The following is a 257384-nucleotide window of genomic DNA, read 5'->3' on the forward strand; positions in this document are numbered from 1 at the left end:
TGTTGTTTTTACTTACACTTGAGGGTTTACAGTGTCCTTTATGTGCCACAAGATTAGTTTTGTACAGATGGCTTTGAATTTTACAAGGAGTAATTGTATACATGTAGCAGCAACAAAAAAAATTATAAATAAAAGGAATCAGGAATAAAATTATATTGTTCTGTTTTTAAGTTATATAGAAACTTAGGTTAACTTCTGCCCCCCCCCCCTTCAGATTGCAATATTACTATGGTAATCATAAATTAGTATGTAAGTAAGTATTATACATTAACTGATTTAATTTGAATTTAATATAACCGGAAAATGTTCTTCTCTCAGCCTGGAATATATCATGCTCTAGAGGGAGAAGCGTATCTTAAGGATGCTGATGATGCAAGCAGGAAGTCCCCCCGGAGGACAGACCGTCCCATGTCAGAGACCTTTTGGTTTGGCCGATGCGGTTGTTGGAGGACCAGCTCAGGTCTACTGCCAAGGCTGGAGGCTACAAGGATGCAGCCTAGCGACTTTGAGACACAGCTTGTAAGTCAGCATTGGATGCTGTCCAAGGGAATTACTCACAATTCATTGCAATGTGACGTTTTTAAACAAATACACATGAAAGCAGACGATATTCACACATTCATTGATCAAAAAGTCATTGTCTCATTTAGCTATTAGCTATTTAGTAGGACTTGACAGTGTCAGTCGAGTCCTACTCTTGTTCACCTTCCAAAGGACACCTCAAATTTCAGACACAATTGCTTTTACTTTTCTTTTGGCTTTGTCAGTTGTCTGTTCGGTGAATTAGGTTGTAAACCTTTAAGTATAGAACAGAAATTATCTTTTAAACTAAACATTTTAGTTAAACATGTCCAATGAATTTTAAATGGGTTTAAACATTAAATAAAACATCTTATACTTTTATTTTTTTTCAAACTCAAAATAAAATATTTTAGCACAAATCATTTAATTCAAAATCAATGAATTGAATGCGACAATGTGTTTCTTAACCAATCTACACAGCAGTTAAACATAGCTTGAACATATTGAGCAGCATTTTAAACACCATGAAAGTAAACATCTCACCGACCACTGGCGTCTTTGGACTGAGCCGTTGAGTGAACTTGGAGCGTCTTCTCTCTGCTGTGTTTGTTGAATGAGAACCTCCAAATCTCCAGATGTCAGTGACAATGATTGGTCAGGTGACAAGCAGGCGGTTTGCTCATGCTGGTGCATTCTGGGAAGTGGAATTGTTTGAGACTAAGTCCTGAGATTCAGCTCAACAAAGACCTTTAACCCCATATTGTGACGAAAGAGCTTGCAGGTTTTTAAGAGGAGGAGTAACGTGTGACAAAGTCTCTCAGACTCTCACAATCCAACACTTACTTACTGACGTCAGTCAAGTCCCTGAGAGTTCAGGGTTCACAGTGGACATTGGGATTGCCCAGTGACTTATTTTAAAGGCCTAGGTTTTGATCTAATCAAGTGTATAACGAATAATTTTATGCATCTGGCTTATCTTAAATTAATCTTAGTCTTATTTAAGTTTGAAGCATTACGTCATATATATATACATCTTTATCTAATGTTAGTCATACATTTTTACAAGCAATTTGGCAATAAATCCTTTTCAATTTGAGATTCAACATCACATGCATAGAAGTACATCCTTTAAATCAGGATAAGGGTTCTCCACTTTGAGTAAAGTAAAGAATGGGAACAGGGAAACTAGTATTTATTATGTGCACAGGCAGAAAAGGGTACAATAATCTGAATCAAACAGCATTATCAGTCATTATTTGTTTGTTGCCCTTTATTTATAAGCATATCATTTCAAAATATTGTATCTTTGGCAACTAATCAGAAATCCCATCCCACTCTTTTCCAAAGATGTATTAATATTGAGACTCACTTTTTACCATTCCATTAGACTTCAACATGAAATCATACTTCATAAAACACCACCCTCCCGTCAAAGAGCTCCAGAGGATTTATACTGAAGAAAGAAGGCGCTCAAAGTTTAGTATAGTCTAATCAAGTATATAAATAGATTTTCGGAAACTCAATCATTAGCCTACGGAGGTTAACAGAGCAGTGAGTCGTGGGGGCTCAGCCAGCCCTGAAGTAAGAAGGGGAAAAGGAGACCAAGTCGATATTCAGCGTCACACTCCCATGCATTACGTAGGCTTATCAAGGTGATGCTATTCAAAGGACGGGATAATACACATACAAATACCGTAAACAAGTTACAGCATACTTGCAGAAAATATATTCCACTGGGCCTCTAATGTTTTCATTAGGGATAAATCAGTATTTCCTTAAAACGTCTGTTTTCAATGCACTATATCTCATTCACTATTGTTATGTTGTTAAATAGATAAATTGTTAAATAGATTGAATTGTAAGGGGGGGGGGAGAAGGATTAAATTGTGTGGACCTGGGTTAATCTGCCATTTGTTCTGCAATAAATGACGAAGGCGAGGGTCGCACTTTACCGACTATTGTGCCTCAAAAACACCATCAAGGTGTTTGAAAGGATTTCAAACGTGTGACGGCGCGTCTCCAGCACAGCTTGTGGTTTAGTGGCTGAGATTCAGATCATGTTTGGGGCTACGCTGTGTAGGATGATGTCTCCATTCACACGCAACAGGTTCACGTCCTCCAGCCCGTCGTCCCTGTGCTCGTACTCCAGCAGGTGGTTGCCATCTACTGCCACTTTAAACGAGTCCTCCTCCACAAGGATCTTCAGCTGCATGCGGGGAGGGGAATCAGAGGCTTATGCACAACAGTGTTGAGTCCCAACACAGGGATCAGTTCGATAACAAGTTAACCTGACTGACAGGAATGCAAAAACGGTGCTATGTAAAACCACTAATGGTTTTATCTTGGCTTACAGTACGATTACTGGAACATTTTACCTCAAAGCGGCGTCCGTGAACAAATGGGAATGCTGCCTCCCGCTCCTCTGGCCCCCAACAGCCACCCAGGTTGGAGTTTCTGACAACTGCTTGCTCATGAAATCGAGGATTTAAATGAAAGACAACATCTTGACCTCTGATGAAGTCAACTTGGAATCTGAAAGAAAAAGATCAGGGCTGCCAGCTCATCATTTGTCTTCTGTCCACCTAATACAAGAAACAGGTTTCTTGACATGCTCTGGAGGTTTAGAATGGATGCAGTTTGTTTATAAGGCAGCCAGTGATGTTCCTCTAACAGGAAGCATCACTGGCTGCAGAATGAGAGGACAGATGTACCTGTCTGCACCGGGAACCGGCTCCGCCTCTATCGTGATTACAAGTCGTGGCATAATTCCAGCATGAAGTGGGAGATCATACGGCAACATCTGTGAGAGATATGCACATCTTTTGAATTGTGACAGTACGTCTAGCACGCTCAGTCTTAAAATAAAGTTTAAAAAAAAGCATAATGAGAAATCAGGATTTACTGTGTTTATTAGGGGAAAATACACAAAACATTGTCTAGAATTGATTTGTTCACATTTCATCACCAATAATTGATTAAGAATACTAAATATCATAAACTTTGTGAACATATTCAAAACTTTGATCCTGGCCACATTCCAAATGAAACACCCCAATGAGTCATCCCCTTGACTCCTCCCATTTAGACGCTTTTATGCCGCTCACAATGACTAGTCAAGACAAGAACAGAAAAGTAACAACATTGACTTCTGAGAAAACTGACAGAAGACAAAAATTGACTTGAGTTATAAACATGTACAAAAGTGTCATTTCATCAGAGAATATAAATGTGTCTTCATTCATTTAACATGAGTTAAGGGTATGTCATTGTATGTCATTGTAAATCATATTGCACTTAATTCAATGAATACATCGCTCAGGCAGATTGAACACCTATTATAACTCTATACTGCGTCTTTCCACACGCTCAGTCGCTCGCTTGATTCTGGAACCGATGTCCTTGTCCGACTGAAAAGTTGAGTTCATGCTTTCAATTATATCTGGGCTGAAAGACAAGAATACATTTTTGATGACTACTTCTGAATAATTCTCAAGTCTGCTTTATGCTTTGCACCCCAGCAGAGCCCAACATACAGAAAGGAATCCAAATGCAGCGCTCACTCAAAATGTCCCATCATGCAGTAAATCCCAACGAGGTGGCAAACTAGCGGTCTTTTCCACTGTCAGCAGCAACAGGAAGACACCACACCCATCACATTGAATATTCTAGAAGAAACCCTGTGCAAGAGTAGAATTCAATATCCCCGTGAAGTTCGCCGGAGACCATCTAAAAAAGGGGCCTGCAGTAACGTCCAGAACCTAAACCCCAACGACTGCCACAACAATATAGACGCTCCACTGCCCCAGAGAGAGCAAAAACGCATCAGCAAAGAAATGCAGAAAGCAAGCAACGTGTTATTTGGAAACAGGGCTAGTACTCACCAGCATGCCTCCTGGAGCGGCAGGCCCACCGTAGGGACCCATAGGCCCTGCGCCAGGACCAAAGGGGCCAGGGGCGGCAGGAAAGCCTCCTGCAGGTGGTCCCCATGACCCAGTGGGCAATGGGGGAAAGCCGCCAGTAGGGAATGCAGGGAAAGAACCAGGGCCCGCTGGAGGCGGGAACGCACCCGGACCACCAGGTCCGTACATGCCATTTCCTCCTCCTGGCTGACTTCCTGGGTAAGGCACATTTGGATAAGGCCCAGGGGGAGCTCCCGGGCCAGAAGGAAATGGGCCAGGGCCTCCAGGTAGCTGGCCTGGAGCTCCTTCGGGGGGGTACTGCCCAGGGTACTGCCCGGGGTGCTGCTCGGGGAATTGGCCGGGAAACTGGCCGGGGTGCTGCCCAGGTTGCTGGCCGGGGAACTGCCCGGGGTGCTGCCCAGGGAACTGCCCGGGGTGCTGCCCAGGGAACTGCCCAGGTTGCTGCCCGGGGAATTGCCCAGGGAACTGCCCAGGTTGCTGGCCGGGGTGCTGCCCGGGGAACTGCCCAGGGGCTCCTGGGCTGGAAGGAAACTGCCCTGGAGCTCCTGGGGCAGGTGGGTATTGTGCAGATGGGTATTGTCCAGGTATCCCAGGACCAGGGGCAAAGCCACCAGGTGCTGAAGGAGGTCCCGGGTATTGCCCCGGTGCTCCAGGGCCAGAGGGATATGGGAACTGCCCTGGTGCCCCCGGGCCAGATGATCCACCAGCAAAGTTACCCGGGGCGGAGGGCTGGGTGGGAGCTCCTGGGGCTGCACCGGGCCATCCTGGATTTGCAGAAGGTGGATGGTTACTGGCAGGAGCAGTTGGGTTAGGGTTTCCCATTTTCTTTGCCTTGCTCACAGAGTCGTCTCCTAAGGCATCTGACAGCTAGAGTAGAAAAGGAAGGGATAGTGAGTGTCTGAACACAATTGAAGCTCTGCTTTAACCACAAGAACGTTTCGATCCTTTGTACTTACCGAGAAATCTGCCATGATCTAAACAAATAAACAAAAAAAAAAGAGTAAAACACAACTTCATTAGTTTATGAGGTAAAGTTAGTCAGATTATTGCAAGCTGTCAAACACCGAGGGCATGACACAGAGAGGCTCTGAGTAATAGCACAGTCAGTGTTTCCATCCACGACTGGTGAACAACAAAATGCATTCGAGTCTAAAAATCTTGAATAACATTACCCGACAAGTTGTACCGATGCTACGCTGACCTTATAGAGCCTAATATAGTAGTTAGCTGATGTTACATAGTTGGCTACCGAACTAGCGAACAGTAGCTAACTGTTAGCTGACGTTCAGATGGTTAACTTAGCTTGTTTGGTTATTTTAGTTACCCTATGACTGTGTGAAGAGAACAAGCAGTAAAACATTATATTTCATGCTACCTCAGCAGACGATAAACTCCTCTCAAAAGATAAGTGTGCTACAGCGATATTTTATCCGGCAGTTGATGCCAGTTAGCCAGCTAATTTAGCTGCCGAGGCATACAACTACAAGCTAACGTCGAATCCGCTCTGTCTTAACTACAACTCCGGACAAGGAAAGCAGGAAGCGCGCACACGCCCCTCAATGATGACGTAATCGAAAGTGTTCCGGGGCACACGCGCAATAACGTGTAAAACGGTGTGTTCACAGGTCTGTAAAAAGTAGATCAGACCGCAGCTCGAGTCCTCTCTAAGTGAATCACAATCCGGTTCTGAGGTCTTTACACTGGCTTTGCTTGAGCTCGTTTATTTATCATTTTTTTTATGTCTGTTTTCAATTTTTGAATCATTTTCTTAATTGTTTTTAAATTCCCATGTTTTGGTGGTTACATGTGTACACTTTGAATTGCCTTGTTGTTGAAAATGTGCTGTACAGATAAACTTCCCTTGCCCTTTATATCAGTGATATGTACCAATGTGCATGACATTAACATGGATGACTCTGTGACAGTGGACTTTAGCCTTTAGGAAACGTGCATGCCGTTGGAACAGGAGAGGCCTACTGCTGAAATAAATTAAGTAACATGCACTAGCCCCATGTTGTATATTATCAACTAACGTAACGGAATCAAAATAAAACAACATCCTATATTTCAATATGGAGTGAGTTTTTCGTTACTTTGCAGGGAAAAAATATTTTGTATAATGACATGCGAAATTATTTTTCCTATAGCAAACGGTGACTTTAATATGGCTGAATTATTAACAAAGTAATAAAATAATGAGGCTGTGGGACAGTAGTCAGGAGATATTTATGACATTTTTTAGGCCCTTGTTTGATTGGTCCAACCAGTCACAAGATGATGTGAAGTAAGCAAAAAAAAAAACATTGTTGGCGTCTCTTCCATCCAGTGCAGCAGCTGCAGCTTCAGGGGTCCTTTTCTCACGATGGTAAGTTACTGGTGCAACAGAGCTGTGCTTCTTTACTCTTCAGCTTTTTAACTGTATGCGCTTAACAAATGTGGAGTTCCGCACACCATGGAGGTAAAGTGAGGGCGCAGATGGATTGGCAGCAATAGCCCGCTAGCCTAGCACGGGATCCATCCTCTGTCCATTGTGTTAGTGTCAATTTATCCAAAATAGAAACTCTGCTTATCCGGTTATGGATTTCACAATTCAACAGTGTGGTGAAAATCCCATACCGTTAACATTGTTGCTTTATTTATTTGCTGTGAATCACAACGTCCAGTTCATTTATATTGTAATATTATGTCAGTTTAGAAATATATTGCACACAATTATAATGATAATAATAACGTGAAAGCAGCTATGATATTTCAGGTAATGTCTACCTCCAAATGTTATGAGATCATTCGTGCATAAATGTCCATCATTGCATTCTAATCATGCCTACTTTTTTTTTTAGAGAGAAAATAATAATTAAATAACGCTGTTTGTTGGAAGTAATTATCTTCAAAGATTTGGGGATTGCGAAAATAAGGCAACTAGAAAAATTGAATTCGCTTAAAATTTAGTTTTAAAAATACTCAACGCAAAATGATAGTTTAGAATTGTATTTGTTTATTTGTCACAACAAATTTTCTTGTGTAATGACGTTAAAAATGGACCAATTTTTAAAATGAGTCACTGATTGCTTTCCCCTGATGGATAAATAATTTTGAGTACTTTTTTTTAGACGTCCTGTGCTTTTATTTTGAAGACTATGCTGTGTACGTCCGGTACCAGTGCAGCTACGTCTGGTTAGCTTGTGGCCGCAGCAGTGACGTATTTATTCACTGTCTGGGGTTGGGGAGCTGCCTCAATTTTATTTAGCTCAATAGTTTATCGTGACGAACAATGATATTTTTTCGTGGCTCTTCTATGTTCAATGTCGAATAACTGCTTGTTATTGTCGTATATTCCATCGCATCCTTTTGCCCAGCTGTCTGGGTCCCCACCACAAACACTGCAGCCTCCTCTTAATCTGTGTAGATCTCTCTCTGAGCTCAATGCAAGCAGGACTCCCACCAGCCATCTGCTCAGGAAGGTGTAATTATAGAATCCAAAGACTCTTGAGGAGTTTTTGTCTTTGTGCTCGAGTTAGGTAATGCTCTGCGTGTGTGTGTGTGTGTGTGTGTGTGTCCCTTGAAGCTACAGGCTGTGACTCTGCAGCTGTCTGCCATACACATAAACCCTCTGCAAATATTCTCAAAAACATGCAGTTTCAATACAATTTATAATTTAAGATGATTCATTAATTATGAGCAATAACAGCAGGTGAAATACTCATTGGGTCCTTCACTTTTTGTACATAGGGCATTAACTTCTTGCTCCATTTCTAACAAGTCAATTTATTTTTTAACCAAGTTATTCATACAAAAATAAGATTTCTTCTGGGTTTCTTAGTTAAAGATACTGCCAGAAATTATGCTGTGTTCAGTTTATTTTTTTTAACTGGTCATGTGGTTTGACTTGAGGGAATCTGGACTTTTCTAACATGGATCACATCCTGGCCCATACGGGCCGTTATCAATAAAGGACGCATTGCATGTCCGTAAATGAAAGTTATTAATTACAACTACGACAGAGAAATAGCTAAGCCTTTTGGAAGCGTTTCGGTCAGTTATGTAAGCGTGGATTTGTGCGTTAGGAAGTGTGGGAATAACCAGGCAGCTGCAGGAGGGAGTCCATGAGGCTCAACATCACTGGGCCAGTTCATCACATCAATAGCATTAATACTATTAACATACACCGCGATGGATTCTGTTTGTAGATTAACACATTTGAATGATTATGAGGACAAAACCTACTTAATGAATTCCTCTTAAAACCAAACATTTGCTTAGTATGTGTACTGTGCTGCTGGTTTTTATTCTTGAGTTTGACACATTAGTCCTTGCTGGTTTTTTGTTTTTTAGAGTGAATCACTGGTGGTGTGTGACGTGGACGAGGAGCTGGTTATAAAGGTGGAGCAGTTCCGTTTGCGGAAGGAGACCGATAATGCAGCCATCGTTAGTGAGTATTTCAATTGGTTCTCCTCCCTGTTTCTTCATAACATGTTGCGATCCAACAGGAATAAATACTCATCTCAAAGTCAATGCTTATTATTTTTCAATGTCTGGTGATATATTTACGTTTTTTTGCAATACCTAAACTAAAAAAATGGTATCTGCAGAAAAGCCCTTGGCAGGATACAGAGTTACAGTAGAAGTGACAACACATTAGATTGGGGGGAGCGACAGTATTTATCAGGAGCAGCGAGGGAAGAGTTGCGTCTTGATACAGCAGCTGCTGAGAGAGTGTGGAGTTGCATTTCTTTTTGAGTATCAAGCTAAGCTTAAGCTCTTTCCTCTACTCTGTGATCAAAATGTCATTGCTGTTGATATTGGATTAACGGTATGCCTGCACGCACACACACCTTTTGAACAAGTACATTTGCAATAGAACTTATGAGCTGAAATATCATATGATATGTTTGTTTTAGTATGCTTACTCTTAAGTATTTAATTTTCTATAAAAATAAATTTTATAATGTGTTACCTTTGTTCCTAACCATACCGACTAAAGTCATTTAATGTTTGTTTTTTTTGCCCCTCAGTGAAGATCGACGAAAAAAAGCAGCTGGTTATTCTTGAAGAGGAACATGTGGTAAAATTGTTATTTTAATGTGTTGCTTGATTGAACCGACTTTATTCTTGTTTCCGCGCGTAATACAGAGCAAGTAATGTTTCACTTTAAAAATGTTCCTGCATCAATCAATTCTGTGATGATAAATCACATTAGAAGTTCTTACAGTCAAATGTGTCTTTTTTCAGGATATTTCTCTTGATGATCTGAGGGATATTGTGCCCGAGAGACAGCCCAGATATCCTTCTGTCTAAGGGAGTCCTTCCTATTTTAAAAGCATTTAAGACATTTTGCATATAACTTTGTTTTGTTCAAGATGGCTCGAGTATTTGAGATGGATTTCTACTTAACATAGAACACTTAGTTTAAAATATCTTCTAGTCCTTCTCACTAGAGCAGGCCGATGGTAAATCTGTTGAACGTCCTTATCACCAGGAACATTTATTGTCTACAGTTATAAGTACCACCACGATGATGGACGCATTTCCTACCCTCTGTGCTTCATCTTCTCCAGTCCAGTGGGTAAGAGCTCCTCCGGGGCCGCTGCTGCGCGTTGCAGCTCTTCTTTCATCACAGACATTCATGTTGATGTTGCGTATTTGGGTTCACCAGGATGCAGACCAGATCAGCAGATGATGTACGCAGGAAGCAAAAACAAACTGGTGCAGACTGTCGGAATGTCCAAGGTCAGTGAGCTAACAGCTGCTAAACACAGCTGTATGATTAGCTGCTGTTAGCATGCCAAAATGCTAACTAACATTATACCTGCTGATGTGTCAGTATTGACTTTACTTTTTTCATAGGTGTATTGTGGACTTTCAATAAAATACTAAGCTTTTTTCAATGTATTTATTTGTTAGTTATTAGTTTTAGTTGAAGTATTTCTGTGTTTTAGTCTACTGTGTATGTGCAGAGCTGCTAGCTGGTTACATCTAATGCCTCATCAACTGCTTCCATAATTACACTGAACTGCATCATAAGACCTTTCACTTTTTGTCTTTGCTCCTTTTGTATGTTTTTACAGGTATTTGAGATCAGAAACACAGAGGACCTCACGGAGGAATGGCTGAAAGAGAAACTTGGGATCTTTGGCTAAAGGGATGTCATCCGGCGGTCTGGGATGAGAGGAGAACCCAGATTGCACTTCTCTCTTGAGGAGAACACACCACTGTTAATGTTTCCCTCCTCCATGTACCACACTGGTTTCTGTAGTGTTTTGAAAATACCTTCTGTTCTCAGTTTTTGGCCCCTTAGAGTTCATGGCATTCATTACAATTCAGTGTGGAACGAACTAGAAGTCACCCATCTGGCAGCCGAAAACTTGAACCACTATTTGACGCGGGTCTGCTTCAGCCGCCCATTAAGGCAGTCAATGTGCCAGTGATGCGTTTGTACTGAATTAACACTCCAATAGCTCTTAAAGAGGACATACATTGATCGTTCTCAGCTTCACTTCCTCAACATGTTGTTTTGGGAGAATTTAAAAGCATTGTATCTATCATTTCTGCTACCATCAGTAGTTTACAAGGTTAGTGTCTTTTGTAACTCTGAACCACTTTAGTTTCATCTTTTCATGTTGTGGGAGTCTTACTTTTTTTCTTGTAGCGTGTCGGTTAATTTAAGAATATAATTTACTTTATAGCAGTAATATCCTTTTTTTGGTGAAAAATAAGAGACAACCATAGTTAGACCACAACCACAGAGAACAACATAGAGTTCAGCTTCAGTCTGTCTTTCCTTCAGTATAAATTTGTTAATTAGAATTTGGGGGAAAGCTGTAATCACTCCAGTCCACAAAGGACAATAACACTAAAACCAATTCTGAAGACTTATACTTGATGTGGTGTACCTTCTCATGAGCACAATAACAAGCTGGCAGAAGCCCTGGAGTGGTGCTTGACACCCTACAGGCTTGACAGTCTTGAACACACAACACATGAGGAGGGGGTGGGGGCACTTGAACCTACTGGGCTACATTGTTTAAGTGGGTCACTGTGTCTTTAGGGAGATTGTTAGCTGATATTGTGCATCACAGCCATTGCTGTTATTGGTGTTTATGAATGTTGTGCTTCACCCTGACATCTTCCATGAGGAACAGGGTTAGACCAGTCCACCTTTTGAAGGATGATATCGATATTTGCGTATTGAATGTGCTCGCTGCTCGTATCTAATCTCTGTTTATACAATTCGCACAGACTGAGGTTAACAATACCCAATTTCCCTTCATAAGCTTTTGTGGTATCTATCGTGTGTACTTGAATATATGTCCAAAATAAACAGCTCTTAAATATTTTCCACTAATGATCCTCAGTAAAAGACTTTAAGACAATCCAGTGCACTAAAAGGTTAAACCAGTTGCTCTTAAACAGGGCAACTGCTGCAAAAAATAAAATCGGCTAAGAACAAATTGTATATTTGGTTCACTAGGCAGATTTTGTGAGAGAGATCAATCAGCCCTGTAAATTGGTCTGACTAATAAAGAATAGAAGGAACGTTTGCCCCTTAATGTCAGCTGTGATTGTAAAAATAAAGGATGACGGTGTGTGGTGGCTAGTTTAAATGTGGAAAGCTTCTGTAAAAGAAATGTGTTATTTCAGGGTATATCTGAATAGTTTTTCTGATGCTTTCCTATTACATGTATTTTTAATATTTTCGTTGGATTTGACTGAATCTATTTCCACACAAAAATCTTTAAAAAGGGACAACCTTTTTAACACCCGGTCTCAACTGTGCTCTATCTGATGTAATAATAACCATACTTTTCATTATTATCAACCTGTGCCACTGCTGTTTTTTATAGAAATGGGTTTAAATGAAGTGTTATGTATCAAATCAAATACGTACCAATCAAAATCAATGCCCTCATTAAAAGGTCTACTTAAGTTAAGCATTGTAATGGTTATGTCCCATGGAGTCCAGTTTCCCTCCTGGTGAATTGGTTGTATATTTGGCTTCTATAAGTATTTTACTTCAAACTTGCAAATGTGTCGTTCGGCTCTTGATGTCCTCTATAATCAAATGCTTACTATTTTATTGTCTTTCCTTTTTAATGAAAACACATCTGATATGTGAATTCTTACCAGCTGCCTCATGGTTTCAGTGAATCTTGAGATATCTTCCCATACTTTATAAAGTGTCTATTGTCTGATTGTTGAAATAAAATGACAGCGATGTTTACCCCTCTGGTTTCCAACTGACGCTCATGATATGCATGTGTGTGTTTATATGCATTGATCAAATGTTGCCAAAGCAACATTTTTCAGAATAAATTAATGATAATGCATGCACATCAATGTGCAAATTGTGGATATTTTGGAATAAGAGCGAGAAAATCCAATATGCGGTTAGCATTCTGCAGCAGTGGTAGTGGTTTATGAAGTCACGGGTTCAATAATATAACTGTAAATGAGCAGGACTGTAAATGTGGAGATACAAAGAGGACTAAATTAAAGAATATCTAAATAAATTAAATTAAATAGTTGCACTGGATTATGGCCATTGTTTACAATTTTCCAAATTGAATGCAGAGAAAAATAAATATATAACAAATTGATACAAAACCACCGTTCAAGACTAAACAGAAATGTTCACTGCTGCCGTAATATAATATTAGTCCCTAGATGTTGTTTATTTTTCTGTGTAAGCACATTGAAAGAGATGTTTTACGACTTGGTAAATAAATGCTATTCTAACAATAATTATCTGAGCAGCATTGAGAGCAATTGGATAACACAATTTAAGTTATTCAAGACCATTTCCAAAACAAAACTATTCAAACCAAGTATAAGGACTTTCGGTTAAAGTAGAGTAGCTCCGATAACTGGACTGATGGAAACCGAAGGACGCACGTAACTCCAGCAGGTGGCAGTGATGCGACAAAAAGGATCCCGGCAAGCGGAGTCCTCACTGAAGAAGAAGAAGAAGAAGAAGAAGAAGAAGACGAGCTGACAATCTCCAAACGGTTGCGAAGCTGCCTGCATCCTCTGCCCCCCGAGCCAGGAACCGACGAGCGGAACCCGAGAAAAATGGCGTTCACATTCGCGGCCTTTTGTTACATGCTCGCGCTGCTGCTCACGGCCGCGCTTATCTTCTTCGCTATCTGGCATGTGAGTACACATCAGAGTGACTGTCGATGAGACCCCGGGCCTGCCACTCCAACGTCGCCGTTACAAGGGGGGGGAACTAGCGGTGAAGCTAACGCTAGCCCAGCTTTGTGGCTACATAGCGGGGACGTGTTGGGGGGTGGATCGGAGGGGATAACGTCTGTACAGAACGTATCCATGCCAACTGCACAGCATACGTAACGCGCAGCGCATCCGTTCTACAAGGCATAACACACGCAAGTTAGCTAACTAACAAGACATCACAGTCACTAAAACACATAACGTTCTTTCGTATTATCGTCATCCTCCTCCATTGTTCATCATTTTTATTGATCGTAGTCTGACTATCAGTCAAATAATCCATCGGGCTTGTCAAATGAGTGGCATGCAGCTACTAGCTGACCAGCGTGTTAGCAGGTTTAGCTAACGTCCAATCCGGAAACGACAAGCCGCTGCGTTTTACGGCTGTCCCCTGGTTGCCAGGACGTCCCTTTAGGTCCCAACACGCAACATGTCCAAGGACGTTAATTGCCAAAATGTCAGTGCACAATGTAGACTTTTAGGAAACGTATTCGTGACCCCAAAGAGGTATGTTAGTTACTTATGTTTAGCCCATATGAACAACTTGGTAGCTATAATGTCGTTTTGTATCATTCAGAATATTAGTGATCACACTTTACAATCAGACGTTAAATATTCGCTAACTGTGCAAACAGGACTTAACATGAACTTGATTTAATCGCTAAATTATTTCAATGCATTTTAAACATATTTTCCTAGCACTCTTTGAAATCTGGGGACTTGCTGCTTGTTTTTTTATGTCCTGTTTTTTGGACTGTTAGTCAAACAAAACATACATTTTAAACGCCACTCTTGGATGTGGGAATTTATATTAAACAGATCTTTTGTCATACTGAAGAATCATTTTTTTGCATGTTCATAAATTGAACATTACTGTTGAGCTGTTTTTTTGTAGATGTTTACATTGTGATGATCTTGTTCCCCCAGATAATAGCATTTGATGAGCTGAAGACTGATTACAAGAATCCTATAGATCAGTGTAACACTTTAAATCCGGTAAGTGACACCACTGAACCTGACGCACCTTCCTTGCCTCTTTGACTGCATGCAGAAATGCTCTAGTGAAGAGGTCTTTCATTTATTTTAGGATAATTTTGTCCGCCTATCTGTCTTTTTCAAATCATTTCTCTGCACTGTTATGCTAAATAACCTACCTGCCTGTTATTAATTCAGAGATCTTGTCAGCTGTCAAACTCTAACGCTTTTTGTTTTGCTTTTTCCTAATCTGCTTTTTTTGTGTACACTTGGTTAATGGCAAAAAGACAGTTGAAAAGGTCAAAAAGATTAAAAGAATCAAAATTGCAATAAAGGTTTGTACAAATCTTTAAAATGCCCGCTCAGTCCAACTCAGTTTGCAGTCTTGTCATTTTGCACGGAGAAGTGTTTGCAAACGTCTTTTCAGTTAACTAATCTCAAGAGTTGACGCCAAAGTTTCATTTGGGATTAGACCCCATCCTACCTATGCCTCGGGTCCTATAGTATATCGTTTTTTTTTTTTACTTTTGTGAGCCTTCTGACTGTTGTGGATTTTTTAAATATCCTATACTCTTTGTGCAGACTGTCAACTGGAATTTAAATCTGCCTTCTAGTGTCCTTTTAATAGCATGCGGTAAAGGAGCCACGTTGTGTCCAGTAGTCGACAACATAGCTGAGATGAGATTCCCAATGTTACTGATTATTGATGAAGCGTAGTCAACTGAAAAGACTTGCAAATGCTCAAAACATGCATGATCTTTATTGGAGCCTACCCTTTGTTTGCAAATGGTGTCAGTTACTGGTACATTAAATTCCCAGTGAACTCTGTGAGAAAACCTGGCTTAAGTATTATACAACAGAAACATGACACCAGGCACATCAACATAACAGTATTCAGAGTAGGATCAGGTGACTTTTTTGTTGCAAAGCTATTGAATAGTGGGTAATTTAAGCTGTGGACTTTGAAAATCAACCTTTAATCACGCAATTCCCCCTTTTCTATGGCAGCACACGCTGCAGTTTCATATTCAGCAGTTAGCAGAACTGAGTGAGTTAGCTGCGTGTTGGCGCTGACCCACATCGCCTGTGGTTTAGACCAGATGGCTGCAGAATCCACACAATCCAGCTCAGCAATATTTGGGGCCACTGATTGGTTAGTGATTTCAGGGGTAGGGGGAGATTCTCCATGATGCACTTTACTGTACTACCTGGCAGATTTGACCGTGGACAGTCTTCTTGTGTGTGGATTTTCAGCTCAGTTGGCACGTTTTCTTTTGTGCTGTGATCAGTTGTTTTTGTATTTGGCAGCACAGTGCAGGGAGTCAACACATTATAGCCCCTCCTCCTGAACGCCACTCACCTTTCCATCTGTGGGCTGCCCCCCCCCGGCCCAAACCATTCCGCCCACTGCTCTTTTATTTGAATGCATGGCTTCCATGTGGTGCCTCCATCTGCCCCCCTACCCCCCGCACCACCCTGTCCACCTGAGGCAGGCTGCTGCATCAACACTGCTAGTGCTCACAGCATGGTCCTACTCCAGTGTGTGTCTCTGTAAGTTTGCCCTCACTGCAAATATGTTGAGACATGCAGCTTTCGTCCAGAGCAAGTTGTTGATGCCTCACCCCCCTTTTATAATGATGCATGATGCACAACCAGAGTGGGAAATTAACCTTCTCTATTCAATAGACATAATGTCAAGTACATTTCTAAATTTCAACATCAACTGGCATGATTTACAGCAATAATAAGTTGGTGTTAAAGGCTCAATGGGACACATGATTTGACCACATTAGAGCGGCCATCTGTAGGTATCGCATAGACATGACTGGGAGATTTAAGTGGGGTCTTCCGCTCCTCAGTTTAGGTATCTTGGTGTTCAAATCATTTAGTCTTAGTTAATTATTCTCCCTGTTTATTGTTCCACATTGTGTCAGACCAGTGCCCAATAAAGCACTGTCCGTGTGGCGCCGACGGCTCATAGGGGACATTTTACTGCACATGTGATTACGTGTAGCAATTGGACTTTAAACTGGGCCTGATAGTGTGCCACAGTAGGCTTAACATGTGTATTTAGTAAATGCATTGTAATGAGCAGAATCTCACTAACTAGTTCTTCTAATTAGTTGAGGATCTGTTACTTCATGTTTTTTTTTTTCTAACCAGCTTTACTGTTATCTCTTATCTGGCTCCTTAAGTATTTTGTGTGGACAGTTAAAGAATTAGTCAGATAATCACAGTCACTGAATTACTATTCTGATACTCTACATTTGGATCTTTTTCAGCTGGTCCTCCCAGAATATCTCATCCATTTCTTCTTCTGTGTGATGTTCTTCTGTGCGGCCGAGTGGCTCACCCTGTGTCTCAACATACCACTGCTGGCTTATCACGTCTGGAGGTGAGTAGCTTGCGTAACATGATAGTGCTTTGTCCACGGATGGACATCTGTGTTGTACAGAGTGATTTGATTGAATGCACCACGTTGTTGCTGTGATGCAGGTATATGAGCAGACCAGTGATGAGCTGTCCAGGACTCTACGACCCAACAACCATCATGAATGCCGACATCCTGGCGTTCTGTCAAAAAGAAGGCTGGTGCAAACTGGCTTTCTACCTCCTGTCTTTCTTCTACTATCTCTATGGGTACGGATTCTTTATTTTTATTGGTATAAGCAATCGAGTGTTGTATGTATACTTTAAAAAAGGACTTCTATGGGCCTTTGAAGACCTTCTACGGTCTGGTAAAAACCAGACTTGTAAGATGGTTAATTTAATCCTGTGCTGCCACATTCGTTAAGATGAAAGTAAAAAGCTCAGACTGGGGCTGAGCGCTATGGCCAAAATTTCCAATCAAGGCATCTTGATTGATTCTGGCGGAATTGGAGTATTTATTTTCTTTAAGTAAACGTATTCATTCATTGATGCCGAAAAGGACGGCCGGTTCTAAAATCCACTTCACTAGTTATGTGTAGCAGATGGATTTTGTTCCTTTGGCAGAACCGAGGCAGGTGAACAGTTCAGGGGGCAGTTCACCTGTTCACCGCTTGAAACTAGCCTCCTCGCTAGCTTGTTAGCACGTTAAATGTTGTGGCTGCTAGTGTCACCGCCCAGCCCTAGCTAAGACCTAATATATGATCAAAGTATTGTCGTTTTGGAAGCTGCCTCAGTTCTGCCAAAGAAACAAAATCCATCTGCTACTCATTTACACATTTGATTTTATAACTAGTTAAGTGGATTTTAGAACGGTGTAACTCCTGGTCTTCATCTAAACTATGCTGCGCTTACTGTAACTTCATATTTACACGTGTAGCATTTGCAATATTGGCAAGAAAGTAAATAACTTTCCTTCAAATTTAACTGTAGCCACGTCATAATGTAAGTATTTAACTGGTCCTGCTTTCTGGTCCCGTTCACAGGATGATTTATGTTCTGGTGAGCTCTTAAACTGGAGATGAAGGATCAGGACCTGCGTGTACAGTCAACAACCAGACACTATGATCTTAGTCCTGGACCAGCTGGAGGCCACCAATAAGCAACACAAGACGCCATTTCATGCGGATGAACACTAAGCCCCCCCCCCCCATCCCCCTGTGCACATTTTGGAAACATTTAAGAGAATCTCAGCGCTATTGTTTAAATTTGATAGTAAAGGAGGACTGACATGTATTTTTTTTCTAATTGTGTGATTTAGATGCTTGGGATTTTTTCATCTTTTTCCAAACTTGAGTGTTTACAATTTTAAGATTGACATTTTCTGGTCTGCTTGATCTATGAGACTGAGCTGTGTGCTGAACTGCATTAGTTTTTCCTGTGAATTAGATTACAGCTCCATCAATACCTGCAGCGTGGTTCATTATCATAACCAAAACAAATAGGCTTCTGTTTTTGCTCAAAGATTTGAAGGGTCTTTTAGTGGACATTTTGGGGCTGAAGTGCATGGGTTGTTGTCACTTAGTGAAACGTGTAGCACAGGACAGACAATCGCTACCTGGTTGTCACATCGGTTTTAGAACTTTCTGATGTATTCTTTCCATACTTCAGGTTTATCCATCATCACATTTACTTGATGTAATCCCTGTTGAAAATCAATGGCAATATTTAAGTGTGAATCCAGAGTAGCCAGCAACGTATGACCTGTATTTCTGTAGAATTGCCCTCGCAGCTATCAATAAATTAGAAGGTAGACTCAACAGAATAATATCTTCAAGCTTAAAGGAAGCAGCACTTGTTAATCCCTTTGCTGAATATTGGGAGGGAACCGGTCGAATGTAACTCCTTTGTGCATCTTGTCATCTCCAAACCAAAATATTCTGCAGCATTAGGAGCTTAGTGTTTTATGCAATGATTTTACATTTATATTCTCCCAAGATATCAAACACTCAGCTCATTTCCACTCATGTTCTTTATAGACAAAACGATAGTATTTATTGCCATTTTAGAGTACATTTATCAGGGAAAGCTGTATAGTTATTTCCTCAGATAACAGTTTAATGTATTATATCATGCCAGAACTAGGTAAAAAAAAAACTTGATTATTTGAATCAAAATAAAAACTCAGTCAATTGACTAGAATGTTTTAGCTCAACCTTTTTAAAAAGGTTTTTAATCAACCATGTAAACGTATATAATTTAGAAATAATGTGGAGCAGGAAAGGAGACCTTCATTTAGCATCCTCAACCATAACACATTAATTTTAAATGTAATATCAATGCTAATAAACATCCCACAAGAATATCCTCATGTCTTTAATGCAACGAGAAAAAAAGCTATATATTAGAGTATTCTGTTAAAGTGCAATTAGAGAATACAATTACATATCACACACAATCAGCATCGCTGACAAATTACAAGGAATATTTTCTCGGCTCACTGATTTGGAGAGAAGTCACCGTGACACTGAACGCTCTGTGGAAACCGCCATGCTCTCTTGGAAGGTTGTGTACTTTTCACGAAACTCATGGAGGAAGTTGTATTGCTACGGAGAAAGTTAAATTAAAAAAGGTTTATAAAAAATTCAATAGTAAAGCACTTGCTTGCCATCACATTGGGTGTATTAATAAGTGCAATTTCGTTAAAAGGTTCCACTATAAGTGCTTTGTAGATGTATGAAATCTCAAATACCGGACTGGAGTAAAGTGTAAAGTAACAAGGACCACTTTTCCTCTGGTTTGTGCTTCTAGGCTGCTCTACAAACTTCATGCATCTGAAAGGGTCATTATTAGCTCCCAGTGAATTTACACAACTTCAAATATAATAGTTTTTATACTCCATTTCTGCTAATACAACCCCCCAAATGCTACATGCTGGTCCTTTAATAAATACATTTTGAGAACAGTGACAAAGATATTTTTAGAATGGCCATAGAATTAAGGATATATATAGTTCCGACATGTTAACACTTTCCTGTGGAACAACTATGTAACGAGGATACCATTTTATTAAATGACAGCAAAAATCATTTCTATTTTATAGCATTTCAGATTGATCTGTGATATGTTAATAACATAATATTACTGATAGGTTTGTTAGAAAATGGAACTCAAAAGAAAAACTAAGTTCACGTCGGTGGCTGGTAATCTAATGGAGCATTTGAACGACGATTTGGATTTTGATGGTGGACCATGTTTACTATAATAATGAACAAGAACATACTGACTAAATAAAACATTACTCAACAATTGTTCAGCGCCTTTTGAAAAAGTATAAAGTACAGCCAAAGAAGGAAGGGAAGCCACAACAACACTTCTAGAAAATAGCAACACTTCCTTAATGCAGCAGATTCAGAGAGGAGGGGAAGTGATCGCTCACCTTCACAGTTTGTATCGCTCCTCCTCCTCGGTGCTCCCTGAGGATTTCGATGGCTTTGTTGGCCGTCATTGTCAGCGAGAGCTGAAGCAGCAGACAGGCGGCGACTGCACACAGGACACATCCACGTGGTCAGAGCAGGGAAAGAAAGGGAGCGGACTGTTTTAACAGTGTTAACCTTTAACATGAACTGACATATTGAGAAAAAAAAAATTGATTTTGTTTGATGTGAACTTTCAAAGTAAAAGGATAAGGAAAATATTCTTACTCAATCCAGAGCGCCCCAGGCCTCCGTAGCAGCTGAAGAGGAAGGGAGATCTATGTATAAATGATCTCTCAACAGTCATTTAAACACCTTTTGATTACTTTGATGACGGAAGCCATTTTCTGTTTCAATTTTAACAAGAAGAAAGAGGACTTTTGAGACATTTTTTTGGATTCAAAAAGTCCACATGTGACTTACTGGATCACCGTCCTCCTGTTGTTCTGGAGGCTGACCTGCAGCTCCTCCAGGATCTGGCAGCACTGCTCCAGCTCAGGAGCGTCTCCGTCTGGAAAGGGCGCGTGGTGAACCGTGAAGCCCCGCTGGCGGTAGACCTCCAGCAGGGAGGGGACCCGGTACTTGTTAAGCTCTCCCCTGGTGCAGAAAATAAACACCTCCTGCACGCCCTGGTTCTGCAGCTCCTCTGTTGATGGGAAGGAAGCAAAGACAGACAACTGGTTGTTAAAGTTCTGGCCTTTCTCTCTGACAGGACTGGTTTCAACCAGATCGCTTTTGTGGCCCCTGCACATATCACTGTTTCTGGTTGTTGAGTCTTATAAAAGGTTTTTATTTAAAGACTTTCTTTGTCTTATGTGACGTGAAAATTGTTACCTTTGAATTCGAAAAAAACAAGCGATTTGTAGGCGCTTTATTGGCCTTAAGAAGTTTTTACAATTTTCCACATTTCCCTATTTTCTAAAATTATAGAGATCATAGGATTCAACAACTAAAATACAAATAATCAAGTGAATTGACAATCAATACAGTTATCAGTTGCAGCTGGCAGTTACAGTATGTGATTCTAAAATCCCAAATCCACTGGAATTGGGTATTTCAAAAGAAAAGAAAGAGGTCAACTTACCAACATCTCTTTCTAGACTCCTGCGGATGTCTTTGTATTTGCAACCTGAAATACGGTTAAATTAAATAAGAAAACGTTATTTTGCACAAAACCTTACAATAAAGTAAAAACAGCAACATGCACATCTACAAAAGACAAACTAGGACTTTACCTGGAAGTGCGCATATCCCAAGAAACTGCGAACACTCAACTATGGACAGAGGTAACCTAAAATATATAAACGTTCACATTTCACCATTTACCAGCAAACTGAGCCGCACTGATCCGTAAAGCTTTTGGGCCAAAACCACCGGGAAACTGCTAGAAACTCACCAGGAGATGTGGAAGGGCGTCAGCTGCTCGTCTCCAACATCCTCCTCTTCAGATGAAGAGTCAAACTCGCTTGTCCTCATGGCTTCAGCCCAAAAGACTGTTGAGACACTGGGACGGTACGAAATGTCCGTTTATGATTTTCAAGTCTCTGGAAGTTGATTCTGGGTGAAAGACAATGGAAGACAACACGAACTACTGTACTGTTCATTATATCACGATGCAAAAAATGTAAATCATCCTGTCGTAAAGCTGATCATATTCAGTTCGTGTTAAAGTAGTCATTTAGATGCTGATTTAACTTTCGAGGCAGGGAGTTTTTCGTTTTTTTTCTTAAAAAAAGCGTTTTCCCTGCAATGCACACAGTCATATTAGTTTCTACATGAGTCTAAACCATGCTGAGCTTTAAATAATAGACTATACCAGCAAGTAGCTAGGCTATAAACCTGTAACCTAACGTTACATGCTATGGCGGCTTAGCAGCTAGCCTTTAGCCTTTGGCCATTACCTGAGGTATTGCGATTCAGATTAAGGAAACATATCCTCCCAAATACACTTAGTGGCATGTTGCACGGAGACGCTTGCAGATAGCGATTAGCTAACGCTAGCTGTGCAACTTATCTGAGCGAATTAGCGACAAGGAGAACAAAAAGCTCAAATCCTTGTGTAACCATTACTAGAAAACAAGGTGGAGAGGTGTTTAGTATTACACATCTGTTCATATTTGACTACATTTACGATGTGTCTTTGTGTTATTTCTCACCAGTCACGGTCTCCTCTTGTCGACTGTTTTGACAGCTCCGTCAGCTGCTGCTACGATTTTAAAAACTCACTGAGACCAGCGACCAATCAGATTCAAGTACCGTCCATCTACCACGCCCCTCCACAAAACAAATTAGGCAGGCGTGCGCTTGATTTACTCTGCCGAATGACATGCACGGGCGGAGTGGACGAAGTGACCGGTGACAACATTTGTCAAAGTGAGAAACACATTTTTTATTGGGTTTTATTATGGTATTTTGAAAACGTGAATGAGGTCTAAATTCTAAATTCAAAAATGTATACAATACGACACGATATGTGTACATATATATGTATTCACAATCACATCCATAACTATAGATTTAATGTTGATGTTTTATGCATGAGTCATTGATTGATTTGCATGAGACACTTTAATTCTAATGGCTGATGTCAATGCAGTATTTTTTTCCAAAAGGATTTCCCTCATCATTCATGTAATCAGAGGAATTGCAGTGTATCTAATGCCGTCTCTTATCTATTGTTTGTGAGTGTGTTTAATTAATTGTTTCTTTAATCTTGTAAATATTTCACTCCATAAGAAATATAGAAAAACAAAAACTACTTTTTGGGCATCATGTTAATGTCAACTAATTAAATAAATAAAAGAAAAACTACATGTGTTGGTAAAGTTATAGTAAAGCAGAATATCGTTATAATGGGATACTAAAGTTGTATATGATTACCACAAATAGATGCTTCCGTTGGGGGGCATGATGTTTGTGTGGTCATAGAGCTGCTCACTGAGTGTCATGCGGGACATCTGCTGTCCCCACAGAGCAGCGAGACACCACACACGCGTCTCCAAACACAGCGAATGAGTGGAACCAAGTTTCTCCTCAGAAAAGGAAATACTGGAAATTTGAAGTCTGGATTCACAGTCTGGAAACTGGATCTTTTCAGATATCCGACTGCGCAACATCAAAGAGCTGTAACTGAGGTGAGTGTCCTTCCTTCTCGTCCTTTGGCTTCAGCACTCAACGCCTTTCATGTTTTGTGTTTAACTCTTTGATAATCGGGAAAACGCTAAAAACATGATTTTACTTTGGAAATATTTTAAAATGCTTGTAATCAGCAATTTATATCATAGCCTACAACAAAGGTGTGATTTATTCTCATTTAAAAGTGAGATAGACATTTGCTTGAATGGCTTCTGAACTGATTTTCTATCATGTTTTTGCAGTTTGAAACCAGAAGCTCTCACATATTCTTTGTTTTATTTATCCTTTTGCTGATCAGTGCCTGCCCTTCTGTCAGCAGGGATCTTGGCTGCTGCAGCCTTTCCCCCTGCAGGGCTGAGCTCTTTGGCTGGCTTGCCACTTCCTTAGCAGAGGGGCTGTTGGCAGGGGCAACATCTGAGCAGGTACCACAAACAAACAAGAATAGGATACAAAAAAGCATTACATCAAGTTAACAACGTTATTATCTCTTCTTGTAACTAATTGTAAAGGTGAAGAACAAATACTGTGCCTTTGGTCAAGAAGATGTAAAAGATTCACTTTACAGAACAACGACAGGGGGACTTTCCTGCTTTGTCTGTTGAGTGAATGCTGATCTTTGTTGACAGAATAACACCAGGGAACATGGTTTTATCTGCATGGGGGTCAATGACCAACTCAGCTGTGCTCTTCACAGTTCATCAGCTACACAAATACGTAACTGAAGATTATCAACTGGATGTTTGCAAACAGCCTTGTTTGTGTCTCTCCGATCAGGTCATGAAGCCTCAAGAGTCTGAGCTTGTCACTGAAATCTCCAAGGTATTCTGCAACCTTCCCTCATCAACCAGCCGGGCTTCACCGTGTATTAACAGCTCTTATCGTCCCCCAAATGTTTAGCAGCAGGTAGTAAAAGAAAGTAAATCACGTGTTCAACACTTGAATCCAGGATCCAAATAGTCTCGACCTTAACGTGATCGCTGCCACATTAAAGCGATCCCTCTAGACGTGCAAATGGCAAAAATGTTGTGTTCTTCTTAATGCGCCTTATTGAGTTTTGAAATAGTACATGACACCTGCTGTCCCCTCAGCTGCAATGCATGGTCTCGGAGCTGAAGACGGGGTTCACCAGCGCCCTGCAGGAGCTCAGCCAGATCCAACACGGAGACACAGACCTGAGGGAGGAGCTGCAGGAGAACAGGAGGAGCTGCCAGAGGAAAGCTCTCCGCCTGGAGGTGCTGGTCGAGTCTCTGAGGGTGAGGGTGAGGTCTCAGGTCAGCTTCGCTGTTGAGAGGATCTCATGGGAGAAGTTTGGATGCACTTCCTTTGCGTCTTGTCATCCTGCAGGAAGAACTCGGAGACATGCGGTGTCAGATCCTGCAGCTGTACAGGAACCGGGAGACGCCTCGGCAGGAGGGAAAGAGCTGCACATCTGTACACAGAGAAAGGTGAAAAAACAAGCATATGTACATTGCATAGCTTTACAAATAAGAAAAAAAAAACATTGTTCAGAAGACTGGGAACAAGCCTTTATCTCAAAATGTTGAAAACTTTTCCCACTTTTTAATTCATATATGAATTTCTATTGTCAGACTTTCATCTGAATTTACTTGAGACCGAAAGCTTTTGGCTCCTGTTAAGCACGGTTATTTCCACATTAAACAGAAATACTGGAAAAAAACTAAATGCATGTGAGAGGGACAGCTCACATGTTAAGGATTAAAAACTAAATGAACTAACTTGCCTTTCATATGTACGTTGTTCTTACACATCGGTATAACTCTTTGCTGGTTTGTGCAGTAAACTTCATTCAAATCAAAGTGTAAAGTGCAGAATAGAACACGAAAGTCTTCTTCACTCTTCTATGTGGGTGCAGGGAATCCACGCGTACGTGTTCACATTAATGTTGTCACCATTTTAAGAGGCAGACAGCAAACAATCGCTGTTCAGGCGAAATGCCGCATTTCCTTTTTTCCGACGGCGACGCGTGTAAAACCTGCAGAGACACATTTTTCCACCCGTCCACTCTCTCTCGCGCTCCGTAGTGACCCAGCAGAAGCGGCCTGTGAGCGGCGGCCTGCTCTGTCCAGAGGGAAAGTTCTGCTGCACTGCTTCCTGCAGGGCCTCAAAGCCGGGCTGAGCGAAGGCACAGGTGAGCCGCTGCAACAACCAAGTCAAACAAGATGGTTTCAAATGTCGCATTTGAAGCAAAAACCTCCAGCAGATCGAGTGAGTTCCTTCTATTTGCTGATGGAGCCACTTCTTGTGGTAACACATCTGGTAGATAAAAGATTTCTATTTGATTAAAACACTGAATTGGGCTCAGAGTTCAGCAGTCAGGATCTTTTTGTGCATCGGTCGTGGTACTGCAAATATATTTATATTGCTGTCTTTAGAAATGGATAGTAAACAGATTATAGATCTTTATTTAAATGAAAACCACTTTAGAGCAGCTACGTTTAGTTCGTCAGATTGGGGATTCAACTTGAGTCACATTTGTTTGTTGAAGCACATCTTCTTTCTTGCACAGATGCACGACATCAGGTGGCGATGCAACTTCTGCATTCAGAGTGGGAGTACGTGTCAACCTTAAACCAGCTGTATGAGAAATACAAGACACCACAAGCCCACCAGATGACCCTGGAGCCGTAGTAAGTGCTAAATAGAAAGCAACAGCACAGGTGTGTTCCACCTAAAGAAGCAGTCAATTCTTCCTTCTTGTCACATCTTCAAACACACATTCTTTGAAGCAGGCTTTGAATATTTGGACTTTGGCTTAAACTTGTATTTGCAATCAAAACCCTTGTTTCATTTGTGTCGTGATTCAGTCAGACATATCTGAAGTTTGTGGAGCAGCTGTTACAGCGACATCTGCTCTTCAGAAACACCCTGCAGGAGCGATTAACTGCTGAACACTGGAAGTCTGTGGTTGGCGACATCCTGGTGCAGCTTATCGGACAAAACGATGTAAGTTGGTGCACTTTTAAAAGGAAATGATGGGTGTCCATTTCACTGGAAAGAAATCGAGGAAGCTCACGACTGCTTTGACCTTGGTCGTCCAGGCAGCGTTTTCGGATATGTACCTCGGATACACAACTACCCTGTCATCCTTCCTCTCGATGGAGTTCAACAGACTAAACCACTCTGAGAAAACGCAGGTATTTGAAGTCATAAGCGGCATCAATATTCAGTCAAACAAAAGTACCCGAGAGAGCCGACACGCTGGTCTCCTGTCATCATTCAACAGACCGGCCAGATGGACAAAGAGGAAATGAGGCTGCTCTACCTGCTGTTGGCGCCGGTCTCTCGCATCCACGGCTACCTGAGCCACATTCAGGTGAGTCAGCAGCCGCAGGGAGGCCAGAGAGTAGAGCCACGGCTCGACGAGATGCCACACTGCAGCTCATCACTGGACCCAGGAAGCTCTGAAATGGGAACATCTGAAAAAGACCAGAACAATGATTCAGAGTGGAAAATAAACCACTGAGGATGTTCCCTGGAGGATAGTTGAAGATTATGAAAGTTATTACAAAACAAACCAAAACAGTCAGTTAGTGGTGCTACAGGTCAAATACATCTAGTCAACAGGTAGTTATTTGAAATAAAGTTAAACTCACACTTGTTTCTTTATTTTTCCCCTGTTTTCCTTCTGCAGAACTTGCTGCAGTGGACGGTTAAAGAGCATCCTGATTGCAGCCTCCTGCTGGGGACCGAGCGGGCGCTGAGGAGCATTTTGTCCCGATGTCATGTGATCCTGGAGGAAGACGTCCGGTGGGAGGAGGGAGAAGGAGGTGGACAAAGGTCAGGGCAAGAAAAAGAGTAGCAGATTCAGAGATGATCTCTTTAACAGATTCATGTTGATGTTTGTATTGCTGTTGTTTCGGGTGCTTTAATAAGTTCATATTGCATGACAGCAGCTGCTCTGATGCTGTTGCTGGCGGTTCTTCTGCAAAGTGCTGCACAGGGAGCCCGCGGACCACAGAGTCTGCAGCTCATGGGTGAGTGTCGCCCCCTGCTGGCTTCAGTCAGCACCGCGAGCAAGAGAAAGACGCTGAAGGAGTTGGCAGTTTCACCATTTGTATCAAAAGAACATCAGATTCTCAGTTTGCTGCTACGGAAACCTCCCCCCTCCTTCCCACAGAGACGTCAGTAATGGAGTCCCCGGGGGTCACTCCATGCGTCTGGAGTGCTGGTCCTGCAGCCCAGTGAGGAGGAAGGGCTGCGGAAGAGAGCTGACCCTCCTGGACCAGCCGGCCCGAGACTGCGGACACGCCTGCTGCTCCCTCCTCACCCCCGACGCCGCGGCGTGGGGCGACAACAGCGACTCGGGGCAGGGCACCTACAGCCAGCTCACGGGCCAGGCCCCCAACGGGCCGGAGGCCCCCCGGGCCCGCCGCGGCCCCGAGGACCGCGAGACGGACCAAGACGACACCTCGGCCTTCGACTACTCCTCCGTCACCTCCTGCAGCCCCGACGCCACCCTGCGCAGGGAGACGACGGGCAGCGACACCGGCGAGGACGAGGAGGAGGACAGCGAGGTGCCGGTGCTGCTGAGGCCCTCGTACGGCCAGCAGCAGCAGCCCAGGGAGAGGACGGTGTGTCTGCGCTGGCAGATCCCCAGATTAACGCCTCACCCTCCTCTGAGAAACGCCGCGGGGCCGCGCGCGGACGGGCCGGCGCCGTGCCTCGCCAGCGCCCGCGGGAAGAGGCTGGTCAATGTCAGGACGGGGTCACCTCCTTTACATCCCAAAAGTGCCTTCAGGCCCATCTGGGATGACCCCTCCAAACAGGTATCCGTCTTCTTGTTACACCGAGCTGTGCGTGTGTCACAATCCCAGCGTCCTCTGTGCCAGTGTGGTACCATGTGAATATTACCCACAAAGCACAGAGCCAGAGCTACACAGACCTCCCAAATGTCTTATATTGAAACGTCACTTTGGTCCTCGAAGCAGACCTGCACAGCACACGGACAACCATTTTCAGAAACAAAGCACAGAACATCAGGGAATTATTGAAATCAACTAAAAATGCAACTTAAAAAAGCATCTTGGTTACCTTTAGAGTCTTTTCAAAGCTCCTCCAGAGCACTGAGGACATGGGGCCGTCAATGGAGTTGAATATGCTTAATATGAATATATATATATATATGTATGTGAATGTTTCATTTTCTTCAATCAAATGCTCCCATGTTTTCCTGTCAAACCTGCGCAGTCGTGTTAATGAGTCATTTAAAGCTGTCCTTTATTCACACCCACATGACTCCATGTACCAGGCTGATGCAGCTCCAGAGAAAGACAACAGACAAGGCTTCATACCAATTCAAACCCCAGTGAGGCAAAGACTCCCCAATTTCAACCCCAGTAGAGAGAATCGGAGGTGAGGACCATCATTAACTGGGATGGTGACAGAGCTGGAGAGGCTCAGGGATAGTAAACAGAAAACATGGGGAAAAAAACTAAAGCATCAATGCAGATACTGTAAATATTTAAAGAGAATTGAATGAGCTGAATCTACTTTTACTCATTTCTTCTCCCATCTCTTTAGACCGGGCCTGTCCCAGCACAGAGGAAACCATGCAGCAGGACTGTGGGAGGACAGTGAGGACAGCGAGGGTCCCTGCAGCACCGTTTGACCCCCTGCGGAGACCAGAGGGCGATCGACGGGAAAAAAACAAACTGTTGCAAACAAACGTTGAGGTTTCAAACAGGAGCCTGAATTTAGATCAAAAGGGAAATTGTGTGTGTGTGTGTGTGTGTGTGTGTATATGAATGCAGCCATTTCTCCACTGAACTAACATTGAGCTGATGGAATGGTAGTTGCATATGCATACACAGAAAGCAAATACTTCATTTCACTTCATAATGGAGGGCAAACTACTTTCAAAACTTCTAATCTTTTCAACTTGCCAACAAAAGCTTTTGCAAAATGCAGAATTTTCAGTAAAATAGAAAAAAAAAACGAGTAGAGAAATGAGTAGTTCAGTACAAAATAAGACTGGGTGATTTATTAATCTCATGAAGACCATTAATACAAAGCAGTTAAAAGGCCACATACCATCAAATAAACCGACTGCTGGATCAAGCTGTTACAGTGCCACTGGAGGAAAACCATTGTTTTATTCTGTCAGGGCTGGGGTTAAAAACAACGACAATGACAAACAAACACAGTAAACAAAAAGATGAATTTGGCTAAATTAACCCCACCACCAATACTGGCTTGGGAAACTTGGAAAATGGACAAAACACGAGTGAAGACAGTGAAGTTATTTGATTTCAGCTGTCGAATTAAGTCATCCAACACTCCCCTTTTAACTCGAGTCAGAGCAGAAGTTTAATAATCCACCATTTTGCACAAAATACAGCGAGACAAAGAGGTAAAAGGGCACAAGATTATTCTCTAATTTTGCTGAAATCCTGTTTGTGGTTGTGTTATCCTCAGCTGTTTGCGTCTTGTGGATAAAAGACAGGTGGTCGACTTACTTGTAGAAAGGGAGTTTGAACAGTTGCATAGGACCACTGCATTTACTCACATGACCTATCAACTGTGGCTCTTCAACAGTACAGCCTAAAGTGCACAAAGTGTGTTTCCCAGAAAAAGAAAGAGTCCAATTCTTCACTTTTCTCATACTCAATACTTGCAGCTGAATATAAGTATTTGTGTATTCAACTGCAACTTTAATACAATCCCAACCAGTTTACTGAATGTTAGCATTAACAAATCGTTCAAAAGGAGAAAAGGCATTTAGTAGGACGTACAAAGTGAAGCACACGTCTAAGTAAGTGCTTGGCATACTGAACTATAGATTTATTTCATTGCTTTAAAACAGCTAAGGGGCAGGGGAGAAAATGACTTTCCTCAGTTAATACTCCCAGTGTTTCAACTGGAGATTGTCTGTAAGTAAGTTAGTGACAGTGACCGTTTTTTTTTGTGGTTTTTTTTTTTTTATCCGACTGTAGCAGCATTCGATTATTAGGCAATATTTGACTGAACAGATGCGGATAAGGGTACAATACAACGGGGAAAAAACTTGCCACTTTATACAAATTATTTAGTTAGTGTATACATGTTATATATACACAGTATCCACAAACATGTACAATTTCATAGTGTATAGCTTTGTTCTAAACATTACAAAGGCAACTTTATTTTTTAGCATTTTAGACACCATTTGCTTATTTCTGTAAAGTAGAAAATAAAATAAAAAGGCACATCTGAGCATGATGCATGGATTATTTCAGTCTTTCCAAAGTGAAACAAAATGTTTTCAAGCAGAAAAAAAGAGACAGAAAGAAGAAGTTTGGTTAAAAAGTTCCTCTTTTTCATGTTTTTTTTTTTCAGTTTTTCTTTAGGTATTTCGGTCAGCCACTGGGGGGAGCTGAGCCAGCTCCTACTGGAGATTGCGTGCTTCCAGTGCCGATATTCAATACCTATGAGAAAGAGTTGGTCATGGGGGGCGGGAGGCTTTCAGGGAAGAGCACAGTGTCAAGACAGCAGCGCAGCGCGTCTGCAAGGGGATCGGTAGAGGAGGGGGACGAGCGTCCTCCCCGCTGAGGGGCGGTTTCAATAGTCTGATCGAAACCTGCCGACTCGGCCCCAACTCGATGTGCAAATGGAGTGTTCTCGGCTCTCGCCGTCCCATCCGGGCCAAGAGGACCGGAGCCTGGGGGGGGGGGGGGGTCAGAGGTCACCGCCGTTGGATTCGTAAAGGCAACAATTTGTGCCCGCAGAGAGGCCTGTCTTCAGATTTAAAAAAAACAAACAAAGAGTGGAGACAGTTGACCTGCGTCTATAGTCACAGTGTACAGTGGAGATGCAAGGGGGGGGGGGGGGGGGGGGGGGGGGGGGGGCCTCCGCCATGAGCTTCTTTTAATGTCACATTTGTTTAAAAAAAAAAAATCCCTTTTCCCCCTGCATAAAATAAGACTTTGGCAACTGTTTATCAGTTTGTAGGAAAAACGTATCAATGGAAATGTTTGCTGCTCACAGCCACCACGTCCAGGTGGGTCACGGGGGAGAGGGGCCGTAAATCTGTGAGCTGCAGCACGACTCCGGATCACGTCAATGCCCAAAGAAACAAAGCATGACGTTTGACGCTACAAAGTCAAAGCCACCCCCAAACCCCCTCCACACGCACACACACACACGCAGACAGAGAAGAGTGGGACGTGGGGTTAAGTGTAAGTTGTGAGAACCTTTATCAGGCAAAACAGTCCCGCTCCATAGAGACAAAAACAAACAAACACTCCACTCCTTGTTGTTTATTAGCTGGCACACCGGTGAGGGTTTCTCATTGGCACAGAGGGTTCATGATGAAGGCGGAGCTACTGATCCCCTGAGAGGCACAGCGGGGACTGGTGGATGCGGGTGCAGTAACGAGCGTGTGGAGCAGAGTTCTTCTTCCTGATCAGTAGCTTGCAGTCCACTGTGTCGTAGTCCACTGTGTTTGCATTTCAAACACACAAAAACAACGCAGACTCACTGGCTGCCGTCGGTGTTCTCCACCAATGAGAGGCCTTGGAGCGCCGGCGGCTGCAGCAGCATCTCCCTTTTGTATGTCTTTGGAGGGAGTTTGGGGAGTTGGGGGCTGCAGTTGTGGCGTGGGGGGACAGGCGGGGCGATGAAGGAGACAGGAAGCGGGTAGAGGCTGTTCTGGCTGGCGCTGAGCGGGCAGCTCCGCCGGGGGATGCGGGGCGACGGCGTGCTGGGCGGGGTGTTGGGCGAGCTGGGGGAACTGAAGTCCCAGTGGTATCGGCCCACGGGGGAAGGCTGCATGTTGAGGGGGTAGTTGATGAAGATCTCGGGGGGCCGCTGGGGCACCGGGGGAGGCGTGTCGGGCAGAGGGTCGCGGGGCGGCGGAGGAGGAGGGGGAGGGCTGGGCAGGGGGCCGTCCATTGGGGGGCCGTTGTAGACCAGCGGTCGAGGTTGGTTCCTCGGCAGATGGGGGGGCAGCCGGGGCGGGATGGCGGGGGGGCTGTCGGACCTGGAGCTCAGCTGAGGCAGAGAGACGGATGCAGATTAGCGTTGTGTTAAAAGACAAAAGACAACAACCCAGCGTCATTGAACATGTCTCCCTGATGTGCTCAGTGAGGGTCAACATTTTGTGCACTGTGGACGACGTTTATACTGAATACCTTCACTTATTCAAAATGAATGAACAAACAAAGAAAATGAAAGTATTCAGCTTGGCAAGAGGAAAATGGAAAAACAAAGATACAAGTAAACATTGTAGTCTCCAAAGAAAGTTGGACCCACACTGGCAGTCAACACACCAGTAGAATATAAATGTAAAGGCAAAGTATTCCCATCGGGTAATTTCTGAGGAGAGGTGAATTCATTTAAAGCAAGTTATTATTATACATGTACCACTAACAGCATGTTATGGGTGAGCGAGCTGACTGTACCAAGATGGCCGCCATGTGCGGACGTTATACACTCCGCCGTACGACATCTAGCCTTTATCTCACTCTCTCTCTCCCTCTCCCTCCCTCTCTCTCTCCCCCCTCCCCACAGGAATCTGTGAGTCCCCTTTAGGTTCTGGAGACGTTCAAATTGCCCAAAACACACCCTAAAATTAATCTCCAATACGTCACGTTAAAAGAACTGAATTGTTTTTTGCACTCACCACAAATATGTTCAAACCTATCAAACCGAGTTACAGCTGGAGCATGGAATGCTCCCCCCCCCACCCCCCCCTTTGGCAGGGAGAGTAATTACCATGTGGGAGAGTTCATAGTGACTGAGCAGCATCTCTCTCCAAGTAGGTGCTCCAGGTAAACAAAAAAAGAAGCAAAGAAACTCTGCGTTGAGAGGAAGGATTAATGAGGGAGACTTGGAAGGGAGAGCTAACGTATGCGGCCACATACAGAGAGCTTTCCCTGGCGGCGACAGGCTTAATCACCCTCGAGTCAACTGGTTTGGCGGGGGCTTAAAAGGTAACAGACATCCATTTATACGCAAGAGGCTCGCAGCACGTCTTTAAAGTGTCCTAATTATGGGTATGACTAGTGGGGAACGATTCACGGGTCTTACTTTGGCTTCAGACATGGCGTCCTTCCTTCGCGGCGGCAGAGGTGGAGGCCTCTGCTGCTCCTCCCCGAGCTGATGGAGGCTGCCACAAGACGCAGACTGGAACTCTGAGAACAAGAAAGAGACACTTAAACAGCACGTATAAGGGATCTTGATAAGGAACTGCTCACTGTCACGGCACATTGATCACAAGGTGAATATAGGAAAGATTCTCTGGAAAGTTGAGCAGAAAGCAATCAGAAAATAAAGAAATCATTGAAAACAGAAAAGCCAAAACTCACTTGAAGGCGGAAGAAGGACAGGAGCAAATATGGAGTTGCTACCTGTAAAATTTAAACGGCGAAGATGATTGATTTGTCAAGAAAGGTGCCTGCTCTCATGCAGAAACAGCACAGTTGATTCTTTGCAATGATAAAAACAGCATCATGTGGAGCTACACCTCCATCGCACAGCCCACCACAGCTAGAAGTCAACTCACCGCCATACGAGCTGCTGAGGTCGTGATCCATGAAGACCGAGCTGAGGTCGGAGGAGGCCGACTGTGGGGGGGTCGGCGTGTTCGGGGAGGTGGGCACCGAGGCCGACGCCGGCATCTCCGGCTCCGTCTCGGCGATGCTGCGGAAGGTGATCTTATGCGGGGGCTCCCTCTCCAAGGCGACGGGGTGGCACTTCAGGGTGCCGGAGGTAGACGTTCGCACGGGCCGGATCCCGGGGGATTTCAGTGGGTAGATGGTCTTCCTGGGCTGCAGGACGAGAAGCACAACCGGTACAACGGACTGTCTTCCTCTTGCAAACTGCCCACTAAAACATTTGCCAGTCTAAAGGTCTCCTTGCTTCAAAGCAAATTGTTAAGACTGCAGCAGGCAAAAAACAATCTACTCCGGCACTCCTGGTTTTATCACAAAGGAGTATCCTGTAGAGTCTGTGGTCATAACGACTTTGGGGTTCATCCACATCTCTGTTCACAAGATGCAAAAGAACATATCAAAAAAACGAAATCCTAAAGAAATAATCCATATCCGGCAGATTAGTCAGAGTAACAGCACATGTAACATGTACCAGTCCAAAATGTTGGACACATTTTCTCCTTCAATGAGAAAGTGTGTCCCAACGTTTGACTGGTACCGTTTGTTGACCTACGGCCATGACTCATATACCAAGATCCAAACATTGTTTTCTTCTCCTATCTGCGATAAATGTGTATCAGGGACTCACTTCAGGCCACAGAAACAATGCAGCCTGGACACTTACAAATCGAGGAGCCTGCCTGCAATTCCGTGGCTCAATATCCAGAGACATTTTGAACAGGTAGTCGGAAAACTCCTTCTCGCTCCTGTTGCCCATCGGGTTCAGGTTCTCAAAGAACCTCTGTGCAAGAAAATGACAACATCAGAAGAGGATGTTTTAAGTTAAGGATTGGAGAGACATTTTGAGAGAGAAAATGAGAGTAGTGAGCGCTCACCCTGATGTCGTGCTCCACCTTCAGACAGTAGGGCTGGTTCTGATACTGCTGGATCTCTCCTGTGATTTCAGCCACTTTCCTCCTCTTGCTGAAATTGATCAGCTCCTTGCCGTGACGTTTGAGGAAGTCTGGGTTGCCCTCCTCAGTCTTCAGGATGTTGGTTAAATATATACCTGGGCATGAAGACGTGTTATATGAACAAAATACAGGAATGGAGAAACTTGAAACTCTTGCTGGGTTAAATATAAATAAGGGTGATATCATAAAAGACTCACCAAAAAAAGGCACACAGGGTGGGTTTATGGACTTGAGTTTAAGCAAGTATTTCTTAAAGTGGTCCTGGCTCAGTTCCACAGCCTCTTCCAGGATTTTCCTTTTCCTCTCTGGTATTGCCTGCGGCACAGAAGGGAGTAAAAGTCCCATTAATTATGGTCTGAGCCTGGTATTAAGTTAAGAGTTAAAATGCATGCCAAAACAATAAAGAGATGTTTCTTAATAGCTAATTCAATAAGGCTGATTAAGGCCAAACAACAGCATCTCAACATGCCAACAGTGTGCAAGTTGTCAATAAAACCTTCTTTCCCTCCCCAATAAATATAAAGGCACCCCATAGCAATTCTAAATGACTACAAAAAAACAGCCTTTAAGATTGTTAAAGCTTCCTCTTAAAATCAGAAAGTTCAGAGTCTAAAAATGTAACGCTGAGCGTGTGTTTCCCTTTAAAAGGGTTAGTAAATACAGATGATTATCCCTTTTGATTTAGACTAAACATGGACTTTCCCATGTCCAAAAGGTCAAAGATTGTTCGTTTTTTGTTGTACCAGCCCCAAAGTAAGGATCTATAAAAAGGAGTTTATTGGTGGGATTTTCTTCTTTATCTCCAGGGGTTTAAAAGTATTAGTTAAATACATGTTTCTTCTGATGGCTCCAACAGTTTTCCTCACCTCAAAGGTGTGGTCCAGCCTGTAGACTGGGACGGAGTTGATGGCACTGACCACCTCCAGGACCCCGTTAAAGTTGTTGAGCTCCTGGAAAACCTGCAGAATCTCAATGACCCGCGATAACACGGCGACCCTCTCTTCCAGGTTCATCGTCTCTACGATGCACCTGAGAACAACGCACAAAAGGTAGACAAAACAAAAGTTGTTCCAAGACTTTAGAACCAGTTTGGCATGGGATCTTAAATAGGATATTTGGATCCTGAGACTCACTTCTCAAACCACAGTGTGAGGTTGGTGGTGTGGCGGATCATGCGCAGCAGGTTCGGCGAGTTCTTCTCTTTGTCCTCTTTGGTCCAGACGCTGCCGACCAGCTCCGACGGCCGGACGGCTCTGTTGAGGAACACAAACATAATTTTTCTAAGGCAAGGAAACAACTCTGAACCCGAAGGCGTTTATACTTTCCCTTGAACAAATATCTCACCACAACCAGAAAAAATGCAAAAGATCAAATGAAGCTCACCTGTAAAGCTCAGATTCGAGCAGAGTCAGCTGCCGGGCGATCTCTATGGGATGAAGGGTCATGAGGTCAAACGTGTCCACGTGACCCACTCTGCAGATGTGCCACTCGATGGGAGGAGGCGGGCTCTCGAAGGTGATGTTGTGGCTAACGCCATTTGACTGCGTCTGCAGCTTCCTCCTGATGATCTTATTGATTGACTCAACCCACTTTCTCATGGACTTGCCTAAAAAGAAAACAGTGTGTAAAAATCTTGATGCATGTTGAAGCAGGTGTAAAAAAAAAACTAAATCTCTCACAAACAAGGTTGTCTAATTAATGTTGCATGTGTTTTTTTAAATTTCAATTATCAGAGACCTCATGCATACAACTTGTGTCATGTCACAGGACAACAGTGTGTGTAACTTTCTATTGTGAAACAACTTTTTTTTTTTTAAATTGACGCTCTAAATTGAGCAAAGTTTGTTCAAAGACATTTGAACGGCGTGTAGTTGTGACCTCTAAGCTGAATCTTGGTGGAGATGTACTCCTCCAATCGGCTTCTCAGCTCTGGATCGTTCTCAAAGTCGTAGAAATGATGTTCGACCCACTGACGGAAAACGTTGAGTACCCTGCGAGGTAAAAACAGTATTACAGCATTAATTGATTTATATATACATACACACACACCTAAAGGATTATTAGGAACACCATACTAATACCCCTTTGGCCTTCAGAACTGCCTTAATTCTACGTGGCATTGATTCAACAAGGTGCTGAAAGCATTCTTTAGAAATGCTGGCCCATATTGATAGGAGAGCATCTTGCAGTTGATGGAGATTTGTGGGATGCACATCCAGGGCATGAAGTTCACCACATCCCAAAGATGCTCTATTGGGTTGAGATCTGGTGACTGTGGGGGCCACTTGAACCCATTGTCATGTTCAATAAACCAATTTGAAATGATTGGAGCTTTGTGACATGGTGCATTATCCTGCTGGAAGTAGCCATCAGAGGATGGGTACATGGTGGCCATAAAGGGATGAACATGGTCAGAAACAATGCTCAGGTAGGCTGTGGCATTTAAACGATGGCCAATTGGCTTTAAGGGGCCTAAAGTGGGCCAAGAAAACATCCCCCACATCATTACACCACCAGCAGCAGCCTGCACAGTGGTAACAGGGCAGGATGGATCCATGTTCTCATGCTGTTTACGCCAAATTCTGACTCTACCATCTGAATGTCTCAATAGAAATCAAGACTCATCAGACCAGGCAACCTTTTTCCAGTCTTCAACTGTCCAATTTTGGTGAGCTCTTGCAAATTATAGCCTCTTTTCCTATTTGTAGTGGAGATGAGTGGTACCCGGTGGGGTCTTCTGCTGTTGTAGCCCATCCGCCTCAAGGTTTTGCGTGTCGTGGCCTCACAAATGCTTTGCTGCATACCTCGGTTATTTCAGTCAAAGTTGCTCTTCTATCAGCTCGAATCAGTCGGCCCATGACCTCTGACCTCTGACATCAACAAGGCATTTGCGCCCACAGGACTGCCGCATACTGGATGTTTTTCCTGGTGTTTTGCATTGAAGCAACTGCCGTGTGATTGGTTGATTAGATAATTGCATTAATGAGAAATTGAACAGGTGTTCCTAATAATCCTTTGGGTGAGTGTATATATCGTCCTCCACGTGTACAGTATCTCACACAGACACACACACATTCAATTTCAAGTATTTGTAAAAACTGTCTCCATTACAATATTTTCCCTTAAAGTAAAACTGACCAAAAAACGGAAATAAACATGTTCACCCCCCCAAAAACTTTTACCCTTTCTTGGACAGTTGGTGGGGAAAGGTGTGAGGGAGATACATTGTCTGAGATTTGTACCATAGTTGTTGCGGTTTTAAAAAACAAAAAAGTACAAAGCATTACCCTCATAATGATGATGATCAAAATGCCAACCTTGTGGGAGACAGGTGTATGCACGGCAACCATTACACATGCGGAGGAGCTCTAGCAACTAAATTGTTACTTTAGATGAATCAAAGAGTCGATGAGTGAAAGAAAGCTTGGTAGAATAGACACATTCTGCAGACAAAGTTCTTCATTTAACAGTTTTTGGCTGCTGGCCAGTGTTTAGTCCTCACCCCGTCAGTTCACCATTTTACAGAGTGGGCATTTAAAAATAGAACATTTATTTAAAGGGCGAACGCTTTGCTTGAAGAGTTACTTTCATGTACTTTTAGTCTCCTGTATTTGAAGTTGACTGCTGGACCACATCGCAACTATGCTTAAATAGAGAAGGACCATTGTCATCATCAGAGTTATAATGTCTGTTCTGAACTCAGCCTCATTACAGACTTGACGCGATCTTTGGACGTGTCACAATACATGCGATATACGTTACCAGAAGACATTTTGTAAATCACAATGTAAAACGGCTCACTCGTGTTTTAACCGTTTCTGAAAGAGTTTATTCCTCCTGCTCTTAACTGCAGCAGTGGTGCAGTCTGATTCCGAGAAGCTCTGAGTTTTTAATGGTACTTACGGGACTATTCCTGACAGTCACTCCTTATAAGGACACAGAGTCTAATGCAAAAGTAATTCTGTGGCACACGGAGAAGGTTCAGGCCTTAACACGAGAATGTGAAAGAGCCAAACAACAGGAGACAAAGAGAATCAAGATCTTTTGTGCATTTTGAAAGGCCTTGCCGGGAAAATAGAAAGAAAGCAGCTGAAGATGGAAGAACAACTTTTTACATTTAGTCTACAAGTTGTGAAACCCAACAGAACAAACTCCTTGAAATGAAAAAACATTATGTAACAAATTGTGTAATGCCACCTGCAAAAGTAACCTTTTAAAACATTCACCATCGGACAATGCACTTAAAGTTGATCCCTGCACATTTAAGATGAGGCGAGAAATAAACCCAACTTCCTTTTGTCTCATGACCCCCATTCCTTCTAAATAGGGCTGTGATGCCAACTTCTTTGTTATTTTCATCTAACAAGATGCCACTTTATAGGATTTATGAGATTTATCTTCAGAAATATATACAATATAAAAATACAAATATAAAATTGAGACTAAATGTTTTCATTTGTGTAAAAATCACAATCAACAATCTTTATCTTTTTCATTGCTTAGAGCCATCGTATCTTCACCGGGGTCCACCATGTTTCTCCAGAACTCTCCTTAAGTCTTCAGCACACTTGTGAAATGCGGGAAAGTTTGCTGCCAAACGCAAAACCAGCCACCTTCTAAATCGGCGGATCTCGTTTACAGTTTTGGAAAGTGAGGAGGGAGCAGCGGGGTATTCGGTTGGTTGCAATCCGCCCCGCCCTAAATTCTACACACTTGCCCTTCAATTAGCGATGAGATATATATATGAGAATAATTCTATTCAGTGAGACTCTTGCAGTTGTCTGTCTTGGTCTCTGGGGAGCCTCACGGCCGACAATCAGCTGGGATCAGACGGTCGCCGTACCTGAGTTGGACTGGCTGCACGTACTCCTTGCGAAATCTCTGGAGCTCGGCCGCCATTGGCTGGTCACCGTTCCAGAGAGCCTGGCGGTCCTCCTCAGTCGGCTCTGGCTCAGGGATTTCAATCCTAAAAGGAAAATAACCATCAGACGTGTGATATTTCAAGATCAGGGCACCCACACCACCACGTTGTTGACGGATACATTGCCCAGAAAAATACATTTTGCCGTATTCCTATCTGAACAATAACAACAAACAGCGGCCTCGTTAAATCATACCTGTCTATCAGCAGAGCGAGAAGCTCCTGTGGTTTGCAGAATGATCGGTATGTTGTAAGAAACGTGCGCACAAAGTTAGGATCTACAAACAGATGAAACAGATTAGATAACAAACGGACAAATGAAAACAACACAATATATCCTTGCAAATAAGTGTAAGAAACTCTTGAGTAGAAAGGCCTATTGCAGCAGCTTACCAGCATACATATGGTAAGTGAGTCTCTCTATAAGCTTGACCACTGTGCCGGCCTTAATGATGGGGATGCCCGTTTTGCTCTGCACTTTGTCCTCAAACACAATATTCTCCTCAGAGTCCTGCACGGCAAAGCGGTAAACCTCGGGCGAGGGCAGTCTTAAAGGATGCGCCTGCTCCTCGTGCTGCAGCACCGTGTCCAACATGCGATCCAAAGTGGAGCGGTACTGCAGAGTCACCAGCCCCGCCATCCACGCCGCCTTGTCCTCCGCCGTCCGTGCGCAGAAAACGGCACAGTTCTCATCCTTTCCGATGAGTTCAAAGGCGTGCCGCTGATCCCCAGAGTCCTCGCGATCCACGATGCGGATCTTCCTCAGCACGAACTTCTCCTTTAGACGGTACTCCGCCCCGCTGCCCGAACCCGGGAGCCGTGAGCTCTGGTTGGCCTTGCAGCTGATCATCAGGCCGTCGAACAGGAAGTTGTGTCTCTCGTGCTTGGCGCCGGCTCGTACCAGTGGGCCCTCCAGGATGAACTCGCTGCAGCACTGACCGATGTCTTTCCCCTCCCAGCCGTCGATGCTCTTCTGAATCTCGTTCATGCGTTTGATGGCGAGCTGTTTGCTACGGACCTGCCTGCTGTACAGGCGGTACATGGGCTCCCTGTGAGGGAGGAGCGAAGACCGAAGAGATCAATGCATGAAATCAAACATCAAACCACTGGAATATCACAGCTCAGTGGGAGGCCCTGCTGCTTGCAATACAACTGCTGAACTACTAACTACTTTCTGCCATTTGGTCAACGGCACATTCAATAGCAGACAGAATGAATGGTGAGGCGTACCCGGGTTTGCGGCGAGGCTGGTGCTTGGCATATATGCGCTCCACGCTACATTGGAGATTTAGCAGCGCTGTGATCGCCTGTTTCAGACATTCGCGGTCATCTTGGTCTTGACTGCGCTCCTGAAGTTGCTGCAAAAATGCCAGAAAGCAAACACGTCGGACATATTGTTGCATTTTCATGATGCAGGATATAGAGACGGGTCATAGCAGGGACTGCACATGTGTTACTGATATTATCAGCAACGGCCGCATTAGCTGAGCCAAATTGAGAAAATATGGTTGAGAAAATATGTCTGTGTGACAATCTTAATAGAGTTGGTAATTTAGTTGGTTTTGTTCACCACTCAATTAGTTGATTTTTTTTTATTGCAAACTTTGTTTCTCCAGAAATAATCACATAAAACCACCACTTATGTTGTGTTTAGCAGAGATATGTTCATTAGTTTTTTTTAATAAGTTTAAATTGACAACTTAATTAAAAAAAGACCAAAACAATGGATCTGCTAAATAAAGTATTTCAGTGAGATCTAGGCAATATACAGAGACATATGTTAAATATGCCACATTGCTGAAACCTTGAGCAAAAGTTTTGAACCGGACATGGTTATGCCACAAAATGTCAATCCAGAATGTTTACCATTAAACACTAAGCAGCATAATAATTAGCAATAACTAAATAAATAAGAACGTATCAATTACCAGTAAAAAACTGAAACCAGTAAAAATGTCCTGTTTGCGTAGCGAGAGTACCTGTAGCAGCTCAAAGTAGTGCATGCAGTGGTATACTGGGACCATCATCAGCTGTGGAAGGACATACTGGACTGCCTCTTTGAACCCATCTGCAACTGACTGGAGACACAGAAGAACTGTTAATGATGGACACAGAGTTTTTTTATTCATTTTTGTTGGTTAAATGTTTTCGGTTTGATTTGTTGGTGAACTTCTACTTCTGGTCGGATTGTAATAAAAAGACTGGTGAGGGCTGCGGAAAATCCCATTCAATTTTTACACGGCTCCTAATCGTGGATTATGATTCACTTATGGAAATGAAAATATGGAATAATTCAGTTTTATTATTTAGCACAACATCTAAAGAAAATGTTTAAAAAAAAAATACAGGTACTCTTGACAGAGTAGAAAAAATATTTTAATACAATAGTCCGACACACTGCGCATGATAGAAGCAGAGCTGTGTGGACCAGATTATTGAAATGTTTCATAATGTAAGAGAAACTGAAGAAGGCTGCAGGGTGGCGAGCGATGGACGAGGGAGAAGCGGCTTGAGGGTAACCGGAGAGGAGGCCGTCAGAGTATCCATTTAAATCTCCCGTTCCCCTGATAGACGACTCAGAATCAATATGCTTCTACTACTCAGACGCCACAGCAGCGGCCGGGGGAGGGAATGAACAGGGACCGTGTGCACGGAAAAATAAAAAAAAGACATCAGCTGGCTGACGCAGGCTGATGGACAGCCAGGGGAACAATGACCTAAGTTTAGATGTGTTTTGATACGTCAGCAACCTGCAGATATACAGACAGCCAGCATGCTTTAGAGCTGCATCATGATCGGCACCACTAGGTTTTTATATAGATATACACTCAAGTAAACGGAGCATCGGTTACAAAACAAACTGCTTGAAGCATTTATGCTAAGCTAACTGGCTTCTAACCACAGCCAATAATGAATAGTATTATTATCAATGGTGTTTATCTTCTCATCTAAAACTGAACAAAAATGAATATCTGGCCATTTTCAAAAATGTCCCCCTCTAGTTGGGATTGATTGAACAGTGAATGAAAGTTTTGATAGTAAATTGAATTATTATGTGTATTGGGAAAGTAAAGGTGGGTCTTTATGAATTCATAATAGTCCAAAAAGATGTTATCCAGTGAAAAATGAATGTGATGTAAGTCACTTTGTAAGCTTAATCCAAGGCACTTTGTATTAAGTAATATTTTTTTCTTATAGGTTTTAAAAGCTAAACTTGTTATCCTTGACAAAAATGCTATTTGTGTACAAAATGCATAATGAGCCAATGTAGGTTATCTTACTCGAAAATAACCTGCTTTAAGATCCACAACCAAACACACGCATTTCAAAATGTTAAAGACTGTGAGGGGCCTCTGATCCGAGCAGATTAACTGGAAATAAAGTGGATACTGTGTTGGATAACGTGTTGAAACGAGTCTCTGCAGGAGCACGCGTCGGCAGCTCGACTATGAACACAAAGCGCGGTAAGAATACGGCGCAGAGCCACTCGGAGAACAACGTGTCCACGTCTCACACGCACAGCGCTGCGTGAACCCAAGTCGCAGGTCTTTTGCAGTCTTAATCCACAGCTCATTTTCCACATGAAAAGCGCTTTGAGCCACCAGCCCCCTCCTGCTGTTGCTGCTGCTCCTCCTCCTCTTCTTCTTCCTCCTCCACTTCTCCCTCCCCAGGAGAGAAACGGCCCGCAGTGTGGCAGCCTGTTCTATTTTTAAAAAGGCGATGTAATTTACCCACAATACCAGACGCTGTGGAGTTCAGGGGCTGAGTGCTCGACAGACACATCCATCTGACGAAGGACGGGGAGGGGAGGGAGGAAGTGAGGAAGGAAGGATGGAGGGAGGAAGATGAAGCACAAAAGCTCAAGAGGCTGAGCAGAGGAGCTGAGGCTGATACCAACAGGGGGTTTGATCTGAACCACAGGGGACGTGGTGATATATGGAAGCAGTTACACCGGGTGCAGTGGAGGACAACGCGGATGAGACAGTAGTAGTAAAAATAAATAAATAAATAAAAAGAGGAGTCATCAACCAGCGACGAAACGCAGAGTGAGAGATGCTTAGATAAGATGAACCAATCAGTAGGTCCAGCATCTCAAATGTGGCGACTCGATGGCTTTCTCTGGTTCGCACATCGACCTTTGATCGATTATACATTTCTAAAGGTGTCTTACAAAAATTATGTCACTGGTCAGTCCGCTGAAATGGATTGCCTCGTATCATAATGGCAGTGAACGAAGGTTTGATTTATGGATTGTTGTCCAGACGACTTTTTGAGGATGAAGTCTATCACTTGGAAAAATGTGATGGCGTTTAGATATTTTTTGTCATTATTCAAGGTTTCAATTAGATTCAATGCTTTTACACATTTATTTCCTGTTTTTTTTAAATAATTACAGTTGCAAACAAGTTTTTTAATTTTAAAAATGCATTGATTCATATGCGGTGAATCGCCCTTCATCGCACCTCTTCAGAACACAAGTTAATTAATATTTCAAATAAGAAATTAATTCTACCATCGTATGATTCAAAGGAAACAAAACATTTGAAAATGAGTAATGGTGGGTAATTATATCACCACCTAAAATAAAAGTACTGTTACCATACTTAAGATCAGTTGCCAATTAATTCTTTCTAATAATATGATCTGTATCTAGAACAAACATCGGTACTCAAAGACAGCGACGTTCAGCCACGCTGTTGTGGCTTCATAGAAAAACACCAAGTGAAACAATGCAAGGTGTTTTTAAACGAAAACCGCTGCGCTGCCTCTGCAGTGCAAAAATAAAGCTGTATTTTTAACTCTTGCGGCCTTAACCTCCCCCCCCCCCCCCCCCCACCCCACTTTCATACAATGAGTGTATGAAAATAAACAGTGGGTGTTGGCAATCAGGACAGTGCCATTGGTGTTGCTCTAACTGGGGTTAGACTGGTGGTCGGAGGGTAAACACAGCGAGGCCTCAGCCTGAGCGGCTTGTGGCGTGACTGTCATGCGTAAAGTAAGAACAGGAACAGAAGAAATGTATATCCATTTGATAAAATAGCAGATTGGTGTCGAGAAGCTTGAGAGGAGCGGCAAAAAAACCAAAAAAACACCTCGCACAATAAACGGCGGTCCATGTGAACGGTCCGACTCGCTGCTCTTTGGCCTGAGAAAACACCAGAAAATATTTCATCTTCAAAGGCAGCCGAGCTGCACCCCATCGAGCATAATTCAATGCTATTCTTGTGAAGAATGTCCAAATAAAACAATACGGCAGTAGTGAATAAAGTGTACACAGGACGCTGGATATGTCATGACATGCCCTCAGACGATATCGGGAGGAATTCCACCAGGTCGCCGTCAAAGCAAAACAGGAACAAATATTCATGCACCGTTTGCTCGGTGTGAACCTGAGTGACCCACTTATGCCTTTACATTTAAAAAGGAAACTTTTATGGCATTTTCTTTTGAACAAAGTTTGTGTTTGAGAATGACAGGAGTTGGACACAACGGACACACAATGGATTGACTTTTCTGCGTTGTGTTTCCTTTTAAGTGGCCAGACCACAGAACACCTTACCTGGAAGTAGAGGCCGGCGGTTGACCGTGCCATCAGGTTGTTGAAGTGCTCGTGGAAATCCTTACTGAGGATATCCTGAGACAAGGTCTCGTAGGGGTCAAAAGCCTGCTCCTATCAGCGAGAAGACAGCAAGTCACCAGTTAGTGTCCACACCTCCCAGTATCATTACGCTCCGATGAAGAGGCATCACTGCAAGAGCTACGTCAGAGACAAGCTTGTATCATATGCTCAACATTAGCTCCCCGAATATAAACAAATGCTGCTAATTAACAGCAAGGAATTATGCTTTTAATGGAACGTAAACAAACCATGACTGTGAACACGGCAAATATGTTAACTGTGTCGACAGAATGACCTCTGTGAGAGTCCTAAGATGTGCTTTAAAACGTGGTACGATTCATATATAAACAGAAGAATATGTCTTCTCTTTACACTTCAGGTGGCGTGAGGCATTTATTGTGGAGTTTGCAGGAAGGACGTGAGGTTCCTTGTTCTGGGTCCCTTGCAGATGTAAAACAGCAGTTTGCTAACTCATTTTGCACATTTTATTGAGCCATTTCCTATCAGCACCACAGAATAACAAAAAAGATATGTCTATTCGTTCTTCCTCTTTAACAATATAATGAAAAATGCTTCAAAAGACTTAGATTTAGTCTGCTAGAATGACTTACCACAAACATGTGAAGTCTCACCCAATTAATAAATGAATAGAGGCCTACATCAGATACAACCTGATAATGCTTTAGTTTAGGAATGCAACTCTTAAGATGACGTTTTTTACCATTACAAACAAAACCAAAAGGTTTTCAGCTCTGAAAAAGAGTCGTACCTCTGCTAGATCCTCGAAGCAGCTCCCCACCAGTGGATGAGGGCTGCCATCCGCAGTCATCTCCACGGCGTCCTCGATCAGTCCGAGCAGCTTCACCGTGAGCTCGTGGATGTCCAGGATGTTGCTGAAGATCACCTCCACATCCTACACGACAAGCGGAAAGGTAATGAACAGGTTGGGAACAAGGGTCTGAATCTTTAAACCAGCTCGGAAAGTCTGCTGCGGGGAAAGGGATTAATTACTCTACTTACCTCCTTCTGCCCTTCAAAAAGTGAACTCCAGATTTTACACATCAATGACAGTTTACAGGCACATTTGAGTTGCATGGTGGGTAGTGTAAAGAATACGTGAATCTGCTGCACTGTCATGGTCACATTCATGATCAATAAGTTGTGGTTTCTTCCTGCTAATATATCGTAAGTCAGCCATGTTTCTCATAATTACATAAACAAGATAAATAACATAAATAAACATTTCAAAAGAGCTTCCTGATGGCGAATCACCAGATAGACAAGTACCGAGTTTCAGATGTAATCTTTGGTTGAAATTGCTTTGTAATTAGGTTCACAGTTAGTTGGAACTTGTTGTTTGGCTTTGGAGGGCTGGCAGCAGCTCCTCTATCCAGCACGTCTTTCAGATCAGTATCTGAATAAATCCGTCGGAGCAGGGGTCATCTTACAATGGGTCATTGAACTTTCTCTTTTTTTTTGCAATATTCTCCATTAAATCAATCCATTCGATCAATTAAATATGTTTTATTATCAAATATCTACAGAAAGCACAGCATTGTTGTCAGTAGCTTCACAACTTCACTTAAAGCTGTTGCAGCAATTGTAATCTGGCTCCTATTCTGACAAATAAGGCAAAATGATGCGCTTGAGGTGGCACCACATTATGAATAATGAATGAATTTCAGAGCGTGTAAATATCTTGTTCGTACTAAATATACTCTGACATGTGTGTATTACAACCCAAGTTGACTGGTAGTCAGTGAATGAGCTTGTCAGCAAAGGAAAGAAATGTGTGAAAAAGCGGATGGCAAAGTGTAGACTTTTTAATTGAGTGTGCCGGTCTTCCTCACCTGAGGCGTGAAGATTTTGGGGTTGGAGAGGAAGTGCTGGCGGAACACTTTGATGATGAGGTCGAGCTCTCGCAGGTATTGCCGCTCCTCCGCGATTTCGAGCCTCACCAGGTCGTCGTACGTGAACTCCCCGGAGGACGACGGCTCCTCGGTGCACTGAGACATCAAGCCAATGTCCTCCTCCTGGTCGAACATGTCCATCAACACCTGGAGACAAATAACAGGAAACTATGAATCAAGATGCAAAGCCATTTGTCCCACATCATACAAGCCCAAAACCTGCATCCATCAAACTCTTCGTCAGCTTCTCTCCTCACATATCCTCACCTTGTCTGCACACATGGACACCTTGATGTCCTGCTGGCTGATTTCATAGTGCCGAATGTTGCCAACGTAGTTTCCCGCCAGTTTCAGAATGTCTGCTGATATGTATTCAAGCACAGCCACAATGTACAGGGAAACATTGTAGTCCACTTTATAGCCCAAAACCTCCTGTTGGGGAAAAAAAAAAAAGTTAACACGGGTTAGAGAGCAGTTTAAAACTATTCCTAATATCTGAACCTGCAAGAAGGAGCAGACCGGTTCAGGGTCATTAAAGCATCAGGTCAGGTCCCTGGTCTTTATGAAGAAAATTAGAATAATGTGAGATGTGCTTCACTCAGGTGAGTTACTAACAGGCACGTTAAAAGCATTATTTGTTTTACCTTTATTTATAAAAACATTATTATCAATCAAATCTTCAAACATGCCGCCTGACCACATCCAAACAGGGGATTGGGATTTAAGGAGTTTGGTGTCGGGCCATAGATCTCGAGCTGGGATGCAGAACTAATTGGTCATAAGTGCGGGTGGCTCGTGGAGGTTGCTTTGCTGAGGCAATCAGACCAATGCAGGACTGAAACAAGCCATCAACACAAGGTAAAATAACTTTTACTAAAATGATTTCACAGCAAATGCCGTTTCTTCCATCTAACAAGATGGTGAATCCTGCTACTGTTCATATTCAGTCACCTGAAATGTGCCTTTCAACCTAAATAGTGACTCCCTGAATGAGAAAAAAGTAGCAATGAGAATGTGTTCATTTTGGAGTGTGAGCAGTTATCCGGTCTGGAGGAATCTTTACCCTGAGCAGAGGGTGAATCTTCTCCACGGGCAGAAGTAAAGGGTTTCTCCTCTTGCGTTTCTCAATCGCTGACTGGGCGTCGGCAATCGCCCACTTATCTATTGGGTGGGGAAAGGTTTTCTGGACCCGTTCCTGAAAAAGAAAGAATATAACCAACTTAACACTTGATCAATTTGGAAGCTTAAGGTGATTGAAAGCTGCAAGTATTCAATTGGCTACATGGGATGCTACATGGGATGCGGTAGAATGTGTTCCCCAAAACTGCATTACATTTAGCCAATTTGAAACACACATATGAATAAATATTTACTTCTACGTCATGCACAGAGCGAGGTTGGGCCACACACAGCATGTTGAGCAGCTGCAGGATCAGCTCCTCGATGTGCTGCAGGGCATCCTCCTTCGCCATGAGGTTTGGGTGGACCTGCTTCTGTACCTGAATGATAAGACACAAACGCAGGAGGAGAGATGAGACGCTGAGCATCCTTTGACTTCAGAGTGGGTGTGTCATCGAGGATAAGAACCTCTTCTGCACCACTGACGTGTCCTCGACTGAAACTGTGTACTATCGCAACACCTGGGATGATGCACCAAGACGAGGCCAGGGTCACATTGAATGACGTCAAAGCAGCAAGTACAGGCAAAGACGGATGGAAAACAAAATACTGTATTTGTTTCAGCCAATAACTACAAATCATGCATCAGTCTCATTAAAGATGGTCATTTTTTTACTTGAGTAAAGTGATTAAAAGTGGCTGCCTAGAATATAGGAAAGTAGAACATGTGAAAGTTTCCCACTGCAGTATAAAGTATACAAGATTTCCACCTGCTTCTTTGTGTAAAATCTGGCTGCACACAATAGATAAATCAACTCAAGGCAAATATTCAGCCTCAAATTAAGCTAAAAGACATGTCAAAGACTAAATCTATCAAATATTATCTCTATATAAATGGAATGACATTTAAAAAGGTCTCTTATAGTGATTTATTCAGTTGAGGGTGGAACTGGTCGCGCAGAAGGTGTGGCTGTAGGTGCAGAAAGTGGAGCGGGTGTGGCTTCACCAGGTCTACCAGTGGAAGACAAGAACCACCCCCCCCCCCCCCCCTCCAAAGAAAAAGTTGCCGTCATTCAGGCCGTGCCCTCTTGCAGGAATGCTGTCAGTTGGGATACTATTAAAGCACCCAAAGCAGACTTAGAGGGGAGAAAAAGAAAACGTCTGGGAGGGAAGGAGCGGTGGATAGAAGCACCGCCTAATATTTACTCTCCACTCACAAATGGCAGGTCTGTTCACATGGTAGTGATGGAATTGCCCTGGCATACAGTGAAGTGAGGCAGTACGATGGCAAAACGTTTCCCCCATGACTTAGGAATGTAAGGAGAGTTAAAAGGTCGACGCAGGCAGAGCTTTATGCATTCCTGTGCTCTGACACAACAGAGATGCAGAGACAGGCAGGACTTCCCCTCCGTCTCAAGTTTAAGTCCATTGGTTGAATTTTAAAGTGAGATTCTCACTTGGGGGATTATAAAATACCCCCAAGTTCTCCCAGATCTGTTTTGGATTCAATTTGTGATTCATTAACTACATTCAGATTCTCGTAAAAAAAAAAGAGAAAAAAAAGCAGTAGCTGGAAAATGTGAAGCCTCGGCGCTGGTCTCGTGAATGTCATTTCTGTTTTGATGCACACTCACAAGACCTAAGAGTTATAAATAAGCACATTGAATAAACCCTACGTGGGAAGAAAAGAACGGCGCATCAAAGCGGAAGTAGATTGTGAGATACATATTCTCTCGACTGCAAATAGGCACTTGACCAAATTCCACAGGACACCAGGAGCGGTGAGTCACCCTGCCCAAAGTATGGGGGTTTCCCTCCACTCGGTTTGCCAAATAGTTGGCCCGTTTGAGAGAGGCCCACATCCAACAAGTGTCGTCTCTCTGCAACAATGTCAGGATGAGACAGCGATACACTCATCTGAATGTCATTTGAATGATAGGACAATTGAAAGTGATTTCAAATACAACGCATGCAACCGCTCTAAGGGCACCAGGCGAGCTGCTGGAGAGCAGTAGAGCTGAACTCTGTCCCTGCTTGTAGAGCTGGTACATTAGTAAATTAATACGAGAACAACGTGCTTGATCATTTTCTGTTGTCTGAAGTCAATATTTTCCTTGGTTCCAACGAGGCAATGTTTTCTAGAGTGATAGCTACGCGATTCTGATTAAATGGACAAAGAAATTGAAAAGGGTAAATGTGACAAAATATGTAGTAGAAAGTTCCAGTTTCTAAAATGCAAACCCTGTTTCAGACGGTTACAGAAATACATTGAAACAATTTGTGATCTGGACTGTTGGTTGAACATGAAGCTTCCGACTGGAAATGTGTAACTTTTATTTCTCAAGCAAACAAATAATTGTCAAACTAATCAAATACTCATTAGTTGTGGCCTTGTCTGCACGGATCATAAATGAGTTACACTTCCATGGAAGCAACCTAATAATCAATTTGACGGGAGAAGAGACTTTAAGATGCCCTTTGAGCGAGCTGCTGCTGCTACTGAATCTGTGAGTTCTGTGTGATGGCAACAAAACGGAGGACTGAATGCGGGGCATGTGCAGGTATGACTATGGCTCAGAGTATTTACAGTACCACTGAAACCTGATCCTAATGGGCGATGGATGCTGCGTGGTCTGATACAGTTGGCGTCAGAGACTGAAGTAAGCGCTGGCAAAGTGAAAGCAACAGAGTGGAAAAAGTGAAGGGGGAAGTCCTGCATATGAAAAGCACTCAAAGAACCGGAGACAATAAGAGACACGATTTGTCTCATGGAGAAGAGAGGATTCCTCCATCATCACTGTAAACGTGCACCGACCGATATACGCTCAAGAGAAGGGACTCACCAATACAAACACAGATTTCTTTTACTTAGACCAAGGACAAAGATCACAGCTGCTGCAAAATACTCCAACAACAATTCATAAATGGATTGTCAAAGTTATAGCTAAAAAGAAGAATCATCAAGTATTATCAAGTAACTGAATAACAATAGTCAATATCCGATGCAAATACACTGTATTTTTTTCCAGTTGCAACATAGGGAAAACCAGTTAAGAAATAATGATCAATTTAGAGGTTGTCCTTTCTAACATCTAATAATGAACTGAATGTAGAATATTACCATTTTACCAAAGAAAGAAGTTTTAAATCAAACAAGTTATGGCTGGACTTATCAATAATTAAAATGGTTGTTATTTGCTGATCAGACTCTCTCTGCATAGACATGTTTAGATATGTAAAATTATCTCATGGTATAAATTATCCTTGGACGCCCAATTGTAAATTTTGTATTTTTTTGCTCTTTATCAGACAAAAAAATAAAATGTATAGAAATAACTGTGGGCTCTTTGGAAATGATATGTTCTAGATTGAAGAATTGATCAATCAAGATGAAAATGTGGATTTATATTGAATGCTTCCCACTCTGCTTCTGCATGTATGCAGAGCAGTATCTTGATCATATGTAAGCTTTCATGCACATGCTCCTGTTCCATGTTTAAGGTGTTCAGTTTCATGGGTCAGCTCCATTAAGAAGAGAAAGGATAGTGTACAGGAAGTTCCATTGCCTGCCTGCCCACCCTTCCCCTGCTCTCTCCCCGCATCGAGCAAAGCCCCTGGGGGTGTGTGTGTGTGTGGGGGGGGGGAATCATAGCAGCAGACAGAGGTATCGATGTGCGTGTACGAGGAGGCGGCAGCAGCACCCGTCCTACACACGGACTGGAGCAGAGCCAAAACCGGAGGAGAGAAAACCAGGATTCACCATCAGACAAAACAACGTTATAATCCTCAGAGCCGCATAGAAACAGTAGGATTTGCATCGGTAGAGAGAAGATCCCCCACTGGGCAGAAACTGATCCATGAATTAAACTAACCACCACTGTAATTGTAAAATGACACTCAAATATTCCATAAAAATCAGCAGATAAACCAGTGCTGAAACAATTAGCTCATTAATGTGTTTAAATATAATTTCTTTTTAATGTGAGAGTTCAATGTTTGGCGGCAAACTATTACTTCAAAATAATCATGTATTTACTGGTGGTTTGTCTCTATGCAAGTATCAGTGGGTTGTATTTTGGGTTCTATGCATGAAAATGTCTTTAATGCACATTGGCTACAGCGAGATGCCGTGTCCTCGTTACCTTTGGTTGGATTTTATTTGAATGGAACAGTGTCATCATCGTGAATCATCCCTGTCAAATAAAAATCCAACCTGAAAAGATATTCACTTTACCGTAGTATGAATCATTGAAGAAGCTGGAAATAGATGAAAGCGTTCATTGTTTAGCACAATTGACGAATGGAATAATCAACTAATTGTTGCAGCTTTTTGGTTTCGGTTTTTATATTAGTTGAACATTTTAGATTTTTAAACGATCAATAGACAAAACGAGCATTTTAGAAATTAGGAGTCCATTTATTTATATACAGCACAGGTGTCCAACCCAAGGCCAACAGTGCGGCCCGTTCGGCTATCGCTTCTGACACTCGTTGTGTTTTTTGTTTATATCAATTTGTTTTGCCCTCCCAGTATGCAGTGTTGTTGATCCGCTATGGTTATTGGAGGGGGGGGGGGGGGGGGGGGGGCGCGTCGTCATGACTTGGATTAAAAAGTTGCGTGAAAAGTAACTTGTGAGCCGAAGAAGTGTGGGGACCCCTGCGTGAAGGCTGGTGCGTGGTCCTGCGTCTTTATGCACAATTGTGTCAACAGACTCGTTTCAATTGATGGTTCTTAAACTTTCAACAGCGCCCGCTTGAAAAGTGTCCCCCCCATTGTGGTCTGGCCCACTTGGGATTAAAGTGGGCAGTATCTGGCCCAAAACTAAAATTGAGTTTGACACCCCTGATATACAGAATGAAAAGAAACAGGTTTTTTGATAATACGGGTTCAATTGTGGCTCATTGAGTGTCTCTTGAATGTAATTTTCTTAAAACGTATATCACGTATATTTTAACAACCTTATTTAATACAAAAATATATTTTAGTGTTTATACTGATCAAAAGAATATCATTGTATTAGTTACGTACCATATGTTCACCACACTGAAATAATGAGCCGACAGAAAACAATGCAGCGGACTGTGTAGCTCAAAAGTGAAAGTTAAGGGGCAAAATCTAGTCGTTCAAACGGGAAAAAGCACACACAGCATTTCTCCAAATCTCTGAACCATGGACATTTACCTCAGAAGAAGATTTTATTGCCCCAAAAGTGCAACATCATCAGAAGGGTTGGGGTAGTCATGGAAACTGTAGCAAAGAGCTGCTACGTGCACATAAAAATATGAACGAGTAGTTTAGAAACGGTGTAGTCACTCATTGTGTTACATGCAGTGAAGAGATGCAGGTCACCGGTGTCACTCAGCCTGCAGCACACACTCTCTGCTGGTGGCAAAAGAACAGAAAAGTTGGGAGGTAATAATAGAGGCCGGACAGTGTTAATACAGGGTTAACAATTCTAATTCAATTGATCATTCTCCGCGCTGTGTACAAGAGGCTGCATCGGGCTCAGGTTGCAGGTAATGTGGCTTTGTCGAGTGTGTGTGTGTGTGTGTGCGTGTGTTGGAAAGGTGGGGGTGGGGCTTGTTATTATACCCGAGCATGTGTCACTGTTTGTGATTCATGCCATGACATCATCGGCCATTACAACCAGACTGTCTGGGGAACCATAGGCCAGCCTGAGATCAACTCTGAGACAACAGGCACACGCACAACCACACAAAGACAAAGGGACATAAACAGAGGTACTCTTTGGACACACACACACATACACGTGGCAAGACATACAGTGGATGACAAAACAAAAAAACTCACATAAACACAACAGGAAATTAAAATTCTGAATATTTAGACACAGGCGCACACATTTTATCAGCCCTCCTCACATCACACCATGAGGACAATGGCTGGTGGACGTGCGGTCGGCAGCACGTGGCCTGGTTGTGACCCCGGTGTGACCCGACCTGCTGGCCCGCCTGCCTTCATCCACCCATCCTCTCCGTCTGAGGACAAACTGACGTCTGCAGACTTGATTCAATATTCTAGGGAGGGTGGAGAACGTGTGTGTGTGTGTGTGTGTGTAAAATCGGCCTGACTGTGTAGACGGTGCGTGCACAGGAAGTGCAACCTGTTCCTTGTCCAACCAACACACACAAAGCTCATTTGAAGGACGTGACGGCGAGCTGCACAGAACCGACAAGCTGACGTTTACGGCACTTCCACTTTATTCAAAGTCCTCAGAGCGAAGCATCAACGGTCTCCCGCTGCTATGATTTTTTAATTGTTGTGTTTATAATCTTCGATGAGATTTCTTTTCAGCAAAGCCAGAGAAACACGTCACTGTGCCTTCTATGTGGCAGAAAGGAGCATCCGCAACATATCACCAATAAACCAGTCAAACGCAAAGGTCACTACACTGACTATCACCTTTCTGAGGGGAAAACTGTGCAGACAGTATTTGGGCATCACATCAGGCCTGATGTCTTCATGCGGTCATTTCCTGCTACCTCTCGACTGTGCCATGAATGCAGAAGAATGAAATGCAAATGAAAAAGGAATCATTAAATACAACTCTGCTCAAAACACACATTCAGTGAAGGTGAACTAAAAGTCGGCGCTCTGGAAATGTGGAAAGTCATGTATACTGTCATACCGTGTTTCCCCAATTATAACCGCCCCCCCCAAAAAAAGTCTGTAATAAAAATAAAAAAACTTTGACTATGATGACATGGAGTTGCAGCAGCACTACTGGTATTTGATTGTGGCAGCAATAAAATGAAATCTAATTTAAGTTTAGCTGGAGTAGCTCAGAGCAGAGACGTTTCGGTTCACCGGGTCAATCACTACTTTGATTGGAAGTTTTTTTTATCCAGCTTGACTACAGCTCAACAATACGTTCGGTATGAGGTAATAAAAGAAAACAAACTGCTTGATACACACTAAGACCGGTTTCTGATGCTTATGTCATAAATACATGTTAAACTCTTACTCCTGAACCTCATACGGTAGAGAGCCACAGTAGAGGCTTATAATAATTCAAACCGTCTAATTCTGAAGTGACAACAGCTCGGTGGAGCCTGGATGAAAGTGGAGGCAAGACCAACTCACTAAAATAAAACAAGACCTCAGCGGGAAGCTTCGGCCTGTTGTGAAGTCACCCGGTCAGAATTTTAAGCAACTACTCTGGCAGAGAAGATGAAAGAAAGAAAATACACACACGCACACACACACACACGCCTGTAACCACACCAATCTCAGCTTTAAAGGTTGGCCAGTGAAGCTCAGTGAGCTCCGCAGCATTGGCCTGAGCTAACTCAACATGGCAAAGGAATGAAACCGTAGCTGGCAAAGCCCGGCCTCCGGGGGGGGGGGGGGATAGAACAGTGCTTATGGCCTGTCGTAGGATTTCAGAGAAAATTCAGTCTCACTTATGCAGCAATTCTACAAGTCCCCCCCCCCACGTCAGCTGAAGGTTACACTTCTTAAACTCAGCCTGGGCGATCAAAGTTACTTCCCTACTCTGCCTCTCAGGAGCAGCCGCTTATCAACAGGTGTTTCTTTAATCGTTCCTCTAAGCAATAATCCAAAATACGTTTCAGGGACGGAGTCACCCACTGATGGTTCCTTCAAACAAGGACCCCCCCCCCCCCCCCTAACCCCCCACCAGTGGACAGCTGTGAAAAACAGCGAGTCACAGTCTGTCAAAACCATAACAAAACTCGCTTGCGTCATTCTCTGACAGGCTTTCCCTGCGGCAGTTGTGTAACAAGTTGAGACAATGAAAGCGCGGCACCTCGGCCCAACACTTGCTGGCTCAGTTTCACTTGAATCACCACCTCTGCTGAGTTACGGACAACAGACAGAAAAAAGAAAACTAAATGTATCAATAGTTCTATGTTGTAATTGACTACAAAAGGGGAAGGAGGAGAGGATCGTCTGCGCCAAAAACTGATCTGAGCAAAAGTCGAAAGTGAGCGCTTGAAGCGCAGATCAAGACATTAGGGACACTGAGAAATGTATGTCATGCTCTGAAAATAAACTATGCTAGCATTACTTCTACAGCTATAAGATGATCAGTATATCAAACTGCACCTATTTCCAAATAAATCAACATTGCGATAAGCTGCATAGTATTACATAATAAGAGCCATAATGTAGTCTAGACAACTTGCAGGTAAAACATTGCAAAATAAACATTTATCAACAATGAAACACGTACATATTCTAGTGTTTCTTTTTTCCCTCAGGAGAGCGTTCTAGGCATAACATGATGCATCATAAGAGGGGAAAGATGAAGCTGTTGCATTAGGAGGTGCCAGTCTATATAAACATATGAAGGAATCTGAAGGTTTGCGTACAGGCCGATTTCAAAGCGAAAGCAACATGCAGAGCCTCTTTGGGTCTCTAAAGGGTGACGCTGGCTGCATGTAACAACCGAACAAACACATTTCCAATGAAACAAAAAACACTCTTTTTGTGTTCAGTTCGCCCAAACTCTGAGTTTGCAGAGACAGAAAAAAACCTGGTCATGACAGGGAGAAGCCAAGATGATGCAAGAAAAGCGAAAAAGACAGTCAGAAAGGAAGCGATACGGTTTAGTCCTGCTCCTGCTGACCAAGGACATTCAAATCAAAATGTTTCCTGTTCTCAAAGTTGGAATTAGATTCATGAGAATCATGTCCCATTTCTTTGTAATAACCAAAGGAAATTTGAAATGTAAGCAGGATAAAAAAACGGTGTGCTTGCACCAACCATGAGACATCTTCTCTGTGAGAACAAATGAGGAACCAATAAAAGAGTTTGACAAAGGCTTCCAGTTAGAGGCAGCGGTTTCAAGGAAGTTTCAGTTCTTTTGAACTTAGAGGTAACACCAGCATCCTGCAAGTTATTTGTGACGTCTGTTTACCCTCAAAACTATGAAACACCATAAACGAATGAAGACACTATACAAACTGATCAAGATCATTCAAAAGCATCAATAAAACCGTTCAAGAAGGATAATGTCTGCTTGTTGCATTCATATATGGTTGAATTGCTCAACATAATAACAACGATAGGAACATGTTACATTACATTACATGTCATGTATACTTCTTATGGCTGTGGATCAGACGCGGTTATAAACTTATGACCAAAGTTTGGTTCAGGGAGGAAACCAGAACAGCAACGTTACCACCATGACACTAGTGAATGTATGGGGGCACGTCTTTTGAAAGGCATTTGGGGGACTTAGTGAGGAGTAGTAAGCGTAGTAATCGCGTTATTACCTTCCGCAGCGCTTGCACGAAGAGGCCTCTCCATTTGTGACTGTTCTCGTCACTTGAAAAGTCGTATATCTGCTGGGGCTGCATTGCTGTAGCGGCTCCTGGCGTTGCCGTGGTCCGGGCTGAACTGTCAGCATCGGCCCCGGGTAGATAGTCCTTGTGGGTGGGTCAGTCCAGGGCAGGCACGGCGGAAAAAAAGAGTCAAACCGTCTCGCTTGCAAATATGAAGAGTCTCGCTAAACCGCACTGGAGGTGCGCAGCCGAGTCAAACGGAGAATAATGAGCTACAACGCAAAATAAGCACATGTAGCTGCAAAGTTAACTCGCTAGCTCGGTGGCTAGTGAGGCTAGCCTAGCTGCGGCTGTAAACACGGGACAGCGGCTAACTAAAAAGCTAGCGGCTAACAACAAGGTTGCTAAGTGTCATACCTGCTACTTGGCGTTTGCTGAAAAGCTTTTAACACGCACGCCGAGTTCAGTGTTGAGTCGCGACACGTGGGCTCAGCGTGCTGCCAGCTAACTGCAGATACGAGTTATGTTTGGTTATTTGCTGCCTAAACACCTGTAACGTTAGCAGGCTAGCGTTAGCCGACTAGCTAACTATCACCACAGGCTGCTACTGGCCTTGATGCGCTCCGAGTTTTATGTTGGGGCACACGACCCGTTCGGCTCAAAACAAGGCACACTTTCTCCTACGCTGTTTACTTCACGCTTAGGCATCTTTGTCCGGAGTGATCGGACGCTAAATCCAACGCGAGTCCCCTCTCCAAAGAGCAGCGACGACTCCGGGGCATTTCTGTGGAGCAGCGTAGCTGAGGAGCAGTCGGGGTGTTTTTGGTTTGAGAAGTCGAAGATGTTCGTACCAACTCCGCCGCCTGTCTGTCTGTCTGTCTGTCTGTCTGCCTGCCTGCCTGCCTGTCTCCCTGCACGCTGCTCTACGCGTCCGCTGTCATTCACGCACGCGCATAATTTCACATTTTATTGGACATAAGATTTTTTTTAAAACAAGGCCGGACTTCTCGTGACATATATAGATATCGAGAGTCCGATAGTGTTAAGAATATAGTTATGTTTATACAGCGATAACATGATAAACTAAGGGAACTGTCCTGGTGTAACAGATGAAACAAAGTCGTGTTGTAAAACATGTTTATGCAAAGATTACCGTTATCGTATAATTTCTCTATATTTTCAGGAAAAACAATTAGCTGAAGCAATTCCATTAAATGAATACATGTTTTGATCCTACAGTGCGTTTGTTGTAGTGATTCCGCCTCCTTGTGGACAGACGGAATAAGTGCAGGTTGCAGGAATTAATGGATTTGCTCAGTCAGTCCCAAAAAGTTAGAGTTGACGTACACAGGGACACTGAAATCTCAATAAAGTTTTCTTTGCACATTTCACTGATCAACTTGGAATAAAAAGGGTAATGACAAATCCCCTCTTTGGTAATATTTGAACTTCAAAAATGATAATCATCTAACTTTGATTTGTCAATTAAAGGCGAGCAAAAAATTCATAAGTTCATTATCTGGAGACATTTGACCGAAAAAAAAGAGCAACCAAATTAAATGAAATCAGCACTCAAAGAAACTACTTAATAAACATCAGTGTTTCGTTTACTTCCATTTGTGTGGGACAAGACAGACACATCAGCTGTTGATTATATTTCTTTAATTCCCAAAATATTTGTCAGAAAAATCTGTCCAAAGTTAAAAAAAAAAAAAAAAAAATCCTCAAACTACATACTTTGAGTTTCAAAAAGGTTGTATAAAATAAAATAAAATAAAATAAACACCCGGCCTTCTCAGATCAATTCTCTTTCATCGGGTCACATACATTTTGTGGATTTATTTCTCAAAGAAAATGGTGGCACATTCAAAAGAAATCGGGCTTTACAATATTCAAACAAAATTGACAAATTTCTCTCATATGGTTGAAAAAAAGACACAGATTCCATAAGTATAAATGGACATGGCACTTAACCCGCAAATTGCTCCTTGCTGGTAAGAATTGAATCCTGATTGTGTCCTTTCATCAGTCTTAAAAAATTGTATGAATGGGTGAATGATGACATGTGGTGTTAAAGCGCTCTGAGTGGTCGGAAGACTAGAAAATCCATTATTATATATATATATATAACAGTCAAATCTTTAAAAAGGTGTATGCTTAAATTACAACCAGTGTCCAAAATATAATGGTAGATTAACCTTTTTTCCCCATAAGTTTTTTAAACACTGATGTAGTGCAGAAAAAAATATATATTTTATTACATTTTAAAAATAAGTAAAAAAACTGTAAAATGAATTAAAGCCAAAGACATGTTGCTTTCTTCCCCCTAATTTAAGGCTTGACCTGAAATGAAAAGCATCACTGTCATCATGGGCCCCCATGATGACAGTGATGCTGAGGAGGTAAGAGTTTTCAACAGCACATTCACCTGGCAACCTTGAGCTGCAATATTAGGAGTTACTCTTTTGCTTCCTGCGTTGCCATGTCCTGCTCTACAGCACGAAGCGACTCTCCACCTCGTCTGCGACCATTTCAGCGATGGCGAGCGAGGAGGTGGCCGCTGGCGAGGGAGCGTTACGCACGTGGAGCACACGACTTCCCACGTCCCCCACGCCGCCGTCGAACACAAAGTCGTCCACGAGCTTTCCGTCACGGTCCAGAGCCTGAGCTCGAACTCCTGCAGGACCCCTGCAGAGGAAACAGATGAATTCTTCCTCAGATCTGGTAAAAAACACAGCTGATGCACACAGTGTAATGTTGATGCACTTTTCGGGTCTTGCATTATTATACTTACCTGAGCACGTCGCTCAGTGAGAGTTCGGGGATGTACTTCTGCAGGATTTTAACCTGTGCACCAATGAAAATCCCTCTATACATTTCTCCAATCCCGTAGGTTATGTTCTTCATTACCAGCTTCTGAAGGCCCCTGCAGAATGAAAACACAGATTGAACACTCATACATCACTTATTACTACACTTTATGAATTGGAAGATCTCACAAATCAGTGTCTTTACATATATATATTTTTTTGATACGGTTACAAGACAATACACAAAGACTCAGATCCAACTCTCTGTGGTACCTGTATGAGAGTGCATCTGCAAAGTCTTGAACATTGAAGTCGTACACCTTGTAACCCTCCCTCTTGAAGGCGAGGACTGCGTTCGGGCCAAGCCAAACACTTCCATCCATCCTCGGGGTGAAGTGAACTCCGAGGAAGGGGAAACGAGGGTCGGGGACCTAAATAGTTTACAGAAACAAAACTAAGCATTTATGCATTATGTATTGAGTCCAATGACATAGTATTTTTCCTGGAATGGTATGAGAAACATCTGCAGGTCACATGATTCATCTGAATGACATAGAGTATGTCATGTGGCTTATCAGCAGACTTACAGGATAGATATTCCCCTTGACCAGATAGTGCTTCTCCGGCTTCAACACTAAATAATCTCCTCTGAAGGGGACGATCCGAGGCTCCGAACTGCATCCCGATATCTGGGACAGACGGTCTGAATACAGGCCGCCACATGTCAGGACGTAACGGCATCGGACCTCATTGCCCTGCAGAAATGACACAATCCAAACGTTGGACACAACACAAATCAATCCAAAACGTTGGGACGCTTTTATCTGCATGCGAGTTACCTTTTTGTCTCGAACTGCAATTGGATATTTCATTCCTGCAAAGTAAAACACATACTTATCGAGCTGAACGCTAAATAACCAAAGGTCTTGTTTAAATTGTGACTTTGTTGCCACATTGTTGTGCTGAGGCTCGTGATTACCGTCGGAACTCCCAGCCGGGCTCTCGGTAACCGCGGTAATGTCGTTGACCTCAGCATCAGTAACCACCGTGCCGCCTGCCTCCTCAAAGTCTTGCCCGTACCTGAGAGCCACCTTCCTCCAGTCCACGATGCCGGTGTAGGGCGAGTCCAAGGCCATTAAACCCTGCAAGGACAACATGTGCACTGTGACAACAGACCGTCGCAGCCATCTTTGATTTTGTAGGAACAACCGCAGCCTCTCTGAGCCTCTCACCCTGCAGAATGGCTCTCGTTCTCGGATTCCCTTGGCGTCGATAATACTGAGGTCCCGCACGTTGTTTTTCATGCCGCGCTCGTATAGAGCTTGCAGTCTGGGTATCTCCTCATGCTCCAAAGCCACGATGAGCTGCAGAAACACACAGGTAGTAGAATACAAACCTAGACACAATACAAAAAAAGCTCCTGCTAAGCAGCCAGTATTTCACTCGGTCAAAATGCCAAGACGGACCTTTCCACATTTCTTGTAAGGGAGTCCTTTCTTCTCGCAGTACTCGTAGGCTAAAGTGGCTCCTCGAACACACAGGCGGGCCTTCAGTGACCCCGGCGTGTAGTAGATGCCGCTGTGAATGACTCCACTGTTGTGCCCACTCTGGTGCGCAGCTGGTGAGACAGAAAGTCACAAGAAAATGAAGGAACAAGAAGAACGACGACAGGAATATCATCAGGTTTCCTCACTTTGTTTCATCCACCTGTAACATTTAACCTACACAAGGGAGGTGCTTAGGACGGACATGTGCTAAATCAAGAGACATGTTGGATTAAAGCTACAACATGAAACAACTCACATTGTCATATTAGTCCTTTAACCAAGACAATTGCAAATGTATTTCAGCATTGGAACCAGGTCACCTGGCTGATACTCAGGTCCAAGGGCGTTAGCACAGAGCAGCACAATCCCATAGTAGCAAGTTCCTTATCTAAAATTAGAGCTGCTTGGCACTTCACCCTCAAAGTCATTGTTTCGGTTAACGGAGTAGAAACCAAACACGTTGACGTCTTCCTTCACAACCACGACTTTGAAGACTGCACCCACCGAGCTCTTTTTCCTTCTCCAGCAGAACGAAGCTGAGTGACGGGTGTCGCAGAATTAGCTCTCTGACTGTCGCCAGGCCGACGATGCCGCCCCCCACCACGGCCACATCGTAGGTGCTGAAATACAAACGACAACAAAGGTCACTGACATCTCACATTTAAAGTGGTTACTGATAAGGGAAGCCAGCTTTAGAGGCTGCAAAATGTGGAAACCTCAGAACAGAACATTGAGGTCAACAGTTCAATGTCCAAGTAAGCATGATTGTATTAGACTCGGATGGACCTTTGTGACTGATCGCCGTTCAACTCAAACGACTCTCGTGGGGGGAGTTCAGAGTTCAAACAGCAGTTCCAGAATGTAAACGTTTCGCCAAAAGATTTCACTCGGAGAGCTGAAAGAACACAATGTGCAAGACTTGGAGTTTTAAGTGGCCACAAGGGAACATCTTGTTTTTCATTACAGAAACCTGGAAAGCCAGGAAAATGTTTTTTACCTGCACATTTGGGAGACAAGAAGAAAAAAGATATTTGTAAAAGTCTAATAAAACAGGGTTCTGCTATCTGGATGGAGTAATGTAACAGTCTTCCTATTGATACGGAACATCTGTTATTCACGCTCTATTGGAAGCAGACGGGAGAGGGGCTGGGTTGCATAAGACGAGGGGCCCACTCCTCCAGAGTAGCCTGCACAGCCAGTTTAATCGGTTACACATGCAGAGCGGTATGCCTTTCCCAAAAGGAACAGCTCGCACAAAAAACTCTCACCAGAGGCGATAGCACGACGTTTAAAAGGCCTGCGAATGCGACCGGAGCTGCAACGCGCAGGGGTTACGGTGCAGAAAACAAGTGTTATCTGTGTATTGTGCACGTGGAAGGGTGGAGTGAGGCTCAGGTTGCAGGTTTTGCAACGTGACCCTCCCTGCACAACGTCCTTGGCAATGACTGGGATCAACTTGAAGTTGAACTCCCCGCCGTCTCTCTCTCTCTCTCCCTTTTCTTAATGTATCAGCCTGTGAGTGAGCGTAATTAACAGCGGTTAACATGCGGGTCTATTCGTTTTAACCCACGAGCGCGCTCCCCTGTCTGTTTCACAGTCTCACCTGTGCAGCCGTCTGGTTGTAAAGTCCTTTGTGGGCTTCGCGGCCCCGGAAGCCCTGAAGGACAAACCGCTTAGTGTCCGGATCATTGTCGCCGCGTTTCAAAGCGCTTCACTTTCACCGCTTCATCGTACAAATGTCAGAAGGACTTGTTGGAGTTGCGTGCTGTCACTTCCTCCTGCAAACCCCCCGTCCCGCTGCTCCATGGTAAAAAGAAGCACAAAAGTTGACGCCCCCCTGTTACGTTCCGGTCCAGCCAATGAGAGGACGCGTTTTTCTTTACGTCACCAGGTCAAAGGTTACGGCGATCGACGCGTTTCCTGTGTAAACATTCATATGTTGGAGGGCAGGTGATGTTGCTTCAGCTAACTCCGCTGCGTCACATTTTCTTCAGTGGTTTGGTGAACCGACGACGCAGTGGTTGACTCTATGAAGCAGTACCATGGCGTCATGTGTGTCTTTTACTGTGTGTTTCAGATATGAGGCTTCTGTCGAGGGCGGTGCAGTCTGCTGTGTGTCAGAGGGAATGGAGCCGCAGGCACTTCTGGGGCTGGCTCAATGCGGTCTTCAACAAGTGAGACAACATTAGTGATAGAGAAGTTAAATAATTAGTTCGCTGCGGTTGCTGCTAATGGCTGCACAGCAAGGCATGCACGCAAGGGCGTAGCCATGGTTTAAACATTGGGGGGTGGGGGGGTCCAAATGAATACCCCTCCCTATACATTTGTTAAGTGCATCGCCTACAATTCTATATTTATATATGAAAATGTGCACATTTAGAACATAGTTTCGAGGACTACATTGACCATTTGAACATCTAAAAGGAGAACTCTTTTTTTTTTTTAAAACATATTTTCTGCTGTACATGGGGGGGGGGCAGATGGACTTACATGTATAGAAGGTGACAAGGCACTACATGCACCTCATCTAACATCACCACTGTAAACCGTGAAACTTTGCTTCCTTTAGCGGTGATTTAAACGTAATGTATAACAACTAAAACAACAGATATGCAATCAATGCTGTCTTCATGAAGGTGTTGATGTTCAGTTTGTTTTGCTGCATGATCATTTGGATGGTTTCTAAGTGCTCTGCCTTTTATAATTCGTTTTTATACGCTGTGCACCCCATTTTCATATCAATACAATGCAGACTGTTTGCTAATTATAAGTCAATTATTTAATTTATGCTGTAGTTACGTATTACAATTAAATCATTTAGAAAACAAAGTGATCTGAAGATCGATGCGATGCCACTGTTTTTGCTAAAAAAACTATTAATTAAAATGTGGTAGCAAAAGCGAGTAGAAGATCCAGTAATCATTTGACTAACGTTTAATCCTCCTGCTGTTTGTTGCCTTTACAACGAGAAAACGATATACATGTCATTACATACAATATTACATTATCTAGCAATCTAGATATATTTACCATCTGTGTTGCTGTATTGTCAGATAAGGTTTTTGAGACCTAATAAAAAAAAGTAGTTTAAACTTTTTTTCTTTTAATACAAAGTGTCAAAAAAAGCTTCATAAAATCCTCACATTCATGAAGTTGTAACCAGATACCAAATAACTAAATTGCGGGTGATTAGCTCCGGCTCTAACAGTGCATTCCCCTCGTGTGACCCATGTCATGAACCTCTGTCATACTTTGTCCGTCATGTTTTCCACATTCAGGGTGGACTATGAAAGGATCAAAGCTGTTGGTCCGGACCGAGCCGCAGCAGAGTGGCTGCTGAGATGCGGGGCCAAAGTGAGGTTTCAAGGTTTCGATCGCTGGCAACACGACTACAACGGACTGCCAACCGGGGTTCTGGGCAAATACAAGATCCAGGCGATCGATGCCACTGAATCCTGCATCATGTACAGAGGGTTTGACCACCTGGGTCAGTGTCACAGTGTGTGGAGGGTTCTCCTCCTCTCATTTCCCTCAGTTTGGTCATAGATTTAAAAGGAGACATTTTCAAATGTAGCTTCTCTAGTTAATCCTATAGCTACATTGTCAGATTTAGATTAATTTAAAGCAGTTTGGCTTTATTTTGTTGGATTCAGGACCACTTTTTGTGCAACTAGCTTCACCAAAATCCTACCATGATACCATCAACAAACATGAACATTTTACAGCTGACGTAATCTGTATTTATGAGCCGGTTTTAAGTGTTTCATAAAAGTGGCTAACGCTGTCTTTATCGGATTCTTTATATGACACAGCATACTGGGTTTACCTTATTTTATTATAAGCTATATCACAAAATGTACCTACAAAATCCACTTTTTATTAAACAAATGTTCAATGTCTGTAGCTTTGCACTAAGATCGCCTCAAAAAACAAGCATGACCAAAACCGTATCAAGTTTCAACGTCATCGCTGGATTTCCAGGCAAGAACCTGCTCAAATCAAAGATTAAAGCCAGGCTCAAAGTGTACATTTTGAATGAAGTATGTTAACACGAGCTTGCCTGTTCACTTGAAAGCGATTCCCCTCTTTAACAAGAAAGGCAACGCGAAGGTGCATCCCTCCCACACGGATGATCCAAACATTGACGCAAGCGAGCGGGGTGCTTTACACCGAGCCGTCACCGACTACACACACGCTCTGGTGTCAGAGTCCCCCCTGATTTATCTGAGTGAAGCCTCTCTGCCTATGTAAATGTAATCAGCAAAGAGGTAACAGATCTTGTGCTCTTTTTTTTTCATTTCAAGATGGTTTGGAACACGTGGAGGAAATCAAGTTCAACAAGAGCATCTACATTGAGGACATCTGCCTGGAGAGGTTGAGCTCGATAGAGAATCTGCAGGAGAGTTTGAAGACGATGGAGGTGGTGTCGTGTGGCAACGTGACCGACAAGGGCCTCATCGCCCTGCACAGGCTCAAGTGAATGAAACACCCTTTATTTGGCTATCATTTAAATGAAATCTGTTTGTTGATTTGATGCTTCTGTCCCACACAGGAATCTGGAGCATCTGTTCCTCAGTGATCTCCCGGGGATCAAAGACAGACAGACGACGGTTGACAGACTGCAGACGGCGCTCCCGCGTCTGGATGTATCGCTGGATCTGGACTGATGTGGAAACCACTTCCTGGGTGACCCTCAGTCGCAAAATATGGAGGCCTTTTTGAAAGGACCCGGGGGCTGAAGGGCCCGTTATGCAGCGTGTGTTTATGTCATGAATCATTTAGTCGTTGGGAGTTGTGTCACCTTTCTGCTTATTTAATCTTTAAGCTTTAATGAGGAAACAGGTCGAAAAAAAGTTAAAGCACTTTAGAATGTCAGCAGTCTTTTTTCTCAATGGATTAAACTCCTCTGTAGTTTATTTATGTATTAAAAGGTTAATCCGTGTGGGTACAAGGAGAAAAACAATCTGAAAATGCAAAAGGACTTTGGCTCTATTTCAATCATTTGGCATTTGTATAAATTTTCAGAGACCAATGGCTTTGCAGATCTTTAGCACCAATGTGTGTTGTTATGCGAGTGACTGGGTTCAAGGAACATTCACTCATGTCAATAAATAGTTTCCGAAATGCTCAAGAGTCTAAGTGTCCTACATTGCAACTTACCACTAAAAGCAGGTCACTTTTTTTTTTTTTTTTTAAATAGTACATTGTTGTATAAAAAATACATTTGGCAGTACAGCAGAGTTTTACCTTCAGACTACAAGCGGAGCATGGCTCCTTGTCTTTATAAAAGCAGGCAGCATATGTAAACCAACATGTGTGGAGTCCCCATGTTAGGAAATAGTGCATAGACTGACATCAGTATCATGAGACATGACAAAAAGTGGTCAAGTCCAAAACCAAGGTGCTGCAGGAAACTGTCGGTTCGATCCAGCTCAGATGTTCGGTAGATGATAATTATATTTGCGCAGGTTGTTGTAGTACTTCTTATTGTCCAAAACTGGGAAGATACTGCTGCTGGTGAGCTGTGGCAAATACTGCATGAAGGAAAAATAAACACTTTCAGTGGGGGGTTTCCTGAGCATTTTGACAGTACATTGATATTGGGGTCCTTCTCTTAAAGTGTAACAGACATTTGAAGGATTATTTCATTGGTGCCCTCTCTGTGCTGCTGGTCTACTGACCCCGGGAGGGAGGTGTTTGCGAGGTAAGCGTGTCCTGTGGCCCGAGCGGTCTTGCTCTCGAGAGGAGCCGGAGCCCTTTTCTCGCAGGCTGTCGAAGTACGGCTGCTGGAGGAGCTGCTCACAGGTGAGCCGCTCCGACGGGTCCATCCTCAGACAGCCCTAAACAGGAGACAGGTCAAAGCCAGTTGACCGTATGCCATCCGGCTCCTCAATCACCAGCTGCTGTCATGAAGGTGTCGAAGTTGTGGCCGGAATTACACAAGTATCTAAGCACAATGGAGTATGTACTCTGGTGATTAGGGAACACAGAGCACTTTGCACATAGTTTCTGATTTGTCACTTAATTATTACTTTGTTTAAACTCAAATGGGGTTCTTCAAATTCTAATTTTACTGGATTAAATCCAAACTAAGTATTGAGTCTATTAAATCAAGCACAAAAAAAGAAATGGATTATATTACTGCATCGTTACCTTCATCAGACTCCGAGCTTGATGTGAGAGATTTGGATATTTTTTCTCCAAAGGCTCCTACAGAAAGACAAATAAAAGACAAAGATACAGTTTGTTAGGATATGTTCATGTTCACCTTTCTATCGATCCCTCAACTGACTGCTTTTATTATGTAACCTTTGCGTGCTAATAAAAAAAACCCTAACCATGGAACCTTTAGAATACAGCAAATGTTGTTGTCGATGCAGGTCGTTCATCTCACCATGTTTTGTGGCTCTGGGATGGAAACTCCACAGAAGAACTGGTTGTTGCTGAAGACCTGCTGGTGTCGAGGTGTCAGATCTCCTGCAGAGGACAAGAAAGATGAACAGAATGACTCCAATTACTCCTGTGGATGTTTTCAAGGTCAAAACTTTTTCAATTTCACCTTGTACTGGTAAACAGGACTTGACAAGATTTCAATGACCGTGGTAAGATGTTTCATTCTTTTTAGTACTTGGCTGATTATCGTATTTATATTGTATCTTTTAACGTTTGGTATTGCAAATATGCAATTAGAAGTTTAAAGTTTTGTGATTGATTTACTGAACCCATTGATTGATTTATTTTAATGCAAGTGAAAGACAATACACAACAATATTATCATTAAACAAATACTTCTCACTGTATCGCAGCAGACTGATTGATTGATTGATTTACCGAGAGTCTTTCTGATCAGATACAGCTGATCCATGTCCGACTTCCCGGGCCACAGCGGCGTCCCCGACAGCAGCTCAGCGAACACACAACCGATCGCCCACACGTCCACAGGAGGGCCGTACTGAGTGTCCCCCACCAGCAGCTCAGGGGCCCGGTACCAACGGGTCGCCACGTAGTCCGTGTAGTAGTCACATGGGCCTGCTGGAGGCAGGAAACACACACACACACACAACATTAGGTGTGTGTGTGTGATGAACTGCCCACTTTGTCTATGACACAAATACTGTTTACTTCCGTATTGAAGAATCAAAGGTATGTTTAATATAGGGTTTAGTATTTGTTCAGTGATGTACTTTAGTTATAGGTCCAACGTCTGTGGAGTAAATAAATGGGGGCCAATTTCTTTGGTTGAAAGCAAACCCTTGTATCAGGGTACAGATGACGAAGAAGGAAACAAGGAGGGTAGATTCCCTTGCACATTGTTACATTTGAATATTATCTATTATCTAGAAAATGTAAGGGCAGAAAATACTAAACATTTGCACACCTGCAGCAGGCAGAGAGTAATGACTGAAGTTTAAATCCGACACACTCAGCCCCACTGAAAAAGACAAGGTGTCCACCAGGTGGCGCCGTTTAAAAAAGTTTAGCGAGTCTTGAAACTTACTGAGAATCCGTGCGAACCCAAAGTCACAGAGCTTGATGACCCGGTGTTTGGTGATGAGAATGTTTTCCGGCTTGACGTCTCTGTGAATGCACTGCAGGGACACGAGAAGCTGCCATTAGAAACAGAGCTCACATCCTCGTGAGATGCAGAGCATAAAAGGGGGCCGTGCGAGGAGCGGTGAAAGGAGAGCGAGCCGGTGCTGTTAAATGGGGGCCCTTGTAGCATTTGTTGTGTCTAGGTGATACATTAACTGCAGCTCAGCCAAGGGAAAGGAATTCTTGTTATAAAAAGAGTCATAAAGCAGAAGGCTTGGTGGGAGGAGACCGGAGGAGTTGAAAAACAAGCCGAGGGGAAGCTTCTTTACGACTGAAACACACACTCAGAGCGCCATGAAGTACAAGAAGAAGAAGAACTACTTACATTTTGTTTGTGACAGAAGTTGACAGCTTGAAGTGTCTGCCAGGTTATACTTTTTACAAGGTGCTCTGGGACTCTGGGAGACAAGGGGGGAGTCAATGTGAGGGGGGGTCAGCTGCTTGGTGCGGATCAATAGAAAATAATGATTGCAAATTCAGCGTTGACTTTGGAAATGGTAACCAACAAGCACCAACTGATTATTCTCCTCAACTGGCACGACACCATTGATGAAGGCCATGAGATGTGGCTGAAAGCTCCAGGAAATTTAAAGGGCAGAATGAATGAAGGATTATCCCAGAAAACCAAATGTCTCACTATCAGGTGTGTTTCCCCTCTGTGGCCTCGTTCAGAACGTGAATGTAAACCATTGAATAGTTGTTGACACATTTGACACACAGTGGGGTTCATCCTCTGGGGGACATGAACGCCATCCAACATTCGGGGAGACATTTCAGTGTGGACGGGACCTGTGCTGTCATCTTTAGTCTGTTGTCGAGGACAGTGCTCGGTGGCGTCTCCACTCTTCCACACTGAGGCTTTGTTGGTTCAGGGACGTCATCGGCCCGTGTTGCCGGGGAAATGGCTAAATCGAGCTTTGTGACCGGCAATTAATGGCACTCCCTCCCCTTCGCCTCACTTTGTTGTCTCTTCTTTTGAACCCTCCGTGCTCCCGGAGGCTACAGGCCGGGACCAGATTGGGGAAACCAGACAGCGAAAACACTCCGTATGAAATGTGGCCGAGCCTAAAGAGTCCCGCCGGCTCCCCGCCAGCAATGCATTCTGGGTGAGCATCTCTGTAAACATTCCACAGCGAGCAGGTCAGCCTCCCGAGAGACAGGCGGCGTGCCCGTCGGAGCCGGACAAAGCCCGGTGTGCGGTGACGTATCGATGTAATGTAGAGAAAATAGAGCGTACGCGGCGCCTTGTTAAATCAGGATCGGGATAACTCGCTCTCATCATCTCAGGGTTCGTGTGTGTGCAGCAAACGGATGCATTTCATACAAGAAAGAGTCCTCCAATGGCCAAATGTCTTATTCGTGTTGCGTCACTAGAACTGCTTTAACTGAACAGTTGAAATCATTCATTTCAATCGTTCATTTCAACTGCTCTTTTATGACTTCCATGTCAATAATGCAAGACAGAAAGTTATAATCTGCTTATATCATCTGTATAATTAGTGTTACAAGCACATCGATGTACAGAATACAATGTCACAATATTAAAGTGTTATTCTAATAATTATTTCATTATTGTTGGTGCGTGATTTAATGAAATGATTATATGTTAATTTCCTTTAATATCAATATTAGGTTATTTTTGGACGGGAATGTAAGAAAATCAAAAAAAGAGTAAAACAAGGGAACCCTTTTACTCGAAGAGGCACACTCACCCTCGGGGGTGTCGGTCCAGCTCGTTGAGGACCGTGTGGTCGCAGTACTCGAACACGAGGTGGAGCTTGCGTTTACGCCGAAACACCTCGATCAGATTCACCAGGTTGGCGTGTTTCAGTTGCTGCAGAGAAGTAAAACGCACAAGACTTGAAGTAAAATCCACACAAGCACAGTTCAGTGAAACCAATAAAGCTGCTGGTGCGAGATCTGTTTGCCCCCCCCCCCCTCGCCCCCCCGCCTGTGGCTTGCCCTTATCAAAACCCACTAAACTCTAAACAGATGGTAATAAACATGCTGTTGCCCCTGACAACCTGTCTCCATCCTGTCCTATTTATGAGCTCCTGGTGTCCAGCAGGCCACTAACACTCCCTCCCACTGCATGACTAATTGCACCACCAACAAGTGCATCTTTGATAATCATTAGGCAGCATTAAACTAACAGGCTTTAGCCTTTGGCATGAATGAAAACATCTTAAAGAGACTAAGAATTTACTGTCTCTGATCTTTCTGTTGTTTATTTTCAAGTGGATTAATTTTCTAATCACTTCATGATTTAAGGGGAATCCATTCACATACATATTCATCTTGCATCCAGACTCTAAACCAGCTGAAAACACACTTTGACCAACCAGAACAAATGTGCTAACCTCTTGAGTAAGTTGTTTCATTTTATTTACTGTAAATTTGACGAATATCTCAGATCTTAGTCGACTTGTTGGGACCTCAGAGGTTTTGCTTCATTTAATTACAAGACTCTGAACCTCCTTTAAGCACCGCTGTTTTCTCTGTGCAGCTCAATAACAAAAATGCTTCCCCTCTGTGTGCAGAATTAACTGTGTGCTATCCCTCCTGCTGACTCTTGGCACATTAGGAGGACACTAAAAACCGGATCTGCATCTTTAAAAAGGTCAAAACATGGTGTTGCATCATGTAATAAATACAGTAGTTTTTTATTTGGCTGAATTTAATTTCCTGGAAAAATATATACAGATAGCAAATAAAAACTATACACTGAACATTTGGTAGAGATGTTATTTTAGTATAATAAAATATTTGCATGCCGGTTTATATTTGGATTAGTGGGCATTAAGAGTACGATAATAAATGGGTATGAAAGAAAAAAACTATGCTGCGACTTTGATTGTATACAGTTACTATTTTTGTCACTTTTACTTTAATCTCATGTTATTGTCTTAACTTGATGTCACACCACCATTTTAATTTACTATTTTTACCAACATTTGTGTCCTATCTCAGTCTTTCACCAAGTGTCAAGCCTTGAGGTTTTTAATTTTTATAATTGCTACACATATTGGGCATTATATGTTGACTAAACCCTGGCAGGAATGTGCTTCCATAGACTAGTAAAACTACTACTGCTTTATGAATGTGAGGTGAAATTCTTTTATGAGAAAATCAAGATGTTGTTGATGTTAAAATGCCGTTACCTTAAGCATTCTGATCTCCCTCAGTGCAATCTTTTTTATAATGGGATCATCCTCTGACTCCACAAATTTCTTGATGGCGACGACCTGCCCCGTGTCTTTGTTTCGGCACTTGAAGACGACCCCGTAGGAGCCCTCCCCGATCTTTGCAATCTTCTCATACTTCTCCATCCTCAGACTGGACCAGCAGACACCCAAATTTGTGATGCTTGGCCGGGTAGATCCAAGGAATTAGGACGGTCCGTGCAGCCTTTAAAAGAGGCACAAGAGGCTCTCAGCGAGGATGCAGAGAGGAAGAGGAACCATGGGCCGTCGTTAGCGGCACCATTTCACTCCATTGAAGCTGGAATAAATCCAGTATGAGCAGCCAAAGTCATTTAAAGGATGGGTGTTTTGTGGAAAAGACACAAAAATGCCTCTTGTTAACTTACATTAGATTTGTGTCTATTTGGGTTGCTTTTCAGATTGGGATGGTAAAGATTTTGATGAACAAATGCATTACAATAATGAATAACAAACGTAAAATGTTTACATGCATCTACGTATTTACTCAAAACTAATAAATAAATTCTGTGTTTATGATCGAGAAATCAGAATGTTAAGATGAATCCCACTGCCTGCAAGAAATGCTTGAACACATTACACCTGTCTGCCAGCAGCTAGACTGCATCACGAAAGCATTTGCATAGTGTATTAGGTCATTAGCCCGAGGGGGTTAGGGAGCGAAAACAAATAAAGAAACAACCAGGGGAATAAAATCAAAGCGGTGCACTTACTACGACGAAATATTAAAAAAAACATGAATTAACAGCTTAAGCTGCATGTTTGTGGTGAAGTTAATCATCTTGCTGCATGAGCAGTTTCCGCATGAAACAAGCAGATCATAAAAGTGGCATTAAAATTGATATATACACACACACACACACGGAAATATACACACATACGCATGCATATGTATATATACACATGCATACATATAAAATTATATATATATATATATATATATAAAACATATAAAAAGACAACACAAATGGTAAATGTGAAAACTTACTCGGTGAAAAACGGTCAGATGTTGCTCGGTCGGTTCCAAACACGACGAGGTGGACTTCCACAGGACAACCTACCAACTGTCTCTGCAGGCACAAGGACGGTCCGCTTTTAAAGAGTCAAGAAAAAGGGAATCAAGCAAGACATCCGGCCAGACCTTTCAAAATAAAACCAAGTGAGCGACCATCGCTGTCAGTTCATTGACTCGAAGGATTACCTGCCATAAGTTTAAATGTAGTGTCTGGTCCATTGTAGCCTGCTATCAAATGTTTCTCTTGTTCTGCAGTTAAAAAAAACCTTTTTGGACTTAAAAAAGTATCTCGACGTATAAATACGTTAAAAAGGTAAAGTCCTGCTTACATAAATGTCAACAGAATATTGTTAAATTCAGCACAAAATTAGCACAGCTCAGCGGTTTTTAAATACCTGAACTGGGTAACTAAATGTTAAAGCGTTTCAAACTGGGCGGAATCCAACACAGAATAAAGATACAAATAAAGAATGATAGAAATCTTGATATAAATGGTATACCCATTGCATCACAATAAAAAGCAAACCTGGCAGTTTTGTCTTGGATTTTATTTTGAAGGTGAAATCAAGTGACATCCGTTACGAACTACCGGTTCAACTTGACGCACTTTAAGGCTACTGCCAACTTCATTATTTGAGTTTTCTTCCAGTGGGCTACAATTAGGGAAACCACTTTCTCTCAGAGGGGGGATTCACTGATGCTCCCGTCGAAAAAAACTCAAATAATAAAGTTGGCAGTAAAGTACTTTGCACGGCATAATTCTATCATTCTAGGATTTACTTTCATACACTTGAGTCTCTTTTACATTTTTTACGTTACGATTAAGATCAAGTTCAACACATCTGACCTCATTAGACACGAGTAGAATATACACTTGGCATGTTGTCCTGTCGCACTGAGACTAATTAGTGCAGGTGTGTGGAGTCAGAGGACGGAAATAATGGAAACTAATACTCACTTGTATTCCTCCGTTCCTCTCATCAGAACTCGTCATGTTGCATCAAATCTCACAACACAGACAATATACCAGAGCCCATTCGTGTTATCTCGTTAACAGCTTTTTTATTACAAAAAAGACAGCATACATTAAACATTTTGCGAAGGGAATGCAAAGATGTTAGCAAAACCTAGCATTGTCCCTCATTTTGTCATTTTAAATAAAAAAAATGTACAAAAGTGCTTACATGGTGCAAATAATGAGAAGTAAAAGACCTATAAAAGAGGAAGATAAAGACAAAAAATGTACATTGTCTCGAGACTTCTAAAAGTGTAGCAGAGCAGGAGAGATGAGACTATATTACATTGCAGGAAGAAAAAAACCCAAAGGATTCTGAACAGCTGTTCACTAGCTAGTCCTCACACAGCAGGACTGCACTGCCACGATCTGTTAAAACGGCCAGTAAATGAGGTTAATAAATATTTTTTAATTCCCCACAATGTTCATGGGTTTAAACTGAGCTATTCGTTTGACTAGTTGGTAAAATCTCCTCTCAAGCTATTGGCAGAGATGAGTGACATGTAATACACAATAAATCTCCCAGTTTCGCTAATAAAAATTACATGAATTTAATTTTAATGGCACTTTTATTAATAATACCTTAACATAATTTGTAACTCAGTCCACCGTGCAGCTCTTACTGGCTCTCCTGTTGCAGCTCGTAATGGTTTCCTTGTCGTTTGAGATGAGCGGCGCCACAGGGAACGTGTTGCTGGTGTAAGGCTACTCATGAATCCACCTCAAGAGCCTTCTCTCTTTACTGACCTGTCGATCCCGCCATCAGTAACAAAAGCTCCCAATAACGGTTTTAAGCCAGACCTTTCCCTCGAAGCGCGCGTGAGGTGAAGGTCTGGAGTTTCCCTCCCAAAAAGACACTTGCATCTCATCCTCCTTTCTCTCGGGGAGGCTCAGTAACTGTTCTCATGACCTGCCAGAATGTACAGGTTGCTGAGGGCCGTGTGGTTGTCAGTGGGTCGGCTCTGCAAAACCACCACCCTACAAAAAACAAAACAAAAAAAACACATTACACAGAAATACTAAATGATGTGGGTCATGATCTGTAACTTCAGTTAATTGTCATTAGGAGGGCTGAAGTCTTTTTATTATCATTTACCATAATTCCCATGTACATTAAGGAACATTTCAACATATTGGAATATTAACCTATTCTATAGAGAATTATTGATAACACCCAACTATGGTAGCGTACTGATGGCCTGTCAGTCAGATCGGGACGTCAGCGGCTACATCTTCAGACGCCATGTTGTGGTGACAGCTGAGCAGGGAAGCTACCGTCCATACTGTCCGTTCCACCAGATGGAATTACAGAGGCCCGAAGACACTCAAACCAGGCTGGCAGTGCCCGGGCGCCGGTGAATAAAACATGGCAGGGCTGGTGGGGGCTAATAGATTCTATTAGTTAAAGATAATAACCATCGAATTCAGCGGTAAAAATAAAGTCATCCGGAGTTGCTGTTTTGCTCATTTGATTCAAGTTTTGGGAATATTGCTCAGACAAAAACACAGTTGCTGTCATCTACCTGGATATCAGTACATCTTAAGAAGCTTTCACCATCCTCCAACCGTAGACAAAAAGACTGTTGCATTAATCTCTGAATGGATTAATCAGTGATGAAAAAGGTCATTGATGACGGCTAAACTAATTTGAAAGCCAAAATCCCTAACACGGTTTGATTTTTCAAGATTCAGAGAGAGCGAGATGGCCTGCAGGGGATGACGTCGCAACACTTGGGCTAAGAGTCCTCAGAAAGTCAAAACTAATTACAAGAACAGATGCAAAGGGATTTAGGAGAAAGAACAAGGCGAGGAGAGGCAGGTAGAGACCAGCGTGGGGAGAGATGCACCAGAAGCAGCAGGCGATGAACGCTGTGGGTTCACAACACAGCAGGTAGTTTGGTCGATTCCCGGTAACCAAACCTGAGGGAGGAGATCTCTGGCACAGAGCGACTGATATTAGGGAGCTCACGCGGTCAATTAAAGTATACCGGCAGCGGCTTGGATGTAAAGACGGAAAAACTAAACGGGTGTGTGAGGGGGGGAGAGTGAAATCTGTTATTCCGTTTGTGACGAGACGTGACGTAGGAGTCCTTTGAGGCGCTCATCCACTCGATGCGTTTGATGCACTGACGTCGCACAAGATGGAAAGATCTCTGTACCAACCTGTCAGATCCCAGGAGACGGAAGACTCGGCTCGGATCACAGATCTCCTGGGTCACCTGGAAAATGAAAAAACACAGGCTGGCAACTGGCTTTCTGTGTATCTGATGTAGTGGTGGTGCAGAGGAGGCATTAAAATCTCAGACGACACTGAAGCCGATTTCCTCCACAAAAGCGTAGTCCTAAACATCCGACATGGGGGGGTCCGGTCTTAGCGAACACTCCCAATTTAAACAAGATGACCCAAAAAATGTTATAATCTTTAATAATTTTTTCCTTTTTTTCAGTGTACTATGAAAGCAAAAAGAAGCTGAAAGCTAGGAAGATAAATTAGATCTGGAAAATATTGCATCTGGAAAGTTTTGTTCTTTATATTTTAATAGAGTTGAAAAAAATTCCCCCCAAACCTTTTTCACTGTCATTATGGGGTGTAATGTGTAGTACTTGAGGGAAAAAATGAATTTATTCCATTTTGGAATAAGGTTATAACATAACAAATTGTGGAAAAAGTGAAGCACTGTGAATACTTTCCAGATGCACCGTAAATACAATTTAATCAATATGTGAAATAGTAAAATCTCACTTCAGTTCACAACAAGTCAACATTTGGAAAATACAGAGGAAATCTGGAGAAATTACAACTCCAAAACTAGACAAGTGTGACAAATAGTATTAGAATTCTGCTTAATCTATTCAGTGTCTGCACAGCTTTAGAGAAGACACAATTGCAAGGTCGTCTATGTGTATAGTTTATATTATTATATTATATCATAATAATGAGCATTAATTATAAACAGCCTGCAGTTAACAAAACCTCACTGACAACAACCTTTATTAGCATCACCAAATATTATTATCATCAAGTCTCTGTCTGCTTTTTGAAAGACCTGCCAATAAATTTCAGAGGCGGAGAGTTGCCGGCCTGTGTTTTAAGTTTCTGTTGAAAGAGGACCTTGTGCGTTGGGATCACTCATTGTGTCAACAGCAAAATGTCTGCATGTCCCTGAACAGACTAAAGGTAACCGTCTCTAGTGACTTTCTGTTGGCGTGTTCAATCCCGGGGCTCACTTGGAACATGTAGCCCGACACGTTGCTGCGCAGAGAACGCACTCATGCGTGTTGACATGTCGTGAAAAGTTGTCGACAGATGCGAGATAGTCGGCGTGTGACACCTGCTAGGTGTAAGTCCTTGGCCTCAGGAGGGATCCGATCTGTCCGAGCCTAAACGAGAACACGGTCTCGGGTGTTCGGAGAAGCAGCCACCGTAGCGGGCACGGATCAACGGGCCTGCCCCGCCCCGCCCGCCTTCGCTTTCAAAAGGAATCATAACGGGCCAGAGGATGAATTATTTAGTGCTGCTCCCTGTCGTTTATGATTGAGCATGAATTTTGCATGCCAGCTGACATTTAAAAAAAATCCTCTCTGTGGGAGAGCGGACCGGCCGGGCTAGACCTTCTGTAAGGTCGGAGCGCCACGCGGCCGCGCCTGACGCGCTGTCCCCGTATCACTTTTCATAAAAACAGAATGCTTCACCTCCCCGTGATCTCTTGAACTTCTATTCCGCAGTCGGGCGCCACTTGTGATCCGGTCAACATGGAATCCGCCCGTGAAAGGAGGACAAATTCATTACCTCGGCCCGACACAAAGGCCCTTTGTCTGGCTTCACCTGAGGTCTAATCTCCCGGGATCAGCTCCAGCATGTCAGCACGCGGAGTCGGCCAGCACTCGGGGTCTTTGTGGTAAGAGCCAGAGGTGTTCTCATGTGTAGAACTAACACGCTTGTATTCAAGGACATGACAACAATTTCTCCTCTTTAAGCACGACCAACCCATGATTCAGTAAAAAACGACTGCAACGAAAAAATACAAAACACACATTGAGGTGTTTATTTGTGTCTGTGGATATCTCCTAACTTCACCAGGGGTTACAATTAGATAGTGCCTTTATGTGGTCAGATGTTCCTTTACCTCGTTTGACTTGAAGCTCTTTCCTTGCATGCCGTGTTTCCAGAAGGCCAGGACGCTGTCCTGAAGGCACACTGTCACAAACAAAAGATGAGACGCATGTGGCGATGCACAATAAGTCAAGGAGGCCACTGACAATGCCAGGTTCATCAAAAGGAACAGTGCAATTCATTGAGTTTACAAAAAGCTCATTGGAAATGTAACATGTAACTTTGCTGGATATAAAACCAGCCTTTTCTGAAGACCAATGCTTGGAGTTTTTGTATAATTCCCTTAAAATAAGGTAATTAAGTTTTGCTGTAAGGTACTATGTAGGGTAATTAGTCGCTCTATTTCTCTACACAGAGTGTAAGAGAGTATTGTGTGGAAAAGCTTACCAACTGATCCGATGCAGAAATCAAAGCTGAGCTCAGATGCCAGCTTCTTGTTGGACTTCAGTCTCCCCTGGAGATTTACAATCTTCAAGTTTTCTGGGGAGAGGAACAATAAAAGGCTGTAAAAAATGATAGACACTTGCATCCATACCGTAAATAAGTCACCTGTCCAGATTCTGGTCCAAGTTGATTTGAAGAGATTCTACTTACGGTCTAAACACACCAATACTGTGTCTCTCTCCAGCTGGGTGACATGGATTGCATCCACCTGCTGATGAGCTGTGAGATGGAAAGGGACAGTTTGAATAACACATTTGTAGATCATCCCAAAACCACACAAATATATAATATATATTACTGGTAATTCAAATGATATATACATGTTTGATTTAAATTAGTTCATTGATACTCCCTCTTTATTAATATAAATGTTTTGTAATGAAAAAAATGCAGTTTAGAACAAATTTGAATTACTTTCAGCTTCCTTTGGGGTTCTGCGTTTAGGAACAGAACCATGCTTTAGAAAGTAAACAAAATGTCAGCCTTTGACATATGTGTCTGGTTGTTTAAACTGCACCAAAACCCTTCACAAACAATACATTGACAAAGGCGTGAGGCTGCACTGCATTGGGAGGTTACTGTAGACAGCTTGTCTTTGAGTTGATTTTGTGGGGTTTCGTAAATACTAGACTTACTTTTTCCAATCTCTGTGAACCAGGAGGAGCAGGAGTTAAGGTTGATGGTCTCAAAGCGGACCACCTGGCCCGGCTCGCTGCCTTGGCTGATGGCCACACACACCAGAGGATACTCCTGCTCCGGGACCACCAACATCTCAAACACTTTGAGTGGACTGGGAAGGGGGAAGTCAAAGTGCTGCAGCAAAAAGAGAGCACCATGACAGAGAGGGGTTTGCGTCAGAGTTCTGGTGTAATGATGCTTTATTTTGCAAGGTAGAGCTACTATGAAACTATGGGCACATGAATAATTTGTGTTTCATTTCTAACTAGATTTTTTAAATGGAACTGCAGATGGTCATCTAAGTTTAAGATAAGAAAAGCCAGCATACCTTGATAAGCATAAACCTCTGCATGGGCTCATACCACTGCAACAAGACGATCCCCGACTGCAGCGCTCCACACAGGTACTTGTGGCCTGTATATGGATTTCTCACTAAGAAATAGAGACTACGGTCACAAAGTGTAGCTTTTTTGTGCTACGCAGGTTTATACAGATTTGAACAGTTTTGAGTCATGAGAACTGCATAAACATTGCAGGAGAGCTACGAGGGCCTAGAGGCGAGATACCAACAGTGTATTGACACACTATGATATGATGGAAAGGGGAGTAAATAAAACAGAGGGCTGAGAGGCAAAGGCCACTCACCAATGCAGCACTTGTGACAGCCCTTCGTGTCGGGGATCTTAGTTGTTAAGGCAAACCTCCTGAGGAGAAAAAAAACATTTTGGAAGAGAAAATGTTGTTTGGACCTAAACGAGCCAATGGCATCTAGAATCAGGGGGGCAGTAGTTCTTCATGAGGGACAATGTTAAAGAACAAATAGACTGCACAGCATGAGCGTGCAAAATAGCCGAGTGGTGACCTTCTCACAAAAGTGAGTGAATGTGTGGGGAGAAAATGGGACCAGAAACTGTCGGACATGTTCTAACCTGGGTAAGATTTTGTCTGGGAAGCGATGCGTCTGGAACTGTGCGGCCAAGCCGGGCTTCTTCAGCTGCTCAAACAGCCCAATGAGATTGTGAGAATACAGCTGGAAGGTTCTCCCTGCAGCAGAGGAATGTAAATTCAGCTGCATGAGTAGAGGCCGTCAGTAGCGTAGCAGTGATCAAAGCCAGGAGTTCAAATACATTTATTTTAAATATGACTAAAGAGAACTTGATAAATGTTTCTGCCCGTCATTTCAAAGATCACAAATTCTGACATTCTAGAAGCATTAAAAAAACTTTCACTTGTAAAAAGGTTAGATGCAAGCAGGGGTAAAAAAATAAATGTATATATATATTTTTAAGTGTGACGATGATGTGAAGCATGATTACCTTCTGATGAAGCCAGTTAGTAGAATATCAAATCAAGCCAGGCGAGCGAGGAGGATGGACAGTGGCCAAGGGAGGAGGAGAACACAACACAGGTTAGGTAAACCAAGGGGCAAACAGCTGGAGGTAAAACTGAAACGTTCTAATCCCATCCTCAACTGTATAGATGAAAAGACAACATTGACTTGGGCAGATGATTGGAGTTTTCTCTTCCGTTTTAATATATGGAACAACATTCTTGCTAGTTGTTACAATATATCTCGTAAACTACAGAGATCAACATATCTGGGTGCAACAGGCTGCAAAGCCAGATGTGTCAGAAGCATCCATATAAGGGCTGTAGATGTGTAGTGACCGTCTTGCCCTCAGGGGCAGCGAGGTAACGCGGAGAAAAGAGGCAGCAGGTTATGACAGTGGTCAGTAAAGCAGGAGGCTGAGACGAGTCCATCGCCTACCAGATAGAGACATCAGGTTGTTGTTGATAATGTAAAGCCAGGTGCACTTCCTCGGGAACAGCTAAATGAGGAATTGAACAAAAGTAGTACAATCACCAAATAGATGGACACTGCATCTCAATGACAAGAGCAAAGAGGGAGAAGGGACATCTATGGGCAAAGTAAACCATTCTTTAAACTTCTGGGTTTTTAATCACTGTATTTGGATGTATTTTAGCTCCTATTACCTGCTCCATTGTGGCTTCATGCAGCTCATTAAGGTTCAGCGTATAGATGCCATCCTCCGTACCAAAGATTAGGTACTGGTCTAGAAAAACATTTTGTAGAAAATATTAAGGTTTGGCCTAAATAAAACTTGTTTGTGTCACATGCTGGTTAAAAAGAGTTGTACCTTTGGTGTCTGGATGAATCCAGGATGTGGCACAGTTTATTTTCAGTGGACAGCCGTCAAACACTTTAGAGAAACAGGCTCCCATCTGAAATGGGAAAAAAAGCTCATAACAGGCAGCTTCCGGTTCAGTGAAGCTTTGAAATGTCAGCCAGTTTAGTGAGCTGAAGATGAGATCAAGCAACTACAAAGCTCTGCGAAAACTAAATATCTACATAATGTGCATCAGTTGCTCAGACAAGAGTTTAATGACAATGCCTGAGAAACCAGGCCAACAGGGAAAAGTGAAGGCAGCAAGGGACAATGCAGAGGATTCACTCACCAGTACTTTAGGAGTGGGTGGGAGACCGTTGATGGCTGGTTTCTAACGAGGAGCAGAGGAAACAAAAATGAGCTGAAAAAAAATGTGTTCTTTTGTCGACAATGAATCCATGTTTGACATGAGTGGATGCCAAAATCCCCTCTTTAGTCAGTGTTTGGATCTGACAAAAGAGGCAAACCTTCTATTTAAGGTTTCGAAGGGAGGCAAACCAGATAGTTGGAGACACTCCACATATAAAATATAGGCACCCAAAACACCTCATGAAACTAGCGGAATACATGTTGCAAAGTAACATATTGTGAATCTTCTCTGGACTCACAGGGAACTCCTTCTTCTCCTTCCGGTGCTGTTGATTGGGGGGCATCTGTGGACCGCCTCCATTCACACTGTCATCCGAATCGTTATCTGTCATGAGAGCAACTACAATGAATTTACATTTCTTATACAGCGATTATCCTTCAAACTGTCAAACACGCATTGCCATTATGGCTGAACGGTATACCGGTATAAGATCTCCTTACGGTGTGAAATTCTCACATACCGTTGTTAGGCCACAACAACAACAACAATAAAGCACCCGGCGGTGGGAGCTAGTTGTCTTACGTGTGTTGAGATTGAGACATGGTTAGAACTTTATAACAACAATGAATAACCCACAACAAACTCTCTAACAGTCTTAAACACCTTAAACAAAAGCTTGTGACAAACATTTTGTAATACTAATAATTATAATATCATTTATAAAACATTTCCCCACCGAACTGCATGCTGGGTATAGCTCCCAATAAGAAGTAACTCTGTTGCTACATGAAAACACAGAAAAGAGCGATACAGGAGGAACGAGAGACCAGAGATGCATCAACACAACTTGTGCTCAAGACAGAAGCTGTGTTTTGTTTGGAGGGGTTTTGGTTTATCAGACATAAGTTACATTAGATCAGAAAACGATTTATTGCAAAGTCTGTCAAACCTCTGGTGGCAACACTAGCAGCCAAAGCAAGCTAACTCGCTAATAAGCTAACTCGCCGGTAAACAGCTGTTCGGAGAGGCTGTTTGCAGCCACAACATGCTAACACGCTAACGAGCTAACTCGCCGGCCAGTTGCGAGCAAGTTGACCTGCGAGCAGCGAACAGCTGTTCGGGTAGCCACAGTTGTTTTCGGGGTCAATGAATGAATGTGTTTACTTGAAAAAGCAATACTGTGATATACCGGGATACCGTCAGAATGTTTCTTAATACCGTGATATGGATTTTTGGCCCTAATTGACATGAAGATCCCTTACCTTTACATTCAGATTTACTGAGAGCTTGTAAAAGATCAAATAAGTTATTTTCATTGAGACACTTGCTTGATTTAAGACACCAATGGAAGACGTTTGATTGGTTATGACACATGAAGGTTTGAATTAAGGCTGAGACTCACCAGGATCAGAGGCGTGAGATAAAAGGCCGGGGCTACTGACGCTGACTGAGAGGAAATCCGGAGGCGAGTGGTCCACCTTGTTGCCCAGGTGCTCCGGGGTGCTCTGTATGCGGACCACCTGGCTCGGTCCGTTCTCAGAGTTTGGGAACCTCCGAACCGTCGTAGACCCCTCGTCGTTGAGGCCAAGCTCATCTGGCGAGCTGTTTAATCGTGGCTGAGAAGTGAAAAAAAAGGAAAGGAAAGAAAAGAGTTTTGACGTGAATGCTGAGCTCTACAGGTTCTACACGCTTCTAATTGCACAAATATGTAGGGCTCACCTTCAGAGGCAGAGGAGGAGGAACCCCTGGCTTGAGAGTTGACCTATAATGGAGGTCATTACTTTTAGAACAATGTAAACTATAGCAACGAATGTTGTGGTAGGACCTTCTAAGACACCCAGTTCTATAATGAAACACACGCATGTCTGGGATGGTGTACAACTATGAGAATTACAATACATTGTAATACTTCCAAAAGTGATATATTATACCTTACAAGTCACGGGATAAAATGCATTTTTAATATTCATGACTGCTTATGATTTGTATTTGTATTATACAGAGCTGAATGTCTATAATGCATTATCCACATTGAGCGTCATAGAGTTAGCCATGTTTTAGTGTAAATCTTTATGCGATCAAAACACTCACAGCTCCACTTCAACAAAGGCGTCTTCAAGATGTGCAATGTGTCCACTGCAGGAAACAAACACAGTGATCAGTGTAGAAAACAACACTCAGGAACAGTGTCAATGGTGAAAAGATTTTCCTAAAATCCCTCCTTAGAGATGAAGAGATATTATTCTAAGGGAATTGTGGGGTGTATTTGTTCAAACCCTAGGGAGTTTTGATTTTCCAACCAAAATCTCTCACGCCTGCCATCACTTAATAGGTTTACGATGGCATTTTACGTAATGCATAAAACACCGACAAAACCAAGTGATGCAACTTTAACAAACTTCTTTGGATAGTTAAAGTACAGTATTTGACTGTTCTAGATGCGTGGTTGTCTCAAACCCATGTTTGAAGCACAGTTTGGATCTACAGCTATTATCACACCACGCATGTTAAATGGTGAGGAGGGTGGGGGCCATTGAAAAAAAAAGGACAGGGACCAAGCGAAGGGTGGAGTGGATGGTAGGTGAGGGTACTACAGCACACACAGTGTTAGTGTTACCGTTGGAACAATTCGTCCTCAACGCTTTTGAGAAGACTCCTTGGTGGGAAAAGAGAGAGAGAGAGAGAGAGAGAGAGAGAGCCCGACAGCCACAGGAGGACAGTGGAAGGAGAAACACAGTCAAAGCACATTGAACACGTGAGACGGAGCTTACAGGCCAAAGCAACATTTCGGACTACAGACGGGGGAGAGTGAGCTCATGCACAGACACTCATTGGCTGTGTTGAATAATCAAGTCCACGCAAGAGTGAATTAGAACTCAGATTAAAGCATTAGAGCATCATTTATATGCATTTATCAGAAGTCTTGCTTTCTTGAACTATACAATGCTCCCAACAGGGCCACCAATGTATATCCCTGCATTTAGATGCACAGTTGAACCGATGTGATACAAAAAAGCACACTAACAATGCATTAACTTCCTTTCTCTGAATAAATCTAGGGATGCATCGGTCTAAGAAATAAGCTGAGTAAAGAGAGAGGAGGGGGTAAACAGGAGCAGTTCCCGTGACAACAGTTTCCATGGATTACCTGGTTGTTATTCCTCCCTCTGCAAAGGGACTCCAGGGGGAAGGGAAGTCATTATCTTTGCTCACATCCTGTGGAAAGAGGCACATGCACACAAACAGAATTTATAAAAACTGCATTTCTGTGTTTGTAGATATTGTTTTTTTATATGCACTTAAAAATGTTTCCTTTTACAAACGAAGTAGCACTTGAATACTAATAGACTAAACCAAACATGATTATCACCATTTCAGAATGAGCCTCAGTTTCCTTCCGGAGAGGTGGTTCAAACTGGAGCTTATCAACTGTAAATGACAAAAAATGTGTTCAGCTTAGTTCAGCCTTTTGTCTTCTTACACACACACCTTTGGCACAAGAGGGCATCGGTGCCCAACACTTCAAAACGCACAAAGCCCTGGGAGTAGTGCTGATGTGTAAAACCAGCGAGAGCTTTAGAAATCGATTATTGCAGAACCAACTGCAGATCAGCTGCTTCCGTTAGATTGTATCTGCCGAAACACCACTGAAGTCCAATTTATTATGAATCAATGTGATCATTTGCTCTGGAGTCTTAAAACTCATGGGTTGCGAGAGACAAACACATATTACATTTCGCCAGATTTATTCACTTTTGGGACATATTGGTGATGTCATTGAGCAGATTGCTCTTATGGGTTTCAGGTATGAAGACAAAATAAATTGACCAACGTGCCAATAAATACAGTACCAGTCAAAAGTAGGGACACACTTCTCGTAATGTAATCCCACATGATTGGCTTCTCATTAACAAAGAAATCGAGATGCAAGACCACCGATATTTATTTCCTTGAGTGTTGTTTCGCACAAGGTATTCTGTGAGAGTCAAGCTCAACTTCCTTGTTAAAAGATTAGTCATCTACACTGTCATTTCATTGTGGTCGGTCTGACAGGAACCAAGATATCTCAATGTCAGAAACTTGAGAGAGGAAACAGTAAGTAGCTGCCACATGCAGATCAACTCACCTTATTAGTGCCCCTTCAATCTTAAACACAACGTTCTGTTATGTGCCACAGCATTAGCCTAATTCTTAGGGAGTTCTTGGGAGGGCGCTACGGGAATTGAGCAAACACACACCGACTCGCTACACTGTCACTGACCTGCACTTGAGCCTGGCCCTCCTTGGTCTTTCCCATTGTTTGCTTCATGTTGGAGGGAAAGTCAGACGCAATTGTGAGAAATATCAACACAACTAAACAGAAAGTGCATCTGGTAGAATTACAGTAAGGATAATCGCACAACACAGCGAAGCACGGCACGTAGAGCTACAGATATCCACGACAAAGACACTTCTCTCACCACTCAACTGTTACTACATCCACCCAAAATGAATAAATGACAAAACAGTTACACTGCCAACATGTCAGACGAGACACAGCGGTTGACTCCATCTACAAACAACTACTGACAACACAGACATACAACAACTTCCCTGAAGGGTCGCAAATGATTGAGTTTGCAGAATCTACGAAGCTGGAGGCTCTACCAAATCCAGCATCAACGCATATTGACTGAGAACCAAATTCCAAAAAGAAACGGTCATGACCCCTTCAGGACAAGCTATTTCACATTATACTTAGGGATGCGAGATGATGAACTTGATGGTCTCTGCCACACCCACTTTCTCTGCCGCGAATCCCTGGGCTATTATCACACACGCTTCAATGCTGTGGTCTGGCAAAGTGCCAGCCAGTTCTGCAGGATTAGAGGGATGACCGCCTCTGACGGGCCTCGATCAACCTACATAGCCAGGCTGACCAATGACAGGTCAGATGCACGGCAGCAACTCGGCCTCTATCTCAGTGGTGCGTTCACAGCTTTGTGTTTACTTACAGTTGATCTCCGAGCGCGTCCTCTCTGCTCGGGCTTGTTTGTTAGTGGAGCGGATGGTGTGTCTGACTGCAGAGAGAGGCTGAGGCAGAGAGTGGGAGAGACAACAATGTAAAAAGATGAAGGAAAAAAAAGTTTGAGGCAGGAGCAGCACTTGACAAGTGAGTCAGGGAAAAACAACAAATGATATAAAGCCAATCGCTGCACAGCCTGGAAACACATTGGAACATTTTTCTTGTTAAAAAAAATCATCAGAAACTAAAACGTGAAACTAGCATGTGGAGCTTAAGGAGAACTGAGAGCTACTTTTTGTGCTGCGCCAAAGCATCGTCACATTATTATGCATCCCAGAGACTAGCTGTCTGCAACAAGCTCCAATTCTTGCAGTCAATTGCCCTGAGGGCTTTTTTTCATTCATGGTGGCAAAGACAGTGCTACTGTTGTCAGGGGGAGAAAGGCACAATGGCCTTTCAAAAGGCAGTGGTACCACTGCTTTGGCTGCCACGTAGATGGGGTGTTGATTCCAGTTGGAATAATTTTCAGTGGAGAGAATCAAGAAGAGGGGGGAAGGGAGCCTCAGGGGAACACGAAAGCAGACTTTAGCCAAGATCACCTTGTCGCCAAAAAAACATGTGCTAATATTTACTTTCCCCCTCTGATGGAGACTCTTGAGTGTTTGCATGAAAGTATGTTTCAACATGATCTGGTGAAATTGGACATGAAGGGGTTGGTTTTCTTTTTTTCAATGTTGCAGTTTTTTCTTTTATTTCTTCCTTTTTAGCAGACAACCAGACAGTACCAAACAACAAACAATTGGGGCATTTTTTCATATTTCTGAGTACATACTTTTTAAAGTGTTTTAAATCTTTGATCACTTCTTTGTAGACAATAGCCAGTTTTTAGACGGGACAAAATTAGTTATTACCTCAGGGTCATCATCGTCCACCTCGCTGTAATGCTCGTGGTTGTCTGGGTTGTTCATTTTATCGAGGAGATCAACAGCGAGCCTCCTGGTCAAACCTGTCTGGGCTACATACACATGCTGCGGGGAAAAAAACGTTTAAAAAAAAAAGTAATCATTAACTTGTGCATCATTTGAGGAAAATAGTTTATACTTGTGGTCCTTAATCCCACACACAAGGTCCATGCTAACAGGACCATCAGAAGCCCTGCAGAAACGGATATTAAAGTCAAAGATTTGCTGTTGAAGTATTAAACCGTGTACGTTAATCATCAGATTCATGCACCGCTAGGATAAAACACTTTTTTCCCAAAGACATGGAGCAAGTTAATGACAATATTTTAGGAAGCAGCAGACCCATGGGCTTCTTAAAAGATAGTTTGTCTTGGAATATGCAAACAGGCCGGAGCACCAGCCTTCTTCCTTTGGACCGAGGCTTGTTGACGTTATTTCAGAATGTAATAGCTAATAGTTTAAGCCCTGCGGGCCGTGATCGGACTCTGACCCACAAAGCTAGAAATTCAGCCAAACCAAACAGGAGCTCACTGGGACAACCGACATGCTGTTTGGCTTTCAGGATTCATAATAGCAACTTTAAACTGCAAAGGACAAAAGACTGGCTGGACTGTTGGCCAACATGTTACATTTTCACTGTGAAAGGTCCACGCTAAAAAACTGCACTACATTCTTTGTTGACAACATTTCAATCTCCTCCTAATATACAGCATGAGTCCGCGGGCAATAAGAAACATTACCGATAGAAGTTTTTCTGCAGTGGGCCTCTTCTTTGGGTTCTTTGTCAGAGACACTTTGACAAAGTTATGGAAGGCGGTAGACCTGGGGAAAAGGATGAGTTTATTTTAATGTAATTTTTGTCAGTATTATCTTGTAAAGATTTAAGTTAACGTTATCATAAAGCGATCTAGAACAGCACACTAAATATTCTAGGCCACTCACCATTTGTTTTTGTCTTTTAGCTTTGGAGGCTGGAAGCTGCTCTTGGACATCAAAAACAGGGCTCTAAGCAAAAACCAAAAACTTCAATTACGAGAGACAGAGACTTAAAGACAGAAATATACTTAAGTAGGCCATTCAAATAACAGCCTTAATGTATTCTCAATTTAAGTAAAGAAAAATGTTGTGGACTGTCACAGGAGACCTAAAAAGGAGAAAAGTAGCTTAAGAATGGTGCTAAACACAAGACATGCCTCATCGGGTGCAGGTCAAACATTGGCGGCTGCAGCTCGGCCAGCTCTATGGACGTTATGCCTACTGCCCAAATATCACACAGCTGGTTGTAGCCACCGTTCTTCTCCACTGCTGCTACTTCTGGAGCCATCCTACACAAACATAAGGACAAAAGATTGGTTTGAGATGCCTCTCTAAAGTGAAAACACAACGCTGCTACAAATAATGAGAAGCCCTAGTGATTTGTGACAGAAAACTCTTGTTTCCTTTCTTCATTTGACAGCCTGTCCAAAGGTCAGGGACAAAACAAAGGCCATGGAGCTGTTGGCGCTCTTTGGCGCTCTTATGTCTTACTCAAAAACACTTCAACTGCTGTGAGAATTTGTTCTCATGTCCGTTAGGGGAAGCATCTATCGAACCACTTGTACATGTTGTCACCACAAATTAGACTATGATAGATACAATTTGACAAAGACAGTCGACCAGAAAATGTTCTCAGATTGACCAATTTAAATCAATACTTCTTAGAATTAAAAAACATAAAGACCTCCCACAATTCTTATTGAATGAAGGTGACACACTCACCAATAAGGTGTTCCAATGAAGGACTTCCTTTTGGCAATGGTGGCTGTTATTTTGGCTGCAACTCCAAAGTCAGCTGTAACAAGGATTTGCATGTTCTTTCTCCAGATTATGCAACCCACATTATCTGAAAGCTTCCAAGGCATCAAGTCCTTTAGAACTAAGAGGCTAAAGAGCAACTTACCTAACTTTACATCACCGTTGTCTGAGAGAAGTATGTTCGCACCCTGTTCAAAAACAATATTAAGATGAGCTGCAGAGTTGCCAAACTGGTTCATAACACAAAAGCCAATCACGAGTTACAGTCTCAGTTGAAACACCGACTACTTGACAGTCTCACTGACAGTGATTCTGTTGCCGGTGACTGACTGGCTCTCTGGTTGCATCCTGCAGGGAGAGCAGGGGAAACAGGAAGTGCTCGCTGCATAGAGCAGAGTAAAGATAACAGGTCCAACCCTGACCTTCTGTGATAACACGCAAAACTGAGGCTCCATTCAGTGTGCACACACACACACCCGGCGTGATCAATCTCACACCTCTTACACTGCAGCGCTGCTACATCAGGGCGAAGGGAGGCCTTTTGACTGCTCGAGGGCCAACGGCTGCATTTAAATGTGCAGTTAAGTGTTTTCAGGCTGTGCAACCTGCGGGTTTATTTTTGTCAGTCTCACCTTTCTTTTTTTCTTCCTGTTCACTTGTGCTACAATACATTTCTCATAGCCAATATTTTTTTGGCAGTGTTTCGCATACCGTTATATCGAGTGGGCCACCTAAAATGATCCCCTCTGCCTCCCTGAATATGTCTGGAATTTAAAAAAACATTAAAAATGAATTTTCCCCATGCACGACAGAATGTGACACTAATATGTCTGTATGCGCACACGTGGCGCTCGCACCAGCAGACAGACTAATACCTCCCCCCACCCAAGTTGTAAACCTAGAGAAAACACTGTTCCTTCTGTGTTGGCGGAAGACGGCAAGTTGTATGTATGTGGCACAGAAAAATGGGCATGACGGGGATCGTTTAAGAGATTTAATTCATTCATTAATTTAGAGAATACAAGAAAAGATACGATACCTTAATGTCACGGTGCATCTTGCCCTTGTTGTGCAGATATCCCAAACCCTGTGAACAGAAAGAATGTTTTCAGTAACACTGTTCAACTGAAATATAAAACCATTTCCTTTTTAAAGATATACATTAAAGCACAATTACCTGTAAAGTCTCTCTGCTGACGTAGGCTATCTGAAGCTCTGAGAGAGGTCCCGTCACTATTGCAACACAATTTGATTTGGTTTTTGCAGGGTAAAGATTTTACACTGTACACATAGTTATAAAAAATATTTAGGACTGGGTCTCAAATTTTTAAAAAACTCACCGTGATAAATGTCCTGCAGAGATCCTCCACCACAGTATTCCATACATATCCAAAGTTTCTCTCGACTGATGAGAAAATAATTAATTTAGGAAAGGCTGCTCTGCTGTTAGTTATATAACCAGTGTGTCTAGTTAAGTATCCAGATATTTTAATGAGTGGTTAAACACAATTAAGCAGCTCAAAATTCTACAAAACACATTAACAAACATTTAGATCATGGGGAAAAAATAAAAGAATTAGAGCTTCATTGGTCAATTGGAGATCTAAGTAGGGGTGAGTAGAAAAATAAAGTCACGCCTTGGATAAGAGCTAAAAATACCACCAGTGTGACTGTGATCCATCTCTGCCACATGGCCACTGGAGACAAGGACCTGATTCCAGGGCAGGAAACCGGTCTGAGCGGAAACATGAATTCCCCCCAAAAAGAGCCGTGGCTCTGCTAATGCAATTAATCTTGTTTTATAATAATCCATGCACGGTGGGTAACTCATTAACTGTACAAGACATGCCCGCTGTGATAAGACGTGCATGTCTTTGCACTAGGAGCCATATTAAAACACATCAGAGGCTCGTTTTCCAGTTAAACCTGCTGGAAGTCTGAGGTGGCGGTGGGCGGGTCGCCTCTACTTCCTCCCAGAATACAGCTACAAAGCATAGGCACAGTCAGCACAGAAGCGCTGCGTTCCAGCACTGAAGGGCTTAGTCAGCACCAGTCGAAAGGTTTGAGTCACACTTTGACATTCTGGTGTGACTAAGCAGTTAAATATACGTCAGGTGACTTTTAGGCGGCGGCTCATTAAAAGCATTTTGACAGTTGTATGAATTTCTCAAATGTTATACCTTGGACCGGCTGCGGGAGAGGATAAAATAGAGTGTGAAATGACAAAGCAGGAGTATTTTAAGCTGGCTCTTACCAGAGGTAGCTCCCAAAGTAGGCCACAATATTGTGGTGCATGCATTCCTTCACCATGAAGATTTCCTGCTGTATGATGGAAAAGTCATCTCCTGGAAAGCGAGGGCGAAATCACACATGGACAAAACAATTGCGCTTTATTTTCAGTGGATATGACATTTTTGGGTCACGATTCATCTACCAAATTTACAGAATGAAATGTGAGTTTTCGACCCAAAAAAGGCCCTTGAATTTGAAGCTTCTGTGAGATTATACAAAAGGATGTGGACACCATAAATATTAAAACACTTTCCACACCAGTTTGCCAAACTCAAAAATCCCTGAACAAAATCTTCCCATATTCTTCCCACTATATTGTTCAACCTTTAATCTTCAGTTCAGCACATTAATCAACTCAAAAGTATCCAGGCTGCTTTTGAGTTCATCAAAGTACCAACTATTTGGAAGTAAAACAAATATATGTACGGCCAGCTGCTCCAAATTATGCAGAGAGTTTCCCCTGGAAAACATTAACAGGAGGTTAAGATACGGCAGCCTCAGCGCTCCATCAATAGACTGTCAAAAAGCAGCAGGTCAGATTAAGCTCATTTAATGAATACTATCTCCACCCAAAAAAATGACATACATGAAAACGTGAAAACTACCCTTAACCATCCATTTGTTTTCCGAGCACGATCAAGCTGAGGACAATAAAGGTATTTTGACATCTAAATTCTGTTTAACCAGTAAAATCAGCTGTCTCAAGAGGCATTTGAATCATTCAATTTGGAAGAAAACGTCTCTGGAGATGCATCTGGGACCCAAGGCATTTTCTGGAGCACCAAACAACGTTTTTACCATAAAAAAGAGCAGTCTTCTTTGTGTTGTCTGTCTAGGGAGGGGGGGGGGGGGGTGAGACCCTCTCAATGGAGTGTGCGAATTAAAGAGGTTGAAATGCCAAAGTGTGCATAGCTATCCAGCTGCTAAACCATCCCGTTTCTCCAACAATGTTTGAACTTGGCTTGAGATATTGTACACATGTGTTGTCTAAACAACACAAGAGAACAAAAAGAACTGGTGTGTAACTGCACCCCTTGAAACTGTAAAGTTACAAACGTCACAGATTAAATGGGGGTGTCACCTGGTGTCTCGCTACACACTCAAAGAAAACTTGTCGTGAGAAACCAAAAGTAAAATAATGTAAATAACCAAATCCCCACACAGCTGTGTTAGCAGCAAAAAACATCAAAAAATGATAAACATTATTTACGCGAAAGTCACACACATTAAGGGGGGGGGGGCTATGTTAAAAAAGGCAATCAAGGCCTCCCTTTAATCTGCTAAATTAAATGAATAAAGTTGTGTTTCCACCTCGTTGTGTCTTCCTGCATGTTAATGATGAACAGAGAAGTGCTTCATCACAGTTATAATGATGAACATGATGCTAGAGAAATCTCACAATTTTGTGAAGTCAATTAGGTTACAGTGATCCAGTGATATTTTCAAATATTTGTTGACAGAGCAAACCTGAAATAACCCTTGCTCAAATTTTTGTGGCCCTTTGCGCCAATGAACAAACGGGGGACTTGGTCAGACAAAACAAACAGAACACGACAATAATCTCTTCTTGGCGAGTTGAGGCTTAAGATTGTAGCCACTTCCCTTCAGAGTGAGCGCTTCTCTCTCAATGCACACATCCTTGCTTCGTGCTTTGAGCGTGTTGGCAGTCATCTGATGTTAAGTCGTGCCCATTTTCACACATATATCATTTATCAGGCATAACATTTGAAGAATTAAAAATGAAATCACTAAAAGCGGAGAAACCGCAGCGTTTCTAATAGAAGCTACGATGTTGGTGCAAATATCTCAGGGGAAATGAACAACAAAAAAAGACCAAAAGGAAGTGTCATAACCTAGAGGTGCAGTGAGGTGTTGAAAAAAAAAAAAGTTTGAAAAAAGTAAAAATGTAAAAAAGTAAATGTTTGAACTAGGGCTGTCAAATGATTAAAAATTTTAATCAAATTAATCAGAATTTTCAGTGGATTAATCATGATTAATCACACCTGAATCCTAACCATTTTTTCTTTCTGAAATGCATACTAAAGATAAATAACAGGACACAGATACATAATTATCATTATTATCATCATTATTATTTTTTTACATAAATACATGTTATTGATATTTGATTTTTCAGAAATTCATTTCAGAAAATAATCAAAGCAATGTTATTTGATAAGTCACAGACTGATTTCCCTGCATGGCTCTAGAAGGGTCTCGAGCCTCTGCAGTTTATCCCACTCTGCTGTGAGTTTGTGCTCCTGATGGTTCAGGGCTGCGATGACCAGACATGACCAGACATGTCAACCCTCCCGATGTTTCAAAGCCCCTCCCGAAAATCTCCCGGACCGACCTTTCTCCCGATTTCCACCCGAACAACAATATTGCTGCACCACCCGTCACTGGGCGCGCCGTTTCAGACCGAACAATAATAAAGGTTACACCTTGAAGTCGAGCGCGGCGATTAGAACGACTGGCGCTGCAAAGAAATCCGCTACCACCCCCCATTTCAGTGTGAAATATTCCCATACCTGGGAGGATTTAGATCGCATTGGCTTCCCTTCCTCCGCATGTTTCAGAACAGTATTACGGGTCTCTCCGATGGTCCTCTACCTCAGCGCTGCTCTTAGCAAAGCTCTGCTGGGCGGAGCTTTTTTTCTCTGTTCTGCTGCGCGAGAACGGGGAGGGGGGGGGGGGGGGGGGGTGCGGGTCTCTGGCGCAAACGACTTGCTGAACCTGACGTCCTGACATATGCCTGCAGGTGGCAGTAATGTGTTGTATAGGATGAAGTGCATTCCCTAGAGGAAGAGGCACTTTACTGACCTGAATAATTTGTCACACTGCGCATGCGTGAAATGCGTCAAAAAAATTGACGTAATTAACAACAAACAGCTGATTAACGCCGTTAACGCGCTATTTTTGACAGCCCTAGTTTGAACACTTCTCTCCTTTCTCCGACAGTTGTTTACCATTTAAACTCATTTGATTGATCTGCTCTGTTCCCATCAGCCCCTGAGGGCCTCACCACTCCCGTCTCCCTGCAGGTCCCTTACTTAAATGCAGCGTCACTCCTCCTGGTCAAACCTGTTTGGTTTCCATGATCCACCCAAAGCTGTTTACCGAAAGCACAGTTTTATTTATTTTTTTAACAAGTTTAAACTGGAAGTCCTGAGCTGGGATAATTTTTTAAAAAAAGAAGAAAATATGAATACAGCTGATATGAAATTGTTTTTGAAGCTGCTGAAACAGAAACCTTGCAGGTTTATGCAACGGACAGTCTTAACCTATAAAGTCGTGTGTGTTAAGCTTTAACACCGCGCTTAACCAATTTAACGCGACTGAGACCCACGCAGCACGCAAGCCCTGTTTCCCCTCTTGATCCGTGTGTTACTTCTGGACTAGGAATCTTGATCAGTGAGTGCATTTAAATCAATGCTTAGCTGACTTTTCAACCAAAAGCCTTGAACATCTCTCAGTTTTCCCCATAACATTCAAAAGACAAAATAACTAATCGACTCATTCATTGAGAATGAAGTGAGTGGTCATTTGCAGCCCAAAAACCCAGATTTTCTTAAAATGTATTCATATTTAGTCTATTCTTAAAAGTCAAAATGTCATTACAGCAATTAAGGATGCTCTCCTTTCCATCTGCTGACTATTTCTCCCAACTTACAGCAAAGCCCCCGGCCACATACAAAGACACACACACAAAAACTAATCCTCCATCCTCCTAGTTTCCAGCAGAAGATATCTATGTCTTACATAAAAGCACCTCTACAGGCTTATCGGGTTGTTAGTAACAGAAACATCTCAGGACAATAATTTGGAAATAAACGCTTGTATATGATGCAATACCAATAAAGGATTATTTCATCTTAAAACAACACCTGGTGAAACACACAACACGTAAACGTCATACAAAAGAAATACCCATATCCTCTTGTTACAAAGACTAAACACAAAAGGAGCGGTGACATGATGACTGAAAGAGAAAACAGACTTCCCTGACTGGTAATCATCTGAGCTCCGTCTGGTCACTGGTGGTACAAAGCCCTCATCGTAATCCCACTAATCTGGATCGCACAAGCTCCCCACTAGGTCATGTCCACAGACCCCTAAGCTGGAAACAGTCAGGACTCCCTCACACCGAACATCTCTCGTCACATTGTTTCAAGGCTTTGCTCAAAAGAATTGGGAGTTCTAGACATTATGCCAATAATGAGCAGAAATCTCTTAGAATGGTACTCTGACCTACTGCAATCACTTTACCGTCCATGTTGTTAAGAAATAATATATTTTTGTCACATCACAATTTTTATATGGCGCCGAAAACCAAATAACATAACGTTATTTTGGATATGAAACAAAGACTATGAATTCACATAAAAAAATGCTAAAACATCAATGAGCATTTGAGCACTTAAACATTTGCAGTCATCTGTATTAGCAGTGGACTGCAATATTTTCATTTGTGGTCATTCGAATTTTGGTAACGGAGAGAATGTGATCATCAGTCTTACCTGGTTCCAACTTTATGATCTTCACAGCAGCAAGCTCCCCAGTTTGTATGTTTCGAGCCTGAAAGACACAATATTAATATGCACTTAATATTGCTGCTTTAAGAGCTTGATTCTTCATTTAATATATTTTGGAGTTTACGGAATCATGGACAGTTCCTAATTTTATTGATAGTGGAATATATAGAGAGCAGGGCCTACTTGTACAAAACAAGCAACTTGGAGTTAAGCTTTTACAACAAATCAACAACAAAAAGCAATGAAATGAGTCAATCTTGAAAGCTACATAACATGAGACTGTATTCTGTTTGGAAATGAGGCCCACACCAATATTAAACCAATAATGACATTTGTATGACGCTTTGTGCACTGAGAGGAAACATTCTACTGTGCACAACCCCCCACCTCCAGCAGTCAGATTCAGCATCATTACATTCGGGAGTACAATCAAACAATCAAAGAGGTCATGCTGGACAGTATAACCCTTTAAATAAGCCTAATGCAAATGACCAAAGACTAGGTCAACCTTGGAGGTGCATTAATGGCTCTTGACATGCTTTTTTGATTAAAGTACAAAACCTATCCATCCATATATTTAAATGCTGTCTTAAAATTGGTTGCACTGACTTTCAAAACCAGGTCAAGGCGGGATGCTATTTAATCTGTGGCAGTGCAATTGACGGGACAAGCAGCTAAATCAACCGTAAACCATAAAAACCACTCGCAAGGCCACCTTTAGAAACAGACTGTGCTAGTGACGTGCACGCACACGCACTATACTTGTCCTGCAGCTGATACCGCAAGTAAATACACAGAAACAAATTACTAAGAAGTGTTCTATAAAAAAACAAAAACGTTTCGCTTCACAGAGTATTCCTCTGCTTTAAGCCTGTTTAAGTTGCGAAAAAATACTTGTTGGTAAACATGTGAGGTAAACGCTGAGAGGGGAAGTCTGTCACTGACCGCTCACATATGTGATGGAGCAGATGAAATGTCTTAACCCACACATTATTGATAAAGTGAGTATGAGAGACCAGTAGTGTGCAGGATTCATTGGTACCTTCTATGCCATCAAATCTTGAAACAAACACGGACAGAGACAGCGCTAGTACCAATGCACTGACCTACATGGGGCCTTTTGTAGATACTTTTAGCACCAATCCGTTGACTTCTTTTCTTGTAGAAAATTTCAGGAGGACGTTTGCACATAATGTTGAGTGAACCTATGAGAAGTACTGATTTCAGACAAACTTCCAGCACATAAAATTAAACTACCAGCTAAGTGTATAACATTGTATTGAAGATAAATTAATCATTAACACCAGCAATAACAAAGAGCGCAAAATGTGCTTCTCCAATGACTGTAGATGTAATATTCATCAAAGTAAAGGGTATACGTGTTCATTTAACATAAAATCAACTGAGAACACCAGGCTAAAGGAGGACGTTTCCCAATTTAAGGTATTTCTGCCATCAGTGGCGCCCAGGACACACCAGCAAAGCGCGTGTTTAGACAGTGGCCTGATCATATTACAGCGCGCTGGAGCACTCCGCCTGCAAGCTGCGGGAGAATACCACGCGCAGCATTCCACTGGTGGCCTGTCTGGGGGTGGGGGCTGGTCGGAGAGGCTTGGTATGAACGATGTGCTGCCTGAACTACCACAGTCTGGATTAGATGGGTCATCATCTGTGACAGATAAAAAACATACCTCCAAACAGCCACTGTAGTTGCAAAATGTGGATATATTATCTTTTTTAGCAGGACAGGTTCTGCATGGACATAATACCCTTTCTTTTATAATTCTTCTTCTTTGCAGGAGCATGGTTCAATTTATTTCTTCAATAAATTCCCAAAAAGGAATCATTCCGACAGGACCTCATCACAACTGGATCCACTTTATACTGATATATCCAAAATATATTATTTTCTATTGTCTCTATGCAGAATTACTCTAATAGCATTAGCTAACAATTTGCTTTTTTGGAATTTTTTGAGATGCTTTATAACAATGATATATCTTTCCTTTAAAAGGTGTTTTAATCTGGACAGTCCTGCTTTTGGCAGTGCAGTTTGACTCATAAATGAAAAAGATTTCATTCCCACCGGTTTTCACCTGTGTCAACCAACAATGATTCTGCGAAAGCAGTAAAACCGGAATGGTTCCTTCTCTTCAACATCTTATTGATGTTGTATATTACAGCATTGCTACAGATTATGTAAGTGTAATATAATTAAATCTCCTCAATAACAGATGGTAGGTCAATATCCATATGGAGTAAATACTACTCCTTTAAAACTGTTGCTTTGGACTAATGATGGGTAACATGGTCTCCATCGAAAAATAAAAAGTGATTAATGGACAAGCATGTACAGGCATTCACCGTTAGTCTCACCCAGTCAACCAGTCTCACCCAGTCAACCAAGCAAACCGGTTTAAGAATTTTTTTCAGTTAACTGTATTGCAGCGTGGAAAAGGAAAACCATACTGCTTATCATACCTTCTCATGGTAGCATTTTCAAATAGCATGTTTTGTATGACCAACAGTCCAAGAACCTATATGTATTATACATATCCACAGAGAAATGTATTAAATACTCACATTTGATATGCTAGAACCAGCAAATGAGTATTTCTGCAGATTTGCTAATTAATTTACTAATTGATTAATCAACTAATAGTTGTCTTACATCTCACAATCAATACATCATCTGCCTTGTTTCATGTGGCAGTGTTGCTCTCATTATTATTAACCAAAGCAATACAGACTGCAGTGATTCCTGCCATTACGAGTATTTTAGTATCTGGAAATGACAAACAAAACTCTGGCTTCACTCAAACGAATAGGTCGTGTGATGGTAAACCGAGGCTGTGGGAACCAGTAACTTCTCCATACCTTGTACACGTCTCCATATGTGCCACTTCCCACCCTCTGGATGAGCTCAAAGTCGTGCTGAGGGTTCCTCCTCTGGATTTCACCGCTTGGCCGGGGAAAGATATCCATGGTTGCTTGAACCAAACGACCCTTTACATTTAAGTAAGCAGATCCAATCTAGTGGCGTAGGTTGGATGAAGCGACGGTCCTGAATATATTTATAGGCCAATCACTTTTACTCAGAAGGTCCTCCCTCGTGCTCCATGTCCTGATAGAGAAACAGAAGAAGAATAACTTTAACGTTATATTACGTGGCTGTAACGTTCAATATTAACGTTGAGTCAAGGTTAACATTTCCTCCAAGTTTAGGTGAGGCACAAGCAAAAGAAAAGATGCGACATCTGTCACCCAAAAGCAGCAGCTTGAGCTATTTCATTTCTCTTTTACTTGCAAATAGAATTAAAGTTCCTCAGAGCTCGTTCTGACACTGAAATAGCATTGCTGTGGGTTCAGCGTTAGGGTGTACTCCAGCAAATAGCCAGGACCAGGTCTATCATTGCTATTTAATGGGGTGACTTAAGGGGGGGGGGGACATCGCATCAACGCAAGGGAGCTAGCAGCTAATGCTAACTAGCAAACGGTCACCTAGCTTCGCTACTGGTTCTGGCCAACTTCAACAGTGCATAACTTACCTTTTACAACCCGAACGCCGTCGATGAATACATCTTGCATTTTAGATACTTTTACAAATGACGTCGAGTAATGGCTCCAAAAAAAGAAGGAGAGCGTCCCTCTTTGTTATCGAGTAATAAACTTCAGTCGGCGTTCACTCCGTCTCCTTCAACGTTGTAGCCGAGTTGGGTTCGAGAGGGAGAAGTTCAGACGTTGACATGTCATTTCTCTCTGCTGACAGTTTAAGCGGAACCTCACACTAACGTGTGAGTCACTAACGCCAAACTACGTTATAATGTCCAGTGTCACTGCTTCCTAAACAACATTCATCGTAAAAAGCAACAGTCTGTTGCCAATCTCTGTGGATTCGCTGATACTGGATCCCAAATGCTGCCTTCAGGAGCTCCCTCGGAATCTGTATATCAAAAGGATGCTTTCATCTGATGTATCAGTAATAGTAAGTAAAATAAATCTAACTTGGATTTTATTGTGAGTGCATAGTGGGTACTTCTTCTGTAGTGTTATCATAGTAAAACATTTGAATGAGGAGGTTTTAGTTCTAAAGCTGTACTTTTTCATCAACCACTTTTCAGGGTCTTGTATCTCTAAATATTTACGACGGCCGATGAAGGCAGCACTTATTCCATTTTCTGTGTAAGTACCGCCCCCTATCGATAGAAGCTGTAAACGTATTTTCGCACATGAAAGAGGCTCAAATGAAATAGCAAAAGACACTGCGGTATCGCACGCATGCAGTGTCCACTGAACCACGGTCATTTTCACGCATTATTAAGATGCTAGAGTACACTGAGTGGGAATAACAGACAACAGCGCCCCCTGGCCGTGGACCCTAAGTCCTGCATCACGCGGGGAATAAAAGCTCCATCATCCTCCCTGCGATCCGAGCATCGTCTGGGTGGCGCTACAGGGCATCCACCCAACCCCTCGACACTCATGACTACCGACTAGAGTCGCTCATTAACGGACAAACAGAGGGATATCAGCACAGTGTTATGGCGAAGCACCGTAAAGAAAGAGACAGCTGGGGTGAGTGTACGTACACTATTTGATATTTCACGCTGTCCTTGACGCATATGGATATTTTTTGTATGTCGAGGCGAGGGTGTAAGCAATGGAGCCAATTAGATGTTTGTTCCATCGAAAAAGGGCTTGTTATTCTTATAATACTATCACCATGTGGTGTATTTCGTTCCTGATTGTATCCAATGTCATTGGTGGTGAAAGATGTGTCGCTGCATCGATGTCGGCCACTCAAGCATCAGCGACCATTTCTATTTAGCATTAAATAAAAAAAACGTTACTAATCCGCATACAGAAAATGTTCTGCTAGGGCGGTGCAGGCCCCAAAAAGACCTGGAAACCTTCTAATTGTTTTTGTCTTTTTGTCACACTGAGCCTCTTGTGATGCTCTTAGAGGTATCCGACATACAATTATGTAATATTGCATCAGTTAATAGCTTGTCAACATTATAACCATCATCTTTATACTAATCATTGCGGCTATCATCATTATCATCTCCACTAACATGATTGTGTTGATATCCAGCCTCCTAATTGTTACTGATATGCCTTTATGGCAGAGAATAGGGACTTTCTGACTGTTTTAGGGGTTGTAAAAGGAAAGAGGGGGGGAATGTATGTCATTTGAGAGTTTATCTGGTTTGACCCACTTTAAGCAGACCGTACTAAGAGTAGCAGAAGCAAGATCGGGTTAACCAGGCGGGCCGAGTGAGGCCTTTGCAGGAGACACAGAGTCAAACTGACTCAGGTCTTAGCTGATTCTTCTTTAAATTATTCACCGTGCATTCTTGGCGACCTGCATTAATCTTTTAGCACGCGCCAAATGTGGCCTGCTTAATCTTTCACGGGCCTTTGTTTAGTTTCGGAATTGTCATCTTCATCCTCAAAATGAACATCACAGCCCCACAGATTGCATTGGGGGCCTTGTGAGGTGGGTTTTCTTCTCTTTTTTTGTTTTTGTTAATCAGAAATCCTTTTGTGCTTTGGGGACCGTACAAGGTCTAACACAAGTTTGTTGTAGATTCAAGCAGCCTAGATTACATAAGTGGGATATGGAAGCCCAAATCTACCCGATGTGATGGTCGTGCAGCTTGCGCGCTCTACATGAGGCAGCGGAGATTGGAAACACACTGAGTCACTGCCAGGAACAGCTCTCCATGCACACATCCTCAGTGCCATGTTAACACATGGGATGGATGGCATGGCACGATTCATTATTAGGACTTGTTATTGATCCGGTGGTAACAGGAAGGAATAATGGACACAACTTTCCTGTTGCCTCGCCTTAATGGAGCACTAAGCTTGCTTCTCACCGCGGTGAAAAAGTCCTGGCTGATGAGTGGCTCGCTCATAACATACCACCTGGACGAAAACATGTTCATTTAATGTTCATGTTTCCGTTTTACAGCGTGCTTTTTTCGAGCACCACTGCATTATTGGAATCTTTCCCCCCTCTGCCCTGCCCTCCAGGGTCCCTCGGCGACAAAAATGACTACGACTGGAGCTCGGAGGAGGAGGACCCGGATGGACGAGCCCGACCCATACAGGTCCTGCTGGTCAAAGACGACCACACCTTCGAGCTGGACGAGGTGGCCCTGAGCCGCATCCTGCTGGCGGAGGAGGTCCGGGACCGAGAGGTGGTGGCCATCTCTGTGGCCGGAGCTTTCCGCAAGGGCAAGTCCTTCCTCATGGACTTCATGCTGCGTTACATGTACAACCACGTAAGTGTCTGGGTCTGTGCAGGCGACGCAGCTGACTATCTGACTCTGAAGTGGGACACGTTCATTTGTGTTGTCTGCAGTTGGAAGGTCAACTTAAAAGGTAGAAGAGGTGGTACGATGTTTGCATCCTAAAGCTAAAATCCTATTTTCATGGACAATTTTACATGCATTCTTCTCTGGAAGCAATTCACTCTTGCCACTTTGGGAAAGTCTGGCATTTGGCTCCTTATTTTATTTTCAAAAACGCACATGAACTCAGACTTGACATACTATACACTTTGTTATTTAAAGGAAAACAAAAGAAAAATAGATGAAGTGAAACAACTAAAGTCAGCTAAACAAAATCAGAAGGCCCCGTACTTACCGACCATCCCAAACGTCATCGCAAACAACATTTAACCTCTGTTGTCACCTCTGTAAACCCTCTGTCCTCAGGCATCTGAAGGCTGGCTCGGAGACGCAGATGAGCCTCTGACCGGCTTCTCCTGGAGGGGGGGCTCAGAGAGGGAGACCACCGGCATCCAGATCTGGAGTGAGGTCTTCCTGGTGGACAAGCCAGATGGAAGAAAGGTGAAGTCTTGTGAATGTGTGCCCGTCTTTATTTTTACAGTGCAGCAAGGTATCATGATAGATTATTCAATATGGCGCACTTGTACTGTAACACAGACAGGGGAAGCTGCCCTGTGATGCTCCTTGTCAGATTTATTGTAATTCTTTTAAATGTTTACATCAGAGTAGGTTTGGTCTCTTTCTATTTAAATCTTCATTCTAAACCAGACGGACCAGTCGGCCCATCGCTCATTTTTCCTGACTACATACTACTGTATGTACTTCCAGCGCTCCTCTGATCCCTCGCACCCTGTATTGCGACGCACTTTCCTGCGCACAGTGGAGGCACAGGAAGCGTTTAGACCACCTTGCTCAGTGTGTTGGTCTGTTGTGTTTCACAGGTGGCCGTTTTGTTAATGGACACACAAGGAACGTTTGACAGCCAGTCGACGCTGAGGGATTCGGCCACTGTGTTTGCACTCAGCACCATGATAAGCTCCATGCAGGTACTTTCACAGATTTGCTCCTGTAAAGAGTGTGCATTTGTGTGTGAATGGATGAGTTTGTTTATTCAGCCAAACTAGCAGCCGGGTTCTAGTGGGGATTGGTCCACTTTTGTCCAGTATCAGGTATCTTCAGTCTGGGCCGGACAAGGAATCTTCATGACACTATGGGGTTGACATTTGTAATTTTTAATTGAATATCTTAACTATTAAATGGATTACTATGTAATTAGGTACCGATACTGCAGAGTCAATATAAACTTGACCGCTGTACTCAAATTACAGTTGTAATATTTGTTAAACGCCAACGTTTTTACAAATGACCCTTTTGAACTAACTATTGTCATGCTGCAGAGATACCCTGGCCCACACATCCTATTTAGACTTTGTTTGGTACAAATATCAGTGTAAAAATAATAATAAATTCCTCCTATAAAGCAAAAGAAAATCCCAACGATAATTCCAGTACATCATTGTCTTTGTGAGCACGTTAGCATGCTGATGTTAGCATTTAGCTCAAAAGTACAGACTCAAAGTCCTGGTCTGTGACTGTTTTGCTCCTGTGCTTTTTGTTAAATAGATGTACTATGTGAAACAAATGATATGATAAATCAATGATCTTTTTTTCAGGTTTACAACATCTCACAGAATGTACAAGAAGATGACCTTCAGCACTTGCAGGTAAGAACGTCGACAGGGTCGACTACAATGAGAGCTGAAGAGAGAGTCTACATGATGCATATCACTATTTGTTGAGGTGCCTTTTCTCACTGCGGAAACATAAACCTGTGAAATAAAAACCCTCGGACCCAAGTTCTGGATGAATGTGCTCACATAGAATTCCTTAAGCATCCGTTTGTCTTTTGTATAAATGACTACAGTTCACATCCTTACTCGTTTGTCTTGTTGGCCTTTTTCAGCTTTTCACAGAGTACGGCAGACTAGCGATGGAGGAGACTTTCCTCAAACCGTTCCAGGTAACGTAAACTGCTCCTTCATGCCTATGGTGGGTTACATTACATCTAAGCCTGTTATGTAAAATAATGTTATGATTCAGATGAAATAATACAATGAACAGTGCATTATTTTCCTGACATGAGTTACTTTTTTGTGGTTGTCTTAGTCCATGATTTTCCTGGTCCGAGACTGGAGCTTTCCGTACGAGTTCCCCTACGGACAAGAAGGAGGCATGAAGTTCCTTGAGAAGAGACTCAAGGTCAGTCGCAACTGATCCACGTGAGGCTGAATAAACCAAGCTAGCACCCGTCTGAGAGCTGACCCGCGTGGCCGTGTCTTGCGGTACAGATCTCAGAGAACCAGCACGAAGAGCTGCAGAACGTGCGTAAACACATCCACTCCTGCTTCACCAACATCTCCTGCTTCCTGATGCCTCATCCCGGGCTCAAAGTGGCCACCAATCCAAACTTTGATGGAAGGATTTTAGGTAACCTTGCTCGGTCTTACAACATGTGACCATTTCATTCAGTGTTTCAGAATCGTAGCGGTTCTGGTCGAGGGTTTGCTGCTCTGGACTGTTAAATCGTTCACACGCTGCAACAGAGCAAACAATGTTGAAGTTTGGCCCATACTGTTAACTTTCTCTTTTTCCCCCCATCTAGAGATTGATGGCGAGTTCATAAACAACCTGAAGGTTCTGGTCCCGTGGCTCCTCAGTCCTCTTAACATCGACGTGAAGGAGATAAACGGCAGCAAAATCACCTGCAGAGGCCTGGTGGAGTACTTCAAGGTCAGAACTAAGAGACGCACCAACCCAAACTTACTCTTTTGAATATTTACATTGCTAAATACAGCTAAAACTCTACTTTCGAACTGCTAGCTTAGTTTACTTTTATGTATGTCAGTAAGTAGTAAACCATTTGTAGATCCAACATATTTCATTTAAGTCCCCCAGTTATGTGACTGTTAATGCTTTTTGTCATCTATTTCAGGCATACATCAAAATCTACCAAGGCGAGGAGCTTCCACATCCAAAGTCCATGCTGCAGGTACGTTTCCACCATCGTCTTAAAGGGCCAGTGTGTATGTGGGAAATGTAGTAGAAATGCATTGTTATATATTTAGGACAATGTAAAATTGAAGTATAATCAGCTGCAGTATTGAAGGACCCTTCACATGTACACAGGCCCTTTTCATTGAGTCCACCATGTTTCTACAGTAGCATGAACGGACTTAGCCAAGCACCTGCATGACTGGCCACCTGCTAGTTGATGCATATAGTATTAAGGAGTCCTCCTTCTGTGTTTGTGTGTTTCCTTGTGGCAATAATAACAATAAAAAATGGTGTCTTAAAATAAATGACCTCTATATTCTCTCCTGCTTCCTCTCAGGCCACAGCGGAGGCGAATAATCTGGCCGCAGTAGCAGCCGCGAAAGATCTGTACAACAAGAAAATGGAAGAGGTAGGCGTAAACAGGATGTCCAAGTGCACCTCGAAGGCTCTAACCCATCCGCATTGAACATCTCCATTCTGTTCCCCAGGTCTGCGGGGGGGACCGGCCCTTCCTGGCTCCCGGCGAGCTGCAGGCCCGCCACGGCGCCATCAGAGAGGAGGCCTTGCAGGTGTTTCGGGGCGTGAAGAAGATGGGGGGCGAGGAGTTCAGCCGGCGCTACCTGCAGCAGCTGGAGGGAGAAGTCGACGAGGTGTTTGTCCAGTACATCAAGCACAATGACTCCAAGAACATTTTCCACGCAGCGCGGACGCCGGCCACCCTGTTCGTGGTCATCTTCATCATGTACGTGGCGGCGGGCATCACAGGCTTCGTGGGCGTGGACATCATTGCCAGCTTGTGTAACATGATCCTGGGTCTGGCACTGATCACCCTCTGCACCTGGGCCTACATCCGCTACTCCGGGGAGTACCGGGAACTGGGCGCCGTCATCGACCAGGTGGCCGGTGCACTGTGGGACCAGGTAAGCTGAGTCTGGTTCAAGTTCACTTCCAAAATCAGTCCTGGCACACAACATTACATTTGTTAGATACACAAACATGATGGTTAAAAGAAATGAGAAGGAAACAATTGTTTGTTCTGGATATAAATTTGTAGCTAACAATGGTTTTTCCTATTGGTGATTCTTGCTGTTTCCCATTGATGGATTTACTCGTAAAGGAATCAAATACTGCTGATTATTTATAAATTAAATAATAGAACCCTTTAATTAAGTCAAGGATTTTGAAATGACTTGATCACACTTTCCCAAACATGTTACAGTAGGAACAGAAGAGTAAATCTGTCAATTGAGCGGCTCACAACAGTGTCTCTTTATTATTCTGTTACTTTACTCATCAATTAACACTCTAGAAATATAAAGCAAAAGGCCCTAATACCGTTCATCAGTAAATCGGGTGATACAGGATCTTCAAACCACCAGAGGGCAACAATCCCCTTTAAACGAGTGACAGCCGATGAGGCCCGATCAGTTTACAGAAATAATACATCCTATTGGCTCATGCTTTATGTGACATTTGCATGTATGTGCTCACTTAGATTTGTTTTGTATCTTTTTCATGCTTCTGCAGGGAAGCACAAATGAGGTAAGTGGACCAATCAAAGAGTGAATATTTATGAAAACGAGCAGGAGCTTATTTTGGGAGAGCATCGTCTCAGGCTCAAATTTATGGATCATTAGTAACATAAAATATATGAAGGTAAATGTTATATTTTCGGCGCCTTGTACGGATGGCAGACGTAAACACGAATTGCTGCTCCACGTCTGCCTCTCAGTTAGTGAGATTGTGTAACTTTGGTCCTTCAAAACGTAACTTCGGATTCACACAATGACTCAAACGAACGAACATCAGCAGTTCCGTGTTCTCGGACGTAAAAGCGGTGATTTGGTGAGGATTCTTGTGTCTTAGAGCACAGATGGAGGCATTAGCTCCAGCCACCCGTCCACATGTCGGGTAAAATAACTTCCATGCTGCTCCATCACACTCTGGATAAGATACCGCCTCTGCAAAGGTACTGCAAGAGGGAGTGTGGGAGTTAAATCCTCTCGCTTATACAGTTCTCTCCTCCACAGGCGCTCTACAAGCTGTACAATGTAGCTGCCAGTCACAGGCACCTGTACCACCACGCCTTCCCCGGCGCGCCTCGGGCGGAGGACGCGCCAGAGGAGCAGGACAAGAAGAGAGACTGATTTGCTGAGACAAGAGTACGGGAGGGACTTCCTGATGATGGACAGGAGGAGGAGGGACATCCTCACCCGTCAAGCACTGTTTTATTTAGCTATTGGCTGGTGCGGCACACAAATACATCCAGTACCTTTAAACCGACTAAGGGACTGTAAACTTCACGTATAGCGTCACAGCGTCTCCTCAGTGGTGCCTGTCTTCAAGCGATGGATGACATTTGGCTTTGTCCCTCACTCAAATATCACCTGTACAGTTATTGCAGACTCGGCATATCCAAACTCCAGTCAGCTGCTGATTTCAGAAGTCTTTTTGTAGGTCAGCCAAATCTGTTAAATCCCCATTTGTGACGTTTGTTTCCGTTCTTTGAAGTCTAGTGCTGTTAATAAGAAACAATATCTATGATCTGCAACGTTTGAAAGCCAAAATGATGTACTGTATGTTAAATAATGAAGCGTTACAAGCATCATCAGCATGGTAAGTGGTTAATGTCAGTCATCTTTAAGCTTCACATCAGGTATAGTTTGTAAAAAAGAAAAAAAAAAGTTTTGAATAGTTGTGACAAAGTGGTATTGTGCCATAACACGTACAAATGGTTTCTCATCTACTGCAGCCTGGCTACATGCAGACACGCGACAGCAGTTATTAGTCCTTTCTGAGGGAGGACTCGGGCATCGGGGAGTTTGTGCCAGTGGAAAAGCAAAAAGTTTACACAACACAGCTGACCTTTATCTCTCACTTTGTAGTCCGCTTGCAGTGTTGTAATTCTGCGTTGATCCGCCTCTGAGGTGGAGGCCAACGAGCCCGTTTGGTTTTCATTGTGACGTAGTGGTGGCGGGTCAAAAATCATTGTTGTGTGTTTCTCACTGAATCCCAGGAATGTACCTAGTGTGGCCACTGAGGAATCAAACATGTTGCTATTAGGCCGTGCAATAGGACGGTTCTCCAAAAAAAACAAAAAAAACAAAACACTTCCTCATTCCATGTCGGTCATCTTTCATCTTCACACAAGTTGGTCCATCTGTGGAAGAAGGCCGGCACTTCCTGACCTTTTTGTTTCCAGAAACAGCTTGCATTAGTTTAGCAAACAAAAGGCTTTCAAGGTGACGTTTGAGATGTTGGGCTTTGTAGACGGTTAAAACTGTGGGTATTGTTTGAAGCTCACAGAATGAACCAGAGTCGTAGAGCTCACATACAGCTGCAGCATCCAAGTGTCTTTATTTTGTAATTCCTCTTTGATCTCTACTGGTCACAGGAACACTGTCATGCATATTTAGCAAGTTTGTGCTGCGGTTTGACCTCAGGAGTTGGAAATGTAAAAGGCACTGCAGCAGCAGAGGGGCTTCTGGAGTCTTCCACAACGTGTAATCAACATCAGGCCTTCACGCCAAGAGCCATCCAGGTCCAGTTCAAGACTCGGGAGCCTATAGAATCCCAGATTTTCTCCACTGTGGCCATTCAGGAGTCAGAAAAGTAGCATCATTGTGTTGCGTTAATGCTCTAAACATTAAATGGAAGATTTTCTCTGTTGGAAAAAGTCAAATGTATCACATTCATTCCTGAGGCCGCCCCCATGGACATTAGACCAGCTGTGGATATTGTGGGAGCCTGAGTGTACTGAAAGGTCAAAATGAAGGAAGTCGACACTGCAAAGTTTCCACACGCTCACTGTAAATTTGCAGTTAAAGAAACAAAACTAATAAAGTTGGACCAAATTAATACGTTTGAGATGACTTTTCTGTCTAAAGTTTTTTAATTTTTTTTTTTAAATCTGAAGTATTTCCAATAAGTCTCCCCATTGTTTAAGGCTCAAAGTGAAGGTAAACAGGTAACCTCACATCCAAAAGGCTTTTTAAAATTCACTGCAGACTTTATTGCTTATATTCTGTATTTGCAATCCACAAAATCAGATATGTACAAAGGGATGACACCATGTGAAAAGAAGTGATTGAGACCTGCTTGCATAATGAAGGACTTGTTGAAGAGTAGTTCTCTCAAATATTTCCCACTGCTGACTCATCAGAAATCTTTCGAGGACATCCAGAAATGTTTGTTTATGTGATCACCGTTGTAAACAGATCCCCATTGAAACATTTTAATTTATTTATTTTTTTACACTGAAAATGGTACTAAACAAAGCCTCCACCTTAAAGAAATTGAGTATCTTAAATCAGCTTACGCTGATGGTAAGCAATCAAAACAACCTGCATTTCCTCCACAGAAGTGACGCGTCTGTCCATACAAATAAGACAATACAAAGGCAAGAAATATCCCAACAGAACATGGACAAGCTCAATTGCACTTGTTTGGCAAACTTGGTTGTGTGAAGTTCTAGTAGCTTATTTGTTTCATTATACACAGACACACACACACACACACACACGAGTATTCCTGACCTCCACAAATGCCAAGAGCCAAAAGAAGCTCAGAGCACTGCATAAAAATGTTCCAACAAAAAGCCTTTAAATGAAGACAGGTTTCACATCAAAAATCAAATAGTGAGTTTTGGTGGATTGTCTTACATGGATGAAGTCATAAAAAAGGAAAAGAAATGCAGTTTTTACGTTATGATGTAGTTTTAGTTTATAAAGTTATCAAAGCAAAAAAAAAGAAGTACAAATTAGATTTAACTGCCTGTCATTTTGTCCAATAGGAAATAATGACTGAGAAACTGGTATTAAAATTGCTGCATTTTATTAAAAAAAAGAAAAAGGCACAATCTCAGTATGTTTTTGAACAAAAGTTTTGCTCTGTCCTGAGTCTTAAAAGCAGAAATCCATTCAGCGGTTCAGTTCTCTGGGCTGCAAATGGCACCACAATTTCCTCCAGCTGTTGTACATTATATGTTATTCTTCTTCATTGGAGCTTTTTCAGTCACATGGTCACTTTGGTGGGAGGGGAATGGGCCCCTCGAATGTGTGTCCTGACTTCCTGGCTGATATATTTGGATCAAGCGAAGGCACAGATGTGTTTGGTGAAGAAGCATTTAAGAGTCCATTGTGATTTCAAAGGAAAACCCTGACCACTCCCAAACTGTGGCAACCTCAGAGAGGAGTGGCAGCGCGACATCCCCTGCTGCACGCGCACACACACACACTCACATGTTCCCAATGAAGTTCTTGCTGGGCTGCTGGGCGTACCACTGCTGCCGCTGCTTGCGAGCCTCCACCTCTGACAGCAGCGCCTGCCGGTACGCCTCGTAGGATTTGACGATGTGTTCCAGCTCCTTCATGAAAAGCAGCTTCAGCATGCCCTGGTACGTGTCCAGGTCTGCCAGCTGGAACAGCTCCCACTTCAAGATGTGGTCATACCTGACGTAGAGGGAAAGATATTTGTGTGACCATCACAGGTATTTGAGAGGTGTTGGACAACACATATTTCTACTTCTCCTATTACCAACCAAGGCCACTCGTTACTGGATCTTTCTTATAAAAAAACTATCAAAAAGAAATAACTGCTGTGTTACCACTACCTATCGGAGGGAATACAAGTACTCACTTGAGCGGGGCGCGGGCGTACACCTGGAGCCAGTCGGGGATCTCGGCTGTGTGGTATGGGTTTGCTGGGACCAGCACCGGCTGGTTCCTATCCACAGGGCGCGGCTGATAGGTCACAGGGGGCGGCAACGGTGGAGGCTGATCATAGCGAGGCACACTGGGACAAAGAGGTTATGTAGAATTCATACAAGATTAAATACATGTTAAACTATTTTAGTCGTCTTAAAATGTGTGTGCTGGTGATCCAGGTGGAACGTGGAGATGTTCTGGTAAGCATTAAAGGCCGCGAGGGACAAATAAAGAGGCACACGACATGCGTCTCCTGCCAGTCTGAAGACGTACCTCGGAGCACAGGGGTGTCGATACTGAGCCCTCTTATTGATGTGATCCACATAGTAGACCCCGAACTCAGCCGACTCCACCTTTTCCCATCCTGGGGGGAGCCCTTCCCTCTCCAGAGGGTGGCTCCAGTGCGTAGTGTTTGTGTTGTGGTCAATGTAGTACTTCCTGCCACGGATGGTCCAGTCAACGGTCCAGCCGCCCGGAAGGGGCATGTCCTCCCCAGTTAGATTGGAGAGGTTCCCCAGAGACTTGGCCTGTATTCGACCTATGCCTGAGAAAAAGCAAACATTTCGTTTTAGAAACCAAGAGGGAGGGATTCTGACAGTTACAGCAGCTGTGAGCCAACAGCGCGCTGGGAATGAAATATAAATGCGTGGGAAAAGGCATGTACAGCATTTAAAAAAACCCAAATGTCATTCAAATGTGGAAAGTCAACGTTGTTCATGGATAACGGAGGAATGCAATGAATCACGTATGATGCAGTTACAGGGGTGCTCCATCGCTTTGACTCTGTTGTGACGGAGCATCTCATTCAGACTGACATGGTTTGATGAATGCTAGGAAATGGGAGTTTTGTTAGGTGTGGACAGGAAGGCAGAGATCGCTGCGTGGCCAAACATACACAGTAGCGCTTTCACCGGAAGAGAACAAACCACTGAACTCCCAAACACCCTCCGCACGAGCCGACGGCTGAGCGGGTTCATTCGACAGGACCAGTACTTCAAATGAATGCATAACTTTAGCAAGGAATGTTGAGCAAACAGCCGTGTGGATGAGTTAGACTGAGTGAGAGTTATCGCGACTCACAACCATATGAGCCCGGAGGAGCTTCGAAAGGGCTGAAATCACAGAAGAATGTGCGGAGAGAGAGGAATCTGAGCAAAATGGCGGCTACAATCTGATAAATTCTGCATGAGTGTGACAGCAGCAGAGCTGGAGCTCTTTGCCAGCTGCTGAGTGAAGGGATGGAATGTGCGAGCGCTCCGCAGAAATGCACTCCTCCACCTCATCATCATCATCATCGCTGCGCTTTTCCTCAGGAAAAGGGCAGCAATTTCACTAAATACAGTCGAGAGCAGACCACTCTTTTACAACTGGTGATGGGGAGGTTTTAGTTAAGATATTAAGAAACTAAACTCTAAAGTTAGGAGGACCAAAAAAAGTATAAAAAAGAATGAATCGCCAACCACATCTTTTGAAAATAGTGGTTTTCTGATTATATATTGTTACCAACATTTTCTCTTAATCAAACACGTCTCTGTCTTCATTTAATGTTTCTCTGCATCCCAGTTACTGTAATTTGTGCATATCTGATGTTTTTCCTCTTTAGCTTCCCGAAACCGGGGAACACAGGAAAAAAGGTAAAGTAAGGGTAAGGAATACGATGCTGATGATGTATCAAATGCTCATGACTAACTTTGTGGGGTCACCCGTTTTAACTTAAACGGCCCGATTTTCGACATGAAAAACTATTAAACATAACTTCAAACTGCATCTTATACACAAGATTACAATTTTTTTGTAGAAAAAAATGACATTGTTAAAATGTCTGTTAAAAAAAGATGCAGATTGCAGGAAGAGGACTTCCAAACCTCTGTGCTGGATGCTCCTGCATTAACCGGTTGACACATACAGAACACAGTACTGACGTACACAGATGACTCATGGAATTGAGCAGTGTGAAGCGGAGACATTTGACCGGGGGAGGACTGCAAATTGCTACTTTGTTGGCAGAAGGATTCCGCAAACAAAGAGGTGAAAAATGCAGAGCCCCTAAAGCTTGTTTAGCTTCCCTCCAAACACAGCTCTGTGATATGAGATAGGCGTGCCCGAAATCCTACTAAACCATATACACAACGCTGACAAGGCAGCCACATAATAAAAGGTTCTCTATAGCTTGGAGTGGGTTGGAAAATTCATCCGACCCCATAAACATTTAATCTTTTTGAAATTACACACATATCATGTTTACAATGTAGAGAAAAATGTAAAAATATTCCAATGGCCGAGGAAACTTGAATAAAATTGCTCTTTTGAGGTCATCAGTAACAAGCAACGGCGTGCATTCTTATGGTATGGTCCAAAACCAATCCATTATACTATGATACTTCAAAATAACAATCATACAGCTACTTACTTTTTGTTGGGACCTTTTCTTGAAATCTTGCTCGACAGACATATTTGAAACATTGTAGCCATGCTGCTGTGTTTTCACTCATCCTCAAAAAGGACTAGTTTGCAGTAGAAAGCCATGGTATTTTATTCCATCAATAGACTGTCTGCCTGCCATGAACGTGCCACAACAGCATGTGCCTCCTATTTCCTGTTGCTGCCTCTTGTTTTCTTCTCTATGAAGAGGAACTAGCGAAACAAATACTGTCAAAAGCGAGAGGCAAAAATGTTTACCTGAAGGAGGTCTGCTTGGCGCTGGGGGAGTGTGTTGTCGCGGAAGTCTTTGGAAGTTATGTTCATTGTGCTCATAGTATCTATAGTTCTCAGGAAAGCGGTCTGGGACCCTCATGGGCTGCTGCCGGTGCTGCTGCTGCTGTTGTTGTTGTTGTTGTTGGTGCTGCTGGTTGTCATAGTAAGGTTCAGAGGGGTAGTAATACCGGGCAGCGTCTCCATTCTCAGACATGGGGCTCACGTCTGTAAGAAAAGACTGTGAGGAGCCTCCGTATTCGTGAGGCAGGTCTCCCAGACTGCGAGGCAGGTATGGAGGGGCAGACATTCGGTGGCTCTCTCTGCGGGCCACCTCTTGTGGAGGCCTCTGCACGGGGGCACGGAGAAAACTCTTGTTGCGGGACACAACGGGTTCCCGGGCGGGGGGCACCGGGTAGGAGGAGGGCCCCATATCTGGCAGAGGGACCTCTGTACGTCTGGGTATAGTGGGTCCATGGCGGATGAATGATGGCATAAGATCTGCAATTAGGTAAACAAGGCGAGAGCATCAGTCACTGTCATTTAATTCAATAGCACAGGAGTAGTATCAAAAGCCCCTCAAATAACAAAGAATTATTTGAGGAAGTCATCAAATACTATTGTACAGTTTGAGGATACTTGCAATATTCTTTTCTATTCTATTCTATTACTTCTTTGCCCCATTACACCTCAGGACAAAATATGTTCCCATGCTATGATCGGTCTATATCAAATAAACAGTCATGTAGAATATTAGAATATAACTTATTGTCAAATGTAAATTTAATTTCCAAACAATACATAATGTAGAGTAGTTCAAAAGCTCCACCTGGAACAATACTCTACAGTAAAAAAACTCATTGCTACACGGACCAGACTGTCAGCATGACAAGACTAGTGTACATAAATATACATACATTTTGACTATTATTCAAAATACGGGCCCTCACTTTTAGAGATTTTACAGGTAAGTAAATGTTTACACATTGAATGCTAATGAATGCAAAGTAAAACAAATGTGTAAACCACTAACGATAAAAAGGTAAATTACATACCAATTAAATGTCTCTGAAAGAACAATGCAACAAGTCAACTTAAGTTACTTATGACAACTTTAAATCACTTAACGTTACTAAGTACAAACATGAGCAACAAATCGAACTTTAGACTAAGCCACTAAATGTGGCGCTGGAAAACGGTTTCAAATAAAAGCTTGTTAAAAGTCAAATGCTTTTTCCATTAGGTAGGTTTACCATGTTATTATCAATATGACTTGTTACCGTTAAACTTCTGACACTTCAGCTGATATTATCGAAGCTAACGTTAGCTAGCACTTCAACTGCCTGGTTGACCAACCGCTAAGCGATCTGTTTAAAGCATAAAGAAACTGGATTAAGCGGTCGGTTACTCGATGATAAGGCCGCATTAATGTGGCTCCGTTTCCACACGTTGTGCTTGTTGGTCATTAGTATTAAGCTCGCTTGTTACCGGCAAAGAAAAAAGTGTCAACTGATGCTACTTGTTAGCAGGCTAACTTCGAAGCTAGCTTGCGACTTGTTGCGCTTACTTCTCAGGAGCGGCGACGTTTCCTTCTTCACATATTTCCCGTGTACCTCGGCTGGTTTCGACGCTTCTTTTTTACTTTTCTTTCGTGAGAGCATAACTCAAGGCTCGGCGAACATCAACAGCGAATGTCATGGCACAACCCGTCAACTGTGCAACCACCCTGCTCCGTTAGCGAGGCGCGGAGAGTGAACATATCGTTCGTAATGCTTCGGATTAGCTAGCAGCTAGCTAGCCAGCTAACTTGAGCTCCTGGATCTTTCCTCCGGGAGTCCGGTCCGCTTTGGGGCAGCGCGCCCCTCCCACCGCCCGTCCTCACCGGGAATGGGTACCGCGCTGTCCTGCCCACCCGGCGGATTCAACAAGTGACAAATATGATATATTATCTGTACTTTTCTTGCAATTATATTGTGTTGCATATGAAGGGAACATTTTTTAAAAATCTTTAAAGTAAATGAAGTGGTGTAGAATACGGTGGTAATTATTTAAAGACACTTACCATTACCATACATTGACAAAACGGCAGCAGACAAGAAATGAATCCAGTGAGAAATTAATATCAGACTTCAGATCTGTGTATTTCATTTATACTTGTTCCACAAAACATTACCCTGTTTTCAGCTTTAGTGCCAATGCTTCAATATAAAGACTTCATTTGGATATGGCACAGCTTATAGGAAACTTCATAGTTTATAGGCGTTTAGTCAAATGTATATAAAAAGCAAGAGTTGGCACTTGACATTAACTTGAGTGATGACAGGTTTCAGGTTTTCTGAAAGGAAATGCTGAAAAGGTCAACAGATTATTTGACTGTTCTGTACACATGATTTTCCAACCGAGAGGTTTGTTTCTACTTTACATATGAGATGCAAAGGAGTGACCGATATACATAATTCAGTTCATTGACCATATTGACAAAGGAACCCGTTACATAAAGTGCACATCACTCTTGCTTTTTTTCCCTCTCTCAAAAAGATTTTCTCAAAGATTTACTAATATCCACTACTGCTTTAAAATATATTTTAAAATGATAAATTAGTGTCAAATAACATGTTTTATATAGTTGGTTCTTCATAGGTCCAACACAACCAAAACATAAAAAACGAATAAAAAAAATGCTGTTCAAACAGTAAAATGCTGAAAAAAATAAAACACTGCCAGAGGAAATGCAACTGAAGTACATTTCTTGTGCATTTGACTCCATCTATTGCAAACGGGTCCAAGCAATGGTAGTTATATTTAATATATATATATATATAAAAAGAACACGTAAATAAACCGTGCACTGTATGCTTGACGGACAGCTCGTTTCATGAGATCCATCATGTGCATTTGTAGTGATATGGTAGTGATGGAAGCGGCGAGGGGTTTAGGTCACGCACGATCTTGTTGAGGCTGGAGATCTTCTCTTCCAGCAGGTAGTTCTTCTTCTCTGTGATTTTCTGCCGCTGCTCCGTTCTCTGCAGAGCATTCTGCAGCTCGGTGTTCTCCTCATACAGGTCTCTGATCAAAAGGTCTGCTTTGCCATTCTTGTGCAGCTAGAAAAGTCAGGAGAAAGAACACGCTGAAAGGCTTTGATTGTTTCACAATTTATCTCATTTGATGAAGGAAGGGAATCAACATACCGAATGTCAGTTGATAGCTAGAAGATAAAACCCTAAAGGCCAAAGATGTGTCACCAGAAAGTCAGAAACAATGTCGCCACTATGTTAAAAAAACAAAACAGGAAGCATTTTGGTAGATTGATACGTTTTCTCTGGCTATGGAAAAGTTCTCTCCCTCCTGCTCATCTTGTTAGAAAAAGGTTTTGCTCAATGACATTTTGTCTGTATAGACACAAGTTCTAATAACCTGCAGTGTTTACTGGGAATTTGTATTGGAATTCTTAGAAGGGAAACTTTCTAAATCCATGTTTTACTCTGAAAACCATTTTAATAATTGTGATTCTTTGTGAGGTAAGCCATTTTTATTTTTAAGACGCGCTTCCTAATATTGTATTCTTTTAGAGTTTAATTTAACTTTCAAAATATTTTTGAGCACTTCTGTTTGATATTTAAACAGTAATTTGTTTGAGAACGATGACCAACTTTTGTTTTAAATTATTGAATTTGTTTTCCTCGGTTAGAACAAAGAATTGTTTTGTTCACTCAGGGAATTTGATGCAGGACAGAGATGTGCCTTTAATAAACTCAATATAAATACCCTCCTAAAACTAAGCTTTTTTCCTCTATTGTAAGAAATGGAATGAAATACATGTTGTGGACATTTGTGAAATTAATTTTTAAGAAGCGTGGTTTTGAGAGAACACCTGTGGTTATTGATGGAGAGCTTAGTGAACCCACCTGGTCTTTCAGCTGAACAACCTTCTCTTTGAGCAGCATTTTGACGTTGCGCAGCGACAGTTCAATTTCCCTCATACGCGCCTCCATAGTCTTCATCTTCCTTTCCCTTTGGTCCTGGTGAGAAGACAGTAAGGGATGTAAGCACATTTTCTTTAAACGTGATGAGCAAATTTGAATTTGCATATCTGAGACGATGTAAAATAAATTTAAAAAGCAGACCACATTCTAATGAGCCAGACGCTTTATTTTATCTTAATTCAGCATTAAAAGATATTGCGTACATTTTGTTGGGAAACGACAATACACTAAAAAAAAAAAAAATAATAAATACAATTAAGCTGTGTATTCCAGATACCGCTACAAAAATAATTTAATGCATAAATAAAATAACACTGTTTCTATCCAAATAAATAAAACATTTGAGTCCATACATGGTGCAACACAGGAAGACTCACTAAAAGACTTAAAACACATAAAATGATCACTATTGAGGACAATCAATGATTGGTTTATAATAGTAAACACAAGGAAACCCCTAAAAGTTATGTGATGTGTTTGAGCAGTCATTTCTTAGGAAAAAAAACAAAACATGATGTTATTCACTTTGGTTGTGCAGACACAGACACACACACGTAGCTTGAAAAAACATTCAACAATGTTTTGAATAAGAAATACAGACATCAACAAAAGACAGAGAAAGCGCAGATTCTTCATCAGGAAACCTCACACTGGACTCAGAGAGCAACGCCGCCTGGCAAATTACACAACTGATTGTTGAAAAAAGGCCCAGAAAAACGTCAGGCACCAATCTGACCTCATCTTAACAGTCCTCGATGGTCATAAGGCAATATTCAGCCTCTAAGGACATGTACTCCCCGTCTCAAACAACAGTAAAAAAAGTGCACAACAGAACATTCCAAGAAAACCCACCGTGCGCTGAAAAGACTCCTTGTATTAAAACTGCAAAACACTTTTTAATGCACAAAAAATTTGGACCCGTATAAAAAAAGTCAAATACGGTCAACAAACCGCTGTGTTTGCAGTTGTTACATTAGATATGGCATGTCTGACAAACCTTAAAATTCTAATGTCATTTCATTCAACATCCCATTGGGAGAAACTCTCAGGAGCCTTTTGTGTGCCTTCCTGCCCCCTGGCAGCGGGGAAATACAATTACACATTCATGCCTTTACAATGAGGCACCACATTTGTTCTCACATCTCCTATAAGAGGGGGGAGAGAGGTTGGCATCGGGCGCCACGGTCAGAGTTCGGATCCAAACACAGCAGAGGAAGGGGAGCAGGATTAGGAAAAGAGGAGCAGTCTTTGAGGAGAGCGAAGATGTTAAAATGAAGAGCGGGGAAAGACGCCGGTGTTACAATCCACCGATCCGCCGGTAGCTGTCTGCGTGAGCCGCCCGCTGCTCCGGCATCGGCCCCTGGAGAGAGAAGGCAAGTACACTTCACCACGGCTGCACCGTCTGCTCCAACCCGACACGGGCCTGTGTACAACCCATAGTACATCGAGGAGTAATGAACACACTAAATATAACAACTTCAGAGTGTCATTTGAATCAGCTTTTTTTCACACAAAAAACTAAATCCAATAACAGTTTCTTCAAAGTCCCTTTCATATACCAGTGGACTCAGTGTACTGGTTATTTCACATGCTATTTAATCAATCTTAGTTATTCAATACGGATACAAACGTCTCCCATAGTTACTCCAGAGTAAGATGGGAGTAAACTACGATCCTCACAAAACCGCCATGAACATTAACAATCCCACTCCATACAACAGTTGTGTAAACTATACATATACATTGTTCAAATTCTTCTCTTGCTTATTCAAAATAAACCATATACGGCACAAACCTTTTGATTTTATTACATTTTCGGAAATTAACGTTTTCTAATACTTTACCAGAGTAAAATGAACTGAATCAGACATGAAATCTAAATGAAATGTGTTTATACTGTATTGGTATTTGTGTGCGGCAGCATTGAACATCATGTCAGCTGTTCAAGTGTGTCAGATATTACAATATAACTAAGAAACTGAGTTGAAACTTAACCTCATAAATAGTTTACACAACTGTATTAGATGGGATCCTCTTTTCTCATGCTGCAGATAAAAATGACAACAAAATATCAAATGCTATTAAACACACCATCGGTGAGATGACACCACCTACGAATGAACTGTAACCAACAACATCTATCTAGTAGGGGTGATATGAAGTATTGTGCAATATGGCAAAAACAACCACAAGAACCACACCCAATGATCAGCACCACTACAGCTTCTGAAGTCCCCAAATGGAGAATTAAATAAGAGTGAGTGCACACACACACACCCATGAAACCCACACACACACACAGGAAGATGAAGACAAGTGTTGACATGGATCCGTGACAAGCATCAAAATTAAGGACAATGCAAACAAATGACGCTGAGGTGAAATTACATTTTAAAAGCGATACCTTATTAATATCGGTTTCTTAGTTGCTGCTGAACATTTTGCTAAGAATCGACAAATCAATGTGTATTTCCTGCCAAATAAAAAATAAAATGCATCTTAAGGCACCTGAATTTAGTGATTTTTTTGAGTGGGCAGTCTCTACACCAAAGTAAGAGAAAGAAATACTATGGGTAGGATTATATTTAACTCCAATTACATCCTCTAACATGAGATTTAGCTCTCATCTTAGAACTAATAATGATGAATGCATGGTAACGGTAACAATAGATGGCAGTAAAGGGACAAACAAAGACAAAATAATGAAAAGAAAGAAGATAAATGTAAAACCAAACCGTGCAACCAAACCGTGCAATGGAACTAAACGTCATAAACACATAAGATATAAAAGCAGACTCCAGGGAAAAGTAGTTTCATTTGTAAACGGTCTGCTTTCATGGAAGGTTCATGTCTGATGTACCTGCATGTTGTCCGGATCGTCGCCTTGATGCTGCCCCCGAGGCATCCTGTGAGGGGAAGGAGGCATAATTCCCCCCAAATGAGCGTGATACGTCTGAACAAAGAAAAAAAATACAGAGTCAGAACAGGAATACCCTCAAAAACAGTATGGGGTCATTTTATTCAAGGATAATCTAATGCCAACTCTTTCATTTTTCCAATATAAACAAAAAACATGTTGATAATAGTTAACAAAAACCCAGACTGGTAGTGAAATAAAACATTATGGCTCTATGCAAATCTACAATGAACTAATATATTATTTTAGTGTGTTTGGTCCCTCAGTTTGCAGTTATCCATTTCTTCTTCATGACACTCCAAGTAGTTCCACGAGGTGACGCTCCAGAGATCTGCCTCTTTCATTTTGATGTCATGTATTCTTTCACTGTACCATTTTCAGCAACTGCTAATCACTACTTAAACATAAACCAGTCCTCAAAATAAAAATATAATCTCCTATGCACTGCTAAATCAAAACATTAATCAAACACAAAATAAAAAAACTAATAACTTGCACACAATTTGCAACCAGAAACGGAAGATTTAAGGAAGCAAAGTGCAGGTTCTCCTTGTATATACAAATATATCCAATTAAAGGCATCCACATAATAGAAACGTTGGTACCGCTATCAGCTCTGTGGACAGCTGAAATGTTCGGACTTTGAGCGACTCGTTTTCCTGCTGCAGGACCTCCAGCCCTGAGAGTCCTAGTCCTGCTCCACCGTCCTGAAGCACACAACGCACATCGAATATAAGAACATAAGCCACTAAAGAAAACTCAAAAAACCTAATGCAGTTGGATGCTTGCAGTTTACCTGGGAGAGCTCCTTTTGTGCGTGCAGCTCGTGCTTCAGGAAGGCGTTCTCCTGCTCCAATGCCTTCACCAGGGAGGACTGAATGTGTTTGTGCTGCTTCAGGGACACGAGGGACGCATCAAGCTGACGGACCTGCACACGTGAAACAAAGGGCTTAAAGAATACAAACTCTGCTCCCGTGACAGTTTGCCATGGGACTCGGCTCACCTTTTCTCTGGACTGAACCAGGTCTTCTTTGGCGTTGAGGACTTCAGCATGAAGCCTCTCGTTTTCCTGCCTCAGCAGTTGCTGCTCCTGGTCCACCAGCCGGGACATCTCCTCTCTGTACATCTTCTTGCTCTTACTCTGGAGGCCGCTCGAGTGCAAGGCCATCTCCAAAACGTGGTTCTGGGACAAACAAACGGAAAAAAAGTCACGCCCACTGGAAGATATTTACTACATGTGCGTTGTGATGAGTCTTAAAATTCTCAACACTCGCAAAATAATCTTTGCATTTAGTGTTTTAGAATGGAGTTAAGGTACAGATAAAAGTCAAATCAATACAGTTTACGCGTAAACTATATTTATAATAAGTTTACCTCTCTGCCTTGCCATTAGAGAGCCCTTTGAGGGGAACTTCAGCCGTCATTGATCAAAAAACATTGAAAAGTTTGCTCGTTTATGTCTGTGTGTGACTTACCACGAAATAACACACGCTAACTGAATAAGGTGGCGGTTAAGTCTTTTCCTTTATCGTCCTTAATCTTACTTTGTCATTAACATTTTGCAGCTTCTTGTGTAGAACGTCCACTTCGTGTTGAAGGAATTCCCTCTCATGCTGCGAAACACAGAGGTCTGACTTGAGGCGAGCGCTTTGATGGTTCACAGCCTGAAGAGATTGATCCAGTGTCCTGACCTGGAGGAGACAGAGGGACGCATTAGTTCCTGAATAACACAGTTTTCGGGGTTTAACGTCTTCCCGGACAAACCTTACTATGAATCGTAATGACTCTCACCCTCTCTTGAGCTGCGTCTAGCTGGCTGCAGAGGCTCAGAACCTCCTTATCCACACTTATCCGCGCCTCCACCAGGTGGCTGAGCTGACTCTCCATCGAGTCCATTTTGACCGCCTGAGAAACAAAAAGACAACCATCGGTGTAATTAAACTGTCCTTTATGAGTTGTGTCAACGCTACAGTTAGACCACATCCCAGAAACACTGAGTCATTACATGTTAATAGTAGTTCGTCTTCATGCTTTATAACTTCGTGCCAGTGTCACGCTTTAATGGATCTCCCATTAATTAACCCCATCAAAGAGTCGGCGGCCCTGTGCTCACCTTCCCTCTGAGGCCAGAGAGCTGCTGTAACAGCTGGACGCTCCTCTGCTCCAGCTGTGCAGAGTCCTGCAGAGCTTTGGTCAGCTCTGCCTCCAGAGCAAACACACACGCTGCCAGCTAACACATAACAGCCACTGATCAGCTACGGCGACCATCTTCAGAATCACCATCCATCACTGAACTCTGCTTACCTTGTTTTTCTCCTCAGCGGAGAGCGCCTCCCTGCTCTCGTTCTCCTTTATCAGCTCTGCCAGCTGCTGTCGGAGATTCTCAATGTCAGAAATGTTTTGGGCATTTTTCTCCAACAGCATCACTTTCTCGTCCTCAAGCCGGTGGCTTTGCAGATGCAGCTTTGAAATCTGCAAAGAAGATAACATAGGATTAAAAAAAAAGGTTCCGAAGACCTTTTGATCCACGGCAATGTTGATAATTTACTTTCTTACTGGTCCAAACTGTGTAAAATAAGCAGGGTCCCCGAAAGGACAAAGGCGCATGACTTTGGAGATTCTCCTGGTTGATCCTATAGCAACACCATGAGGGTTAAGGGTCTGTCTCAACAACTACTTGATGCATGGCTATGAAATGGGTAAAGACACTGACGACCCCCTGAGAACCACCAAGCCGACTCTGGAAGTTACTGCTGTACCTGTTTCTCAAAATCCTCTGCCGCCTTTTGATCCTCAATCTTCCCATTTTTCAAGTGCTGCAGTGTCCGTCTAACGCCAAACATGAGAAGACAATGTCCATTTATACTTCAGATAAACAATGACAATTAGTAAATTTGTGTTTAAATTAAATGAGTTGTTTCTTACATCAGCTCTTCCTGGACCTCTTTCAAGTCTTCTTCCTTCAAGGCAGCAATCTTCTGTCTGAGGACGTAGTTCTCGTCAGCTAGACGACTGGCCTCAGAACTACAGGCAGACAGAACCACGTTAACAACACATTCTACACTTCAGGAGCACATTCTTGCTATTCCACTACAGGGATCAAAGCAGAACTAGAGGTGAGGATCTGTTCCATCTTCTAGGAACCTCATGACGGGATGGAGGCAAAAGGACCATGTCGAGCTGGGGAATGAAGGAAGCACCACAGGGATGGAGAAGCCACGAAGCCACAAAGGGACGGGATCCTAGTTCTTGACCACGTTACCTATGAGCCTGCGTTGTGGCATTTAACGACTGCGACTTGCCCTGCAGCTCCGTGATGGCTCTGCGAAGTTCGGTGTTCTGATTCTCAAACTCCTCGCAGCTGTCCTCCAGGCTAGTCACAGTCTGCGGGAGAGACTCCTCCGACTGGAGGATCTCACGGTGCCTCTCCAGCTCGCTGAACAACTTTGACAGCTTAGCGTTCTCCGCTCGCATCCGGCTGATCTCGTCCACCAGCGCCATCTGCTGATCTTGGAATTCGTGGATAACGTTCACTCGACTTTCAAGGCTCCAAACTCTCTTTTCAAGTTCACCATTTTGGTCCTTCAGTTTGGCATTCTCACGCAGGCAATCTTCATACCTGATCTGAACGTCTGTCGTCTTTGAGGCCTCGACCTCCAGCTCCTTGACATGCTCCATTAAAAGTAGCATCTTGACTTTGAGGCCGTAGTTTTCTTCCAGTATCTGGTGGCCAGTTTTGATCTTTTCAGCGTTATAAGCCAGAAGGTTCTCTAGTATCTCAGTCTTCTGTTGAAGCAGAGAAATCTTCTCATGTAGAAGGAAGTTCTCATGGCTGGTAGGGTTATACAAAGCTTTTAGTTTAAGGTCCTCACAATTAGCATCTTCATTCAGACAATAACGTGCGCATTGATCCTTTTCTTTACCGGTTAAATGTTCCCATTCTGGGTCTGAAACAAGTTCAATTTCCTGTGTACTGCGATGAGAGTCATCTGTTAAACACCTGACCTCAGCGTCCGCTGGCGACAGTTCAGCCGTCTCCTCCAGCAGCGAGCGATCCACCGCGGTCTCATGACGCGGCTCATCTCCCCGCAGAGGGATTTCGTTGACCCAAGAAGGAACATCTCGAGGTTTGTCCTCCCCCTCACATGAGTCTTTATTCTCACCGTCTCCAATGGCATCGACACCTCCAAACGCCTCGGGGGATGAGGTCAGCTCACAAGGCGTCTGCAGGGAAACTGGGGCTTTGTTCTTGTATTCAGCAGTTGAAATGTTGTGAACATCTGAGCGGAAGCCAGTACAAGTCATTGATTCAGGGTCTTCATGTTCAATCCCGTCTTCTTCAACTTTCCTGGGATTTGAATCTCCAAGAACAGAAAGCGCTTGATGGACTTCCGGCAGGATGTCTCCTCGATAGTCGATGGTATCCGGGACGTTTTCACCATCGTCATCAGCATACTTGATCCCTCCATCAAGGGCTTCACTTGTCTCTAAATCAACGTCTTCATGCAGAAATAATGAAGAACAAACTAGTTCCTGTTTGGAGGACTCTGCAAGAATGGCATCATCATTGTGAGAGATTACAGGAGGTGGCAAACATGCTTCCTGTTCTTTACCAGAGAATGAAATACAATCGTCCTTTAAAGTTTTTTTTTTGTTTGATTCATCAATTGCTTCTTCCTTTACCTTCCCTGCAGAAGACATGACCTGATTGTAAAGCGACTCCAGCTCTTTAATTCTGATTTTAAGCACATCTCTTTCTGCAAGCAGCCCTTCTCTGTCATTCTCTCGGCCGTTTTCTAACTTCTCCTCGAGGATGGACTTGTGTTCCTGTAGCTCCTTCCTCTCAAGCTCAAAGTCCACGGCAGCCTGTTTGAGCAGCATCTCCAGCTCCTCGATCGCCATCCTCAAGTCGTCGCGCTCGGTTAACAGTTCAATCCTCTCAGTAATCTGCCCCTCGGAGATGGAAAGCAACTCTGTGCATTTTGCCTGAAGTTCCGACTGGCTGCTCAGTAGTTCTTCCCGCTCCTGTTTGAAATCCTCCACGGTTTGATTCAGCAGGAGCTCAGTCTCAAGCGCTTTCCTCTCAAACTGAGCGACGTGCTCGTCTTTGGTTTCCAGGCTCCCTTGAAGCCGGTTGTGGAGATCATTCAGCTGCCTACTCAGCGCTATCTCTGTACTCTGAGCCGAACTAATAAAGTCGTCTAGCTCACACTGCAGCCGCCGGGTTTTCATCACAAGTTCTTCAGTTTCCTTTTCGTGGAGACTTTCCATCTCATGTATTTCGTTTGTCCACTCCTGCTGCAGTGTCTTTTTTTCTTGATCCATAGCCTCCTGCGTTATTCTTATTTGTTCCCCTGCGTTCTCCAGCGCTTCCTGTACTTGTGTCTCCCAGTGGAACTTCTCCTCGACATGCTTTTCAGAAAGAGCCCTTAGCTCACTTTGGTAGTGCTGTTCAAGTTTCAAAAGATCAGCCTGAAAACGTTCTGCAACCGACTGTTGATCACCTGAAAAACGACTCTCCACTTTCTTGATTCTCTGGCCGAAGCTGATCTCGATTTCCCTCCTGTGCACGGTCACGTAATTATTGTTACAGCAACTGTGTTCAACTCTTTATAGTACAACTTAAAAACACAAAAAACTTTTTTGCATTTGAGAGCATTTACAACAATGCACACTATATCAATTATATTGATAAAGATGTTACAGAATTACAATTTTAAAGCAGGATATCTCACCTCTCCTGAGCGATGTCATCTCGTAGTTTATCCAGGATGCAGCTGAGAGCGTCTCTCTCTCCTGTGTGCTTAACCGACAGCTCCCTCATGGCCTCACAGTGGCTCTCCTCTAGACGAGCCCTCTCCTCTGCCATTAAGCGTTCGACTCTCTCCTGCTCCTCCTGCTGCTCGATTTCAAGCTTCTCCCTCTCTTCCTTCAGCCTCTCCTGCAGCATCCCTTCGTAATCCTCCTCCAGTTGCAGTCTCTGCCTCTCCCACTCCTCCCTCAGCCTTTTCTCCCGCTGCTCAAACTTCTCTTCCACCTGCAACCTTTCTTGAAGTATTCTATCGAGCACAGCCTCTTCCTGACGCTCCTCAAGCTGGGCCCGTTCACTCTCCCACTGCTCCCTGAGGTTACCCTCCTTCTCCTCTTGTTCTCTGACAAGTCTCATCATCCCTTCTTCCAGCACTACCTGCAGAGACTCATTATTCTGCTCGTCCAGCTGAGCCCTCTCTGTCTGCCACTGCTCAGTCAGCCTCTGAACAATCTCCTCGCGCTCTTCCTCAAACCTCCCCTTGGCCTCCTCTAGTCTGGCGTTCAGCTCGTCCTCATGTCTTTGCAGCAATTGCTCCTTTTCCCTGTCGCAATTATCTAACAATCTCTTAACCAACTCGGCCTGTTCTTCCTGCACTCTCTTTCCCTCCTCTTCCAGTCTTGCTTCAAAAAGCTCATCCTGGTCTTCCAGCAGTTTCTTGATCTCAACGGCGTGTCGATTCCTCAGCTCGTCCATTCCTTTCACAAGATTTTCATCCGCCTCCGTCTGCTTGGCGTTGAGGGCCTTCAGCTGCTCTTCCAGGTCTGCAGAGTAGGTGTGGGACTCAAGCAGTCGTCGTCTGAGACTCCCCACTTCCTCCTCCTGCAGATCGAGCTCTTCCCTCTCCTCGGCCTGCTTCTGCTGCAGAAAGGTCCGATCCAGCTCTGCCTGCTGCAGCTGGTTCTGGAGTTCCTGTCTGTGGCTCTGAACGCTGGCCATCTCCTCCCTCAGAGCCTGGACCTCCTGCTGGTACTGGAGGGTTATGGCAGCTTTCTGGTCCTCGTTGGTCCTCCCCTGCTTTCCTACCAACTCATCAAATGCATTGATCTGTGGTGACATAAGAAGAATTAAATGAATAGGTCAATAACAACTTAAATGTCTCAATTTATATAAAAAATATATTCACTACACTGACCTTGCTTTCCAGCTGGTTTTGCAAATCCCCCATTTCCTGTAGGTGTCGCTCCTTCAGCTGCTCCAACATCATCTCTGCCTCAAGGCTCATGCTGAAGGGCTGAACATCCTCTGAACCAAGACCTACAAATGTCAAGATGGTGAAGCTAGTGACATCAGTCGCAGGGTTTCTTTGTTTCTATGCCAAATGTCCATTTTTAGATTGTTTCCATGGACAGATGTACGTACAGCTCTCCGGGGAATGTACAGTACACGTTTTACCTGGATCAGACTCCATGCCAGGGCTTTTGCTCTCTAGCTCTTCAGAGAGAGGCTTGTGGCATGGCAAATTAACTCGTCCAAGACTGTGGAACTCCTGCAGCTCTGACTGCAGCTCGTCAATACGATCCTGCAGCTCCTACCAAAAATGAGACGCTACGAGTTAACCGCCTACATGTAGGTGAAGACAATATGACCAATACCACTTCTTACATGGGTCTGCATGAACCAGGCGTTTGTGATTTAGATGCAATTACCCTGTACTGAGCTTCGTAGCTGCTGCGCAGTTCTTTAATACGCTCCTCATGGAGTAAGATGTCTGCACTGCCGGGATCCAAGTCTCCCAACTAAAGAAAATAGAGCATTACACTTTAAGTTTGTTTACTCAGAAACCCTTAAATAGCCACAAAGGCACAAAATACAGCAATACACACAAAAACGTAATTCAACAAAAAGAAAATAATTGGTATTAAAATCATCGCGAGCCATAAAATGTTTCTGTACCTTTTCTTTCATAACGTTTTCCAAAAAGGTCTGGAGTTTTGTATTCTGGCTTTGTGCCTCCACTAGCTTTTCAGTACTGTCCAATAATTCCATTTCAAGGCGTCTGTTTTCCTGAAGAGAACACAGCGACGACACAGAACTATTTACTTATGCCAAGTATTAGTGGTTTGTGCCTTAAAAAATGGAAGCTGTACTAGACGAAAAGAAAAGAGTACCTTCACAGAGATGGAGAGGTGGTCTCTGAGAAAGGATTCCTCCTCCCTGATCTTGTCCACCTCTGCTTCCAGCTCCTCGCGCTGCAGGCCGGCCTGCATCTGCATCTGATCCATCTCCTTCATCAGCTCAGACCGTACGGCTGCTAGCTTCTCTTTGTGCTCCTGTTCAAGCTTCCTGAAGACATTTAGGTGCACAGGCAGGATTCGTGGTTTAATACAATCTACTATTTTAATCTTTAAATTAAACACAAGAAATTAGGCAGAGATGGATGTGAAGAAGAATGTACCTTTATACCTCTAAGCTGTGGCAACATTGTTTTATCTAAAACTTTCATGCTGATGAAGTCATGTTGTGCTGAATCAACAAACAGTTGAACATGAAATCAAATTATTCTGAAGATGGAAACATTTATCACAGATAAATCACCTGAGATTGAGGTTGTTTATATGTTCAATCGCAGCGTGACGTTCATCCACTTCAGTGGCGAGCTGAGTTTTTAGTTTCTCTGCTTTTTCCAAGTCTGATCGTATCTTCTCTTTCTCACCAAGTTCTCTGTCTACGCTCTCTCTGAAAAGAGCAAAAACAACAATTGTACAAAGATTCACAAATGACATGAAACAAACAAACGATAATCATGTACTTTGAATTGAGACTGATGTATTAATTGAATATGAACAGTATTCGGCTCTGAATGAGCTGAATTATTGTCACGATTTTTACTCACAGAAGATGTCTGATCTCAGCTTTGAAGCTTGCTAGTGCCGCCTGGTGAATCCCATTCTTAGTCAGGAGGAGCTCATTCTCAAGTGCGATGGTGAGATCACCAAGACTCAGTTTGCCATCTAGGCTGAAATTCAAGGCCTTGAAAAATAATTGTATTATTATACATATATCCTTTTTGTGAATCTGTTAGATGGCCCTTTGATAGTATTATAAAAAACACAGAACAATACAACATTTGTAGACTAAGAGTTCCTTCATGTCATCAGGTGTCTGAATTTATGAATTTACACATTTTAAATGCCAGAAATTCAATAAAATGCTTAAAGTCAGATTGCGGACACTAGTCATGGCCAAATACCTGAAGGATTTCAGTGCTGTTTTCTATTCCCTCATCCATCCAAGCATCCAAAATGTATTCCACTGGAGTGAAACCGGTACCGTCATCAAGGGTGGAGAAGAGACGCATGCCGATGGTGCTGGTCAGAGCAGAAGATGTGGCTATCCTCCGACCTCCCTCATCAAAGGGCTGTTCAAAAAAATATATTTTTAACTTGAGAAAACAAAATCAACCCCAGAATTCCAGTTTATACATATAAAAAAAAAATTAAATAATACAAGATCTAGTTTTAAATGACCCAGAAAGAGAAATATAATATAAATATAAGAAATATAAATTAAAATTGTTGTCACCTAAAATTTATCCTAAGCATTTATATATTTAACAAAGGCTAGAACAGATGACATGAAACAGCTTTAAAAACATTAAAAGAGATGACTTGACAACAAGTGAATTAGCCCACATCCTGTGACCTCATAGAGCTCAACTAACCATTACCTGAGTGGAGTGGTGTCGTTTAAGCTGTCTGTAGGGCGTGGAGGCGGACGGCGTGGGGGGTTTGTTGGGGTTTAAAACTCTGGAGACAAACTCTTGAACGTCCATCTCTCCATCGCCGGTTAGATTCTGCAGCAAATCCAAATGTAGCTGAAAAATAAATGCATTTTCTTTTGTTGCAACACTTGCCAGAGAAACAAGTGAAAATTTGTGATTTAAGTATAGGTGAGAAAAAATGTGTAGACCTCACAGTCCTCTGTTATTCTGTCATTACGTTATTAGACCCATTTTGTTTTGTTATAGAGAAATCTCACCTCCAGCCTCAGGTGTTCACAGAGCGCATGGAGTTTGGAGTAAGCGGCACATCCGTCCCACGGTATCTCCAGCTCGTCACAGGCGCTACGCAGTCTCTCCTCTAAACAGGTGGACAGAGGATGGACGGCCCCCCGGGGTGTGCTCGGCTCATCAGGGTTCCAGAGATGCATCTGGCCTGAAAACAAGGCACAAGAGGCTGTGATCATTTCGTGTTGACATCTTATGTTGAGTTCACTACGCTGCTTTGTCTTTGTCGAACCTTCAGCCTCGTACTCCTCTGTGCTTGTTTCGTGAGCATTCCAGCGCTGTTAAGAGACATAAACACACAGAAAATGGGATTAATATCAAAGTAGGCATCTACTTTTCATACTAGACTGTCCAAGAATGTTTCTAAATTAGAGAGGAGTGGTCTGGCTGCTAACAGGGGGAGCCCCATGAAGGAGTTTTTGTGAAGGAACCAGGGAATCCGGGATGGTCAGTGTGCAAATAGGGAACAGTAGTAATAACAGAGGTGATGCCCACCTTTCTTTTTATGCTTGTTAATAGTGTCCATCATGGCAGTTTACCACATATAAAGAGTTAATATCAGCTTAATGTGCACTGAAAGTGCTACCTTAAGGAGAAAATGTACAAATCAACACACTCCAGTTTGAATTCCAAATGAATTTTCCTCTCTTTAACTCCAATCACATTACCAGTAGAAGTATGGCTTTAAAAACACATTTGCTTGTTTTAGTGCTTGTTGGGGAATCCGCGTGGAGGAGGGCTTTATGTGGGAGGAGCCCAGCGTGACCATCTATTGTCTGAGGAGCAACCAGTGAGGTAACGAAGACCAGATGGGGTTCTGGAAGTGGCATTTGATGCATGGTGTATAGGCATCCATGGGGGAGGGGGGGGTCATTGTTCCTCTGTCACAGTCCTACCCCCTCGCCCTCCTCCCCCGGCACACGGCCTGCAGTCTCTGTGGCAGAGCCTCCGTCACCCATCCCCATCTGCTGGTCCTCAGGCTGGACATTGTAGCAGCTGATTATTAACTGGCGCTCATTAGCGCATTTTGGTAACAGGTCGAGTGCTTTTCCTTGTGGTGATTTATCCTGCTGCAGCACATCCACGCTTAAACATCACGGCAGCTAGTAGACATATGGCTGCATCTACCCATTATTTTTGATGGTTAAAATATCTGGATACGTTTTTCAAACGATCCCTTCATCGTTTGGTCCATAAGATTTCAGAGAATAATGATGAATGTCTAAGAGCCCATGGGGATGTCTGTCGCCAAATGTTTTACAAAACCAAATAGTCAACATGCAATACAACAAAGACAATTGCTTTTTTTTTACACTTGTGGAGCTGGCACTGTTTGATAGCCGCTTTTGAAATTGACAGCACTACCCCATCACTGAGCCAAATACATTTTCAGGTTATAAAACAGGCCTTGGACATACTAATGGCAAGTTGTGACCTCCGTACAGATGTTAAACAACTCTAAGTCAGCAGAAAAAGCTGGATAATCCATGAAAAGGATCTAGAAGCTCGGCCAGATCTTCAGAGTACTTCAGATGCCACCACGGTCCTTTGCGGGGACAATAGATCTTAAATATAGAAAAAGGGTCTGGACAGCCGAAGTAGAAAACGCAACCAACGGCTCCGTTCTCTCTTTTTGTGATGTGTTTGGACAACCAAACCACATCCTGCAGATACACTGAATCACCACACTGAATGACATTGCAGTTAAATCTCGATCAGTCTTATTTACAGTTAGAGCTGCGTTATGCAATGAACGAGGCCTCGTGTACCCTGCGTTTAGGTGACCATGTTACCTTCCAGGATCTGCCCAGCATGCCGCTAAGCTGATTAGCTAAGAATAACGCCGTCGCTGACGGCCCGTGACGTCCAAGGAACACAGCACATGCGAGAGCTGCTCAGAGAACGCAGAGAACAGGGTTACCTCGCGCTTCCGGGGAACCGCAGAGTCATACTTGTCCTCCAGATCTTCCTCCGCCGCCGTGTTTGCATTCGTGACCTCCGAGAAGTCAGAGATGGGCTCTGTGAATTCTGGCGTGGAGCGGCGACCATAACGTTTGCTGCCCTTCACGAACTTCGGTTTGATCTCGGGAGATTCTACCGGGTCACAATGTGAAAGACAGTTAATATTCGAGAAAGAGACATGGTAACTTTCATGAGTCATTGTACTGGCTGCGCAACAGATGACGTTGTTAAGTACAGAAGGAAAAAGGATCAATGATTTATTTGTGCAGCAACCTTCAGAAACCACTTCTCCAAAACTAAACATCTCTAAAAGTGGCAACGGCATAGTTATTCTGAATGAAACTGAAGTGGCAAGTAGACAGCGTTTTAGGCCTAAAACTTTAGAGACGGTCACCAAAGTTCTATGTTGGACTGGATTTTACATGCATTTACTTTAGGACATAATAAATGGTGGGTGACAGTGAGTGGAGAGTCCGGTCGCCCTCCATCAGGGGGATGCCGAAGTGTCCCTGGGCTTCACCCTTTAATCCATCACTGCTCCAACAATAGAATAACTGAGGTAAAAAGATTGGGCTATTAAACCGGTGTCTGAAATATTTAATCTCAAAATGTACTTGGGAGCATAAACAAATGTTTCTTAAATATCATAAAGTATTAAATCAACTTTTTGTTAATGACACAAAGAAGGCCAGCGGTACAACCATGACTGTGCAAATAATTCTGCTGGCTAATTGGCTTTTTCACTTACGGCTCTGTGGCTTGGTTTTAAGATTTACAGTTGAATAATGATGTGAGCTGAGCCTTCACAGACACCTCCTCCACTTGGTTGACTTATTGGTTGCGAAAGTTATCCTTAAATGTCTATCTTATGCCGATGCGGTCATAAATGATGGTTAATATGGTATGCATTTAGACAGACAGGTGCAGGCTCATTCGTTGCTCCAAACAGGGAAAGTCAGGAATTGAACAACGTTGTGATAACGAGAGACAGCCAAACCTGCCATTTCTTTTTAAACAAGTACAGAAAGCAAACTACTTTTACATGTTATGAGATTTCTCATACGATGATTTAGCCTTATACCTGGTTTTGACACGGTCTCCTGTTCTTCTTGTTGGGGCTCAAGAGTTGATGACAACACCAAAATCAGTGCATTCTTGAACTGGTCAAAGTCAACCTGGAAAACAGAAAAGTTACCGTTGCAAAAAAGTAGAGAGAACGCCAGAAATGCTTGGTATGTGAAGCGCATTTAATACAAAAGCAAAAAAGTGCATGAAATTCCTCAGACTGGATGTAATGGTGGTGTGCTGGTGGAGGCTGGATGTCCCTGGGTGTCTGGGTGGAGGGAGGCTTTGCTGAGCAGGAGCAGCGAGGTCACACTTCAACAATCAACAGCTGCTGACCCTGAATATGTTGATTTTCTTTATGCTTCGAGCCTGGCGGCTGCCTGCTTTACATTTTTTTTTTTTCTTCTCTCGACTTTATTGTTGGATGCCAATGGTTAAGAATTTAAGTCACTTGGGGGCCCCCCCTCCTCCAAACATGCAAGACAATAGCCACCCGTCTGTCCACGCTTATATACAAACGCAACTGGGAAAGTGCAGACGTAAGAAATAACCAATTAAATGATATTCTCCTACTTTAGGATGGAACATGTACAATCCATCTTATGCAAACTAAACTCCACAGATCACTTACACAGATCAGAACATGAACACAATGTTTTTTACGTAATTATACTTTTTCACATGGAGCTCCATTAAAGAAAAGCATTTGTCAACGTTAATTAACCAGCTTGGTTGTCCTGACGACAGACACCTGGAATGAGGGCCGATGGGGAGCACATTGTCTCCTCAACCCGACAGCTAACAAAAGCACCAAAAAGCCCGGTGACACAAAGACGTGGAGAAGCTCAACACCAGAGCTCTGCCACATTCAAGGGTGCCGAGGACGCTGTGCGCACGGGGAGCCCAAAGGCCAAGACCCACAGGTGCATCCGAAAGGAACAATATTAGTACTGAAAATACAACCTCTCTGAACAAACGACTGCACGGCACACCTGTAAGACCAACATCAAAAGTCAACAGAAGAGGAATGAACGTACCCTGGCCGCGAGGCGCTCCTGGCTCTGCAGCAACGTGTGAAGAAGAGCAGGTGTCGCATCATCCAGCTGCAGCGACAGGCAGAGGTCAGAGAGCTCCTCCGGGCACAGAAAGCCGCAGCCGCTGGCATCAAAACTGTTAAAGACTTCTTTTAGGCGCTCCTCGTACTGGTCCTGCTCCTGGGTGTCATCCATCCCACAGGACAGCACCCGGCCCTGAAGGAAGAGGAAGGGAAACGCTTTCCCGTCAGAGCGACATTCTACCTCAGCCACTACGGAAAAGCAAAAACTCTTCGGCCCAAACGAGCTGCACTCTGCATCCCTGACGAGAGATACTCACAAAGGGGGAGGACACATCTATCTTTACAGCAAGCGTTCCTTGCGGCTCCTTCCTCCCAGAAGGCCGCTGAGCGACTGAGCTAACTGCACGCGCCGCCCCAGCGTCACTTGTGGCGAAGGCTTTGGCTAATCCAATTACACCGATTAGACAATCAGGTAAATTGATGGACAGGGGCCAGGTCTGACACGACTCTTCCACAACCATCAGGCTGAGATTTTTCTTGACTTGTGTATTTGGAACTAATGCACATGGGGAGATAAAAAAATCTCCTTGATTGAATAACCTTTAAACACAAACAATGTTGTAATGATGACCTGATATCAACATGTAAGGGGGTCTGATTTTGCAAGAGCTGAAACAAACTAAAAACTATCAAGTTAATAATAGTTGATGTACACATTTCTTTTGATTAGAGCAGCTACATAAATCATAGACCTAACAGACTAGATCATCATGAAGGTAAATGTCAGCTAGCATAAAGAAAATAGCAATGCAGCGCCGATCCGAGTAAAATAGTAATCCACTCTTTAGAAATGCATTCCACAAATGTTACTTATTAGAAGCAACACGTTTTAAGTTTTTAAGAACTAAATACTTGTTCAAATACTTACAACTGGTGATAAAGACGAAGGACAAAAACAGCAGAGTGTATCTGAACCAACTGGGAAGGTTACAGTAAAAGCCTTCTGCAAATATTTACTGAGCAGCATCATTACAGAGACATGGACGATCAAACGACTAAACAATCAGAACCATTCGACAGGAAGTCCTGCTTGTGCACCCAAACTAAAGTCTGGGGTCCAGCTAAGAATGATTGAGCCATGTCTGCCTTAAGAAACAATAGAAATGCAAACCCGGGGTCTTGAGCAATTATTTAGGAATCCGGTATTTCAGATCAAACAGAGATGAATGTGAGATTTAATCACGTGATCAATAAAAACCACGACATGTCATCTCAGACTAAATGTCTGCACAAAGAGATTCCTTCTGACCCCGGACCTTCCAGCTGCTCATCAAGAGCTCTGCCAGGTGTCCCCTAAACCCCAGACGCGGGGCAGCCATTCACCACGCACAAAGGAGACTATCAGCATTCTGCATCTGCACAATTGAGCTGCTTATGACATGCAAGAAAAAAAAAGGAAAAAAAGAAGAGAAAAGCTCTGCTCAACAGTATGGCAGCTTGTCTTGAACTGTGGCGTCTTGTATATTCCGAACAGCAATGGCCTTCAGTCCTTTAGCCATCCTGCTCGGCCACAGGGGCCGACGATGGCCGAGAGTCCCTCAAGACCAGGTCACGGGGACAAGGTTAATCTTTCACCAACACGGTGCTCGCTGACATGGGAAAACACAACTAACAGATGGAAATCTGGAAAAGCACAAATGCGCAAACTCACTCTATGACATCAGTAAAAGTTTAAGACGGATGGATATAGCAAAGTTTTGTTGGAGCCATTTAGGTTTGGGAGACGAGGAGAACCACGGCACAAAAGGGAGTTTCTCTGCATAGAGACGACCTATTGTCTCTAGAGAAAATCCCATCATGAACCAATATCTCATCAGCTTCAGCAGTTAGAGCCGGCTGAGTAATAAAGAGTTATCTTGGTCTTCAAGGGAATCATTTGGGAATATTTAAGAATACATTTCATTTGGCACATCATTTTAAAATGCATTGTGTCCATCACCAAAACCACCACACCGCTGACACAGCAGGTCTGCGATTGCTTTAGTCATTAATATTATATTTTGCACACAAAATAAAACTACCACAGTAACTTCTTCTGCAAATGTCATTTCAAAATCCCATCCCTTATTTATGTAACAGGACACTACTATGTGCACGAGCTGCCACAAAGTTCACCTGCCATCAAACTGCAAATCACATACGTTTTTCAGATGAATGCCAGGACAAAAATCAATACGGGGCATCAAGAAAATCGCTGGAAGTACTTATTGTTTAAGGAAAGACTGTGTCCCATGGCCAGGTCTTTTCTGTGGGATGTTAAAACAGTTTGAAATAAACCACTTTCAAAGACACTTTTGAATCTTAAGAAAAGCTACAAGTGTTTTCACTAACTTTTTAGGAATGTCAAAGCAGCTAGGACCACAAAATGAAGACCTAGCTAAAATATAAAGGTGCGACGTGCAGCCATTTACTTAGTAACTAAATGTCCATTTAGCATCACTGAAGGGACAGACTGACAACGGTCTCCTTAGCGATGTATCGCTAGTAATGGAGTTAAACCAGGAGCAATGGAGTTAAACCAGGGGCAATGTAGTTAAACCAGGGGCAATGTAGTTAAACCAGGGGCAATGGAGTTAAACCAGGAGCAATGGAGTTAAACCAGGGGCAATGGAGTTAAACCAGGAGCAATGGAGTTAAACCAGGGGCAATGGAGTTAAACCAGGAGCAATGGAGTTAAACCAGGAGCAATGGAGTTAAACCAGGGGCAATGGAGTTAAACCAGGGGCAATGGAGTTAAACCAGGAGCAATGGAGTTAAACCAGGGGCAATGGAGTTAAACCAGGAGCAATGGAGTTAAACCAGGAGCAATGGAGTTAAACCAGAAGCAATGGAGTTAAACCAGAAGCAATGGAGTTAAACCAGGAGCAATGGAGTTAAACCAGGAGCAATGGAGTTAAACCAGGAGCAATGGAGTTAAACCAGGAGCAATGGAGTTAAACCAGAAGCAATGGAGTTAAACCAGGAGCAATGGAGTTAAACCAGGTGTGAAGTTAAAGTGAGTGAATCAAAGGCTCATTCACAGGCACGCGGGGAGGAAACGGCTGCAAAACTCACACAAAATGTTTGTTTGTTTCTAAGTGGGAGAGAAGGCAGAAGAGGAAGCAACAGTCCAACGGGCTTAAGGTAAGAAAGACTCACTCACCGAGGTCTCCGAACTTAAAGGACAGTTGGTCCCTTTTCTCCAACTTAAAAAGTTAATCAATTCACGCTGGTGGAAGGTAAAACTTTTACAGCGTTTCGACCGTCGTGTCGCGGGATCCTCTCGGGTAATATATACTTTTATAACATAACGTTATATATATCCTTTCCAGGAAGATGGACGAGCCGTTAGCTTCCCGTTGGAGACGTTTTATTCCCCCTAACAGACAGCACAGGAGGGTGAAGTGGAGGCTTTGTGAGCTCGGCTGAGTGACATCCTCCTCCGCCCGGTAGCGGGGTTTGAAAAGCGGCTGAAGAGGAAGGGGCGGTGACCACGACAAGCCCCTCCCACTCCCCGGACAAGCCCCTCCCACGCCCACTGCCCCCCAACCCCTTGGTTAGATTCAAACTAGCACCCGTCCATCGATGACAAGAAGTAGCTGTAGCAGAAGAACGAGAAGTACCTAAAATTGGAACTTGATTGTAACCTTGAGTATTTGTACCACTACTTCCTGTATGTTTTTCACTACAATGCTTTTTACACTTTAAACAAGTCTGCCAAAAAACCTGAAGACTATTTACTCAAACCAACGCTCAATGCACATCTTTTGAGATAGTGCTGACATATCTTTGAGAAGCTTTCCATAACTTCTAACTAACCTCTTTAAAGCTCACTGCTCCATAATGAACTCTTTTGACATGGATACTGTGTGTGCTGGTTGGTCTGTAGGGAGGTTACTAAAAAAAACTCAATCCAGCAGTGTAGAGCATTTTATTCCCTTGAATTTCTCTCATTAGAAAGAAGAAATATAAATAAATGACGTTAACATCTTATTGACGATACTATAAAATACATAAACACACACAATTAATGGCCACTCTGAATTATTATGAATTATGTATACCTTCATTTTTAACGTTTTCGGGTTTGCTGTTACGGGAGGACAGCGGCGCATGTTTGCATCCACTTTCACTGCGACACTGTGTTCAAAGAACTGCAATACCCACAATGCCTTGCAGTATAGCTCTGACCCTGTCAAGTGGGTGTGTTCCATTTTGACACCCACTGTATCTAATGTGAACCATTGGTAACAGACGTAAATGTTGTAGTTCCAATTGAACTGTGTCCTGCTCCTCCCGTAGCTCTCGGCGTGCATGCTGTCGGGACCGAACAATCCGCCGGACTCCCCCTCGGTCCACAGCTGGCACGAGGAGAAGCGCGCGCACTGACCTCGCTGCTGCAGAGAGCACGCGCTTCCTCCCGACGCAGCGATGAAGAGAGCTGCGCTGTTCGTGGTCGCTGCCTACGCATCAGCGCCCGTCCTCCTCTACCTCTTCCCGTGGATACTTGGCCATATCATCTATTCCCACTTTTGTAAGTAAATGCGTGTTTTCGGTCTCCACGTGGTCAATAGAAACAAAAAGGCCCGTGTTGGGGCGCCGTAATGCCTGGTTAGACCAAAATGGGTCAGACACAGTGTTGTGATCGTTCTTATTATGTGCGCAGTTCGTTCAACTGGAAGAGATTAAAGTTTTGTGTTTTGGTAGCAGTGTAAATGAGGTCACTCGCAAAATACTGTACGCCATTGTGTGTGTCTGCGTGTGTGTGCTATACAAAGTCCTCGTGTAAATTGTACTAATTATATGTGTCAAGGTTCAAAAGATAGAAAAGACAGTGAACATACAAATATTCACTTATGGATTTTCTATGGTACACTGCAGTCATAAATACATTTATATATTAAAAATGCCTTGTCAAAGGAGTGGCCTGAGATTGGTCAACTTTACGACTAATAAAATGTGATACGATAAGATACAATACGATGTGACTTAATTTCATCCAATGCGATGGGATGCTATGCGTTAAGACACGATACAATACATTCTGAAACTACTCGATACGACATGATTCAATATGATCCAATAATAAACGTAATATTCAATACAAAGAAACACTTTACAATCTCATACGATTCGATGTGATAATATACAATGCAACACAAGACAAAACAACATGACTCGTTACAATGATAACACAATGCAATTTTTATGTGATACACTTTGATGGGATATGACAAAAAGTACCTGAATACAAAAATCCTACTGACCTTGTGTGCTCTTGCCTGCTGCAGTGAGGTTTCCATTCTTTGTGGACCTTGGCCAACCCGAAGCCGTGCTCAACCACACATGCAACTTCTACCTGGACACGGAGGAGGGCGTCTCAGTGGGTGTCTGGTAGGTCATTTGAGGATTCCGGTTTTGTCCTTTTTGAAGTGCATCAGTACTTGAGAATACCACGAACATGTGCATATTTTGGTACAGGCGGCTCCTGGCTGAATAGAACGACAATCCACTTTTTAATCTGCACAAGACAACTCCAAATGCAACAAGAGGCGTTTCTGTTTTTCAATCTCCTCCCTGGCTCTCTACCTTTGTCTCGTAGGCATACACTCCCTGCCAGCCAATGGGACGAGGCCATGGGAAGAAGCCCTGAGTGGTACCGGGAAACTCTGGGAGACGGCCGCTCTGTTATTATCTATCTCCATGGCAACTTGGGGACCAGGTGGGATGAGAACGGCAGCATAGGGACCCTTGAAGGGATCCTAATGGGTTTAGATGGTGTCACATGACTACCCGGGCCTCTGGGCTCCTCCACAGGCACAATGAACACAACGCAGAGTGGGTCAGAGGAAATTAGTCCCAAAGCCACTTGTTTGTTTTTATTCATTGCTCTCATGTCATTTCTGCAGGGCCATACATCACAGAGTGGAACTGGTGAAGGTGCAGTTGCAGTTTTGTAGATTTTTCAGTTTTGATCCCTTTTGACTCCCAGGTTTGGATCAAATTCTGATGTTTGTGTGTTGCAGATTTTAAGTGCTGCAGGGTATCATGTCCTATCTTTAGACTACAGAGGTAAGTGCTGATTGTTGCTCCTCACATGCTTGTGTTTCTGCTCAATAACAAACATAAACATGATTGAGGCATTAGACCTCAGCTTTAAAACATGACCACCCTTCTTCATATTATATACTAGTTTCCTATGCAGCATTATCCCTCCCAAATCCCAAATTAGAGCACATTTTTATGTTTTTATAACAGTTTGATCATAAGATTCCTAAAAGGGAGGAACTTACACCAAACATACTTCGACATAAATTGATAAAGATAAATATGTTATAGTATTTATATTATTTGCTTACTGGATGTAATAGCAACACCTTGGATTAATTTTTGTATGTTTTCACCTTCACCAAACGGGTAACCCATTCTTTGGTTACCAGGAGAAAAAAAGACCAAAGACAGAGAAATGCACTCCCTATTATTAGTACACGTGCTGGAGTTAGTAAACAATAGTTTATTTAGGTCTAAATCAAATGACAAAGGACGTTCTTGATGGATTGTCTTGTCAGTCGCTGAATTGTATATAATCCTGACTTTGAAGGTTTGTATCTCTCATAATAAAGGTTTTGGAGACTCCACTGGTGAGCCAAGTGAAGCCGGGTTGACCAGTGACGCCCTCTTCCTGTTCCACTGGGTAAAGAAACAAGGCCGAGTAGGGCCTGTCTGCCTGTGGGGACACTCACTTGGCACCGGGTCAGTAGCCGTTGAGTCACGTTGCCGGCCCATAAAACCGGCACACACATGGAAAGAATAGAAATGTGAAATAACTTTTGTTTTTTTGTAGTGTGGCAACCAATACTGCAGCGAAAATCCAAGAAGAAGGTGGGTTAAAGGTCACAGTGGACTCACACAGGGATATGAATCATTGTCACTGACATACAGGGCCGCGTCTAGACAGGCATGTATGAAGGGGCAGCCACATATCTTGAGGGAGCATTGTGCTCCAGCACCTTTTACCCTGTCTGTCAGTTTGAGGGGGCACAACATTTATTTGAGGGGGCCAGGCCCCCTCTTGCCCCTGCCTAGACCCGGCCCTGCTGACATATGCGGTCCATCTGGGCCAGGATGTTTCAAAACACCTGCATATGAGTCACAAACTGTACACTACATTTCATGTGTAAATACTTCTAGAACACAATATAAAGCTGTGGAAAATTGACATTGCAAGCCTTGCAGTTTTTAACGTACTACATATCTTATTTTATCAGGTTACTAATCATTTGTGTCACTCCTAAACACGGCAGGGTCTGCTGTTGATGCTTTAATCCTTGAAGCTCCGTTCACAACGATGGGAGACGTTGTAGTCAACTATCCGCTCACTAAGGTGAGCTGGTACCTTTCTGTCTGCAGCCGCTCAGCTTACGACTCCATGAAAACATACTATCTCCTTTCAGAGGCTTTTGGAATTAGAGAGTGATTGTGATGGTACAGAAGCTGAGTGACACTCTGGGTATAGAGAGTCATAGAAAAGTAATAATGCCTTAAATAAAATCTATTTAGATACCAATACATATATGTTTACCATCTTATCACCTAAGATTTTCAGTTCATCTACAGTCATAAAGTACAAACTATTACCATTCTGCAGTTTTATTACAGTGCACAGGAAATTGTGAAATGTTCCTACCCGTTTTGTACCCTGTGTTCCTCCAGATATACATGTTTCTTCCAGGATTTGAGGGCTTGCTTAGGAGCATCGTGAAAATGAACAACATTGTGTTTGCTAGTGATGAAAAGTAAGTACACTTAAAATTAGAAGCCTCTAATTGCTGTGTTTAGGGTTTCCAATATTTGCCATTTTTTATTAAATATGTAGAGCATCCAGAAGAGCGCATGCTAAAATAATATTCATATTTTATTTAGTTCAGGAAATCTGACTGAATGCTTATTTAACCCCAACAGTGTAAAGACCCTGAACAGCCCTCTACTCATCCTGCATTCAGAGGATGATGATATTGTACCTTATCACATGGGTCTGAAGGTACATTAGTTCCTTATGGAGGCTTCCTTTGACCAATTACATCATTTCCTAGTAGGTGTTGCCGCTTCCTTTACTTTACTGTTTTTTCCATTCATTGTTATAGCTGCACGAGCTGTCACTCCAGGCTAAGAAAGAATATGACACAGATGTTCAGGTTGAAATGATCTCCTACAACGCAAACCTTGGATTCTCCCACAACAACATCTACTTGGATCCAAATCTGTCAAAGGTGGTCAGGTAAGTTTCTTATATTAGTTATGCTAGTGTGAAAAAGTAGGAAACAATGTGGCTTTCATTAACTTTCACTGTATTTATTTCTTGTAAATTGTGTCCATTAACAAACATCCAGGAAATTAATGCCACATTGTGTTTTGGTTGCAGGAAATTCCTACAAAACCTGAGACAGTAGATCATCTTTCGCCTCTGAAGAAGTAAATAATAGATTTGAACTTTATTTAATCACAAAATGCCTGCGTGTCATCTAAAACAAAAGCACTGAAATCATTTCACATGATACAATATACTTTAACTTCAAACACTGGAACGAAATGCTGCAAATCAGAAATTAGGTTTGTTGGTCTCTTGTGCTGATACAGACACACATTGTGTCAGCCCCGCCTGCAGTCACTCAGAAAATGCAGCATGAAACGGCAGGAATGTAACTATTATCTGTTTAGTCAGCTGCTGTGATACTGGCAGCCCACTGAATTCTTGAGATGTCAAATATTAAGGAATGATTAAACCTTGCTCTCCACACCGACTCTTGGGTTTCTCTTCATCTTGAGGCTGGAGGACTAACGGAAATGTTTATAATGCAAGTAGTTTGACAATAAAAAGTGTTGTTGGAAAGAAAGTTCAGTGGTGTGACTTGTAGGTTAAGAGGCAGAGGAGGAAGGCGGTAAATGACTGGTAAACATGAAGGTTGTGGAACAGCCTCACTTTTTCTTCAGCGCTCTGGCGGTTTCTTCGATGGCCTCCCTCGGCTCGTTCGGAGGCGGGATCTTCAGGTCGGTGGGCTTGACGCCCCACACCTCGGTGGCGTACTGCGTGATGGTTCGGTCGCTGGAGAACTTCCCTGTGGCAGCAATGTTCCTGATTACCATCTTCGTCCACTCCTTTGGATTCTTTTAGGGAAACGTAAAACAAAAAGGTTTTATTTTTGTAGGTTTGTTACTTTTAAAAATAAAATTAAAAAAGTAATCATTTTTCTGACACGTGATGTTAATAATTCCTCATTTCGATGCTGCCTTTCATAGTTCTTAGTCATTTGAGATAAGTTGGTAAATGTCATCTAAAAAAAATAAACATTCCACTTTAGAAGTTTAACTTACAACTCTAATCGTGATTCTGTATTTAATGATATTCAGTTTGTTTATCAAAACCAAAGTTAAAAAACAGAAGCAAATTTATTTTTGCTGACCTATACAAAGATTGCTCATTAGTAATCCTATGTGAATGAAGTACTTGTGTCCATATATGGATACTAAAATTTAGTCTGTTTACCATGGTGATTTACCCCAGGTCAAGTTGGCTAGGTGATACATGACAAATACCCCAAAAAGCCATCCAACTTTGAAAAACAGGTCTGCCAGAGGGAAACCTTACCTGATAGAGCTTGCTGACTTTCTCCTGACATTTGATGTAATCCTCGAAGTCTGCAAACACTTTGAAACTGAAGACAGACAAGGGAGAATAAATCCATCGAGTCGGACTACTTGAACTCAACAAATAAGCTAAAGAAAGTGTTTAGAGGTAGTAGTGCAGCAATCATTAATCGCACATATACAATGCATTTTAAATGTGGAACTAATGAACGTGAAAACAGTCAAACCACATGAAGAATATATAAAGTAATCACCGGTCAAATTTGAAGAGCATGTCAGTGAGTTCTTTGAAAAGGTCCGGATTTTTGGGGCTGAAAAATCCACTTGTGATCTGATCCATCACATGTTTCAGCTCTGGGATCCTCTTGTAGTACAACATGGCATCATATCTAAAAAGGACACAAGTCAATATCATTTTGGCAACTAAAAAAGGAGTCATAAAATGCACAGAAACAGACAGTTACCCAGTTTTATCCAGTTTAGCCACATCCGCCACTCTCATGCCGAAGATGAACAGGTTCTCCTCCCCAGCCTCCTCGGCCATCTCCACGTTGGCGCCGTCCATGGTGCCGATGGTCAGAGCCCCGTTCAGCATGAACTTCATGTTTCCCGTTCCTGACGCTTCAGTGCCGGCAGTGGAGATCTGCTCTGACAGATCCGTGGCAGGTATCACTGAGGGAGAGCAGATCATGCAAGCGTTGGGGTGAACTATCCCTCTTTTTTAAATTAATACCTTCCATTGATAACAATTTAACAGGTGTAAATCAATGTTAGAGTACCTTTCTCTGCTAGAGAGACTCTGTAGTTTTCCAGGAAGATGACCTTCAGCTTGTTTCCCACCACAGGGTCATTGTTCACCACATCAGCCACTGAGGTGATGAGTCTGATGATCATCTTGGCCATGTGATACCCAGGAGCAGCCTGCAGGGGGCGACAGGAGATGGACTTAATGGAAAAACGGAAACATCACACCAATCTCCCCGTGACTGGAATGTTCTGTAACTGAGCCGGTACCTTTCCCCCGATGATCACGGTCCGTGGGACAAAAGGTGCGGTGGGGTTCATTCTGATGCCTTGGGAAACACAGAAAATGAAAAACTTCAAAAAGAGAAGTATTCACACACTGAGATGTAGCTGCATCGATTGCAAATGAGTCAGGGGATTGATTTTGACATACTTGCCATTTCTCAAATCCCTTTTGGGGTTACAGAATACCACGAAGTTGCACTTTGTGCAGCCATTCATGGTCAACAGAGGATGAACCCTACTCACTTTGTCAATCATCCCCACCAGCAGTTGGACATTTGCAAAAACAATTGCAAAAATGGTATTGATGATTTTATTTAGCAATGTGAATCCAAGTTATATTTTTTTTGTGACTACATATTTGCATTGTCATCATCATCTTCATCTAGCAACCGTTAGCATGCTAAACTTCCTGCCTTACATCAGCATGTAAGCATTGCTTTGAGGGCGCCCGTTAGCATGCACGCGTTAGCACGTACAGCTCCACAGAGCTGCTGGCGTGGCTGCACATTCTGGTTAGCTGATGTATCCTTCCTTTCCCATCAACTGTCGTAATAATCGTCTTATTCATGCCATTTCACCCACATCGGGACACGTCAGAATGTGTCATGTAATTTAGTGCTCAGTTTCTGGTGAAAACCCTGTGGTGCTTAGTAATGAATCATTCACATACGGTTGTACATGGTGATGATGTGCAGGCAGTTGAGGACCTGCCGCTTGTACTCGTGGATTCTCTTCACGTGCACGTCGAACATGGAGGACGGGTTTATCTTCACCCTGTACTCTCTCTCCAGGTACTGGGCGAATTTCACCTTGTTGTCCTGTGAGAGAAAAAAAAAAATCTGAAATATGTGACTAGACAACAAAAGGGGAAGGTGCTGATTTTCAACGTGGAGCCTGTGCTGACACATACTGACTCAAAAGCTGAAAAACGCAAGGCTGCTCTGCAAAAATGACCCAGATTGCAACAACGTGCACGACTGACAAACAGTTATGTGAACAGGTGTACTGCACACGGAAACAAATTACTCCACAGTGCGACAGGACATTTCGGACAACGGTTCTACTAGGCAGGAATGGCGACATTGTGAAGTAATTAGCTCTGTAAAAACAGGAACCCCTTATGCACCAGACCTGTTTCACTCTGGAGATATCTCTGATGAGGGCAGCATCGACAACAAAGTCATTCAGCTTCTTCAGCTGGCTGAGGTCCTTCACGTAATCCTCCCCAATGACCTGACAGAGACATTAGAGGTTGCAAAAACAATGTGGCCAAAACAAACTGACAATGTTAACAACACAACATATACTGTGTATACAAAGATTTGTGTGTAGAAAGTTGACTGCATAAGATAAGCCCGGACTCGATCACACGGCAGCTGCAGCATGGTTTGTTGAGGATTTGCGGCACTAAGCAGCTCAAACAGACCTCAGCGATGAGCTCAGCCAGTCCGGGGTTGCACAGCAGCAGCCAGCGTCTGGGCGTGATGCCGTTGGTTTTGTTCTGAAACTTCTCCGGTTCTAGGTCACTGAAATCACGAAATCTGTTGAAGAAAAAAGTGAAATGTTCTTGAAGAACTACTCATTAAAAAAAAGGGACATTTTATGATAATTTTTTCATGTTTCAAAAGACTATTTTTCCCCTAGCACTCTGAATATACCTGTTTTCACCCTCAGTTTGAAACACTTCATTTTGGAGCGTTTCAAAGGAATTTTGTTGCTAGGCAACCGCTTTGGCCCATGCTTAATTACTGTCAGAGGATGTCATTCACATTCACTGTTACTAGGTATAAACTAGATAACAAAAAGTAAACATTCTATATTTAGTTAAAATAATTTAATTTGTCATTAACAAACCATCGGAAATATATAAATAGTGGATATATGGGTTTTAGTTAAAGGCCTTGTATTATATTAAAGTCCTGTGCCGTTTAGATATTTGTTCACCTTTCTGGAGTAAATACACTAAAACACTGGTGTTCCTTTACCATAATAACAAAGATGAGGACCGACTCATCAAGTAATATTTCTACATCCCACAGATCTGGGAGTCATCTGCTACGTCTTGGTTTCCCAACAGAGATCCTGCCTTTCAGGTTGTTCAGAGATGACCCAATGCTGTGGCTATCTAGGATTGTTTTAGTGGTCGGTCTACCTCAGCTACCTCTGGTTCTTTAAGTTGCTGCAGTCCATTGTTTTATACACGGATGGATGTTGAGAAGTGGTGTGTGTGTGTGTGTGTGTGTGGTAGCTTACACGTCCGTCTTGATGATGTTGGAGTGTATCTCAGCGACTCCGTTGACAGCGTGAGACCCCACGATGCACAGGTGCGCCATGTTGACCCTCTTGCATCCGTCCTCTTCTATCAGAGACATTTTCCTCAGCTTCTCCATGTTTTTTGGAAAGAGAGCTGCAATTTTCTGCAGTAACAAAAGCAGACACACATTCAGGAGATCAGACTCAAAAACGATGCGTCACTGTGGTGTTAGACGGATGATTGGTCGCCAGAGCCGCTGCACGTACATCCAGGTGGACCTGGTTGATGTGGTAGATGATCTGCAGGTGTCTGGGCAGCAGCTTCTCCAGAAGCTCCACAGGCCAGCGCTCCAGGGCCTCGGGGAGGACTGTGTGGTTGGTGTAGGCGAAGGTGCGCCTGGTGAGGTCCCAGGCCTTGCAGAGGAGGAGGAGGAGGAAGAGTTTATTTTTCTCTGGTTGCACATCACACTACTTGTAATCTAATCTAGTGGCTACCTGCTATGACCTCCCCTCCCATGTCGAAGCCATTTTACATCACAAATGTTGCATGAATAAACTACTTGGGTTTCACTTCTCAACCTGCCCGACTGCTCCCCCCCCCCCCCCCCCATTGCACATGAATATCCCTCGTCATGCTCTGTGGGCTTCACCTCCTTTGTGGCACCTGCTAGGACTTCCTTGTTTATTCCTGCTGCAGTTGACTCACTCTCAGTGAGCTAAATAGTCGACTTCCAATCTACCATCTCACCCACCGTGTCCCAGTCGAGTTTCTCAATGTCAACAAAGATTCTCATCAGTTCGGGGATGGCCATGGCCGGATGTGTGTCATTCAACTGGACCGCGACCTGAAAAAACCCAACATTCAGTATGGTCAGCTTGCCATTGTTTTACCACAACTGTAGCAGAATAACGTGAAACACTGAAGGCAACCGCTGGCGTTTAGAAAGCAGAAATGCTTTTGTACAAAGTTACAATATTTCATCCGTAAGGTTTCTCCCATGGCGCTACAGCACATTTTGCTTTCAGGTGACAAAATGTGTGCCAATAACATGCAACTTTGCAATGTGACCCATTATCTCTTTCTGGAGGTTTCTCTTGGGTCCATTTCCCTGTTTTAGATTGGAAAAGCAATTTCCGTGTTTGAATAGGTTACAGGCCTTAAATCCGGAAGATAAGGTTGTGCTGCAATTTTGTTCAAGAGGAACAAAAAAAAGATGTCTAGATCTTGTCGCAATTGCCAACGGTTTACCTCTTGCCAATAGTTAAGAGAAGAAGTGAAGCAACGTGCCCGGTCTCTATCTTCGTGACCTTATCTGCTCTTTTGTCTTGGACATTCTTTAATAAACAACACATTTTTGAGCGTACTTTCTCTGGGAAGCTCTCAAAGGAGGTTCGGATAGCATCGCCCCTCTTGGTGGTCTTGAAGCGGCGGATGATGTCTTGGAGTGTGGCCGCCACCACAAAGTACTCCTGCTTCAGACGAAGTTCTTTTCCTTCAAAGAACTAGAACATAAAAGGACCACACAGACACCACGGCTTTAGTACAACGGACATTAGTACAACGTCAATTGTGTCAGTAAAACCTCAACATGTATTTCCCGTATGAACACATAAATATATGCTTCATAAGGAAATATTAAACTTACATTGTCATTTGGATAAAGAACACGAGTGATGTTCTCCGCCAGATTCCTGTCCAGCACGGCCTCGATGTAATCTCCAACATTAACTACGGACACACGAGAGATGATTGTATGAAGGCAAATTAAAAATAAAAAAAAGCCAGGAAAACCACAACATTTGAGTGATTTGGAAACAGACGTCTTTATGCAAGGCGCCGATGTTGCAGCGGTTTCCTTCTTCCTTGAAGGGGTTTCTGTGTAAAACAAAGACGTGTCGTGAAAGTGGGTTTTACATCAGGAATCAGCACTCACAGTCCCTTAAGTTAAAGTCGTTGGGGGCTCGGGCGGACCACAGCCTCATGGTGTTTACAGTGTTGTTCATGTAGCCGGGGATGGGCGTGTCATAGGGCATCGCCAGAACTACCTGTATGAATGAAAGGGAACCAGAGTAAAAACCGGTTATCTTACTCAGAGGCCACATTTTGATTGGAATAAAAATTAATAACAATAGATGTGTGTTGAGACCCATCAATGGAAAAAAGCTTTTTAAAAGAATTCTGAGATTAAATAATATCAACACACAGCTGCCATTTTTTACTATTTGTCGCTATTTTTGTAGTGATCTAAACTCATCTTCAGTACCTGAGTGTCGACCCATTTGGAGCCATCTTTCGTCTCCTCTACCCGTCCATAGAAGTGAACCGGCAACATGTACTCTGGACGGGCTTTCTCCCACGGGTTTCCATGCCTCAGCCAATCATCCGCCTCCTCCACCTACGAAAAGGTCGGACAGAGAAGGGATCAAAATGTGTTGGAGATGCTGCTGTCCAGATAGAATGAAGAAGCATTTAGCAAAACTGTAGTAATGTCTACCTCATCAGGCCTCTGAATGCAGCATGTTGAGGTAAGACAAATGAATGTGAATGAACCAAGTTACAGGAGGTATATCAAGCCCAATCAGGGTCATTGGGTTTATATATTTGATCATATTTGTCTGAAGTGCTGACTAGCAGCAGGGATGAAATGGGTTCATCCACCCTAGTAAGAAAACACAGAGCTTGAATCCAGTTCAGAAGTTCATATTTACACTCTGGTTCTGAACAGCAAACAACCAGGAGAAATCAAAAGGGCTAAAGTCTTTAGTTTGGGGGTCTCTTATCACGGGATACGCAATATGCATTTTGTCTTTCCATCGAAAACCAACCAGCAGCAGCCCTTGCGCCACTGCGGTACGTGCAAGTTCCTGTTAATGATTAGCCTGTAATGTATCCTGACCTCACCCATGTCTACTTTAGCCCTGCTGCACTCAGACAACAAATGAACACATGAACATGGGTCAGCAGCAGAATCCTGAATTTCAAAGTTAAAGATTAGAATGGATCTATGAACTAGGGAGATAACTGGTCATGTTAGTTCAAAACAAGGCTTTTGTGTTTTGAAGGCCAAAGAGTTGCTAAATAGCTGACGGCCTTTGGATGAACATTTTGCAGAAAAACCACATCTGTTCCTGCAGTTACCTGCCAGCCGTCTCTTATCTTCTGGTTAAAGATTCCATATTCATATCGAATGCCGTAACCGTACGCTGCAAGACCCAAGGTGGCCATGGAGTCCAAGAAGCATGCTGTGTGCAAAACAAAGAAAAAAATAATTTTGTAATTGACAAAAATACACAATTGGGCTGATGTGAAACATCAGAATGACAGTTAGTGGGGTAATGCCCATTGTGTTGCAACATGTCTGTGGCTGCCTGTTGCTTTAAACAGGAACACAGAGGTATTTGATGGACACCTGCCAAAATATATAGGAAATGATGATGATGGAGTATTGTTGTGTGAGATAAAGTGTTTTCCTTTGTGTATTTGTTGTTGACTCATTTACTGTTGGATTTAAAGCTTTTCTATTTCTTTCCCTCTGCAACTGAATCGTGTTAGAGGGGTGAAATACAATAAAAATATCATCTCTTTCTATCAGTCTACCGCAGGTACCAATATCTGTAGTATTTTTGGTACCTGCGAGTCGGCCCAGGCCTCCGTTCCCCAGACCTGCATCCTCCTCCATCTCCTCCAGCTCCTCCATGTCCAGCCCGAGCTGCAGCAAAGGGGAACGCACAGGTTTTTCAAAACTGGCAGTCATTATGAGCATTAAATATGGGGGGCGGGGGGGTCGTGTTTGCAGATGTTCCTTGTTTCCTGTAAACTTGAGTCTGACCTGGTAGATGGCCTCATCGCAGGCGTTCTGCAGCCCCAGGTTGATCATCGTGTTTTGGAGCGTCCTGCCCATGTAGAACTCCAGAGACAGATAATACACCCTCTGAACATGTGGAGAAAAAGAGAAGAAAATATCTTTATCTGCAGGCTTCCTCTTTTCAGAGATGTTATGGATCCAAAACAAATTGAAAACAAATATTTGTGTTATACTTCGTGAAGGTGCAGAGAAAGCGGTTTGGAGGCGAGCAGTAAATAGATGAAAATGGAACGAGCAAATAGCTGGCAGAGTAAACATGATGCAATAACCGAACAAAGAACCTCTTGAAAGTTTTTGGGCACCGATAAACATTGCTGAAGACTCCTTTCCATACATAAATAAAATACATACTAAATGTATGCATGCATGATCTAGAGAATAAATGATTTGTTTTTCATCAAAAGACACAGTCGATATGACCTGAAATGAAGTAAGCAGAATTTATTCCATTTGTACTTAAAGTAAAATTGCAAACATCATCTACATGTGAAACACATTTCTGGGTAGTTTTGACAATCAAAGATTGTATATTTTATAGCCATAATCATCAAAATGATATCAAACAAAGGCTTGAAATATCTCACTTTGCATGTAATGAGTCTATAGATTTAGTTTCACATTTAAGTTGAATTACTGAAATGTAATGAGAATTTTTCGAGTTTCACCTGTAATATATATTTTCTGCGGTGCAAGTGTCTCTTGCCAAACTCTTTCAACCCACTACATCACTGCCCCTGAGGTGCAGTGCGGCGGAACCTTTACCTTTGGGTCCGTTTCATAGTAAAACTGCTGCGTTCTGATCCACCTCCCCACCAGGTGGTCCCTCACTGTGTGAGCCAGGGCGAAGTAGTAATCCCTGGGGGTTGCAATGTTTCTGTCTTTCACCAGAGTGAAATGCAGGTGGCGATTGAAGCCCTTCTTCAGCTCTGCAACGTTCTCCACTCCCACGATGCCCCTGATGCTGATCTGCTTGCGCTTCTCCTGGTCGGTGAGTGGGGTCGCCATGCTCGGGCCGCAAGGTCTGTCCTGAGGGTCCTTGAGTGGTCGACTGGTCCCGGCTGGAAGTGAAGTTTCCGCGTAAGATGGTGGCCCATTTTCACGCAGCAGTCTCCTCCTTTTGTGGCTTTTGATTGGTGAGTGCGTGGGGGAGGGAGTTTCGGCCGGCCGGCCCCCGCTGAGCAGCGCGAGGAGGCGCAGGTAGTCAGTATTTGTGTGTGTTTTTTTTAAATATACTGTGTAATATTTGTAATTATAATACGGATAGATGAAATCCAGCGTTCTGATTAGATTGAGATGGAGTCACATTATTTAAGCAATAAGGTACGAGGCTGTACTTTATCGGCCGATAATGTAGCAGAATAATAATGATTCGAGACATCCTCCAATTATTATATTTATTCACACATAGGTCTTATTCTTGTTCTGCGTCTTGAATTCAGATGAGAAATGAGCCAAAAAACATCAAAAAGTACATCAGTAAGATTAAAGGAGTGTCGTTAGAGGAGGTTATTATTTCCCAAGAATAAAGTCTGCCATCAGACCCTGGCAAAGGCCTTAGACGTGTTTCATTGGTGATTTATTGTGGTATATTTAGGTGTGATACATTTCAAACATCCGTATTTAATAAATATAATACAAACACAACAGCTGACATCAATCATTTAAACCTTCATAATTATGAAGTGAATAATCATGAAATACCAGGACGATTACATTGGTTATATGGAAATGGACTTAACATGTACAAAGGTCAGAGGTCTCTGTTGTGTTCAAAGAACCCCACCAATTTTTTTTGAATGTTTAAGACCAGAACTCAAACTTTCAGGTTCAGTTTTACAGGATCATCAAACTGTCCTGCAAACAATTTTCCAATTACTTCTGAATCTCTGAAAATGGGGATGATTGTATAAAAACGGCTGTAGTTTGAAAACTTTTAAGTGGGTGGTTTTGTATTCAGTGAGTTAAAGCTGAGAGTCTACACTTCAACCAAATATTGAGTGCTTCAGTTCAAATCAATGGGGGCGCTTAAAGAGGCAGCATTTTGAAAAACAGTGTCATGGTCCAGATACTTATTGCCCTAATTGTACATAGATGGATAGATAGATTTATACATAGATAGATAGATTCTAGTTTCATATATACATACATTGATGGCTTGATAAGTAGACCTTTTAATGGGGCACACCTAAAATATTGTAGGTAAAATCAATTATGTGAATTTATAATCCCCATAATTAGACAAGTGTACCTGTAGGTAAAAGGGGTTTCGATTGATCGCCTCGTTACATCTACTTTGATTCACAAACAGTAAAATACAGACAGAGACAAAAGGGGACCTTGTTGACACCTATTTATTGAATATTCACACATACAAAAAAACACAGAGGCTCATTTTACACTTCATTTCTTCATAATAATAGCAGTAATGTGGTAATGATGGACGTATAATCCTGACAACCATAATAATCCTACTGTGTTAAAATCAAAGTTATAACAATGTTCATTTCATGTTCATAATTTTCTTCAGAGACATATTTCACCATCATTGTAAATAATAACAGCAGAAGATGACGTTTCACCTCAAAGATCAAACAGGTCAAAAAGAATTTGGAGGTAAAATGTAAAATGCAGGTAACACACACACACACGCACACGCACACATTTATTTATGTACATTTGGATATATAACACCCAGTGTCGCCCAGCGACTGTGTGTACTTAATTAATTCATAAAAGTCTGAGGCCGTATGATGGACTTTAAATTATCCAAGTTTAATATCTATAAAGTGTATTTGGCTGGTTTAGAAATAATAAATGTTACAATCACATACTTTGTAAAATCATCCCCATCAAACATACAATTACATGTCAAAGGATAAAACTACTTATTCAACCAAAAAAATGTTCAGCGAGAATATATTTGTTTGTTGAAAAGTAACAGACGTGTGTGTCATCTCCTACTGGATATTGTTTGGATGAATAAAACCCATTTTGTTTATTTGACCTGGAATCTGAGGTTGTGTAATGCTGTGATAATGGCTGCAGTTCATTGAGCTTCTGCTCACTGGGCTGCTTTTGTAGTTTGTTATTATAATGAGGACCGGAACAAAAGGCCTGCCTTCAAAAACCACCAATTAAATATTGCATAAACCAAAGCTTGAATTCAGCCTTCAGCAAAGGCCGGGTAACTTGGTTGAAGGCTGAAGTAGTTTGGTTTCTTACTGTCAGAACACATGCCCATATCATACTGAAAAATATATAGTTTACTGTGTGCAGCCATACATCAATAATGGATTATTTACAATCACTATTAATGCAGAGGAAATAAAATCACAGAGGATTCACAAAGTTAAGAAAGACACCTGACTAATCCTCCTGTTACTGTGGTAATTATATCCATTATAAACGTGTTTATTGTTGAGTTTTCCCTTTCGCCGTTAGAAAAAACACGTAGCAGCAAGTGAAGTCAGGCCTCACAGATGTTACAGTCGCCTCTGCTCAAGCGATGGATCTAGTTTGTAGCAAAGTTTCATGACTCTTGTTGGGACCAAAGAGGGGAAAAGGCACATCCATGAAGCTCACACAGAACAGCCCCTTATGTGCTCGTACGGTTCTTCCCAGGGAGACGATGCACTGGGAAAAGTTTCAGGGCTTCTTGGAGGGCGACAGTTCCCTCAAAGAAACCTCTCAACATTTTGACTTCAGTTACTCTTTCCATGTTGATGGGTCGGTCCACCACTTTGATCCAGTCATAAATATCTCAAAAACGACATTCATGGTTCCCCAGAGGATGGATTTTCTAATTTCTTCTCCAGCGTCACCAAGACTCAAGCATTTTTGGTTTCACTTAATGAAATGACGGGATGCTTTGTGGTGACTATCATTGCTCCTAGAAGATGAATCCTACAGGCCTTTACTATGGTGTCAAAAGATGTACTGACAATCGTGCTCCACAGAGGATGAATCATAATGGCGTTGGTGATCCCCCGACTGTTACTCTTGTGCCAATGTGATGGTCACATTGTGGTTTTGAGTGAAATGTCTCCTATCTGTAGGTTGGACGGCCCTGCCATTGGGTTTACTCACTCATGTCCCTCACAGGTTGCATTGTAAGAACTCTGGGGATACATTTCATTTCATTTAAACACTTAAATACTTGCAAAACTCAAGACAATCCCAACAGACCAGGCTGTTTTATGTGTGCAATGCAAATTGGCAAATGTTAGCATATTAACATGCTCAACTAAAATGAGGAAAACAAGTAAACATTCTGATTGTAAAGCATCATTATGTGAGCACTTTGCTCAAAGCACGGCTGTGCCAAAGGACAGCGTCACAGAGCTGCCTGCATTGCTAAGTTGTTGCCTGTTGAGGAGGCTGTCGCTCAATTGTATCGTCCCAGTACATCATCCCAGTACATCATCCCCTTCCTGTTGCTTTAGTGGGACAAAAACTGGTCTCAGAACAAACTCAAACTACATTGTTAAAGCAAACAAAAAAAAGTATTTCCTTCTGTAATAACTATACATCAAATAAAAGAACAAGGATGACTTCTCATTGGAAAAAGTCTAAACGCCAATAACTTACTTAGCTATACACCTCTTTGCAATAGATCATTTAAATAACTTACAAAACTACAAGGATTCAGTCACCCACAGTAAAAAAGCTAGAATGAAGCGAAGCTGCTCTAGCACCTCATTCAAAGAGCTTCACAGTCATCATCCTCAAACCATTTACAACACACTTTAACGCACAGAATCGCCCCTTTTGTGATCCAGTCTTTAGAGAAAGGCTGCGTGTTTCTTTTTTTTCCACAGATGATGCTGAAGGATCACACGAGCTCAGCCAATAAGAGAAGCGACTCACGTACACGGATGAGGACGCGACAGTGAGCAGCCTTGACCCATCATCTCCACCCATCATCTCCACCCATCCGCCTCTCTCACAATCGCACGGACGCGGGCAGGACGACGTCTCACGGTCTCTCTGCTGTTTTAAATGTTCACGGTTGACGGCAGCATAAGAAACATACAGGAAATTGTGATGAAATAAAAAGAAGAATAAGATGCATGTTGATCGTGTGATGGGGGCTTCTTTGTCCAGCTCAACTCATTCACAAGAGAAATGTGCTTTTTTCTTTCTTGCTGTATGTTAAACATGGAGCTACAGCTCACAGGCAGCTTAGCTCTGCTAAATGACTAGAAACCGACAGGAACAGCTAGCCTGGCTTAATAAAAGCCATCTACCAGCATTTCTAAAGCTTACAAATGAACACATTATATTTAGTTTGTTAAAAATCTAAATGTAAAAATAGGGCCTTATGGTTTTATTGGCTGTTACGTGACGGTTGTTTGTTCCCTTAAAGCCACAACATATAGTTTCTACACAGCCTTGAACTTTGAACTCACTGCTTCCCCCTGTCCCCCGTCTTCATGCTAAGCTAACTGACTGACGGTTGCTTCACATTTTGCTCACCCAGCGTTGTCAATATTCTCATCCAACTCTCATTTGTGTCATTTCTGAAACTTCAAACTATAGGTTTAAGTAGATATTAACTCTGGACATACATCCAGTACTATGAGGAGGATTTCAACCCTTTGAATTATCTGTAAAACATTGAAATGCAAGTTACAGATCCTAAAGCAGGGCTCATTTTGTTGTGCAAGTGGTCCAAGTGTCCAAGGTTTAGGCATCTTAAAGGCATGGCTCAGCACTGGAGGGGGCGTCTTACAGAGTGATGGGGTCGGACGGTCAGGGGGACAAGAGGGGAGTTGGGGAGAGGAGTGTGATGGTTGGATCATAGTTATTGACAGGCAGCAGGAACCCTGGGTAATCCTGGGGAGGGTTTCCTCAGCCTCTAGCACACAGAGCCAGTGGGATCTGCCTCCCCAGCAGTGTAGAAATCAGGGATGGGTAGACCAGTGTGCAGTGTGATCTGAAGAAAAACACGTGGACATGCAAATCATGGTAAAGAGGTTGAATGTATTTTTCTGTCCACAGGTGGAGCTGTTGAACTATTCTCTCAACGAGTGAAGTGTTTTGACTAGCTGAGAGCAATAAGAAATGCAAAGATACTAAATGTTCTTGACTCTTGGAAGCCGTCCTCGTTCACAGTTCAATCTTCCGAGCCCATATTTGTATTACTTGGGGAACATTTCTTATGCATAATAACGGTAGTAATTTGATAGTTTATTGCTCTACAAGTAAAAAAAACTCTGTTTTGGCCTGCAGCACAGCTGTAGGAGTGAGAGCCAGGGACATCTAAGGAACTGCACCCCTGGAGCAAAGACTTCCTACAAAAACCAAGTTTAAAAAAAAGAAGATATTTTGCCATTCTGTGCAGGATTCTCTAATGCAACTCTCTGCAGTCTCCCCTTGTTGCCAGCAAACGGGTCCTATAGAGATACTTTCTTAAGTCCCGTCTGTCCATCTATCAATGCTAAGCTAAGCTAAAAAACATAGACATGAGAGTGGAATCAGTCTTTATAAGTAAACTATTCCTTTACTTTAGGGACAAGAAGAGTAGAAATGAGTATGTTATGGAATTCATTTCTCAATCTTACTATCCTGATATGTAGGCAGTGGAAATTTAAGGTGTAGCCACAGTTCATATAAACAGAATATCAATCTGTACCTGGACATTTCGGTTGAGGCTGATAGCGGGGTAATAGACGCCCTCCAAGGCTTCAAAAGCCACTGGACCCTGCTGCTCATCGTTGATAAGGAAGATGAGGATCCCGCGTGTGAAATCCAGCAGAATTCCGATTGTAGCTCCTTTACCGATGCCGCCATCCGTCCTGCACACGGGGAAAAGACTGGTGTTTAGTAATATCCTGCAAATATTTATCCTGCCATCCTCAAATTGTACTGTGTTCGTGGTGCTGAAAATACATTTACGCAAATTGCAGTTACACCAAAGAGACAATGACCCTCTAAACCTCTCATATGATTTCATTTAAATACCTTTTAGAGTACAAAATGGTCTGTTTTTTGCATAAAAGCAATGGATCTGAAAAAAGAAAGAAAGTGTGGAGTGGAACGCTGTTTGTCTTCTTCCCCAGTAATGCTGTTAATACCACTCAGTCATGAAGTGACCCGTTAGAGGGACCCGATCGCGATGTTGGACGTGACTGGACACAACTATCATACTCTAGATCAGGGGAGGCGCAAAATAAATTATTGTAGCAAAAAACTTGATTTGTGATGATTGAATTAATGATTTGGAAGTTTAAGCTCAGTAGCAGTTTCTGGAGCTTTCATCTGCCTCCAACGGTCTTTATTGGTGGACCACAAACACAGATATTTTCATGTGTCTAGTTGAATGCAGAACCTTCATTGGTGATGGAGTATTCTTAAACTGGTACGTCATTTCTCCACCTCTGTGGCGTTTCGCATGCCTCTCCAAAGACGCCTCTAAACGCTGTATTGGTGCAGGACAAGGACACACATCCCTGATGACTATTTACCTGTTGGTGTGCGAGTTGTTGTGCATGAACCAGGAGCGGTTGTTGTCCACGTACATGGCCCAGGCCTTGTCGTCCTTCCCCAGCATCACGTCCTTCAGCACGTCGCCCCTAGCGATTCCGAAGGCCGGGTCCGGGTGGTTGTCATAGCGATCGATGGTCATTTCCCAGTAATGGACGCCGCGGGAGAAAGCCGAGTTACCCATAACCACTCTGTCGTCGTAGCTGTTGCAGGACACGGTCAGATTGTCGTTGGAGAGGATGATGTCCTGGTGAGCGGATGCCGGGTCAAAGGTGAACCAAGCGACTGTTCACACACACAAACACATGGGAAGGGTTACTCACACTGTTGTTGAGCATCAGTGACGTCACTGACTGCAACACCTGATGATCATGACTTTACAAAAGGTGACATGGATCTACAGGCTGGAGGTTGGATGAGTTGGAACTAAGACTAAGAACTGGAGCAGGGGGAAAAGATTACTATTACTATTAAGATTAATCATTATTAGTATCATACACTACAACTTAATCTGTAACTTAAACACTAAAATCTTAATAATTTGTGTTATAAAATCAAATCTGTGTCAGACAGTCTGCAAATGATTAGTGATGAATGATCTGTTTTCACCGGCTTGGAGCACCACACAAGTGGGTTTATGACACCTAGATAATGAGTCAGTTGTGAAGAGGATCAGCTCAGCCAAAATACAAAACTCAAAGTGCAACACATAAATTTAATAGCATGATAATATCTTAATGTTGTGCTATCCCAAAGTAGCAAACAACAACAACAACAACAACAACAAAGGAGCATTTGATACTGCTTTAATTTATAGACCACAAGCAAAATCAATTTCATTAATTAAACGTTATATAATTTTGTGGAGCTGACCCTTTGGCTTCCTGTGAGCAACACATCACACTACAAGCCGGTAGATCAAAGTCTCATTACTTTGCGAACTGTTTGACTCAGTTTATTTTAAAGCTCTATACTGTATACAGAGAAATATGGAAGCCAAACAGATGAGAGGTTTGTGCTCTTTCTATATGGGCTGCACACGACTTGTTTGGATCACCATGTGCAGTAAGTTTTCATTACATCATTACATAGCTTTATTTCCCAATGGAAATAAAAGAAAAGACATTTATTAGAAGCCTGTATTGACCGTTTAATAAGTGCAGCCCACAGAGCAGCAAACTGCCCACCTGCTGGCTCGACAGTGAAGGACTGAACTGATGACACAGGCAATGGCAGCGAGGGGATCAGAGTGGAAACAGTCACCCATACCTGTGCCTATAGACTGAATATCACATGGAGGGAGTCCAGCTGAAATGTGAAGAGGAAGGGGGGGGGGTAAGAAAAGAGGAGAATGCAGCGAATCAGTGATGCAGAGTGCAGAGCGGGTCGGGGGGATGGAGCAGAGGGTAAAAAGCAAGTTTCATTGGAGAAGCTGCTTCAACTCAGCGGCCAAAACACCACAGAAGAGACCCTAGAGTCCAAAGCAAGGAGCTCCTAGAAACAGATCAGGGTAGAAGATAACAAGCACGACGGAGGAACTTCCTTCGCTCAAAGCATGGTCCAGTCCTGGTGAAGGATGTCACATCTCTGCAAAAACACTGAGTGGTTAGATCTCAGCTGAAAGCCGCTGAGTGCTCTGTCTGCGCCTTTCACGTCCACTTACAGAAGACAAGCAGAGCAGCATTTAACTAATGGGAAAGCAAGCACACAAGTGGATTATACACCAAGCAGCTGCTGTGGGATCCTGTACCTGGTTTGAAAACGCACCTTCAAACAGAATTCACATCCTGGTGCTGCTTTTGAGGTAAAACCTTGTTTGGAGGCTTTTACAGTTATTATTTTTGTGTTACATCAGAGATAAAAGAGGGCGAGGAGGTTTGATGTCAGGTTGTTGAAATCCTTTGGAAACACACAATTAAAAGCTCAAATGCATAGTTTAAAATGTGAAATAGCAAAATATGTAACTTTTCCAAATTGATTATAATAAATAAACCTGTTGAATAATGTCTTACATAAACCACAAACTTTCCTTGGATTTGTAATTTCAAAGAATTGTGACTGAGATTTATAGTAAGTGCAATGTCCTCTCTGGAGGACGAGCTATGCTTTTGGCACATATGTCGTACTAATAAATACGTGGATAAATACTGCTTCGTTTATAGCAGTACTGCCAGTGACGAAGCACTTATCATCTATCAGGCTTGAGTATCTCTTTCTGGATTCCAAATTTGTGGAAGCTGACAATTTTATTCCCAATACTGAATACTGAAGATCCGATGAATAAATGGATGCTTTCTTCCTCATTGGCAAACAGTAATTAGCAGCAAAAGGAGGAGATGATGCTTGACGTACTCTCCGAGGTCTGCATGATCAGTGTCTTGCTGTACTGGCCCACTCCGCTGCCATTGAAGGCCTTCACTCTGGACTTGTACGTGCTGTTGAAGTGGAGCCCATCCACTGTGCATATGGTCTCCGTCCCCACGTACACTTCCTGTAAAGACACACAATGCTTCCTGTTAAGCTCGGAAGTATGACACTGAGGGTTCTGCTTCTTCTTCACCCCGCACAGCTCTGCCTTTGGAAGGAGCCTCCCGTTTGGATCCCAGGCGGCGGGTACGAGCCAGAGCGCAGGTTTGTACAACTGAGCGTGGGCGAGGCAGCCCACACTCAGGTATAAATAGACACGGGGACGTACAACTCGCCAAGCTCAGTGTGGCGCTGCGTTGGCGAGCCTCAATGACTCACAGGAGAAATAAAAAAACTTCCCTCGCAATTTAGAAAGCCAATGGCTGTTTGGCCAAATGCAGCTGGGGATGAAGGTATGACCTGAGATGATTTGAGTTAAAGTCAAAGAGATGCACATGCTGGGGGAAGAAAACAAAGTAAGTAGGTTCCGAACAAGCTCTGCGTACTGTATGCAAACACAATGCTCTTTCACACAATAGTGGGCTCAAGGAGCAATTAAGGATGGAGTATCCTGCTGTAGACAGGCAGACAGGATAATCCGATAATCCAACACGCAATCTCTCAGTGGGTGGAGAACGGCACAATCTTTTGAGCCACTTACATCTCTGTGTAGAAACTCGTCATTATATAAGTAGCATATTGATGTTAAAACATTAACATGTTTAGATTGAAACATCCATTTTGTACCAGGAGTTGGGATTGAACCCACGAGGACCATGTGCATTGGATCTTAAGTCAGATACGTCAACCACTCGGTAACACTGATACTTCTTTCCATTCTGATAAACTGGAATTGAATGCTCACAGCCAGCAGGCAGGCAGGTGGCGGTTTGGATGTAAACGATCATCATACAACAGTTGTGATTGAGACGGGGCTGGACGAAGGCTCTCAAACTGGCAGCATGCTTTAGAGACGAGAGACTGAAGGTCAGTGGCTGCTTTTTCTAAATTCAAACCCCGGCTGGCTGTAGGAACAGCTGCTGGACCCCGCCCTCCAACAGGAGCGCATTCAGCTGATGCTCTGAGTTTAGAAGCCTAGCCTTGTCATACAGTAGACATAGTAGTAGTACTAAAGTAGACATTTTTTTTACAGTTTCTATAAAGTCTAAAAGTGCAATATCCAATTGGAACAGTTTACGCCATAAAGCAAAAGGTCCAATACTTGGATTATTATATAAAAGGTTTTGGTGTCTTTTAGTGAAAGGATCTGGTTAATACTTCTGTCCGTGTGTTCTTGTGTGTGTGCACATCAAGCATTCAAATGATGTCGACCACTTTAACAATGTGTCACCAACAGTTTACAAGGAACTGATGGTGATGTTAATGAGCTTTTGAGAAGATGGCAACCAGAAGGCTGAGATTGAAATATAGCGGATTTTTCTTGTTTTTCATTAGCCCTTTAAAACCCAAGCTGTTCTTCTGAGATTACCTAAACTAGGCAGGGAGTTTAACCTCACTTTAAGAACGTGGTAGGATCTTCCATATTGATTGTTGTGAGGGCAGCTGGACTGCATGTCTGTCGAGGTCTGATGCAAATATCCTCTGGCATTGTATTGAAGGTGGTGTTCAGGGGGTTTAAGTTGCTGTTACAGCAAAGCAGCGGCCTCGATGCAGAGAGAACGGGGGTCTCGGATGGATTACATGCCCTGAGGGGGTATAAATACGGCTTTGGTCCCAGATCACACTTCCTGTGGGATCATCCCTGCATTACAGACCCTTTCTCCTGGCGTTGTGTCACTCGATGCCTCACTACAGTGTGTCACATGACTTGCTCTCATACCACTCAGAGCCGTGCCTTACGAGAGAGCAATCGAGGGATTTTGGCAACAAAGCAGTTCTTTCACATTCCCCGGGCTGAGTTGGTGTCCTCCCCGGCGCCAATGAAGGCGCCTTTGTTGAGAAAGACGTGGGCGCTGCTGCGTAAAGGTGAATTATCACTCTAACTGGTGCGGTTTTTCACTTTGTGTCTTGTATTCTAAATGGAAATCCAACAAAGGCCCCCCTGTTGAACTTTCACTTCTAACAAGTTGGTCTTTTAATAAAGTTGACATATAAATCCCCACTGAAGGAGACAGAAGAGCACCTGCGCAGGGGAACCTACCCTGAAAGGCCCGTTGTTTCCATCGTCCAGCTCCAGGATGTATCCCTCCACGGCGATGGTGGTGAGCGGCGGCTGTTTCCATGACAATGTGGCGCTGTTGTTCTGGGTGCAGCATTCCTCCAGCTGGAGCATGGGAGCAGCTGGGACTGAGGAGGGGAGAAACACGGGCACCATTACAGCCTGGTGAGATATGAAAGGACAGCCGTACATTTTTACCAATACATACACACATGATATGACTCTGCTGTGCACCGACGCCTGCTCGGTATTTATCATGTATAAAAAAAGAGTGTACAGAAATACATTTTAGAAAGCTACTCTATATATCACAGGTTTCATCATTAACATTTAAACAATTGTCGTGGTAAAACCAACCAATGGCCACAGAGAATCTCCTTCAGCAGAGACTCTATATACATTCCTCAGATACTGTTATCTCCTCTCTTATACCTTTCATCTGGACAAAGTCCAGCTGGTGGATGGTTTGCAGGAGGGGTCCGCTGTCCAGAGTGAGGTCAAAGTCGCTGTTCATCCGGGGGGTGAGGGTCCCCTTCCCCCACTGGCCCTCCGTCACGTGGACCCTCCGGATCAAAGCGTCGGAGATCTGAGGACAACAAGGAACTGACTGATACTCGCCAATAACAAAAACTGCACAGGGAACCAGAAAACACCACAGATTTCCCCCAAAAACTGAAATAAATGCAGCCATCAGCTGGAGATGCAAAGACGAGAATGAAAATGTAAAGATGTGTGCAACCAAGCAAGTAATCCAATTTAAGAATAACATCTAATAGCGATTAGTGCCTTTTATTTAATATCTGTGAAACTTGTATTTCTGCCATAAATATTAAATAACATAATTTAAATGTAATTCAATGTATGCTATCAACAACCTGTGATGCTGTGTTTGCTCATCCTTTTATCAGATTCCGCCACCAAAGTAAACACAGAAATCATAAAAACTATTCAATGTGAAGATGTCAAGTAACTTTGATTTTAACGAGTTGAAATTGCCCAGAAAAGGCTGTATAAACGTCTTCTGTCAACAGAGTGTATCTTGGGCTCATGGGTTATAAATGTTCAAATCGAAGCTTTGAAACATTGTGATCCGCTTTATCGCTGCAAATTGGGAGATGAAAAGCTCAAGCTGTAGCTTCTAGAAGAATTAGGAAGTTGTGGTGCATCGTACCTGCAGGAAACCACTGGGGTCATTCTCCTTGATGACCTCCAGACAGTACTCCATCAGCCCCGTGGTCTGACGCAGCTTCACCGTACAGTGGGAGATCTGATCCCGAACCACCTGGGAAGAAAAGAAAAAAGAAGATAAAATAATGGAGAAGAAAAGCAGAAACACCCACGAGGAAATCAAGTTTCCAATAACAAGCATATACGGGAGATAATCATATGTTAATTATAACCCTTTCCATGTAATCACTCTCAAGTGGAACATGAAGAAAATGCACAGAGCAGGTTTAATAAAGTGCACAAGGATGCAGGGTATGCAGAGGGGAGAAATTATGCAGAAGGTGGCAAAAAATGTTGATAAATCTGGGAAGAAAAGAGACAAAGGAGAAAAGTGGAAAAGATAAATGGCTGCAAAGAGAGCTCAAGACAACAAAATATGACAACAATGTAGGGAAAAGGACAGAGAAAGAAAAGAGGGAGGCTGGCAGGAGGAGTCTGGAGAACACAGATGAAAAGATTGTTAAGGGATGAAGAGAAGCCGAGTGAGACGAGCTCCAGGACTACCAATAATGAGATTAGCAGCAGGATTGTCAAAGTGATTGATTGAGTCATTTTCCCCTCCTGAGACTTCGCACACAGATTGAGGGGTGACGAGGAGGCCGAAGGGACATCTGCGACCTGTTATTGACGTTACCGGAAGGAGGGTGACATTTTGTTTTCACGCGCATGGAGGGCTGTGAGCATCACAGGCTACATTAGAGAGGACAAGCCTCTCCGTCTTTATGAGCGGCGACACACCAAAAACATGCAGCAGTTTTGGAATTCCCTGCTGTCAGTCAGCCCGCCCCCATATTCATGATGAATCATAATGAATCGTCCTGTAAAATGATCTGAACGAAAGGGAGCAGCTTTAAATCAATAAGTGGAATGCTCTTTATTGCACATGAAGCAGTGTTGTATTGGTTTGATTGGATATTAGATAGACTGCGTAGATACTTCTCTCTACTGGTGACACTTCTGATGTCCACAGAGCTCTGCAGCTCTACAGTGTCAAATAAACAGAGGTGCTGGACGAAGGGTTGCTAGGTAACAGAAACTTCACTGTTGCTATCCGAGGGACTGAATGGAGAGGAAAATCCTTTTTCTGCAAACCAAAAGTACATGAAGATGATTTACTGATGACTGCGGTCACAGTGTAAAGACTTTCATGATTATGAAGTATATTGTATGTAGCATTACTGTAAGATACATATAGCAGGTTTTCAAAGAAGTATATATGGGCAATGTATTGCAAGAGCTATGTATAATATTAATCATTTTTCTAGATATTCAATCAGGAGACCTTTTTTTGGCTTGAGACTGAAACCCTGACGAATGCCTTTCCCCTCATGAATCTGTAAGGCAGTCTTGCATACTGAATGTAAAGTGTGCACATTTTGATTGTGGGCAAACTGGCAGCATCATCTTTCATCTAGTGGTGACACGGACGCAGCGGTGCATCATTTAACCAGGTAACATTCAGTTTACTTTTATCACAAATGAGCTTTTTTTGCAGTCTGTGATGAGCTGGGATAATAACTTTGCTTTTTCAGTTTGCAGTCGAGGGCACGACATCATTTATCATTTAATGTGCTTCATTCAAATCCTCAGAGAATGGAAAATCCTCGGTTCCCAGTTTGGATTGTTTAGGAGGCGGACTGTTTTAACTGACCGCAGTTAAATAACGATTTTTTCTTGTGGTTTACTCACCTCCTCCTCATTGTGTGTTCATGTGCTCATATCTGCTGGAAAACCAGGGAACGCAAATGTATCTGCAAACTGCTGTTGCGCGGTGTATCGATAGTAAAAAGATGCCGTGTTCAAACGATACAATGTGGCCTACTTTGAGCAGTGAAAGGGCAAAATGCGGATGTTTTTTTTATTACTATTATAAATAAATATAACATTATCGAATACTGTTATTGATTTGTGTATTGTAGCGTAAGTATTGGTTATCATGATATTTATGGCAGGGATTGTATCAAAGTCAAAATGTTGGTATGGTGACCTGACTAGAAACGAGTCAATCCAGTTTTTTCTGAAGTCACAATCTGGATATATGTGCTGACCCCTTCCCTCTGTGGTAAAAGGCTGCAGAGATAATTAAAGACCCGAAAAGCTTCTGTCATTTCACAGTGAGACAGCGTGAACTTAACAGAACCCAACATAAAAATGGGTTAGGGTAAAGGTAAACTCCATTTGTTGAGACCAAATAAAATTAAATACAGGTCGGATAGGACTCTAGGAGGGAGATGTTAACTGCAAAAAACACACTTTCAAGTGAATGAATATTTACACACACAGAAAATCATTTTCTAATTATTCCCCCTTTTAGTGCTGTAATCAATGGGAGGAGGAGCGTGCTTAACCCCACTTCCTACAGTGAGGGGGAGAAATCAAATACCCCCCTCTGATGATTCAGTTTGTATTTCTCTGGCTGGGTGCAAAAGCCTCCCTGCTGAACATCCACAGCATGAAGAGTTCCTCACTGCTGTCGCTGCCTGTTTGACAATCAGACCTCTGCACACATGCAGCCGGAATCTCAATCTCTCAATTCATAAAGGACAATATGCGTGGAGGGATTTTGCGGCACGTTTGGATCCAATCTTTCCTGCTCCATCCTTCAACACTCACTGCTGAGCAGCTTCTCTCAGCATTCCACTCATCCTCTCCTGAAATCTGCTGTTGTTCAGCTCTGGAAGAAGATTTAAAAAGCTGCCAGTGGAGACGCGGCTCTGCCGGCGGGTCAGCAGATAATCAGTGCACGGGCGATTGGTTCACCTGAATTAAACACAAAACGAAGGGACAGCAGCAGCATGAGGTGGGAGGAGGAAACAAAGCATCACGAGAGAGGAAAAAAGTGGGGGTAGTGAATGAAAAGGACATCGGTAGAGGGCAGAGTGGGCCGTGGAAGTGGGACACGGACTCTGCAGGTGCAGGGATGAACGGAGTCGCATGACATCTGTGGCCGTCATGGCATGGCGATTAAACCATCCCAAACAAAGAGAAGATATCAGAGGGCTGAAATAATCATTTAAATGGTATTCATGTTAAAGCAGGTTTTTCTGTTACATTTCTCCATCTACTGAGAGCTGCGATGTCCACTCTTACTCATTGAACCATGTTTCTACTCTCGCTTTAAAACGAGCTGCTGAAAGATGGCAACATGTTCAATGATGGTAATTCTTCTATTTAAAACCTACAATACACTGACACTCTATCACCATGTAATGATTCGGCAAAAAAAAAGAACAATATGACCTTACATTTAGAGATTTGCTTATGGCGGCACCTTAAGCATGTACATCCAACATTAAATCTCCTTTTAGCTCCGTGTTTTCAGTTTCCGCCCCCTCCGGAGGGACATGTCTGACCCTTCAGCAACCAAATGCTCCACTGTGTTCGCCAGCTAGTCTCTAACTCTGTCTGTTTACCATACAGGTTGATTTACAAGAGGGGGGGGGGGGGGGGGGGGGGTGGCCTGCATGGTGCAAGCCCTCTGAGACTCGTACAATCTAAAAGAGTTGTTTAAATGTATGTACCGTCAACAGCCAAACGTGGCCAAACATTTACAAAATGGGCCAAGAATATTCATTCTTATTGATTATCTTCTTTCTGTTTCAATGATTAGGTCACTGCGGCATCAGGCCCCTGATCTGAGCTTTACAGCAGCAGCACCTCCTGAGTTACAGTCAGATACATAAGACTTTGACATTATGGGGATGATTCGACATAATGAAACTGACATGCCGTGACAGAAGGAGAGAGAGGGAAGATAAAGATGAGAAGCACAATGGATGGAGGCAAAAGAGCAGAGGATGAGAGGAGGATGAGCAAAGAGACAAGTAGGAAGACAAGAGGGACTGTGATGGGAATCGTGAAATCAAACCGCTACGAGATGAAAGGCAGAAGAGCAACGGGATTAAAATGGCGTCCTGCTTTGTAGCCGATATGTCACACGCTGCACAGACGGTCAGAGAAAGTGACGAGGGCCACATCCACTAACGCTGAGACGGCAGGGAGGACGCAGGGGGCTTCCTGTTGGGCACCGACGTGTCTCTCACTCAGACGGATGCACAGAAAATGCAACAGAAAGATGATCATAGAAATGTGTCACCGAGTTATAAGTTAACTTGATTGTTTTGTCTATGAAATGTCATTAAACGGTTGCGTATTCTGACCTACACTCCAAAGCCAAAATGTACAATAAAATAAAACAAAGACAAGTGGCACATTTTTACAGTGTATACGCCTAAACTAGCTCAATAAAAAAAGGATACGATGATGAGCGCTCAAACAATTAAACCATGTCTACAGACTGGGAAAATAATCAACAGCCATTCAGCAGCCCCAGATATCTTCTGTTATGTATCGTTATAGTACGAACAAAAAACAAGACGATGGAAGTGTTGAAGTAAAACTGGGAGGGACGCTGTTTGTCATTATTAAGACTGCATGAGTCATTATTAATCAATGATGCAGCCTTGTTATTCATGGATCCACAAAAAGTACTTTCTGAAAAGCAGAAATACTGAAAAATAATATCCACACTGAAGCATGTTTAATATTTCATGCAGATCCTCTCAAACCCATGGCGGCAATAAACAGGGTTGTTGAATGAATTATTCGTCTTGTTATAATATTTCCCCAATTCATCTCTGTACAGTCAAAATGAATGAATGAGGGATTGAAAGAGGAGGAATCTGGGTAGCAGGGACCCCCTGGAGCAACACGTTTAGTCAGGTGACGGGGGGTCAACAGGGAAGTCAGCAAATCACTACAGTGGAATTAAAAATAGCCTTGATGCAGCCGTGCTCATTAAACAACCCGAGCTGGGCGTGCAGAGGACAAATCATCTGGTGGCAAAGCCAGAAGAACTTTGTGTTTCTCTAATGAGCCCTCAGAAGACTTTCCTCATCAGTTCACTGCTGACTCCCACATGACATACAGTTAGACGGGGTGACCGCTCAGTGCAACACCCTCCGCTGGTTTTCCTCCGCTCCCAGTCTCACTGCAAATAACAATCTTCACCTGAAACATATATCCGTGTAGTATATCTCCAGAAAATACTTGGCTGGTTCGCCATGGCAATAAAGTGCAAAACAGCGCTGTACTGATGCTTGAGGGAAGGAGCTCTTGTAATCGCTCAGTGTGACAAACTGCCATGAAGCCGCCTTCCTCCTCTGCTGAACAAACGCGGGTCAGTCCTCCTGATGTGCAGGACGAAAACGGAGGCTGACTCATGTTATTAAAGCGCCTCGCCTCCACAGCTTTCAAACAACACGCTCACCACGTCCCGGTTTCCCGTGGCGACGGGGCTTTGTCGTCGGCGTGGGGGACCAGAGTGACATGAAAAGAGAAGTGAGCTGCAGCAGTTTGAATTATTATTTAATTTTGATTTGTTTAAATGGCTTCCTCACACATTAGTTTGTTAATTGGCCGCATGCGTATAAGATGCATAGCATGCATTTCTTTTTATGCAACCATCTGGTTTTTCATATGTGAATGCATCCCCCGATGTGATGTTACACTAAGGGCTACATTAACATCAGGGGTGCATCAGAACAGAAATGTGTCTCGTTTAATTACGGCTGGAGGACGACTTCCTGCAACTGAGGCGCGTGCTGATGAAGCAGAAAGCATCCCGTCGACTGGCCCCGTCCAATTACTGCAGGTGAACTCCAGAGCAACAAGTGGTGCCTGCTGCCGCTAAAATCTACTACAAATGATCCCCGCAGAACAGGTGAAAAGGAGAGTTTGTGGCATCATCGGCTGCGTGGGACACTCGGGTGATGAAAGCCGCGTCCTCGAGTGAGCGCGGCTCGTAATAAAGGACACCAGATCTGACATTAACACTCAGCGAGCGACACGCCAAGGCACTGATCTGTTGGCCGACGGGATCCACGCTGAGATACGTTAACATTCTGTGTCCGACGCCCCACATTAAACACCCATCCATCACTTAACAACCAATCAATCGGTGACAGACCACGGTTTGCATTTCGAGCGTGCAAAATGGCGGCCAAAAGAAGGTCCTGCAGATCTGAAACCCTGCGAGCACATAAAAGGGATCGCGTCTTTAATTATGATTGTTGTGAGAGGTTTTATATTTCTAACCTGCAGTACACTGCTCAGAGTGCCATTGTGTCCTGGTTTCTTTGCAGAGGGGAGGATGGTGGTCAGATTCACATTTTTCTTTACCCCTCAATATACTTGTTGAGGCCCAATTGTCTGATGGTACTAAGCTAAAGTTAATCATTTTGGTATATACACCAATTTGCTTTCTTGCGAGTGTTAGTTTGACACCACTCTTAAATTTGTACTATGAAGCTACAGCCAGCTGCTGGTGAGCTTAACAAAGACTGGACCTATGGCTCCGTCTTCATAGAATCCGAATGAGTTGCATGGAAAAAGGTTTCTCAGTTTGTCAGTGGTTTGTGAGGCACTTACATGAAATGCCTCAGATCTTAATATTTCATATATATATGGAGAAAAGATCACAAAATGTGTTTCAATGTACAAGCGTGCTTACATGAAGCCTTGCACAGGCCGTGTTTCTCAAACCACCTACACGTGTGAAACCTTGATTCTACAGAGCGCCCGGGCATGAAATTGGATGCTGTACAGCACAAATGTATCTCTCCCTCCGCCTCCACCTCCTGTTACGTATACCCCCCCATTCAATGTGTTGAAGACAAAATGTGGTACTTAACGTCTCTTAAATCAGTGGAATCCAGTTTCACGCGAGAGCATTTCAATCTTAAAAATGCATTGAGGAAATTTTCAAAATGGGAGAGTTGCAGAAACATTTTATGAAACAAAACATACCACTAATATTTACATTCATTTCTGTCCTCAAGTAGCAAACACTCTGTATTGATATTGGCTGTATTGATGTGATTTTCAAGAAGCCACCTCATTCATCCCGAATATTCTTGTCGCTCACCTTCAGCTTGTGCTCGTGCTCCTTGTTTACTCGAGCCAGCAGCTGGGCCTTGCGTCGGTTCAGGGCGTCGATGAGGGCGTCGCACTGCGCCACCAAACAGGCCTCAAACTCCACTCCGTTCTCCTGCAACGCAACAGGCACAGGCTGAAAAGAATAACGCATCTAATAGACAAAATATAAATGCAGGAGCTTTCAATTCATAACATACAGAATGCAAGCACTCAGTGCAACGTAATAGCAGCACACAGAGATTAATAGAGATGAGAAGATTTACAGGTCATTTGATGCATCTTCATTCACGAGTCAATGCGTTGTTGTTGCAAAGGGTTGTTGGACGAGGACGCTGGGGGCACAGCCCCTGTGGTCTGCATGTGGTTGTGTGTTTTGAAGTACCTGGATGTGTTGCACCATGTTTCTCAGCTGAATCAGGAACTCTTTGGCCTCAGTGGCTCGGTCTGACAGGCCGTTGAGGGCTTGAGACAGTTGACCCTGCGGAGAGCATGGAGGGAGGAGGTCAAGGGATGGAGCAGCAGCAGCAGCCATGGAGTCATACGGGTTTGTACTGCATTCACATTATCATAAAGCAACACTCACATGTACTGAATCCTCAGAAACAAACACCAGAAAACATAAAAGTCACAATAGTGACTGTCAGGCTATGTGACATACAGTATATAGCCAAAAGGAGGTTACATTTTCAATTAACAAAATGATTAGAGTTCATTAGCTGCTTTATTGGCAGCTTTATCCGACTCAAACGGCCAATCCGTTGGAAGTGGTGATGAAGGTTTTTGTAGTTTTGACTATTTAGATATTTACAATTCAAGTCCTCCTAAATAAATCCTTCATCTTGATTCATGCATTTTTAAGAAATAGATATTAAACAGGACCTTTGACATTGAGAAGAAAGACACATGGAGGCAGCACAGAGGGCCCTCCAAGCAGCTTATTGTTATTTTAAAAGCAGATTGCCAGACCAATGGGGCATGTTAAGTTAAAAATGTATAAACAACATCAATACAGCCAGCATGCTGTGAAAATCTTTCCAGTTTTGGGTGAACTCAAATTCACATACAAAAGCGGCTTTTCATCGCTGCGGAGAAACTGACATTTTGAAGACTCAAACTTTTCACCCTGGAGACACAATGGACTTTAAGCTTCATTCTCACACACCAAATGACATTTCCAACTGAAGCTAAGATGATTTATGTACAACAAGGCTCGTGACTTGTGAATTGTTTTATTATTAGATTGTAGTCCCTGGTCATGTGGACCAGAGCTTTGTGCATGTGACGGGAAATACCATTTCTTTGGATGCGTGCAATGACACACGAATGCTGCTGTTTGGACAGCGGGGAAGAGAGAGAGAGGGCGTTTGTGTACGTGAAGCGAGGTTGTGTGAACAAAGGGGTGACGGAGCGAGAGGCCTGACCCTGTGGGAACCACGTACGGTTGAGTTAACAACCATCAACTTGTCTCCTGAGAGGAAAAGAGGGTACCGGACAAAAAGAAAAGAAATATCTCTCCCACTCTGGAAAAGACCAATTCTAGCTTATACAGTGAAAAAAACTGTAAAGAAACAACTGTGTCAATGCAGCTCTGAGTGTTCAAAGGGGAATGTGTCTGTGGGGACCAACAGCTGACCTCTGACCTTAGAGTTTGGGAAACCATGACAGCTGCCGCTAACACGAGTCTACTGCACCAAAGGGACAGTGTGGGCCGGTCACAGCTGAGCAAAGACTGAAATGTAAACTTCTCAGTATCAAACTTCCTCTTTGTTAACTTGGGACTCGTATCTCAACATCTCGAGAGACACGAACAAAAAGAGACGTTCTGAAGAAGAAGTCTCTTAAATGTACATACTTCAGAGGACAAATGGGCTTTTAAGGAGTGGGATTTTAAAGCTGCATCTGATTTTCACTAATGCTAAGGGAAAATAATGTTGGAAAATGTTTGTCCCAAGTTCCGTAGCTCACGTATCTCTTCATTTCTTATTCAGTTTGACCGACCTTGTAAAAGTAAAAGGTATTCAGTCTAGCAAAAACAAAAACTGATCGATGAAGAAGTTAGTTCAACAAAGCAGAAATCAATAAATGTTTCACTGTGTGCTTATTTGTTCCCTTAACGCAAAACAAATGAAAAAGTGTTGCAGTTAGGTCGTAGGGACTTTGTTAAAGAAGGAGACATAATAAATACAGACAAACCAAGATAGGATGTGATAATGTGAGCCGGGCTAGAAGTCTCCCTGTTTGCAATCTTTGTGCTAAGCTATACGCTGTCTGTCTGTACGCTTCATAATTAAATTAAAGAGTGGCATCGATCTTCTCATCGATGGCAAATACATTTTCCAAAACATCCCACTATTCTTTAAATTTGACTCACGTTGATGAACGTGTGAATGGAAGACATTTCAACAGAACACAAGTCGCATCCTTGTTCGCTCCGGGTCAGCCTCGTCTTCTGCAATAAGACTACTTCTGATTCCCTGAAACCTCCGTTTCACTCCATCATTCTAAGATCCGGCCGATCAAGTCGTCCAAAACGTTCCCTCAGACTCCGGCGGTTTCATTACACATCAGCCGAGTCACTCACACCTGCCCTCTTAGCTCGTCCTAAATGGGAGTTCATTTCCTCATTCAGCGTTCTCATTTTCCTCTCTGTGATACAGCGAGGGACGTGGAGGGAGCTCCCGGCCTCGCGTCGCCCGGTTACCAGTCGGCATACGGGCCGGGACACAGCCGATGGAATGAGAAGCCCTCGATTGTCTGGAGGCGTTTCTCCAGATGGGTTTGAGATCCTGCAGAGCTGAGGCCGATCTGTGCCATGAAAACAGAGGCTGTTTTGTTTCTGCACAGCTTGCAGCTACTTCTTGCCTGGGGGGGGGACAACAGGGCCATGGCGGGCAGGTCAGCACATGGAAAGACCGACCAAAGCAACCAATGGGATGAAAATCTGCATGGGATAAACGCCATAAGCTTCACGGTGTGACTGATTTGACAAGCCTTGGTCATCACTGAAAGGGTAACTATAACAATTCACATCACCTAGAAAATCAAGTTTCTCCTTACTCCTCCATTAATCCTCCTCCTGCATTTCTAGTGTACAGTTCAAGGAACATTTTTATTTTTCTCTTATTATACCGTTCTTGCATTTATGTTTAATATACTTGAGCATGTTGGTTTGCATGTTGGGAGCTTTGAAGTAAAGCTGGTCGTATTACATCCACCAACTTGGCAGATCAATCCCAAAGTCTGACCTCCGCTTGATGGAAGTCAATGCGCAATAGACATTCAGATTCCCCCACCAGATGTTGTGGTTCTGCAAAGAGACGTCCTATAATTATGGAGGAAATGACCATACTTCGGATTTGTTACCTCAGTAAACACACTATAAACTACTTAACACTGAATGATGTTTATTTAGTAAATGACGGTTCATGTGGACGAAAATGGACCATGGAGTCCGTTTAGGGCGGCTTTAGTGTGTTGGCCATAATGCAAGATGGCACCTGTCAAATGGACGAAATAGGGGCCAAAATGACGAGATTTCCATCGTTGATGAGAACTTTTATTTGGCTTATAAGAGTGTGTTCTCAACACTGCATACATCAATGCAAAGCACATTCAACTTTAGGCCAGAGAGGGGGATGCTGGAATGTTTGCAATGAGCTACGGAGGATGCGTTGAGGTGGTGGTGGTGGTGGAGGGGGGGGGGGGGGTTCGGAATGTCGCTGCTTTTTGGGAGCGCTAATCATCTCAGTAATTAATCCAAGTGGGAGCACATGTATGGCATGAATAATTCACAGGCGCCTCCAGGGCCATTCGGCGTGTTTCATTTTCTCTCTGCGGCCGAGCGAACTCACCAATCTGTCACAGGAAAGCACGGATGTCAGAACGGCATCACAGCCAATTTGGATTAAAGCCACCACTAGGAAGTGGGAAGTGCAGAGAGAGAAAGAGAGGGAGGGGTAATGTCACTGCTAAGCGCCTAAAGCTGCAGCGGAGGGAAAGCATTACTCCTCAAGCTAATTTAAAAACACAGATATATATATTAATGTGTCCACGGGAAAAAGGGACTTTGAGTTCCCATAACCTGCTTTCAAAAAGCAGAGTTACCTCGTTTTAATGTTTTAAGTACCCTGTTGTTATTCTCTGAGCTTTATCCAGTCTCTTGAGCCCTGTTTCATCCTGTGTGGAGCCTAATGCACAGCCTTTAGGTGCACACAGTACACCGCCGCCCACGGAGGCCAAAGGTCAACTTCTGGTGACAGAAGGAATCAAACAGACGTCTTTCAGTCAAACGCTACCATCAAAAAAAAACAAAAATGTTAATTAGCACAGCTTGATAACTTGTTGTGTTTCCCCTCCAGTTATCAGGAACCAGAGACATGAAAGGTTGTGGTTGTTTACACACGCTGCCCTCAGAGAATACAGTTTGAAATATTAAGCGGGCCACTTGTGTTGTTAAAAGTTAAGCTCTTGCATCCTCCTTAACTTGCTGGAGGAGTTATGATTCGGGCCGATTCTGACACTCAGTTCCCGTGTGAAACCCATCCTACACAAGCAGACCCTAAGTGGCTGGTGCATTATTCATCGCTTAAATCTGCCGTCATCAATAATGCAGAAGAAGTCGTTAACTTTCCACACACACACACACACACACATCGGAAAAGCCAATGAAAGGAGGATATTTTAAAGTTGCCACAGCTTTTTTTCATGTCGGAGGCAGAGTCCTTATTCTACGGAGGCCTGGGACAGCACAGCAGGATGTGGGGCAGGAGGGATCTATTCTCGTCGGCACTGGATTCATTCGGCGATGGGAGCGTCTTCTGCACAAGGCTTGGTTGTCTGTACACGGTGATCTCGTCTCAACGTGTCAAACACAACCAATGGAGTACGGAGAAAGGTTGAAGTGTGTATTGCTTGACATGTGGGAGAGGAAGAGCGAGGACGACCTGCAGACCATTCAGTCAGGTGTCAGTTCCTCTCCTCTTTGAACAGAGCATTTATTGAGTGGAAATAACAATCCTGCAAAGTTTAATTATTATCATTTTCCTGATGTTTTTCTGCTAGGTATGAAGCAGCTTTTATTGCATTAACTCCTCAGTGTATGTGGGCTCTGTCTCCCACACAGAGTAATGGAGGCTGCTTTGAATCATACACGGTCAGACAAAATGGATGATAAACAAGAAAAGACCAGTTATTGCCATGTGTTAATGGCGATAAGGGTGAAAGTTGTGTTAAAAGCAGGTGCAACAGGAGAGTGAGAGAGCTTTGATGACGTGCTGTTTGTTCATGCCCACGCAGATCAGAGAAAAGGTCTCATCAGGCAACATAAGTGAAAACACCTGTGTGCATGTGTGCATGTGTGCGTGTGTGTGTGTGTGCGTGAGCTATGTATGGCTAAGACTGAACCAATTTAAAAATGAGGGGTTATGCAATTCCAGACATGCATTGATTGAATGTGGATATTAATAGCAGAGCGAGGTGGCATGTAACAGTCGGACACAACCTCAACCGCTGAGGGGCCGCCATGTTGATATTTTTGGAATGTATTTTGATTGGCTGAACGGCTGTTTAGGGCTAGTATATCCTAAATGCACTGTTGTTTCCTCAATTAAAGAAGAGAATGATCAAGGCGTTCACTTTTTATGATTTCATGATCACTTCTATCTAAACTAAAGAAAGCTGAGAAATTGATGGCATTTTTTAAAATAAGATAGCTAAATATATTGTTTAAGAAGGTAATTGTGTCTAAATTGTTGCCATGGATACCGGCAGTCAAATATAAAAGGAGAAATGAAAACTCTTCATCTGCGGCCCAGATTTCAGGTTGAGCCTGATATCTTACTTTATGTCCTCATTTAATGTGGGCTGGCTGTGTGAGGGCAGCATAATGAATTACTCTGTGTTGGAACCAACTAATCTGATCACTTACTTAAAAGACAAAGCCAAAAACAACCTTCGTGAGAAATTGGCACATTGGAATTTTTATCTCTATCTCCAAGTTTGGAGTAGGTTGAAATATTCAGCTGGTCTGTGTTCCCATCCAGAAAATAATCATATAGATATGAATAAGGGTGACGAGATGCCAAACATTCTGTCCATCCCTCAAACTGCACGAGACGTTTGGCTTCCCTGATCACTTGCTCTCTTCTTCGGGCCACTCCGTCGGTCTCATTTTCCTCTTCTCCCTCTTTCAATTAGATTTACACAGCTAATCTCACCACATGGCAGGTCGAGGGGTAAACAGCACCAACTGTAATGGAGCAGCGTCAACCTAAATGGCTTTGAGACCCCACTGTGAAATGTTGTTCTGTGCAGACCTCTGTCCTGGTCTCATCCCCATCAGTGAATCACAGTGTGCCGTCACGGACAAACCAGAAAACAAGTCTTTTATCTGCACGCACATCACTGCTACTGCAGTGGCGCCCAGACGGCGGCTGGCGTAAATCTCAAATATTTTAGAAACAAAATTCAATTTGTGAAATTAACATCAGCTAAATGCATGTGGAATTCATCGGGCTGTGTTTAAGGCACAATGAAGTGTTTTGGCTAAGAAGACCAAAGGGAGTTGGGAGGACAGTTACCACGCTGATCAGCTGATGGAAGAACCTCTCAAGTGCTCACCGGCCACCACCAGTGTGCATCATATCATCCATTAAAAGTTTGAAATCCTTTTCTGAGCAGCATTAAAATATTTATCTATTGGCCATATGAGGAAAGCAGAACAAGCTGTAAACACAACATGCACATGTTCATCCCCGAACACCAAATCTCACTCCCCTCATTGCTGCGGGCTAATCGAATCTAATGCAATATCAGAGGTAACATCTGTCTCTTTAGCCACTAAATGCTCCTCTTTGTTCATAAGCTGTACAGTCGGTTTAACAAAGCTTCTCCACTAAAAACAGGACAGAATCATTAAAAGCATTGATGCAGACTGCTGCTTTGTTCTGTTTGAAGTTGCAGTAACTCACCTTCCAAGCTACCAGCTAACATTAGCGTTATTACTCAGCCACATAATATCAGTATCTGCACATGGCAGCCGTACTGTTTATCCAAATACTTGCTGTTGCTAATAAACTCTCCCAATTCCTTGGAGAAAGAACATTTCACACTCGTTGTTGTCACGCAGTTTCAAGTGGTAAAGCCGACTTATCGTAGCTTAAGCCTGGACAATATTGAGCCGATGAGGTTCATTACAGCGGGGCAATGGATCCAGGCCGACAGCGATCCTCATTAGCATCAGCAGACACGGGTTAAAGCAGGATAGAAGGACGGGGATCCCGCCGCCCCCCGTCTGGCTCTTCAAGGCTTCCCTCCGCCACTCCCGCTGAGCTGCGTCGGCCTCGGGGATCGAGACGAGTCTTTCAACATTCGTCCCAGCGCCTGCTGCCGGTCCTCGTTAGCCTGCCTTTTTGGGGCATCATGACCGAGAACATCTGTCTGTGTTGACTTGGTGTCAAGGTGTGCAGGGCGTCTGTTTGTGTCAGGATCACACACGCATTAAAGGGGAGCACTTGTGCATGCTGCATGGGAGAAGTTCCTTAAAAGGACTCGCTTCTTCAAGCTTTTTATTCTTGCAATTTTCAGGGGTGTCAGAGATCAGATCTGCTCTGCAGCGTCCGATTTATCTCTCCGTTCATGGCAAGAGGGCAAATTGCTAATTTTCTGCTGCAATCTGCAACTTATTTTGTGCACACCCTCGGATCTTGTCCATAAGCTGTGATAAGTCACCTTTAATTGCCTATAAACACACTGAGGCGAAGCTGGATTGCATTCAGGGTCCTTGTGGCATCTGTGAAAGGCCGAGGACCACTCACCATGTCGAGGTTTAACGCTCTGACGGGGTCCCTTTTTCTCTTTTTAATGTGATTTACAGAGATTAACACGGACACCCTGTCACCCCATGAAACCCTCTGACACAAATCTGAAGAGGCAGACGGGGCATGGGGTGATACACACCATGGGGCTCTCAGATTTCTACTTGTTTTTCGTGAAATTGACTTTGGAGACATGAAATTGATTCTGTTCGCAGTTTGGACACGGTCGTGCAATCCAAAAGGAAGGGTCATCGATAAAACATGGTGGTTTGTATCGCCTGCTAGAGAAGTGGAGAAGAAGTCTGAGCAAAACGTCAGTTAAATAATCTGTAGCCACGTCCATTCAGACACTAATGCACTGTCGAGGGAGGAGGGAAAGGCTGTAAAGCATCTGGGACGGATCCCTCATGGGGTCCCGTATCTTGGCGACCTCTGCTGCTCTGAACAACATCCAGAGGGATTTGGTTGCCATGACGGCAGGTGGTTTGACTCTGTCCCCATAAAGAGAGAAATGTTTCACAGATAGAGGCAGAGCACTGTTTGACAAGGCGGAACAAGACCAGTATTGGTGTAGATTATAAAACCTGGAGCCCAAAAATCCTCAATGGCAAAAAGAAGAGATTTTATTAAATGATATCGGCCAGCGTGTTTTCTCCTGGAAAATGTAAATACTGCAGGTGTGGATTTAAGGTTATGTCACAAAATAACCAGCTTCTAAGTGTTCTACTTCCTGCATCAACGTTAGACGGGGATGCTGAAACATGCTGCAGGCCTGTCACAAGATCAGAGAGCCAACAGCTTTGATCCGTTTTAAAGGGGAAAACCGAGATATTGGTGTTTATTTTGCATTTGTTTTCTGGTCGTAGGAGAATGTCTGTCTTTCAGAATACTATGTGCTTTTGCAAATGGCCAGAGCCCAAACGTCAAGCTGCTCTCGCCTTGATTTTTCATTCAGCTCATGGTTTCAATGTTTCAATGTTTAACCCTCATTGCTTGCATCAATTCCATGACACAGTTCGATGACACAGTTAGCGACCAGCTAGTGAGCAAAGTGGATCATTTGACAGATAACTAGCCAGGAGTGTTTGTATTCCTCAGGAGGTCGGAGGACACAAGAGGGAGCTGAAAGAAACATATGTGATGAATTCACATTTGTTACGTGACCAGAAGCAGCCCCGAGATGCTCCTGTGGCTTGTGGGCTAGATGTGTATGTAATATGAAAACTGGACTACTTGTGATAATGTGTCATGTTTACATCTTGCCATCTGTGAAGAATTGTAATTCAAGTTATGAAATGCTTTGTAATTGCTTTTGACTTAGATATGTGATATGCGTGACACAGATAATTAACTTTCTTTTCTGAAAAAAAAAGGATGCAAACCTGTACCACATAAAGCAGATCTTCTCCCTGCCAGAAATAATATCTGGACCACTTCAAGGGCTGAATGTAAAAATGAACTGAGAAGTTGATTGAGAGAAAATTAAAATTTTTTGGGTCCATCTATAATCTTTTATGGACTGATAACCCACTTCATTTACATCTCAAACAGAGTTAAACTCCCAGCAACCGGGATCCATCAGTGACCAAGTCACTTTCTCGAGTTTGTACAAGTACAAGTGACACGTGAGAACCTACAGTGTATCTGCAGGATATGGAAAACACTTTCATTTCTCCCTACATGAATTATGAGGAGCACCCTGAAGCTCTCAGATGCCCATCCTCTTTGCTGCCAGCTCCAAACCCAAGGCCATCTGTTACAGTTCTGCAGGCAGCAGCTTCAGATACGAGGTCAGAAGTAAGCAGGTGCCGTGATGGAAGCCAAAGAACGGGACGGCAGGCTGCACATTGGCACCAATATCACCGGCCCCTTCGATTGGTTCCTAAAAAGGCTCCTTTTTTTGTCCACAGTTTGTATAGAGGAAAGATGAGGCAGAACAAGGTCGGCAACTTCTGAAGTGATGGAAATTTGATGGGAGTGAAATGATGAACCCCCTCTGATTTTTCCATCAATTTCACAATAGCCTCATACGTGGAAGTTGATACGCTAGCTTCACCACCGCCGAGGGCCGATGATTGCACTGGAGGGCTGTTATATGGCTGTTTTGGAGCCGTACAACACCAATGTTGACTCCAAATGAGAGCAGATGTCTGCAGGAAGAAAAGTCTCGAGCACAAAAACGTACCATATTTTCTGGTTTTCTCCCAGAAGCCGCGGCATCGCCATCACTGCACATCACCCTTAGTGTGTGTGTGTGTGTGTGCGTGTTTGTGTGAGACTATCAAAGACCATCTATATCTAACTCTACGTCCTCCCTGGCCACTGGAAGCCGAGGAGTGTGGAGGAGAGGATGGCAGCTGCAGAGGCGTGGATGCACTGCAGCCCTCTCAAACGCCTCCCTGCCCACAACAACTCGGATTCCAAAATAGCACCTCGATCCACAGCTTCACTGCTGCCATCTATTAAAGCGTGACTCCAATATTAGCCGTACCTAATGATCTCTGAGGCCTAATGGTCTCTGTGGCGCCTGTTGAGTTGTCAGAGCACAGAGAGGGGGGGGGGGGGGGGGGGGGGGCGGTGTATGTATGTACACACACACACACACACACACAGAGTGAAGGAATCTGCTATGTGGAAGCTCAGGAGACAAATGGTCGATAGCTAAAGTCATGCCAGAATCACAGCAGGTGTACATTCATTAATTTTAAGAATTTAGAAGGAATTTCCAGTTGCCAAAGGAGGCCTGCTCTTGACACGTGACCTGCATTTCCAATAGTGCTGCTTTCTGACACCTTTGCGCAGCGACACGCAGCAGAGTTCCCAGTTTGGAGACGTGCGCATTTTTATAAATCTGACTGAAATGTAAGATGCAGTATTGTATTGGAGGGCGAATTCATCTTGTTAAGAGTGTATGTATGCATGTAACTGTAACTGAAGTCACGTGATATTGATAGCACCATGTTCCATGTAAGGGCAATGTTCCCGCCCCTTTCTCTCTCTTGACCGGTCTCCCCCGAGAGCGGGCAGTTTAGCATGTTTTGCCGATAATAAACAATGCCAAGAGTTAAATGGCTGAAGAGATAAACGCCTGGACGTCCGTTCATCCTCTGGTCATATTATTCCGCTGCCAAGGTAGGCCAAAGGAGTAAGCCTACCTGCTAACAGGTTATGGGCCCAGGAACCGGGAATGATTCCAAAGTTTGACGGACTTGTGCGTCGATAGCTAGCACGACCACGCTAGCATACAAAAGTATCCAAAAGAGCTAGGTTAGCATCGGGAGTACCGGGAAGCTAACGCTAAATCAAAGGAAGCTAAACTGAACTGGAAATAACCATGGCAAACCGAAGCAAGAGCCAGTGGCCCACGTTTGACGGGAGAGCAGAGGAGTATGAGCTCTGGGAAGAGAGGATGCTGTGCTGCATGCACGGAGCGGGGCTGAAGCAGACGATCTTGACGGAGCCCGCTGAACCGCTGTCAGCGGAAGACAGGTCTACGGATGATAAGCTGAATGCGGACGCCTATTGTGCATTGGCGCCACTACTTGACAACACAAGCTTGGGGCTGATATTCAGAGACACAAAGGACAAGGGCCGAGAGAGCCTCAAAGTATTAAGAGAGCACTACATCGGAAAAGGTAGGCCTCGGATTGTTTCCCTGTACATAACGATGACAGCGCTGAAGAAAGCTGACAACGAGACTGTAACCAAATACATCATCAGAGCTGAGCAGATCATTACAGCACTCAGGAGTGCAGGCGAAGCACCGAGTGAGGGACTGATGATGGCGATGATCATGAGGGGATTACCGGAGAAGTACAAGCCGTTCACACTGATGGTGACACATGGCTCAGCCGACATGACACTGGGAGAGTTCAAAGCGAAGTTAAGAAATTTTGAGGCCTCAGAAGACACAGACCCAGTCCCAGAAGAGGCAGGAGAAAGGGTGCTGAGGGCACAAGCGGCGCCGAGGAAAAAGACCGGGCCAGTGGAGATGGTGTGTTGGCGGTGTGGAGAAAAGGGCCACAGAAGGGATGACTGCACAGAGAGAGTTTGGTGCAGTTTTTGCAGAAGCAGGGGGCACACGGACAAAGCGTGCACAAAGAAGGAGCGTGAACGGGGCGCCCGGTGTGCGTGTGTACAAGATGGCGGTGGTGGCCGTAGGTCCGGTTATGAACCGGACGGAGACCGGGGAGCAGTGGGAGGAGAAGACCGCACCTTCAGAGCAGAAAAGGGAAATGCCAGTCTCTCAGAGAAGGTGCCGCATACCCAGAGAAGGGGAATGATCGTGGACACGGGCGCGTCGTCCCACATCATCAACGATAGGAGCAAGTTCAAGAGCTTTGACAGCACTTTCAGGCCGGAGAGACACAGTATGGAGCTCGCCGATGGGAAGCGTACTGTCGGAGTGGTGAAAGGGAAGGGAGACGCACAGGTATGTCTCATAACCAGTGAGGGGCGCCGGTGTACAGTGACTTTAAAGAACGCTCTCTACATTCCCTCGTACCCTCAAGAACTCTTCTCAGTGAAGTCTGCTACCGCCCACGGTGCCAAAGTGTTTTTCGACGAAGGAAAAGACGTTTTAGAGTCACCGGATGGCGCAAGGTTTGAAATCTATGTATATAAGAGAATGTACTACCTGCAAACCGAGTGTGATCTAGATGATGCGTGTCACGTCAGCTATGATATCCAGACATGGCATGAGGTAATGGGCCATTGTAATTTTGACGATATCTTGAAACTGCAGGACGTGACAGAGGGCATGCACATTAAGGGTCCAAAGCGCAGGCCTGATAGAGAATGTGCAGTATGCATAGAGGGGAAGTTCACGCAGACGAGAAACAGAGATCCGACTGACAGAGTAAAGACACCACTTGAGCTGGTGAACACAGACCTAACCGGCCCAATTAACAATGAGTCCATAGACGGTTTTAAATACATGCAGTCTTTCACAGATGTGTGTACAGGGGCAGTGCTTGTTTATTTCCTGAAAGCAAAAAGCGATGCAGTTCAGGCTACAGAGAAGTACCTGGCAGATGTAGCACCTTACGGTACTGTGAAGTGCATCAGATCAGATAACGGGACTGAATTCACTAACCGAGAGTTTCAGACCCTACTGAGGAAGAATAAAATCAGGCACGAGACTTCCTGTCCTTACTCCCCGCACCAGAACGGGACAGCTGAAAGGGAAGGCCGAACTCTTTTCGAGATGGCCAGATGTAAGCTCATTGACAGTGGCTTACCCAAGAGCCTTTGGCACTATGCCATCCAGGAAGCAGCCTATACCAGGAACCGGTGTTTTAACAGGCACACAGGCACTACCCCATACACGGCACTGACAGGTAAAAAGTGCAATTTGGCTAATATGCATAAATTCGGGTCAGAGTGCTATGCCTACCAGCAGGACAGAGGCAAACTAGATTCTAGGTGTGAGAGAGGATTCTTTGTAGGGCACGACAAGAGCAGCCCCGCCTACCTAGTTTACTACCCCGGTAAAGGAAAAGTGCAGAAGCACAGGCTGGTAAAGTTTGTCACCAAGACGACCTGTGAAAATGAGACTCAGACACAGGAGCTAGGACTGGATCCCATAGGAGGTTGCGAGAAGGAAGTAGAGATTTCACAGCCTAGTGTACCAAACAACGACGTACTGACTGACGGTACACAATCTGCATCAGAGGACAACCATGAGAAGCACCCTAGGGTGACACCACACGACAGTGGGAGATACCCTACCAGGGAGCGTAAAGCCCCGGGGTATCTAAGAGATTATTCTCTGGAAGATGCTGATGACGACAGTACACTCACTAGTGTAGATTATTGCTACCGAGCAGTTTGTGGTGTACCTCTGACCTTTAAAGAGGCCATGACATCAACTGAGTCAGGAAAGTGGAAGAAAGCAATGGACGAGGAGATGAGGTCCCTAGAGGACAACCAGACCTTTACCCTGACTAAGCTACCAGAGGGCAGGAAGGCAGTGGGAGGAAAATGGGTGTATTCGATCAAGGGAGACATTGACGGGAACGACCAGTACAAAGCTAGGTTTGTAGCAAAAGGATACAGCCAGAGAGCAGGGATAGATTACGGCGAGACGTTCTCACCAACAGCAAACCTGACAAGTATACGTGTAGTGATGCAGAAGGCAGCCCAAGACGATCTGATTTTACATCAGATGGATGTGAAAACAGCCTACCTACATGCCCCCATTGATCGAGACATTTACATGGAACAACCTGAAGGTTACGAAAAGGAGGGGGATGAGCTGGTGTGTAAACTAGAGAAGTCAATCTACGGCTTGAAGCAGTCGGGGCGAAATTGGAATGAGATGCTCCACACGTGCCTAGTAGATGACAACTTTATTCAGAACCCGACAGACCACTGTGTTTACACAAAAGAGGCTACAGAGACAGGGAAAGTAATAGTGGTTATCTGGGTGGATGATCTGATCATCGCAGCCAGCAACACCCAGGGTTTGGAGAGGGTGAAAAACATGCTTTCTTCCAGATTTAAGATGAAGGACCTAGGTAGGTTGAAGCATTTTCTAGGCATGGACTTCAGCCAGTCTGACGGCTGGGTAAAAGTGTCACAAAAGAGGCTCGTGGAAAAAATACTGGGACGTTTCGACATGCAGGAGTGTAGGGTTAGAGAAACCCCATGTGAACCAAAGTTAGAGTACTCTGAGGATGCGCCTAAAATCTCTGATGTGAAGAAGTACAGGGAGGCTGTCGGCAGCCTCATTTACCTGACAACCTGTACACGCCCAGACATATGTTTCGTAGTGAGTAAGTTATCACAACATTTTGCTGACCCTACAGAGGAAAATTGGGTCACGGTGAAACATGTTTTGCGATACCTCAGGGGTACTGCAGACAAACAGCTCTGCTTCACAAAAAGTCAAGAACGGCTAGGCATACGAGCCTATAGCGACGCAGACTGGGCTGCGGACGTTAGTGACAGACGCAGTACCACCGGGTATTGTGTGAGTATGGGTAAAGATAGTTCTCTGGTCTCTTGGAAAACCAAGAAGCAACCCACAGTAGCACTATCCACATGTGAAGCCGAGTACATGGCTCTAGCTCTGACAATACAGGAGTGTATTCATTTGGAGCAACTACTGGGAGGGATGGATTCCTATGTGTATGAGAAAACGGTCATCTACGAGGATAACCAGGGGACAATTGCACTTGTTAGGAATCCTGTGTGTAGACAACGGGTTAAGCATGTGGACATAAAATACCATTTCATCAGGTCTACCATAAGGGAGGACAAGATGTCCCTTGTCTACTGTCCCACAGACGACATGGTCGCAGACATTATGACTAAGCCCGCCTCCAAACTTAAGTTAAGAAAATTTGGGGGGATCATGTTTGGTGTGTAAAATGTTGATGTGTGACTATGCCATGTTTTTGTTCTGTTTGTTTATTTGGTCATGCACGTGTTGCACAGTATACATGTCATTCATAAGTGGGAGTGTTAAGAGTGTATGTATGCATGTAACTGTAACTGAAGTCACGTGATATTGATAGCACCATGTTCCATGTAAGGGCAATGTTCCCGCCCCTTTCTCTCTCTTGACCGGTCTCCCCCGAGAGCGGGCAGTTTAGCATGTTTTGCCGATAATAAACAATGCCAAGAGTTAAATGGCTGAAGAGATAAACGCCTGGACGTCCGTTCATCCTCTGGTCATATTATTCCGCTGCCAAGGTAGGCCAAAGGAGTAAGCCTACCTGCTAACACATCTAAATAACGTATTTTTTCGTTTTGTGAAGCGTTCGCTTAAATCCATTGTGACAGAGAAAACATCCCCATCTTCTGTTGAAGGCGAAGCGCAACTGACAACATGCAGCGCACATTATTTGCAAAGCGGACTTGTTGCTCAGCGGATGAATCATTGTGAAGAAAAGCTACATATATTACACACACACACACACACACACACACACACACACGGGCGCGCGCGCACAGAGAGAAAAGACGCACCGGTATATTAAGGTTTTGGCGGTATCTTTATATTTTACGCACGTACCTTGTGCAGTTTCCACATTGCGCCCAAAGCTTTGACTTCGTGTGTGCCGTGTTTGCCCTCCTCCAAACACTGATAACACACAGGCATCTTACACTGCACACAGTACATGCTTAGATTCTCCAGCTCGTGCTCCGTGCAAGTGGAGGTCTTGCGTGGACTCGCTCGGCGACTTATCCGCCCTTGCGCTGGCGGCACCAGGCGATGCTTGGCGAGGGGACCACGGGGAGGATGGCACCGCAGGCGGCACGGGTCGCAGTAGAAGACGTCGCACTGCTCGCACATCACGGTGGCCTCCTTGGGGCTCTTCTCGCAGAGCTGGCACTTGAGAGCGGCCGCTTTGCTCTGCTGATACCTGTCCACGACCCCCTCCAGCACCCGGTTCTTAGCGAATCCGCGAAGCCCCCGCTCGTCCAGGATGAGGCTGCGGTGACACTGCGGGCAGGTGATGCAGGAGTTGCGGGGGATCGGGGGCAGAGAGGCGGGCTGCTGCGGCAGCAGGTGCTGTTGCGGAGCGGGCGGCGGGGCGGCAGGGGGGAAAACCCGCACTCCGTTTGGTGATTTCTGACACGGGGTGGTGGGAGCGCTGACGAAGCCCCCATAGGACCCGTACCCACTGTCCGCCTCGCTGTACAAACTCATTTTGTCCAAATCCAGATAATCATAGTCGGAGACGCCGGAGCCGGAGGCTCGGCTGCTCCGCGGGGACTCCGCGTCGGGGGTCTGCACGAGGATATTCCGGGCACACGCCAGGCATATGTTGTGGGAGCACGGCAGTATGATGGGCTCCCGGAAAAAAGAGCCGCACACGGGGCATTTCAACTCTTCCTCCATCTCATCCATGGCTGCTCTCTGGCGGGGGAGAGATTCCACGGCGGGATGCGAACGCAGAGGTGGAGAAGTTCCAGCTGAGCGTCGGGGACCAAAAGCTCTGCTGCTGTCTGCGCGTCAACGGAGCTCCGGTCGCGTCCTACTGCGATTCTCACTGCCGGTGCAACCTTGACCAGAGGAAAGTGCATCAGACGGAACGATACGCGCAGGCGTCATCACCAATGAGCGGCCGGCATCAGCTCGGAGCGGGCCGCCATTGGCTTAACAGTGGATTCCAAGTAGCCATTGGATGGCTGAGCTGTCAGTCAGGGAGAGGTTATTGAGCGGTAGAGAGGTGACATTAGATACAAGTGTCTGTACACATAACCCAACATGGAACCTAATGGTTTGGGGGATTATAAAGAGGAGAATGTGAGACTATCCGGTCAATGCAGAGCAATTAATACAATGTGATAATGCAGATATAATACATCATTAAGACGAGTTCTATAAAGACAACCAAAGACAGCAGAAGATGCTCATTGACTTAAGGAAGAACAGCACTACACCAAAGTCAACACCGTCAGTGTTAAGTTAAACTGCTACTAAAGCAATGATATATCTGGTTGATCTATATGAAAAGTAAAATCACTCTGTCATGGTTATATATTATACCATATATTACCATGTATAATGTTTTTTAGTGGATGTAAAGGGATTTGAGCAACTTAGCCCTCCGTAACAAAGCATCAGGCTCATTACACGTGTTATGGCAAATTGTACTCGACATGTTGTGTTAACATCTTGATAATAAAAATGTTGTTTTGCAGATGGAATGCAAAAATGTTCATCTGCTCAGCTCAAAATCTAGTGTTAACCATCTCAATCCTACATTTAGATTTTATCTCATGTTTAGTTATAAAAGAGAGAAATTAGCAGCAATTTCTATCTGAGAAGCTGGAGTCAGTGTTGATAATTTACTCAATGACTTTTGCTATTGTCAATACAGACAAATGTAATGCATTTCAGCATTAGAGAGCTGTCAAATAAATACATTGTATTAAAAAGAATGATGAAGTGTGCACAAAACTCTACTTTCCACATATTGTTTGACTGACAAAACACCGTCTAAAGGTTCTTGAGCCAGGATCTGAATAATAAAACCTGTGCAGCTTTGCAGAGCGGCTGCACTGTATATACACTTGAAGGATTCGGTCTGTTATTTGAAAAGCTTCTCCTCTCAGCTGCTGAGGGAGCAAAGATCACTCCTGGGGGAGATTGAAAACATGGAAACTGACACCTTGTGAGATAAGATAAAGCAGCAGCTCTCAAAAGAGGTTCTTCTTTCAGTATCCAGGGCCTCTCCATTTCTATGGCCAAAAACCTCCGTCTTCTCCGAGAGATCCATGGCAACAGGAGCTTCCAGCGAGGCAGTTGACGGGAAAATCCAATGAAATAATCTCATTTCACTGAAGGCTTTCTCAGACCCACAGAGGGCAACGTGAGGCCGCTCGATTGATGACATTTGCATATTTTTGGGGAGCAGTTTGAGAATGGGTTTCAGTGGTATAGACGTCTTTGTCTAATGAAGATAATCACTGCATCGGAATGTAAGCTGACTGATAAACATATCAAGTGGAAACGCAAATAATCTCATTGAGATCTCCTAATCAATTAAGCAAATGAAGGAATTTGAAGATTATATGGTAGCAGGCGTTTATATTTATCAATGCATGATCCTTGTGTATCGATTCATATTCCCACCATCATTTGATATAATAATCATCTATAAACAGGCTGTGCTCCTGATTCTTAATTCTGCAACATAATATGGGAATTAGGGCTTTCATTTCTATCAGAGCGGCCCGTGCTGACGATCCTTCTGCTCCTAATTCTGTTAAGGTTTGAGGAAATATAAAAGAAATGGCAGGCTTATCCGTGTAAATATTCCCCTGGATTTAACTGAATAAAGCGAGGATGCAAACCAAATGTTTGTAACAAGACCATCAGCTATTTTTGGATGCGCGCTAGCTGGCGCCTGCAGCATGATGACATTGTTCTCTGTGTAATCTCCTCAGTTTGGGGCCACACTGCGTCTTCCTGTTTACCGCCTTCGAGTAGAAAAGTGGCCAATTCAACTGAATCTGTATTTCATCTTTTGTTTGTTTGTTTTTTTTAAGTGCAAACTCTCTCCTGTTTCCAGGGCGGCACTGGGAGGAAAATCTTCGCAGATTTATCTTTGCTATCCCGTAATCACATCCCAGAATGCTAAGTTGTCAAGTTGTTTTTTGGTGAACCATTGTGCACTAAAATGGAAGAGACGTTATGCAGACAAATGTTAAATAGATGCTGATTAACTTGCAACAGTATCACACACAAAGTCTAATTAAAGGGAAATGCTTAGTGGTTTGTATTCATGTCACATAATACCATGTATGGTATAAATGCTGATATTTTTGGATACAATAGTATAGAAGCATAGTGTTAATTTTGTAATTAAGATGTATTTCATAATGAAACAAACAATGTGTATTACAACTTTAAAATACTCTTTTAGTTTAGTTTGAGCACCACATTTACAGTAAAACCGTAAAAGTGATAACCAAATCAGGGCATCGATAATTATAGTCCAATGATATGATTAATAGGATATTACTAAATGAGTTTGTCTTTTTTTTAAAGTTGGTACAATTAGCGTGTTGTGATTCTAATATTTTGGGACTTTTACTGAAGTAAGACTGGAATGCAAGAATTTTACTTAAGACATTATTGTTTTTATAAAAGTTGAACTAATCAAACTTCTCAATAGTTACATGTCTACTATGTTCCTGTGAGAAATATTACGTATACAGAACTATATCTGCCTTTGAAATGCTCACGAAGGCCTCACAGAGCCTTCGATGGCTGCGTGTCACAGGCCCCATTGTCAGTTAGAGCGGTGCTCAGCCCACAGCTCGATCTCACCTGATTTATGGGAGTCCCCCCCCTCCATCGATAAGAGATCTTTGTGTGTTGCACTGAGTCTATTAACTGTGGAAAGAACAGACTTCCTCTGCAGCCCAAGAGGCATCAGCCTGCTCGTGTAAAGAAGTGCGCAGACTGCAGGAGCTTTGCGGCTCGCGACTCGGGCTCGATATGAATCTCCCCGGGACACGGCGCTGATATCGCCAAGACATGGATAGAAGGCTTTTTTGTTTCTGAGCTTCGCCTGAAGAAAAGTTGTGGTTCTGTAACTCTCTAAAGGACAAAGCTGCTGTAATATTGAAGATTGGTTGGTTATATCAGGTCCAAAATCCCAAGAGGAAGGAAAAGTACTTTCTTGCCAAGCTGTGGTGTTTCTTTTGTTTTGAATTAAGATAAAGAAGTTGAATTTAAATGATGTCTTAGTAAATGAGAACTGCCCGCAGCATCCTGCTACGAATGCATGTTGATCTGTACGTCTTAAATAAATCAATAAAAGTATGGATAAGGCTTGTTGCAAACTACAGTCAGTCAAATAATTGACAAAATACCTTTTTTTATGCCCTTAAGAACGAATCACAGGAGGTTTACAGGAAAACGAGCTGAAGTCCAATGTGTTGTTGATGACCGCCGTAGGTCTTTGTCATTTCAACGTCAAGATTTGTCTGTGTTAAAAAACTCTGATAGAGGTTCAGGGTACGATTTCTTTAAAAGATCTTGGTTATGATGAACAAAAGACTCGACAGACATCCATCCAACAACTTTTGCCACCATGGCACACATAAAACGACATAAATCGTCGTGTGCATTTCGTATCGTACATTTAGGACATAATCCCCAAGGATATTGGGCTATATAAATAGTCGTTGCAGTTGAGAGAGTTCATTGCTTTATGTAACCTTCAGAATGTAATTAATTCAAGTTATGAAAGCGCTACGTGAACATCACATGCGCATTCACCTCCCCTAACCTTTCCTTAAACAGTTCTCACGTTATCACCATCTGCTATTACCGCTCTCTGCTAACAAACGCCCAAAGTCACTCTGACGGCATCTTGCACAACCTTAAATTATAATTCAGCACCATCTGTGCCCTTCACAGTGAACCCAAATACTCCTGCAATATTTGTAAATTGGGCCTTCAGGGAGAAATTGAGAGGTGGCTTGTATTTTTGATTATTATTGCCGTCTTCTGGAGGAAAGCAGCACATGGAAGAATGCCACAATGATGTGTTTCTTAGCCTCTGATTACCTCTCAGTGCCACGCTGTCTGTGAAGATACAACAGCGATAGCAGGCGAAACCGCAGCTGAAATGCATTTAGGTGCTCTGATGTGTGCTGGGCGTCTCTCTCTCCGCACACAGCCTTCTCATAAGAGCGGTCACGGTCGGAGTTATCGTGGATTCTCAGAAAACAAGCCAGAGAACACACGGCTGCATCGCTAATAGAGAGCAGCATTAACAAAAGAGCAATAGTCCTTTTATATGTTTGGCTGACTGAAGAGACATGTGAGCAGGGAAGGTCCTCCACATGCAGAGTCACCGTCACCCTCTGAACCTGCGCTGCAATTAAATGTACATGAGTAGGAAAGGAATTTGCCACTAAAATTCAGCTCTGCTGGGGACTTGCACAATGTTCTCCTGAATATTGATTGTAGAGTGCTAAAGTAGTGGTGTACTTTTGTAGGTTAAACATAAAGTTAGCATCGCACTGAGTTTTTCATTGAATTTAGGATTATTATTTTTGCAGAAAATATGCTTCAGTGGCAAAGAAAGGTTTATGATACTTTTACTTTTTATCTAACAAAAGAATCGTTTGATGTGCAACTATGAATGGCAGAAGAGAAAAGCTGAAATAAACAAACCACAACCTGGTGGTGTGTATGTCTGTGTGTGTGTAACTGGGCGCGGCCATCATCACCACACCTGGCGCACCTCCACACCTCTGATCATCACTGCTTAAGAGCCCCGGGTTCCCCTCATCGGCGCCAAGACATCTCTATGGAACCGTTTCCAATCACCAGCTCCACATCTCCTACAAAGACTTAATCCGGCTGAACACTCTCAATAACCTGGAAATGTACAAATGGATTTCTTATTGTTGCTTCACAGGCCTCCATCCATACATTAAGTCGTCATCCCAACCCCCTACCCGACTAATGGAGTCAGCTCTTGTTACCGCAGGCTTTGTTACTGGCTTCAGGACTCCTCTGTTTACCTCTGGTTGAAACTAGGACAGGTGCAGAAAAATGAGGCCAAATAATTGAGAAAAAAAAACCCTGTATGATGTTACAGCCAAGAAACATGCCAGTCAACTAGAGGAGGTACGATGTGTCTGCTTTTACAGTGTGATTAAAAAAAAAAAAGATTACACATTCACAGTCCAATAAAAGTCCCATAACGACTTCCATCAGTGGTCGTAAAGCATGCCAAGTCCCCCGGGAGGTGTGAAGAACGAAGGAACGGCCTTCAAGCTACAGGCTGAAAGCCGAGAGATTCAAACCCATCAAACATTTTTATCAAATATAACGAGCCTTTTCACAGCAGCTAGTGAAAGACGACTCCCTTCTTTCTCCCCGTGGTGAAACCTCAGGGATAACGACTCATGAGCTTGTGATGTAATTTCAAAAGAGTGATGGAGGAAGTAATGTAATGTAACAGCGCCTGAGAGGGAAACCTTTAGAAAAATATGCAGCTACAGCTGATAACGTGTGGTGAAAACATTGGTTCATCGATTCAGGTGAATGAAGTTGAAGCGGAACTTTATTCCTGGACCTGATCAGTGTGCATCTTGACTACGGGGCCTTCAGACGACCTGAAATGGGACAAAGTGTCATTAAACCAAGCTAGTCTGCTAAATGTGTTGTTGTTTCTGCTTTTTTAAGTTAATTTGATTGCTAGTAATTTGATTGTTTTAGCTCTTGGTGTTTTTTAGTGACTGGACTGCCAGGTCTCGCTGTAGGTTCTGCTTTATTAGATTAAACTGCCCACCTAGCTTTGCTGTGTTTGACCTGATCGAACTCTGTTTTGCTTTCTCTTCTGAAGCAAAGCAGACTTGAATCATTGAAACTCTCGTTTGTCAAAACAGCAGACTTAAAGAACTTAAATTGTACTAATAATCGGCTTATTTGATGAAATTGCACTTTGTTTCTCGTTCTTCTGGTTGAAATGCATGTGTTGTAAGTCGGTTTGGATAAAAGCGTCACCTTAATGTAATGTAATCAGAAAGACTCTTTTCACCCCTAATCTCAGTCTTTGTATCACTGTGTCTTTGCCGTATCAGCTAATTGTTTGTGTTCCCTTTAAATTAACCGACCCATTTGGCACAGTTTCCCTGACCCATACAATATTATAATCATAATCAATCATAATAATCATGTGCTGGATTCATTTATTTTCCCAATGTAGCCTCCCGTTACCGTGGTTCTTTGTGTCCCCCATCTTCCTTCCATCTTCCATTAAACTCCTCGCCCCAGCGGGGTGTTCTTGTAAATGTCTCCTTTCTGCCAGTTGACCTCTCACAGGCGCTAGAGGTCGGCTTGGTGACCATTGATCCAGCAGTTTGCTCATTCATGCCTACCCCAATCTCAGCCCCCCCCCGGGGAGCAATAAGAGGCGCGCTGGTGAACGCTACCGCCGACAGCAGAGGACATCAGAAGGCTGGCAATCAGGGCCGGGCCCCCGCCCGAGGAATCACGCTCAAGGGCTGGGATTGAAATGCTTGTATTTGCATTTTGTAGGGAAGCATTTGTTTCATGTGCATGCACACAAAAAGAAACATTTTGAGTGGATGAAGACGCATTAATCACCTTGCAATCAAGTTTTGAGCATTAAATGCAGGGCCATTATTTTTATTTCACTTGAGCAGCTTTTCCGGCGCACAATCTGAACAATATACAGAGGTGGAAAAATTCTGGAATGATGCTATTAAAGCAATAAGCCACAGAGGCTGAGCTTACCATTTAGAGAGGTAAAATGTTCAAATACATACGCTCAAAAGGCACCAAAGACAGTACATTAGAAAACCTCTCCTTTAATGTACTTCAAACTACAACAAAATGTCAGCCAGAGGGCTCCTCCTACACTCCCTCAGGAGCGGATTGGGAGCAGGTGTAGGAAGAGGCCCACCTGGAGATGATCTCCTCATCAGGGCGATGAAGGAAGGTCAGTCAGGGGAGCGCCACTATGTTATGAGTCCTCCAAGCTGTCCAAGCACAGTATGCATTCATTCTACAGGCTGTGGACCTGAGCTCTCTTTTAACAGAAGTAAACTATTCCCATTGATATTTTATTCTACCGGTTTATTTTTTATTTTGCTTCAATGTTAACCAAAAAAAAGTGCAAAGAAACCTGATAATTCTCTTATTTGTGGAGCTCTGTACATACTTTTCGTTCCCGAGTTCACTACTAAACAACAAATCCACAATACTTTCTGGACAGCATCAAAAAGCAAAGTGATTCACCAAAAGATACCCTGACAACACAGTCTATTGTGGCTTTGAGTGCTTTTTTTGAACATCAACAGATTTGTGTGTCAGGATTGCAACAAATTGCAGCAAAAAAAAGAGAGAAAAAAGTCCACAGAAACCTCTTTTTGGCTTTGACTTCAACATCTCAAGCTTTTTGGTACAGAAAAAGTTCAGCCTGCAGGGTGACGCCAAATGTCAAGTATGAGAAAAGAAAGGAACACTTTAAATTAAACCAAACTTGTGTTTTGATATTAAGTCTTGATATTAAGGTCCAAAAACTACAGCCATAACGAGGTGTGAAGCCTGACGTCATTCCTCATTCATCTGTTAGCTGCACACCTTCCTATTGAAACAGCAGCAGCTCTCTTCCTTTGACACATTGTACTATAACAGTAACCGATATTGTGTGTATAGAGTTGAGAAGCACTGGCAGTCTCGTCTGTTTTGGTTTTCATAAATTATTTCGGAAGCTTTTGATACGAGCCCACGATTAATTTGGAAGCTTGCTGGCTCATTTCAAAGCATTAAATGGATTTTCTGAAAAGTCTGTGGTGAAAAAACAGTTTCCCCCCCAAAGCGAGCGTCTTCACATACCAATGACTTACTTTGTGTAAATGCTTCAGGCATCTTAACAGTGATGTTGACGCTCAGTCCACAGAGAGTTACGCCATGTAAAGTGAAACCTTTTACGTCACCTCAGGAAGACGTGTCTGTGTCATGTTTATTTCTGTGAGGGAATAGACTCATGTACTTTGCTCCGGGCAGGAAGCTTGTTTTATAGATATGTTTTTTTTTAGTTTGCGTGTGCGTGGGTGTCCATCTATGAATGATAAACCTTTGAGAGCCTCCTACCTCTTGCTTTTCAGGCCGTTTCCTCACACTTCTCTGTCCTGTCCTCCCACTGCTTCCGACGCTCCTTGTTGCCTCTCAGGCGCCAGCAGGAGTCCTGCGTGAGCATCACTTGTCGGCGAGTCATCAATGATTTTACTTACATGGGCATCGGGCATTCTTAGCAACAAGGAAATCCACCTTATGTAAGTGCCTCGTCCTGGTTATGGATGAATGTCAGCACGACTGATGGTATTTTAGCAGCACAGGCCTGCAGGGAAAACAAACAACGTAAGAGAGGGCATAGAGATCCGAGTGCAGTATTTATATTGATGCAAAAATAATTCAACAGAGTATGAGTCCAAGTCCTGCCCGCTGCATTTGAGAAGGGGGGTAAAAGCTACTTTATTTCCCTCTGAAATGAATTAAACGTTAATAACAGGTACTTGAGTCAATGTGCTTCCCAGCATTGATTACAAGAAAAGTGAAAGGAAGATTTAATCCTCAAATATAATTCACTCCAATATGGAAAAGTACATTTGATTTCCACATGTAAATGTCGGACCTGCCTGAGAGCAGCTGCAATGTAGAGAGAGCCAACAGCTTCTGTGGTGCAATGAACACGTTACAATAATCCTTCGCAGACTCAAAGCAGCATCTGGTCTTAAACCCTAATTTGAAGGGGCACTGAGTTTTTCAGCTCCATTATGCCTCGACAGACAAAACAGTCTTCTTTCTGTTTTCAACGCAACGTCTTTAAAAAGCCCGTTAGCGCCAAATGAGGTACCACAAGATGCCATTTGTTTCACTGATTATGGATGTGTCACACATGTTCAACACGTCTCGCCTTCACCTTCACACCGGCACAGAGGAGCTCTCTGTTAAAGTGTGCAGTTAATGGCCTCCTCGGGGATCACAGGGTTGACACATTTGAAATGAAGATTTGAGGAGGCAAATTTATGTTTTCCTGTTTTTAAATTATATTGGATGACTGTTCAGGTGCTTTGTGAGTAAAGATGAGTTTTTTTAAATTTCTGCTCACAAGTTACAGTGCTCTGAAAGTAGTAAAGAGTGCTATACTTTTATGTATGTTTTTCATGTTCTTTTTCTGCATGGGAATCAAAATGTTTTTGAGGGAACTTAGATAACAGTCAACCACCACGCTGTATATACTACTAACATCAGCATGCGCTGTGCGAACCATAGCATGCTGATGTTTGGCAGGAACTATTTACCAGGTTTGCCATTTTAGTTAGCTAGAATTGTGCTAACTAACACTTAGAGAGGATGTCATTAGTTTTGACCAAACGACGTTTGGATGTAAACAACCCTTCTAATCAAAGCTGAGAGTCCACACTTGTTTCCGTCAGTTCTGAATGTGCAGGCGTACAAAGCCAACACAATGAAGATGTGTTGATTACGTGGGAGTGCTGTGACAACCTCTATCGCGGGGGGAGGGGGGGGCGGTCTTCCTGTATGAACATGCTTCACAGTATACACTTGCTGTGGGTGGTGAATAGCCTTCTTGCATTCTTACGAACATCAGAACCATCACTGTTATTTGCTCTTTGTTGACATTGACAACAGGGAGTTAGTTCTCGTGAACGGCCGAATGATACGGCACTATTCAAATATAGAGTTGTGGGACGGAATGATCTCCTTGCCTATTGTAAAAGGAAGGTTCAGTGATTCCTATGCTAAAGGAGCTGAGTAAGGAAGCATTGAAGCTCCTTCCTTAGCATCTAGAGAATTCAAACAGCTCTTATCATGGCGGCCACTTACTTCAGTTAGGAATCTTGCAAAAAGGACTATTCGAACGCAGCATAGCCCTTCGTTCACACGTGCAAATCCAATTAGAGGGACTAGAAGAGTTGGCTTTACCCTGCTGCTGCCTGACACATTTGCAAAGCTTCATAAAGATGCATCCAAGGCGGCACACTGTTAACAACCAACGCTCCTGAACTAATCGACAGCATGCAAAACCCCAGTGAGCATGTCCCTGCTGCTTTGCAAGAACAAAAAAAAACAGAATGTGCAAACAAATGCATGTATGCTGTTCATTAAATGTCAATGTGTATCATTGCAAATATTGTTTAGATTAAGCATACTGGCTCTACCGTTACATCTTGTGCCCTCCTGACATGTCAGGAATTGGGAGACACTCTCAAAGCTGTCAAACATAATGGAATTAAAGTTAATCTTGAGAAAACGGACACGTCATTTCTTCTGAAGCAGTAGTTTATGGCCTTCGGGCCTAAGTGGAAGTCGTCAATTGTCAATAAAGATTAGGCCTCTTAAATCTGAATTCTCGATGAGTCAAGACTGTACGACTGTGCGGCCCAGTGACCCACTGTCCGACTGATCCACTTTCAACCACCACACTTCCTCCTCTTACGTGGCTCAATGCATCCCCTCCTCCTTTTCCTTCCCCTTGCAGGCCTCACTGCTAGACAAAGCGTCTTCATGCCCACAGACCTCTGAGCTCCTCAGTGACAAGCTGGGAGAATCACTTATTACAGAGCCTCACTGGGTTCAGGCACACACACACACACACAACGATAAGCGGCACAAAAGAGCTATTTATAAAAAGGTAACAAAAGAAGATGACCATGTGGGAAAAGCAAATGGCTTGAAGAGACAAATGCACACGTGCAAACAGACAAAAGGAGATTCTAAGACGCGTGAGAAAAGGCCTCACAAGCCACATATTGCATGTGACCTACATTTTCCACCGTGAGACAGATCATTTATTCTGTCGAGGAGGATTAAAGTAAATTAAGGAAAGTAACTTAAATATTACACCGACCTAAGCTCAGCAGTGGCAGGGATCTCCAGTGAAGACTTTCTAATCTTCCTGTTGCCAAAGTTGGTGGTAAAACTTGATTTCTTCCGCTGTGGCTGATGGATGGATTCCACAAGCCCTCCTAAAATCATTTCACATCTTTCACTGCCACGTTCACAATCTTGCATGGTTCTCTGGCTCCTTAATTTATTAAAGTAAATCAAGTTTAGGTACTTTGGTTTTTTTACTGCAGGATTGGATTACACCAGCAAATCCATCCACAAGATTGTGCATCAAGTCCTCCCCAAATTCGTAGAACTAATAAATAAAAAAAATGGATTTACTAAAGTAAGTTGAACATCGGGACTTTAAATACCAATATAGGACTAATACTGTACTATTATGTAGAGTATTCATCTTTGACAATTTGGGATTGGTTTGTTGCTGGTGCCAAATGTATTATTTAAATAGAAGATAAGATTTTAGCATACCTCTATCTCTATTTATTTGTTACCTTTTTGTTTGTTTGCTTGTGTTAATGTTTAAGTCTAACCGATGTTGCCTTAAAGATTAATAAATGATCCCAATCAATTCCCAGCAAGGTATTTAACGTAATTATGCACTGGTCATGCTCATGTTGTCATTCGTACCAGGTCTGAAAAGGTCCTGATTGTGCATTTAACTGTTCCCACAGTTTAAATTAAACATTTATTAATTTATTTCAGACCATTGTCTGTTCCCAGAGTTGGCTGTGTGGGCATTGAGGAATTCAGCTTTTTGCAGCATTTGAGCAAAGCTTGTTTTTCAGAAACGTGTTGGGTAATCACTTATGTCTAAGTGTCATCGTTAATGCACACCATCAGGAAGCCAACCATCACAACACAGCCAAATGGGGCGTGTGGGTTGAATCCAACGTCGTCCCCTCAGGTGACTCCGACCAGAAAACAAAGGACAACTCAGAGGCGCCTTTAGGAGGACTGAGGGAGGAGGGGGGGGGGGGGTCATTGATCAGAGGCCACAGGGTTCAATAACTTAACACTGTGACACCACTGCAGGCTGCTGAGCTTCAGACTGCAGATACGGTTTGTACCAACTTCACAAATGAGAAAAGGCATTATGTGGCAGAATCCCTAATGTGGTTTGGGGGTGCAGAGTGATTTATAGTTTTTATGAGACATTAAGGAAGTCTTGCTTCTGTTACAGAGGCAATTACTGAAGTTTGGATTTTACACTGGAGAGAAAAGCCATAACAGCGTAATGTAGAGGGAGAAAAGCAATAAAATGTTGAACATTTTAGATTAACTTCCTACATCCTTACACCCTGCTCCCGTTTGCCACTTTGCTCACTGGCAGATAACTCTGAAAATCTGGATTTACTGTTTAAGGTTTGGGATTTGAAAACGAGATTTTTACAGATTCCAGGTTTTCCTGTTTGAATTAAAACTGCCGCAGACATATTATCACATCATTTGTATGAAATTGAGTTATCCACGCTGAACGGCGTTAGGAAGCTACGCGGCAGATGGACGGTAAACGGAAGCTGGTAATGTGCGAGCAGATGCCAGTGAATCCCTCTGGAGCGTCTCATTGTGAGAACCAGTTGGTGTGTGAGAGGACACAGGACGAAACGTGGGAAATCTCCCAGGTGACGACGAGGACCGCTCCGGTGGCTCCAGATGTTGACTTGAAACAGCTGGTGTTTAGCCGTTGTTGCCACACTAGGCACTTGGTTGTGGTTGGTCGCTCGGCTGGGGAAACATCTCGTCAGATCGGACACAACACCTTTTCATCACTCAAACTCTCCCCAGTGCTCCCAGAGCATCTTGGTAATGGCATTTAACAAGAGTGCTTCTGATCATCAGGAGCACGTGTTCAACTTGATCTGTGCAAGTTAATATTGAAAGCTGCATGAATCCATCTCTGGCCTTTGGGAACCGTTGAGATGTAATGGGTAATGTGATATCTTTATTATTATTTTGTGCGTTCTCCTACGAATGGCCAACTGCACTTGTTTATTTCCACTCCTCACATGTATTACATGTCAAACAAGCAATGTAGGCATTTAGAAAGAGTTCATTTTGAGGGGCATTAACCACAAATGGATCCAAACAATGACAATTAGAAAATATTAAGAAAAATAAATGAAATTACCAACACTGAATGTACAATATCCACATGCATAAAAATGTAGATTTAACGGTGTTGTTTGTGTCATATTGGCATATACAGTAATGCCCTACAATAACCTGAAGAATGTCTTCATAGAAAAACATGCTTAAAACAACCCAAAACACCCAAGACATAATAACACACTAAGAATTTAAACTATCAAAGATACGTCGTTACATACTCATGCAAACATTTTATTTAATGAAGTTAAAAGGTTTGCTTTGTGGCACTGTGTCCCATGCAGCTTGGCAGCCATAAAATAATGCGTCACCCCAAGAGAAAAGGTCTCACCCACTTTGGGCCCTCATTTGATTGGACACAGACATGTCTGCTGACATTATATACATTGTTTTTAACAAATGAAAGGGGCAGTGTAAGGTGTTGCCTGGGGCAACAGTATGGATTAAGGCAATATTAACCAAAATACTAAAAGGTGTTGACAGCAGTGTGAAGGCAGGAGAGGCAAAGAGCTGTCCTCCTGCCAACAAACACAAAAACTAAAAGTGACAGAAATAACAAAGAATGAAAAACGGTTAGAGAAAATCTTTTCTCTCCTACACACACTATTCAAAATTGTTTTGTGTGCAATGGGTGTCTTAGACAGATTAAAGGATTTGGAAAACATCCAACATGGTCAAAGACAACCCACGTCCTTGCTGTCCGTCTAACGGGGGACATTTTGGTTGGAGCAGGACTTTTCCTTTGACCTCCTATTGAAGCTTTGTGAAGAAGCTCTGTTTGGGCCTGCAGTAAAGGACCCACTGGAAAGTCTCCAGCTGCTGGATGTTCTTCCTTTTCTCACCAGCAAGTCTCCAGATTTGTCCACCCTTTGATGTTTGATGGGTAGCGTACAGTCAGGCATCAGTAGGCCTAAATGTACTTTAGCTCCCCCCCCAATAATTTAAATAAAGCTTTTCACTTAGACAAGTTATTTAATACTATAACAAGCTACATATGTGTGTGCGTTCAATTTTCTATACACTCACCAGCCACTTTATTAGGTACACCTGTCCAACTGCTCGTTACACTTAATTTCTAAGCAGCCAATCACATGGCGGCAACTCAGTGCATTTAGGCATGTAGACATTGTCGAGACAATCTCCTGCAGTTCAAACCGAGCATCAGTATGGGGAAGAAAGGTGATTTGAGTGACTTTGAACGTGGCATGATTGTTGGTGCCAGAAGGGCTGGTCTGAGTATTTCAGAAACTGCTAATCTACTGGGATTTTCACGCACAACCATCTCTAGGGTTTACAGAGAATGGTCCGAAAAAGAAAAAACATCCAGTGAGCGGCAGTTCTGTGGGCGGAAATGCCTTGTTGATGCCAGAGGTCAGAGGAGAATGGCCAGACTGGTTCGAGCTGATAGAAGGGCAACAGTGACTCAAATAACCACCCGTTACAACCAAGGTGGGCATAAGAGCATCTCTGAACGCACAGTACGTCCAACTTTGAGGCAGATGGGCTACAGCAGCAGAAGACCACACCGGGTGCCACTCCTTTCAGCTAAGAACAGGAAACTGAGGCTACAATTTGCACAAGCTCATCGAAATTGGACAATAGAAGATTGGAAAAACGTTGCCTGGTCTGATGAGTCTCGATTTCTGCTGCGACATTCGGATGGTAGGGTCAGAATTTGGCGTCTACAACATGAAAGCATGGATCCATCCTGCCTTGTATCAACGGTTCAGGCTGGTGGTGGTGGTGTCATGGTGTGGGGAATATTTTCTTGGCACTCTTTGGGCCCCTTGGTACCAATTGAGCATCGTTGCAACGCCACAGCCTACCTGAGTATTGTTGCTGACCATGTCCATCCCTTTATGACCACAATGTACCCAACTTCTGATGGCTACTTTCAGCAGGATAATGCACCATGTCATAAAGCTGGAATCATCTCAGACTGGTTTCTTGAACATGACAATGAGTTCGCTGTACTCAAATGGCCTCCACAATCACCAGATCTCAATCCAATAGAGCATCTTTGGGATGTGGTGGAACGGGAGATTCGCATCATGGATGTGCAGCCGACAAATCTGCGGCAACTGTGTGATGCCATCATGTCAATATGGACCAAACTCCCTGAGGAATGCTTCCAGCACCTTGTTGAATCTATGCCACGAAGAATTGAGGCAGTTCTGAAGGCAAAAGGGGGTCCAACCCGTTACTAGCATGGGGTACCTAATAAAGTGGCCGGTGAGTGTATATATACATATATTCAAACTTTCCTCTCCCCTTGGGGCTGAGCCCCCCCTATCTTTGAATGCTAGAAACGCCCCTGGCGTACACCATGTTGTGTTTATCAGAGATCAATCGTTCAGCCACAACTGCCTGCTGCTGGTGGAAATGAGGCTGATCTTATCACTGCTTATCATCAACAAAAAGAACATGAAACTGTGTGTTTTACAGAAAGCCAATGAGTCAAAGGCAGACACGCACAATGATTACATTTAAGCAGTACTCTTACTTCTATAGTATCACTACAGTATGTGTGTCTAAGGGAGAGATTAGGGACCAAATGAAAGGGAATCTGACCGTACACTGTTATGTTGTGTGGGCCCTGTTTGAGAGGCCCCTCTGTGGTTGGAGAGCATGCCCCTCCCTCCCACGTTGTGCCACTTCTCACTCACCACTCTTGGAATAACCATCAGCTGTCACATGGATGCTAATGGCCTCCGAGAGCTGTACGACTACATGATGGTCTTCACACGCATGCATCACATGCAGCTGCAGCTCTGCTGCCGGGTTTTTGAGCTGTGACCGGGCAAGCAGTCTTAAAGGATACATGTGGAGTGGAAATGTTCATTGCTGCCAGAAAAAAACGCATCTTCACCGGGCGTGCCACACACAGTATGCAGAACTGTTGAAGACAATTTATGAAGCCAAACCGAGTTTTGCAGCATTTCAGCATCTCTCGGCACACAGTTTGGGATTGGCGGTCTGCAGCTTTAATACTTTGGTGCAGTTTCTTCCATTGCATTGACAGTGCTGCAAATGAACCTCCCCCTCCAGTAAAGATGTGCACATCATACCATGTTTTCCCTTTTGCTTTTACTCTCCTGTAGTTCACACAACCGCCCTCACACTCACACACACACACGATGATGTAGAACTTTTGATTTGTCATCGCTGTTGTTGGCAGGGACCGGTTTGTGTGTCTGCTTTAAAGGCAAATCAACACTACTGCGTTCTAGGAGTACAACAACTCTGCCGTGCTGCTAGGGGCGAGACTTTTAAAGCAGTCTGGCTTCAGTTTAATCAGTGAAGTCTCAACGGGTAAATGGAAAACACCTGCAGTGGCAAAACAACACTATTCCCTTCTTGTGCTGCAATTCTTTGTGTGTCACAATGATTGCCATGATGGATTTTATTTGGCAGTAATTACTGTTATAGTGTTGTCGTCAGTGTGTGGCAACACCGATTAAACATTTTAGTTAAACCCAGGCAATAAAGACAGTAGGCGTTGTAGGCTTGACCTTTTGCTAGTTCTTCTATCACCATGCTGTGGTGAAACTGCAAATAAAGACAACACAAACGTTCAGCGTGCAGTCCAAAATAATACTTTTTTACAACATAAGCAAACATCCAAAGAAGGGCCGCTGTAGGCGCACACACACAACTACAGACAAATCTAACATATCAAGAACATATGGGGCGCCGTTTGTAAAATGTTGCACGTTCTAAAATCCTGCGCAGTTTTCGTACATTTAGCGTTATCATATGAATAAAAAAAGCAGGACAATATTCACATGTCACTTTTTCAAACATTTAGAGACAAAATCATGTAAATACATGCAACAACTTTTCCAAGTACAATGTTTGGCAGTAACAAAAAGTTGTTAAATAATATAAATATTAAATGTAAATATAAGTGTTAAATGTAAATCTAAATGTTAAATCTATATCTAAATGTTAAATCTATATCTAAATGTTAAATCTAAATCTAAATATTAAATCTAAATCTAAATGTTAAATCTAAATCTAAATGTTAAATCTATATCTAAATGTTAAATCTATATCTAAATGTTAAATCTATATCTAAATGTTAAATCTAAATCTAAATGTTAAATCTAAATCTAAATGTTAAATCTATATCTAAATGTTAAATCTATATCTAAATGTTAAATCTAAATCTAAATGTTAAATCTATATCTAAATGTTAAATCTAAATGTAAATCTAAATGTTGAGTTGACATGTTAGACTCGAGGATCGAACATTCCCATATTTACGGTAATTGTGTTCCCGTTGTGTAACAACGCATGGAGAAAGCGCGGTATTTTAGTCACTTCATGCTGCAAGGCAAGATGGCCAGTCCTGAACTAGCCCTTGTCATAGAGCGAGCTGTTGCAGCTGGCGTTAGGGCGGCCCTCCAAGACCGACCGACGCCTACACCAGGAACAAGTCTCGTCGCAACAGACACCACATCATTGCCGTCGGTAAGTTCGTAAATACGGTTGTTTTTTAAGGGGGAAGGGTAGCTAGCAAGCTAACTATGCTAGCTAGCTAATTCTCCAATTAGCCATGTTGAAGCCTACAAAGCTACCACAGGGATTAATGGCAGGTCTTGACATTAGCACCCGCCAAATGCAGATACATTTCGGCTGCGGCGGGTAAAGCGGTCGCTCCCGTTAGCCACTTTGATGGGTGGAATTCTATATATCTCCGTGTACTTGTTATACGGACTGTCTCGTGTTCAGTGTGTTACGTCTAAGATATTATGTCCCTTAAAATGCTGCCGTAGGGGAAAACGGGTGGTTATAGGCAAAAGGGTGTTGGTACTGTGTCATGAGTGCATCCTCCACCAGCCCAGAATGCTCTGTTACTTTGGTGGCAGCGATGGTTCATGTGCACCGACTACGGCCCGCCTCGACTAAGTGACGCGTCGGCATCTATGCGCCTCCTCGGTTTAGCTTAGCTCTTTCAGATTAGCTAGTAGGCTGAATCCACTTCTGAGAGCTATGCGCCGCCGGAACCAGGCGTAGAGATGAAGACCCGTTTAACAGCTCATGGCTATTCGGCAGATGGTCGGCCAGCTGAGATCCATATTGACCTGCCTGCGCCGTTTTCTAAAATAATAAACTCATTGTAGGGTTGTCAAGCCTCACGCATTATCCGTGAGACACACGCATTTCAACCACCTCACACGCCACACTTTGATAAGGACACGCCAAACAAGTTGTCCTGCTAACGTTGATGCTGCGCACGTATCATTTTCCCCTCGGCGTACGCTCGTTACTAGGCAACATACAGCGCGAACACACGTGTCCGGTGGATGCTTTTGATGAAACAAGGCGCATTTAACATTTAGTGACTGTACATATACATATATATATATACATATATACATAACTATATATATATATGTATATATATAGTTTTTTCTTGATTTGGCTGTTGCTGATTATTTTAACGGAACTGACAACCCGGTTCATAAATTAGACCAATTAATAAAATGTATGCAATACTGCATACTAAAAATAAAAACTCTACCTAGTCAACTAATGACGTGCCTGTGTCGATAGCAAATGTTATTATTTGGAGCACTGCATTAATGTGATGTTTTAATTTCTTTAGGTATCAGCAGTGATTTCATCACCAAGTACAGCGACCACATCACAGAGATCGGTAGGTTTTGAATTCATGAGAGACCTGGTACCAAGCCTGTTATGTTGTTATCAAAACCTCCTCCATCTTTTCACCAAATTCAAGACCTGTCATTTTTTGTAAGCGTGTTTTTTAGTCGTTTTCAAACGAGGTCCTGCGGGTACCATTGAGTAGTATGTAGCTGCAATTGCAAATCTATGAATTATCTAGGTCATATCTTGTCGGAAATGTTGCATTCATACATTTGCAAGAGTCAATTGCCCATATACATTAAGTTAATTTTTCAAGTTAGATAGAGAATGTTTGTTTCTGTTCAGTCACAATTGAAATTGTTTAAACACGGTTGTTGGAACTTAAATCTTTTGGTATCTTAAGTAAAAAGTGAATGACTGTAATTCAAAGCTGTATTATGTTTCAAGTATCCACTTTGCTGTTCTTCCAGGATGGTAACCTTGGACAGCAGAGCTACATTTCCAAACAAGATATCGAAAATGTGCTGTCATTAAAGACCACACTGACAGAAGTTGCTTCCATCCTCTGCATTTCCAGACCAACCCTGTACAAACTCATGAGGGAGCACAACATCTCAAGAACAAAGTTTGTACAATTTAGTGATGAGGAATTAGATTCTGCAGTATCTCAGATTAAAGCAGAACATCCTCATGTGGGAGAGGTCATGCTTAATGGACATATGCGTTCAAGGGACATTGTGGTGCAAAGAAAGAGGTTAAGAGAGTCAATTAAAAGGGTTGATTCTGGGGGTGTTGAGTCCAGGCGGAGAACAACGATATCCAGGCGTGTTTATTCTGTGCCATGTCCAAATTTTATCTGGCACCTGGATGGTAACCATAAACTGATAAGATGGAAATTAGTTGTACATGGTGCAATGGACGGCTACAGTAGGATGCTCATGTTTCTCCAGTGCTCTAACAACAATCGGTCTGAAACCGTTAAACAGCTTTTCACTACAGCAATAAGACAGTTTGGCAGACCTCTGCATATCAGAACTGACTTGGGGGGAGAGAATGTTCTTGTTTGGGAGGATATGCGGGAAAGCAGAGGAGAAGAATCTGTTTTAACAGGAAGCTCTGTACATAACCAGCGCATTGAACGTTTTAACAGGGACTTAAATAATAATTGCAGTCATGTCTACTCACCCATTTTTTATGAACTGGAGTCAATGAATGTGCTAGACTTGGACAATGAAACAGATATATTTGCTCTTCATTATGTTTACATTCCTAGAATTAATCGCACATTAAATGAATTCGGGGCTGCTTTTAATAATCATTCAGTGTCCTCAGAGGGAAACCGAACCCCTCTGCAGCTTTTCACATTAGACCGCCATCTGCAGAACCTCCACAACCCAGACACTGCATTAGAACAGCTCTGTAATGAGCCCGCAGCACCAACTCCTATGTATGGAGTAGATTCATTTTGCCCATTACAAAGATGGGATTTACAGGAGCTTTCCCTCACTGTAAACCCTCTTGAAAATGACCATAACAATGGAAAGACATTATTTCAAAGAGTGCAGCAGTTTGTTTTCAGTAAAATTGTAAGCTCACATTTGCATTCTGAGTAATGCCCTCTTGGATTTTCCCATCAACATTTACCATACATGTTCTGTTGATCAGTCTGCTTATTTTCTACTGTTACTTGTTTGGTTCCCCTCGGGTATTGAAGTTGTGTCATGTGTTCCCTGTCTGGTCGTCATCTAAAGTCTGTTAAGTGCCCATGTGGGATAAGTTTTGATTTGTTTTGTTTTTCCTTCTCTTGATGGAATTTTGAATTAATTTAACCCTTTTTGGAATCATTATTTTTCAGATACTTTGAGTGTAACCTTAATAAAAAAAAAAGTTTCTGCTCACATCTAGTCTTTATTTGGATCATATCCTACAAAACCATCACAGCAACATTTGTAGGTTATCCTAAACATTGTAAAGTTAACTATAGCCACTGGAACATAAATATACAATGCAGTTGACAGGTCAGTAGTCGAAACACACTTAAACCATGTGTGACAATGTGCCGTCACTACAAGTGTCCTTAAATGGTGCTAAACAAGGCTCCATTCATCAGGGCCACCACAAAGCAGTACTCAAATTCGTCATCATCAGCCATGTTTTTGGCATTGACAAATATGAGAAGCTCATTTGAGCAGGTGTGCGCAACCGGATGACGCTTAATCTCGTCATGAATGAAGACGATTTTGGGATTTGGCTGGAATCCAACAGCTGGAATTTTGCTGCTCCCTGTTGCAAAAGCCAGGATGTGACCGAGGCCCAAGTTCTGAACGAAGTCCTTCTCTTCTTCAGTCAGTGTTCTGGCCCCAAGGATTTCACCAAGCTCTTTATCTTAAAACAAAACAACCCACATATGAGAACAACATTATTGCAGCTTCAAAATAATTAGCACACGGTCTCTACAGACACAAGTGGCATGAAGTGAAGAGTGCATGTGCCCACTTACTCTCCACACACTGGAGAAATTCTCTGAACTTTACAACCATGAGCTCCTCTTTTGGCCTTTTGTTGCTGCCCAGGACAGAGTAGCTTGGCTTTAAGAGGCAAGCAAGAACTTCTGCTGTGACCTCATCTCTCTTCTCAGGCATGTCAAGAAAGATTCTCATGCTACGATGTTCCCTCAGAAGTGGAAGTACCTTTCGGGGGGAAGAAAGGAACCATGGGAATAGTTTTTGTTGCAGAACTCGCTGTTGTGTACACCATGGTTGATGTTTGTCCCATAAGTAATACATTACTTTCACTTACTCCATAGTAGGATAGACCATCCATCAGTTGATTGAAGCAACTTTGTTGATGCAAGATGACATGATACAATGTTGCATTCCTAATAAATTCATTTCTTCTGTCCATGGTGACTGGGTTTGGAAGACCCTCAATCTGAAATCTCCATGTGTCACAGCAGTCCAGCGCTTCCTCTAGCTCATCCACTGTGCTTGCTTGTTTGACCTGAAGATGAGATCAATTGCAGAATTTACTATTTAAAAAAACTTTAGAAATTACCTTTTCATGTAACAGCAAACTCAGGAAACAAGATAAGGCCCACATTACCATGGACATTCCAAGAAACAGACAACAGTTGAATCTGTATCCCATGCATATTAAAGCATAATTGGTTTTATACTAATACCTTCTTCAGAGAATCCCTTAACTCCGCGTCAGCTATGTCATCAGGAGTGACACGTACTTGCAGGATATCTTCAGTCACAATGTAGTCCACTACATGTGGTGCAAGGAATGCTGGTGGTTCACCACCTTGGACTATTATGGTAGACATCATCTTTCCAATGGTTCTGTACACTCCGTTTTGCACATGAGCTATGTTCAGCTTTGGAGTAAACCCGTTGGGAGACTCTGAGGAAAAGAAAAACAAACATAACAGCATTATACAACAAAATCAGCTCACCAGGTCAACTGGCATGCATGCTACTTTAAAAACATTTTAAAGACTGTTCAAGTTCAAACAAGCATCGGAGGAATATATTAACTAGTGTCAGTGGCCACCACTGTTCACACATTGCCCCCACAATTCAGTGGCTGGAATTGGAGTAAAGGTGTAGGAAACTAAAATCTTAAAGCTGCAGTGCGTAGGATTTAGTGGAAACTATTGGTGAGGTTTCACAAACGTTGGTGGCCTTTTGGCAAATCCTCAATGCAATGTATGTGTGTGTAAAACCACACACGTACAGTGAAAAATCCTGTAAAGTCCTCAAGAAACACCATCTCAATCGTGTGGCAACGTCAAACTGTGGGAATATTTCTCAAATGCAGGAACTGGAAACTTTAGGTATGGTGAGTGGAATTACAATCTACACAAAATAAGGATTTCCTAGACACGGATATTTTACCTTCAAATGCTCCACTGCCTTGGAAGATAGCCCTCACAAGCAAACGAAAGAACTCTCGTCGTGGCCCTCCCAAATCTTCAGCATCTTCCTCCATTTCATCACTTGCAAACGTGACATAAAGCATTCCAGAGCTCTCTGAAAATCTGGGTCTGTTGAATTGCCGAAAGGCAGTGGTCCAAACATTACTCCGGCTTATGAAGATTGGTCTCGGCGTTGGGGTAACAACCATTTCGGCATGTGCTTTCAGAATTCCAGTTATCTCTTCTCTGGTCAAAACTTCTGAAGACCTTGAAACCAAAACAAACTGAATATAAATAGGATATTTGTCACAGTGTTTTATAGCCTTGTGTACTTAATCCATTTAGAAAATCTGTGTTGCACAATTAAACTAAATACATAGTACTTTGGATAGAAATACGGTGTTAATTATTATAGAGGCACGTTCAATGTGATTTACTACATAAATGGAATAACTAGACAGGAAAATATGAATAATAGTTTGGATAGTATTGTTTAAAGATAATTCAACAGCACTGCATATAATACAAGACATTTTTTTATGAAAAATATACCTTGAATCAAGCAAGACCGACTCTTCCAAAAGACTGCGTCTTATGGCCTCATCCACAGCTTCATCTTCCTCATAATCCACAGGGCTGAAACAGGTGCATTGTTAAATAGTGGGAAATAATTGAAACAATTATTGAACTACTGGAAAAAAAAACATGTTTAACATGCAGTGTAATTTCGTAGATTAAATACTAGATAATATATTTGTAAAGGCAATATTATTATATAGTGAACATGCAGACATATACATATCACTGCAACATTTTATTGAACACAAAAAAGTACCGTACAAAAAATCTGCAAAGTGATTAGGGATCACATGTGCATCCAGCCTTCCAGTCTGTCCTTCCCTTCCCCACTCTGCCTGAGCTCTGGACTCTGCCTGCTGATCTGCCTGGGATCTGGACTCTGCCTGCTGATCTGTATGGGATCTGGACTCTGTATGGGATCTGGACTCTGCCTGCTGATCTGTATGGGATCTGGACTCTGCCTGCTGATCTGTATGGGATCTGGACTCTGTATGGGATCTGGACTCTGCCTGCTGATCTGTATGGGCTCTGGACTCTGCCTGCTGATCTCTTCCTTGAGTTTCCATCAGGGATGTACACAATGCCTCTCCCCGAGTCACTGAATGATAAAAAACACTTAGTCTCCCTTCAGATACAAGTCTCACTTCTTGTAATAGCACAAAAACATTGACCAACCTCTCCTTCTCCGTGGTGCAGGATCTTCAAAGTCACTGTCATCAGACACTGCTATAAATTCCTCCTGAGCAGAAAGAGGGTTGTTTACCATTAGCCAAAAAAGTTATTTCATATGTTTTTTATTTTTAATAATCAGATTTATTTCACTTCATGCAAACATTGACACACTGTGTGGGCCTAATATCTTAGAATATAGCAGGGACATACCTGAATATAAACTGTAATACCTCTTATATTACATATTTATGTAAATCAAAAAGAATAATAACTATACAAAAGATTGGAAGAGAAAAATGTTTACCTCGGCAGGTCTCTGCATTCCTGCTAAAATGTACAGGCATGTGTTTGAGCAGATGGACGCAACTTCTTTTCCTCCCCATGGAAAAGAGTTGGTGACCTTGGGTTTCATCAGTTTTTTACATCCCTTTATGGTGCATAAATATTCAAATGGGAATTCCTGGTTCTCCGACAATCCGAACGTGGCTCTAAAGATGGCTGTTATTTCCAATTTTAATTGGACTTCAGACCACTCGGATGAAAATGATATTTTGCCAATGAGGCCATCTTCCGCTAATTTCGTTCTGGTGTCTCCTCTTGGTATGGAGAAGATTGTGTTTGTCGACCAAGGCAAACACACAATGTCCTTTGTGAATGTTTTGTAAGGTCTTCGTCTTATTAACCCCGGTCTTGCACCACTTCGTTGGGGAAAAGATGGAAGAGGTACCTGTGTTAAGAGTGAACAATTTTAAATATGTGAAATCACAACAGGGTCAATGCCCTAACCTCTTCAGCATCTCTTAACATGCATTGCAGAAAGTTGTGGTGGAAGATTTTGCACAGATAATCGTAAAGTAAGAAACAAAGGCTCTGAGTCAAATATGTCTTTCTCTGTTTATTTCCTTGCAAGGGAGGAAAGGTCACAACAGCTACGTGCTCTGCAGACTGTCAAGAACCTCCTTGCCCCCTAACAGAACGAGGCAGTTCTTATACCTAAGTTCAGTTATCGGTGGCGTCAACAGAAACCTTGACCACCTTGTTGAGTATCTACTGCCAGGATACTGGGGACATCTAATCCATGTCATGACACGTCAGTTGTTTGTCCATGGCCAGTAATTTTATGGTTTTTACTAGGGCTGCAACAACGAATCGATGAAATCGATTAAAATCGATTATTAAAAGCGTTGGCAACGAATTTCATTATCGATTCGTTGTGTCGCGCGACTATTATGTTTGAGTATTAAAAGAAAGTTGCGCGCGCAGAGCTGAGAGAAAAAAAAAGTTGAGCGCTCGCGCAGCAGAGCGTTGCTAAGAAAAATAAATAAAAAAGAGCAGAGCTGAGGTAAAGGAAAGACCATCGGAGAGACCCTTAATACTGTTCTGAAACATGCGGAGGCAGAGAAACCAATGCGACCTAAATCCTCCCAGGTATTTCACACTGAAATGGGGGGTGCGGGTCCTAGCGGCAACGGGGGGGGGGGGGGGGGGTGCTGCGGTTGTCTTTGCAGCGCCAGTAGTTTCACGTTCTAATCGCCGCGCTCGACTTCAAGGTGTAACCTTTATTATTGTTCGGTCTGAAACAGCGCGCCCAGTGACGGGTGGTGCAGCAATATTGTTGTCCGGGTGGAAATCAGGAGAAAGGTCGGTCCGGGATATTTTCGTGAGGGGCTTTGAAATTCGGGAGGGTTGACATGTCTGATTGTAAGATATGCAAAAGCGACATGGCCTGGTACGGGAGCACCACGGCAATGATTCATGATTTTGTGCCTAATATATTTAATTTGGCGGCTGTAAAGTATACATCATGCAATGTGTGTATGTTTTTTGTGTTAGTCCATTTTATTTGCTTACTTAGGGATGTTCAAGGAGCAATCTGTTAGTGCAAAACATATTTAGAAAGTGCACAGTCAGTTCTATTTTTCAATAAAGGGTTGGAAATTAATGTTTTTACATTTTTTATTTTTTTATCCGATTCATCGATTAATCGAACAAATAATCGACAGATGAATCGATTATTAAAATAATCGTTAGTTGCAGCTCTAGTTTTTACCATGTAGTTATTTATGGTGGTCAATCACAGGTTTACTATAATCGGGGCTGCCCCGCAGCCAAAAGGTTTTGATAACAACATAACAGGCTTGGTACCAGGTCTCTCATGAATTCAAAACCTACCGATCTCTGTGATGTGGTCGCTGTACTTGGTGATGAAATCACTGCTGATACCTAAAGAAATTAAAACATCACATTAATGCAGTGCTCCAAATAATAACATTTGCTATCGACACAGGCACGTCATTAGTTGACTAGGTAGAGTTTTTATTTTTAGTATGCAGTATTGCATACATTTTATTAATTGGTCTAATTTATGAACCGGGTTGTCAGTTCCGTTAAAATAATCAGCAACAGCCAAATCAAGAAAAAACTATATATATACATATATATATATAGTTATGTATATATGTATATATATATATGTATATGTACAGTCACTAAATGTTAAATGCGCCTTGTTTCATCAAAAGCATCCACCGGACACGTGTGTTCGCGCTGTATGTTGCCTAGTAACGAGCGTACGCCGAGGGGAAAATGATACGTGCGCAGCATCAACGTTAGCAGGACAACTTGTTTGGCGTGTCCTTATCAAAGTGTGGCGTGTGAGGTGGTTGAAATGCGTGTGTCTCACGGATAATGCGTGAGGCTTGACAACCCTACAATGAGTTTATTATTTTAGAAAACGGCGCAGGCAGGTCAATATGGATCTCAGCTGGCCGACCATCTGCCGAATAGCCATGAGCTGTTAAACGGGTCTTCATCTCTACGCCTGGTTCCGGCGGCGCATAGCTCTCAGAAGTGGATTCAGCCTACTAGCTAATCTGAAAGAGCTAAGCTAAACCGAGGAGGCGCATAGATGCCGACGCGTCACTTAGTCGAGGCGGGCCGTAGTCGGTGCACATGAACCATCGCTGCCACCAAAGTAACAGAGCATTCTGGGCTGGTGGAGGATGCACTCATGACACAGTACCAACACCCTTTTGCCTATAACCACCCGTTTTCCCCTACGGCAGCATTTTAAGGGACATAATATCTTAGACGTAACACACTGAACACGAGACAGTCCGTATAACAAGTACACGGAGATATATAGAATTCCACCCATCAAAGTGGCTAACGGGAGCGACCGCTTTACCCGCCGCAGCCGAAATGTATCTGCATTTGGCGGGTGCTAATGTCAAGACCTGCCATTAATCCCTGTGGTAGCTTTGTAGGCTTCAACATGGCTAATTGGAGAATTAGCTAGCTAGCATAGTTAGCTTGCTAGCTACCCTTCCCCCTTAAAAAACAACCGTATTTACGAACTTACCGACGGCAATGATGTGGTGTCTGTTGCGACGAGACTTGTTCCTGGTGTAGGCGTCGGTCGGTCTTGGAGGGCCGCCCTAACGCCAGCTGCAACAGCTCGCTCTATGACAAGGGCTAGTTCAGGACTGGCCATCTTGCCTTGCAGCATGAAGTGACTAAAATACCGCGCTTTCTCCATGCGTTGTTACACAACGGGAACACAATTACCGTAAATATGGGAATGTTCGATCCTCGAGTCTAACATGTCAACTCAACATTTAGATTTACATTTAGATTTAACATTTAGATATAGATTTAACATTTAGATTTAGATTTAACATTTAGATATAGATTTAACATTTAGATATAGATTTAACATTTAGATTTAGATTTAACATTTAGATTTAGATTTAACATTTAGATATAGATTTAACATTTAGATATAGATTTAACATTTAGATATAGATTTAACATTTAGATTTAGATTTAACATTTAGATTTAGATTTAATATTTAGATTTAGATTTAACATTTAGATATAGATTTAACATTTAGATATAGATTTAACATTTAGATTTACATTTAACACTTATATTTACATTTAATATTTATATTATTTAACAACTTTTTGTTACTGCCAAACATTGTACTTGGAAAAGTTGTTGCATGTATTTACATGATTTTGTCTCTAAATGTTTGAAAAAGTGACATGTGAATATTGTCCTGCTTTTTTTATTCATATGATAACGCTAAATGTACGAAAACTGCGCAGGATTTTAGAACGTGCAACATTTTACAAACGGCGCCCCATAAGAACATGTATCAGAACATGTACACTCAAAGACAAGATTTAACCATATACTCACAGCATTGCCTATGATGCTTCAAAGTGGAGGCAAACAGACCTCTCCAGCATATTTGTAGCCTACTGGCACCCATTACCAAACCAGAAGTGCTGCATGGTAAAAGAATAACTTAAATTGTGTAATTAGTTTTACTTTGCAAACACATCAGAATGCCTTAAACGCAACACAACTGTGAATCTCAACATGATCCTAATCATGGCTAAAAATCAGAGCAGAACTCCATTGGACTTAATGCACCGCACTCATTTCTTGGATTGATTTAGCTGGACATCTTGCATTGAATTCAGAATCCGGCACACAAAGAGAAACAATTAAAAAAAAAATGTTTGTCTGTAACTGCCATCCACAGGCAGCACTGTAGTCCAAAAGTAACCATGGCAACAATCTGCCTCTGGCTGGCCATCTCTAGCTTAATCAGCAAATTAAAAGTAAAATTAGAAAGTATCTTCAACAGCAGAGTGCTTCTTAATTGATGGGAGCAATAATCTTTACACATCGAATACAGAATTGTGAATATCTGTTCCGAACATTCCTGGCTATTCATCCAGTGATGGTCAAGATGTTTTTCTCTCCTTTGGGCCTAGTTGTTGGACCGACTGATTGACTAAACAATGTGACCTAACCAGGGGAGGAAAGCTCACAGCTGTCCAGCTTCCAGCAGCAGCCTGAGCACAGTAATGTTGTTTGAAAGAACAACACGTAATGGCACTACGACACCCCAAGCTGCCACTTATTTCCCTCACGGCCACATTATGTTGAAGGAGGAGAGCCGATGACTGCCGCGCAGGAAGAAGATTCATTCCGCGCTGTAAGTGGAGCAGAGCTGATGGCTGGAGAAAGGGGGCGATGGTTGGGGCACAAAAGGATGTCATCTGCAGGGTATTTTTAGAGTGTGAGGTCTGATAACCGGCTGCCATCGCAATCTGCCTGCAGGTCCCCGGCAGTAAGAACCGCTCTCATTCTGCAGATTCACTCCGAGTGAAACCTTCTCATGCAGAGACACGCAGGCTCCCTCTCTCTCTCACACACACACACACACACACACACACACACACACACAGGGCACACAAACATATGCAAGTCCACGAGGCACAAAGTGAAGACCAAAACTAATCAAGCTCTCAACCTGCAAGTGAAGAACAGATTTGTACGGTATAGAGAAGGTTTTTCTCTAAAGAAAAAGGAGCCTCAGACACCCTGGAACCCCACTGAGAATGAAGTGTGTTGAGGTTGTCAGTCAGTTGAAGGGTTGGCTGTTCAAGATTTGTTTTATGTTCAAGATCAAGGCTATACAGGTTCAAGGGTCTCAGCCTCTGGGTCAGGATCTCTGATCCTGGATTTCTTCATTTTGATTACTTTCTGATTTCTTGGTAACTCTAAACATTATTATAATAAAACAAGGGTAAAAAGAGATCTTTGATGCAACTAGTAGACATTTGGTCACAAGCCAGAGCGATTGTGAAGCACAGGGTCAGAGGACTGGTTAAGATCCACATGCTTGGATTGATGGATGGATCTTAACAGTTAAAGACAAAAAAATGCTGAGGGGAATATAGCTTGAAGGCTTCTTGCTTAGAAGGCAGGGTCTTAATAGGATTGCACTGCAACTCTAGGTCAAATGAAATGGATTTCACTCTGCACTCAGTGGGGCTTTTGCATGTGCAGATGCTAAATGCAAAACCCTTTGATCATGCAGCTTTGAAGATACTGAAAGAGGATTCGGTTCGTCCTCGATTATATCATTGATTACTACTTGTTATCAGGATTTCTCAGGAGTTTAAACACATTATTAAGCACTTTGAAGTCTTTAGTTCCTAAATTTCTTTGAGCAAAGATTCTGAATATTTTCTAGTTACATCTTGCCAAATGTAACTTAGCAGATTTTTTGCCGTTTCAATGTTATGGACTGAATCTCTTTTGTCTTTTGACATTTTCAGCTCTCAGAAGATGTTCTGGCCTATATTGGTTATTTTTCCCTTTTTTACACTTTTCAGCCATACTCTTTCGTTAATAACATGAATAGCTTTGGCTAATTACTTTGCAAATAATTTCCAATACAAAATGTAACATTAAAGTGCACATTGACGTGTCAACAATTATAATATAATAATATAATTGATGTTATTCCAAAATGGGTCATTCTGCATATTGATTACATTTGAATGCTAATCATATTCCTTGTAAAATAGTATAGTATAGTATAGTATTGCAACTTACGTAAAATACCAGAATACTTTTTCCATCATTTTCCATAATACATTCATACATACATCAGCCCTTTGGCCTGCCTGGACTATTCTAAAAGCGACAGCGCCATCTGCTGGTCACCACGTGTACAATAACTAAGAATTAAAATGTCTAACATTACTTTTATTTAATAGACCTCACAATGTCCGTCACTTTACTTTGCAGTGTATGTTTAGTTTAAATAATTCAGCGATAAATAGGAAACACGTCAATGCGCACGTCTGATATCGACAAGCATCACTTTCAAACCTTTACGCTAACGTGCTTTCTTTTATTTTGAACAACTCGATAAGTGCTCGTTGTATATGTTTGTTTTCTAAAGAGATCTCCATGCTGTCACTCCACGTTGGACACTAACGGCGCGCCGCCTGACGCGCGCGTGAGGGCGCACAGCGGAAGTGGAGGACTCGTCTCCAACCGATCGGACCGACACGGCGTGTCTGCTAGCTAGTGGCAACATGGGCTCCACAATGGCTTTTTTAACACAGCAAACGAAACACTGTTCGTGGATATGCGCCTTTTTTCTGGTGGCCTTTTTCACGTCGCCGCCGGTCTCGGCAAAGCCGGACAGCCTCAGAGAAGTGACCGACGGGACGTGGGAGGAAATCCTGACAGGAGAATGGATGATTGAATTGTCAGTTCATCGCTAACGGCTAACCGGATAGCTAGCTTGTCAGTTGTTTCAGCATTAACGTTAGCTGTTTTGAGCTGATAAAAACTGGGCTCGTAGCCGGTGTCCGGTCATATTCGAGCCGTGATGCCCTCCCTAAATCTGATGATGATTTTATCGAGCTCGTTTTAGTCCTGGCACGTTGCGAAACGTCTAGTTAAGCTAACAGCTGCCATTTTTACTTAACCTAGCTAACGTTAACGTTAGGTTTACCAGCGTACTACAGAGGCGTTGCTTGCCAGGCAGTTAATGAGCTCGTAATGAAGGACACGGTCGGGTCATCAGTACACTTTAACGTGTACTGTTAAACTACTCCTATACGGTACTGTGAAGTGAGTGTGCAGTTTTATCTCAGGTCTTTACTGGTGAAACTTGATACCCCGCAGCTACGCACCCTGGTGTCCGGCGTGTCAGCACCTCCAGCCGGTGTGGAAGCAGTTCGCGGACTGGGGGGAGGACATGGGGGTGAACATAGCCAAGGTGGACGTGACGGAAGAACCCGGTAGGCTTCAATGTCCTCTGCCAGGGGACACCTGACTTACACGCAACACGAAACCGAGCTGTCACTCGAGTAGGCCTACGACAGGATTAAGCAAAACAATAAGAAGCCAACGTATCTCACAGCAGCTTGATGCCTGAAATGATGTCTTTGCAACTTAACATTCAACTGTAAATAGGTGTTTCTAATACTTTGTGAAGAAAGTAGACTAAACTAAGCATCTAACGTGGATTATATATACCTAAATCAAATAGCATTGCTCTAGCTTCAAGCAAGGTGTGATTTATGGCAAAGATATGCACTTAATAAATGGTCAACTGAGTGTAGCTTATAAAGGAAAAACTTCAAATCAATAATGTTCTGCTCATTGATTTTGATACTCATCTTATTAAATGATCTAAAAACTGCCAGAAATATAATAATAGACGGTTACATTAGTCTTGAAGGTAAATAATGCCAGTATGGTTCAAGTGTTAGAGGCCATTTGATGAGTTTTGATGGTATTATAAGCCCACTTACTGAGGTACTAAAATACAGGAGTCGTTAACAGATCTGTGAGTGCGATTCATTGTTGAATTGTTGGAAAATACCTAAAGAAAAAATGTTTTTTGAGTTTTGAGTTTTTCCTGCGCACTGACTTCACCCTGTCTCCTTCCTCTGTAAGGTCTGAGCGGGCGATTCATCATCACTTCACTTCCTACCATTTACCAGTAAGTTCTTCGTAATCTTGTGTGGTTTTCTTTGCTTCCTCTGCTTGTGGTGTATTAAACACGGATGTGCATCATCATTGTGGGTTTAGCTACATTTGGAATCTCATGTACTTTTATCTCATCAGATGTCAAATGACGGATTCCAAAACTTCAACAACATGGTTGTTTGGTTTTGCTCAAACATTAAGAGAAAATTGAGTAATTTACCTACATACTTTGAGTACAAATGTGTTTCTGAAATATGTTTGCGCTAGCATAATATATATCTCTTCTCAGTCAAGGGGCGAAGCTTATCTCCATTGAATCCTCCATCTATTATGTCTGATGATTAAACATGGGTGTTGTGACAAATGTTGATAATCAACATCTGCAAGTTAAAAACAATCTTGACATGATGGTTAAATCTGCCCTTCGTGGTCTGGTTAGGTGTTAAAACAAGTTCCTAAAATGTATTCTAGCTGTAAAGATGGCGTCTTCAGGAAGTACCAGGGAGCTCGCACTAAAGAGGACTTCCTCAGCTTTGTCGATGAGCAGAAATGGAAAGCCGTGGAGCCGATTTCCTCTTGGTTCGGTCCATCTTCGTTTCTGTGAGTATTCACAACTTTGTGTTATCACGGCGACAAAGACCCCACGAACATGATGACATACATTGAATTTTAATGTCAAAAGGGGCTCTCCTGGTTCTTGTGAAATATATTAAGGTGGATATTGCCTAACGACACACACAGTATACCCAAAATAACTATTTTTGAAATAACAGACATCAGCGGCCCAGTTTGTTCTATTCCTGGTGTCTTCTCTTGTGTCCAGCTTGTCATTTCTTTGTAGAGAGGTTACACTTTGACAAATCTGTGTTAAGTGACATGCTGTCGTTTTCCTCCTCTTTTGGGCAGAATGAATTCGATGTCTGCTTTGTTCAAGCTCTCCATGTTTATCCGGGTAAGTGAGGATGTTACCCTCTGGCAGAGCTGTGTGTCATTATTTAGGTTGTTATACGTAGGATGGTGTTTATTTAATTACCCACAATCCATTCAAAGAGGAATGTGCAGCTCAGTGTGAAATTGTACGAGGAACTGAGACTGGCTTTTACATAAAAACATTTAAAAACATCGAGATGTCTCTTGCCCCTCTGTAGCTTTTGGCTCATGAAAACCTTTTGTTTTGTCCATGAATCTAGACTTTATTTTTCTTCTTTTTAGCAAACAATAAAAAACACATAAAGAATTTATTGGGGATTAATTTATGCTGCGGATTAACATGCATTTTGTGGTCAAGCAGGTGAATGATGCATGTGAGATAGAGTAAAAACGCACAGATGTTCATCCTCTTAATGAACAAACACCTCAGCGACTTATTGATGTATTTTTGCTCCTGTTGAGTTCCCGTTCTCAGGCTATTTTTTTTATTCTCCAGCGTTGTCATAACTACATGACAGAGCAAATGGGGATTCCTGTTTGGGGGTCTTACGTTATCTTTGGCCTGGCTACTCTGTTCTCTGGCCTTGCTTTGGGACTGGTGAGTACTTACCGATGCTATTTAGAAACAGGGAAACTGGTGAATGCCAGTGTTCATCATGCGTTTCCAGTGAAATAATGCTTATTGTCTGTTTTGTCTCTGCAGTTACTGGTGTTCATAGCAGATTTTGCCTTCCCATCACGACGCTTCTCCTCCTCAGACTACTACCAGAGTGAGTTCAACTGAATAAATACAGTTTTACATAAATTCCATAAACACAGCACAGATTTGTTTTTTGGTTACGGCCGCTGACTGTTCTCAATGATGTTCTGCAGAAAAACAAACCATGGAGCAGGCAAGGTTAATCCAACGACAAGAGGACCACGAGCATGAGGCGGACGGCGAGGAAGACGATGATGAAGACGAAGAAGACGACGAGGACCAGGATGAGGTCTGGAGGCGGAGGAGGAGAGGGTCTCCAGAGGGCCGCCCAGAACCTAAAGGACAGGGATTCTCTGACAAAGCTCTGAGGAAAAGAGTAATGGAGAAACGTGAGAAGGAGGAGGAGGAGGATGAGGATGAAGAGGACAACTAGAGAGTCTGATAGTTTCTACTCCCAAAGAGAAGAGCACCGCGGAGTCGGTGGAGTTGGAGGAGCTCCTGTCCCGAGCGGCAGCCGCGGAGTTTACAGCAGGGAGCCTTTAAAACCCCGTCCTCCCGACATCCCCTTCTCCTCCTCCACTGGGCCCCCAGAAACACCTTGCTTCCTCCCTCCCTTGTTTTTTGACAGGAGCGCTTTAGACTCTCTCGGCCTGAGCAGCAAGCTCCACCTGGAAAAAGCAAAACGAATTAAGGACCCACTCCTAACGCCCGTTTCCACGTGTGGTGACAAATGGCCCGGCTGAGCTTTAGGTGTGATGTGCAGTAGAGCTCAATTTTGCCTTTGTTGTTTATGCTATGCATCCTTTTTTCTTTTTTTAAAGAGCTATGTTTACTATGTCTATCTTAGAATTATTGTACCAGGCTTGTGTTTGAGGCTTATTTTGCTTATCTTTCCCCCACAGCTCATGTATACATCCTATGTTTCATGTTTATTTTACAAACCCTGACAATTCAACCCAACGTACCGATGTTCTCACACACACACACACCACTCATTTCAGTGTGTAATTGAGAAAAGCGTGTTAAGGAAACTCCTAAGTGTTAGTTATTATCCTCAAGATTTCACTCTTGGTATATTAGGCCACACCAGGGGTTACCGTGGCAACAGAAAAATCACAACTTGTTGCAATACTACCTGATACACCTAAAACCGATCCATTAGTGGATCATGTAAAGATAAAAAGGAACTGTCTTATTTTTACATCCATTTTCTTGAATGATGGCTGACACACGTTGTGTCTCCTGTGACTTCTCCACAATAAAGCAACCCTGAGTTTCTCTACTTTAATGCTTTTAATATGAAGTCCTGGCATTGTTGAAGTATAGCAAACCATAAAAGATAACAAACTAGGTTTCATTTCATAAATATCCTTCTGGACTTTAAATTCAGCCTGGTAGTTTTCCATCACTAAAGGGTTGCCTCCAGTTTGATGCAGATGTTACAACATGATCCACATTCACTCCAAATAAAAGGCCTGGTGAATATTCTGTATTCCCCATGATGTATAACGCAATAAGCCAATGGGATGTCATATTCTATTTTGTTTTATTAATGTGTACTTATTCTCTAATTATTAAGAGGCGTTAAATAACCAAGATGTGCTGTGTTCACGTCTAAAGGACAGTATTTGTATGTCGTAATATAATCAAAATGAGGAACAATTTAGGGGGATACTGGTGTGAATTGTGAAATGTGGCGAATCTGTCGTCACACTGCGTCTTCCTTCTGTTTTGGACTGTTTTTCCGGCTCTAATTGTCAAATTAAACTAAAACTTATTAAAAAAAGGAACATTTGAAGGACATTTTGTGAACATTGTTTCTCATTGAAATCTTGAGATAATGAATCATTCTTTTAATTATTCCCCATATACGTATATTTGTGCCACTCCAAGCTCACCCTGTATCCTTTTTAGTTTTGTAAAGCAAAACCGGGTGTGTATGTGTGCTTGTGAGAGAGAGTGTTTGTGCGTGCGTGTGACCTATGTTATAAATAGACATTTTGCTCTGATGTTTTGATCTGGTCTCACAATGACTGGTAGTAACATTGATGTATTTCTTTGTTACTGTTTATTTAAAAAAAGCTGATTCCTAATTTTGATGAAAGATTAAACAAGTTGTCATTATTTTTAAAGCGACCAATATTAACTGCTTTTAGCATCCACTTTCCTCTGAGCCACCTGCACTCATTTCATTGTTTGAACATTTGTTTTGAATAAAGTGTTAACACTGAAAAAAGTCTCTTGGTTTGCTTATAGCTATCAGCCTGATCAGACACACTGGCCGAAAAATGTCACAGTATACACAGAATTTACTGCGGCAGTGATGGGAGAAATATTGAGATCCTTTAGAATGAAGAAGAAGTTCTTATTTCATTATTAATATAATAAAAGTTCTGCAATCAGATCCTCTTTCAGTAAAATGTAAGATAAATGTCCTTTGAATATCAAAAGTAGAAGAACTGCCATAATAATACATATGTATCTACAATCTACACTTCATTATATTATATCTAGCATTGATGCATCATTTTTATTGTTAGTAAATTCACAAAAACTCAAATTCAGATTTGGAGGAGAGTAAAGGTTACATTACATTATATATTCAAATAATTGAAAACTGACCTGAACTATGAAATCAATGGACAGAGGACCAGTCTCTGCCAGCAGATGTCCTTCTTAAACTCTTTTTAGATCGTACTCAAACTAGAAGGCAAGTATATAGGTTTACAAGTTTCAACAACGAAGCAATTTCAGGTGCTTCTACAAAGACGTGAAAAATAACATGGAGAGAAGAAACATCCAGCAATATAAAAAGACATTCAAATTGGATTTAAAAGAGTGGAATAAAATATTTTTAAAAGAACAAGACATCTCTAGGACCACCAGTTCATCACTCCGTGGAGCAGGTGACAGGACACGTACTGCGTCACTGTTGGGGGAGTTGTGGCAAATGAAAAGCTACAGCTCATTTGTTCTGCTGGGTTCCTCTGTGGGAGTTACACCACCCTCCTGAGTGGTGTCACAGTGGAGCCGATCTCTCCAGTGGATCTCTATCCGGGCCTTCTGCTCCCGCTCTGTTTAGCGAGGTTTCCGCCCTGCGGGGATTCCCGCCCGCAGGCCCTCATGATGGTGTGTGTGTGTGTGTGTGTGTGTGTGTGTGTGTGTGTGTGTACAAAACCCACCGAGCATTTGCAGCCTGGCTTTGATTTATCAGGCGCACAGATTCCTTTGCGCTGGATGGCCAGTCGGCTGTTTTTATGTTCCTCAGAATAAAGTGAATGCAGATGGCCTCGCTGCTGCGTAAGCAGTGTTGGGAAGGATACTTTCAAAGCGCATTCCGTTACAGAATACAGAAAACATGCCCAAAAATGTAATCTGTAACGTATTCCGATACATTAACTAATCAGAGTATTGTATTCTGAATACCTTGATTACTTCCTCATTGAATTGCATTTTATAAGTGTAGGAATGCGGGTGATTGTTCAAAGTGGCCCGAACCTGAAATAAGTTCAATCAGGACAGACTTGGTCCAAGTTGACAAACATTTATTACACAGTAAAATATTGCAATCGTGCAGAATCTTTAGCGATTGGACTCCATCCTAAACCGGGATAATGGTGGAGGAGGGTCGCATCCGGTTTCGCACTGAAATGACACCTGGCAGCAGCCAGCAACTATGTGATTGGTTTACAGCCACAGCGTTGCATACACCTGGGTGCAGCCAATCGCCGCTGATTGGATAATTCTGGGAGACCAGCTGAAGCATATCTAAATTATGTGTGGCATAAAGGGAGACCTCCTTCTAAAACTACCGCTTACGCTCCATTTTGACAACCCTTTGTTAGAGAGTGAATAAACTTGTGAAACAGAGGTACTGTCATGTAATCCATGGATTTCAACAGTGTAACTGTATTCTGAATACCATCCATTTAAATTGTAACGGAATATACAGTTACTACAGAAAATGGGCTTACCTCTCACGCCATGTATCGCTCTTCTTTGGAGGATGAGTAAAATGGATGGCTTCTCAAAATGATGTGGTCACATGACCAATTTCTTCTATGGTTTTCCAGAAATAGGGGGTGGATCTACTTCCCTCCCCTGGCACAAATCACCCCACTCTCCGCAACATGTCCCAGTCTTGCCACAGTGTTTTCTATGAACCGTTCAACTTGATCTTGAAAGCAAACACTTTAAAGAATAAACAAGGAACAAATGTCTTTTGGGAGGTCTTTCTTTCCCACACCAGCATTTGATTCAGTCAAAAATGTGTAAACAGCTGTTGAATCCAGATTGTTGATCATCCCTTTACCTTTTCAGCCCTCTTGTCTCCAGTCTCTTTGCTAAACTAACCAGCAGCTGGCTTAAGCTTCATGTTGAGCACGCAGACATGTAGGCAACTATTCCTTCATGGTTTGCAATAGCTCCAATTTAACAAACAATATATCAAATTCTCATTCATTCCCTAAAATAGCTGGGCAGTGTAGTCAGGTTGAATTAAACCCGGCCAAGTAATGTAATTAATGCAAGCTTCTTAGTTACAAACAAATATTTGTCAACAATAACCAAAACGGGACAAAGCACAAAATATATACAAGACAACAGAAAAAGAAATGGTCCAAGTAAATAAAAATGTGTCTTTAGTCTTGCTAACTGGTCTACTGCTGTTATTAGCGAGCTAATGCTATCTTGATCAGCTGGAAGACGAGTAAACATCAGCAGTAGATCAGTTGCTGGAGGCTCCGTTCCTCGTCAAAACGGGACAACGTGGTGCTCCCGACATGTGACTCACAACAACTGCCGGCGCTGCTTTGTGTAGAATCAAATATTAGTGTTTTTGTGTACATCTAAATGTTAATCTATATGTTATCTATACTCTCTTATTAGAGAGTGAATAAACTCGTGAAACAGTCATGTAATCCATTGATGTCAACAATGTAACTGTATTCTGAATACCATCCATTTAGATTGTAACTGTAATGGAATATACAGTTACTCATAATTTTTATTCTAAATATGCTGGTACATGTATTTCGTTACTCCCAAACACTGTGCGTAAGTGGTTTCTGTTCTTGTTCATTTAGCTCCATTGTCTTTGTTTTAGAAATGTTTTCAGTGATGGAGGAATGCTGGATTTCTGTCCAGGATTTTAGCAGATTAACCCTCAATTGCAATAAATTTAACGTCTATTAGCCTTGCTAAGGCAGCTTTGGAGATACTGAAATATTTACTTCTAATACTTTTGTTCAGACATACATTCATGGATACCAAACATTGATGATCTCCTCACTTTAACTCTAGCGCTGCCATGACATTGATGGTTCTGTGTGAGCATGCTAACTTTAGCTTACTAAAATCTGTCAATACGCGGGGGTGAGGGCAAGGAGGGAGTACTCAGACGCGGAGTATGCGACAAAGAAAGGACTTTAATTGTCAAAAAACTCTAAATCAAAAATCACTCCAACCATAAAAACAGGAAGGAGGCGAAAACAAAAACCAAGAAACACAAACAAGGAGCTGGACTTGAAACACCGACATACGTGACACGAACCATCGACATGTAATGACGCCACACAAGACAAGAGACTCACAAGGCTTTAATACACAAGGGAGGTGCAGGTGATTGGACACAGGTGGAAACGATCAGGCACGGCAGACAATCACAAGGGAAGACAGGAAGTGAAGTTACCCAGGAACACCAGAGACATGAAAACTACAAAATAAGACAAGAAGCAGACCCAAACCGTGACAGAACCCCCCCCTCAAGGACCGAATTCCAGACGGTCCTAAAGGGGGGCAGAACCATGGAAATCAGACAAGGGGCGGGAGGGTGGGGACCCGACAGCTATGGTCCGGAGGTCTGCCGGGTCGGCAGCCGGGCCTCAGGGTCTCGGGGGGTGGGGCGCCGGGCTGTGCGGCTCCGGCGTCGTGGCGGGGGGCGCCGAGCTGTGCGGCTCCGGCGTCGTCTTGACAACCCAAACCGTGACAAAAATCAGCATTAAGCTCAAATAAGCTCTGGAGCCCATTGAAATTGAAAATGAGTTTTCTGTAATTTCTGAATACAATTTTAAACCTGCAGTAAGAATCATCATGTTCCACTTTAATCACGTCTACCAGCATGAGCGCACTATAAACCACTTATTTAAACTGTAAATGTATTTGCTGCTGCAGATTGTTTCAAGCCAACTGGCATGCGGTCTTGCAGAGTGCTGGGTCTCATTATTATCCTTCACTCACCTTCCTGTTGGGGGGGGGTTGGGACAAGTATGTCATCCAAATGCGTGTAATTCAAATATAGTAAAAAAAACATTTGATCCTAGATTCCAGGGTGACCAAATTTAGATTTGGTGAAAATGACCATGAAGAATACATTATTAATAAAATAAAATATTAATTTGATGGAATGCCGCCATACAAAAAGTGTCTTGGGGTATAAATGTATTTCACATGCTTGTTTGCGTTTCGAGTGGATATAGAATAATAAATACCACATGATTTATTTTTTTAACTTTTTAGCTCCATGCGGGGAAGCAGTAAAAGCAGAAAACTTTCTGCATAATGAGCAGTTAAGATTTCCTCGAGGCCCGAGAGAGTAGCTCGATGACAATACCGGGTAAAATTCGAAAGGCAGGAGTAGAAGAAGGATTCAGGTCCTTTACTTAAGGAAAGTAGCTATAGTACAATTTGCCGATACTGGGTACTACCTTTTTTAAGCTCCCATCAGTTTACTTCTCTTACCTGTGCGGCTCTAATCAGCCATGTGACGGTGAAGTAAAATATCAGCAATCAAGGAAACTAGTTACTAGTTGTCTGTAGATTTAATTAAATGTAGCATCTTCTTGATGTTACTCATGTCTCATGTGGCATTTTGTGTTTCCTCACTGAGCATCAAATCTAAAGAGTAAAATAGTTATCTCTGAGCTGTTGATTCCTCTTGTTAGTTCTTTAAGGCATTTAATCATCCGTAAAAATATTCTTTGAATGTCAAAACTTAATCTGATAAGTAACAATAGCGATAGATACCTTTTGTAGAGTAACATTTATCTCCACATGTAGAAGTAGAAGTACAAAGAGCCATACAACGGGAATAATCAAGTCCTGTAAACTGAACTAATGTGCAATATTACAGTTGTATGTTGTTACGGTCACCACTCTCTGTGGTAGAGAAATGACCTGAAAGTCTCTTCATCTGCTCAGCGGTTTGTAGCCGGCTTTCCCACACTCCTGTTTCCAATCCCAACTCTTTCTCAGCCTAAAACAATTGGAATTCCATTTTGGCGACTACATGTTTTGTTAAATCTCATAATGGTAATGTCAGGGTGCTTTTCTGCTTGATGGTTTCATTATGCGACAATTGAGCAACTCTTTATTATGCTGGCGCAGGCACAGCCATTTTTCTTTTATTGAGTTACTTTTTATTTTTTATTATTTAAATCCCCCGAGAGGCTTTTGCTCAAACCACAAAAATCCCTGAGAAAAACAAGGCTGCGTTATATGATCCCGCCTCGCTCACCGAGCCACTGGACGCCAGCGAGGTGCGAGCTGCAGCGTCTAACAAGGCAGCACTTGTTCTGTGAGCTGCTGCGTCCCCTCAGTGTCCTCCGTGTGGTCAGACCACTCTAATCTATCAAGGAGATGAAGAGATTGAGATTCCTCTGTTTGGACTTGTAATGATGATTTATTCATCAGTCGGCTGCTTGAGATGATCAGCACACTGAGACAAGGAGTTCTGTCCTGTTTGCCTTCTTCCTTTCTAAAGGTTTCCATCTCATGAAAAATGACTCACTGCATTTTGGTCTCAAAGTAACAACCAACTTTATGTTCCAGATCAAAACCTTGAAAAGTAATTGAATACTAAATATGTTCAGTAGATCTGGAAGTAAATTCAAATGATCGAAGGAGAATCTTTCACAGACTGTAAACAAATAAAAGCATGTTAACCCCCCTGTTCTGATACTTTAACTTTAATAGTTGGTTCAGAATTTCAAAGATATTGTTCAACAGTGTTTGACCAGAACCGAATTATGGCTATAACATCAAGTAGAAAGTCTAAATCCACTTGTATTTTGCTATGTGCTTACGTTATCTATGTGCTTATGTATGTATATAGCATGTACCGTATATGCTGCACCTACATAGAGAGCTGTGTGCACAAGCCAATGCGACGTCACTTTCATATGTTTTTGACTCAAAATGTTACCACCTTTCATGCTGTGTTGAAGAATTCTATTTAAATGTTGATTAAACGTAATCGTGAAGGCCTTAGCTGATCCAACACAAAGGGATTTTTATTTTTTTTGGAAACATTTGAGTTAAATATTGCATTGAGCACACAAATATGTTGCTACAATAATCTTGATTGTTTGGTCAATTGCATTTCACCAAAGCATTCACATATTTCAAAGCATCAAACAGCAGAACCGTTGAGTCCCGTTCACAGTGATTCATAAAAAATAGTTTTTGTTACCTAAAAAAAAAATTGTAAACCTTTGAATCCACTTTTGTTTCTTTAGCTTCATGACTAATGTGGAAGTCTGGCGCCATACTGCGTCTCTTTCTCGTTGTGTCCATCCATCAGACTTTGACCGTCGGGTGACTAATTGTTTCTGCGCCATGATTACACTCCACAAAAAAGGATTTTCATTCTGCCACAAACACCGCCCTCTGCTTACTCCTATTGACATCACCGGGCCGCGTGTCACTTCCTCCCAGGTCAGATAATTACACGGTGGCTCAAACAGAAATGATGAATGAACACAAAGGTTTGTTGTCGTGTCTACCCTCCAGTCTGTGGTCTTGCCGGAGAGAAAAACCCTGCGCCTGAATGCAGACGTCTTTCTTTTACCGCGTGCAGGATACTAAAATAGCAGCGCTGCTCCTTGAAAAGTAAACATACGAGTGTATACTGGCTGGGTTTTCAGTGTGTGGGCTCGTTCGGGATAAGGGCCGAAGCACAGAGATCCCATCAGAGCAACGCAGATAAAAGCACGTTCACCTAAAGATTACATCTTTGACTCATGCTCAAAGAAAACGTAACCTAAAAAGGTTTCCTCATTTCTTAATAAAACCATCAAACATGCAATAATGACATCTGCATGAATACGCTTTAAAAAGGGGATTTCAGAGCTTGCTTCATCGAGCTGCTCATGAATAAAACCTAACAAACACATGTTATGATTGGAGATACATCACATTTATGTAAAGTGTGGGAAATGGAACCAACGTCATATAGGTAAAGAGATGTTGATGCACTCTTGTGATGGCTTTGACAGAAGTCCTTTGAGGGTTTAAACAAATCACAAAACTGAACTAGACTGAACTTAAAATTAGACTGAACTCATTAAGTGGTGTATCTGACTGTTTGTTTTGGACTGCGTCACCTCTTGCCAAACAGATCCTCCGGTCCTTAAAAGTCCCTAAACTACCACATGAAACCCACCCACCACTTTGAACACTATCTCGGGTCAGTAGAATGAGGTCTGGGGTGTGTGTGTGTGTGTGTGTGTGTGTAGATCATTTGAGATTAAGTTTTGGACATATAAAATCTCCTCAGGAAATGGTTGAATGGAAAAAGGAAGGGACAGGATGTGGCTTTGCCAACTGCCTGAGACTGAAATGTGACGAGTGATCACCTTAAGCTGCCAATGAATTTTAGGTGCATCTGTTAGGTTTGTCATGCAGCGGTATAAATCAAATCCTTTACCTTATTGAATGTATAGCATAGAAGGTTATAACATGAATAATGGGTTAGGAAATAACTAAAAAGATTTCTTTGTTCCTCCAACATTTATTTAAGTGAGATATGGTTTTCTTTTTTAAAGGGTCATAATGTAACGTGTTACATTATGACCCTAGTTTAATATATAAAAATGTATATTATATTTCACAAGCTCGTTGTATCATATCATTGGTAAGTAAAATATTCATCTGCAAAGTCCTGTAAACACAGATAAATGTAATAGAGTAAAAAAAAAATACACTCTGAAATACTTGAAGTACAGCAGTGGAAGACATTTTCCAAACAGTCTGTAACAAACCGTCATCATTTAAAGGCTAATCAGATAGTTGTAGTACAGTAGAAAGTACAACACTGTAAAATGTAGTGGGGTTGAAGTATAATGTGGCAGAAAATGGAAATTGTACACTACTTGGTTACATTCCCTATTGGCTCAGTCTTCAAAGGTGATTTAGAGACAGACACTGGGTCAGTTTGACAGAAGCTGCGTTTCCAGCTGCTATCTGAGGCTCTTGAAGAAGAGCAACCAGATCACAGCAGGTCAGAGCCTGTCACGACTCTGCTGTCACTCCCATCAAACTGACTTCATAAGAATTGATCATCATCCACTAATTAAAACAAACTCACTGCAGACACAAAATGTCACTGTGTGTATGTTTGTTATTTGTAATCACCAGTTACAGGAAATAAATGTGATGCCCCAAGGTACTTTGCATAATCGCCATGCGTGTGGCGGTATTGAGGGTTCACAGTCGGGTGTGACATCAAAGCGTTTCCTCTAACCAGTTGTGACAGGTTATTTTGGCCTGTAGCTGGTGACATTACAATTAACTTGCCATGAATAAGAGGAATAAATTGCAAGTTTTAAAATCTCTAGCAAGAAAAGAATCTGTCAAAAACGGAATCTTAGAAAATGTTTCAACTAGAAAAGCTTTGTTTAATTGTAGCTGACAGTATCCTATTAAATGAATTAAAACAGAGAAATTTAAATCTGAACCACATCAGGTATGCTATTGTTAGGTAAAATCAAACCTTCACTTCCCATAATGCAACTCTGCAGCGTCTTTCGTCAAGTCCCAGTTCCACCAGATTAGTCTGGGCAACTGGGACTTGACTGTTGACAGGGACAGTTAGCTTGTTGAATAATAGCAAACTATTTCCTAGACTTTTTGTTCTCAGTTCGATGGAACATATTAGATTAGATGAAGAGTTTTCAAAAAGGGTTCTTTGAGCAAGTGAACTTCTTCACTGTCAATTTAGACAAGTTAATACCTACACTCACCAGCTAATGTGACTGTAAACCTTTCAGTTTATTCAATAGATGTCTAAATCTATCTAATCTCTATATATATATAAAGGTTTAATCCAAACTGGCAACCTTCCAGTAACCTTCCATATCAAACCTCCTCTGTAACCTGCTGCTGTGACAAACATCGATCAGGTCGATGCAAGGACAATTTTTCTTACAATCCACGTCTCTATAGATGATGTTCAAAATATCAAGATACTAAAACAACATCTCTGTTACCTCCTTATCCACCATGTAGAACAGCCACGGCCTCTGATCCCAACCTCGTCAGGGTGACCGCCACACTTCCCCTAACCTTCACAACATACTTCCTGGCACAGTTTCTGGCATGCAGCTCCTACTTCCTGTTTACCTTTGAGACAAAGTGTCAGGAAAAGGGCCGCGTCGCAGAACAAGATCATGACTCCGGGGGCCTCTGGAGAGCTGCAGCTGTTGGAGGAGGAGGACGGACTGTTTCCACAGAGCTCTGACACCCTCGCAGAGAGAAGATGCCTCCATCAGCATGAGGTAATTACAAGGTTTATGTGACAGGGAGACAATTACTGAACTTTGTCAGCGGCAGCCCCTGTGTCTCAGAGGCCGTCTAATTGCAGCCCTGTGAGGTTTGTCGACATGTATTTTACTGGAAGGCTCAGGAACAATAGAGAGCTTCATGCGCTTCATCGGATGTTTAAAATCCATTACTTGTTGATCCCCTTCACACCGTAAGACACATGCCTGTGTCCTTTTCTGTCACTACGGTGATTATTTAGCAGATAGTCAGCAGATCCGAGGTCAGATAATGTAACCTCAGATGTGCTCATGCATACAAAGTACTGCTGCGTGTGAACCAGAAACACTCCACGCTGGGTCACTTGAAAGGCAACACAAACATCTGATTCATTTCAAGTGAACTTAAAGACCGGACACAACATTGCTCCGTCACACTTGGGTCACAATGCACAGTATGAAGTTTCCATCATGGTTTTATCTGGTCTTTGTTTTAACTTTCAGTTTGTGATTGACTTTAATGCCTCCCATTTCATCATTGATACCTTTAATTCATTCTGTATTTAGTGTTGTCTATGAAAAGACCTTATTATTAATATTATTATTATAGAAATATTTTTTCCTGCGCTAATGGAGACCACCAGATGCAGTTTTAACATCTAGGAAATGTTGGTCAATGATCAAAGCACGACTCAACATTATTTTGTCAATCTACTGTTTCCAAGGCCGAAAATGAACTTTTATTACACAAAACAACAGAATAATATCTGAGGTTTACGCCGCACCAAAGCCATTGTCTAAACAGGATGCTGTGGATAGTTTCCACTGGCCGGCAAGCTGAGACTTTCGGACTCTGAGGTTGGAGTCCACAGAAGACAAAAAAGACATCAGGAATCAGTTGTAATCATTTTTACGACGTCCTTATTGTAATTCAGGGGAAAAACGCCTCACCCCAGTGATGAACTTATCAGAGGCTGCGCACATGTTAGCTGCGGAATTTAAATAGGAACCCAATCTGTTTTGTGAAATGTTCATTACTTTCCAACCATCATTTATGGATCTAATCCGGTACGACCACAAGAGCAGGTCACGCTGCTGTCTTTAAATCTTTCGAGTCATATTTGTCCCCTGGAAGACGCAGCGTCTCTTAGACAATCACTCATTAGATGTCCAGAACCAATGTCCTTTGGAGGATTATATTAATCAGGTGGCAAGCTATTCAGTTTAAGTACAATATTATTTACAAGTAAAAGTCCTGCACTAATAGCATAATAGAAAAGTCAAACAAGTCGTAATGTTGTACTTTTCTCATATTTTGAGAGGAAATGTTACTTTGGTGGAAGTAGACTCATGAACAAAGTATGATGAATAATTACTACTGAATAATCATTAATAAACAAGCTCATCACATGATTTTTATGTTAAATAGTATTATGAATTGTAGCTTGTGAGTCCAGCTATCAAGAACATGTAGGAATAATGTTTTTGTCTGAAATGTAAATGTGGTCACATAAAAAGCAAACTCTTGAGTAAAGTTCAAATACTTCAAACGTGGTCCTAAATACACGACTTGAGTACTTTCCACTATTATGACAGCTTCAGGGAAATGATTCAGCCAAACACTATGGATGAAATCACGCTGCAGCACACTGTGCAGGCTGTGCTTATGAGGGATGTGAGAACACAATGTGTCTGCAGGAGGGACAGATTTTTAGTTTTAGGTTTGAAAATTATTTCTGGATGAAAATGTTGTTACAAGCCTTTGGTGCAGCAACCAAATGTGCTCATTTGTGTCTGGTTTTTCTAAAAACGTCTCTGTGTACTTGTCCTGTTGTTTGTCTCTGTACTTGTCTCGTGGTCGACTCAAGTGATTTATGGTGTTGTTTGAATGTCAGCTGCTTACTTCTCTCACCGCAGCTTCTGTTGTGTCTTTGTGAGGGGACGTGCATTCTTTAGGTGTATGTTTTTAACCTTACATACAGACAATAATGGCTCTCCTTGTAACTCTGGTTTTGGTCCCCACCAACACCCCCCAGTGGAACATCTGTCTCTTAAGCAGCGAAATGGTCCACTGCGCTCAGCAGTTTGTTTCTGAGCAGGACGTGCACAGCGGTTAGCAGCTGCCTGTTGGTGTTTGAGTGCATTCAGCTGCTTTTCTGCGGAGAATCCTCCTTTCTTTTTTGTTATTCATGAAGTGGAGCCACGCTGCTTCAAAGGTTTTGCACACAGAGATTATGAAATGTGACACCAACGCGTTGCCTGGGCTGCAGCCACAGTTGACACTGATCCGACTGTGCAGCACATCAAAAGGGTCCAGTTTTGTTGTCCTGTGAAGTTTGTGGACTCTCCACATTAAATTCCAGCCACTGGTCTAATATGAACAAAACTACTATAGTCTGAGGGTGATAAAACTTTGCCAGGAGGTTTGATGTGGTTCATAAGGTGTTTTATGTAACATGTACATGTTTTTCATCACATCATTCATTTATAGTCACATACTTACAGAACAAAACTGTTCCAGACAGATGTTAAATCGTACAGACAATAATTCCCAGCAGCTTACAATAACAATAGTTTATGTTTTTTAGTTGCAGTTAGCAGCTTCTGTACATGGACATGTTGGTTCAGTCCACCGCTCTTTTCCAAACTGAAGTATATACATTCTGTATGTATACATGATTTTTGCAAAGGATGTACATATTTGGATCTGTGTGTGTATGTGTGTGTGAGGAATATTCCATTAACTAACTGTGACTCCACTTGCTAGTCATCAGCATAAGCTATTCAAAGGCTGGCAGCTGGCCTGTGATGCAAGTTAATGACACTGAACATCCATTTCCAACTGAGGGGGAAAACTACAAACTGGCTGTGGAAAAAATCCAGAAGGTGGATTTTTACAGCAGCTGAACACCACACCCAAGCGGGAAACCTCATTTATTTGTCTGTCTCTTTCAAAAAAGACACATAGAACATCTTCCCTTTCTCTGCTGGAGGTGTCTGCAGATGCATCTAGGAGGGGTTGAAACCTCCAATGAACTGACTGAAGGGCATTTCACAGGTGCCTGGATTCCTAAACTCCCATGGGGCAGCTCCGGAGTGACTGGACCGTGACATTCCTCCTTCTCTTGACTGAAGGGGTTCGCCTCCAGCACTGTGGTTCCACCATCGACTCCACAGCAGCCACAGAGGGCCAGTCAGGGGGCTGAAAGCTTCGGGTACAAACAGCCGAGGTCAGCCTACAAGGATTCCCCTCCTGTCTGACAGACTTTTACACTGAATCTGACCCTAAAGTTCATAAATAAGATATTTCCTGTCATAACAAAACCTGTTGGGTGATGTTATTTATATTCATAATGTTGCAGGAATGTGAAGCTAAACATCTGTGGTTTGTTGTTTGAACCGAGCAAAGAAAGAAAAACATACATCAAGTGTAAACTGACCAATGTAGACATTGAAATATGGTTTCATAAAAATCTCCCAAGGTCAACCCAATTTTTTTTTCTTCAGTTTTCAACATCAACTGTTACCTCAAAGTTTCATAAATACTAAAGATTAAATGGCAAAACAAATGATAATGCTGGCTTTAACTTAAAAATCTAATTTAATGTTTTACTGTATTATACTAAACATTGATTCCTTCACTGCAATGATTCAAGTATCCTGCCGCATATAGAATACAATTTGTATGGCCATTTAATTTCAATGTTTCCTGATGGAAACTAAAACTGTGAATAAATATGTCTATCTATTAGTTTGGTTTTGTGATTCAAAATGATCTACTTTGTATGGAACATGTGAACGAGGGATTTAAGTGCTACGTACAATTTATTTTGTCAAATTAAATCCTATGTAGCTATTACCCAGCTTGTAGTATTTATCTGTTGAAACTATGTGTATATAGTATGTGTAGTATATATTTGAATGAATGAAACTGTGTTACTGTAAAATGAAACTGTAAACGTTGAAGTGTAATCTTGCTTTTAAGAGCAAGTCCGAACGAACTACTGCCTGAAACATCTGTTCAAAACCTCATCTGTTTATTGTTCTCTGGAATTTAACCACCAGTCACAGTATTCCCTCTAAAAAGCTTAAATTTGAGCTCTTCCCGCAGCACAAATCCAGACTTTTTCTTCCTCTGTTGGTCGTCTTGTTTGAGCTTAGACAGCAGATTGCGTTGCAGTGATTTCACGCTCTCCGAGGGACATTCCTTCATGTCAGGTTACGGCCTGTGCGCTCTAAATGCAGGACAGGCCGTAACCTGTTCACAGCTCTGCTGACATCCTTCCCCCTGCCCCACAGCAGCGTAACCTAATCACCCACATGTGCTCTTTTTTCATTTTTCACGTGTCTAACAAATAAAATGAGAGGACCTTCAGTTAGGACTACTTCATCAGAACAAAGTTTACATATGGTTTGTTTCTTTATGTTTATTCTATATTTGGCTTAGTTTACTAAACAGAGGCGAGCAAAACAAAGGCCTTACAGGTCTTCATTGTCCTCCAACATTATGAATCTAAATAAACCTTCAACATTCCTCTTTTGAACTTTGACCTTTAATCTTGACTAAACACTGTTTTTGTTCATCTTTTACCTTCGTAAAAGAGCGTTAGAATTTTTTTTTTTAAATGCCTACTTGGACTGAGTCACAAGACAGAACCTCAGATTCCCTAACAGGTTTGTCAGAGTGCCTGCGTTTTAAGGACTTGGTCCATTCCTCCTGTAAAAGTCACACGCAGGCCCGGACACGTCGAGCAAACATTCAGGTTAAACAGCACGCCGGATTTGAAAGATGCACTTTGACAACAGTGATTCTTTTGTACAAGAAATACCAGTCGCATTGTCACTGTGTCAGCATACCTGCGTCACTGACCGTTTTCTCTATTTGAAGATGTCACGTCTTTGCACAAACATTTGCATTTAGTGCTCAGGAAACATTCATCTTAAACGCAGCCTGGGTCAACTGGATTGTTCTTTCAGGGTAATAAAGTCGTTGGTAACTTGTGCATCACTGCAGCCAGCAGGAGACATTGTTACTGCATGATAATGCTTCATTAAAGAAAGGGTATGTAGCATTTGGAAGGTTTTAAGAGGTAGAATATAGTATACAAAGTTGATCATTATTTTTCTTTGCTGTGTAACGACCTGAAAATAAACTTGTTCCAGTTACTTTTTATATCTACATTGTTCCCACATTCGAGGCTGGCTGCTTTGTCTACTGTGTCCCCGAACAAAAAAAACAACCTGCATCGGCTTCTCGACTGAGGATGAAGAGCATTTGTTGTTTTGTGAGTGCAGCTTCAAATGCTGGATGGCACCAGCCTGCTTTAAATCATCACCCATGAACTAACCAGCTTGCTTCCCACATTCCACATTGGCTGTGCTAATCTGTAAAGGAGTTTTTGTGTTGTTAACCGTGGTTCTCCTACATGCTGGCCCTTTAAGTTAAAGGCAAACCAAGTTAAAAGAAAACTCCCACCTGATTTACCATGTAGACAAAATGCAACTAAGATAGACGTCCTTCTGACACTAAATATAAAAACACATCTTCCTTTCCTGACCACTTTGTTTTTACCATGGTATATGTTTATGTGCATTCCCACATTAAATGACATGTGGGAAGTTCCCACTGCTGCGTCTCCTCAGCAGAGTGCAAATTTAAACACATCATCTACTTCAACAGCCGTCTATTTTGAGAAAAGGAATCTGTTTTCTCTCTGCGTGCGACGCAGAAACTATCAGAGCCTCAGCATGAAGACAGATGCATGAGATGTTTGGGGCGCCAAACAACTTGTGTTATTTTTGTTGTTTTGTGGTCCGTTATTTGAAGATTTCCACGCCAGCTAGTTTCATCTTAGCACAGTAGGTTTTGTGCAAGGCTAATTATTTGGCATCAGATTTGCTTCCTGGCCTTTTGGCTCACGGCTGATGACGGACATGGTTGTAGTGGGGAACAAACTCTGGCCCCCTCTTGATGTGAGACGATGTACAGTATGGGCCGTGCCTCGGGCATGTGAATTCCCTTAAAGCGTTGTCATTGGTGGTCTGCCGCTCAGCTATTAAGGGAGAACTTAGGGAGGACAAATGTGTTGAAACTGAGGGAGGCTCACACTTTTTCACTGTACTTGGACTGACACAAGATACGCCATCAAAAGCTGATTTTCCACAGTTACCATAACCAGAGTTTGTCCTTCCTTTGCATTGATTTGGTTTCATACTTCAACAAATTTCACACTTACTGGAAACTCGTAAAGTGGTGGAGTTGTAATTCTTCCAGACGTCTCTATTCGGAAAAATCTGTACTTAATACACAAGTTCAGTATGAAGTCAGTTTAGATCTGAGTCTGTGAAGTGAATTCAAACAATGTTTACTTTGCTGTAAAGTGGCCAGAGTGGCTGAATATGGTATTACTGGATAATTGTATGTTTTAAGTCAGCTGATAAAATATGTTCCCACAAATCCTATTGCACAGACCTTAAAGACCTTCAATGCAAACACCCCACTGGGGAAATGCATATGATGTCTTTTTGTAAGCCAACCAGGAAGTTAGCATCATACTGGTTGCTTTGACAAAAAGCCAATGGTTTCCTTTGGATTTTGTATGATTGCTGAAAATAAGTTCTGTTGAAAAGATTCTTATCCTCATGATAATCCTTAAAGATCAACACCATTTTGAACATTAAAACATTTTGAACGTAAAAAGCTGGATCAACACAATCTGATTGCAAAGCCATTATTAACACATGCATTTTTTAAACACATAAAACACACAAAAAATGATGTATGTTGTATAATGCTAAAATCTCTTGAACGTGAGAAAACACATTCAAAGAACCCTTTTGACTTTGAGGTGAAGGACCAGGAAGCAACCTGGTGAATCCAATGAGGGAAGGCCTTAAACTCATTCCTTTATCATCCCAATCTATGGTTTCAAGTCTCTTTCAAAGCAGCGTGATGTTCATTGAGACAATCATGGTCCATTTAGAGCAGGACCAAGCAGGGCTTCCATGCAATTGACAGGGTGCTTCAGAGGAGTTGTCCAATCTGGGAGCTGTTGATGGTTCTGTCTTCCAACCCTTCCACAGTATTTTCACTTTATGAAACTGTTATATTTTGGTCCATAAAAAGGTCTTATTCAGTATTTGGTTGTAGGCTACTTAGCTCCACCCTCTCATGTCCTGTTTGGTTGCAGAAAACCAAGAAGGCGGCACCAACAAATGACAAATTTAAGCCTTTAAATCACAAACCATCAGGTCGTCCTTTCTATATCTACAATCTTTTCGAGGGAATGAATGGGAACTTGAAAAATGTTTTCCATGCATCCAAATGGCAGAAATATGTATACCAAACTCGAAAAAGGAAAATATGAACAAGGTTGCCACAGAGCCACATGGATGAGTCACAGGGTTTGGCTTTTACAGAGAATTTATTCTTCATCATTTACTGTACCATGACAAAGCTAAAGTACTTTTTTTTTCATTTTTTTTTTCACTGTGACTCAAATGGAATTCTCTACCACAAGCACAAATGAACGGCTTCATTTTGAGTCTAATAGATAGTCTGTGGGTTCGGAGGCTGAGGTTCGACCAGCGGAAAGTGCTGTGTATGTAGTTAGAATCAGTGTGTCCATGTGCTGCTTTCCAACCCACCGGTTGTGTAACAGCAAGCTTGAAGCTGCGGCTCTAAATCTCAAGTTGAAGGGAATGGAAGCAGTTTCCTCCCAAACGACAAAGGGGGATCCACTCAAGTCTCTCCAAAGCGGATGCTTTCTTACTTCAAAACTTCATCCTGCAAAAAGTAAATAAAACGGAGCCAAAAAGAACACAGATTCCACCCAAGAGGAAAATAATTTGCATTATCTAATAACCCGAGCTTGTAACCAATGCTTGGCAGATGAATAAATGATGCTTCGGAATGTGAAAATCTATTGTTTTCAGTGAAAATATAAACAGGCTATAGAAACTAATCCCACAAGGTCGTTGTCTCTCCAAACTTCCCCAGCCCAAGTTTTGAGTTACAACAAAAGCATGTTTCCCCTGCCAAGAAAGCCATCAAGGTTTCCATCTCAAAGTGTATGCAGCGCCATTAGAGCGCCGGGTTCACAGTCCTACAAAATATCAAGGACCTTGTTGTCTCCTTAAGACAATAATTTAAACTTTAACTTCTCCCAAAAACCTTTTGAATACTAAGCAGAAACTTTTACTTCCCCGAAGTTCCATTGTCTTTTTAGTCCAAAAAGCATACTAATCTTCCAAAAGTAAATCTTACGTCAACATTTTCAATAACTAATGTTGCATACTTGGTGACCAAATACCTCCAGATGTTTTGACATTCCCATCAGCCACGCTCAACTCAGAAGATGAGTATTGTAAACACCTTGCCTTCTCCAGTTGTTAGCATCATGAGCATGTTAGCATTTAGCTGAATGTACCCCTGCGCCTAACTGAGCATGGCTGTAGACTTTTAGTCTCGTTTCTTTCATATGTGCACAGGTTATAATCTGAGTTTGCCGTCCAGCAAATATGCTGGTCCAAGTAAAAATAATAATTTGAGCCCGCAGCTGAAAGGCCACTGAAAGGCTAAAGTGAGCCTTGTTACGCACTTCTACTGAAGCAACAGACCCTCTAGTCACCGGGTCACTTCAAAGAAACAACTTCAGTTGCTCTTAGCATTAATATTCTCTTAATTAAATGCATACATTGCAGAGCAAAGGGCCTCAGAAGGAGCATAGTTGCTCCTGTGAGGCACAGGAAGAGACCTGTTGAGTTTGGGCCTAAAGCTGGAGCTGGTTTGCCTCGGTGACGCTGGGGAACAGCCCAACCCAGAGCCGCTTCATAGCTGAGAGGAACATCTGGTTCTGTTTAGGAGCAGTGTTTATTCCACGTGTCCTTCCAGGGGGATGTTTGTAAGGCAGTAAGGTTCATGTGACTGTAGAGTCAGCGAGGATTGTCCATGAGCCTGGGTTGAAATTAATTCAATCTCGCTTATCCTTGACTCTCAGAAAAGATCCCATCCTTTCTACCCTCAGCCTGCAGTTTATCCTTATTGTCTTGTGGCTGTGTTTAGAGCAGGTAGTTTTGTTCTGCATTTAGACGAAGAATTTCCTCATCCAGCCAAGCAATCAGGGCCACTAGCGGATAACACTACCGTGTAAAAGCAGGCATAATTGCACTTTTAAAGAATGAAATAGAAAGTGGACACATCTTTTGCTCAAAACCTTTTTTCTGTTGCTTCAGGAAAATAAAGTTCCAAATCCATAAAAAGCATCCTTGTTGTTTTAAGCATTGTTGCTGAAATGAGGACAAGGAAACCAGCAACTTTGCCAATGCTACTAACACCAAATCCACCATCATGATCGTTTCCCCTGTCAGGCCTCACCATATTCCCAGTGCCCTTTTTGCTCCACTCAGAACTCCCAGTCCACCAGTTAATCAGTACCAACACAGTGATCTCCCTGACAAGCAGAAGGAAGTGGATGACCTCAGCGGGCTTCCGATCAGGCATTGTGACCTACGGGCCGATTATCAGGAGCAGCGGGGATACAATGAAGAGGGAGTTTTTTCGGAAAAGTTGTAAATATATCTCCAGGCGAGGATTGTTTACAGAAGCCTGTAGCCTCCAGATTTGGTGCCAGACTGGCTGAAGAAAAACAGGCAGACCTCAGCTAGTGTTACCAGTAGCAAACTATTCTCTTTACAACATTTTCAAGTTGAAGTGATTGAAAGGAACCGTTACACTTCAACTGCTGTAGCTAAACTGCTCAATGTTCCAATAAACTACCAGAAGTATCCTGGACAGAACGATGTAATCTGGTAGCCTTCACATTGAGTACTTTTATACTGATATTTCAATACATTTTACTGTATGTATGTGCATTTGAATGCCTGACATTTATTTGTAAGGGATGGTCTCCTACATGTGTTAAACATTAATCGAAAAATACTTACACGTTTTAGGCGTTACACTGGGTCGGTTTTCTTTTTATCAGACATCAAAGGTTCTCATTAGTACGCTGTGGTGAAAGAAAAAAAAAAGGTAAAAAGTAAGAATCAGTCTTCAGTCAGGACAGACGGACTAATGTGGGTGTGTGGAGGAGGGAGTTGGTCTACAGGTGCTTTGAAGCCAAAGGTTTGATCACTGAAGCAGCCGGAGGTGAAGTAGCTCCCAGACAGGAAGTTAATCATTTCCTAATGAGTAAAAAGAGCAGAAACTGCAACCGGCCCCTCAATATTGTGTTCATTTCAATCATCCAGTAGCTAGTGATTAACTTAAGCATCATTAATCAGAGATGGTTCTCTTCCTAATAATAGAATAGTTTCCTAACTAGCATCACTTACCGCGACATTTAATTGGAAATTTAAAACAAAATCCACATAAATTAATTTGAACATAAAAGATTATAAGATATTCAATTCTATTTTTATTGCTTGTACATTTCAAGTTAAAAAAGACTTTACAGTAGCCTTAAACAAGATTGTGGTGAGATTCTTAGTTCAGCTGCTGTTGAGTAACAGTAATTAAACCAAGAGGTCGTCCTCTCCTACTATCTTAAAATGAAAACAGATTATTCTGGTAAGTTTTCCCAGTGTTTTTTTCAACGTCATTAACATAATAAAAAAGTCTTTGAAGAACACCTCAAAACATATATACGACTGCTATGGTTCACAGCGTTGCTCACACAAGGTGGGTGGCGCTCCTGCCGGTTACTATTCTCCTTAATTAGCCCATTACTAGATGACAGAGGAACAACAGACCGACCCGCAGGGGCTTTACAGCTCACAAAATTCCCTTTGTTGATCTTTTTATCCCACCAACAACCACCGTGTCAGATTCCATAAAGCACATTTACAATGGAGGACAAAGCTGTGAAAAAAACAAGTGCTCAAAAACGAAATAAACAGTTAGCAGGATTGTAATTACAGCCTGCCGCCCATTTAAATGAGGGTCTGTGGTGTGGGGCGGCCTTGTAGGTGCTTGCTTAAGAAGCGTGATTGATCAGCGGGGCGGGTAAACATCCTAGCTGCTTCATCATAGACGTCAATCAATGCAGGAGGGGTGATTCAAGTTGAGCACAAATACAAATGCGTGGTCTTCTCATGTCTTGTCATGTTGATATGAAGTCAGAGGAAGGACATTCAAAGCAGGGTCACTGGTTCCTTGCGTTTTGATTGGAGGGCCAATCAAAAGCAAAAAACTCCAGCTCAGGTGATAAACACCTGATGGGCGTGCAGCGCTGACTCAACACCGGGATGCTGTTTAATCACGTTCGGGGAATGTCCCCTCAGGTGTGTTTTTTATTTTGAAACAGGGACCATCCTTTGGTGTTTTGCTTCCTCACAAGTCTTTTGACAGGGTTGTCCCAAAGTTTAGACTCATTTTAATGGGAAGGCAGAGGATTTACTACTGTAATAAACTCATAGAAAGCGCTGAAGCCTGAGAGCAGGGCTCTAAGAACATGACTCCATAGCTTTTTGATATACAACTTTTCCTTGAGTGTTTGATTTGTTTTCACTCCTCACACCTTACACACAAAGCCTTCTAGAAGTGTTCATATTTAAGTTACCAAAATGTCTCACTGAATCTCAAATGTGTCAAAAATGATGCTTGACACGTTAACAATCTGATTATTTGTCTATTTTCTACATATTTGATATAGCTTTAATAAAACACTAGAAGAACACATATACTATAAGTATATATTTTCAAAATCATGTGATTCCTTTTTGAGTATTGTGTCGTAATGTTATAATGTATGCTTTCTTGTTCTCTTTTATTTATCTATCATTTATCTACATACTTATATTTATTTATCTCTCTAGAGGCCTCTTCTTTTGGCCGGATAACGGTGCCATGTGGCTGACTGCGTGAAGAGGATCTACTCGGTATGTGGATATGAAGGGCTATAATTTGCAGGTGGTTATGTACTAAAGAAAACATAATATAATGATATTCAGTGACTTTGAATGCATCCCCTTTAATGTAAAATTGGCCCTTTAAGAGAAACAAAATGTAGTTTAAGAGTTCTAAGCCAAATCAGTGGTTAACTTGTACTAATTAGTAAGAGATAGTAAGAGAAACGTGCTTAATTTAATGTGAATCTAACGGACCCTCTGCAAAGACCGTCAGACAATTTCCTCCCCAAGCAGTTGTTGGAAAGTCGCAGCTAATCTGCAGGACGACAATATGTCTTCCACATGGATTTTAAAAACCTAAGCAGTTTGTGGTCGACGTGCACTTGTTATAAACGTTGTTTAGACAGAGAGACAAGCAGCTGCTTCGCCGGGCGAGCCTCCTGCTGGTTTCACTTATGGAGGCAGAGCCTCAGCATGAGTCACACTGAGGCACTCGTTTCATTCATTTGGAGAATCATAACTCTTCCCTTTTGCTCATTGCGTCCGACTTGCAGCCAGGAAACCTCAGCTCATGAGGTTCTTCATTTTGCGCCGATGTCATGAGCTTCTCCTCTCTCGTCTTATGAAGCCCGTTGCTAGTTTGTATGACGCCCAAAACCTGAGATCAAAGTGATCACTGCGAAAGTCTTCAGATGTTATGTGACATTGACTTTTTTTCAATCAGGCCTTTTGGTAAATTTGTGTAAATCAGGGTAACATCAATGGCATTAAAAACAAAGTCCGGATTTATTTCTGAACCACTTTAAATTAACATCAACCAAAGGGTGCCAATAGAGATCAAGACCAACAATGAAACCACAAGACAGAACAAGACTGTCTCAAATTCTTCTGCTTCTGAAAGCTGACAATGAATAATTTAAAAAGCGTTTTCCTGATTCCAGTAGTTTGATTGTTTGATGACATTTATTGCAAAGCAAACACAATTATCTGCCCACACTGAACCATGAAAAACTAATTGAAGGACAAAAATAGGATGATGGATGGATTCATTTGCTCAAAAATGTCAAGCCGACAAAAAAGAGCATCCTTGTGGAAAAATAACAAAAACAGTAATGCTGAAGATGAGGTGGAAAAAGCTGTTGCACCACTCATAGCAGAATAACTTAACTCTGCAATTTAAGCAATTAGCAACAATTAGCAAGTGCAGTGTTTGGCTCACAGTGGAGCTCCAGACCGACCTGTGTAGGAGAAAAGCCAATTTCCCTAATTAATATAACGCGGGGGAGGGAAAAAGCACTAAATGTTACAGCTTGTCACAAGCAAACAAAGTCCATCTCTCAATACTTCTGACGTCCATACATACCTTTTCAAAGTAAAAGTCCATTTGTTCACGCTGAAGACAAAAATGTGTTAAGACGGACCACAAATATGCGGTTTCATGCCCACTGATGTGATTTTGGCTGAGCTAGCGGCAGGATCAAGACGGATGTATCTCAACATCTATTTCCTGTAAAACTTTGCTCGGATATTCATGATCCCCAGAGGAGGAAGCCGACCGTCCAAAAACCTGCAACCCTGCACTACGTCGCACTCTGCTCAACCCCAGAATGTTGTCTGACGAGACATCTGTCTGAAACACCTTTCAGACTGAGAAGCATAAATAAAAGCCTGCATTTGAGCTCCAGATTAAATAAGTAAACCTGGTCTGGAAAAAACAATGTGAGCAACATGATCAAAGCTGGACTCCTTCCACCTCTTGGATTGCATCGCTTCTTTACGTCTTAAGATCACTGTCGACGAGTGAAGCCGTCAACTTTGACTGTCTTACAGTAGTGTTGAATTCAAACAGAGACAGTTGGAGATCCAGAGGCACAGAGAGACAATAACAGAGGGTGAGGTCTTTGCCCCTAACAATAGCGCCACAGTTTATCTAACGACAGCTTGGACGCTACAGCAGAGGACCAATCATGAGGAGACGCTGGCATGTCTCACCAGTCCCAGTGGGAGATGATGTAATCAGATGGTAACGTAATTGAGGCACAGCGGGGCGAGGCCCAGAGTGTAAATGTTGACCCCCCCCCCACCATGTCCTGATATCACATATGACTGACCCTGCTCTCTGTCAATGTCACATCGCCTATAATCACTGAAACAAACCGCCAAGTCTTTTCCTCACTAAGTGTTATGTCAACCGGCATCATGTCTGATCGTTTTCCGCTTTTTCTGAAGCCTGAAGGACCGAGGAATTATGATTTTTGACAGTGTCACCTACCTAAACAGAAACAAAAGAAAATCCAATCCAAATCCAATTTTTTATTAATTACAGTCTAGCAAATACGTCATTCCAAACCAAAACCAAAAACACCAAAACCAAATAGTGCAAAACCTGCAAACCTTTAACATGGAGCGCGCAGCAGGACCAACGCGCCTCTTTCAACCCAGAGAGACGAAAAACATTTCATGCAGCCTGCTGCTATTCTTAGCTCTATACGACTCAAACATTGAGCCTTTGTGTGAGCACATGATGCTGCAGAGAGCAGACCGGACAGGACGGCCCCTTCCCTCAATGCGCCCAATGTTAAGCCGGGCTGCCATTTTTTCTGTCAAAATGTCCACGAAGCCACAGATACTCACTGTAGTCTGCGTAGCATTATGCACACAGTACATTATGATCCTTTCCTCTCTCAGTCTCAGTGTTTTTCCCTTTTTTACCTCATGTTGCTTGCGTCTGCTCACTCGCATTTGTCTCCTATTAGTTTTTTGTTGTTCTTAGCAGTGTTTTGGGGTAAGTAAGACCATAACAGAACATCTCTATCCTTCTCTTTATCGGATTAAGGTGGAATTTACACCCCTGCAACCCAAGCCAACATTCCCCATTACGTTTACCAAAACAAACCAGTTACAGTCCTCTTCCTGAAAGCCTTTTCCCTTTTGTTGGGGTTAAAAGAAAACATGCTGTTGTAATATAGGAAGAAATGTTCTTATGTTACAACAAAATAAGAGTCGGTTTAAAAAATGTCACCCTCTATTCTTATATAGAGTTCATACCTTTTGCATGATTCATCATCCGGATACAAACCGATTAGATCTTTTAACAACAAGTGTCAGTACACCTCAAAAATTCTTAGATGGTCAACTAGAGATAATGAAGTCTGCTTCGACATAAATCAGAAATCAGAGAATCCCAAAGCTATATCTGCTGCTGTTTTCACTGTAAACACTAAATAACACAAAGCTTGGCAGGCATGTGAACCGTAACAGTTCTTAACACGGTCAATTGTTAAATAAGTATCAAGTGTTCTGCATGTGCGCTATTATCCTGTATAATTATTCTTTCAGGCAATACAGAGCAGAAAAAAAGCTTCAAAGAGTCCTGAATTCAGTGAAGCACCGAAGATTAACAGCACTAATATTTCTAGGTGGCATATAAATACGACAAGCAGAGCCGTTACATAAATACAGCGTGGAGGTATTAACACTCTGAGTTAAGACTTGTCCTGTATCCATAATTGTGCCGATTCATTGTCTAATCCCTGAAAGCCTCACACAGCGAGCTGGTCTCAGTGAACTTAATCCAGCTGGCACGGCCTGTGGAGACACAACATGTGCGGGGGGGGGACAGTGGGTCCGTCTGTGTCGGGGAGAGGGAGCGCTGGAGCAGCTCTCCCAGCCTTGACGACATGCGTCAACAGGACTCATAATCCTCCCCGCAGACAGGCCGAGCATCGTAATCTGCTCCTCTTTCAAGCAACAAAAATGACACGCGTGTACAGGAATCCGAGGTCAAACAGCACCTGTGGGGTCAGACCGCTCACACGGGGCGTGTGTTTACAATCGCTGCGTTGCTTGTTTCGGTTTCGACGGGCAGAGAGAGTGAGGCGGGGTGAGGTTTTAGCTTTCTGCACTTTGGACGAGGTGCCCGAAACCCAAACAGCTCTCCACACAGGGTAAACATTTGCCTTTTACACTTTTTCTTCCACACAACACGGTATCCTGGTCTACAGCCTCTTGGTGTATTTACAACAGCAACGTGTCCTCTGCTTCATCCTGTTTTGTCCCGTCGCGTAGACCGTGTTGTACTGAAGCCTTTAGTCTACGGGACACAGCCAAGGAATTTGCTTCAGACACAACACAGATAATGAAAGGCACCGCGCTCCAGGGTGTTGTGTCCTACGAGGCACCTCCAGCCGCGACCCTCCGCTCCCCGCTCAGCGTGAGCGCGTTATGATCCGAGGATGACACAACGGGGCTTAAGCTTCCCTCTTGGCATCGGGCTCATCGTGTCAGCAGGATGCAACGGGACGGATGGAAAACCGAAGGAAACGGGAAGAGTTGGTTCCAGGATTACAGTCAGGGGAATGGCTCTGGTTGTTTTCATAATCTGATAAATGAGTGGCTTAAGTTTCCGGTGACACATGTACTCCTCAGATAATTAATATGCAAAGCACTAACGTTTTAACACCTTTCTGTTTCTCCCACAACCTAGTTCTTCATTTGGTTCAGTGCGACGGCTCTTATCAGCATACCAAACAGATACAGTTGAGCACTCCAGTTGATAGAGGCACAGATGTTTTCCTCTTTTATATACCAACAAAGTTTAAAGAGCCAATTCTTCAAGGAAGTACCTCATCCCCTCAGGAAGAGCCCTGAGTTATGCGTTAACCGTTAACAGGAACGCTAGAAGGTGTTTTGCTTGCACCTGAATCTTCTGTGTTCACATATTTCCAAAGTTCTTGCATTTGGCCCCAGACTTTGGATTATCCAGCCACCTGTAAAATAGTTTTGCTCTCGCTCACTTCATGTGATGAACCCAAACAAACGGCAGACTGCAACGAGCAGAGTGACATTTCTACAAAGGATTTGCACATTTGCAACCCAGAATATGGAGCCTCTGTTAATGTGTATGGTTCAGTCTTTCTGTGCCCACTCTCTTTGCACTCAACCCCCAGCTCACATATTCAGAGAATGTTTTTATTGCAGTCGTAGGAGGGAGGAGGGGGGGGGGGGGGGTCACGCTTCGATATCCTGCAGATATCCCAGAGCCATACGGATGCAGGCCCTAGAAATTCAACCCTCTCCTGTTGACATCTATCTGATGATACACTAGCCGTTGCAAAATGTGTGGGGCCAATCCGGAGAGTTAACAGCGGGGTGGAGGGGGAGACGAAGCAAACATGCACATTCCATGCAGTGGGGGTGGGGAGGAGATGAAAGTGCAGGGAGGGCGGGCGGAGGGGGGGGGGGGGGGGGGGCTGTTTGTTTTGTTTCCTCCTGCTCTGCGACCTCTACGGCCGGGAAGGATCAGTGATTACAATCAACACTAATCCCCGATACACAACAACAACAACAGATATTCTGATCCCCGCTGTGACCAAATCCTGGTGCGAGATGTTGGACAAGGTGATTTATGACTGGGGAAGAACCAGTGACCTGTGATGGGACGAGACAATAGCCGCTGACTGAGAGCTGCGGATATCACCTAAGGGTAAACATCTTAATTCCCGTTAATGGAGCCCGGACGTGCTGCTCAGTTTGGGAAGTAACAATCAGCTCTCATCTCTCACAGGCAGCCAATCGCCCGTGTCTTGGGTAACTGCGGCTGAGGAGAACAGGTTTTCAGCGGGTCCTGTGTCTCAGCGCAAAACATCCGTCACAAGCCAACTGCTTGCTCAGGAGCAACCTTGTCTGCCAGTAGTTATAGATAGCACAAGCTAAGACCTGGTTCTCGGTTCCCAGGTGAAGAGATGTCGTAAAATCAGTTTTTCTATCTTTTGTTTAAGACACGTTCACAACAACCACATGCTGCAGAGGATTTGCATGTATTATCAACCCAAGCAGAAGTGGCAGTGCGGCTGTGCGCTTGAACTCAAGAGGACAGCCAACCATCCATCAGTCCCTTCACTGACCTCGCTCCAAAGGCCCAGCTGTGACCCACCAGCATCCCAGTCCCAAGTCTCTCTGAGTCCTTGATAATCACAGCAGAGTTGAACTAGCACTGTCAGCCGGAGAAAATCAATAATTGTTTACGATTGTTGTAAAAAGCTCCATTAGCATCTATCTCACTAGGTGAATAGTGTTCTGAGAGGCCACACATGGGCAAAGCACATATAAATCGTCCATCATGTACTCTAAATTGCATTCAATACCTGCAATTTATAATTTAGCACATATACCAGTCAGGGATCTTTATGATGACGATGCCCAGTGCTAATCGAGCTTCCCATTGATGTTTGATAGGTTGGGATCTGAGAATGTGTCTCATACAAAATGAACCGTGGTGCAAAAAGAAAGGCTTTTGGTATAACAGTTATTCCTTGAATTATTCTTCAAACTACAGACTGAATTGATACTTTAGCACTACCTTTTAGGTTGCATCTTTTCTTTTAGCACAAAGAGCTCTGTTTCCGTTCTCACTACTGGTAATGTTTTACAAGGGTGGAAATGTAAAGTATGAGAATTCAATGATAAACACATGAGTGTCTAGGAAAATGCAAGAACACCCTAGTTTTACTAAGATGTCTCCAAAACTGATTCCCTTGAATCAAGGACACGCGCGGCTATCTCCTTTCAAATAGACGTGACTGTACGAGGAAGGCAGCGTCCCCAGCAGAGCTGACCAGGTGCCAGGTGGCAGTGTGGATGCACGGGGCCGAGGCCAGGTAACACAGCTGGTGCTTGGATCGGGCCCGTATGGACTCACTGCTCCGAGGGCGACCTCGTGATGCTACGTTCGCCACGTGGATGGCCTCCCAAAACACGCACTCCAGTCATGTACGTTGTGTTGTATCCTGGCTCATATTCCTCCCTTCAGGGCACACGGTGAAACACTACGTCAGTGGAGTCGGTATGAGGACAATGGAGGAAAGGGAGCTCACGCACGCGTTTCATGTCCGTGGGTTGAATGTTGACAAAAACCTCTTTGTTTTATCCTGAAGTTTTTAGATCATCCAGTAGAAACGGAAGAATGTGGATAGAAAACCTCATGTCATGTAATATTAGACCAATCCAATAAAAGAAAACCACAAAGAGAAAACGGATGAAGAAACAGGCTAAAAGACACTCTCTTTTTCGTGGTATTAAAGAATAATTCTTGTTTGTTCGCTTCGACTGTACTTCTTTATTTTATTATGTACTCACCAAGTCAATCGTTTTAGTATCATGTCACTGAAAGAAAGTTCAACAATCATGGTCAGATTGTTGGGTGTAAACGAATATCCGGTTAGGTTATCATGTCATTTAAACAGTTTTAAACGCTTTTATTTTCTTTAACAAGATGGCTTCCCAATCTAGCCGCACCAACGTGATGCTTCATCCTGCATCTGAGCTGCGTGATCTACTGCAGCTTAACGTAACACAGGAGAATGAAGCCACTGTATTGTGACCATTGTGTATTCTCTTCACTGTACCATCTGGTGACTCATACTCCTCCACCCGTCCCTTACTCTCTCACTCTCTTCCTTTGTTTACGTTTTCCTCTCTCTCTCTCTCCCTCTCTCTGTCTCTCTCTCTCATTCGCTGTATTTTGCTGCATGTGCGTTGATGAATGAGGTGGTGACTCTGCAGATGGTTTATGACCTTAACGTTCTACCAGTGAATGCTTGGCCTTTTTGTGTCAGCAAATAATGAGACAACAACGAGACAAAAAATATTAAAATTAAAAATGATTGCAAGTGCTGTTGGTGAATCACATTTAATTAACAATGTTAACAATGTTCAAATCTAGAGGGAAATGGGGAAGATTATCAGGGAGCTGCTGGCATTCGTTATCGAAAGCTGCATCACAAGAGTTGTTTGCACGATAATTAGACAAAAGAACAAGCTGTCAAATCTCTGCTCCATTATTTCTGCCTGCTATTCCACTTGTGGTGCCACAGAGAAACGAACAGGGTCTCAGGCAGTGTGAAGAGGGCTCTGGCGCAATAACTGAGATCAATGCGCTCCTCTATCTCCCTGATTGCAGGGAGCTTCCACCGCTCTGTTCTTCCATAGAGCACCAGGGCGTCAGAATTACGACCACACTTTCCGCATACTGCAAGATGAGGAAGTTCCTTCTAAAAAGTTTTAGCTGACTCTTTTCTCTATTGCTTTCCAATAGAATAACTGTACTCTGGAGTGTACCTTAGACTTCATCCCACTATAACCCTGTAATTCATCCTCAAGCAGATTCCCTTCCCTTGAATCCCGAATATTTCCCCCAAGAATGAGAATATTGAATCACGTTACTGTCAGGCATCTGCTTTCATGGCCTCAGAATGGATCTACATCCAAACACCTTCAAAGCAACATGAACAGCAATATTGCACAGATTCTGCAGTACTTTTTGATGCGGCACTGGAAACAAGGAAGCTTCTACCTCTCTTGAGCTGACATCACTCGCTGAGATGACGTGTATTCTTAACACAGCACCAAATGAGGGCAATTAAATAACATCTGCCGCACTTTGACTGACAGCACGGCTTCGTAGAATCCACGTGCCTGTTGTTAGATTTAAACTTGCACAATATACATGCGATCTTTGCAAAAATTCGAAATGCATCAATTGCCGTCACAGTACAATGAAGTTCAAACAGGATAGATGGTTACAAAGGTTTTTGCAATGAAACATTCAGCAAAAATGTGGGGGGGGGGGGGGGGGGGGGTGGAGAAGCCGCATGTGTCACATTAAGCTAAGTGAAAGGGCTGATGGCAAGGACTCTCCACGATGACTGCAATCTGGTGGGGTGAGGGGAGGGGGGAGGGGGGGGGCTGCTCTTCTTCCCCAGGGGAGACAGAAACACAGAGGGAGTTTTTTTCAATTAGTCAGATAACTGCCACGACCAAAAGCCCAACCTGCTCCCCGCTGCACCTCCACCAGCGGCCAGAGACAACTAATCAAATCGAGACTGGAAGCACTCAGCGGTATGAGAGGGAGGAGGGGGGGCGGGGGGGTGTAAGCTGCACAATATGTCACATGTGTCGTATTTGGAGTGCCATTCGTTACAGCAGTTGGGGTTTGTGTTTACATTTCTTTATGTATAACAGTTCATGAGGAAGAGAGAAAGAGAGAGGGGAGGGAGTATCCGACGTGATGAATGACACGTCCCAGTCATCCTCCAATTGACATAAAGGTTTACATTTTGACTCCTCCCCTCAGCTTCGACCATGATGTAACCTAATCAGTTCAGTGTCTGATCCTGGGATCAAGGGGTGCAGTTTATTCTTTTTTGGGGGGGTTGGGGGGGTAGAGCTTAGTTGTCACTTCAAAGCCGTGTGCATTCTGGGCCAGAGAGCGTTTATCCTGACTCGACTATAGGCAAACTTCCCTTTCCATTCTTGGCAGTCCATTTTCTCCCTCTGACAAGCAGTTTTGAGGAGAGTCTGGGCCTCCGAGCACTAATTACAGGTCACCATGTCAGCTCCGAGGGGCGCTCCCTACTTTTAGACCGATGGCTGACTTCATGAATAGGGAGGACAGGGCTTTAGGGGGCAACATAAGGGGTCTGCTTTACAAGGAATTCATCTTAATAAACATGGAGATGAGGCATGTGCTCATTTGTTGTCATGTCACAGCTGGTGTCCACTCAGAGACTTTCTTTCAAAGTTGGCAGGACTTTAATATTACGGCTTCCCCTTGGATTCGGACATTCCAAGTTTTCCTAACGACTTCCTGGCTTATAAACCGTTTGAATTAAAAGCACAATACCACAGTGTGTAATTGCTTGTTTATTCTAGTCATCGATGATTCAATGGCTGAGATTTTGTTAACCTTTACAAAAAGAATTTGTCAATTTGTAATAGTAGACATGTGGTGCATATTATTGTGAATTCTCTTCTCTGAGTTGGCACTATTTAACCACATTAAATTGAACTCACATTTGATTTAAAGTCAATTTGACTTTGACCCAACCAAAACCTCTCTCTTTTATTGCCTTTTAGGCAATAAAACTTTTACTCCTCATTACGTTGAAAGTTATCTTATGGTGGTCATATGTCTTATGATATCATATTATTGGGTATTTTATAATGGGGACTTCTTTTGTCCTTGTGAAAATATGTATTACAGAGGTTACTACATTCTCATAATGGTATTGGTAGAAAAGGGGGGCTTATAAAAGAACCCCAGCAGCAGAGTGCTGGGCACACGTCAAAATAACCCGCCCTGCATCTCAAAACGGTGCATCGTGGCCTGCTCATAATACGCACGCCGTCACTATTTCGCACCGCCGACTTCCAAAATGAATACTGGAGAGTCCGAGTCCAGCACGGTGGGGAGGAATGGAATGAGAGGCAGCCGTGGGCGATACCAAGTGCAGATTT

General features: G+C 42.8%; 19 protein-coding genes and 1 long non-coding RNA gene across 49 annotated transcripts; 8 read left to right on the forward strand and 12 right to left on the reverse strand.

Moving 5' to 3' along the window:
* Window positions 1-1697: 1697 nt before the first annotated feature.
* Window positions 1698-6017, reverse strand: lgals3a (lectin, galactoside binding soluble 3a). Its single transcript, XM_037486214.2, has 6 exons — window positions 5818-6017; window positions 5399-5416; window positions 4404-5309; window positions 3234-3322; window positions 2898-3054; window positions 1698-2728 (listed from the first exon to the last, which is right to left on the reverse strand). The coding sequence occupies exons 2-6, from the start codon at window positions 5411-5413 to the stop codon at window positions 2573-2575; spliced, it is 1323 nt and encodes a 440-aa protein (XP_037342111.2). The 5' UTR covers window positions 5414-5416; window positions 5818-6017; the 3' UTR covers window positions 1698-2572.
* Window positions 6018-6693: 676 nt separating this feature from the next.
* gmfb (glia maturation factor, beta) lies at window positions 6694-12660 on the forward strand. Its single transcript, XM_037486215.2, has 7 exons — window positions 6694-6807; window positions 8775-8871; window positions 9455-9504; window positions 9672-9721; window positions 9923-10005; window positions 10096-10169; window positions 10508-12660. The coding sequence occupies exons 1-7, from the start codon at window positions 6805-6807 to the stop codon at window positions 10577-10579; spliced, it is 429 nt and encodes a 142-aa protein (XP_037342112.2). The 5' UTR covers window positions 6694-6804; the 3' UTR covers window positions 10580-12660.
* A 730-nt stretch (window positions 12661-13390) lies between these two features.
* cnih1 (cornichon family AMPA receptor auxiliary protein 1) lies at window positions 13391-20320 on the forward strand. 2 transcript variants are annotated; one of them, XM_037487389.2, is made up of 6 exons: window positions 13391-13589; window positions 14595-14663; window positions 14930-14977; window positions 16925-17037; window positions 17139-17282; window positions 18056-20320. In XM_037487389.2, exons 1-6 carry the CDS (start codon window positions 13509-13511, stop codon window positions 18081-18083), a joined length of 483 nt encoding a protein of 160 aa, XP_037343286.1. In that variant the 5' UTR covers window positions 13391-13508; the 3' UTR covers window positions 18084-20320. The 2 variants fall into 2 exon arrangements, with proteins under 2 accessions (XP_037343286.1, XP_037343288.1); XM_037487391.2 differs by lacking the exon at window positions 14930-14977 and having other exon boundaries at window positions 13394-13589.
* On the reverse strand, window positions 19371-22721 carry cdkn3 (cyclin dependent kinase inhibitor 3). Of its 2 annotated transcripts, none has more exons than XM_037487388.2 (8): window positions 22642-22721; window positions 21882-21978; window positions 21721-21776; window positions 21570-21614; window positions 20909-21131; window positions 20714-20745; window positions 20449-20552; window positions 19371-19615 (listed from the first exon to the last, which is right to left on the reverse strand). In XM_037487388.2, the coding sequence occupies exons 2-8, from the start codon at window positions 21959-21961 to the stop codon at window positions 19526-19528; spliced, it is 630 nt and encodes a 209-aa protein (XP_037343285.1). In that variant the 5' UTR covers window positions 21962-21978; window positions 22642-22721; the 3' UTR covers window positions 19371-19525. The 2 variants fall into 2 exon arrangements, with proteins under 2 accessions (XP_037343285.1, XP_037343284.1); XM_037487387.2 differs by having other exon boundaries at window positions 21882-22042; window positions 22642-22708.
* Window positions 22722-22802: 81 nt separating this feature from the next.
* si:ch211-67f24.7 (uncharacterized) lies at window positions 22803-29738 on the forward strand. 5 transcript variants are annotated; one of them, XM_037487383.2, is made up of 16 exons: window positions 22803-22858; window positions 23458-23619; window positions 23940-24042; window positions 24395-24439; window positions 24709-24879; window positions 24965-25065; window positions 25663-25769; window positions 26148-26268; window positions 26446-26584; window positions 26680-26775; window positions 26865-26954; window positions 27273-27418; window positions 27532-27615; window positions 27759-28407; window positions 28890-28993; window positions 29162-29738. In XM_037487383.2, exons 4-16 carry the CDS (start codon window positions 24398-24400, stop codon window positions 29247-29249), a joined length of 1938 nt encoding a protein of 645 aa, XP_037343280.2. In that variant the 5' UTR covers window positions 22803-22858; window positions 23458-23619; window positions 23940-24042; window positions 24395-24397; the 3' UTR covers window positions 29250-29738. The 5 variants fall into 5 exon arrangements, with proteins under 5 accessions (XP_037343280.2, XP_037343281.2, XP_062413123.1 ...); XM_037487384.2 differs by lacking the exon at window positions 22803-22858 and having other exon boundaries at window positions 23398-23619; window positions 23919-24042; XM_062557139.1 differs by lacking the exon at window positions 22803-22858 and having other exon boundaries at window positions 23398-23619.
* Window positions 29739-31439: 1701 nt separating this feature from the next.
* On the reverse strand, window positions 31440-58959 carry sos2 (son of sevenless homolog 2 (Drosophila)). 3 transcript variants are annotated; one of them, XM_037487381.2, is made up of 24 exons: window positions 58444-58958; window positions 58018-58170; window positions 49008-49133; window positions 48698-48829; window positions 47902-48066; window positions 47575-47781; window positions 46494-46637; window positions 45665-45775; window positions 42084-42182; window positions 41335-41462; window positions 40498-41153; window positions 40301-40382; window positions 40027-40149; window positions 37062-37174; window positions 36567-36789; window positions 36317-36436; window positions 36050-36212; window positions 35381-35498; window positions 35106-35278; window positions 34895-35011; window positions 34122-34386; window positions 33925-33966; window positions 33647-33750; window positions 31440-32608 (listed from the first exon to the last, which is right to left on the reverse strand). In XM_037487381.2, exons 2-24 carry the CDS (start codon window positions 58099-58101, stop codon window positions 32093-32095), a joined length of 4011 nt encoding a protein of 1336 aa, XP_037343278.2. In that variant the 5' UTR covers window positions 58102-58170; window positions 58444-58958; the 3' UTR covers window positions 31440-32092. The 3 variants fall into 3 exon arrangements, with proteins under 3 accessions (XP_037343278.2, XP_037343276.2, XP_037343279.2); XM_037487379.2 differs by having other exon boundaries at window positions 58018-58958; XM_037487382.2 differs by lacking the exon at window positions 33925-33966 and having other exon boundaries at window positions 58018-58959.
* Window positions 58960-59615: 656 nt separating this feature from the next.
* Window positions 59616-64194, reverse strand: l2hgdh (L-2-hydroxyglutarate dehydrogenase). The gene is made up of 10 exons (XM_037486409.2): window positions 63987-64194; window positions 62888-63003; window positions 62303-62454; window positions 62069-62200; window positions 61816-61978; window positions 61676-61710; window positions 61424-61591; window positions 61110-61267; window positions 60821-60952; window positions 59616-60714 (listed from the first exon to the last, which is right to left on the reverse strand). Exons 1-10 carry the CDS (start codon window positions 64070-64072, stop codon window positions 60519-60521), a joined length of 1338 nt encoding a protein of 445 aa, XP_037342306.1. The 5' UTR covers window positions 64073-64194; the 3' UTR covers window positions 59616-60518.
* Window positions 64195-64221: 27 nt separating this feature from the next.
* On the forward strand, window positions 64222-67570 carry dmac2l (distal membrane arm assembly component 2 like). The gene is made up of 5 exons (XM_037486414.2): window positions 64222-64333; window positions 64461-64557; window positions 65662-65870; window positions 66688-66859; window positions 66936-67570. Exons 2-5 carry the CDS (start codon window positions 64463-64465, stop codon window positions 67048-67050), a joined length of 591 nt encoding a protein of 196 aa, XP_037342311.1. The 5' UTR covers window positions 64222-64333; window positions 64461-64462; the 3' UTR covers window positions 67051-67570.
* On the reverse strand, window positions 67533-74262 carry cdkl1 (cyclin dependent kinase like 1 (CDC2 related kinase)). Of its 4 annotated transcripts, none has more exons than XM_037486412.2 (10): window positions 74186-74262; window positions 73138-73384; window positions 71689-71810; window positions 70302-70374; window positions 69882-69972; window positions 69215-69412; window positions 68778-68860; window positions 68537-68593; window positions 68065-68223; window positions 67533-67917 (listed from the first exon to the last, which is right to left on the reverse strand). In XM_037486412.2, the coding sequence occupies exons 2-10, from the start codon at window positions 73303-73305 to the stop codon at window positions 67816-67818; spliced, it is 1053 nt and encodes a 350-aa protein (XP_037342309.1). In that variant the 5' UTR covers window positions 73306-73384; window positions 74186-74262; the 3' UTR covers window positions 67533-67815. The 4 variants fall into 4 exon arrangements, with proteins under 4 accessions (XP_037342309.1, XP_037342307.1, XP_037342308.1 ...); XM_037486410.2 differs by having other exon boundaries at window positions 69215-69415; XM_037486411.2 differs by having other exon boundaries at window positions 69215-69415; window positions 73138-73477.
* A 992-nt stretch (window positions 74263-75254) lies between these two features.
* On the reverse strand, window positions 75255-101494 carry map4k5 (mitogen-activated protein kinase kinase kinase kinase 5). Of its 8 annotated transcripts, XM_037486193.2 has the most exons (36): window positions 101099-101494; window positions 100428-100674; window positions 97536-97593; window positions 92978-93068; window positions 92064-92128; window positions 91901-91956; window positions 91763-91810; window positions 90869-90911; window positions 90688-90760; window positions 90123-90254; window positions 89872-89934; window positions 89670-89751; window positions 88879-88995; window positions 87957-88035; window positions 87224-87265; window positions 86333-86391; window positions 86111-86178; window positions 85580-85618; window positions 85054-85098; window positions 84682-84724; window positions 84365-84578; window positions 84225-84248; window positions 83261-83346; window positions 82942-82983; window positions 82623-82707; window positions 82459-82538; window positions 82232-82292; window positions 81393-81507; window positions 81109-81167; window positions 80792-80895; window positions 80421-80598; window positions 79936-80004; window positions 79729-79821; window positions 79355-79425; window positions 77391-77446; window positions 75255-76205 (listed from the first exon to the last, which is right to left on the reverse strand). In XM_037486193.2, exons 2-36 carry the CDS (start codon window positions 100533-100535, stop codon window positions 76118-76120), a joined length of 2736 nt encoding a protein of 911 aa, XP_037342090.2. In that variant the 5' UTR covers window positions 100536-100674; window positions 101099-101494; the 3' UTR covers window positions 75255-76117. The 8 variants fall into 8 exon arrangements, with proteins under 8 accessions (XP_037342090.2, XP_062413334.1, XP_062413333.1 ...); XM_062557350.1 differs by lacking the exon at window positions 87224-87265; XM_062557349.1 differs by lacking the exon at window positions 85580-85618 and having other exon boundaries at window positions 101099-101493.
* Window positions 101495-101811: 317 nt separating this feature from the next.
* Window positions 101812-110761, forward strand: atl1 (atlastin GTPase 1). 2 transcript variants are annotated; one of them, XM_037486203.2, is made up of 14 exons: window positions 101812-102131; window positions 103590-103840; window positions 104276-104410; window positions 104791-104895; window positions 105523-105573; window positions 105813-105869; window positions 106016-106108; window positions 106198-106336; window positions 106512-106639; window positions 106842-106898; window positions 107241-107312; window positions 107392-107823; window positions 108431-108445; window positions 108934-110761. In XM_037486203.2, exons 1-14 carry the CDS (start codon window positions 102092-102094, stop codon window positions 109048-109050), a joined length of 1692 nt encoding a protein of 563 aa, XP_037342100.1. In that variant the 5' UTR covers window positions 101812-102091; the 3' UTR covers window positions 109051-110761. The 2 variants fall into 2 exon arrangements, with proteins under 2 accessions (XP_037342100.1, XP_037342101.1); XM_037486204.2 differs by having other exon boundaries at window positions 101813-102125.
* A 972-nt stretch (window positions 110762-111733) lies between these two features.
* sav1 (salvador family WW domain containing protein 1) lies at window positions 111734-117171 on the reverse strand. The gene is made up of 5 exons (XM_037486205.2): window positions 116867-117171; window positions 115288-115800; window positions 112882-113152; window positions 112541-112696; window positions 111734-112353 (listed from the first exon to the last, which is right to left on the reverse strand). Exons 1-5 carry the CDS (start codon window positions 116958-116960, stop codon window positions 112140-112142), a joined length of 1248 nt encoding a protein of 415 aa, XP_037342102.2. The 5' UTR covers window positions 116961-117171; the 3' UTR covers window positions 111734-112139.
* Window positions 117172-117392: 221 nt separating this feature from the next.
* Window positions 117393-139596, reverse strand: nin (ninein (GSK3B interacting protein)). 3 transcript variants are annotated; one of them, XM_037486190.2, is made up of 28 exons: window positions 139304-139596; window positions 136082-136294; window positions 135061-135154; window positions 133939-134111; window positions 132250-132295; window positions 131990-132165; window positions 131679-131825; window positions 131202-131369; window positions 130845-130981; window positions 130547-130687; window positions 130120-130294; window positions 129905-130015; window positions 129658-129747; window positions 129404-129539; window positions 129144-129265; window positions 127935-129055; window positions 125125-125223; window positions 124959-125028; window positions 124504-124671; window positions 124313-124429; window positions 123991-124104; window positions 123744-123890; window positions 123203-123382; window positions 122996-123127; window positions 122805-122906; window positions 122143-122235; window positions 119205-119318; window positions 117393-118400 (listed from the first exon to the last, which is right to left on the reverse strand). In XM_037486190.2, exons 2-28 carry the CDS (start codon window positions 136271-136273, stop codon window positions 118185-118187), a joined length of 4581 nt encoding a protein of 1526 aa, XP_037342087.2. In that variant the 5' UTR covers window positions 136274-136294; window positions 139304-139596; the 3' UTR covers window positions 117393-118184. The 3 variants fall into 3 exon arrangements, with proteins under 3 accessions (XP_037342087.2, XP_062413327.1, XP_062413328.1); XM_062557343.1 differs by lacking the exon at window positions 124313-124429; XM_062557344.1 differs by lacking the exons at window positions 117393-118400; window positions 119205-119318 and adding an exon at window positions 119438-120642.
* Window positions 139597-140332: 736 nt separating this feature from the next.
* Window positions 140333-145017, forward strand: LOC119227443 (lysophosphatidylserine lipase ABHD12-like). Its single transcript, XM_037486206.2, has 12 exons — window positions 140333-140674; window positions 141432-141534; window positions 141743-141862; window positions 142050-142080; window positions 142167-142212; window positions 142764-142893; window positions 142985-143022; window positions 143445-143524; window positions 143854-143936; window positions 144103-144181; window positions 144285-144418; window positions 144563-145017. The coding sequence occupies exons 1-12, from the start codon at window positions 140572-140574 to the stop codon at window positions 144588-144590; spliced, it is 975 nt and encodes a 324-aa protein (XP_037342103.2). The 5' UTR covers window positions 140333-140571; the 3' UTR covers window positions 144591-145017.
* Window positions 144468-154005, reverse strand: pygl (phosphorylase, glycogen, liver). Its single transcript, XM_037486202.2, has 20 exons — window positions 153696-154005; window positions 152898-152999; window positions 152699-152777; window positions 152207-152310; window positions 151332-151463; window positions 151002-151113; window positions 150714-150796; window positions 150433-150570; window positions 149820-149912; window positions 149335-149481; window positions 149068-149231; window positions 148241-148355; window positions 147946-148047; window positions 147485-147632; window positions 146800-146858; window positions 146565-146706; window positions 146250-146457; window positions 146040-146174; window positions 145787-145853; window positions 144468-145305 (listed from the first exon to the last, which is right to left on the reverse strand). The coding sequence occupies exons 1-20, from the start codon at window positions 153936-153938 to the stop codon at window positions 145117-145119; spliced, it is 2562 nt and encodes an 853-aa protein (XP_037342099.2). The 5' UTR covers window positions 153939-154005; the 3' UTR covers window positions 144468-145116.
* Window positions 154006-155266: 1261 nt separating this feature from the next.
* On the reverse strand, window positions 155267-190011 carry trim9 (tripartite motif containing 9). 8 transcript variants are annotated; one of them, XM_037486350.2, is made up of 11 exons: window positions 189001-190010; window positions 173549-173644; window positions 173156-173299; window positions 166175-166285; window positions 165436-165589; window positions 164986-165131; window positions 162771-162909; window positions 161688-161726; window positions 160400-160703; window positions 159568-159748; window positions 155267-158868 (listed from the first exon to the last, which is right to left on the reverse strand). In XM_037486350.2, exons 1-11 carry the CDS (start codon window positions 189838-189840, stop codon window positions 158791-158793), a joined length of 2232 nt encoding a protein of 743 aa, XP_037342247.1. In that variant the 5' UTR covers window positions 189841-190010; the 3' UTR covers window positions 155267-158790. The 8 variants fall into 8 exon arrangements, with proteins under 8 accessions (XP_037342247.1, XP_037342249.1, XP_037342248.1 ...); XM_037486352.2 differs by having other exon boundaries at window positions 173156-173278; window positions 189001-190009; XM_037486351.2 differs by having other exon boundaries at window positions 159568-159730; window positions 189001-190009.
* A 17087-nt stretch (window positions 190012-207098) lies between these two features.
* Window positions 207099-210505, forward strand: LOC119206995 (uncharacterized). Its single transcript, XM_037457653.2, has 3 exons — window positions 207099-207447; window positions 208586-208636; window positions 209058-210505. Exons 1-3 carry the CDS (start codon window positions 207271-207273, stop codon window positions 210198-210200), a joined length of 1371 nt encoding a protein of 456 aa, XP_037313550.2. The 5' UTR covers window positions 207099-207270; the 3' UTR covers window positions 210201-210505.
* An 11-nt stretch (window positions 210506-210516) lies between these two features.
* LOC119206993 (G2/M phase-specific E3 ubiquitin-protein ligase-like) lies at window positions 210517-217467 on the reverse strand. 2 transcript variants are annotated; one of them, XM_062557481.1, is made up of 10 exons: window positions 217119-217467; window positions 215930-215980; window positions 214062-214484; window positions 213761-213824; window positions 213059-213142; window positions 212487-212773; window positions 211769-211992; window positions 211387-211587; window positions 211088-211277; window positions 210517-210972 (listed from the first exon to the last, which is right to left on the reverse strand). In XM_062557481.1, the coding sequence occupies exons 6-10, from the start codon at window positions 212713-212715 to the stop codon at window positions 210665-210667; spliced, it is 1152 nt and encodes a 383-aa protein (XP_062413465.1). In that variant the 5' UTR covers window positions 212716-212773; window positions 213059-213142; window positions 213761-213824; window positions 214062-214484; window positions 215930-215980; window positions 217119-217467; the 3' UTR covers window positions 210517-210664. The 2 variants fall into 2 exon arrangements, with proteins under 2 accessions (XP_062413465.1, XP_062413466.1); XM_062557482.1 differs by having other exon boundaries at window positions 213761-214484.
* A 3046-nt stretch (window positions 217468-220513) lies between these two features.
* On the forward strand, window positions 220514-224986 carry tmx1 (thioredoxin-related transmembrane protein 1). The gene is made up of 8 exons (XM_037486381.2): window positions 220514-220842; window positions 221265-221380; window positions 222042-222087; window positions 222546-222674; window positions 222981-223026; window positions 223501-223602; window positions 223708-223774; window positions 223878-224986. The coding sequence occupies exons 1-8, from the start codon at window positions 220667-220669 to the stop codon at window positions 224135-224137; spliced, it is 942 nt and encodes a 313-aa protein (XP_037342278.2). The 5' UTR covers window positions 220514-220666; the 3' UTR covers window positions 224138-224986.
* A 4547-nt stretch (window positions 224987-229533) lies between these two features.
* On the reverse strand, window positions 229534-248663 carry LOC134103925 (uncharacterized). Its single transcript, XR_009941568.1, has 3 exons — window positions 248452-248663; window positions 245184-245248; window positions 229534-229670 (listed from the first exon to the last, which is right to left on the reverse strand). It is a non-coding gene; the product is annotated as an uncharacterized LOC134103925 (long non-coding RNA).
* Window positions 248664-257384: the final 8721 nt, after the last annotated feature.

The sequence above is a fragment of the Pungitius pungitius genome, chromosome 14, assembly GCF_949316345.1.
Source record: "Pungitius pungitius chromosome 14, fPunPun2.1, whole genome shotgun sequence".
NCBI classification, from domain to species: domain Eukaryota; kingdom Metazoa; phylum Chordata; class Actinopteri; order Perciformes; family Gasterosteidae; genus Pungitius; species Pungitius pungitius.

What these genes read in the sequence shown, in the direction of transcription:
- lgals3a (XM_037486214.2), bottom strand. An exon ending in CCGCTCCAGGAGGCATGCTG is followed by an intron (nt 3,323 to 4,403) that starts GTGAGTACTAGC and finishes TATCTCTCACAG; the next exon opens with ATGTTGCCGTATGATCTCCC. An exon ending in CCGGTTCCCGGTGCAGACAG is followed by an intron (nt 3,055 to 3,233) that starts GTACATCTGTCC and finishes TTTTTCTTTCAG; the next exon opens with ATTCCAAGTTGACTTCATCA.
- gmfb (XM_037486215.2), top strand. An exon ending in TTCTTGAAGAGGAACATGTG is followed by an intron (nt 9,505 to 9,671) that starts GTAAAATTGTTA and finishes GTCTTTTTTCAG; the next exon opens with GATATTTCTCTTGATGATCT. An exon ending in CATCTTCTCCAGTCCAGTGG is followed by an intron (nt 10,006 to 10,095) that starts GTAAGAGCTCCT and finishes TGGGTTCACCAG; the next exon opens with GATGCAGACCAGATCAGCAG.
- cnih1 (XM_037487389.2), top strand. Translation starts at nt 13,509, where the DNA reads ATGGCGTTCACATTCGCGGCCTTTTGTTACATGCTCGCGCTGCTGCTC. An exon ending in AGTGTAACACTTTAAATCCG is followed by an intron (nt 14,664 to 14,929) that starts GTAAGTGACACC and finishes AATGGCAAAAAG; the next exon opens with ACAGTTGAAAAGGTCAAAAA. An exon ending in CTGGCTTATCACGTCTGGAG is followed by an intron (nt 17,038 to 17,138) that starts GTGAGTAGCTTG and finishes GCTGTGATGCAG; the next exon opens with GTATATGAGCAGACCAGTGA.
- cdkn3 (XM_037487388.2), bottom strand. Translation starts at nt 21,961, where the DNA reads ATGAGGACAAGCGAGTTTGACTCTTCATCTGAAGAGGAGGATGTTGGA. An exon ending in TGGGATATGCGCACTTCCAG is followed by an intron (nt 21,615 to 21,720) that starts GTAAAGTCCTAG and finishes ACCGTATTTCAG; the next exon opens with GTTGCAAATACAAAGACATC. An exon ending in GAGCGATACAAACTGTGAAG is followed by an intron (nt 19,616 to 20,448) that starts GTGAGCGATCAC and finishes CTTTCTCCGTAG; the next exon opens with CAATACAACTTCCTCCATGA.
- si:ch211-67f24.7 (XM_037487383.2), top strand. Translation starts at nt 24,398, where the DNA reads ATGAAGCCTCAAGAGTCTGAGCTTGTCACTGAAATCTCCAAG. An exon ending in ACCACTCTGAGAAAACGCAG is followed by an intron (nt 26,776 to 26,864) that starts GTATTTGAAGTC and finishes ATCATTCAACAG; the next exon opens with ACCGGCCAGATGGACAAAGA. An exon ending in GCTACCTGAGCCACATTCAG is followed by an intron (nt 26,955 to 27,272) that starts GTGAGTCAGCAG and finishes TTCCTTCTGCAG; the next exon opens with AACTTGCTGCAGTGGACGGT.
- sos2 (XM_037487381.2), bottom strand. Translation starts at nt 58,101, where the DNA reads ATGCAGCCCCAGCAGATATACGACTTTTCAAGTGACGAGAACAGTCAC. An exon ending in CAGCCTCGCCGCAAACCCGG is followed by an intron (nt 41,154 to 41,334) that starts GTACGCCTCACC and finishes CCTCCCTCACAG; the next exon opens with GGAGCCCATGTACCGCCTGT. An exon ending in CTCGCTCTGCTGATAGACAG is followed by an intron (nt 40,150 to 40,300) that starts GTATGATTTAAC and finishes TTTTCCTTTTAG; the next exon opens with GATTGAAATCCCTGAGCCAG.
- l2hgdh (XM_037486409.2), bottom strand. Translation starts at nt 64,072, where the DNA reads ATGATCCGGACACTAAGCGGTTTGTCCTTCAGGGCTTCCGGGGCCGCG. An exon ending in ACAACCAGACGGCTGCACAG is followed by an intron (nt 63,004 to 63,986) that starts GTGAGACTGTGA and finishes TTTGTATTTCAG; the next exon opens with CACCTACGATGTGGCCGTGG. An exon ending in TTGCAGTTCGAGACAAAAAG is followed by an intron (nt 61,592 to 61,675) that starts GTAACTCGCATG and finishes TCATTTCTGCAG; the next exon opens with GGCAATGAGGTCCGATGCCG.
- dmac2l (XM_037486414.2), top strand. Translation starts at nt 64,463, where the DNA reads ATGAGGCTTCTGTCGAGGGCGGTGCAGTCTGCTGTGTGTCAGAGGGAA. An exon ending in CAGAGGGTTTGACCACCTGG is followed by an intron (nt 65,871 to 66,687) that starts GTCAGTGTCACA and finishes TTTCATTTCAAG; the next exon opens with ATGGTTTGGAACACGTGGAG. An exon ending in ATCGCCCTGCACAGGCTCAA is followed by an intron (nt 66,860 to 66,935) that starts GTGAATGAAACA and finishes TGTCCCACACAG; the next exon opens with GAATCTGGAGCATCTGTTCC.
- cdkl1 (XM_037486410.2), bottom strand. Translation starts at nt 73,305, where the DNA reads ATGGAGAAGTATGAGAAGATTGCAAAGATCGGGGAGGGCTCCTACGGG. An exon ending in GGGAGATCAGAATGCTTAAG is followed by an intron (nt 71,811 to 73,137) that starts GTAACGGCATTT and finishes ACTTCTCTGCAG; the next exon opens with CAACTGAAACACGCCAACCT. An exon ending in TCCCAGAGCCACAAAACATG is followed by an intron (nt 68,594 to 68,777) that starts GTGAGATGAACG and finishes GTCTTTCTGTAG; the next exon opens with GAGCCTTTGGAGAAAAAATA.
- map4k5 (XM_037486193.2), bottom strand. Translation starts at nt 100,535, where the DNA reads ATGGATATCTTTCCCCGGCCAAGCGGTGAAATCCAGAGGAGGAACCCT. An exon ending in GACGCGCTCGGAGATCAACT is followed by an intron (nt 87,266 to 87,956) that starts GTAAGTAAACAC and finishes TCCAACATGAAG; the next exon opens with CAAACAATGGGAAAGACCAA. An exon ending in ATCTCACGCCTCTGATCCTG is followed by an intron (nt 84,249 to 84,364) that starts GTGAGTCTCAGC and finishes ATCTTTTACAAG; the next exon opens with CTCTCAGTAAATCTGAATGT.
- atl1 (XM_037486203.2), top strand. Translation starts at nt 102,092, where the DNA reads ATGGCGAAGCACCGTAAAGAAAGAGACAGCTGGGGTGAGT. An exon ending in CCATGATAAGCTCCATGCAG is followed by an intron (nt 104,896 to 105,522) that starts GTACTTTCACAG and finishes TCTTTTTTTCAG; the next exon opens with GTTTACAACATCTCACAGAA. An exon ending in ATCCAAAGTCCATGCTGCAG is followed by an intron (nt 106,899 to 107,240) that starts GTACGTTTCCAC and finishes GCTTCCTCTCAG; the next exon opens with GCCACAGCGGAGGCGAATAA.
- sav1 (XM_037486205.2), bottom strand. Translation starts at nt 116,960, where the DNA reads ATGCTCTCACGAAAGAAAAGTAAAAAAGAAGCGTCGAAACCAGCCGAG. An exon ending in AACGTCGCCGCTCCTGAGAA is followed by an intron (nt 115,801 to 116,866) that starts GTAAGCGCAACA and finishes ACCTAATTGCAG; the next exon opens with ATCTTATGCCATCATTCATC. An exon ending in TACGCCCGCGCCCCGCTCAA is followed by an intron (nt 112,354 to 112,540) that starts GTGAGTACTTGT and finishes CCTCTACGTCAG; the next exon opens with GTATGACCACATCTTGAAGT.
- nin (XM_037486190.2), bottom strand. Translation starts at nt 136,273, where the DNA reads ATGGATGACACCCAGGAGCAGGACCAGTACGAGGAGCGCCTAAAAGAA. An exon ending in TCTCTGGCCTCAGAGGGAAG is followed by an intron (nt 124,105 to 124,312) that starts GTGAGCACAGGG and finishes TTTGTTTCTCAG; the next exon opens with GCGGTCAAAATGGACTCGAT. An exon ending in TGGTTCAGTCCAGAGAAAAG is followed by an intron (nt 123,128 to 123,202) that starts GTGAGCCGAGTC and finishes TCACGTGTGCAG; the next exon opens with GTCCGTCAGCTTGATGCGTC.
- LOC119227443 (XM_037486206.2), top strand. Translation starts at nt 140,572, where the DNA reads ATGAAGAGAGCTGCGCTGTTCGTGGTCGCTGCCTACGCATCAGCGCCC. An exon ending in GGACACTCACTTGGCACCGG is followed by an intron (nt 142,894 to 142,984) that starts GTCAGTAGCCGT and finishes GTTTTTTTGTAG; the next exon opens with TGTGGCAACCAATACTGCAG. An exon ending in GTGTTTGCTAGTGATGAAAA is followed by an intron (nt 143,937 to 144,102) that starts GTAAGTACACTT and finishes TAACCCCAACAG; the next exon opens with TGTAAAGACCCTGAACAGCC.
- pygl (XM_037486202.2), bottom strand. Translation starts at nt 153,938, where the DNA reads ATGGCGACCCCACTCACCGACCAGGAGAAGCGCAAGCAGATCAGCATC. An exon ending in CGACTTTAACTTAAGGGACT is followed by an intron (nt 150,797 to 151,001) that starts GTGAGTGCTGAT and finishes GTGTGTCCGTAG; the next exon opens with TTAATGTTGGAGATTACATC. An exon ending in AACATCATCAAGACGGACGT is followed by an intron (nt 148,356 to 149,067) that starts GTAAGCTACCAC and finishes TTTCTTCAACAG; the next exon opens with ATTTCGTGATTTCAGTGACC.
- trim9 (XM_037486350.2), bottom strand. Translation starts at nt 189,840, where the DNA reads ATGGATGAGATGGAGGAAGAGTTGAAATGCCCCGTGTGCGGCTCTTTT. An exon ending in AGCACGAGCACAAGCTGAAG is followed by an intron (nt 166,286 to 173,155) that starts GTGAGCGACAAG and finishes TTTTCTTCCCAG; the next exon opens with GTGGTTCGGGATCAGATCTC. An exon ending in GCCTCAACCGAAATGTCCAG is followed by an intron (nt 158,869 to 159,567) that starts GTACAGATTGAT and finishes GTTTTTCTTCAG; the next exon opens with ATCACACTGCACACTGGTCT.
- LOC119206995 (XM_037457653.2), top strand. Translation starts at nt 207,271, where the DNA reads ATGGAGAAAGCGCGGTATTTTAGTCACTTCATGCTGCAAGGCAAGATG. An exon ending in ACACCACATCATTGCCGTCG is followed by an intron (nt 207,448 to 208,585) that starts GTAAGTTCGTAA and finishes TAATTTCTTTAG; the next exon opens with GTATCAGCAGTGATTTCATC. An exon ending in CGACCACATCACAGAGATCG is followed by an intron (nt 208,637 to 209,057) that starts GTAGGTTTTGAA and finishes CTGTTCTTCCAG; the next exon opens with GATGGTAACCTTGGACAGCA.
- LOC119206993 (XM_062557481.1), bottom strand. Translation starts at nt 212,715, where the DNA reads ATGGTTGTTACCCCAACGCCGAGACCAATCTTCATAAGCCGGAGTAAT. An exon ending in ATGGTCTATCCTACTATGGA is followed by an intron (nt 211,278 to 211,386) that starts GTAAGTGAAAGT and finishes TCCCCCCGAAAG; the next exon opens with GTACTTCCACTTCTGAGGGA. An exon ending in ATTTCTCCAGTGTGTGGAGA is followed by an intron (nt 210,973 to 211,087) that starts GTAAGTGGGCAC and finishes TTTTGTTTTAAG; the next exon opens with ATAAAGAGCTTGGTGAAATC.
- tmx1 (XM_037486381.2), top strand. Translation starts at nt 220,667, where the DNA reads ATGGGCTCCACAATGGCTTTTTTAACACAGCAAACGAAACACTGTTCG. An exon ending in TCACTTCCTACCATTTACCA is followed by an intron (nt 222,088 to 222,545) that starts GTAAGTTCTTCG and finishes AATGTATTCTAG; the next exon opens with CTGTAAAGATGGCGTCTTCA. An exon ending in CTCCTCAGACTACTACCAGA is followed by an intron (nt 223,775 to 223,877) that starts GTGAGTTCAACT and finishes GATGTTCTGCAG; the next exon opens with AAAAACAAACCATGGAGCAG.